At 39.1% G+C, this 266,450-nt stretch overlaps 19 protein-coding genes and 1 long non-coding RNA gene across 26 annotated transcripts in view; 7 read left to right on the top strand and 13 right to left on the bottom strand.

Annotated features, from left to right (window-relative positions):
- LOC140928219 (uncharacterized) overlaps positions 1 to 54,307 on the bottom strand; it is a 102,245-nt gene extending 47,938 nt beyond the window's left edge. The window contains exon 1 of the mRNA XM_073377937.1: positions 54,265 to 54,307. The gene's annotated coding sequence lies outside the window, so the exon portion shown is untranslated. The remainder of the gene's footprint in view (positions 1 to 54,264) is intronic.
- On the bottom strand, positions 481 to 1,815 carry LOC140925998 (uncharacterized protein F54H12.2-like). The gene has a single exon (XM_073375814.1). It carries the CDS (start codon positions 1,813 to 1,815, stop codon positions 481 to 483), a length of 1,335 nt encoding a protein of 444 aa, XP_073231915.1.
- Positions 6,023 to 7,783, bottom strand: LOC140927259 (uncharacterized). Its single transcript, XR_012164553.1, has 3 exons — positions 7,679 to 7,783; positions 7,236 to 7,401; positions 6,023 to 6,140 (listed from the first exon to the last, which is right to left on the bottom strand). It is a non-coding gene; the product is annotated as an uncharacterized lncRNA (long non-coding RNA).
- On the bottom strand, positions 29,144 to 44,513 carry LOC140928216 (uncharacterized). Its single transcript, XM_073377934.1, has 4 exons — positions 43,318 to 44,513; positions 42,890 to 42,994; positions 34,524 to 35,174; positions 29,144 to 32,147 (listed from the first exon to the last, which is right to left on the bottom strand). The coding sequence occupies exons 1-4, from the start codon at positions 44,486 to 44,488 to the stop codon at positions 29,497 to 29,499; spliced, it is 4,578 nt and encodes a 1,525-aa protein (XP_073234035.1). The 5' UTR covers positions 44,489 to 44,513; the 3' UTR covers positions 29,144 to 29,496.
- Positions 54,308 to 58,236: 3,929 nt separating the features above from the next.
- Positions 58,237 to 59,313, top strand: LOC140925999 (melatonin receptor type 1B-A-like). The gene has a single exon (XM_073375815.1). It carries the CDS (start codon positions 58,237 to 58,239, stop codon positions 59,311 to 59,313), a length of 1,077 nt encoding a protein of 358 aa, XP_073231916.1.
- Positions 59,314 to 60,299: 986 nt separating this feature from the next.
- LOC140926000 (adhesion G-protein coupled receptor D1-like) lies at positions 60,300 to 77,460 on the bottom strand. The gene is made up of 16 exons (XM_073375816.1): positions 77,322 to 77,460; positions 75,645 to 75,704; positions 74,381 to 74,546; positions 72,074 to 72,205; positions 71,712 to 71,787; positions 71,316 to 71,424; positions 66,462 to 66,514; positions 65,755 to 65,893; positions 65,278 to 65,381; positions 65,007 to 65,109; positions 63,632 to 63,782; positions 62,901 to 62,985; positions 62,473 to 62,539; positions 61,878 to 61,963; positions 61,280 to 61,409; positions 60,300 to 60,515 (listed from the first exon to the last, which is right to left on the bottom strand). Exons 4-16 carry the CDS (start codon positions 72,195 to 72,197, stop codon positions 60,300 to 60,302), a joined length of 1,443 nt encoding a protein of 480 aa, XP_073231917.1. The 5' UTR covers positions 72,198 to 72,205; positions 74,381 to 74,546; positions 75,645 to 75,704; positions 77,322 to 77,460.
- Positions 77,461 to 88,456: 10,996 nt separating this feature from the next.
- On the top strand, positions 88,457 to 107,648 carry LOC140926001 (uncharacterized). The gene is made up of 18 exons (XM_073375817.1): positions 88,457 to 88,526; positions 89,574 to 89,930; positions 90,425 to 90,472; positions 91,547 to 91,682; positions 91,943 to 92,014; positions 92,097 to 92,170; positions 92,260 to 92,308; positions 94,025 to 94,096; positions 94,806 to 94,871; positions 95,822 to 95,980; positions 96,906 to 96,977; positions 97,794 to 97,865; positions 98,745 to 98,816; positions 101,099 to 101,173; positions 102,451 to 102,629; positions 103,195 to 103,335; positions 104,069 to 105,607; positions 106,427 to 107,648. Exons 1-18 carry the CDS (start codon positions 88,457 to 88,459, stop codon positions 106,594 to 106,596), a joined length of 3,423 nt encoding a protein of 1,140 aa, XP_073231918.1. The 3' UTR covers positions 106,597 to 107,648.
- Positions 107,649 to 110,201: 2,553 nt separating this feature from the next.
- LOC140926003 (adenosine receptor A2b-like) lies at positions 110,202 to 111,401 on the bottom strand. Its single transcript, XM_073375818.1, has one exon. The coding sequence runs from the start codon at positions 111,399 to 111,401 to the stop codon at positions 110,202 to 110,204; it is 1,200 nt and encodes a 399-aa protein (XP_073231919.1).
- Positions 111,402 to 123,118: 11,717 nt separating this feature from the next.
- On the bottom strand, positions 123,119 to 145,912 carry LOC140928220 (T-cell immunomodulatory protein-like). Its single transcript, XM_073377940.1, has 20 exons — positions 145,683 to 145,912; positions 140,119 to 140,194; positions 139,714 to 139,853; positions 138,610 to 138,655; positions 137,926 to 138,003; positions 136,761 to 136,873; positions 136,137 to 136,186; positions 135,676 to 135,769; positions 134,891 to 134,979; positions 133,597 to 133,699; positions 132,927 to 132,987; positions 132,308 to 132,416; positions 130,754 to 130,810; positions 129,391 to 129,499; positions 129,240 to 129,283; positions 128,448 to 128,526; positions 127,058 to 127,179; positions 125,977 to 126,059; positions 125,571 to 125,688; positions 123,119 to 124,245 (listed from the first exon to the last, which is right to left on the bottom strand). The coding sequence occupies exons 1-20, from the start codon at positions 145,852 to 145,854 to the stop codon at positions 124,186 to 124,188; spliced, it is 1,803 nt and encodes a 600-aa protein (XP_073234041.1). The 5' UTR covers positions 145,855 to 145,912; the 3' UTR covers positions 123,119 to 124,185.
- A 121-nt stretch (positions 145,913 to 146,033) lies between these two features.
- On the top strand, positions 146,034 to 147,688 carry LOC140928221 (uncharacterized). 2 transcript variants are annotated; one of them, XM_073377941.1, is made up of 2 exons: positions 146,034 to 146,221; positions 146,326 to 147,688. In XM_073377941.1, exon 2 carries the CDS (start codon positions 146,341 to 146,343, stop codon positions 147,571 to 147,573), a length of 1,233 nt encoding a protein of 410 aa, XP_073234042.1. In that variant the 5' UTR covers positions 146,034 to 146,221; positions 146,326 to 146,340; the 3' UTR covers positions 147,574 to 147,688. The 2 variants fall into 2 exon arrangements, with proteins under 2 accessions (XP_073234042.1, XP_073234043.1); XM_073377942.1 differs by having other exon boundaries at positions 146,034 to 146,216.
- Positions 147,689 to 149,418: 1,730 nt separating this feature from the next.
- On the bottom strand, positions 149,419 to 159,859 carry LOC140928222 (ubiquinone biosynthesis protein COQ9-B, mitochondrial-like). 2 transcript variants are annotated; one of them, XM_073377943.1, is made up of 9 exons: positions 159,780 to 159,859; positions 159,471 to 159,540; positions 158,153 to 158,500; positions 155,923 to 156,007; positions 155,064 to 155,168; positions 154,054 to 154,105; positions 151,953 to 152,056; positions 151,441 to 151,494; positions 149,419 to 150,538 (listed from the first exon to the last, which is right to left on the bottom strand). In XM_073377943.1, exons 1-9 carry the CDS (start codon positions 159,844 to 159,846, stop codon positions 150,500 to 150,502), a joined length of 924 nt encoding a protein of 307 aa, XP_073234044.1. In that variant the 5' UTR covers positions 159,847 to 159,859; the 3' UTR covers positions 149,419 to 150,499. The 2 variants fall into 2 exon arrangements, with proteins under 2 accessions (XP_073234044.1, XP_073234045.1); XM_073377944.1 differs by lacking the exon at positions 154,054 to 154,105.
- A 2,155-nt stretch (positions 159,860 to 162,014) lies between these two features.
- LOC140928223 (uncharacterized) lies at positions 162,015 to 168,149 on the top strand. Its single transcript, XM_073377945.1, has 5 exons — positions 162,015 to 162,202; positions 162,703 to 162,899; positions 166,084 to 166,207; positions 167,126 to 167,503; positions 167,795 to 168,149. Exons 1-5 carry the CDS (start codon positions 162,086 to 162,088, stop codon positions 168,074 to 168,076), a joined length of 1,098 nt encoding a protein of 365 aa, XP_073234046.1. The 5' UTR covers positions 162,015 to 162,085; the 3' UTR covers positions 168,077 to 168,149.
- A 3,459-nt stretch (positions 168,150 to 171,608) lies between these two features.
- LOC140926806 (ras-related protein RabC-like) lies at positions 171,609 to 175,484 on the bottom strand. Its single transcript, XM_073376497.1, has 2 exons — positions 175,276 to 175,484; positions 171,609 to 172,113 (listed from the first exon to the last, which is right to left on the bottom strand). The coding sequence occupies exons 1-2, from the start codon at positions 175,456 to 175,458 to the stop codon at positions 171,703 to 171,705; spliced, it is 594 nt and encodes a 197-aa protein (XP_073232598.1). The 5' UTR covers positions 175,459 to 175,484; the 3' UTR covers positions 171,609 to 171,702.
- Positions 175,485 to 175,788: 304 nt separating this feature from the next.
- Positions 175,789 to 181,895, top strand: LOC140928226 (uncharacterized). The gene is made up of 2 exons (XM_073377947.1): positions 175,789 to 176,003; positions 179,303 to 181,895. Exons 1-2 carry the CDS (start codon positions 175,824 to 175,826, stop codon positions 179,744 to 179,746), a joined length of 624 nt encoding a protein of 207 aa, XP_073234048.1. The 5' UTR covers positions 175,789 to 175,823; the 3' UTR covers positions 179,747 to 181,895.
- A 134-nt stretch (positions 181,896 to 182,029) lies between these two features.
- Positions 182,030 to 190,204, bottom strand: LOC140928224 (uncharacterized). The gene is made up of 3 exons (XM_073377946.1): positions 190,059 to 190,204; positions 185,258 to 185,578; positions 182,030 to 183,340 (listed from the first exon to the last, which is right to left on the bottom strand). The coding sequence occupies exons 2-3, from the start codon at positions 185,432 to 185,434 to the stop codon at positions 182,855 to 182,857; spliced, it is 663 nt and encodes a 220-aa protein (XP_073234047.1). The 5' UTR covers positions 185,435 to 185,578; positions 190,059 to 190,204; the 3' UTR covers positions 182,030 to 182,854.
- A 141-nt stretch (positions 190,205 to 190,345) lies between these two features.
- LOC140928228 (ras-related protein RabC-like) lies at positions 190,346 to 195,239 on the top strand. Its single transcript, XM_073377949.1, has 2 exons — positions 190,346 to 190,593; positions 192,941 to 195,239. Exons 1-2 carry the CDS (start codon positions 190,411 to 190,413, stop codon positions 193,403 to 193,405), a joined length of 648 nt encoding a protein of 215 aa, XP_073234050.1. The 5' UTR covers positions 190,346 to 190,410; the 3' UTR covers positions 193,406 to 195,239.
- Positions 195,240 to 195,368: 129 nt separating this feature from the next.
- Positions 195,369 to 202,089, bottom strand: LOC140928227 (NADH dehydrogenase [ubiquinone] iron-sulfur protein 3, mitochondrial-like). The gene is made up of 6 exons (XM_073377948.1): positions 201,983 to 202,089; positions 201,720 to 201,806; positions 200,206 to 200,435; positions 198,684 to 198,809; positions 196,578 to 196,697; positions 195,369 to 195,721 (listed from the first exon to the last, which is right to left on the bottom strand). Exons 1-6 carry the CDS (start codon positions 202,050 to 202,052, stop codon positions 195,551 to 195,553), a joined length of 804 nt encoding a protein of 267 aa, XP_073234049.1. The 5' UTR covers positions 202,053 to 202,089; the 3' UTR covers positions 195,369 to 195,550.
- Positions 202,090 to 204,010: 1,921 nt separating this feature from the next.
- On the bottom strand, positions 204,011 to 210,089 carry LOC140926807 (opsin-3-like). Of its 4 annotated transcripts, none has more exons than XM_073376499.1 (2): positions 209,976 to 210,089; positions 204,011 to 205,482 (listed from the first exon to the last, which is right to left on the bottom strand). In XM_073376499.1, the coding sequence occupies exon 2, from the start codon at positions 205,368 to 205,370 to the stop codon at positions 204,462 to 204,464; it is 909 nt and encodes a 302-aa protein (XP_073232600.1). In that variant the 5' UTR covers positions 205,371 to 205,482; positions 209,976 to 210,089; the 3' UTR covers positions 204,011 to 204,461. The 4 variants fall into 4 exon arrangements, with proteins under 4 accessions (XP_073232600.1, XP_073232599.1, XP_073232602.1 ...); XM_073376498.1 differs by lacking the exon at positions 209,976 to 210,089 and adding an exon at positions 209,017 to 209,138; XM_073376501.1 differs by lacking the exon at positions 209,976 to 210,089 and adding an exon at positions 209,099 to 209,116.
- A 4,331-nt stretch (positions 210,090 to 214,420) lies between these two features.
- On the bottom strand, positions 214,421 to 241,723 carry LOC140928229 (beta,beta-carotene 15,15'-dioxygenase-like). 2 transcript variants are annotated; one of them, XM_073377952.1, is made up of 3 exons: positions 241,595 to 241,723; positions 224,177 to 224,746; positions 214,421 to 217,085 (listed from the first exon to the last, which is right to left on the bottom strand). In XM_073377952.1, exons 2-3 carry the CDS (start codon positions 224,661 to 224,663, stop codon positions 215,998 to 216,000), a joined length of 1,575 nt encoding a protein of 524 aa, XP_073234053.1. In that variant the 5' UTR covers positions 224,664 to 224,746; positions 241,595 to 241,723; the 3' UTR covers positions 214,421 to 215,997. The 2 variants fall into 2 exon arrangements, with proteins under 2 accessions (XP_073234053.1, XP_073234052.1); XM_073377951.1 differs by lacking the exon at positions 241,595 to 241,723 and adding an exon at positions 232,192 to 232,347.
- A 16,054-nt stretch (positions 241,724 to 257,777) lies between these two features.
- On the top strand, positions 257,778 to 261,865 carry LOC140926808 (putative 4-hydroxy-4-methyl-2-oxoglutarate aldolase). Its single transcript, XM_073376502.1, has 2 exons — positions 257,778 to 258,030; positions 261,054 to 261,865. The coding sequence occupies exons 1-2, from the start codon at positions 257,857 to 257,859 to the stop codon at positions 261,372 to 261,374; spliced, it is 495 nt and encodes a 164-aa protein (XP_073232603.1). The 5' UTR covers positions 257,778 to 257,856; the 3' UTR covers positions 261,375 to 261,865.
- Positions 261,866 to 266,450: the final 4,585 nt, after the last annotated feature.

The following is a 266,450-nucleotide window of genomic DNA, read 5'->3' on the forward strand; positions in this document are numbered from 1 at the left end:
TGCGATATTTCGGAAGGCTTATAGGAAAATGTGTTTCAATAAATCGCTTGACAAGACTATCATTTTTACGTGTGTTATTAGAAAAACGAGGCACAATTGTACTCATACTTATTTGCCGACTACGATATAAAGCAAAATACAAACAGTAATGTCCGCAGACTTTGGAATAGATGCTCTGTAATGTCACGGTATTAAAAATCCACTGGTTAGAATTGTTGTTTAGAAAGGTAGTAAATGTTCCTGAATATTTGCTGGGAGGTGCTCCGTAAGAATCGAAAAATTCTCCCTCTTGCTCCTTGGTGAAATAAAACGCCACCCAATGCGAACCTGGTTTGTCACTCGTATCCACATTGGCAATGTATAAGGCAGGGTATTGCGAAACACTTGCAGGTAGCTTGTCTGAGGGATACACGCCTTGAAACACACCTCGTGTAAATGTGTCCTTTCTCAAAATTAGGGTCAGTTGAATGGTGTCCATTTTTAGTTTGTGTAGTCGTAGAGAACGTTTCGGTTTGCGTCGACCTCAATCACGTTTTGAAATTCAGCGTAGACGATAAGGTTGACCGTGTTAGCGAGTGCTTCCGAGAAATGAAGCTCCAAGCGCAGGTTTCCTTGTTTTATAAGCTCAAAATGATCTCCCGGGCAGTGATCTGGGGTCAAATCAAAGGCGAATAAGGTGTAACCAGAGCCGTAATCACTTCTATTTATCTGATTGCCCGTATCCTGGAAAAGCTTTCCAATACCAGAGAAAAGACTTTGATAGCCGGCTATCACATTTTGACCACCAGCGGCGTCAAACTTCAGGAACAAAGGTTTTCGGGGGATTTGTTCTCCGTCCACGTACACACCCACTTGAGTTAAATTGTGGTGATTGAAGTTGAAGGGGTTGGTACGGTAACTCCCATTGTAAGCCTCTGTGTCCACTAATCCCAATACTATGCGCTTCGGAATGTGACCCAAAAAGATGTTGTCGGGGTTAAAACTGCTAAATCCTCTTGGAATAGAGAGTACTTTACAGTCGATTCTGCGAATGGGGTACTTGGCGCTGGAGTGTTTTAGCCCAGCTGCATGGCCTAGAATGATAGAGGAGGCAACCTTGACTCTGCGTACAAACAAGATGGCTTCTGTGATAACCACTTTGAAATTAGCTGCGGCTGCTGAGGACACAAGACAAAACACATTCTTGGCTCGGTTCAGTTTGATTCTTAAATTCACTCCATTGAGCATCAACCGATCTTGAAAGAATATATCACTGTGAATGGGTCCCATCATATCCACCGTATGACTCTCTTTGGTAAACTCATAGCGAGCCTTTAATCCAAGGTTTGCTTCATCGTCTGCAGCCAAGGGGTTCACTACATTCATCTTTCCAGCAGTATCTTTGTAAAACATAGCCATAGAAAGTTGACTTGTTTTAGCTTCTTCCCCATAGTTCAGCAAAGACTCGAGCATGGCGCGATAAGGGTAAGTATTAGTGGATGCAGATATGAGTCGCTCGTTCAAGGAAACGTCCACTTGTGAAAACAGGGAATGTAAAAACAGGTTCACGGGACCCACTTGTGTATCAGCATCTAACGCAGTTCCGTTTGCTTTCGTGATCTTAGCTTTCACATAAAGTTGTGTCCGCGCTAAATCTAAATATTCTTCTCCGGTTCCAGATACGTTAAATTCAATAGGACCAGTGTCCGTGATGTTGCTGAGAGGGTGATATTCAATCCATTGCCCTTTGTGAATAGAGGTTTGTGTAGCAGGAATAGTAAAAAGATCGAGCTCTGATTTAGTACACTCACGTGACTCGTGATGAACGAAGGCCATTCTATTCTTAGTTGGTTGGTTGGTTTCTTTGCTTGCGGAGATGTTTTTGCTTTCTTGCCGGGAGGCGAACTGATTTTTGAGCCTTGCGCTTTCCTTTTTATAGCTTTTTTGCCAGCTCCAGATTGTCCCTGCAATGAATTCTGGGAGGGTAGACCGAGGGCTTGTTTAGCCTGTTTGCTGATTGCCGTTTTAATGTTATGTCCATCAAGAACATCTTGGGAGACATTGACACCCGTTTGTAAAGCTTTTCTTCCAATCATCTTAGCACCTTGTTGCAGGTGAGGCATCGCCCAGCGGAACAGACCTTTAAATATCGAACCTAAGCCATACCCTCGCTGAAATCGAGCTCCATGAAATGCGGGTAAATTTCCACCTTTTTGTTTGGCTTGATCTACATAGTACTGTTCGTAAAGCTTATGATTTGGGGCGTGGAGTTTTTTTATTTTTTAAAAGTACTGAGGTTGACTCTGACGAAAATGAAGTGTTAACAACACTCTTCCAAACTCAAATGGCACATATTCCCCTGTGTCTCGCTTTATATTGACTTCGATGGTTTCAAATTGCTTTCTGCTGACAGGTACATATTGAGGGCGCACAAACGATTTACTAACTCGCTGGCCATCCTCTCCTTCTACGGGAACAATTCGAAGCAAAGGGACCAGTGCATCGCCAACATATTGTGACTGAATAAGATCACAGTAAACGAAAAGATCGTGAAAGCCGTATTCCAAATCCACTTGTCTGTCCGCCTTGGTGGTCTTTGAAATAATTTGTTCGGAGGTGAACCCCAGCATATAGGCCATATCATTTAGCGAGACTTCTGCGTTGTTTTTCAAGTGAACTGTAACCTTTCTGCTGAGATTATCGTATGAAAACCGTACATCATCTGTATACCGATTTTCATTGTCCACTAACTCTTTCATCTTTTGAAGGACATCCTCGACGGAAGAATAATGACCCGGAAGCATCTCCAGGGAATCCCAAACACCGTGGAGTTTTTCATTTCGAACGTAAAATCGAAACTGTTGAATATTATTCCAACTATGCGGATAATGGATCTCGGTCAAAGCCACTTCCCATTCGCCTGTGAGGTTTAGGGTTTGTGATAGACTAACTCGGGTACTCTGTTAATGTGTTATGAGGAAATTTATCAAGACTGCTATTGCTAGGGAGATGCAGATAAAACTGTGTTACCTCCATCGTACCCTGTGTTGAAATGAACTTTTTAATCTGGGTATTCTTAATTTATTAGAAACCGCACACCATTCATTTTATTATTTCCTTTTCTTTTATTCACTACACAAAAAACACATAAATTACAACTTCAAAATATCACTTTCTTGAACCCAGGAATCAAATTTTGGGTCTTCGTATCCTTTCCATCTCACAAGATACTCTACTACTCCTTTACGCTTTCTCTTCCGCAAAATCTTTTCCACGCGGTACACATCATCGTTCTTAATAATTTTCTGCAATTCAGGCTCATAAAATGTTCCATCTAAGATTTCACCTGCATCATCTTTTAGTTTATAAACGGGTACTTGACGAGCCATTCGCTTGTAAACAGTAAAAATTTCTTCCGTAAAATTAGGTAAGTATGATTTTTCAAACATTCTCTTTACTTTGCTAATCCTGACACGATCTCCCACTTGAAATTTAAATCGCACAGGCTTTTGAACATCATCCCCATACAAAGTATCCCACACTTGAGCTTCATTCGTTTTAGTCACCTGACTCGGTTTCATTTTAATACTTCGGTGGTAGGTGTTATTGTAAGAAGATACTAACTGGGGTAATACATTGATATAGGTGAGAGTGTTTTTGGCCGTGAAATATTTGTACATCTTATTGTTAAATGTTCGGTTAAAACGCTCAACCACTGAGGCTTTGAGCCCAGAGTTAACAGTAAAAAAGTCAATGTTGTTGTCACGCAGAAATTTCTGGAACACACGATTTAGGAACTCTGTTCCCTGATCCGTCTGCAGTTTGGTAGGTTTTCGACCAGTAGAAAGGATCTTTTGAAAGGCTTTGACCAGTTCTTGACCTTGTTTTGTCTTCAAAGGTAACACAAAAGCGTACTTGCTGAAGATGTCTATACAAGTCAGTAAGTATTTATAACCCTTGTTGTAGCGACTGAGATTTTGAAGATCGACCAAATCCGCTTGAAATTGGGCATCTATTCCAGGGACGATGACTCGGCTTCGCTTGTAGCGTCTTCGTGCGGGCTTGTGAAGAGTATAAACATCTTGCTGACTCAACCAATCTCGGACTTGTTTACGCGATATCTTGTTCTTTCCTTTCTCTTTGACTGCTCTGTAAACAGCATCTAAACCACCGAAACTTGCGGGTTGGCTTGGGTCGAGATAAATGCTGGTCAGTGCTTTCTCCATCACAGAACTCGGAATTTTGTACAATCACTTGACCCCCGCAACAGGCTAATACGCAACGAATGCGGTTGAAAATACGCTCTAATACCAGAGAGGGTGAAGATGGCCAGCAACCCATTACTAGTGATTGCTATGAAGGTTCAAAGCTGAATGATTTCTTTTTTCTTGCTGTTCACTTATATAGCTACCCTCGAATCTGGGTGAGAGTGGGCACGAGAAATTTAAATAATAGTTCCCATTCCTCCTCGGTTAATTCTAGCTGATCCGCGAAGTTCAAAAATACCACCAATCGTCCCCAGTTCACTTTTGTAAAGACCTCAGAGTGGAGTTTTTTCAACTTTTCTAGACTCGAGCCCGGCATATCTTTAACTTTTTGTTGAAGCATTTCCATTTCACTTGAAGACACTTTCAACGTTTTGGCTTGTGCGCGATACAGAGAAAAGTCGAATCGAAGCAAAGACAGAGAAAGCCCCATCTTGACAAAGACAGAGACAAACACACACTGACTCACAATTTAGATATAAACAAATTTTATTACTTTTAGAAACAAAGCTTATTTTGAATGTCATTAATTATCAAGTCAAGGTCCATTGGTTGTTCATCTTTCCTCACAACTCTCTCAGGGTATTGCACTTCAACTTGGCTGTCAATTTCCACAGCACTGGGATCTTTGCACTTCAGTCCACAAGGTCCGTAGTAAATAGCATACAGAATTCGATCTTCTAACTCACCATAATCTTCGAGTTCCAAGGAAATGAGATAGATGTTAGTCCAAGGCAGCTTTGGTAATTCGGTCACGTACGCTTCCCACGTTTTGCCAAGTTTGAAACCAAGAGCACTGCACACACTTTCAGCCGTTTTTAAGATAACATTGAGGTCAATTTGTTCCACCACTTCATCATGGTAATACATCCATGCGTCATCATTATCCATCACCAGGCAAGAATGTTGGTTTTGACTTGGGTGTTGAATAGCACAACCGTGGTAGCGATTCAGCTTTTGTTCTTGGATGAGTTTGTCAACCGTAGCCGCATAAGTGAGTTGGAACACATGACCGATAAGGCTAGCTACCTGTTGACGTTGGACTTTTTCCACTTCATCTACTGTCAGAAGCGGTGTAGCGCTCTATTCGACTTGCATGTTTGGAGTAATATTGGTGATAATAAGACTATTTCCTTAGCAAAGCGATTGCAAGAATAAAATGCTGACGGGAAAGCGCGCTTTAATGTTGAACACATAATAGATTCTACATGAGCCAATCAGGGTTAAAAGAGCCCGGGCAAGTCTAGGCAAGCCTATTGTTCCTATTGTAGTAGAGTGACGCTCATTAGTAAACCTATCCACTTCATTATATATGGAGGAAGACACTTAATTAGTATGCGGGAAACCCAAATTAGTATGCAGGAAGACACTTATACATATTAATAAAGGGAATCCACTTTTTGCGAGGGAAGACAGGGGAAGACACCAACGGGGTGAAGTTTGCTGAAGCCCTACTACTATGGCTGCCATATAGCCACCTAAAAGACAAGAAACGACATTGGGCCGGAATTGAATCTCCAAAAAGATTTATTGCTAATCTGCTGTATTTTAACAAGGTGGAAATAAATTGCGCGCCTTTCAATTTAGTTTTTCCAAACTTATGCGCTGGAGATCCGAGCTACTGCCTTCGGCTCAATTCAAAAAGGGGTGACTTGTGACTTTGTATTGGTGACGTGAATTTGGAACGAGACGCTTTTATGAGAACTTAATCAGGTTAAGAACACTGTAATGTATATAAACAGAATTAATTGTTTCTTTAGTTACCTTTTTCGTGAAATATACTGGCAGGAAGGCGTATGTGAACGTCGCTCTCTTGTAGCCGATCACTGTGAGATCTCGAAGAGCCAGAAACAACTAGGTCTTCAGAGTTTGACTGAACCATCTTCATTATTATTACTGCAAGCAATATCAAGAGGCAAAAAAGAGGTTACTTTCTAATAGACTATAAGGGAAACTGTAGAAATTTTTTAGCTGTCTCAAGTACTTCGCACAAGCGTGAATCAATCACCCGGATGAATATAATCACTTGTCTACGTATTTCACTACTGAGCTCAGACCTCACAACGACCCTCATCAATACATTGTCAAAAATACTTGAGTTCACTCATGTTCAGGTTTGCTAGTACCCTGATACCACATGAACTGGGAAATTTTCTTTAACAGCGATTAGTGAGGGGGAGGGGGGCAGGGGTCGTAAGTTTCTACAGTCCTGCAGTTTTGCGGAAATCTTTATATCAATCAGCGGTAAGTTTCGATACGGTGTTGCGTTTTATTAAGTTTTTTAGTGATTTTTGCGGTTTTCGCAGCCCTTCCATTCTAGATCAACCATTCGCGAGTTTAAGCAGCGACGTTTTTCAGCGACGCAAGTCAACTGGAAGTGGACTTTTTTCACTCTTGAAACGTGATTTTAAACAAATATTTGGCCAAATCGTCTCTATAAGAGTAAATACACTTAGCAATACAGATTAAGTAGCATCAAGGCGTATAAAGAGAGAAAAAGGTTAACTTCCGGTTGACGTGCGTCGCTCAAAAAACGTCGCTGCTTAAAGTAGCTCACTATCTCGTACCCAGATCTCTTGTTGACGAAGTCGAAGGCGAGATTCTCGCCTCGGCTTCGTCTATGAGAGATCAAGGTACGAGATTATTATAGTATATCACATAATAGCATGGTATGTCACATTTTATTAAAAACTGAATCATTGGATAATGCAATTCTAGAGCTCTGATTAGCTTAGCCATCATATGAGCCATTATACCATGCTCTCCAAATAAAGTAACAGTACGCGTCTGCTCAAAATTAAAAACAAGCTGAAAATCGGTTGTTTTTACAAAGAAAGTCGGGAAGAATTCTCCATATTTTGTGGGCGTTTTTAAAAGTATTATTCCACTTGCGTTTGTTAGATATGAGATGAATATAGCTCTCCCATCACATATCCAACGCGAACTCGTGGAATAATTGTTAAATATAGTATATCATATAATAGCCTGTACCAAGCTGTTTCCCGCTCTGCATGAAGGTATCGTTCGCTGCTGTTAACTGCCGTTTCGCGAAGGATTTTACGAACACTTCTAGAGCTTGCGCAGCAAACAGGATGCTCGTATTCTGTTTTGATGCCTTGAAGTTGCTTAGCAGTTCATCCGTCGCGTTAATAGCTTGCTGAAATAGATAAAATATCTCTTATATTAGACTGAGTAAGCCTTCAAACTGAGTTAAGACGAAACCTTTATGTTTTAAAGATAGTTTTAAACTAGTCCCACAATTTTTCATTTGGCAATGGTCAAGTGACAGCCGGCTGTGCTTTGTCAGCGTAGACTTATCTTATATTTTACCTTTTTGGCGCTGATTTATCCATAGCTAAATTCTCATAGAAGAACAAACACTGACAGGGTGATGGACGGTGTATAATCACTAACAGAGTGAAAAAAAAACGTACCTGTAGTGAAGAAGGATTGGTCTCGTTAAGATATCGAATCAGCTTAAAATAGGCGTCAATCTGAATTAAGCACAAAATTAACCTCAATCATTTTCACAGATAAGTCGCAGTTTACCGAATCAAAACATGACTCGATAGTGTTAGGAAGCTGTTAATATAAAGTTGATTTCATAGTAAATGTCAATTTCATAGATTTCGAAAAAAAAAACGGGTTAGAGAGCGACAAAGTTGCAATGAACGAATAAAGGATATGAACTCGGGGGCGGATCCAGGATTTTTTTTAGGAGGGGGTGCACTCGTCTCTTGTTCTACTTCAACACCAATAAACCACATAGTTTTTTTTGCAGAATACCAGAAAACCGCAGGTAATCTCAGGGGGGGTGCGCACCCCCTGTACCCTCCCCATCGATCCGCCCCTGGAACTATACCATAAAATACAAACTCTATTCAAAGCTTACGATTAACGAGCTGTTGTAGGTAAACCCCAGCCAATTTGAATAGTCCTTCAAAAATCTCTGTAAGTACCTCTCATGAATATATTGGGCGTCCACCCCACTCGCCAAAACTTGCAAATAAGCGCTCATTAGAATAAGCCCTGAAAACCTTGCACACACAACTAGTACATACCCTAGTCTTTGAGGATCGCCGAATTCCTCTTTCATAAAGTTTAAGTTTCGATTCAGTTCATTTAAGGAACAAGTAAATAAGCCCTCGCCGCCCACCCAGCACCGACGATTGAGCATTGGTCCTCCGTCAAATAAGCGTCTCTCTTTTGGCGGAAATATTGAATAAGCATCTAGACAATTTTACCAGGAAAGACTATACTAAGAGTGAAACTACTTCCCGCCCTTTTAGCTGATAAAAGACACGCCAGTTTTAAGTTCTTTACGTTTGCTCGAGCTCTCTAATCTCCTCTACACGACGTTTGGGCATCACCCAAACCAGGATCCTGCGCAAACTTATTCTCTAAAGTAAGGGCCTGGAGGTGGAGGTGGGGGACACAAGGTGAGGTAACATGTGGCGGGTCACCCCACCAATTATGTAAACGTGATCAAATTAAAATGAGAGATTATATGGATAGGCGGGTTACCCCACATAAACCGGGTTACCTCACCTACCTGGGATCCCCCATCTCCATGTAAACAGGCCCTAAATGACGCCATCTCGTTGTTATCGCGTTAGTATTAAGCATTTTAATGTACTTTTTTACACTAATATATTCATGCATGTGCCGTAGTGATGTTTCCGCCCGCAAAATTCTCTTCAGTTTGGTCAATAATAAAAACAATGTACGATAGCTTTAATCACGCTGTCGTCACCTGTTGATATTAATGGGCCAACCAAAAGCGCATTGGTTCCTGAGACCAAAGATTCTCTTGTTTCAAATTCGAATAACAAAAACAATGTTTGTAAACAGTGATGTCTTCTACAGGCCATTCACACGATGGCGTCATTTTACTACTGCAAATTTACCACCAAAATCCTTTTCCTTTTTCCTTTAATATTTAAATTTTGCAATCCCAGCGAGATTTTTAAAAATAACACACGCCCTTATTTGCAGAAGAAAGTAAAAACCTGAGGGATTTGGCCAACCAACATTTTCACATAGGCCATAATGCACCTTGTATACCCCCCAAAAGTTTGCATAGCCGTAGTCTTCGATTTCTCTTGGGACGACGGTACTACACAGGAGAAATTGGAAACAATGTCTATGCAAAATTTTGGGGGATAAACAAGGTGCATTATGGTCTACGCAAAAATGGTGAATTGTAGTAAAATGACGTCATTAGGCAGCTTCTGTCAATCATCTCTTACCAGTCCTCTCCGGTTGTTATTGCCAGCTTCAGTTGGATGCGACGTTTGTAGGTTTGAAGATGTCGGTTTATTGGAGTAGGTGGAAGTGGTAGGCGGTGCTGTTAAAGGAACTAAGCCGCACAAGTTAACTTACCGTATGTTGTAGATTGGCAAATCAAAATGAATAACAGTACTGAAAGACCGCTTATAACTAAGCAATGGCATTAACTTTTTGTACCCCATTGAACTAGTTAAGGGAGCTGTGTCACGAAATTCAGCCAAATTTGGTAATTACAAAATGCCCGGTAAATTAAGAGAAACATAAAAATAACCGCTTAAAACATTAAGAAAGGTTAAAATAACACAACAGAACCAAAAGATGCCACGGATGGGCAAAACTGAAGAAGATCGAAACGGATTGAAATTATGTTTTTTTTTTGTCTTCTGGCGTCAGAACGGCTGGCATTTGGAACTGAGGCGAATAATATCATTCGTTATACCGGGATGTTAGTTATATATTTGTTAATTGTGAAGCTTCGACCAATTTGTCCTTAAAAAGGGCGCTAACCAAATTACTACAACCTTAAAAGGTACGATGCATCGTTACCGGCTGCTGAAGATTGTTAATTTATTGTAACACCTTTATAGCTTCATGTAAGGGAATCTGGAATCCAGATTCCAAGAAATCGTTCTTGTGGAATCTGAGATCCTGGCCTTTGGACAACGGAATACAGCTCAAGGAATCCGTAACCTCACCATCGATTGGAATCCAGAATCCAAGTCAACCCACTGGCAAAGATTCCGGAATCAATGGCGCCGGATTCTCTTACATGGGGCAACCTGGGAATTTAATGAGATTTGAAGACGAGCGCGAGACTTAACTGACTGAAGGCATGAAAGACTTACCAGACTGGCAAATATATCGTTCAGCTATGTCGCACTGCTTAGCTTTCAATGTGTCAAAATTTTCCTCAATAATAAAGCATCTTTCATATATCAAGTTTTTCACATGAGTGCAGTTTAGTATAGCACTTAATGATCCATTGCAAAACGTTTGCTTGCCATCACTCCATAAGAGTTTGTCTTTATATCGAAGTCCACTCCAGTATTTCTTGCCTTGGCCAGATGATGCCTTATAGAGTTTTTCCTTTGTAGAATTAAATAAGTCAATATTATCAATTTGTGCAAGAATTTTACCATCCTTCTTACAAGCATTTCTTGCTTTTGACCATTGTTTACTGATGTCAAATTTCTTGTACTCATCTACCGTGGTGGATGCTTGTAAGGCAACTGCAAAACAAAGGAAACTTACTAAAGGACTAGTATCGATTTTTACACTACCATGTTCTACCTAAGCTTCTTTCTAGTTTACAAACCGAGATTACCATTTGCCACAAGCCTCTGTTTCAAAGCGAGGCTAAGATCGAAGTTATTGATATGAAAATTATTTTTTTTACTCTCATCCGAATAAAATTCCTTTTCATAAAAAGGTTTTGCACTTACCCTTGTTTTGAAGTGAGAATTTTTGGAACTGGGAAATGGCCCACTTATTATTCCTTGATAGCTGCGAGTCTTACGATGAGTTTGGGCAAAACTACTCCACTGTCCAGTTGACTCCCGATAACTCGAACCCTCGCTAACTCGAACCTCGCGCTAACTCGAACCAAAATCGATTTCTCCTGGATTTCCGTCATACATTTACTGTAATTTTACCCTCGGTAACTCGAACCCTCGATAACTCAAAACTCCCGCTAACTCGAAGTAATTTTTGTTTCCCCTCAGATCATTTCTATATAATTTTACCCTCGATAACTCGAACCATGTTTTGAGCCCTCAAAAAGTCGGGAAAAAAGAGTGTACTGCCTCCGAAACATTGAATTTTGAATTTCCCATCGACGTGTTGTAGGAATATATACTAGTGAATCGACAGTGGAGGCTGATGTTGTTTGCCACAAATCTAACGTGAAATAGCTTTACGTCTCAAAAAGTAAAATGCATGCTCTATTTAGGCAACGTTTTGTTACTTTACGTTCTGATTTATAATCTAACAGTATCATTCAATTATCACTCAACATTTTTACAATTAAATGTGATTAGAATGCTCACTGTGCAGTAAAAACTGTTTTTTTCCTTACTCCCGGCTATTTTCTTCGAGCTCCCGATAACTCGAACTCCCGATAACTCGAACCTTCAAGGGAAATCGAAAAAGGTTCGACTGTATTATGTAAAATAATATAGCTATGAAACTAAATGAGCTTTTATTTGACTGCTATCATTGCATATCATTGAAGGTTACGTTTTCGATCGGTTCAGTAAAACCTCAGCATAGTTTGAAAGTCGAAAAAAACAAACATCCAAAAACCACAATTTGAAACGTTAATTAGAATCAGTTTTAAGTTGATTGAACATTTGTTATTATCCCGTACTTGGTGCTTGCGGAGTTTGTTTTTTTACCATGTGCTTTGTCAGACAAGTTTGTTGCGTTTTACTCATCAAAATTGCCTTCTAAATGTGTGAAACTCCAGTACATTACATCATTATCATCCAGATGAATATATCCTAGTCAATCGCACGGACTTCACTGATCTTCACCGACAGCGACTGGCGTTTCCTCAGCCTTTCTTTGCGGAAGCAATCACTACAGTCACTCATATCATTACTCAATGGCTCAAACCATTTACATAAACTTTTGTGTGTTTAGTAGAAGGAACTGGAATTTGTATAACTTATGGTGTTTTAATTTCTCACATTAGTGTTGAAAGGATCCTACATCACCATGGTTATTCAACCTACTTATTTGCAATTGCCAGCTCAGAAACTCTAGGAAAATGGGTACAAGTTTTGGGCTCAGTGAGCTCTGGGATCGTTTGGGCAGACAAGCGATACGTAGTTATGATTGGTCGATGGTATTCAAGGGAAACATTAACCAATCATATTTAAAGCTTGTCAACCCAAACGAACCCAGTAATCGTTGCGCCGAAAGCTTGTACCCATTCTACTTAAAGTTTCTGGAGTTGGAAACAGTCTCATAGTGACTTTGGAAACAACTTCTACGCAGTCACTCGCAAATAAATGTCTCTACTCATTGTCCTGGCTTCCAAACATATACAATAATGAAACAGTTTCTTAAGCCAATCGACCATTTTTGATATATTAAATTCATTCTTGGCTCCGAGGCTTGGGGGAATAAAACAAAAGAAAATCATCTTGAGGCTCAGTAATGAATAATACATTTCTTTTGTTTTATTTCCCAAGCCGCAGAGCCAAGTATGAATAATGGTCTATTGATCTCAATTCAGTTGATTTTGGGACTTTCCAAAACAAGTTGGCAAGTGACTCATTTATTGGTCGAAAAATAACAATGATACACCCCAAACAGGTAAATTTCTGCTTCGATCGACCGGGTTTAAAATTATCTAGTTGTTTAATGAAATCATTCCTAAAAATGTCAGCCATCATATAACATCAATCCACTGTGTTTTTCCCACGAATGCCACAAAACACATTATTGAAAACAAACTGAACCTGGTGTGTTATAAAAAGCCACGGCAAAAGCAGGTTTTAAAAATGGACGGATCGAGGCTGCTGTTAATTGCTAAATGGACTAAAAGAGTTTTTGACTTTTAGTGATTAGAAGGCGGAATTGAAATTAAAACGCTACGGAAATTTTCAATTATACTTTATTAAATATGTTGACCATGAAAAGTAAATAGTGCTAAACAAACGAAAAGATTAGGCTTAGCGATAAACTGAAGATAAATCAAAACATGGGGATAAAACTGAGACTTGTGAAAAAGGGTCCCAATTTCTACGTGAATATGTGTAGGGACTACATCGACTAAAATGGCTGCCACTTTTGCTGGGAAAGGAGAGGAGAAAACCCTGCCAAAATGAATAGAGAAACAACGATCCAAGCCGACAACAATCTTTTCCTTGATCGCGGAGGTCCGCTGTGATTAACGATAAAATATTACACTTGACGCAAAAGTAGAAACTCTAGCAGGAACTGCAACGAGTCTTATTAATAATCTCTTTATATTAATTAAGATAAAATATCAAACCTAAGCTAGGAAGCATGCTAGAAGCGCTCCCTTGACGGTTATTAAATTATTGAAATAACGAGGATCATTAGGTTATTGAGGTACTGAGCTCTTGCAACCAGTTCAACAATGATAGAATGCGAAATGCAGTCCGGCAGTACTGCGCCATCCCTGGTCTGAAGCCATTTATCCAGGAAAGTCGCTAATTTGCGGGCCAAGAGCGATGGAATAAAACCAAATTTCATTGCCTCAATATTGTAATAAAAACCTGCCTTTTATGATTAGTAAACTTATATTTTTATGCTTTAGTCTCAAAAAAAGATAACTGCGAATCCTCAATCACAGTAGTAGAGAAAAGACATTGTTTTTCAGACCATAACAAATTTAAGGGGAGACAATCGATAAGTCGCAAAGACAGATAAATTGTACCATCTGATAACATATATTATCAAGAGTTAAATTTACGCCACAAAAATCAAGAATAAGAAGAGTGAAAGACTAGCTTACCTTGGGAAATAAAAAGCAACAAAGCAAAAATGTCGGTTGATGAGAGCCCTTCCTTTCGTCGCGCCATTGTCTGTGTACCGCGTCCCAACATCAGCCGAAACATAAACGCGTCAGTGTCTTGTTATTCCCAAAACAGCTGCCTGTTTCAAATGACGATCATTTTAAGAACGAGTGTAACGTCTAAGTAATACAATCTTCAAAGCTCTTAAGCTGCTTAAAAAGAGGAGATTTTGTATGCTTGCTTTGTCTGAAGACCTCTCTGGTAAACAAGAATGATTGCAAGGCTGCTTGAACGCGGTGAGGGGTTTTCGCGCGCTTGATAGCAAAGAAAGTGCTAAAAGTCCATTCAATGTAGTATTGTGGTTTATATTAGCATATTTGTAACCTCTATTTTAAAGGGTGACACCAATTACTATGAAAAGTATTTTTCCCAGTGGCCCTCTAAAAACAAAATTGATAATAATAAATTACAACAATCATGATAAAATTAACGCCTATTTACAACTAATGATTATAATTAAAGATCTTAAAAATTCTAGTATTCTCCCTAGTGGCCCTCTAAAAACAAATTATAACATAGCGTGCGTGGTTGCCCTATATAAGTCCTATTGAGCGGCTATGAACAAAATCTTTATTTACGCACGCCCGTGCGTAAATAAGATGACGTGTTCAGCTGTGTTTTTTATCCCTGCCTAGGTACCCAAAAATCGACGACAATGATAAAAAACTTTCTAGACTTTTTTTGGAATCTAGCTTCGTTCTAGCCACTCAAAGCAACAGCAAAAGCGGTGAAGATGTCTCGCAAATAATAGAGCCTGAATGATTCGTTGAAAAGTCTGCCGTAAAGACCACAAATTGGTATGTGTCGGAAAATATCCAATTTGTATAAAGTGTCCTCCGTTTTTAAAGTTTGTTTTACACCCTACAAAACAAGTTAATTATAAAGTAAGCTCAACAGCAAAAAATTATACACTTTTGTTATCGCCGAACAATCCGACACAAGAAGACATAAATTTGTTACTCACAAAAACAACTGCTGCCAGGTCTTCTCAAGAAGCCGTAATGACCAGCCATTGTTCGTAAATGAATATAAGGTTAACGTAGGATGACAGTCGTCTTTGCTGAAAAACAAGTTTTCTGGATTTCGCCGAGCAAAACATAAACATCTTTTAAGCAAATCCAAACCATACTCCACGACTTCTTACGAACATGTGAGTATTTTCACTTTAGGTGGACTTTAAGACTCTTTTACCTTTGTTTCTTTTTAGTTTTCGTTGATTGTTAACGAATAAATAAGCAAATTTTCTTTCTCAGTTTTACAGAGAGAATTTTCATTCAAACTAGACCATTGTGGCGCGCTTGTAATCAGCCAATAGAAGCATTTGTTATTGTGTCGCGCGTTACGAGAATTTTGTAGTTAATCGAAAAGCAAGCATTTTTGGCAGCTATGTTATAAAAGAATTTGCTCATGCTTTTAGCTGTGCGTATATAGAGGATATTACACGGTGGCGAGAAGATATGAATTTTATGTTCGAGTGGCAAGAACAATATCTCACGAGTGAGCGAAGCGAACGGGTGAGATATTGTTCTTGCCACGAGAACATAAAATTCATATCTTCAAGCTAACGTGTAATGTTCTTTTTATTATATGGAGAAACCAATTCAACAAAAGCAAAAGGCGGGAATCGTCACGTCATTGAACGATACGACACTCACAAAGGTGACACACGAAAATACGCCACTCTCCTCACTCTCACTAACACTCTCCTCCATATAATAAATCGAGTTATGGATGTTTGAAGAGCACTCAAGAAGCTAGAGTTGCACTCGGCTATCGCCTCGTGCAACTCTTACGCATCTTTCGTGCTCTCCAAACTTCCCGCGTGCATCCATAACTCGATATACGCTTGCTAAGTATGAACAAATTCTTAAATTGATGATAATAAAATTACAACAATCATGATAAAAAGCCTATTTACAACTAATGATTATAATAAAAGATCTTAAAAATTCTAGAGATATTAAAAACGGAAGTGAATACATTGGTAAAAAAGGGAATCCAAACTACGATGATATTAAAAAAAGCACGAATTTTTTAAAAATCTGAATAAGTTTTTAACTTTAAAATTGTCCACCGTAGTGTTTTCTTCATCAAGCTAAAGGAGGTGGTTGGTTCAAAGTTAAGAGCATTTAGTTCTTTTGTAGAGGAATAGAAGAATGTTTAAACAGTTCAAAAGATACTTATCTTTTATATTGGATTAGTTAAACGTTTCTGAACTGTTGTTACTCGGCAATTTAATTTAGGACGATAATTCACCATTAATCGAAGTCATAGGCCGCTAGTAAAGATGAATTGAGTAATTCCGTTTGCAACTAAGTTATAAAAGCAAATGAATTTGCTCCGTGGAAAGTCTCGACGTGTCAACTATATATCAATTATCTTAACTATTATTTATGCCAGTCTTATCATTACCGTCAACGCTCCGGCTCCACAAATTAGAAGAAAATAAGTTATTGATTGGTATCTATAAAGACTTAAGTTGAAAAAAAAGTCGTTAATTTCATAGTTTGATCAAAGAAGTTATTTTTAAAATCTGATTGTATCGTAGTGTTAGTTCTGTTATACTTGGTTTTATATATTTTGCGTACAGTCAAACTCCGTCAATACGGACACTGAGGGGGCCATAGAAATTGTCCATATTAATGGGGTGTCCTCATTAAGCGGGTTGAACTAATTAACAATTAATGACTGAGGCTGAGTATCTTATGAAGAATTATAGAGATCGAGGAGAGTGTTATCCATCGAGGCCGTAGGCCGAGGCGGATAACACCCTCCGAGATCTCCATAATTCTTCATATGATACGAAAGCCGAATTCAATATATAAAAGATGAAAGAGTAATACAGTTGTTTCATTGCATGCAGATTTACATAGTATTTTAATTTGGTAATAATTCCTCTAATTTTTGCTAATTTATTGTTAATATGCTTAATATGAGGTCCCCTGTGTAAGTGTTGATCTATATACACACCCAGGTACTTTATTTGGTTTTTGATCTTGATGTTATTTACATTTATACTTCTACTTAACCTTGAGGATGAGACTAGGATGTAATTTGTCTTTGAAAAGTTTACAGATAATTTGTTAATGGCACAGTACTTAACTACTGACTTAAATTCTTCCTTCGCACTCAAGGTTATACAGATTATTACTTTTATAAAACATATTAGTGTCATCAGCAAAGATTCGGAAGGATAGTTTGCTTAAACTTTGAGCAGAAATAACAATGGACCCAAAGTTGACCCTTGAGGTATACCACAGATAATGTCTGACTGCTAGATATAGTGTCACCAATTTTGACAACCTGATCACGATTGTATAAGTAGTTTTCAAACCATTTGAGGGGATTTCCACGTATAGCATATCTATAGAGTTTTGATAACACAATATCATGGTTAACTGTGCCAAATTCCTTTGAAAAGTCAAGAAAAAGACCATAGGTGATCAATTTTTTATCTATAGCCTTCTTAAGTGAGTCAGTAATTTCTAAGATGGCCTGCTCAGTGGAGTATCCCTTCCTAAATCCAAGTTGATACTTATACAAAATGCTATATTTTTCAAGGAAGTTGTATAGTTGGTTATAAATTAACTTTTCAAAAACCTTACGAAAAGACGAGAGAGTTGAAATAGGCCTATAGTTGGCTGGGTTAGTTACATCACCACTTTTAATTTGTACACTGGAGTAACCTGTGAAACTTTTAATATATTTGGAACTATACCAGTTTCAATCGATTGATTATAAATTTGCGTGAATGGAACAGATAATGGCTCAGCCGCTATTTTTATTAGTTTGTTAGGTATGTCAATTGATGATTTGTTTGTATCTAGGTTTTTGAACAAGTTAGAAACCTGAGTGACATTTTCCATAACAAAACTGTTAATTGAAGATGACGAGATATATTGTATAGGATTTTCATTGCTTTTGTCAATTTTACTGGCCAAGTTTGGGCCTACATTAATAAAATGTTTATTAAACTGATCTGCAATATCTTCATTATTGGTATATATCGTGTTATTCCTAGCTATTTTTAGGGGAGTAGTCTGGCTTTTTGTTTTTGTCTTTATCAGTTGTTGATTCCTAGACAGTTTTTTTTGTGCATGTTTTTCAACAACCAATTCAATTGCATCAATAGTGCGAACTGTTACTTCATGCAAATCATTGCATTGTTCAGTCATCGCATTCCAGTCAATTGTATGAATATTATAGAGGTATGATTCTGTGTTAAATTTACTTTAGACCCTGTTTACATGGAGTGGGGGACCCCGGTCTAGTGGGGTAGGTTTCTTTGTTTTGTGTCCCCCAGAGCGTGAAACAAAAGAAACCAACCCCACTAGACCGGGGTCCCCCATTCCATGTAAACAGGCCCTTAGTCTCTGAAATACGTATTTTGTCTATTTTGCTTTTTGAGAGGTGTGTCAACCATACAAAAGACTGTTGGTCCGAGATATCAACTGTGACAATCCCAGATGTCAATCTGTTAACATTGTTGGTATAGATATGATCTATCAGTGTCGCTGTATGATTAGTGATTCTAGTAGGTTTAGTTACTACTGGTAAAAGATCAAGGGAGTAGATCATATCAAGGTATCTCTCTGTTTGCTAATGTGAATGAAACCTCAAAAGGCCAATATTCACATCACCCATTACATACATATCATATTTGCTTGGATTGAGTTTGTTTAAGAATTCATCAAATTTAAGTGTAAATTCTTCCACATTCATAACAGGCCAGAGCCCCGATTTTAGTGCGCGCAGGAGGAGGCCTAATCTCCACAGCAACCACCGCAGATCGGTTTCCAATAACAGACAAGCGTTACTTTCGTAATTAGTTTTAAGCATTCCTCCAAACACCTTTGGAGAGCGCCGGACACATTGCCTGTCAAGGAACTTTGTACTTCTGATTAAATGAACCAGACATCTCAAAGAAACGCGAAATTTGATCAGACTATTTGGGATTATAAATTCATTTCACGGTCGAAGTCGATCTTCGCGGCTGGCTTCGCAATTGATAACTACAGTTTTCTCGCCGCATTTGGATTCAAATAGGCTTGATACGCTTTCAGTGGCTTTTCAAGTGCTTTCTTTTAAGAAAATAGTTCTGCGATGGCTTATTTAACTTCTTTCAAGAGTAGTATGCCGTGTCAACATTGGTGACCTTCGAAGCGAAAACGGCGAGTCGGCGTATCAAGTTTTTACTGTGGAGCCACAAGTAGGAATACACTCTCTGCTGGCACATCTTTCTCCGGTTTGGAAGGAACTCTGCGTGAAAAGACCCTGACCAAAGAAATTTTTAAATCTTCTCTATTTGAACGTTTGAGAAAAGCCGTCAACAATGCACATTTTATAGTCACCAGTGTAAACGAATGCGAGAGCTCGAGCTCTACTTCACATCTCCTTGAGGAACAGCAAGACCGATTATCTGATTCAATGGACGACCTTTTTTATCAAACGGCGAAGGATTCAAGTCTTTTTTCTCTGGCTTAAGACGATGTAAACGTCGATGTGCCTCCAGTGACAAATCACTCTCCAAAAAGCCCGCCAAGCACTGTCGAAATCCCGCCAAAATCTTATTCGCTGGTAGGAGCCCAAGACGCTGGATTACTCCAGATATTCTAGCTTCCACTTCAACATCTTCGTGTTCGCTTGGGCGATCTGTATAATCAACGTCACAGATACAGTATGGTTTCTATATCAGTCATTTTAGCCTCCTTGAAATGTTAATCATAATCCAAAAATTATTATTACAGGTTATTTTTATATTATGTTATTTTTTATTATTACTTGTTTTTTACTTAATAGGCCAAATTATAGGGCTACCCTCTCCCTCAGAGCTTACAGGCGGCGCGCCCAAGATTCTGAGGTGAAGGTAGTCTCTCTTTTGAAATGTCGGACATAATCCAAATAACTTTTGTAGGTGATTTTTGTAGTGTCATTTGTTTCTGAAATAGGCCAAATTATGGAGCTTCCCTCTCCCTCAGAGCTTACAGGCGGCGCGCCCAAGATTCTGAGGTGAAGGTAGTCTCTCTTTTGAAATGTCGGTCATAATCCAAATAATTTTTGTAGGTGATTTTTGTAGTGTCATTTATTTCTGAAATAGGCCAAATTATGGAGCTTCCCTCTCCCTCAGAGCTTACAGGCGGCGCGCCCAAGATTCTGAGGTGAAGGTAGTCTCTCTTTTGAAATGTCGGTCATAATCCAAATAATTTTTGTAGGTGATTTTTGTAGTGTCATTTATTTCTGAAATAGGCCAAATTATGGAGCTTCCCTCTCCCTCAGAGCTTACAGGCGGCGCGCCCAAGATTCTGAGGTGAAGGTAGTCTCTCTTTTGAAATGTCGGTCATAATCCAAATAATTTTTGTAGGTGATTTTTGTAGTGTCATTTATTTCTGAAATAGGCCAAATTATGGAGCTTCCCTCTCCCTCAGAGCTTACAGGCGGCGCGCCCAAGATTCTGAGGTGAAGGTAGTCTCTCTTTTGAAATGTCGGTCATTATCCAAATTATTATTGTAGGTCATCTTTGTACTGTCATTTGTTTCGAAATAGGCCAAATTATGGGGCTACCCTCTCCCTCAGAGCTTACAGGCGGCGCGCCCAAGATTCTGAGGTGATGGTAGTCTCTCTTTTGAAATGTCGGTCATTATCCAAATTATTATTGTAGGTCATCTTTGTACTGTCATTTGTTTCGAAATAGGCCAAATTATGAGGCTACCCTCTCCCTCAGAGCTTACAGGCGGCGCGCCCAAGATTCTGAGGTGATGGTAGTCTCTCTTTTGAAATGTCGGTCATTATCCAAATTATTATTGTAGGTCATCTTTGTACTGTCATTTGTTTCAAAATAGGCCAAATTATGAGGCTACCCTCTCCCTCAGAGCTTACAGGCGGCGCGCCCAAGATTCTGAGGTGATGGTAGTCTCTCTTTTAAAATGTCGGTCATTTATCCAAATTATTATTGTAGGTGATTTTTGTAGTGTCATTTATTTTTGAAATAGGCCAAATTAATTATGGGGCTACCCTCTCCCTCAGAGCTTACAGGCGGCGCGCCCAAGATTCTGAGGTGAAGGATAGTCTCTCTTTTAAAATGTTGATCATTTATCCATATTATTATTGTAGGTTATTTTTGTATTGTCATTTGTTTCTGAAATAGGCCAAATTATGGGGCTTCCCTCTCCCTCAGAGCTTACAGGCGGCGCGCCCAAGATTCTGAGGTGAAGGTAGTCTCTCTTTTGAAATGTCGGTCATTATCCAAATTATTATTGTAGGTCATCTTTGTACTGTCATTTGTTTCGAAATAGGCCAAATTATGGGGCTACCCTCTCCCTCAGAGCTTACAGGCGGCGCGCCCAAGATTCTGAGGTGATGGTAGTCTCTCTTTTGAAATGTCGGTCATTATCCAAATTATTATTGTAGGTCATCTTTGTACTGTCATTTGTTTCGAAATAGGCCAAATTATGAGGCTACCCTCTCCCTCAGAGCTTACAGGCGGCGCGCCCAAGATTCTGAGGTGATGGTAGTCTCTCTTTTGAAATGTCGGTCATTATCCAAATTATTATTGTAGGTCATCTTTGTACTGTCATTTGTTTCAAAATAGGCCAAATTATGAGGCTACCCTCTCCCTCAGAGCTTGCAGGCGGCGCGCCCAAGATTCTGAGGTGATGGTAGTCTCTCTTTTAAAATGTCGGTCATTTATCCAAATTATTATTGTAGGTGATTTTTGTAGTGTCATTTATTTTTGAAATAGGCCAAATTAATTATGGGGCTACCCTCTCCCTCAGAGCTTACAGGCGGCGCGCCCAAGATTCTGAGGTGAAGGATAGTCTCTCTTTTAAAATGTTGATCATTTATCCATATTATTATTGTAGGTTATTTTTGTATTGTCATTTGTTTCTGAAATAGGCCAAATTATGGGGCTTCCCTCTCCCTCAGAGCTTACAGGCGGCGCGCCCAAGATTCTGAGGTGATGGTAGTCTCTCTTTTGAAATGTCGGTCATTATCCAAATTATTATTGTAGGTCATCTTTGTACTGTCATTTGTTTCGAAATAGGCCAAATTATGAGGCTACCCTCTCCCTCAGAGCTTACAGGCGGCGCGCCCAAGATTCTGAGGTGATGGTAGTCTCTCTTTTAAAATGTCGGTCATTATCCAAATTATTATTGTAGGTCATCTTTGTACTGACAATTGTTTTGAAATAGGCCAAATTATGGGGCTACCCTCTCCCTCAGAGCTTACAGGCGGCGCGCCCAAGTTTCTGAGGTGATGGTAGTCTCCCTTTTGAAATCATAATTGTAGGTTATTTTTGTAGTGTCATTTTTTTTTAAATAGGCCAAATTATGGGGCTTCCCTCTCCCTCAGAGCTTACAGGCGGCGCGCCCAAGATTCTGAGGTGAAGGTTGTCTCTCTTTTAAACTGTCAGTCGTCAACCATAGTATTAGTGAATTTTCATTTTCCAGAGTTCATAGTGGTACCTTCTTTATAGTTTTACGTGATTTGTGGCAAAGACAAGACCAGGCTAACAAATTTATTCTACTTTATGCGTGGTGCGACAATCACCGTGGCTGACTGGCCTCCAAAGTTCCTTCATAATTTGGACGCTTCTCAGGAGTTCCTTCACTGCTTGTAATCCAGAATTGGCGATTCTCAGCAGCTTGAAGCTCTTGCATTGCATCAGCTGTTCCTTGGACGGCGACCTTTTCTTGTTCCGAGTACAATATCGATTCTCGATTTTCGACTCTCGATTACCGTATCTTGCTCGTGCAAGGTTTCGGCAACGGGACCAGTACTAAGACCATTGCAGGAAAACTGTTTGGTAGAAGAAGAGTGAAATTTTGGCTTCGGCGCGTTACCTGTCTGATGCTCGGTATATCACTGCCAAACTGCGCAACAGAATGCGCAAAAAACCCCTCCGGTACTTGAAAAAAAAGAAAAAAAAACCTGAGCGATGTAATTTAGTAACTTATTCATGGTGTTCAGCTTCCGGTTTCTTCAGCTTATTGCCAGTTGTATGCAAAGTTCACGCGCACATTATCGCACTCTAACTTAGTCGATTGTGAGGAAACTCTTATGTCAGTCATTGACTAAAAACCCCCGCGCGTTAAGCCTTTCTGCGACGGACGTCCCTTAGAAATATAAATTGCCCACACTGATCGCCAATTCTACTTGCAAAGTGTTGCTGATTGAGTTGTGTAATGTATTCTAGAGAGTAAATTTAGTACTAACCTCGCAGACAAGGATGCAATGAGACATTTATTTGCGTAGTTAGGCCTACTATCCATTGGGCAAGCATCCCTTTTATTTTCTTTCGATAGCCTGTCCATGCACTAACCTTTGGGTACAGAAACTAGCTGCCTCTCGCTGTACCAAAACTTGATAGTTTTGGCGTTCAATATTCTTAACGGGTGCTCACACAACACCAGGACTGCATCGTGCGCCTTTGGCGCTTTGGTACCCTGCGAGCTTTGGTTCATCGCGTTTTGAAAGGTGGAAATTTTGATATTCCCGCGTAAAAGAAGACCGATAAAACGTGTCTTTCATTGACTACAGTGAAACGCCCGGAAATGAAGGATGTTTTGAAAGAAACGGGAAAACTGATAAAAGTAAATATTTGTTTTGATAAGTGAAATTAATGAGAAATAACCATAAACTAGTTTTGTTGTTTTGTTTTTTAAAAGCGGTTTGTCTGGTACCAGATTTGTACAATTACTTTCAATCAAACATGGATCGGGTTTTGTTAATTATGACAGAATGTAATTAAAAAGCATTATGTTGACAGCTACAAGGCACATGCTTGCCTTAAGCTGCGAGTATCCCGCCATGTTTTAAACAAAGGGCCTCTGACCAAGCCGGCATTCTAATCCGCCACAAATATGTGAAGCACGCGTCTTTCAAAGTCGCCTAGTACTTAAAATCGGGGCTCTGGCCTGTTATGGCAGGCGGGTGTTTGTACATACAGCCAATCATAATGTGCTTTCTATTGTTGTTGGGGTCAATTTCAACCCAACAGGACTCAACTAATGGTAGATCTATTTTTAAATCAGATCTTGGAATGGCTTTGAGAACTTTGTTAACATAAATAGCTGCACCTCCTGCACGTGTTGGTGAATCAGTATGAAAAAAATTATACTTAGGTATATCAAGATTAGAGACAGAATTGGAACTCAGTCTCGTTTCTGTTATAGCTACAATGTCCGGTGTTGAGTCCAAGGAACATAACACGTCATTTAATAGGGTCAGATTTTTCGTGAAACTTCTCATATTGCAGTGGAAAAGGGAAATACCTTTACCTTGGGTAGTATTGCATATATTTTTCAGTTTTGATACACTATGGTACTCAGACTGTGGATTATTCAAAACATTCTCAAACTCATTAATAATTCATGACGTTTTAAGCCAACCAGAGCGCCCCATTCGGGTCAGGTGGATGACCTTGAAACTCAACGAAACAGGAGTTGAAAATCACTAGTGTTTTATCTCGTTGTCATCCCGAGTGTTTCATCACGTTTTCATCACTAGTGATAAACTTGTTCTTAACCTGCAAATTCCTAGATTACTCAAACATAGCTTAACATAAATCATTAATTTTTAATAAACAATGGCCAGGAAAGGCATTTCAAATTACAAACTGACAAGCTCAAATCATTTGAAATGAAAGTTTACAGTACATTTCTTTCTTCACTCTCAAACCAACGCCAGCTCGGGTACCATCCTTCATTTCCGCGTCCAATATTCGTCTACAGATAGAAAATCTAATGAGGAAAAGAGAAAAGTTTGATGCAATTTCCTTAAGTTTTAAAATATCAAACGGCCTGGCTCTGCAAAAACGCCAATTCACGCACCTTTTGTCCGAAGTGATCAAGGGATTGACGTCCCATGCATGCGAGGCACCGCCCCTAGATTAAGACCTAGGTTAAAATAAAATAAAATGAGTACACAAACATTCGTACAAAAAATAAAATAAATTGCGAGTGGCATGGGCACGTAGGGACTAGAGTCCACGTTCAGGGGTAATTGATGTCTGAGTTGAAAGGCAGTAGGCGAGGAAAAACTGGTTGAGGGTGCAAGCTTACAAACATAGTTCCTTACTTTAACTATACGGTTAAAGTACGAGGCCTGAAAAGTTGATGTTTTGCAAAAAAGGGGTGCGAAGATTTTCGGAGGGTATGGTAGGTTTTCGGAGGGTATGGATCTTTGGAGCACTTTGCCAAATCTTGAACAAATTTGGATAACCAACAGTTGAGCGTCAATGCATCCATCTCTGTTATGGGCCGAGTAAGCGGCTGAACTTTGTCCAATTCATACTCTTTAAAAACACCACCAACTTCGACTATTGGAAACTTTACACTTCGCACTCGTTGCCAATCCTCAAAAATGCCTACTGCCCACCTATTTTTATATCTGGTAGGCTTCGGTACTGCTCTCTCTACGCAAAGTTCTTCTTCCTCGATTGTTTTCGGGAAGCGAAACCTTCCTTCGGCCATGGCAAAAACAATATGTAAATCACTTCAAGTTCATAACGCTTTAGGAATACAAATTTGGTGCAACGCGAAACTATTTGATAATTATAAGCAAAAGCTCACAAATACAATGAATGCCGACTGAATAAAACAAATCACACATACAAGGCATTTTAAAGAAAAATGGGAAAAATATATACATTACTCAGGGGCACCAAACGACAATTTTTGGAAATATCTGTTCGGAAGACGATTTGAGATCTAGAATTTTCGGAACATTTGTTGTTAAATTTCTTGCTTGCCTGCCTCTCCTTGGATTTTCGAACCCCCCAAAATAGTATAATTGCCCATTTTTAACGGATTTTTACCCTAAAAAGGTCACCTAGAATTTTCGGGAGCATTTTTTCTGGCTGAAATTTTGGAAAAGGTAAGTTTTGATCCCTATAGTTTTCAGATCACTAGACTCTCAGCTAGGAAATCCGAACAGATGAAAAATATTTGGGGGATAAAAATATGCCTATATCTACCGTTTAAATACTAAAATACGTTCAACAATGCTATGTTTAAGTGGTTTTGAACTATATTCTCGTTGGGTGCCCCTGAACACTGCATAATTTTGTATTTTTTCCTTGGAGAAGTCATTTCAAAAAGGAGTGCGAGGGTTTTATCAGGTTTCCAAACGCTCGAAAACAATAAAACCACGCGGCCTGCACTCGTGTTTGAAATAGTACTTGAATCAGGGTCAGCTTCATCATTTTTATCTGGATTAGGTAGAAGGTCATAGAGATCAGATGTTATTAATTCATCAAATTGTCCAGTCCATTTACCAATCACAAAGCTAAATTCCCCTGTCATCAAGATCATAAAAGGGCAATGACGAAAAATAGGGACTACTCGTAGCCTAGGTTCTTCCGATTCTTGTATAGTTCCTCCCTCGTACCTCGCTGAATAAATTTCACAATAAGACGATTTTTCACATTCTTTGAGTCTGCTGGGAGCCTATGCGCGGCGGCAATATGTCGGTCATCAATTTCAACACCAGCAAGCGAGCGAACTTGTTTCACAAGTTGATTAGGGTTTTTATACGATGAGATCGGTACGCCATTGATTTCTAAACAATCTCTCCTTAGATACTGTTGAGTTTCATCAAGAGCACATTCGACTCGATACAGTGACTGATCTTGTTTGTCGATTGGTTCCCGCCGGCTCACCGAGTTTCTCTTCAAGCGAATTTGTAATCGTCGTGTATTTCAGGGTGTCCAGCGGCATGGTTGCTCAAAAAAATTGGAAAATAGAGAACTCAGGATTGAGAAAATAGGAAAAATAATAGGAAACTTTGTATTAAAAAAATAGGAGGAAATAGGAAATTAATAGTACTTTCATCGACAAAGATACCCTTCCTGTACCCTCCCTGCAACCCATCAGGGTTAGGGGCCGACCATTTAACTCTTGAGGGGAGGGGGGTGGTGGGTGATTTTGAAAAAAAATTTCCTGCAAGCGCTTGTCGGAAGAAGAAAATTGCGTGCAGCACAAATGTAATAGAAAGCTTATGGGAAAAAAGGGAAAAAAAATATCCTGCCCACCAGATTGCTTGCTAGAAAAAAAATTCTTGATGACCAGAAATCACCCACCCCCCGCCTCAAGAGTTAAATGGTCGGCCCCTTATAATAAAGGCTACGAGTCCTCTGCTTCTACGTTCGCAGGATCTAGATCAACTTTCGCGGCTTAGAAGGCGGGAAAATGATCAGTAACATTTAGTTTGTTGGCTTAGTTATGCTGTACTCAGAATGTTATACTTGACTACAGGTCGAGCATGGTTACATAATGAAAGGTGATCATACGCAAATTCCCCTCACGTTGGCACAAAATCTTTGAAAAGCTTCGAAGATTGAAATTTCTTAGGATAAAAAATTCTTATGATTGCGTTGTCATGGAAAGACGAAACTGGACTAAAAAGTCCTATGAAAAGTTTTCCTTCAATTAATCTGCATATGCGAATATGCTTGTTTGAGTCAAAAGACCGCATAGTTTTGAGGAGGGAACCAGGCTTTCCTTGGCGTACGCGTAATGACACTGATCTATTTGGTACCAGATTGTAAGTGTGTCATGATTAAGTTCTAGGAAGAACTAACACTCTGCTTAGCTATGACTGCAAGACCGGTTTTGCAACCAAATATTGGAACCTTCGTAGGTATAGCTTTTAACAAGGGCTCACCAAGAGGGCTAGTGCTGTAAACTAAACTTGAGTCTGTTCTTTTCATGTAGAATCCAGAATCCAGCAAGTGATTGGTTTTTAAAACAAGAAGGTGATTGGATGAATTATCTGACCTGTGTTGTGAGAGGACAACTTGATCCTGTTTTCAGTTTCGGAGACGAACATAAAAGCGAGCAAGTACAGATACTGGAGTGCCGTTTCAGTGGGCTATAAAAAATATTATCCAATAGTCATGAGACCTATAACACTATGTACAATACATTTATAGGTGCACTAGAAAATTATACAAAAAGTAACTATAACAAAGTTGTTAACAGGAAAAAATTGGAACTGAACACCCTGGTATTTTTTATCGAGGTTAGCTGTTTGGCTCTTAACACTTTGGAGAGCAGCTATGGCAGTGTCATATTTCTTGGAAACAAAATCTTGAGACTTCTCTATTGCGTTACATCTCTCGGTTAATGCTTTGATGCTCGATTTGAGCTCCAGTATCTTTGTTTTAATTTCACGTCTTATACTTGGTAGAAATTCGTCTTTCCAAATTCTTCTTAATTCTTTTGCAATTAAATTTCCCTCTTTTATCACTCTCGGTAGCCCGGCGACTGGAGGTGCGGGACGGCAGCTGCCACGCCTGTTCTGTCCTCTCTGATTATACCAAGGTGATAGGAAGCTATGCACAATAGAAATTGCCTCGATTACAATGACCAACACCTTGACCACCTCGACCAGCAAGACCACCGCGACCACCTCGACCCTAATAGATCATACTGTACTCAAAGTCGTTCAGCAGTCAAAGCGAAAAACTTTCAGTTGATGCGATGTAATTCCGCGTCACACAATTACCATCCTAAATTATGAACTCTCTTTTGATTCGGCACCCGAGCGCTAATAAAAGAAAGAAACTCTTCATTTGTCGGTATTTTTTTCTCTCCTCAACGTCAGGAACACTTTACTTGTACTTTTTCACATGAAGTACAATCCTTACTGGGAATCGCAACTGAAGTTGTCATTATGATAATTTCAGTTGCGATTCACAGTAAGGGAAAAAATCGCCCCATGTCAACTCACCTCAAAATAAAGAAAAAAAATTATAAAGAATTATGCTACAATAACCCTTAGCCAATCACAGACGACCTTGCAAACGGTGCGGGCTGACTCGCTTTTTTTTTCACGCAACCATGTCACGCCGCCATCTTACCATGTGCAATCTCGTTCAAACAGGCTTTTGTCATATATATTTATACAATACACGAGAGTGTGAATTTGCAGTGCGTAATGAGGGCATTACTACTAGTAGTCCATTTTCAAATGATACAAAAAATTGGGAAATTAATGGATTAAAAAAATACCCAGAAGTTCGAGGGCAGCGATATAAAGTCACACAGGGTTAAAATATTCACCCACAATTGGGTTAGCTTTATTAGTGACTGCTTTGCACTGTCAAAAGCGTTGACATATTAAGCTCAAGGTACTTATTCCTACACGATCAAATTGTATTTAAATTTGCAACGAAAAATATGTGGGCTTGAGGGATCTTTAAAAAATCTCCCACGCTCATTTTTCAACTAACTGAACGTTCGGATGAAATAATTCATTTTTCATGCCTTCCTGGAATTTAATGTAAAGGGTACGCATCTTTCGTGACATACAATTACTGGCAATATTTGAAACTAAAAATAGCTAAGTACTAAATAAACAAATTGTCTAACTTACATACTCAGAAAGTGGAAAGTGAGGAAGAGGAGAACTAAGGTTTAGCTCTTAATCCACATCTTCCTCATCTTCCTCACTTCACAATACGAGATAGTTAAGGAGGGGTTGGCTGCAAGAGCCTGGGTAAGGGAAGCAGCACCAGAATCACCAATACTGTTATAACTCAAATCCAAACTGGTTAAAGAGGAGTTGGACGCAAGAGCCTGGGAAAGGGAAGTAGCACCAGAAGCACCAATACGGTTGGAACTCAAATACACACTAATTAAAGAGGAGTTAGTCCCAAGAGCCTGGGAAAGAGAAGTAGCACCAGAATCACCAATACAGTTTGCACACAAATTCAAACTAGTTAAAGAGGAGTTGGTCGCAAGAGCCTGGGAAAGGGAAGTAGCAGCAGAATCACCAATAATGTTCAGACTCAAATCCAAACTAGTTAAAGAGGAGTTGACTGCAAGAGCCTGGGAAAGAGAAGTAGCACCAGAATCACCAATACAGTTTGCACACAAATTCAAACTAGTTAAAGAGGAATTGGTCGCAAGAGCCTGAGAAAGAGAAGTAGCACCAGAATCACCAATAATGTTCAGACTCAAATCCAAACTAGTTAAAGAGGAGTTGACTGCAAGAGCCTGGGAAAGGAAAGTAGCAGCAGAATCACCAATACTGTTCTCACTCAAATCCAACCTGGTTAAAGAGGAGTTGGTCGCAAGAGCCTGGAAAAGGGAACTAGCACCAGAATCACCAATACTGTTCTCACTCAAATACAAACTAGTTAAGGAGGAGTTGGTCGCAAGAGCCTGGGAAAGAGAAGTAGCACCAGAATCACCAATACTGTTCAAACACAAATTCAAACTGGTTAAAGAGGAGTTGGACGCAAGAGCCTGGGAAAGGGAAGTAGCACCAGAATCACCAATACTGTTCAAACACAAATCCAAATTAGTTAAAGAGGAGTTGACTGCAAGAGCCTGGGAAAGGGAAGTAGCACCGGAATTACCAATACGGTTCTCATTCAAATCCAAACTGGTTAAAGAGGAGTTGACTGCAAGAGCCTCGGAAAGGGAAGTAGCACCAGAATCACCAATACTGTTTGCACACAAATCCAAATTAGTTAAAGAGGAGTTGACTGTAAGAGCCTGGGAAAGGGAAGTAGCACCGGAATCACCAATACTGTTCTCATTCAAATCCAAACTGGTTAAAGAGGAGTTGACTGCAAGAGCCTCGGAAAGGGAAGTAGCACCAGAAGCACCAATACTGTTGCAACTTAAATCTAAATAACTTATGTAAAGGTGTAACCCTAGTGTACGAGATAAACTTGTGCACTCTAAAATGCAGTCTAAGGCTAACTGAAATAATGCACAATTGCCGTTAACACAATCGGGATCTATTAAATTGATATTATCAGCCATAATTTTAATAACAGACTCTGCTGTCTCCTTACTCGTTGAGGCTAAAATTCCAATCATGAATAAAAAGACTTGCTTTAGTTCGTCTTTGAATCTCTCGTCTTTTACTACTGAGACACAGTCAATACTTCCGTCAAGAATTTGGCAAGCAAGATAAAATCCAGCAAAGAACTCTTGGTAGCTTTTGTGGAGAAATGCATAACGCACAAGAGCTTTCCTCTTGCAGCCACTAGCCTGGACTGAAAGAAATCCAAACTTGGATGAAGCAATAGAGGTACTTCCAGATTCGTGTTCTTCAAAATATAGCTCTCCTTTTCGAAGAGAATGTAACGCCACTCGTCCCAAAAGTACTAGATCGTCCCTGTAGGTGCTCATAAGGTCTTCCGTTTTGCTCGACAATCCTTGCTTTTTTTCATATCGCCTTAAAACACATCGGACAATCTCAGTGTACAATTCAGTCCTGCTCGTTGGAAAAACGCCCTTTAAATCTTCACAAAGAACACAAAGCAAAGTTACGTTCAAGGGATTTTTGGACAAGTTTCTTAAATCATCCGAATACCAAATTTTTTCCAGAAAATTCTCCAGTAAGTCCTCCCTTTTGATGCTTTTAAAGTACCTACGAATAAAACTATTTGCATCTTCTTCGGTGAAACCTACAATCTCCCACAGAGTGTCACAATACCTCCGTAGTTTCATCCCTACCTCATGACGAGACGTGAGTATAACGTGACAATCTGAGAGTTCTTTACCCTCAATCAAGTCATAGATTCTTTTCCTTTCAGTGGAGTCCATTTCATCTAATCCATCAAGTACTAACATAACTTTTGACTGATTTTCACGAACGAATTTGAAGAAACATTCTCTAGCTTGATCGTCAATTTCTGCAGGAAGAATTTGATCATCAACAGCTTTCCAGATGCTAGATTTCACTTCACGACATTTGAGAAGTAGTAGCACTTCAATGTCTGGAAAAGAGGGGTCCAACTCCTGCTTAGTTGCCCAATCATACGCTAGCTTCTGACAGTACGTGCTTTTACCCATGCCAGGGTCTCCTTCAATCAAGACTGTTCTCGGACTTTGGCATTCTACGTGGGGCTTAAAGATTGCAGTCATATCGGTAATATCGTCAGTAAGTACTCCTCGGGTTTTTTCTTTGCTCACGATCTTCAACCTGGTAAAAATTTCATTCAGATGAAAAGTGAACTCTTCACACCAAGGAACGGGCAGGAGGCGTTGTTCACGTGTTCGGTAGAGTTGACGAATCTTTTCCACAATTTCGGTTGGGAATGAAAAATCTAAAAAAAAAATGTAACATATCATAACCTGCATTATGTTTGGCTTTTGTAAATTACTTTTAATGTGCATTTAGGTTTCAATGCTGCAAATAATTATGAAAAGATGATTATGGTGTCCAATAATTACTGTTTATAGTGGAAGTTGTGTAACACTGGACAGTTGGACAGAATTCGTACTGACGTCTACAAAAACTGAAAAAGCGCACTTAAAAATCAACATTACTACCAATTCCATCCCGCGTCTCTCCCTCCAACATGTCCAGATTTCTCCGCTAGTTTTTACCGTATAAGCACTGCCTTTTAAACACTTTTCCTTACGTCCTCTTGTTGGTAAATGTATTGGTGTGAAATGAGTATTGTCTTCTAAACTGACCTCTTTGAGATTTGCATTGTACGAAAACCACGACTTGAAATAAAGGCAGGTCAACCGCGACAATCTCAGCCTAACAATTAATGGTCGGTCATTTTGTCCGATAATTACAGTTTATATTGGATATTGTTTAACACTGGGACAGAAAAAGTAAAATGGCCCCAAATTTGGAGTTAAAGTAAACCCAAAAAGGGGTTATCCTGAACCTACAATTTTTACTCCATTTTTGGAGTTATTATAATAACTCCCTAAAAATTACTGTGTGGGTTTCAGTGTCCCGAATCAAAGCCTAATCAAAAAGGCCGCCCGTACCGAAAAGCGCTCGATCCTGACGATCTCACGGAAACATATTATGCCACCAAAGAAAACCCTAAAAAGAAAAAGGCATCCTTCGATTGTCCAATCGACACTCCACTTGCCATTGTCAACAGGTATGAAAAAATCAATTTTCAGTAATCTTTTTGCAGCTGGGAAAGTACTGCGCGCGCAGCTGGCATTTGAGTCCGTTCGTTAGATCAAACTTCCTGTTCGCTTTAGTTTCGTTCGTGCGTAATCATTTCCAGGTCAAACCCATTTCCCGTACATAATTTCGTTCCTATGGTATAAACCTTATTCCCGTATGTCAATATATGTTAGTCAAGTCTCGTTACCGCTTTTTGTTGCGTCATTGCGTTCATGTGGTTGTCGTCTAGTGTTCTTATCGCTTCGCTGTACGTCAGATCATTCCTGCTGTTGTAGTGGATTGTGTCTACGTCACGGTTTAGAATCACGTTTACGGCAAACGTCAGATTGTATCACGTCATCAAGGGTTTCCTTTACTTGTCACCGACTGTTCATTATATTAAAAAAAAGACGGTTTAGGTTAATCTACAACTAAAAATATTTAAGACAGTTTTTACCTGCTCATCTCCTAATTTGAGAAATTGCAAACTTGATCTCACGTTTGCCGCTTGTCTACAACGTGACTCTAAATCTCCCAACTACTCTTGTTGTCTTATGCGAGATCTTCGGTACGGTTAGTTATTAGTCTTCTTTTCTTACTGACGTAGCTTTATGTTCTTATTGTGTCCTCGGATGCGAGTCAGCTAGTACGACAGAAGTCCTTTCCTCTAGACTTTTATCCCTCCGTTAGTTCGTCTGTACTATACTACTAGTCTTCGCCAGTACCTTTTTAACATTTCTCTGCGTTCGAAGGTATCATTATTTTCGTAAGCTACATTTAACCTGCCACAATGGGCTCTTTCCAAGCAAAACAATTTTCACTGCACGTAACTAGGGCCTACACATTACTTGTTTTAAGGCCTTGGAAAAAAAATCAATCGTGATCAATATTGCAGTAAGTTCAAACTATCCACGATATTATATTGCTCCCGTAAGAGAAGGGCTCAACTTTGAGGAATAGACTATAACTGTATGTGGAAAACAACGCCTCCACTTAATCTGAAGATGGCAATTTCATAGCAATCCCACAACAAAGTTGTCAAAGTACGTTGGAAGACTGTTTACTCAAGACCTAGCGTGATTCAGACTCAGCATCTGGTCTCTTCGCAAAACTTACGTTTGCCTAATCTTTAGATAAATTAAAAACGTTCAACGACAACTTTACCTTTCCAGGCAGGACCTACACTACTGGTCACAAATCTTGAAACACTTGTGTGATTTTCCCCTTCCCCAATGTTGATTTGGGTATTACAGTCGTCTCACTGGTCCAAAATACGCGTGGCTCAACATTGGGGAAGGAGAGGGGCAAATTTAAGTGAGAACGAAGATGTCAGGAGTGAATGTAAGAAATCTGGACAAATTCTAGACAAATGGCTCCTGTTTCAACGATTTGTGACGAGTATTGTAGTTATATATAGCAAAGCACATAACAAAAATTACCGTTCGCCGCCAAACTGACCACATCGAAATTTTTCTTATACCATTATAATAATTAGAACTTTTAATTATTATACTCTAGCCATGTTAATACAAACAGCAGACATAGTTTTATCACAAAAGCTCACCTGCCACCTTTAAAGCTTCTGCACTTTCCAGTTCATTCAGTTTGTCTTTGATATTGTCCTCCACCTTCCTCCACTGCTTGAGAAGTTCTCTGAAATGTTCTTCACTTAGGAGGTCCATTTCCTGACACCTCATTTGCTCAATGACATCTTCATAATCAGCTCCTCCCAATCGAACCAGAGTGTCATGGATCTGCTGCCAGTAGCTAGTGAATACAGCATCACTAACAAAACCTTCTCCAGCATGATCAGACACGACGTTGAAGAAATATTTCAGACGCGCAATGTCAGCCTCACGGCTTAGGTCTTCGGGAAGAGGAGGAGCATCCCAACCAGCGGGTGGAGGACTCAGATCACAGATTGTCCTTAGAAGCACCATTAGCAGGGGGATGTCGAAGCCTGCCGACGAAACTTCGGAGCGTGTGGTAGGATACAGTTTACTCCACTGGACTGAGTTTAGTAGCCCTTCCTTTCGACGTGACTGAAGTTTAGAGTGTGCTGGGTTACGTTTTAGAATGCGTTGAAGACTTTGTGGAGGAGTTATTCTGTCAAACGTTTCTCTGAGGGCTTTTGAACCCAAGCTGATTAGAAGACGACATAACCGGGAATAATTCGACCTTCCCTTGGTGGAGGTATACTGAGTTGAATTAAGATCTAAGAGAATAATCAAACAAAATCACCATTTGTTTGTTAGATCTACTAAAGTTAATTCCTGTACTATACAGTACGTGTGTTAAAATCGAGGTACACTGTATAAGCCTTATTCGTTTAAACCCCCATTCTTATCACAAACCAAACGTCGTTCCCAAGAGAATGTCTCCTTTGTCGACATTTTTTTTGGAACGGCCGTAAATATGATCAATTATGAGACTACAGGAAAAAATTGAGACAATTGACTTTGACGAGTTAAAATTGTTTGTCATATATGCGTAGGTGTTTTTAATGCATTCCTTACAGAGAGTAAGAAACCATAATCGCGTAACCGACCATGAATTAGCAGTAAATGTCCATGAGACATTTTAAATCACTGCGAAATTAAGTTACTATCTCTGTGAACGCCACCAAGTTTTCTACTCTAGATCCTCTTATCAAAGGACTAGGAATTAACTCTATGGCTGGATAGCTCTTTTTGGCTTGAAAAGGTGATTCCGCTATCAGAAACTAGCCGTACGACCCCATCTGAAAATTTCAGGGTCTATTTAGTACTTAGAAATAATTGTTTTTAGAGAGAAAGAAAGACATCCTATAGACTGAATTTTGGCAAAAGCAAAAAATGTGGAATTTTGTCTCATTTTATAATGACTAAAAAACTTCCTGGATTTGTTTAAAAAATGTTCACAATCCTCAAAATTTGAACCCAGGTCATACGGCTACTCTTTAAGAAAAAAGCCTTTTAAAGGTCTAGTTACCAGTCCCGTTTTGGATGCTCGGTCACTATATTTCGTGTTATACTATGCAATAACATTTTTTTAGGAGGTACAATGATAATTTTAGTGTATGAGCCAAGGGGGGTGTCGGTACCATATTGATGGACAAACAGTACGGTGGTTTTTCTTAATGTACTTAGCCTATAGTTTATAAATATGTGTGATAGCATTGGTCAAATTGTCATCTTCTGTGTTTTTTTGGGGGGAGGGGTGGGTCGGTGCGTCGCTTTACTGTAGTAAGTATTTATCCTTTAAAGGGTGCCTTTAATTATCCGTAAACATGTTTAATTATCCATTGCAAACAATTCTTGTGCTCTGAATTTTAGCTTGAGGCCGCAGAATTTATTTCAAAAATTGTCAGTGACTCGTCTCCGACCTTTGGGGGGAGGGGAAGAAGAAAATTATGACACAAATTTCTTATGGAGTACCCAAACAAAGGAAAAAGTCATTTAAAAATTAAGATAACCAATTCAAACATTAAATCCCAGCACTTTGCTTTCGTTTACTGGGCTGCCTGTGTAATTTTTGTGACTTGAGCCCACAGTACCAACCGCTGACATCATCCAGTAAGCTCTCTTCGAACCAGAGGTAAGTTTCAAAATTCGGGAATTTCTCATACTTTTTTACGTTGTTGCCTTTCAAAAGTTATGTTTTACGCTACAAAGGTCATTTTGCCCTCAACTGATACCCTTGCTACTTTAATCTCAGTCTCAAAAGTCATTATTTTAGTCAATATTTTCACCTTTGTAATATCTGTAAGTTTTCAAGATGGCGGCCACAAACAGAATGATAGACTTCACCCTTTTTGATATACTGTAGATCTTCTTTTAACTAAAAAAATCTAACTTAATGATTACATTTGGCTATAATCCTCTGATTTACATCGTTTTAGTTGCGGTTAACGAGCCTTAGCGTGTACATTACTGACGAAATTTTCAAGATGGCCGCCGAGGAGAGTCAAGACCATCAAACTACTGGAAATTTAGATCAGTGTGTGTGTGTGTGTTTTTTAACTAAAAATAAGGTTTCTTAAGTGATCATTAAGGGCAACTGCACCGGTAAAAATGGTGAATTTTGCTGTCATATATAATGATAGGAAATTTGGAACTTTGTTGTCACATATTTTACTACTCAACTAACAAATAACACACAAAACTGGTAATTTGTAAAGCTATAGGCTGAAATCTGCTAAAATAGGCTTTGTCTTTTTTCATTCGACTTATAAAGGAAATGTCAGCAACCGTTCGTAAAAGTAAATATTGCATTATTCACAAGGAAGGCTTGAAAGTTGACGATGACCATTTGATAAGCCCCCAAAGTTATGATTCGTGGGCAACGCTGTTAGAGGCGGCAGAGATTCGAAAACATGAGGCCCTCCTTCAAATTGCGAGAAATGCTCAAGAATGGGAAGTGCCTGAAATATTCTACCATAGGAAATGTCGCAGTGCATTTACCATCAAGAGAGATTTAGAGTCGCTCAAAAGAAAACGTGTCTTGGAAGAGGATGCTCATGAAGATGAAACTCTACTTGAAAGGCCCAGAAAAAGAAGTGCGACCTCCGCATCTCGTGTCTACTATAAAGAATGCATTTTCTGTGAGAGACCCAAGTATGTAAACCGTACACTAGAAAAGCTGGTAAAAGCTACTCAGCTAAGGGTGGACCAGACTCTGCGCCAGATAGCTACCGAGAGATGTGACGAGCGGATCCTGGCAATTACAAGTAGAGATATCGTTGCAGCAGAAGCACACTATCATAGAACGTGCTACCGTGACTACACAAGGCCCACCTCTCAGCAGCACCCAGAGGAAAGCGAACCCAAGAATAATGCTGAATATGATGCCTTTTCAGATTTATTTAGTTTTATTAGAACTGATGTTTTAGATGCGCAGGTTGTGGTAACTATGATTGAGTTAACAAAGAAGTTGGAATCTTTTCTTCAATCGAGAGGTACAGAGAAGCTTCAGGAATCAACGAAGAAACACCTGAGAAAGAAACTAGAGTCAGAGTTTGGTTCCACTTTGGAAATTTTTCCAGATGAAAAGGGAAAGCTACTGGTTATTCCTGCAAACCTGGATATCAAGGAAACAGTAAAGAAGATGGTTAACCTGGAAAAGGAAGTAATGAGTTTTAAGTCCCAAGCAACAGAAATGCAAACGATCGTCGATCAGAGCGCTGAACACTTGCGAAATGTGATTTTAGATATGAAGTGGACTATGCCCTGGCCTATTCTCCCGTCCGATTTATCCGTTGATCAGTTTCCTGTACCAGAATGTCTTCGTCGCTTCTTCATAGGACTACTCACATCAAATCGTGACGTGAAGAATCCCTCACCAAGAGTGAAAATGTTACTTGAGTCCTTCAGTCAAGATATTATTTATGCAGTGACCGGCGGCAGGACAAAACCACCTAAGCAGATTCTCCTATCGTATGGAGTCAAAACTTTGACTGGCAATGTAGAATTAATCCGTATGCTCAATAGATTTGGCCATGGCGTGTCGTATTCCCAGCTAGAAAAGAATGATACAGCCTTATGTCTCCAAAAACTCGCTGCTAACCTCAATCAGAGTACAATACTGCCAGGAACCATTCAACCAAACGTTTTTACCAATTTAGCTTGGGACAACATCGATCGCCTAGAGGAAACCTTGACTGGAGGGGGTACAACCCACAGAGTTAATGGAATAGCGGTGCAACCAAGAGTCTTTGGGCCACATCTACCAGCTCCACAGCTGCCTCCAATTTTGAAGCAGAAGCAGAGGAGTATCATCCACGAAGAGCAACCTTTGCCCACGTACATCGCTGGTGAAAGAGTTGGTCCAGGTCGTATTAAAGCGAGCAGCAATCTGATGAACATCCAGGAAGCAGAAGCTCGTAATGCTCAAGCATGGAATCTGACCTGGGCTGTGGCACGCCAGACCCATGTAGAGGACCAGAGGGTACCAAGCTGGACCGGTTTTCATGTTCAAACGCGAAGCAAGGAGGATGTGCGGGAGGACGTGGTGGCTTATTTACCAACAATTAATGCCCCAGCGACAGAGCTAAGCACCGTTAATGAAATCCTGCGCCAGTCCGAAGACATCAGGAAAAGGCTTTATCTAGACCAGATCGTCGTTGTATTGGATCAAGCATTATATGCCAAAGCATGTGAGGTTGCTTGGAAAAACAGAGAGCTTTATGAGAAAATCATTCTTCGCTTAGGAACATTTCATACAATCTGCAACCTACTGTCCATAATAGGGAAGCGCTTTCAAGATGCAGGCTTGAGTGATGTCTGTATCGAATCTGGCATACTAGCTGGAGGATCCGTGTGTGGTGTTATGGAAGGGAAGGTGTATAATCGTGCTGTTCGCATCCACAAGTACATCTACGAAGCTCTTATGCGACTCGTATGGAAGCAGTTTGTGCCATGGCTAACAGTTAACCATGCAGACAAAGTGGGTAAACTACGTGTCCTCCAAGTCAAGGTCAGCGACATGGTCAATGAAGTAGAACTCCGACAGTGTGAAAGTATTTTGAACAGTGATCCTTTCAAAGAAATTCACCTGATTTGGATGCAATACTTGCAATACCTGCGCTCTGAGAATGGCCCACTGTCCTGCTTTTGGATGTCGTACATTGACATTGTCGGTGATGTACTACTTGGATTGATTCGAGCATCTCGTGAAGGTAACTGGCAGCTACATCTCTACGCCATTCGTAACATGATCCCGTGGTGCTTCGCGTACGACAAAATAAACTATGCTAGGTATCTACCTGTCTACTACGCTCAGATGATAAATCTCCCCTCCGAACACCCGAACGTGTATTCAAACTTCATGAATGGAAGATTTTCCGTTCAACTTGCTGGAGAAAGCCCTTTTGGGCGCATCCCAGTAGACCAGACCACGGAAGTCACTGTCAACAAGGACACCAAGTCAAGTGGGGGCATTACCAAGTATAGTCTGAAGACAGGAGCGGTAACTAGATTCTACATGACAGCTGAGTACCGATGCTCCTTTCTTGCTCATTTGAGAGACATGGTTCAAGTCAAGCGCCCATCCTATCATCATGACGAAATGCTGTCTACCAGGAAGCGCAAAGACGAGCAAGCAGTAACAACAATAGAGAGTCTGATTGAAGGCTGGAACAATCCCTTCACAGAGAGGAAAGAGCTTGTGAGTTTATCCACTGCCAAACAAGCGCCTGAAGAGGTAACTAGAGACCTTTTGAACGCTCGAAAAGTCGGCGAAGAGGCCTATCAAGTGTTCAAAGAGCAACGTCTGGAATCGTCTCCACCACAGAAGAAATTTCATGACACAATGAAGTTGAACAAACTGAAAACCTTTTCTTCCCTTAGTCAGAGGAAAAAGGTTTCCACCGACGGCAGGACGATGGTCTTGAAAGCCGATAGGTCTCTTTTTGGGCGGATCATAATCATTGGTCAGAGCCGGAAGATTGATGTGAGAGAACTGCTACAGTACAGCTTGGGGCCATTACCGTGGTCTTTAGCAACTACAGAAGGGTTTCCTCGAAAAACAAACAAAGCAGCGCTGGCGACTCCCCTCCAAAAGGATGTACCGTTAGCTGATGGCCTTCCGCAGAACTCAGCTGCTATTATCGACGGTATGAGTCTAGTTCAGAAGTTGAGCGTTGGTGGAGGACAGACAACCTTCGCAATGGTTGCTTCTTCTCTTCTAACAAAAGTTCTTCACGAAGGTTCCCAGAGCAACAGAATCGACGTGGTTTTCGATACATACAGAGATATGTCAATTAAGAACGCAGAGAGAACCATGCGTGGAGAAGTTGCGGGAGTTCAACTGTCGCATATAAGTTATACTCAGCTGGTCAAGCAGTGGAGAAAGTTCCTGTCGGAGGTCAAGAACAAGACAAGTCTAATCAAGTTCATTTCCAGAGAATGGAGAGAAGAAGACTGCATGAGAAGGCTGAAAGGAAAAACATTGTTTGTTACTGCCGAGAGCGAATGCTGGAAGATAACTGAAAGGGGAAGCGAGAATGTGACAGAGCTGACAAGTAACCAGGAGGAAGCTGACACTCGTCTACTGCTTCACGCTAAACATGCTGCCCAGGAGGGGTATGAAGCAGTCGTAGTGATCTCAGAAGACACAGACGTGTTTGTCTTGCTTTTGAACTTCTCAAGCATTATCAACACTAGACTCTATATGAAGTGCGGTTCCAGAACGAGGACGCGACTTGTCGACATCAAAGGAGCAGTTCAGAGAACCGGGCGAGAGATATGCGAGGCACTGATTGGGTTGCATTCTTTTACAGGGTGCGATTCAGTAAGTGCCTTTGCTGGTAAAGGAAAGATAGGGGCTCTTAAAATCCTTAAAAGTAATGAAGGCGCAAGAAGAGCGTTCCGAGAGCTTGGCCAGTCCTGGACAGTATCAGAGGACCTTTACACTTTGCTTGAGAAGTTCACCTGCTCCATGTACATACCAGTCGACAACACAACCAGCCACGTGAATGATGCACGATACGAGCTGTTCTGTGCAAAGAATGGGGAACTGGAGTCACACCAGCTACCTCCTTGCCAGGACTCCCTTCGGAAACACATTCTTCGTGCAAACTACCAAGCGGGTTAGTTGACAATGCCTGTTTCTATTAAATATTTGTCACAGGAAATGTGATGAGGATAACAACTAATTTAGTATTACATCACTCCTGCAGCTTTATGGAGACGGAGCCTGGAGGCTAACCCAGACATTCCCAGTCCAGTTGGTATGGGGTGGATAACACAGACCTCCACTGACGCTGCATCCACTGAACTAGTGATGGACTGGATGGACGGGCAGCCAGCTCCTTCTGCTGTCCTGGAACTGCTGGCGTGTAAATGTAAGAAGACCTGTGAACTCCCAAGTTGTGTTTGCATGAACAGTGGTTTGAAGTGCACGGATCTCTGCTCGCTAAACGACTGCACCAACCAGCCAGCTCAAGACGATTCATCAAACATTATTGATAATGAAGCAGACGAAGATGATGATGATGACTTTTAATGAACTTTGTAGATTGCAAATATTCTGGGTTGTTAGAGAAACAGCAACTTCCATTTTCAATAGGAATGCATGCCGCAGTAGCTAAAACTTAAAAGGAAAGTTTCTTCAAATAAAGAAAAATGCGCTTTTTTTCATGAAGATGAGTTTCCTTGCCAGAAAAATATACTTCAATTAGTAAAAATTGAAGTTTTTTAACAATATCGTAAGCAGCAATGCCAAAAATAGCTAGAGCCGCGAGTCTAGGAGACTGGGAACGAGTGTTTAAAAATGAATATTACGGCAGAATATTATTGTTTAGACAGGGATTTGCATCAGCTTGCACAATTGAACGTTAAATGTAAAGTCGAACCATTGAGATAACTTTTAAAATACTTCGGAAGGTACATATTTCATCTTTTTGCCAATCTGAAAACAGTAGTTCGGTATATTTGGCATTTTATGGCAATTCGACCTATCACGTGATCAGTATGACGTGTATTTGGTGGTTAAGAGTGATTGTTAAGTCAATAACGTGTGACGTGAGCATATAAATTGGGCATTGTATGGATCATAACATACTTGTAAATGCTTTTCTTTATATTCAGTAGGCTAAGTGAGCAAAAGTCCTCTTAGGGGGGTAGGGTGGGAAAAACGGCATGTAACGCTTAAAGATGACACTTTGTGCAGTGCTATCACACAAAAATAAAAACTTGGGTTAATAACCTAGGTTTTTATAGGCGTAAGTCTTTGTCCGTTTGAATGGTACCAATCGACCATTTTTGAGGTCCTGGCTCATACACTATAAACAGTTCAGTACAGTAAAAAAAAAACGGTTCAGTAAAAATGTTCCACTTTGAAAAAGTCGTTAGTTTTCATCCAAAAAACTGTAGTAAGCCACCTTAAAAACATAATCGGAAGAGGAATCGCCGACGCTGTTTATTCCGATCACGCATTGGGTTTAAGGGTTACCTGCATGTTTTTCTGTCGTGCCTCGTGTAGCCTGTGAAGCCAGGTGAGAAGATATAACAGTTCCACCTATCGCTTCGGCCAAGCTCTGGACATTTGAAAAACCAACTGCAGAAAAAAGGACAAGATTGTTATTATTATATTATGATTGGTATTATGAAAGAGTAAAAACGCTCAGGTTTCTTGTTTTCTGGACTGTGAGTAGTCGGAAACGTTGGGTGTATAAAACACCATTTACAAGAAACAGCCTTTGTTTGTTTGTTTGTTTGTTTGCTTTTAGACTAAACAGCGTCTTAAGTAATCAATATAAATTGTTGATTTACAGGAGGGGTTAAATGAAGAAAACTAAAATTTGCTGCCATTATCAGTTGGCGTGGTCATAGTGCTCAAATTAAAACACGATGAAAATAAACTTAATTTGACATTCATACCGTGAGTCGAGCTGATCATCTTGTGAAGAACATCTCTTATCTGTTTGGCCCAGTTAAATTTCTTGCCGTACGAATCGCGCAAAGTTTTCACTTCCTCAAGTCGACTTTTTCTGTCCTTGGCCAAGACTTTACTGATGGCTGCGGTCCAATCGGTGGGGTCCTCTGAGTAAACTACAAAGGACGAACCAAATGGCACACTACACAGTGCTTCTCCAAACCCTGAGTTGTGACTGACAAGCACAGGGACACGAGCTGACATGGCCTCAAGTCCCGCCAACCCAAAGCCCTCTGTTCGTGAAGGCATGACTACAAGATCCACTTCTTGAAACAAGCGCCTTAGACTCTCTCGGTCCTCAATAAACCCTCTTACTCTCAAGCGACTTGCAGGAACACCACATCCGGTTAACCGCTTCGCTATTTCTTCGTGTTTTCCATCCGGGGCGCCAACAAACACAAGACGAGTATCTCGTAATGCAGCAACCGCTTTTCCAGCGATGTCAAATCCCTTTAGTTCGAAATCCTCTGCGTCCCCACGACCAAACACCAAGACACTACGTTGTTTTCTTTCTTCAATGTCCTGAATCACGCTGACAAATTCTTCAAATAGTCCAGGTGTCAAGTCCACTACACCTTTATCTTGCTTGCATCCTCGAAGATACGAGCGGAAGGCCTCACTCAACTTGGGTCCAATTCCTACAACGAGATCTGCCATTTCACACAACTCTACCTCTGTTTTATGTTTCTCTTCACCCTTGGAAATGGGGTTGGAATAGTTCTTGAACATTCCCAGTTCTTCTGGGTCTGTGTGCACGACTTGGATCCATTTGCAGTTCTTACGTTCTTTAATGATTTGTGCTTGTTTGCCGACTTTAACTCCATGACCAACGATTACATCTATTTGTAAATGTTCTGGTGGAAAGCTAAGCCACTCCAGCTCTTCAAAGCCAGGCCGGCGTGAGGCCTCAACGATCTTTACGTTGTGTTGGAGGGCTAAATTTTTATCCTCTTGACTGCATTTTGGAAGAAAGAAAGTGATTTCCGCTTCAGGGCATTTGGCGAACTGAATGGCTAATTCTCTGTTTATGGTGGACAGCCCGCCTTTGCTTGATCCCCACTCAGAGGCCAAAATGGTGACTTGCACTTTGCGGGATCTTTCCGGAAAAGATGCCATTTCCAAGCATGATCAGAGTGGCTAAATAACTAAAAGAAAATAACACATAGAAAACGATTAAAAACAAATGTATCACTAGTAAGTATTCAAATGGTCACTTCCCTTTGTGCGTTGACTTTCCATGTCCAGGATTGCAAGTTAATGAGATTCATGCCCCTTAAGATAGACATCACAAAGTGTCCACTAGCCTTAATCCTCGCCTAAACGCAAGCGTCTATATGACGTCATATGGAATACGTCAGATGGAAAAATAATAACTGTGCCCAATATAAAGTACTTAAAATCCGGGTTTTTTCTCTCATTTATTTACAATACTTTCACATTTTACAATACACCTACAGGCTACATTGCTAAAAAACAACAAACCAACAACCAAAAGAAGATTCAGGAAAGAGTATTTAGCCTCACACGTACACTGAGAAGAGTTAAAATTGTGCCTGGTTTGTACTACAGGCCAAAATAAACAAATAAAATGAAAAATAATGAGAAAAATTAAATCATCATCATCATCATCCTCCTCCTCCTCATCATCATCATCACCATGAAAAAAAAAAATCCGAATTATTTCCAATTTCTGGACACAAGTAATGACTTTTAAGTTGGCTTGCTCACACAAAGGCATCACAAACTACACAAAGGAAGTTACATCAGCAAAGCATGGAATTAATAAAAAAGAGAGATTCTGAAAGGGATCAAACCAATAGTGCGTATAGGATAGTAGGATAAGGAACCATAACAAATGTAGAATTAAATAGATGTCGCAGTTGTGAAGGTAATGCTAATGTTTGTCACCTTCATGTGCATGGTCTTTCATAACTAAAGTGTACTTAAAAAAAGAAAGGAAAGAAACTTTCACTCAATGACAAAGAACCGAGTACATTCCAATTCAGATTCTCCAGATTATTTTTACATTCAACATTAAGCCCAGAATGCATCACTTGCACTGAGATGGAATTTCTGTGAATTCATACCAAAAAAATTGTAAACTAATAATAATTATTTTAGCAGTAAATAGTAAATCTTTGCAATACTCAGTAAATCTTTAATTCCATACTGGTGACCTTTCATTACCCAGATCTGGGTAGCTAAGGTCTGATTGGCTGAAAGTTTGCTTCAACCAATCAAAAAGCACTACCCAGATCTGGGTATTGACATGTCATCAGTACGGAATTTCTGCACTCGTTTAACAGACATCATTTTGCGATGAAACCAGTGATGGCATCACGAAATGTAACCCATTTCCCCAGGCTTATTTCTAACTATTCAACATTAGTTTCTTGAAAACCTAAACTAAGAGCATACATGTATACATGTAGTAGCTCTACAGGCAGTCATTTGGTGCTTACACAGGTTTGAACACTCAGTTAATAAGCAAAACCATTCTCTGGTCTGAACTCTGATGGATTTCCCCAGTTTCCCACAAGTTGGATTACTAACCCCATACATGACATTACAAAAGCTGTACCCTGCAAGAGTCTCAATTTACCTACAGCTGCAAGTTATGCAAATTATGCAGGATTAACTCCATTACAACAAAGGGTCTGAATGTCACCCCATTCCCTTAACATGGTTCTTAAGGCCATTACCAAGTCAACTTTTTCCCTCCCTCCTCACCCCTTACTATTATTATTACTATTATTATTGTCCTTATATCTCTACTGAACCCTCTGTTCAGTGTGACGAGTGCTTGGGCTGGAACTGGTTGTGGCGGGTGGGGGTAGTGGCTAGGTTGCGGGTAGGGCAGGCTTTTGGAGTGTTCTTGCTACTTGGGTTAGGGGTCAGCGGCTCCAGCCCCCAGGTTCTTAGGCACCCAACAACCTCCATGTCCGACTCAGGCGTTAATAATACAAGGACAATGGATCTTAACACTAAAAAAGGAATTAATACACGGTATTACAAAAATTTAATGATAATAGTTATTTGTACTTATTAAAAACAATGTCACGTTTTGCAATGTTATATATGTCATATTACGTTTATTGAACGTGACAATGAACAATAGCTAAGTGTCAGCTGACTTAGTCTCTCCTTTGTAATCAACATCACTAATGGACGTAGAATAAAGCCTTTATAATCTTCATACTGGTCTCCTGAGAGATGAGGTAGAGTTCCCCACCCCCACTGAGTCCCCCATGGGTTTCGGGGTGAAGATGTACATGTATGACATTTCAGACTACCCACCAGTCAGCTGTTCAGTATTAAAGAACACCAGAAGGAAAAAAGAAAAAGTCAAAAAGTCAACTAAAAAAATATATAATTAGAAACAATCATTACAAGTAACACAAAAATAATACCATGATTTTAAGTGAGATAGCTCATGGATGCTGAAATATGAACCAAAAAGTCTTATATTTGTTCCTGAAGGAAAAAGAAATAAGTAGAAAGTATTTGAATTTCCAGTAATATAGCAATGAACCTGATTTGTCATTAAAAAAATGAGTTCATTTTTTGGAGTTCATTCAATTAATGAACTCAAAAAGGCCACACAGAATATTACAACTTACTTTGTTATTATTTCATAGTGAATATACAGCTATTTTTTGAGAAAGGTTGTCGGAAAAATGTGCACGCGACAATCCTGAAAGGTAATATGGGATATGATCAATACACTGTTTCTGACGACTGTACCTGTTGAACCTACTTTTCTTGCTTTCCTTTAGCACTCACAAACACATTTCCACCACCTTTCGTACCAATTCTTTCAAATTTCTTAAAAGAACAGTGAACTTAAAACCACCCACAATGCCTTTCGGGATTGTCGTGTACACTTTTGCGACAACCTTTCTCAAAATAGCTGTATACAGTGTATGCTTGATTACAATAATATTATAATCCTCTACTGTTAATCTAAGCACCTGAACTGACCAGCGAAAGAATAGTATGGACTTTATACAAGCTTTAAATAGTAACTACCAACCCATCCCCCTCCCTCCTACACAGAAAGGCTGATCATTTTAAACAATGTAATGGCAGTCAAGGGACGTTGTTTTGCTTGTTATTAGTGTTTTGATAGTAACATCTATAAATTAAAGTCAGTGTCAAAACATTTACAAACAAGGGCTCAACATTTCAATGATATTAATAAAAGAATATGATAATTATTTTCATATTCGTTTAACCTTGGACCACTATTAATCTCTCATTATATACTTGCATGCTGATATGAGTTCGATCCAAATTTGAGGAACTAACAATGTATTAAACAAATGAAAAAAATGATACATCCAATCGGAATAACTGTGAATGATTGTATTTTCATATGTAGGAAAGATTATACATCCAATCAAAAGCCACAGTGGCGCGTGCTTGCAGCCCCCTTTGCTTTGTAAGTTGCTTTGCAGTGAATTCAACCAGGAAATTTGTTGAGTCTGGGATGTAAAGGAGAGTCTTTCTCAAAGAAAATTAACAATTAGTGAGAAACAGTCCAGAAATTGGAATACAATAGCTTTGTATAATTTATTTCATAGTCACTGATGAGAAAAAAATTGTAGAACAACAGGTAGAATGGAAAATTATCAGCTTCTGTTGTGCTTTTCATATATTTTCAGCTATTTTGTCTTGTGTTTTTAGATTGATTGTGGAATGTACTAATTAAATTCAAGAGCAAATGGCTAAAAGAGACACAGTCAGTGGAAAGTCAAGAAAAATTACCAAGGGAACCAACAAACTCCATAGTTCCAAGATAAAAACTGAACGAATGGTCACTGCAATGTTGGGTGAAAATATTTCTACATGTACATGTACAGCCGACTGGCTCTCTATAAGTGTGGTAGCTTCTATTAAAACTTAACCTAGGATTAAACGCAGATCTTTTATTTTGGTATCTGTGACCTGATCCTGCAATAATAAGCCTAAAAGTGCTGCTGATTGGTTGACACACATTTTCAGCCAATCAGACACACTACTAAGATCTGGGTAGTGATGCATCATGACATGTCATCAGTATGGAATTTCTGCACTTGTTTCTCAGACTTCACTTAGTGAGTAAACCACCGGTGGCGCCATGAAATGTTGACTGTTTACTCAGGTTATGTAAAGGGGTGCCGTAAGAGTTTGTCGTGTAAATCGGGCTTTAAATTATCCACCAGGGACCAGTTGTTTGAAGGCCAATCAAAAGCGCTTAACCTGGGTTTCTTTTTCATGTGTTCAACAGCATTTTCTCTGATATTTTTCTGTGCTATTTTGAGAGCTTCCAATCATCAACTTGTAGACATAAAGAATAAAACTGAAATGCTTTTTAAGCTTTCAAATCACACACTAACCCAGGGTTATCTTAACCCAGCTTTGAACAACTTGGCCCATGGCCAGGAATACCTTGGTTTACCCCAAGCCGGAAGCCATGAATGGCTCACTAATTAATCCCAAAATGGTTGTAATTGCAGCAGTTATTGAAGTACCATAATAAAAGTACGAAAATAAAAGGTTTCAGTCCAAGAGTGTTTTGGGCATTCCCTCTTGGCTGCAAGGTGGAATGCTTTAACTGTAGTACATTATCAAATGGCCCAAACGTTCAGCACAAAATTAAGCTTATTTAGCAACCTAGAGCAATCAGGCCATCTGATAGGGTGCAATAAAAAATCAGAAATTGTGCGATATTTTTAGGGTAGATTGTGCGATAAGATAGGACTATTATGCGATTTTTTCAGGGCTAATTTACATTGTTTTACAAGGTTTCAAAGGAAAAAAACCACTTTAATGTTGTTTAACAGGCAATTTGAATGTAAAGGAATGATAAAACATCTATTTTAAAACAAAATAGTTAAATTTGTGCGATTATTTTGACCAGGAAAAGAAAAAGGACGCTTGCTTAATATTACATGATGCTGTTACACCGCTGACCACACTCCTTGTCTCTGAAATCAAAATGGCTGCCCAGAGGTTTAACCCATTCGCCCCTGAACCGCCCGTAACCGCCCGTGCGGATCCAGGTCCTTTCTACCCTTTGTGACGTCATCAGTTTTAACGGTCAAGGACAACTTTCTTCGCTAACTTGTGCAGAGTGAAGAGATCTTTCAAACCATACCAGAATGAGCACAATTCAGTCAAGGACACCAGAGAAAGAAGCAAAAAACCACGTGACAAGGACCTGAAAATCTCCATGAAAATCTTGTTCCATTACCCACCTACCTTTCCTTTCACCTAATCCTAAGATCCTAAAAGCTTTCCTAAAAACTCTTCCCACCAAAATGAAGCCTACTAAATGCCCAGCAAGAAAAAAAAAAAAGAGGCAAGAAAAGCGAAAAAAGAAGGGAAGAGAGAAAGCGAAAAGTAAAAGTCAAGACTGCTGTGTCACTTTTAAACCCAAAAACTATGTCGAAATTTTGCTTTCTGCGCATGACCGAACTTCGCAAGCTGATATTTTGCATCTGGATCAGAAGGCCGCCAAGTGTACGACCTGTAAACCGGTTTGTGGTAAGTTTTAGCTCTTTATAGCACGACAGTGACCAGAAAACCACTCGACTAGCTTCAAAACGCGTTTTTCGGCAAAATCCCCAGGAGCAAATGGGTTAAGCAAAGTACCAAGCTTTTTGAAAAAAATCCACTTTTCAGCATAAAACAACCAAATCTGTCTATTTCATGTAAAATCAGGTGAAAAAGTTGGTAAAAGGCCATTTTTAGGTTTTTTGATTAACCCATTCGCCCCTGAACCGCCAGTAACCGCCCGTGCGGATCCAGGTCCTTTCTACCCTTTGTGACGTCATCAGTTTTAACGGTCAAGGACAACTTTCTTCGCTAACTTGTGCAGAGTGAAGAGATCTTTCAAACCATACCAGAATGAGCACAATTCAGTCAAGGACACCGGAGAAAGAAGCAAAAAACCACGTGACAAGGACCTGAAAATCTCCATGAAAATCTTGTTCCATTACCCACCTACCTTTCCTTTCACCTAATCCTAAGATCCTAAAAGCTTTCCTAAAAACTCTTCCCACCAAAATGAAGCCTACTAAATGCCCAGCAAGAGAAAAAAAAAATGAGGCAAGAAAAGCGAAAAAAGAAGGGAAGAGAGAAAGCGAAAAGTAAAAGTCAAGACTGCTGTGTCACTTTTAAACCCAAAAACTATGTCGAAATTTTGCTTTCTCCGCATGCCCGAACTTCGCAAGCTGATATTTTGCATCTGGATCAGAAGGCCGCCAAGTGTACGACCTGTAAACCGGTTTGTGGTAAGTTTTAGCTCTTTATAGCACGACAGTGACCAGAAAACCACTCGACTAGCTTCAAAACGCGTTTTTCGGCAAAATCCCCAGGAGCGAATGGGTTAAGATGTCTTGCAAGGCTTTCTTTTGTGGTAAATCACCTTAAATAGCATTAAGATTGGGAAAATGTTTAATTAAAGTTAGAATTCATTGTTTCATTTACTTGAATTTAGCACTTTTTTACGAATTATGCGATTTTCCTCAAATTGTGCGATCGGATGCGATTTGAGGTCAATAATTGTGCGAAATCGCACCATTGCGTAATATCAGATGGCCTGTACATTTTAAGGTTGATAATATTATCTGAAACCAGCCACAAAATGTAAACAAACCAATGCATTCAGGATGCTCTCAAATTTCATTTTGTGAAAGTTAAAAATTTGTTTTAAATCAGTGTGTTGCAACATTGAAGGCCCAAAAGTAATAACAGTGATTGAAGATTTTCCATTTTAAGGTGTTCAAAACAGAGAATACTCACATGCTAATATGGATTAACTTTAGAGAGTTTTTAAATGGACTGAGCTATTGTTAGCACTGTGAAGTTCTATTCTTCTTCGAAGAATAGCCAAATGTTGTGGGTGTCTGAGCAGAAACAATAACCAGGAAAGGGATATCTTGATTGACAATCTTTCTATGTCCTTTTTTCACTCGTTTGCATTTTCACAATCAAGTACATTTTTCAATGGGCACGTTTCTGTAATGGTAAGCAACGGTTTCTAACAGAAACTGCACTGTATAAAACACCATTCATGTTATCTGCAAGAACAAAGCAAAATGGAGGAAAAGCGGCAGCATGGCCCAGCTGAGATGAGGATGGTAGCAGAGCCAAACCAGAAAAGAAAAAAGAATGTTCCAAATGCACAATTATGCAATATTTTTCAGGGCAATAGATAATTTTGCCATTTTTCCAATTTTTCATTGAATGGTAGCAATATTAAACTTGATTGTACTGCGTAATTATCTCATTAAAACGCATGGGACTCTGTAAGTGTTTCTTTCTTTAGCAAAACCTTTAGTTTTAGAATAAGTCATATAATTTTTTGTTTAGCCCATTTCAAGCTTTAAGGCCAGAAAAAATTCCTTTTTGTCTAGGACGTACAAAATACAACAGCCACTGACCTATCAATACATGAACAATGAACCAAGCAAGGTGTAAAACTAATTTTTTACTTTGAGTCATTATAAATTCACTAGTAATTAAACAAAGCAAAGCAAAGTTACCAAAGATAAAACTTAGAATCATACCTTGTTTATTCTAATATTTTGAAATCACTATTAATCTATAACATCATTAGTTATGTAATGTTGTTGCATTATTGTTTTAGTGATTTTAGATCTTTAGAATTTGCTTTTTTGTGTCTCAAAATGCTGGAAAATACATCTTTGAGAGTGAAGAACAATACCCTAAAGTCACTTTGTTTTAAATCATTAATCAACAAAAAAGTGGACCTCTGGAGCCTATAGGGGGGTGCAAACACTCCAATTGCCCCTCCCTTCCCTATGGGCCTGTAGTTGAAGTACAAAACAAATTAATTTCACCAAGCAAATCAAATCAATCTTGCAGGCAATACCCTGTTTATATAATAACTGGCACACACTTGCACAATATTATACATGTATACCCCACTTAACATAAACTCAGGGCAAATTACACACCCTGTTTAGGACAGAGAGGTCAAAAACCCTACCCTCTCCAGTGGCACAACCCTGTTTAGGCCATATAAGGGAGTACATCCCCCCCTCTGGGAAGTACCCTTAAATGGGCAAGCAACTAAAAACTCATTAATTAATCCTATAGAGACAGTGGCAGATCCAGTAGAGGGGCCGAGCCCCCCCTTATTTTTAGACCAAATTGAGAGACCGCCCTCCCCCCCCCTCTATCTCAGGGTCTGGATGACCGGGCCCAGCAAGATCCTTCAGGGTACTGGCAAGTCACAGGAAGCGACCTAGGCCAGATTATTTCTTTTTAGTTTGGGGTTTTTCCCCTCATGATTCTTTTTTGTTTGGGTCTAGCTTTTTCTTAATGTTTTAGAAGTGTCTGTTTGGGGAAATGGGATTTCGGATAGATTTTTCTAGTCGGAGTTCGTCACTTTTTGCCGAGCAGAGCTAGAGGTCAGTTTTTTCTTTTCTTATCGAAAAAACTTGAGGATGGGAGGTTAAATTGCGTAATTTTCAACTCGTACCCTTGACAATTAGCGGTGAATCGAAATCGCGAAAATATTGTTCTCATCGAACGACGACTCAACTTATTATACCTTGGAATCATGGATAATTGGAACTTTTTTAACTTTGAGACCTTGTTCTTATCCAAATCATACTACGAAAATAACTACATGGCGATGGATCAAAATAAGGTCAACTCCATTCTTGCGACCACTGACAACTATAAATTATTCAGTCATGACATTAAACCAACCCATACAGGTTACCTACTCATCGATACTCATAACATGACACATCTTTCCGATTTCCCTAATTTTTCGAAAATCAGACGGAACTCCATCATGCTTGCATAGACCAATGCATCCCATGGGAACGACTTTAGGCGTCTTGTTTTATTATAGTGCGCATTTAGCTGGCATTTTTAAGCAAAAGTTTGCTTCACTCAATACTAGAGAGCTTAAGTAGCAGACGTTCTAGAGGTCATGAACGCCGACCGGAAGTCACTCGCGCTAATGTGCATCGGGCCAGAACGCCACTTTTGAAGTTCAAGATAGAACGCGAGATTCTAGTATTCGAAAGTTCGCGTTTGGGTAAGAATTATTCCTAAATTGTTGGCCTACAACCAAGGAAAAACCCTTCTGCTATTTTTCGGTGTTTTCAGAGACGTAAAAATCAGGTTAACAGTTTCTAACTCAATTTTTGGACTCGACAGGTTGACCCGGCTAGCTCCGGCTGGCTGCAGAACTCGAATAAGGTGGTAAGATTTACGGGATTTACGTAAGATTTACTCAGTTTTAGTCTATGCGCATTATCGTCAAGTGAACTCACATCTTATTTAAGCGAGCTTTATCTTCTTGTAACTTCAAGGGCCGATAATTTCGACTGTATAATACTATTTGATAGTTTGTTTACAATGAAAAATATTAAATTAAAATGCTATGACTGCGTGTTTTTGTGCATTGGGGACTATCCTCCTACTAAATAATCTTGCCGAGTTTACACACATTTTTCTCAGTAGTTCATTTCAAGATCAACGTTGAAAGAACTACTATTAAATTCTGTTAAATTTAGCGTGAGCTACTGACATGGCGTGCATCACTTCGTCTGACAGTGTGCAAAGAAAGTACTGTCCGATAGCCCGGGGCTAGTGGATTTTGCTATCGGGCTAGTGAATTCTGTTTTTAACTTGCCCAACGGGCAACTGATGTTTTATGAGGAACTTGAATAACAGAAGAACAAAAATTTTTTGGGGCTAGTTGAAATGACGTCTGGGCTAGTAAATGCTAGCTTGAGCTTGCCCGAATGGCAAGCTGTAAAAACAATTTTCTTTGCACCCTGGTCTGAGCATGATTTTGTGCTATTAGCCCAGATTGTAAATTTACCTTACACAGCTAAGCTACCAAAAAAGAAAATTCTTACCTTACGATTTAGAATTAATCTTCACTAACATGGAATAAAACCACGAACGAAGAATGTGATAAAGTTCTTGCATTCCGCGGTATCAAAAATACTTTCGATTTCAGACGGAAGCAGTAGCAAAGGAGCCTAAATGTTTTGTGGGACACCACCTGCCCATGAGACCCCGCGCGCCTCAACCTAACCCCCAATCTTCTCTCACCAATTCTCTCACCCTAAAAAACACATAAATAACGACGGTGGGTGATCGTGCCATACATGCCAAAGGGGCAGCAGTGGTTAATTCTCTGCTGCTGCCCCATATAATCTGGAGAGGCAGAACTCATTTCTTGCAATTATCGTGATACTTCCATCTAGGCTGAAATCATTTTTCTCTTTTTCCCGCGGGGAGGGAAGGCGGTCCTCCCCATTACTTTTCAAGAAAAATAATGAAACAGAATTGTTTGATCGCAGGATTCTGCCCTTCTAAGTTAGTTCTTTAGTGTACAGTCACGTGCTGAGGGGAAATAAGGGGTGAGCCTTCGAGGAGGGGTATTTTTAATGCTGAAGTAAGCACTCTTTCCATTCCCACTGCCTTAAGCACAGGGTGCCCACAGAAGCTGCTATGAGCCTGTAAATATTGTAAGTCTTGAAATCAGTAAGTTACAATAACAGGAGCGCATCATCACGGAGCCTCCATTTCTCTTGACTTTGCCTAGGCCTGTCCAAACGGGCGAATGAATTAATTGCAGAATTTGTTGCCTAAGAGGAACTGCAATGCGGTTTGGTTGCAACAAGAAAAACGCCTGCGTGAACAGCCTGGCTCTGGTTGTTCAAAAGCTGTATAACCTAATAGATAAAGATAACGCAATTGTTGAGTTCCTAATACTTTTCCGATGTATCCCCTGGATAGTTATTTATTCGGTGGATAGCGCTATCCAACGTTGAAACAACCGGGGCTTGCATGATCTCGGGTTATTTTCACACGAAATTTCAGTAAGGTCTAAACTTCAGAAAACTTGGTGTCTTGGAAAACACACGAAAATCGCCCGTTATAAACCGAAGGCCATTAACACACACGAATCATTCAATAAGCTTCAAGAATTTCACAAAGTCCAAGTGTCACGTTGATGTCTCACAAAGAAAATATAGGATAGAGCATCACAGGTAGCCCAAGCTCGAAATATGACCATCGGCGAGCATCGGCAATGTTACGTAACATTCAAAATATAAGGCAGTTTGTATGGGAAAAAAACCTATCGTTTCTGTAACCTACGAAAATGAAACGATTTCAATAAAAAACAGCTTACCTTACTTAAAATGTGTGTTACGTCTTTCCTGTGTGGTCCACGGGCTGATTTATGGCTGTTTTATGGGTTTTTAGGTAAACGGTTTTCTCTCTATATAAAGGTTTACCAAGGTTGGGCACTCCAGCAAAGTGGCCCGACAGATCCACCAAAGAAAAGGAGTTCAGGCCGAGCCTCAGTCGATGGCTTCAGACGGGAAAGGTTGCAGAGATTTGCGACCTTTGATTCGCTCTGATCGGTGCAAAGGAGTCTGGAAGCAAGATAACGAGTGGAAAGAAGAACTATCGTGTGTTACCTAGGCGGAATTTGGAGGTGATTGGAGCAGTTGGAGCAAATTTTCGGCCGTTTTCCTTCGGTGGATCAGTCGAGCCGCTTCGCTGGAGTGCCCAACCTTGTAAACCCACAGGGGGCCCACACAATCTGTTTGTGTAGCCGATTGTTATTTTATAGTAAATGTATTGGATTTACCGTTTGCTTCACCTATAGCGATATATCGCTAACTATGTATATAAATCAACGATAAATAAACGTTGAATTACCTTGACTGTTCCATATATATGGAACAGTCAACGGCGATCTCAAATTCATTCAAAATCGCCCAAAAAACCGCTTTTGAGGCAAAAGGACGACTATACACCACAGGGAAGGTGATTCAACGTTTATTTATCATTGATTTATATACATAGTTAGCGATATATCGCTATAGGTGAAGCAAACGGTAAATCCAGTACATTTACTATAAAATAACAATCGGCTACACAAACAGATTGTGTGGGCGCCCTGTGGTAAACCTTTATATAGAGAGAAAACCGTTTACATAAAAACCCATGAAACAGACATAAATCGGCCCGTGGACCACACAGGAGAGACGTAACACACATTTTAAGTAAGGTAAGCTGTTTTTTATTGAAATCCTTTCATTTTCGTAGGTCAGACAGAAACGATAGGTTTTTTCCCCATACAAATCCTTATATTTTGAATGTTACGCAACAATGCCGATGCTCGCCGATGCTCATATTTCGAGCTTGGGCTACCTGGGGGAGCATGAAGTATAAAGTTTAGATGTGTACTCCACCCAGCCAATGAAATTTTAGAATTCTCTATAGCTTGCAACGTATCAATATCAATGATGAATAAAACCAAAAGAATAAAGAGAGGAAGGTTTTCTTTCCGTGATGTGAAGCATGATTGAATTTTTTACTTTTTTGTGATTCGCACATTTTCAGTTACAAGAATTCACGTGAATATGGATGAAAACATGATCCCTGAATCGTGTGCTGAATTTAGCGCGATTTGTGGATTCACTTTTGACTTCTTACGGCCTTTATTCTATTCTCTCGCAGACCCGCCATGTTTTCCAGTGTTTCTATTAACCTAGATATCGACGCAATTTTTGTTTCGTGAATCACGTGCTGATTCAGTCAATTATAAGCATAATTCGTAATTTTTTTTTTATTTTTCATTATTTAATTATATTTTCAGTCTTTGCTCGCGCCGACCATGTTTCCTTACACTCCTCAAATTAGCGAAAACGAATTAAGAGCGTCCCCAGTAAGTTCTTCAATCCCGTCAGAATCCCGCCCCAGAAATAGTGCAATATCGTAATCCCGCGGGTTATCTTTGGCATTCCACCTCCAGCGCATACTTTCAATCTCGAATCTCTTGCTTTGAAATCCCCAATCGCGAGCTCCAGATAAGGGAAATCCCGGATCCCCAAAAACCTGTTGGGAACTCCCAATTATAAAGATTGAAATCAAATGTCCTTAATTGTCGCGGGAAAGTGATAGGACCTATGGATGTAATTATTCCAACTGCGGACACGATAATAATCATCAGGCGCCTGTTCAGCTGAAATTGGTACCATCGAAAAATAATTTATTAATGACAAAGAACAAAAAAATCAGTAATTTGTATGAGTTCCCACCGTTTGCTACCGGAGAAAACAGAACTACGTCGGTGTTGTTGATCGCGTTATCGATATTAAATAAAATGACATCTAGTTCCTCTGATTATTTGTTTTCAAAGGCAAACCAAAAAGTATGTCTTGTTATAAATTCTTCTTTATTGGACTGATTTGGCAGCAACTTGTTTTGTAAAAAGAAACTTAAATAAAATGTTTCAGTCACTGATATAAGACAGCATTTGGACCAGATAACTTTCCGAGTTTTGCGCAGGCTCTCTTCTACTCTCGAGAAATAATAATCTATGACTGCAATTATGTAGGTTGAATTATACCCGTCTGATATATGGATAAGACATCTGACGTGTGTTCTTAAGAGTCTATATTTAAACGACACAATCTCAAACAGGGATTGGTTTTTCTTAAAAGAAATTAAAAGCACCCGCCTCAACTTCCCTAGAAATAGCAAATGAGGATGATAATCATCTTACTGGGAGTTCTTTAATCATATCGCGTAAGGCGATTAGTAACCATGTCATAAACAATCATAAAACACAAAGGATAATTGAAACTATACTTCATGCGTGTCAGAGCAGATGTTACTCAGGATATAATGCAAAATTGTCAGGTCAATAAAAATTGAGCAAGCTGCTAGTGTACTAAAGGATCTCCTCTCGTGTTACACTCAAGTGTTAAAGTGGTCAATAAAAACTCCTGCGCCGGGGCCATGGAAGTTGAAGAAGCATCGTCTATAACCAAACTGCGTACAATGAAGAGATAGTTCAAGCCATGGAAAACTCAACATTCATGAATCCAAGGACCAATTTGTATAAGACATATTGGTGGCTGGCGCCGAAATATTTCAAACAACTTGCGTCGAGACCCACGTATCTCATCGCTATTGAATCTGGAATAATGCTTCTTATAACCGTCACAGCATTTGTTGGAAACTTTCTAATCTGTTTTACTCTGCTGCGAAATCCAAGACTCCGTACTGCTACAAACTTATTGATTCTTGTATTAGCAATCACCGATTTGCTATCGGCTTGCCTTACGCAGACTGCAGCGACAATAGTTCTGATGAAAGGAAAATGGATCGTTGATGTCAATCCTCTTGATGTTCGAAGCTTTCCTTGTCTGTTGCAAGGTGTAATGTCTCCTGCTCTAATCGGCTGGTCGATGCACATCATGGCTTTAACGGCCTTAAATCGCTACATCTGCGTAGTGCATCAAAGACTGTACAACAAGATCTTCAGCAAGAAATCAACTCTTGTCATGGTGGCAGCCGAAGGGATGATCATACTTAGCCTCGTGGCTATCTCTTGTCCCGCGGGATTCGCGAGGATCACGTTAGACCCGAGACGCGCAATGTGCTTTACGACCTTCAAGCAACTAAAAACATCCCAGATGGTCTCGCACGTATTTTTGGTTTTTACGGTTGCAATTCCATTGATTATAATATGCCTGTCATATTTTCGAGTTTTCAAAGCAATAAGAAGTAGTTATTTCCAAGGGCAAACTGACAACACTTCCTCCAAAACATCCGCAACAAATGCCCCACAGCCTATTTCTGGAGCAACGAGGATAAAAGAAGTGAAAATAACTAAGACAGTTTTTGCTGTCCTGCTTGGATTCTTAACCTGCTGGATTCCAGCCATGATGTGTAACTACCTGAGTTATAACATGGTAGATCCTCGTTTTCCTCGCCAAGGAGAATTGGTTTTCACTTATTTTCTGTGTCTGAGTTCTTCCATTAATCCATTTATATACGGAGCCACAAACCGCGCTCTCAGGAAAGAATTTCTGAGTTCTCTGTCTTGTCGAAAAATTCGCAAGCGAACTGTTGTGGTACCAGAAGCTACATAACTAATAATACCGAGATTATCAATTGCTGCGTTGGGGGATGATGACCCAATAGACCGGTCGGTGACGATTCGTGCTTATACTTTATAAACAGTCTTTATTATAGTAACACTTTGAACAACATCAATCTTTATTGAAATATTCTTAGATTTCTAGATATTTTAATGCAGTGACTACCCAAACATTAATAATAACAAAGATATAGACTGTGATTTCTAGAGTTCCATTTACTCCGACTATTCCAGAATACGGTCTGAAACGAAATCGCCTTTAAGACTGGTTCCATAAAACCTGCATGCATTAAATCACGGCAGAGGGCATGGTTTGAAAACATCTGTTAATGATAAAACCTTTACGGTTAATTTATAAGGTGTTTACAGTGGAAACCTGTCAATTTGACCACCGTCCTGGTCGTAATCACAAGGTTGTTGCATTAATGAGGTCTTTGAAATAATAGAATAACTCTCAGTGAGACAATATGGTTGAAATAACGAGGTGGTCGTAAGACAGGATTACACTGTACTAACGAACTATTTAATGGATAGCTTCCAGTATTTTTGAGCCTTTTAAAGAAATTCATGTCAGGTCCAGGTCTTTCGTTTCACTAAAGGTATCATTGCATGAACAAATTCAGCAAAGATAGTGTATCGGCCTCTTCCGGAAATTTTTTTGGTGCTGACAGGCTATGATCATAGAGTCTAGAACATTAATGACTATAAGCCCATGTTAACTTTGGTGGTGTTATCTACGTTTCTTCAATTTTTTTCGCCAGATTCTCCAGCCGCGGCTTCCCTCAAGCTGCTACCCCTCTCAAATAGCTGTTATATGCATTATATTAGGCAATTCGGCTTTTAAACACCTTAGCTCTACAGTGTGTCGAGTCTTTATACCTGACTGTATATCTATTGACACTGGCAAGCTACAAACTTCCTCCAATCATTACCCTGTAAATCTAGGACAAGATAAATGTGCTTTGGGTAAGTTTTTGACTAGCTGTTATCAATGGAGGCCCCTCCTCCTTTCCTGACGCACGCAATAGAGTAGCTGCGCATGTCGTAACTGTCGTTCTTGTTGTTGTTTGTTGGTAGTATTATCGCGGGCACAACAGTGGTATTTCTTTTACTCCCCCAACGTCGTAGTTTTCTTTTTACGGTGACCCGGAACTCACTGCTTCGTACCACGTGAAGAAGAAATATCAAAAATCCCTGCAAAAATAAATAGAGGAGGTGTCAAAAGTTCTTTGCCTGTATTTGTATATTGTAGAGCGTTCCAGCCTGTCACGGATTACCGTACATCTAAGATCTGATGAGGTATTAAAGTATATAGTAGAAACTGGCTTCAAAGACTAACTCAAATCAATTAAATACTGCAATGTAAGCGACTGAGAAAACAGCGCTAGCAGGCTGAAAAAACGGTCCGTCTCTATACGTGATTGCTGTTTTGCTTTTGAGGGCTATAAACCTCGTTCTCCCTTTTTTCAACTTTGTAGCGTAAGGGGTTGTGTTTATATGAGCTATCGGTTTAAATTAGTCTCACATTCTGAAAAGAAAAAGATATCAACTATTTCCTTAACAAAGATACTTTTGTATCAAGGCAGATATATGAAATTGCATATATTTGAACTGTGGACAAAAAGATATAATGCGTGGAAGATTATTGATGTTATAAACTGCGGATGATTAAAATTCCCATTTCGCGTACTGTCTTCCACGTCATTCCACGTGTTAAGGATTTTGTACAGTGTTTTTTGTTTATCTATCCTTGCTGTGGGCTCGTAATATCCCTTAACAGGTTTGAAGCATAAAAACCAAGAGAGTTCTTGACATTATGGTTTGTAAGGGTAACTCAACATACTGTGAATAAACTATTTTTTTAAGGTAAGCATGCAAATCCTACACCTTTTCACACGAAACTTGTAATTAATACAACCCTAATATAGATTTAGACAAGGCCAAAAGCCAAAAATTACCTGTAGAGAATTGCATATGGTAAAGAGGTACTGGAACACCATTCCAGTTAGGTCTGTCACACTCAGAACACCAAACACCCATGTAACACCCAATAACGGAAAAAGTACGACGCAAGCCCGCAACACTCGCCTGAAAAAGGCAGGGAGTAAGCATGTCAAGCAAGACTAGATGTAGAGTGAATGTCAATAAAAAATAAAAGGTGTTTTGACTATCTCGTATAATTGAGTAAAAAACAGTCTGCTCGTAGTTTAGTAGAAACGCAACAACCTGAGTGAAATCCTAGCTTGAAAATAAATGCACCGAAACTTTCGCATTTCAACCCCATTTAGGGACCGGTCATTATTGATCGCCTTGCGGGGGGGGGGGGATGCAGAGGACCTTTTTTTGCGACAATGGAGCCCTTACGTGATCCCCCCTTAAAGCATACAGTGTGGTTTTGACCCGCCCCACGTTTATTTTTTAAACAGTATAAACTATTAATGTCGTTGAATTGTGTACTATATAATCGCTGTACATTACGGATATATTAGATTGAAATGTTATAAAGTCAAAATGGGAAGCTGGGATATGGTACAGTGTTTCAGTAATATTACTTACTTAAATTTGTTGCTCTCCGAACTGACATTAGTAGGGTGCATAGTAAACAATTCTCTCGTGACTCGTGCAAGAACAAAGACATTTAACTGTAAATGAAGGAAAGATAAGTTTTAAGTGCAGCTAAAATCTGGCTCCTATTCTTGGTTTGCAAGCACTTGACAAGGCAGCCATGTTGGGAGTCAATACAGCAGATTTCTTTTCTCGAAGAATTTACATGAAAATGGAGTTCAGTTTCCAGAGGAGAGGAATGTTTTTGTTCTTGACTACCAGCATGGCTTCCGTGACGTCACGTGCAAACCAGCAATATAAACTCAAGAACTGCCTTGTTCCAATATTGCCCAGTCCCCAGGCCTCAGTATACCGCGCGGCCTATACGTTACGGGTCACGTGCTCGAGAGAGTTCCTGGCCCTAAGTCCAAATATATCTAACTTATTTTGCGCTCCTGGCTAGATATGCTTATTTTCGGTGACCCTGCTTTTTATCACTGTATAACTTCAGTGTCTGAATAAGTCCTTTGGCACTTGTTTTCCCCTTTAACTCTCAAAAGAAAAGGGCCGCAAAGCATTGCGTACGCTGAATTATATTCAAACTTACTATGGATATTATGAGAACTGGAGCAACGAAAAACCAAACGAATCCATTGGAAAAGGACAACCAGCAACTGCAGAAAAAGGAATCACATGTGACGCAGTAGAGACTCATGCATTAAATGATATTCCTGTATCATTGTCATCATTAAGTTTCTCAACCTGAGAACGAGGTCATGTTACATATTATTATGGGTGGCTCTGCGAGCGGGAAAGATTATATGAATTCTGTGTTCTGATTGGCTAATTGAGTAGGTAAGCTGGGCCTTTCTTGCCCACGTGCGCGACTTAACAGTATTCTATAAGCCTCACTTGCTTATTCCAAGTCGAGACAATTTTAACGTCTGGCTTAAACCCGCGTAAAACACCTAGACTGAGTGGCACCAGCTACTGATGTTAACTTTCAGCTAGCATTAAGAAGAAGAAAAAACTTACAAGCTGTCAGCAACATAACTGGTGATGCCTCCTTCAGTGGCGGCTGCCGTTAAGAGGGAGATTGATACCAAGGCCAATGGGAAGCCTAAGGAAAAAAATCATTTGTCATCTTTCGTCTGATTACCCACGTACGTGGTTCCGCGGTTGAAAATACAAAGGGCTCCAGGAAAGGCAAAAACATTTAAAACATATAATTCCGTGTTTGGTATGACAAACTGACTTTTTTCTGCCTTTGATAATTAGTTGTTACCTCCAGTTTGTTTAAGGGAACGTTTTATTAACTAAAAGTAAAATTAGAATAAATAAAAAGCAGACAATCTTTGCTGTACATGTGAAAATAATAATAATAAAAAGGTAAACTTCTTTAGTAATATTGGTTACTTAAAAAGGAAGAGAACGTGAAATAATGACTGAAAAATTGCAAGTTCTCCAATGTAAAGAAGTAAGACTAATAGTAACTTCCTGACTGAATTAGCCATTTTACTCTCACAAATTACTTCTCGCATTACAATCAAACAATGAAAGAACGTGGTCGAGCATCAAACGTTTATACTGTGCACTGAGGACGTTGGAAAAAAACTATTCAATCATTGAGTGACAATTGTCATTACAATCGGTCTTTCCGACTGCCACCATGGCAACCTGGCTTGTATATAGCTGAGTGATTAGTTAAATCTCAGACCATGTGGACTTTGAAGTCTTTTTGTCATCGTTGGTTAGATTAAACTTACCCCAGGAAAATGCACAGAAAGGCCACATTTTGAAGTCGGTGTCAAATACTTTGACCACCTTAGAGTACAGCGTCAAGCCTTCAATCAACATCCAACAAAAAGACACTAGAAAGAAATAATGTATGGCAGCAGCTATTGTTGTGCATATGGCCTGAAAAAAGAACAGCAAGAAGGGTCAGAAATGAGAGTCATTTTATTTCCTTTTTTCAGTGATCAAAAATTTCATTTATGGTTTCATGAAAAGAAGTCAAAATTTTTAATTCTGTGAATCACGACAAAGCAGAATTTGAGAGATTTTCTTAAGTATTGTATTCAGGGCGCAAGTTGTATATGTTTCTAAAAAGTGATGTGTTTGGGTAAACTGATCAAGAGACAGGCCCCTTATAACTTTGGTATTTTTCTACTAATTATTGATTTTCAATTGCCCTCAAATCCAATATTTTGCCTAATTTTCCACAATTTGATACATACCTCCAATTTTTACTCATTAAAAAAATCATCCAAGAATTCTCACAAATTTATCAAACCAATTTATTGACCTTATGTATCCATCTTTGGATAGATTTGAAAAAAAAAATGGCAGAAATGGACAAAAGAAAAATAATTAAAGATACAAGCTCCCCCCCCTCCCCTTAAAAAGTAGCGAGCGAATTTCATACAATCAGAAACTAGGCAGGAAAGCAGGAGTGTTTTTTTTTTTTAGTTTTTACAAGTTTTTCTGGACAAAGGCCTGTCCAGAGGGAATAGGCACGAACGGGACTCATAGGTCCCATTCAAGGTGCCATCCCTACCCAATCCCACAACCCGTAAAGGTTGGCCACACCACCGGGGTCTACGCCCTCTACGCTTTTCGAACAGTAGTGTGGGTTCTTTTATGTCCCACAAGAACAGACCAGTGAAAGTGCTGTGAGACGGGACCTAAGGTTTTTCGTCCTTATCCGAGAAGACTAGAAAGTCTAACCATTTGCAGATGTCATTACAAAGGCAGCACTTTCTTCTCAGTTATTTAAAGACCGTAAGTGTTGGTCCGGCTAGGGTTTGAACCCGCGACTCCCGCTCAGCAGACTGGCGCTCTCCTAACTGAGCTAACCAAGCGGCGGTTGAGTGCAGGACAGCTTTGTGATCTACGAACATTTCCGAAGTAAACTATTAAAGACACACGTCACAGGGTTGAGTCTGCTCACTTTGAAATGAGAGCAACCAGTAGATACGTAGCTAGGGATAACAAGCTATTTCAGTTGCAACCAATTTTTTTTTAGTTTAAATCAAGTTAATAAGAAAGTTGTCATTACAAGTGGGTTTTTCGTTTTCTAAATGACGCTTCTCGTCTTTTTGTTATTATATCATTTGATCCGCTGACTATACATGTACTCACTTTGGTCTGTGTGGCGTCAATTCCCAAAATGAAGATCAGCTGGGCAACAGCAATTGATATAACGAAGTTCAGTCTTATCTGTGTATCTCCCGCTTTGAGATTCCTAAAAACGTGTAAAGAGAGAGAGAAACGACCAGGTTATTCCTTATTCAGATTTTTTGTTGCTGCCTTTTTGGCGAGGGTGGGGGCGCGGTAAATTACCTCCTCCTCCCTTGCTTATATTGCCGCATAGATACCTATCCTTTCTTACAAAGCAGTCAGATTTACTTACAGAAAAACTACGTATGCCACAATTGTGATGAATTCTCCCATCAGAGAGAAGGCACAGCCGATATAGGTGATCAGTTCTAGCGCCATACGATGTTTAACGGGTATCTAAAGAAAAAAAGACGTTCTCTTTGAGCCATTAATAAAGCTTCAACTAAATGAAAACTAAAACCTTCTACATTTAAGAATTTCTCCATCAAGGCCGTTAATTCAACTTAGCTCAGGGGCGTAGCCAGCCTATAGACCTGTAGGCCCTGGCCTATGAAGTAAATTATGCTTTGTTGGGGTGAGCTAAAAAGCTTAAGAGCTCAAAAGTTGGTGTGAGGTCAGTGTGTACAAGTCATGAGCGCAGTTTTCAGGATGTGTGGAAATGAAAGTCAGCCAGGGCCTACAACTAGTCGAAAAGCTGGCTACGCCTATGCAGTTAGAGAGATAATGCTATTAAAACTCATCACTGAGCTCATGTCTTAAAAATATTGACCTCGTGGTCTTTGAGTTGCATCAACACTGCAAAGTGAGTCAGATGATCACAGCTGCAATAAGTTCTTCTGCTGGTGTAGTTCTCAGTTTTGCAGCCTCTCCTTGACCAGGAGCCACTGGAGCCATTAGAGCCACCCCCCCTGTTGAAAAAAAAAACGATAAGTAAATTAACAATAGGTTGCAAGCTGTTAGTGAAGATGCAATTCTTTCCTCTTGTTAACTGCCATATTGCCTGGTTAAAAGAAAAGTATAAAGGAGAAAAAAATCTGTGAACATAAAACGAACGTTTTGTGTTTAATTATGTTCTCAGGAATAAAGCTCTAGAAGAAGCCTTCAGGTGAATTATCTCTTCGATAAACTTTCAAGGTAAGTAAAAATGGCTTTGTTTGCACATTTAATAGCGAAGTGATGTGCTTACATAATAGGCTAACCTAAATCCTGCTCGGATAACTAACATTTACGATTTTTCAGGTTGACTATAATGGGGTTGTGTGAATAGGTAGATATGTTCACGCCTTAACTGCAAATGGTATTGGTGCTATTATGAGGGTAGAACTCGCGTAAATAGTTGTCCTTCAAAACAAACCTAAAGGCAAGAGAGCCTCTCGGAATATACATTTTTTTGCACATGGTTCTGGTCCGTTTTTTACTAACATGGCAAAAAGCAAAAAAAAAAAAAAACTAAACTGATGTAACACTTAAACTTACGTCATGGAAAAATTCCAGAAAACGCATTCCGGCTTGCTCGAACGCAGCGTCGGCTAAAAAAGTAAATAAATAAATGATTAACAAGTTGGGCCTCCAGATACATTGCAGTCAAAATCCGTTAATACAGACTCTGAGGGGGGCATAGAAAGTGTCCGATAAACGGGTTGAATTTGGAGTAAATAAGGCCAAGGGCTTTCTTTATTTTCCCCATGGACAAAGCAAACTGTCCGTAACAATGCGGAGGTGTCCGTATTAAGCGGGTGTCCGTAAAGCGGGGCTTGACTGTAATAAAGAATCCATCAGACTGACGTAACTACGTTGGCCAAGAACCAGCGTGTTTGTTTTCCTTAAAAAACACTCCAATTCGCTTCATGTGAATACGAAGCCTCAATAAGAAGCAGAAGGGATCATTCATGTACAGTTAAACCCCGTTTTACGGACACGCGCTTTCTTAATATGGACATCTTATTATTGCAAACAGTTTTCTTTGTCCCTGGGTAAAGAAAGCCCTTACATTTTCTCTAAATTCCACCTGTTTAATACGGGTACCCTGTTAATACGGACACTTTCTATAGTAAGTAAGTAAGTACTAAAAAGTGGTCTTCTAAAGAGCCGTCCACATTAAACTAAGACTTAAAAATAACAAACATTATTGAAAAAGTCCTATAATAAATGCTTACTAAGAAAATCTTAATGTACAATAGCGGAATAAAAACAATTTAAAGTAGTGGCCTGCTTAGCCTCAGCTGACAGGCTGTTCCATGTTACTGCGCCCCTATAACGAAAACTTTTCTTTAGGGGCTCAGTGTTCGGTCGCGGAATAAACAGGTTATGTTGCGCACCTCGAAGATTATGCATGTGAATGGTATTAATGCTGGCGAATTTATCAGACAGGTATTCGGGTACAAGGTTATTTACAGTTTTAAACATTAAAGATTTCAGTTGCTTAGTACGTCTGTCAGCGAGGCTATCCCATTTAAGGGCAGGAAGAATCGGGGCAGAGCTGGCATCCCAGCTAGACCCTGTAATTATGCGTGCAGCCCTGTTTTGAAGCTTCTCTAGTTTTTGGCTGACACCATTACCGATACAGCCCCAGACAGCGCTGCAATAATCGAGATGCGGAAGAATCAATGACTGGTAAATAGTGACAAGGGTACTCTGGGGACATATTGGTCTTAGCCTCCTCAGGGCAGCTAGTATTTTTGCAACTTTACCGTTGACTTCGGAGATGTGAGCCTCCCACGAGAGTGTTTCATCAACCTGAACGCCTAGGCATTTGTAACTATTGACTCTTTCAATTGAATGCCCGTCGAGGGATATGTGTGGATCTCTAGGGAGGAAAGACATTTTTTGCCTCGTGCCTGTAAACAGACATTTAGTCTTGAGGACATTAAGACTTAGACGGTTAGGATCGAGCCATTGCTTCAGATTGCCCAAATCATGAGTCTGGGATGAAAACAACTCATTAGGGTCTTTGGAGGCAAACGTGAGATTAGTGTCATCGGCGTACATTCTCACATCCGATAGGAGGTTACAGTTAGGGAGATCATTAATGTATAATAGAAATAGTAGGGGGCCGAGGATTGAACCTTGAGGCACCCCACAACTTACGAAGCTAGTTTCGGAATTTATTTTGTTTATAACTGTAACCTGAGTTCTATCTGCGAGGTAGTCTCGGAAAAGATTGAGACTCACACCTTTAAAACCATACAGCTCCAATTTTGACACAAGGATATCATGGTCAATAGTATCAAAAGCCTTTTTTAAGTCAATAAACAGAATGGCATTTGTCAAACCATCGTCGATATTGAGATACCAGTTGTCAGTGATGTCAATAAGAGCTGTAAGGGTCGAGTGCATAGGTCTAAAGCCAGACTGATATTTGGAAAGTAACTTATTATCATTTAAATATGAATAAACCTGATTAAAGATGGCTTTTTCAAAGAGTTTGGCAATTACAGAAAGTACAGAAATTGGCCTGTAATTGGCTGGGTCAACTTTTGAGTCAGCTTTGAAAATTGTAGTTACTCTAGCACTCTTCCAGTCTTTGGGAATAATTCCCTTAGAAATAACTAAATTAAAAATATGTGTAAGGGAAGACGCAATGGATGGAAATGAAAGCTTTAGGAGGCAAGTTAGAATACCGTCGAGGCCATCAGACTTACCCACAGGAATATCATTCACAAGTTTGCGCAGTCCATCAATAGTCAGTAATTCGAGCTCGAAGGTGCTATCACACGGTTCTACAAAATCACGAAAACTGACTCGAGGGGGATTTATGTTCGCCGCTAAGTTAGGACCAATATCGATCGACAAAATGCCTGTTAAAAGCGTTGCTTAGCTCATGAGGGTCAGTTATCAACTTGTCACCAATAATCAATTTTGACACCGGAGCAAAGTTTTTCTTTCGCGATAATAATGTATTAATTCCATTCCAGGTCGCTTTAGCTTTCCCAACGTTATCCTCGAAGAACGAATGATAGTAATTCTTTTTGGAGGCCTTAATAGAATGGTTAACACGATTCCTAAGTCTCCTGTACTCTGCCCATTTCAACTGATCACTAGTGACAATTGCGATACGCTTTATTCTGTCTCTTTCCCACATCAACCGTTTGATCTCAGGGGTGAGCCAAGGGGCATTAGAGTTTCTAACTCCCCTTTTCTTAACAGGTGCATGAAGGTTGGCCACTGCTAGAAATAATTGTTTCCACACCTCCCATGCGCCACTAGGGTTATCAATCTGCTCAATTATGTCGCACGGAACCAGCGCCATGTCATTCACAAAAGTCATCAGGCACAAAATTTTTATATTGTCTCGATTCAATGACTCGCGGGATCGACCTAGGGCATGTTAATTTGCGAGAGACATAGATCAAACTATGATCGCTGCAACCAATAGGAGATACACCTGATGTAGCAAATTTGACCGGCTCATTGGTAAGAAATAAGTCGATAAGTGATTTAGTGCTTGAAGTGACACGTGTAGGCTCCTTGATCAATTGAGTATATTGAAACAATTCACATAGTTCAATTAGGTGTCTAGTTTCATTAGCAGGGGTAACTGCCATCATGTCACAGTTGATGTCACCTAGTATATTTGATTCAACATTTTCAGCTTCAATCTTTGCCAGAAGGACTTCGAACTTATCAAAGAGCTCAATTGGAGAATTCGGAGGTCTATACCAGTTTGAAATGTGAAATGGTTTTGCTCTTGGTTTTTGGATTTCAATGCACAAGAACTCAAGATCTGGATCAGAGAGGTCGGATCTGATTTTAAAATCGATGACATTGCGAACGTACATGGCAACACCACCACAGCCCCTGCACCGGTCACGCCTAATAAGTGTATAACCATCAATTGACACTGCAGAATCAGTGAAGGTGTTATCAAGACGAGTCTCACTTAAGGCTAGCAAATCTAATGTCTGAGATTGCATTCTTAAGCGAGGCTCGTCCATGTATTTGGGCAAACTAACAATATTGAGAAATGCAATTTTGAAGCCCCTAAGTTTGGTTAGACTGAAAGTTAGGTCTGATTCAGATATACGTTCATGGTTAGAATTTTCTTCAGACCGGGGCGAGGCAGGGATAGCAGGCTCATTACCAAATAGTCAATTAGATTTAAGATAATCCGCAAACAGTTTAAAAGAAGAGAAGACCCTTTGCGGTTTAGGTGAACACCCCTACGGTTAAACAAGTGAGGTCTATATTGTTAATGCGGAGCAATGTAAGCCCACGAGAGCCACAAAACGACTTTAAGATCTTATTGGCCTCCTTGATTTTGTAGTTAAGATCTAAGTTATCTGACCTGGGTAGCAGAGGTGAAATAGCAAGGTGTGTAGTCGGGAAATCGTGTTGGATCCGAGTTACCAGGTTGACAATGCCCTCAGCCACGCTACGCGGGCTTTCGTCGCGTATGTTATTAGTTCCCACATGGAGGATGATTTCATCCGGTTTCTTTCTAAGAAGAGGCCTTAAATAATCGTCCATATTTGTAATTCGGGCACCCGAGAAGGACTTGACTGCAACATGCCTATCATTCGTTGATAGATCCCAACCCTCGACGTATTGAATAATGGAATCCCCCACTATGAAGACAAGCTTCTTTTTGGCCACATGGTCTGTTGTGGTGTTTCACCAGAGACCGAAAGAGAAGGATTCTGAATTTGCTGAGCCACATTCGGAGTTTCCCGATTTTGGTGGCTCGAGCGGTTTTGCTCAATAGGCGGCCGATGTGGTTCAGCTGGGTTTGCGGTCGCTGTAAGCTTTGCCTTTTTGCTGCGTTGTCTTTTGGTTCGCTGTTTAGACTTCACGTTGTTTACAGGTACCCAGGGGGATTCCTTGTCATGCATTGGTGACACATCGTTCACACATTCAGATGTTTGCTCATGCAAATTAGTAGAAGTAACAGGAACACACTTTGCTTCATTGGGGTTTTGAAGTTCGTTGCTCATGAGTCGGATGGCTGTTAAAAGACTCCTGTTCTTTTCACGCAGCGAATTAGCTTCCTGTTTCAAAATGGTGTGGTGGGACTCCAACTCCTGCAATTTGTCTTGAAGATCTTTGTTCTCATTCTGCAGTGATATGACCAGCTCATTTGCATAAGACGCGCTCGCTTCGGATTTAAGATTCTCAATTTCTAAGCGGCAGACTTCTTTAACGTTAGCCTCAATAAAAGAACATAAATCTTCAAATATGAGCTTGTTATTAGAACAAGACCGGGCCGTTAAACGTTCATCCATGTGTTGTGTATGGCCCCCGCAGTGTCCGTATTTATGAACGGGGTTTGACTGTACTTGACAACTGTAGGTATTGCTATATAATTAAAGTTTATAACCAATTAATAAAAGTTACCTTTAGATGACCGAAGTCAAATAATGCTCTCCCTTGAAGTGAGTACTTTAACGGTTCCACAGCAATGGCGAAGATACGAGATCCTATATATCCACTTTCAGTTGGAATTCTTTTTTTTAGTGGATCAAATGAAAAATAATAATAATAAAAAACATAAACTGAACTTACAGTCGGAGGTAATTAAAGTTAACTTTTAAAGTTCTGAATGTATTTTAATTGAAATATATCCTAATGAACAGTTTAGACTTAGATTAGTATTACAGTCTGCCGAACCGGGACTAAGGCGAGTCTAAACCTTAAAATTGTGTTATGCTGAAAAGATAGCTTATATTGAATGAGTAAGTTGAAAACTCTCTAGTATGTAGAACATTTTTTAACATGGACCCATGGTCTTACCCATCAAGGAAAGTTTGAGCTTCTGAGGGAAGCAATTCGTGGAGGTTGCTGTACACAATGGCTGCCATATAGCCACCTAAAAGACAAGAAACGACATTGGGCCGGAATTGAATCTCCAAAAAGATTTATTGCTAATCTGCTGTATTTTAACATGGTGGAAATAAATTGCGCGCCTTTCAATTTAGTTTTTCCAAACTTATGCGCTGGAGATCTGACCTACTGCCTTCGGCTCAATTCAAAAAGGGGTGACTTGTGACTTTGTGTTGGTGACGTGAATTTGGAGCGAGACGCTTTTATGAGAACTAAATTAGGTTAAGAACACTGGAATATATATAAAGAGAATTAAGTGTTTCTTTAGTTACCTTTTTCGTGAAACATACTGGCAGGAAGGCGTATGTGAACGTCGCTCTCTTGAAGCCGATCACTGTGAGATCTCGAAGAGCCAGAAACAACTAGGTCTTCAGAGTTTGACTGAACCATCTTCATTATTATTACTACAACCAATATCAAATGGCAGAAAAAGAGGTTACTTTCCAAGGGAAACTGTAGATATTTTGTAGCTGTCTCAAGTACTTCGCACAAGCGTGAATCAATCACCCAGATGAAAATAATCACTTGTCTACGTATTTCACTGCTGAGCTCAGACCTCACAACTACCCTCATCAGTACATTGTCGAAAATACTTGAGTTCACTCATGTTCAGGTTTTCTAGTACCCTGATACCACATGAACTAGGAAATTTTCTTTAACAGCGATTAGTGAGGGGCAGGGAAGGGGTGGGGGGGGGGAGAGGAGGGGGTCGTACGTTTCTACAGACCTGCAGTTTTGCGGAAATCTTTATATTAACCAGCAGTAAGTTTCGACGCGGTGTTGCGTTTTATTGCGTTTTTCAGTGAATTTTTGTGGTTCTTGCAGCTCTTCCATTCTAGATTACCATTCGCGAGGAGCGTTATGGATATAATGGGCTGATTTAGCAACAGAACGGGAACGTCAGTTGATGACGGCGCACGCAAATCAAACAACTGGCTTGACCAATGGCAGAGCGGTAAATTGAGCACCGGAAGTCGTGTTTAGTCCTTTCCGCGCGCTTTCCCGTCGTCAACTGACGTTCCCGTCCTGTTGCTAAATCAACCTAATAGGGAGTTTAAGCAGCGACATTTTTCACCGACGCTAGTCAACTGGAAGTGGACTTTTTTCACTCTTGAACCGTGATTTTAAACAAATATTTCGCCAAATCGTCTCTATAAGAGTAAATACACTTAGCAATACAAATTAAGTAGCATCAAGGCGTATAAAGAGAGAAAAAGGCTAACTTCCGGTGGACGTGCGTCGCTCAAAAAACGTCGCTGCTTAAACTAGCTCACTATCTCGTACCCAAATCTCTTGTTGACGAAGTCGAAGGCGAGATTCGCCCCTCGGCTTCGTCTATGAGAGATCAAGGTACAAGATTATTATAGTACATCACATATTAGTAACATCCAGCTAGTGGTCTATTATCAATGCTGCGTTCTGATTGGTTGAGCCACTACTAGGCTATATGATAGCCCCCCAGTAGCGAAAAGCTCGGGCTTTATGGCGGCAAAAAAGGATTAAAGACTAGCTTTAACTAGCGAAATTTTTTTTATTCTCGATATTTTTGACCAACTAGTTGGATTTTACTAAAACAATTTTTCCTCTCGCCCTCTGCCTCTAAGTCAATAGCCCATTTGGCCTTCGTTCTCATGGGCTATTGACTCAGAGCCCATTCGGGCTCGAGGAATAATTGTTAATTATACCATGCTCTCCAAATATTGTAACAGTACGCGTCTGCTCAAAATTAAAAACAAGCTAAAAATCGGTTGCTTTTACAAAGAAAGTCGGGAAGAATTCTCTATATTTGTGGGCGGTTTTAAAAGTATTATTCCACTCGTGTTTGTTAGATATGAGATGATTGTAGCCATCTCGGCTCTACGCGCCTCGTTGGCTACCCACCATCTCATATCCAACGCGAACTCGTGGAATAATTGTTAATTGTTATATTCCTAGACTTTCACGCAACTAAACAGGGACTGCCATTGGTTGATTCTTGGTCACGTGGCCTTGACTAAAATCAAATGTATCCCGATCGTGATACATTAAACAATGTATCCCGCTCGGGATACATTGCAGCACGTGATCAAAGCATGGTGGAAAGTGGTGTGACAGAAGGCGGGAAAAACACCGCCAGGTCCAGCCAGTTTTCTTTTTCGTGAATGAACACAACAACACAAAAACGAAGCCTCAAGCTAAAAAGCAACGATTTTTAAAGTTATCCCAGAAGTTCCCAGAAGAAAAACAGCAGCTAGTGGAGGAAAAAGATGCAGATAATATGAGGAAAGTACTTTTGTTTGTAAATCATTCATTCAGTGGTTTTGAGAATTAAATTTGTGTTGTTTTTAGTACCGAGTCGACTGTTTTGGTTCGCTCCGGTTATTCTTTTGTTGCTGTTGAAGTGAAAGTCTAGAAATATAACAAAACACTTAATGTCAGATCCCTCGGGAAACCAGTTAGTTTTGTTTTCCCTCGAGTCCTGATGTTTCCCTCGACTTCGTCTCGGGAAACATCAGGACTCTTGGGAAAACAAAACTAACTGTTTCCCTCGGGATCTGACATTAAGTGTATAATATAGTATATCACATAATAGCTTGTACCAAGCTGTTTCCCGCTCTGCCTGAAGGTATCGTTCGCTGCTGTTAACTGCCGTTTCGCGAAGGATTTTACGAACACTTCTAGAGCTTGCGCAGCAAACAGGATGCTCGTATTCTCTTTTGATGCCTTGAAGTTGCTTAGCAGTTCATCCGTCGCGTTAATAGCTTGCTGAAATAAGTAAAATAACTCTTATCAAGAGAGGATAAAGGGGACAGAGAAGGCATCCTCCAAACACACCCTGTTCCAAAGGTAATTCGTCTCGAGTTATTTTTAGAATCGGGATAAAGTTACCTCGCGCGCTGCTTGGATGTTTCGTGGAGGTCTCGCATGACTAAACGTCGTGCAAAACATGTCGGGCGAAAGGCAATGAAAGCGTAAAGAGATCGAGAGCATTTCTGAACATTAAAGCGAAATGAGTCGGCGCTCAACCCGTGAAATCAGTTTATCTCAAAGTTGTCGTAACCTCAGTGCTTTAATAAAATGAGAAATTTTCGCCGGTCTATTGAAACCGGTCGTTTGTGTAATAAAGCAAGTAGGACGCCAAGTGTTATTTTTGTTGAATAACAAAAGACTAATAAAAGAATAAATATCAAACCAGAAATTGTTCTCTTCAAACTGTAAATTATAAATGATCCTGAGAGAATATTTAGTGTGTCAAGGATTTCCCTGCTGTACTGTTAGCTCTATACAAGAGAGGAAGGGAGATTCTTTTTTAAATTTCCGTTTCGCTGACACAGCTTTAGCAGAAATCTCTCTTAAGTCGTTTTCGTCGACAAAACAAATAGCAATATCGCTCTCCTCGTCTTCTGCCATTTTTTCTGCGTCAATTCGTGAAGGACGCGTGGCTCTGAGCGTGGGTCATCCACGCGGAACACATTCGCCCTATGTGATTGGCTGTTGTCTAATCCCCCTTGGGATCTATGGTCTTAAAAATAACTCGAGACGAATTACCTATGTAATAGGGTGTATGGGGGATGCCTTCTCTGTCCCCTTTATCCTCTCTTGCTCTTATATTAGACTGAGTACGCCTTCAAACTGAGTTAAGCCAAAAACGTTGTGTTTTAAAGACAGTTTTAAACTAGTCCCACAATTTTTCATTTGGCAATGGTCACGTGACAGCCGGGTGTGCTTTGTCAGCGTAGACTTATCTTATATTTTATTTTTTTGGTGCTGATTTATCCATAGCTAAATTCTCATAGAAGAACAAACACTGACAGGGTGATGGACGGTGTATAATCACTAACAGAGTGACAAAAAAAAACGTACCTGTAGTGAAGAAGGATTGGTCTCGTTGAGATATCGAATCAGCTTCAAATAGGCGTCAATCTGAATTAAGCACAAAATTGACCTCAATTATTTTCACAGATAAGTCGCAGTTTACCGAATCAAAACATGAGTCGAGCTAGAGTGTTTGGAAGTGTTAATATAAATTTAATTTCATAGTAAATTTAATTTCATAGTAAATGTCAATTTCATAGATTTCGAAAAAAAAAAACCGGGTTAGAAAGGAACAAAGTTGCAATGAAGGAATAAAGGATATGAACTATACAATAAAATATAAACTCTATTCAAAGCTTACGATTAACGAGCTGTTGTAGGTAAACCACAGCCAATTTGAATAGTCCTTCAAAAATCTCTGTAAATACCTCTCATGATATATTAAGCGTCCACCCCACTCGCCAAAACTTGCAAATAAGCGCTCATTAGAATAAGCTCTGAAAACCTTGTACACACAACTAGTACATGCCCTAGTCTTTGAGGATTGCCGAATTCCTCTTTCATAAAGTTTAAGTTTCGATTCAGTTCATTTAAGGAACAAGTAAATAAGCCCTCGCCTCCCGCCCGTTACCGACGATTGAGCACTGGTCCTCAGTCAAACAAGCGTCTCTCTTTTGGCGGAAATATTGAATAAGCATCTGGACAATTTTACCAGGAAAGACTTTACTACGGAGTTCAACTACTTCCGGCCTTTTTAGCTGATAAAAGGCACGCCAGTTTTAAGTTCTTTATGTTTGCTCGAGCTCTCTAATCTCCTGCACACGACGTTTGGGCATCACCCAAACCAGGATCCTGCCCAAACTTATTCTCTAAAGTAAGGGCATGTTTACATGGAGATGGGGCACCCCAGATAGGTAAGGTAACATGCGGCGGGTCACTCCAGCAATCATGTAAACGTGATCAAGTTAAAATGAGAGATTATATGGACAGGCGGGTTACCCCACATAAACCAGGTTACCTCACCTACCTGGGATCCTCCATCTCCATGTAAACATGCCCTAAATGGTGCCATCTCGTTGTTATCGTGTTAGTATTAAGCATTTTAATGTACGTTTTTAGACTAATATACTCATGCATGTGCCCTAATGATGTTTCCGCCCGCAAAATTCTCTTCAGTTTTGGTCGATAATAAAAACAATGTACGATAGCTTTAATCACGCTGTCGTCACCTGTTGATATTAATGCACCAACCAAAAGCGTATTGGTTCCTGAGACCAAAGATTCTTTTGTTTCAAATTCGAATAACAAAAACTATGTTTGTAAACAGTGATGTCTTCTACAGGCCATTCACACGATGGCGTCATTTTACTACTGCAAATTTACCACCAAAATCCTTTTCCTTTTCCCTTTAATATTTAAATTTTGCAATCCCAGCGAGATTTTTAAAAATAACACACGCCCTTATTTGCAGAAGAAAGTAAAAACCTAAGGGATTTGGCCGTACACCATTTTCACATAGGCCATAATGCACCTTGTATACCCCCCAAAAGTTTGCATAGCCATAGTCTTCAATTTCTCTTGGGACGACTGTACAACACAGGAGAAATTGGAAACAATATCAATGCAAAATTTTGGGGGATAAACAAGGTGCATTATGGTCTACGCAAAAATGGTGAATTGTAGCAAAATGACGTCATTAGACAGCTTCTGTCAATCATCTCTTACCAGTCCTCTCCGGTTGTTATTGTCAGCTTCAGTTGGATGCGACGTTTGTAGGTTTGAAGATGTCGGTTTATTGGAAGAGGTGGAAGTGGTGGGCGGTGCTGTTAAAGGAACTAAGCCGCACAAGTTAACTTACCGTATGTTGTAGATTGGCAAATCAAAATGAATAATAGTACTGAAAGACCACTTTTAACTAAGCAATAGCATTACTTTTTTGTACCCCATTGAACTAGTTAAAGGAGCTGTGTCACGAAATTCAGCCAAATTTGGTAATTACCGCTTAAAACATTAAAGAAAGGTTAAAATAACACAACAGAAACATCAGATGCCACGGATGGGCAAAACTGAAGAAGATTGAAACGGATTGAAATTATTATTTTTTGTCTCCTGGCGTCATAACGGCGGGCATTTGGAACTGAGGCGAATAATATCATTCGTTATACCGGGATGTTAGTTGGAAATTTGTTAATTGTGAAGCTTCAACCGATTTGCTCTTAAAAAGGGCGCTAACAAAATTAGTTGAAAACTACAACCTTAAAAGAAACGATGCAACGTTACTGGCTGCTGAAGATTGTTAATTTATTGTAACACCTTTGTAGCTTCATGTAAGGGAATCTGGAATCCGGATTCCAAGAAATTGTTCTTGTGGAATCTGGAGTACTGGGTTTTGAACTACGGAATACTGCTCAAGGAATTTGGAAGCTCACCATCGATTGGAATCCAGAATCCAAGTTCCACTGGCAAAGATCCCGGAATCAATGGCGCGGGAGAATCCAAGACTGTCTTGGATTCTCTTACATGGGGCAACCTCGGAATTTAATGAGATTTAAGGGCGAGCTCGGGACTTAACTGACTAAAGGCATGAAAGACTTACCATACTGACAAATATATCGTTCAGCTATGTCGCACTGCTTAGCTCTCAATTTATCAAAATTCTCCTCAATAATAAAGCATCTTTCATATATCAAGTTTTTCACATGAGTGCAATTTAGTATAGCAGTTAACGATCCATTACAAAACGTTTGCTTGCCATCACTCCATAAGAGTTTGTCTTTATATCGAAGTCCAGTCCAGTATTTCTTGCCTTGGCCAGATGATGCCTTATAGAGTTTTTCCTTTGTTGAATTAAATAAGTCAATATTATCAATTTGTGCAAGAATTTTACCATCCTTCTTACAAGCATTTCTTGCTTTTGACCATTGTTTACTGATGTCAAATTTCTTGTACTCATCTACCAAGGTGGATGCTTGTAAGGCAACTGCAAAACAAAGGAAACTTACTAAAGGACTAGTATCGATTTTTCACACTACCAGGTTCTACATAAGCTTCTTTCTAGTTTACAAAACGAGATTACCATTTGCCTCGAGCCTCTGTTTCAAAGCGAGGCTAAGATCGAAGCTGTTGATATGAAAATGATTTTTTTTACTCTCATGCAAAATAAAATTCCTTTTCATAAAAAGGTTTCGCACTTAGCTTCGTTTTGAAGTGAGAATCTTTGGAACTCGGAAATGGCCAATTTATTATTCCTTGATAGCTGCGAGTCTTACGATGAGTTTGGGCAAAACTGTACTCCACTGTGTTATGTAAAATGATATAGCTATGAAACTAAATGAGCTTTTATTTGACTGCTATCATTGCATATCATTGAAGGTTACGTCTTCGATCGGTTCATTAAAACCTCAGCATAGTTTGAAAGTCAAAAAAGAAACAAGCATCCAAAAACCACAATTTGAAACGTTGATTAGAATTAGTTTTAAGTTGATTGAACATTTGTAATTATCCGGTACTTGGTGCTTGCGGAGTTCGTTTTTTTTACCATGTGCTTGGCCGGACAAGCTTCAGTTTTTGCTTTTTACTCGTCAAAATTGCGTTCTAATATGTGAAACCCCAGTACATTACGTTATTATCATCGAGGTGAATATAGCCTAGTAAATCGGACGGACTTCACAGATTTTCACCGACAGCGACTGGCGTTTTCCCAGCCTTCTTTGCGGAAGCCATCATTATAGTCACTTACATCATTACTCAATGGCTCAAACCATTTACACAAACTTTTGTGTGTTTAGTAGAAGGAACTGGAATTTGTACAACTTTATGGTGTTTTAATGTCTCACATTAGTGTTGAAAGGATCCTACATCACCATGGTTATTCAACCTACTTATTTGCAATTGCCAGCTCAGAAACTCTAGGAAAATGGGTACATGTTTTGGGCTCAGTGAGCTCTGGGATCGTTTGGGCAGACAAGCGGTACGTAGTTATGATTGGTCGAGGTATTCAAGGGAACCATTAAATAACCAATCATATTTAAAGCTTGTCAACCCAAACGAACCCAGTAATCGTTGCGTCGAAAGCTTGTACCCATTCTAATTAAAGTTTCTGGGGTAGGAAACAGTCTCATAGTGGCTTCCAAACATATATAATAATGAAACAGTTTCTTAAGCCAATCGACCATTTTTGATATAGTAAATTCATTCTTGGATCTGAGGCTTGGGGGAATAAAACAAAAGAAAATCATCTTAAGGCTCAGTAATGAATAATACATTTCTTTTGTTTAATTCCCCCAAGCCGCGGAGCCAAGTATGAATTTATTAAGTATATCGAAAAAGGTCCATTGATCTGAATTCAGTTGATTTTGGGACTTTCCAAAACAAGTTGGCATGTGACTCATTTATTGGTCAAAAAATAACAATGATACACCACAAAAAGGTAAATTTCTGCTTCGATCGACCGGGATTAAAATTATCTAGTTGTTTAATTAAATCATTTCTGAAAATGTCAGCCATCATATAACATCAATCTACTGTTTTTTTCCCACGCATGCCACAAAACACATTATTGAAAACAAACTGAACATGGTGTGTTACAGAAAGCCACGGCAAAAGCAGGATTAAAAAATGGACTGATCGAAACTGCTGTTAATTGCTAAATGGACTAAAAGAGTTTTTGACTTTTTGTGATTAGAAGGCGGAATTGAAATTAAAACGCTACGGAAATTTTCAATACTTTATTAAATATGTTGACCATGAAAAGTAAATAGTGCTAAACAAACGAAAAGATTAGGCTTAGCGATACAAAACTGAAGATAAATCAAAACATGGGGATAAAACTGAGACTTGTGAAAAAGGGTCCCATTTTCTGCGTGGATATGTTTAGGGACTACATCGGCTAAAATGGCTGCCGTTTTTTCTGGGGAAGGAGAGGAAAAAACCCGGCCAAAATGACTAGAGAAACAACGATCTAAGCCACCAACAATCTTTTCCTTGATCGCGGAGGTCCGCTGTGATTAACGATAAAATATTACACTTAACGCAAAAGTAGAAACTCTAACAGAAACTGCGACGAGTCTTATAATAATCTCTTTAAGGTAAAATATTCAAACCTAAGCTAGGAAGCATGCTAGAAGCGCTCCCTTGATGTGTAAGAGTCATTAAAGAGCCTCCAAGAATCGAAAACATCGTCGGCAACTAAAACTACTCAAAAGTAGCAGTCAATAAAAGGCTGTTAAATTATTGAAATAACGAGGATCATTAGGTTATTGAGGTACTGAGCTCTTGCAACCAGTTCAACAATGATAGAATGAGAAATGCAGTCCGGCAGCTCTGCGCCATCCCTGGTCTGAAGCCATCTATCCTGGAAAGTCGCTAATTTGCGGGCCAAGAGCGATAGAATAAAACCAAATTTCATTGCCTCAATATTGTAATAAAAACCTGCCTTTTGTGATGAGTCATGAAGTTATATTTTCATGCTTTAGTCTCAAAACAAGATAACTGCAAACCCTCAATCACAGTATTAGAAAAAAGACATTGTTTTTCAGACCAGAACAAATTTAAACGGGGGACACAATCGATAAATCACAAAGACAGATAAATTGTACCATCTGATAACTTGTATTATCACGAGTTAAATTTACGCCACAAAAATCAAGAATAAGAAGAGTAAAGACTACCTTACCTTGGGAAATAAAAAGCAACAAAGCACAAATGTCGGTTGATGAGAGCCCTTCCTTTCGTCGCGCCATTGTCTGTGTACCGCGTCCCAACATCAGCCGAAACATAAACGCGTCAGTGTCTTGTCATTCCCAAAACAGCTGCCTGTTTCAAATGACGATCATTTTAAGAACGAGTGTAACGTCTAAGTAATACAATCTTCAAAGCTCTTAAGCTGCTTAAAAAGAGGAGATTTTGTATGCTTGCTTTGTCTGAAGACCTCTCTGGTAAACAAGAATGATTGCACGGCTGCTTGGACGCGGTTAGGGGTTTTCGCGCGCTTGATAACAAAGAAAGTGCTAAAAGTCCATTCAATGTAGTATTGTGGTTTCTATTAGCATATTTATAACCTCTATTTTAAAGGGTGACACCAATTACTATGAATAGTATTCTCCCTGGTGGTCCTCTAAAAACAAAATTGATAATAATAAAGTACAACAATCATGATAAAAAGCCTATTTACAAATAGTGGTTATAACAAAAAATCTTAAAAATTCTAGTATTCTCCCAAGCGGTCCTCCCTAGTGGCACTCTAAAAACAGAATTGATGATAATAACATTACAACAATCATGATAAAAAGCCTATTTACAACTAATGATTATAATAAAAGATCTTAAAAATTCTAGAGATCTTAAAAACGGAAATGAATACATTGGTAAGAAAACGGAATCCAATCTACAATGATATTAAATAAAATCAGAATAACTTTTTAACTTTAAAATTGTTCACCGTAGTGTTGTCTTCATCAAGCTAAAGGAGGTGGTTGGTTCTAAGTTAAGAGTATTTGCCTCTTTTATAGAGGAATAGAAGAATGTTTAAACAGTACAAAAGATTCTTATCTTTATATTGGATTAGTTAAACGTTTTTGAACTGTTGTTACTCGGCACTTTACGTTAGGACGATAATTCACCATTAATCGAAGTCGTAGGCCGCTAGTAAAGATGAATTGAGTAATTCCGCTTGCAACGTACTATAAAAGCAAATGCAATTTGCTCCGTGGAAAGTCTCGACGTGTCAACTATATATCAATTATCTTAACTATTATTTATGCCAGTCTTATCATTACCGTCAACGCTCCGGCTCCACAAATTAGACGAAAATAAGTTATTGATTGGTATCTATAAAGACTTAAGTTGCAAAAAAAGTCGTTAATTTCATAGTTTGATCAAAGAAGTCATTTTTTAAATCTGACTGTATCGTAGTGTTAGCTCTGTTATACTTGGTTTTATATATTTTGAGTACAGTCAAACTCCGTCAATACGGACACTGAATGGGCCATAGAAAGTGTCCATATTAATGGGGTGTCCTCATTAAGCGGGTTGAACTAATTAACAATTAATGACTGAGGCTGAGTATCTTATGAAGAATTATGGAGATCGAGGAGAGTGTTATCCCTCCGAGATCTCCATAATTCTTCATATGATACGAAAGCCGAATTCAATAATTGTTTTATTATTCATTCAAAATAATTCCTAGTTTAAAAACAAAGCTAAAACATGCTTACCTCCATCAGGAGCCGATTACCTCCATCGATGTTAAGTTCACCTTCGATAGTGCACGTTTAGGGTTTCTCAGCTCCGCAAATGTTCTTCAAATAGCAGATGTCGCCCTTCGAGTTGTGTTCTTGCTGTTCTTGCCATGTTTTTAGCTATAATTTCGCCTAGTTCTTACTCTTGAAACGAGTGAAATGTCCGCCATTTTTCTGTTTTCACAACCAAAACAACTCAACCTCGTCCCCAGGTCTTCTTGGTTAACGGTGCCTTAACCTGCAAGAACGCTGCATTTTTGACGTCATTTCCTCGTTAAACACAAAATTCTTCCAAATTTGGTCATCAGTAACTGGTTATGGTGCGCGTGCTTTTAGCCAATCAGAATTGGGGAAATATTTTTGAATGAATAATAAGAGAAAATATAAGGGCTTTCTTTCCCGAGGGACTTTCTTTTCCTCGTAATAACGGGGTGTCCGTTATTAAGCAGGTGTTTGTAAAGCGGAGTTTGTCTGTACTATGAAGTGTCTTGAATTCAGACACCAGAAGGAGAATAGGCCACTAGTGTCTGCATTATAGAGATGAGCGCCTGTTACGGTCAAGGTCTCTCCTTACGTACGTACACCTATATGATGCGATCGACAGCTTTCTGATTAAGGCGAGTCAGTATCTTTCGGCCTAAAGCTGGGAATCTTCAAACATGTAGTCCTTGCCTCTTTAAAATTGGGAACTCTCCAATGTGGTAACCTGAGATCAGGCCCAATTTTAGCAGCTTTCATATATTCTCTCTTAAGTGGTCGCGCTAAAATTGGGCCTGATACAGTCTCTCACGCTTGTGCTGCTGCGGCCAGATTTTAGCCGCAACGCTGATTAGTCGTTTAAACAATGCCAGACGATCTGATTGGCTGTTGTTCGTTTCGCCTTCCCCGCCAGAATTTTATTTGTCAAGCGAAAAGAAAATAGAGCCTGATCTCAGGTTACTAATGTGGACCTCTGATGCTCTTTATAAGGAGGTTTCATTGTGGAGCCGATAATCGTAGAAATGGGACGAGTCATCTCAGTCCTTTGTAACAAACTCTAAGTCCTCAGCAAGAGACTGAGATTAATCGGACAGAGAGGGAAACTTCGGCCCGGTTCAAACGCCTAATTCCTGAGAAGTCTACACATTTTAATGGATTATTTGAAACGTCATCAAGTCCACGCGACTGCCTCGAAGCAAAGGATGCAGAGCATTGTGATGGCAACTGTTGAGTTCTATTTTGGAAACTAGTTAAAAATTAAAACCTTAAAATCTTACCAATAGCCAGATATGATAGCTTACGTTAGGAGGTCACGTGCTCATATTGCACATTATAAAAAGCCAATGCTTTCTTCATTATTACTGATACAAGTTTCCACCGTTTACAAGTTTTTGTATATCAAATGCTTCTTTTAAAACTACGTAATCAATTAGGCTTTAATTCAATCAAAGGAACAGGAAACTTTCCTCTTACATTTATCAGAACCGAGATAACAAATGTAAAAAGAAAGTGCTGTTTGCAGGAGTAAAAAAAAAATGACACTGCTATCAAAGGTGTCTCCACCAACTCAATTTTTTCCATACAGTGTGCCTTACATGTGCACGGTAGTCGGACAAAATAAAATTTATCGAGAGAGGATGGGGAAGGAGTGAACTTGTGGTAATTAGTTATTACAAGCGAAGGAAATCACCGCTACGCCCAATTTCTGACGAAATATCTAATAGAACGTTTTTTCATAAGCGCTCTCATAGTCATAGCATGGATTTCTATTTCAACTTAAATTTGAAACCTTTTTAAGTGAAGGAGGTTTGCGGTATAGAGCGCCATGTCTAATCTCAATCTAGTATGATATTCGTAGGTCGCAATTCTTTGATTCATTTTCAGAATCGGAACTTTGAATCTTCTTGGCTCTATATTAGAAAAACTGCATAGTTCTCATTTTTTTCCTGGTGGGGGTATTGCGGAGTTTCACTTTTCTAATCGATCTAGGAAAATTTATGGACTTTTCTTACACATATAAAAATCTCCTCGAAGTTATTAATGGCAGTCATTTTTCATGAATTTCAATTTTTGATATTATCCTGCAACACCTCTGATGAGGAAACAAGGCCGTTTCAAGTATACACTAAAGTAAGAATAAAATATTTCTTAAGAAAATACTTGGCTCTATTTCACATGGATGCATTTAGTTTCCTCCTTAGTTTTTAATTCTTATTTCTTCCAAAACATTATTAACGTTATTATCGTTTCCACTTAAAAGACACATCAACATCTAGCTGGATGGCCTTAAATCCCCTGCTGGCGTTCAGACTATCATAAGTGAATCGATGACTAACCAAACCCAAATATCAGTGATCGAAAGTGAGATAAATTTGCTGATTTTAATGAGGCGAAAAACTGCTGCAAGCTGCGAATTTACATGAAGTTGAAATTTGCAATTTACGTGAAATTGAAAGAGCGGGTTACTTCATGTTTACGTATAATAAGCCCTATGTTCTTTCAGTTAGTAAAATTATGAACTTACCGTTTCCGCAAACCAGCTTCACTTTAAAAAAATGGATTCTTCTTCAGAAAAGGTAGAGAATCTATATGCTAATACTCTGATCTGTCGGTCGTAGCCAATCATATCGTTCTTAATCACACTGGACTTTTTGACCCGAAAAGGACAAGCATTAGCCGATTGTTTGCGCAAGCAAACATTAAACATTTGTCTCATTTCGCATGAGTTTAGCAACAAAGGTGCAGGGCTCGCTATCCAAGAATACAAAACTGAAGCCGTTTTGCAACTGAAGATATCGTTCCAATTCAAACGTAATCATTAAACACTAGTAAGTGAGATGTTTTAGCTTTCATAGTACGTGCAATGAAGGACAAACCAACTTGTGGCAATATTGTGACAATATCTTGGAAATTCATTTTAAGCTGTCTTCAGTTCCAAAGACAGCTGTTGCATAACTTATGTCTTGTCCAAGTGTCTGAAATGAGTTAAAAGTCGTCTCATGTAAAGAACATTAATAATGACGCAGCCGGTGACGATATTATTCATTGCTGCCGAGTTGGCTTGTCCTTTATATCTTGGAGAAAAAGAAGGAAAAAAAGTGAATTTGGTGGTAAAAAAAAATTTTTGAAAAATAATGAGCATTAAAATCTGAAAGAAAAATCTTTTACGCACCAAAACTCACTTTTTACGGTGTTTACAGAATTTAATTGCATTCAAGTCCGTTTCAAATGAAGCAGTGGTAATTAAATTGTCTATTATTGTGTCGACGCACCTACGCTTTTAAGGCCAAATTTGTTTTACTTTAGATAACCAGTATGTAGTCAGAGATGCTACTGTAACTGTTATCATAAATTATTTAAATCTTTATTTAAACCATTTTTTTCTGGTCTAGCAAAGATTCTTGTATTATTTCATGACTTTTTTAAATAAACACAACAAGTTCTCGGCTTCCCCAAAAATTCTTGGGCGAGAGAAATTTGCCAAAAAAGAAAACAGGGTTTTTGATAATGTATAGGAGCCATTTGCTCAAGGCTCCAAAAAAGTCGAAATTAAAAAAGAGGTTTATTGGCCATTTTCCTCGTCGTAGTCTTCAGCCAGCATCGTGAGCGGTTGAAAATAACTACGTACAGGATCATGTTCTGTTTTTTCGTCAATACTCCCTTTTGCGAAACAAACAAAAGCGATTTATTACTCTTCTTTGCTGCTCCCTAGCTTGTTAAGTTGTTATGAAAAATCTATCACAAGTCGGCTTATTATTAATTTTCGAGCTGAGAAGAGAAATTTGGAATTAATATACCTGAGACAAGCTGGCACTGAAAAATACTAAAATACGTAAAAATTACTTAATATAATCACAACAATGGGATATTAATTTTATCTTCAGCAGACAACCTGGCTTTTTGGTTTGAGCTTATTGATTGGTATGACATTGTACTTATAAACGAAAAATATTATCTATTGGCTTTTCCCAAAATTAAAGATAAAGTCCTCAGTAATCATATAACGTAGCTAGACTAAAAACAAAACAATCCGTTTAAGGGGAAATAGTTGTTCGAGGGCACAAATTAAAATAAGGTTGTCGTTTACCATCTGCGTAAAGGAATAATTCGGAAACAAATAGTATTAACGTAAAATTTGTTCAAGGGCAGTATTCTATTCGGTTAAGGGTCTGAAATGATCAACTTTTAAACAAAATAAAAGGAATTTTAATGTATATAATGTATATGTATAGAGTGTATGAAGTTTATTCAGTTATTGAGGTCTGTCATACATTTCAATATGTGTATATGCATGTTGTGGTTCCATTCGGTTTAAATTTTATTTTCTTTTATTTCAATCTAATTGTCATTCACATTGTTCCCAAAAACAAAAGAAAATAGAATTAAACCAAGGAAAAATTGAACCGCAACATATATCCTGTTTATGCAGTTATACCCAGGCAACTAGTGAGTGCACATCTATGTGAAATCCATGAAGCTCATTCTGACCTAATTTGAGTTCAAATGTATGCCTTGATGTTTGAAAAAACCATTACTCGTTTTGCACCAAGGTTTGGAAACGTGAAAAAGTTAAGTGGCGAAACGAGAGTACGCAGACGTGAGTCTTAACTTCAACACAATAAACCGTAGTTTCAAGTATAATGACCTTAATAGTAGTAAAAGAAAGAGACAACCTTAGGCTAGTTGTCAACAAATTAAACTAGACCCAGACAAATCTTCAATCTCTGTTTCTAGCCAAAAGGGTTAAAAATACTATATAAATGCAAATGGAGCCAACCATCCTTTTCATTACAAAACTGGTAAAAAGCTATTTGCTTCTAATCAGTGATAACAATTCGTCGCTTTTTAACTGCAATAATTTCTTTCGTATTTCCTTTTAAGCCAGAATAGATTGAGAATCGGACGAAGTTATGTAATACTCATACTGCTGCCTCTAAGTCTAAAGAAACATTAAACGGGAAAATTTTTCTCTAGTTAAAACCTGCAGTAATTAGTCATACGAATATCAAAAGCTAATTAACCAAATATAATCTCAACTTAAACAAAGAAAACTAGTGTTCGTGTAAAAAACGTAATGTGCGCATGCAGCTACCGTGACTCTGTGAGAAATGTGAAGGCCAACTGAAGGTAATCAATGAGTTACCCACAGTACCAGATTCTATTATCTTAGTTAATACTACTACCCAGAGAGAACCAAAGCGGGAAAGCACAAGTTAAAGCACAAGATAAGCACAGTTAAACCGTTTTCCATACTTTGTTTAAGTTGAGCATCTCACTAAATGTCAAGACCCAAGTCGTCAGTGAAAAACATGAAAATGCTGCCGGCTTTTTTCATTTTAATATAATACTTAAAGATATTTCAACCCAGTATCGATCAATACGAGTTTAAACTCAACTTTTACAAGCGATTCGTATTGAACATCAGAAAAGTACCTCATTCAGTCCAGCACGACACTTAGTTCAGTGAGAGGTACAGGATTTTGCCGGCTTCAAACTCAAAAGTTGCAAATTATCATGATCAAATCAGCACGTAGGTGTCAACTTTTTAAGGAGTAAATTTTTTATCATTGAATTCAGGTTTATCACTGTCTCCTAAACTGATATAGTGAAGCAACTAAATCAGCCCATAGAAGAACCAGAGACATGTCATATGTCAGAAGAACTGTATTTCTTCAACTTTTCCTCTTTCAAGCAACTTGGAAGGTTAGCCTTGGTAAGTTGTTAAGTTTAATGGATCAAACACTTGAAAGAGTGTTTTATCTAATATCTAAACACAGAGAAATGAAAAACGACAAGCAAAAATCAGAAAAAAAAAAAAACAACCTTTTGGGTGTTTGATGTATTTTCTTACAAAAATACCTGATTCTGGGATTAATCAATTAATTTAAATAGTGATTCCAGAGAGAGAGACATGAAATGTAAACTCTGCATCGTCATGTTCGAAGTCAAGCAACTTGGAAAGTCAGGCCTTATTATTATTTGCTCGGTTATTACGATTGAAAAGAAACTGGCGAATTGACACAATGACATTTATTTACAAACCTATAGCCTGGTAAGAAGCATAGTTATTAGAGGAGACTGGTTATGAAAAGCGGCAAACATCAATGATAAAAACAACAGTGCTGCAGTTTATGTTGGATGCACCCTGAAAGTGCACAATCCTTTGTTTTCTGTTGGCAAATTGTTACGGAATAAATTAATGCAACGTTTTTATTGGTCAATACAATCAAAATGATAGGAATTCTTTTGTATGTTGTGCACTTTCAGGTCCACAAAAACATATAACAAAGGAGTCTGACGGGTTTCATAACCATTCCACTCAATTAACTATGTAAGAAGTGATGTACTGATACCAAGAAAAAAAGTTTCAAACCAATTTCTTGTGCCGAGAACTGTTTTACTTTTGTAAAACGACTTCGACTGGCAGACTGAAAAAGTGTCAAGTAGCGTTTCGCGAAAATGTTTTAACTTCTCATGGGATCAGTTCACAAAGGTTTTTGTTTGTTAAGTACGATTTTTAAAGCTCCTTACAGTAGTGATTTCCTTTATCATTTCACAATGCATTACCTATCGGACTAATTGTGGCTTTGTTGGGGTGAAGCCTGCCTTTATTTATTATTATTATTTATTATTTTATTGTTTAATTTTTATCGCAAAATAAACTTATATTAAACTCAAAAAGAAATAACTCATTTTGCAACGTTTACACATAATATACGCATTTCCTAATTTGTTGCTTTTTGTTTTTTTACCCGCAAAGGAACCCCTTTTCCGGTTTCATATCAAATTTTCAATACAACAGGAAGGATAAAAAGCCCAAACTTCCCCGATCGTTACCCGGACTACATCATCCGACTTTGGAATATTACAGTGCCAGATGGTCATCTTATCAAGCTCAACTTTACTTATTTCGACGTCTCGCCCTTGCGGATCTGTGACAGGGATTTCGTGCAGATTCAAGATGGCCCCCTTGTAACCAGTGACGTCATCGTGCGTATGTGCGGTCGTGTATCACCAGGGGAAACCGTGTTTTCAAGCGGTCGACATCTGCAGATCTATTTTGAAACAGACGTCACATTCTCAAGAAAAGGATTTGATGCGTCCTTCGAAGCTGTTAGTGAGTAGCTTGTTAATTAACGTTCATCCATGCAATGAAGTCGGTCGAAAAAAAATCTTAATTCGTAATTAGCGGACTTATTTCCTTTGCTATGATTTGTTTGCAAGATCGTTTGCGCATGTCGTCACGGCGACCATATTGGTGAAAAAAAAAAAGAAACGGCCGCCATGTTGGTACACCAGGAAGACACTGCTCTGTGGTGCTTGAAACCTAAATTCTTTTGTAAAATCTTGCTTTTTTTTCGAGAAATGTTCAAAGAGCTACTATAATCACTTGAGTGAAAACGATCTATTGGTAATTACAATTATTGATAAACCATTAAATCATACCTCTTTCTAAATCTTTATAAATCATACACGTTCTAAGCAAGAAAAACTTCTATCATTCATCAACCAAGCCAGTGTCCATTTAGCAAATAATTCGCAAGGCATGCGCACCTAGAGGGAATCGATTTAACCTGAAGGTATAATACGTGGAGCTTAATTTTTTTCTAGGTTTAACACAAGATTTTATTGCGAAGAAAGAACATTCTAACTGTCCGGGTGAGTTTTATATTTGTTTGCTTGTTTGTTGTTTTGTTGTTTCCCTTTTGATGAAAAAGAGTTAACCTAATAGGGAAAGCGCTTTTCCAATAGAAAGCCATATTCTTGATTAACGCTTATTGGCTAACGAAAGGGATTAAATTTTCTTACTTCAATTACCTTCCTTTTGCAATCCACCTAGCTTTTACTCATTATTTATACGCAAGTTTCGGACAATGTTTGAAACTACGTTCGGTTTATGCGATCAAGCCATGAAAGTCACGTTTTAGTAACCTTTTTTCTCTCTGGTGTATTAAGTGTAAAAAATTTGATTGAAATTTGATGGGGAATTTTAAGCCTGGTGAATATTAAATACAGTCGACTCCCACTAGTTCGAACCTTCAAAGGAAATCGAGAAAAGTTCGAGTTTATCGAGAGTTTGAAGCAAATAACTGGAAGTAAGGAAATAAGGAAATGGATAGGGAGGCAATTCAATTAAGCAACAAAGTATACGAGGAATTTAAATTTGAGTGACAAAAATAAGTAAATACAAAGAATTGACGCGGTTGTTTTGAAATAACTTCAAAGTTTCGGACTCCAGTACGAAGGTTTTTTCTCCACTTGTCACGCACTCGTAGCATGGTTCGAGTTATCGAGTGTAAAATTGTCTAGTAATGATCTGAAGGGAAACAAAAATTACTTCGAGTTATCGAGGGTCCTAGTTACTGAGGGTAAAATTACAGTAAATGTATGAAGGAAATCCAGGGGAAATCGACTTTGGTTCGAGTTAGCGAGGGTTCGAGTTATCGGGAGTCACCTGTACTTGTAAAAGCTCTACCACTGGGCTACAGGACACTCACAGGAGCTAAGGCTAGTAAACTAGATCCATGCGACAAACATCCTGCATACTGCTAGTACTGGAGTATCGAGAGTGGCCTTTCCCACGAATTTGCTAAAGCTCAGTGGTAGAGCATCTGGACAAATTACCAAAAGGTCATGGGAAAGACTCCAGTGGGAGTGATTGCAATTTTTCTTCAGAGCCGCCTGTGACACTGACTTAAAAAACATGGTTTTAATATGTTGAATGTATTTCAGGTTCAAAGGAAAACCCAAGAGAATGCACTTGTGTTCAAGTTATATCTGGCCGCAAATTTTATCTCAGGGTGAATTGCTCCAGTTTGAAACTCGCTTCTATTCCAACCAGAAGTCTTCCCAACATTTCAAGTCTACTGTGAGTATTAAATGAACTACAAAGCCACAGAAACGTAGCATAGGTTACGCAGTTTCTGTAGTAGTAGTAGTAGTAGTAGTAGTATTAGGAGGAGGAGGAGGAGGAGGAGGAGGAGGAGGAGGAGGAGGAGTAGTAGTAGTAGTAGTAGTAGTAGTAGTAGTAGTAGTAGTAGTAGTAGTAGTAGTAGTAGTAACATCGTTCATTTCCTTCATTAGAAGACTAAGAGGAGCTCAGTCACGACCTTTTGTTTTTGTTTTCAGGGACATGTCAAACAACGAACTACGACTGATTGCAAGTTCCGATTTTACGGGTCTAAGCAAACTACTTGTTCTGTAAGACTCGGAAATTCACTCATTTTTTTTTGTCAATGAAACATGCTTTTGCATGACAAAAAAAATCACCTTTTACTTGCAGGATTCTTGCAAACAACAAGATTGAAAGGGTGGAAAATAGGAGTTTTGCCAGTCTAACATCACTTAGTGAACTGTAAGTGTGCACTGAATAAAGCTATTACGCACTGCCTTGGGACAATACTGGGTTTTAATTTCCTGTTATGCTGGTGACTAAATTTTTACAGTTGACATAATCAGCGATGCCACAGAGTTTCTACAGACCTCTGATTTAAGGTAAGGGGACACCCCTCCCTTCCCCTCCCTACACCATCAAAATTACCAACCCCATTAAGGCAAACTACAGGCGGTCCAGACTTTATGGGAGTTTTTTGGACTTGAATTTTATAAGAGAATGTCCATAATAAATAAAATACGTTCTTAACGTTCTTAACTTGTGTTTCTTTCTGTCTGTTCGTTTCTGGACCCATCTGGAAGCCGTTTTATCGAGTTTTAGGTTTTTGGTGGTACTAAAAAGTTTCTTATTGTTAGTACAACTATCTTCTTTAATTTAATATTCCTATCCTTGACTGCATAAGGACTGGTCACGACACAGTACGTAATTTCCAAGTTGCTATTGGCATTATGAACCCTTTTAAGAGGTGATGGAGACGATAGGAGGAACTAGCTTGGCACTGCTATATAAACTGGAAGATTTTCAGGGATCAACATGTAAAAAGCAGCGTTAAAAGTACATGAACTATATTGAGCTTCGTGAAGTTAAACTGTTACTCCTGACAGAAAAGTTTGGGCAACTGCAGACCTGAACTCCTTACCAGTCCTCTCTCCAAATAAATAAAACTCGTTATAATGCTGCTTCAAGAGAGGGGTATAACTTCGGAAGTTTGTCGTGACAACTGGTGCTTTCTTATCTGCAGTGATTTGTCCAAAAACCGTTTACGACAGGTGAATAGGGAAACGTTCCATGGACTAACCCTCCTTACCTATTTGTAAGTGGCCTATAGATACTGCAATATTAAAACAGACACAAATTACCCCAGTAACAAGGGGTGCGCTTACAGAATTCCTCTTAATTTGCAACCTGTGCAAACAGTTAACAGGAATCCTAATTCTCAAAGAGACTTATCCTAGGGAGCATCACCGATCGAGCACTGCATGATTAACCCACTGCTATAATTACATGAAGATGTACCAACACATAGTTACCTTTCTACCCAGACATGTCGAGCATTATACGTTTCTGGGAAACTGCCCAACTACCCCTCCCCTAAGCCAACATTAACACCTACTTCTCACTTAGGGAAAAATGTTGGCTTAGGGGAGGGGTAGGTGGGAAGTTTCCCAGAAACGTATAATGATTCAACATACCGTAAAATTCCGAAAATAAGCCCCTCCATGTATAAGCCCCTCCAAAAATAAGCCCCCCCCCCCCCCCCCAAACCGGTTACGCAAAAAACCTTCCGTTAAGTCGCCCCTCCAAATATAAGCCTCGCGGGGGCTTGTACTTGGAAAATTGCCCTCAAATACAAAGTAAAACAAAGCAAAAACGGTAAAATTACTTCCAACAATAAGGCTAGCCCAATCGATTTTGAAACGCAAATTTCCCTCCTTAGATAAGCCCCTCCGAATGTAAGCCCCTCCAAAAATAAGCCCCTCTAAAAGGACCTTTGAAAAATATAAGCCCCAGGGCTTATTTTCGGAATTTCACGGTATCTTTCTTTCCAACTGAGTGGACTAGAGTCAGCAGGGCCAAGAAAACTTGGCCATTCCCTTCGTTACCTAAATTAAGGTCAGGCCCCGGGTCCTCAAATGCTGGATAGCGCTATTTATCAACCCGATGATCCAATATCCAGAAGATAAGTATTGGGGAAACCAATATCTTATGGATAAAGATCTACCCAGTAGATAACGTTACTATCTACCTTTTGAACAAATGAGGCCTGGATGTGTCGGATTTTTTTTTTTAATTTTTTTATATATTTTCTTTTTCAGGAAATTAGGAGAGAATCTTATTCAAGTGATTGATGCTACTACTTTTAGAGATAGTTTTTTCTTATTTCGAATGTAAGTTATTTTTTCATTGTCAGACGACAACCTAGGGCTGACCAAGTGATAGCAACGCGAAAATTGGAAATTATTCCATGCGCGTTGATCTCAGTTTCTTTTGCTTTTTAGAGATTTGAGGAAAAACAACATCAGCAAGATGGATAAACAGCCTTTCCGGACGCTGATGTTTCTTCAATCTTTGTAAGAGGATTCAACTTTTTTTATAGGCCATGTCCACACAACGTTTTCGGGAAAACTCTGCTCTTGGTGTTATCCTTGAAAAGACTTTGAAACCTCTGGTTCAATGCACACTAGCGTAATTGCATCGTTTTCGAACGTCTTGATTAAGCCATCGAAAGGGCCCATCTAGTGGTACCTTTTCGTTCCCAGGCTATTCTCGGACGTGCTGTTTTCAATTCGCACATTGTTGCTTTATTATAAGCAAACCCGGATCTTGAATGAATGTTCCACCTTGAACATCCGAGGGCTGAGACATATAGAATGATTCAGGACTGTAGGAGTTAGATAAGGAAGTGAAGGGCATGCCACTGTGAAAGGCATACGGGCTAGAGCGCAGGAGCAACCTTTTCCGAAAAACAAAACAAGGCAACAACAGAACTGAAAAAAAAAAACAGAAAAATATTCAAATTGACTTAAGCCATTGGTGAATTTCAATTTTGGTAATGTTGAATTCATTTTTATCAAAATTCCCTTTAATCCTGTTTAGGAATCTTGATGGAAATGAATTACAGCATGTTCAGTTACAGGCTAGCATGATTCATCTTTCAGTCTTGTAAGTAACCAAAAGACATTGCATTTCATTATTTACCTTAAATTTATTTAACATAGACAGGACTGTGAACCTTGCTTACAGGTATTAAGAATCTTTCAAGCTATTACATGTACTTCCATTCGCGCTGCGCTTACGACAAATTACTGTAGCCACATTAAGAGACCACCAATATACCCGTACATTTGCAGCGTAGGTTTTATAGTAAGTTCCAAAATAACCCATGGAGCTGAGTAACTGTTTCAGTAAAGCTTGAGAAAAGTGTACGTGAAAGAAAGCCCTTTAAAAGTTCTCTACTGACAGCATCAAATAGAGAGAGGCAACTTCTTGTTTAAATTAGACTTAGTGTCAGCTGATTTTATAATTGTGCTATTTAACAGTCGAACCCTGGAAAGCAAACCCTCAAATTTTCTCTAAATTCAACCTGCAAGCTTATTATGGAGACCCCGTTAATACGAACAATTTCTATGGCCCTTTCAGTGCCCCCTTTAACGGGGTTTGACTTATTGTTTTGTCTTGTTTAGAAAATTACGTCATAACAAGATCACCACAGTACCTTCTTGGTCATTTCCTGGATTTCCGATCCTCTATTTCTTGTGCGTATTCGGTTTTTTTTAAAAGAGATATTGCAAAACACTCAAGCGTTTTTCACAGGTGTTCCTTATGGTCAAAGCAAAACCGGGCTTAAAGCTCATTTTTTGAGTTCAAAAATGCAAAGTATAATCCGGTTTATGCAAAAAGAAAAGGCAAACTCTTTTTCTATTTGAGAATCTGTGTTAGGTATTTAAATAGTTGTCGTTTTTGTTTTTTTACCCCTATGGCTTTCTTTGAAACAGTCTTTAATAAACTTTATTCGAGGCTTTCACTAGCTGAAACGTAAGAAATTTTGTTTTATAAAACATTTTTGAAACTGCGCATCATTTTGTGTTAGAAAAAAGAAACTAAAAATTCAGGTTTATGACGTGTATTTGTTCTTTAGATCACAAAAAAGTAGTAGTATTCAATGCGTTATTTGAAATAACGTGCTTTAAATTATTTAGGGATCTTTCATACAACAACATTGCGATCATTGATCCAGAGGCATTCAGTGAGCTTCCTGCAGTTTTGGTTCTGTAAGTCAAAAGTACAGCGTTCATTTTTTGGAAATAAGAAGAGTTTCGTTTCATCGCTCTTAAAGTTCAATATTATTTATATTTAGTAAAAGCAATCTAATTGTACTTGAACAATACTAATTTTTTCAATCGCAATTACTAGAAACATAACTGGATCAAAGCGTGTTCAGTCCATGGATTTGGTACTCTGACGTTTTTGTTACACCTCCCAAATACAACGTAATCAATTGAACGAGAAGGTGTCACATTTTAATGCTCTAGCAAAACTTTCTTTCGATCGTTTGGTCAGATTTTGGAGGATTAATAACGGTGCAACTGAAAAGATGAGTTTTACATCAGTTCTCTGAGCACGCTATCAAGAACGTTTTTCTTTTATTTTGGCTTTTAAATTGTTAGGGAAGTTTGTGGTCTATTAGTTTGTCCTGCCTATAGGCCTGGATAATGGTTTTTGATCGTAACAAAAACCCTCCAAGTGGTAATTTATAACAAAAAGGACAACATATTTTAATAGCCTGCGAGCAAGCTCTCCTGGGCGCTCTGGCGGCGGGACGGGAAAACGAAGGAGAGCTTGCAACTACGTCTCTGAAATTTGAATTCCACTACCAATTCCCCTGTGGCTTCCCGTCAACTGGTCTGTCAGATTTCCACCAATCAGCGCGAACGTAAACAAACATTGAAAACACGTGTCATCTCCGCCTTCAGCATTCTCTCTCGACTTTTGAAATGTACATACCCCTGTATTCAAATTCCAGAGACGTAGTTTCAAGCTCTCCTCCCTTTTCACGCCCCGCCGCCAGAGCGCCCCGGAGAGCAGTCTCTTTCCCAGGGGCCGCGATCCTTTTGTACAGCGACGGTGGAGGCTCTGGAGACGAGATTGGCCGGAGAGCTTACTCGCTGGTTAATATTTTAAATGTTTTTTTTAAAGGCTACTTAGCAATAATAACATTTCATCTTTGGCAAATGGAACTCTCACAAGAATGACCCTCCTTAGGTACATGTAAGTAACATATCAACGGCATGAAATACTTCTAAATATAAACTAGTAATAACCAAAGGTTACGAAGTACGCGCGACAACCATCGAAGGTCAAAACGCTTTTGCTCCGGCGCTGTGATTTGCGTACGTTTCACGTGACAGATGGTCAAAACACGCGTGATCAAAGTGCGTTCTGTTCATTCCATATATTCTTAGTGGAAGTCCAATCGAATGCTGGCTACATACATGCGACGCATGCGTAATAAAAACCTGGAGATTAGGATAGGAGATAGTTAAAGAAATAGATAATGATTCATAGATAGCGCCTCTAAAAAGTGCATGTTAGTCTAGTCCTTTCCTGATCGAATTGAAATTTGGAAATGCTGGTTTTTTAGTAGAGGGTAAAACCCCAATACTCGGAGAAAAAAATGCCTCTATGAAAAAAGGACTGCATGGATGCCTGAATTCGAACCCGGGCCACCGCGCCATCCTTGTCTTGCTACACTTTTACATTTTACTTAAGTTTCATCAATAATAAATTATCTCTAAACTATACAGATAGAAAAAAAATTAACAACACCAATTAAAAATGCTGTACGTCATATACAGTTATTTCATTTACCTTTGTCGGTGAAAGACTTAATAATCCTACGTAACAAGACCGAAAGGTGGTAAGGTAGAGTCATTGTCAAAAGTTCACCATCCCTACTCTGGCACCATGCAGAGAACTCCCGTCATGATGTTTATATATGTTTAGCGTATGTTTCAAAAATACGCTTAGGTATTTTATTCATCAAAGTAGAGCAGTTTTGTAAAGACTGAAATATCTTTTTCTTAGTGATGTCTCAAGAAACCGTATTAGTGTCATTGGCTCCGATTACTTTGAGAATCTTTCACAACTATATTTTCTGTAAGTATCATGGCTCAGGGATCGAAGTGTGAAAGTTATGGGAGCACAGAAGGCACTCCATATAATAGCCTATACGGGGATGCTCCTTAGGAATGGGGGGATACCTACATGAAAGAATAGGAATTTCAACGGCTGAAGTATATGAAAGGGTACGGAAATTTGTCATTACGGTGTGTTTTTGTGGGTGTGAAAAAGTCGAGGTGACGTTCTGGTTGGAGATTTATTCATATTTAAAAGAAAATGCATTTACAGCAGACTGCGAAAAAAAAAGTTTTAAACTAGGTATGTTAGAGGGGTACCATTATTTTGTCAATAGAGGGTATACGAAAAGGGTACATTTTCTGTCAAAATTGGTTCATAAAAGGGGTTGACCCTTGGGTGGACCCTCCGCAAGAGAGATAAGTGTAAGTTAAAAATTCTGTTTAGCGAAACTTTGGAAACCTGGCACCCCATCCTTCCATCGTTTTCCTGTTTTCTTCTTTTGAGCAAGCGACACCGCTCTCAACTCGGATCAAGACAAGTCGCCGTGAGCTCGCTGGCAGGATTTATAAGGGGGAAGTAACACAGCAGAAGTTGCACCCTGGGTGCTAATAATTGGAATCATTATTAGTTACCATCAGCGCGCTTCATAAAAACTACTTAAAGGCATATGTTTCTCGCGATATTTAATCTTTGCACTTATGAAAGACAAATATTAACAATTCAAAGAATAGCCAGGATTTTGGACAGATTAGAAGAACATGTTCCAATAGCAGCTTATGCACCTGTTGATGAAAAAATGATTCAAATGCCAAAGTATAAAGAAATAAAACAATGTTAAGACAATTTCAATGATATTGACTGACTGACTGGTTGATTGATTGATTCTGTATTGCTCAGGAATCTGGCGAACAACCCAATTCGTAGAATAGACAGCAATGCGTTCAGTTCAAATCAAAGGCTGAAATATTTGTAAGTAACTGCATTTTCGTAAAATCATCGGAAATCCTCGGAACAGGTTATTATGACTATTATCATGAAATAATATCCAGTAATTCACAGGCATACATCTTAGCCTTTTGACTAAACGATGACTGCACGATGGAAAGCTTATTTGGTAGTATAGGGTATCTGACCGGAGAGCAGTAGTAGAGCCGGGTTTGATTCCCGACCAGAAGAACCTTTATAGGCATTCCAACCTTGTTCTCAGGGTCGTTTCCTACTCCGTAGCTAGCGGGGGGGCAAGACCTGTTGAGCCAGACACATCAAGTCCGTGGATGGATTTGTTTTCTTTAGACTCAGTTATTTGGATGTTAGTGACTTGCAATTGTTTGCCATTTTCATATTGGAGGTCGATTTTTCGGAGACATATCTCATGACAAGCTGCTGAAAATAGCGTTTCGAAGCCTCCAAATTTGAAATTTTCTGGGGGGGGAGATACCCCCAGACCCTCCTACAAGGCTCGTGTGTTCGGCACTCGCGATAATGCCCCCCCCCCCCCGTTACAAAATCCTAGAGAGAGAGAGAGACTATCCTGGCCTTGTCACATGTCCGATTGACAAGTGAAACATTCGGAAGCGGGCCTTTTATTTCGTTTATACTCTTCTCTCTCTCGCACCGTAAAATAGTAAAGAAAGTGCTGCCATTGCTTACACATGGTTGAAAATTTTAGTTCTTGGATAAGGATGAAAAACTCTCTCCCTCTCACAGTACTTTCACTTAAGAACTCTGCATATAAACTAAGACGTAAAAAACCTACCAAAGGACCTACCAACTCTCGGGCAGTCATCACTCCTATAAATTTTGTTAATGTCTATCTCAATTTACATTCACATTGGGCGGCATTCACAATCCATGTCTTTACTACTTTGCCAACTGCGCGGCAAGCAGCTCGACAAAGTCCGCGACAAGGTGTTGAAAATGTCTCATGATAAACCCTCGGAAGAAAGTGAAAAAATGTAAGAGCAGAACATGATAAGAAGTACATAATGCCACATAGCGTCACTTCATATGGATTTTTCCAAAGAAAAAAATGATGATGTGAGATCTTGGTAGACCAAGTCGGATCGGTAGGGAGCAATACAAAGACATCATGTCACATTGATTACCAAAGCCGTTATCAAAAACACTCGCAGGAGTTACCGTATCGAAATCAAGTTCAGTTCTTGCGGAGGCTGAGATAAACGATAATGACGCTGCAAAAATTTGGAAACAGGCAGATCAACCAATCAACATAGCCTGATGACTTCAAAAAAACACGACAAATAGATTTTGAGGTTCTTGGGCGAATGGGCTCCAACATAGCAGAATTCTCTGCCTCGAAGGATGCTAATGAGCTTCAGGCTGCTTCCTTCAAACCTACCTTCAAATAATAGAAACATGTAATACTCACGGGTAAGAGAACTTTGAAGCCGCGAAAAAAAAAAAAGACATAAAGCATTTCTTGCCAAGTTTACAAACATTGCCGATACTTCGGACGATTTTTCCCACGAGACTACAACTAATGCTTCGTGTACAACCAAGTGACTCTTTATTTTTTCAGAAATCACGTGACTTTGCATACTTTTGTGATTTGTTTTCCAAATTAGGATACGCTGCAAAGCATACCTTTTCTTCGTGACCTATGAATATAATTTTCCATCTATGGAATTTAAAAAAGTGCAAGATGATCACAATTTTTTGTGAAGCTTTGCTTATATTAGTTTTGTACAGGAAAAGCCCAGACCTGAACTGTCCTGTTCAGGGTACTGTAAGGCTATGTCCACATTATTAATTCCGGTTAGCTTTTGCGCCGGTATGAAAACCATATCGGATAGGGCTTCAGGTGATTTCGGCGCGATTTCTGTGACGGAGAGATATGGGGTGATGTGTACTTTAAATATCTAAATTCAAGTTATCCACCATTTTACTCCAATATTCATGACTAATTTTAATAGTGCATTATAAGATCCACAAAGTAAAGAAATAATTATGCGATTATGATAATAATAACAAAAGAATATCATATGTTATCATAAGCATTGCTATAATTCTCCTTTTTTAAAAAATGTTCTTATAAGATTACTTCGCGAATTCTCGCTAACTGGCTATCAAACTCGTTAGGGAAGTAAAATTTACTTACTTGTATGGTAAAAATTAGATGATAAATCGATATGACACATTACAAAAAACATGCTTTATTTGGGGATTCTTACAGTCTTTCCTCAGCAGGTTCGCGTTTCCCAGATGCACACTAGCTTTGTTTTACTCGACAGGATTTTAATTTCTAATTCAATGGATGTCCTACGACCATATCATTTGCTGGGACCACGTGATCTGGTGGTAGAGTTGTAAGTGATTATGGTTGTTTACCATGAACAAAAAGTTTCCAGAAAATCCGGGTGGAAAGAGAATGGAACTAGAATTTTTGGGTTCCAGCGGAAAATTTCCGGGAGCAGAGGAAAATCTGAAAAGGTAGTCCTGTTTCCTCGGTCGGAACAATCCAGACAGAAATTCGCGTTCCTTTTCTTTGCTGTCATCTTTGATACCGTTTCAGGCCTTCGCGGCCGTTATTCGGTTAGTGGAAACGATTTGTACAAATGGTAAACGCGATTACGGAACGAAATTTACCAGTGCAAAATTTTGTTTACCATATTTCCAAACCTTGACCCATGTAAATGGTAAACAACCCTGATGACTCTTTTCTTTTGTGAAAACTGTTAACATAATTGTGGCATGGTAGATGCTAAAATTATTACAATCTCACACAAATCACGGAGAAAACACCAACTGAAAGAATTTGATTCCCAGAATTGTTGCAAGTTGGGGCACTGCTTGTCGTTTTCTGGTCACAATCAGGACAAAAATGTGCTAAACTTATGTTTGCAAAGGGAAAACACTACTATTTTGATGCCATTAAATGTACAAATTGGAAAAAGTAATATAATATAGATGGGATTTCCTAAAGGGACTGAATTTAACATTTCACCGGCAAATCTGGCACTCGCTAATCTGACTCTACTTTTTGTATTTGCCATGCTACGAATCAAAGTCTGCCCCAGGTTGCTATCAACTGTAATATATGTAAATGACCCAATAGCTCCTTTTCCCAGGCGTCAAAACTAAATCTCTGCCGCCGCTTATCGAAATAATAGATTCGAGGACGAGAACGACTACGAGCGCGAGATTTGATTTAAAGTTTTTTCGCGTATTGTCAAAAAATAGACTCCCCGGAATTCTTCATTGTACTTTTTTTTTTCACCAGAAAAGTTGGTACTGTTATCGTCATTGAAGGAGGTTATGCCCTCTCCCGCTAGCAAAATGATAAAACTTCTTATATTTGATAACTTGTTCCCGCCACTACGACACTCTCGCTAAAACTCGCAGAAGACTGACGACGGCTACCACGTTTTCCCGCCAAAATGACGCTGGCTCACGCGCGAGCACTACTTACTATTGAGAAAATCTCGTACTCGTAGTCGTTCTTATCTCAGAATCTAAAGGTCTCTAATGATTCGTTGACCTCTGCACCTTGGCTGCACAAAAAGTAAAAGCCACGACACGATTTTCTGGCTTAGGCCCTGACGCGATTGTGATGACAATAATGGAAGGCTCATTCATATCACAGAGCGCCATCCAGTGAACCTGTCAGATATGATCTACCTAACGAAGTCAATTTGGAAATTTTGGTATCTACTCCCGGGTTCTCTTGCACTTATGTGGGCAATGAGAATCTCACAACCTGCTTTCCTTGTCCTCTTGGAACATACGGTGGAACTCAAGGCGACTGCATTGCATGCCCAGCAGGTTTGTAATATAAATCACTTACATTAGCTTTTTTCCGTATCGACATGACAAACACAACCCCACAAAAGACAAAAACCATGACAAAGACGGTTTCACTCACGTGGCCAGAAGCTATTCAAATTATACACATTTATGTAATTTATCCAAACATATGTAAATTCATGCAAATTTATTGCGACAAAAGAAAGCATAAGGAACGATGTCGACACCCATAGGACTGGTTTGGGATACCAGCATGACCGCCGTTTTATTTCCATGGGACACCAACATGACGGACGTGACGTTATGTGGAAAGGCTCCATAGATCATGACAGGTCATAAAAAGCTCGGCAGCTGAAAATCTTTAGCTTTACTTTCCTTTAGATTAATTAGGTATGATTAGGAAGACACGGTCTTTCATCCTCATACAGGCAATTTAACTTCCTCCTAACAAGGATTTTGAAAAACGGTCTAGAAGAAAACATTTGTATATATTCAACAAATGATCACATGCATTGTTTAGGTTCATGATAATTGGTGAAACTTATTAAAAATGCTATATTTAACTGGAGCCGCTCTTTTCCAGGCGGTTTCTATCAAGACGAGTTCGCCTATGCAGGGAAATCAACATACGGTGTAGGGTGTAAACTTTGTCCGTTAGGTCACTATGTATCACAACATGCTGCCCCAGGAAAGGCGACAACAGATTGTATCTTATGTCCACAAGGCAAGTGAAATTAAGAAATGGCTTTAGCACTTATTCGGCAAGTTTGATGGAAATGGTCCTTCACATAACTAATAAACAATCTGTTATGCAGGCGGTTTCAGCATTTGAGTTTTGGGAAAGAATCTCTGGAGACAGGGTAAATGCCATTTAGAAACCCTCTGTCTTTGTTCCTAAAAGAATCCGGTATTTTTAAATTAGAGCCAAATTCATAACGTCGACGTCTCTAAAACCCTACGTTTTGGCTACCCAGATAAAATACGAGAAGAGCCCCCACGAAACTACTCCGCAAAGAGCTCCTACATAAAACTACTCCGGATTGAAAAACGTATACGAACATCTTTCCCCAAAATTACCTGGTTAATATATACCGTTCTAGAGGAGCGGGATTAAGAGGTTACATACCGAAGTTCTCGGCTCACTTCCGTTGTAAACTTCAAGAGTGGAATCATTCGAGTATACGTGCTCGATTAAAGGACTATGAATCCAGTACAGTTAGACAAAATCATTTCGATGCATTTGGTGACAAGAGACAAATTGGAAAAGCTGCAGTTGGCTTCCTTAACTATAAGACCCATACAGAAATGATGACACATTATAACCTCAATCAACAATCAGCAATCAACAGTACGTATTTAAACTGAATATGGTAGGGAGATTGGTATTGGAAAAAATTGTTAGTCATACCCAGAAACGTTGAGGGTGATTCTGATTTTACTATTACTCTCTTTTACAGGAACGGTATATTCAGAATATGCTGGTTTTAAGGGATGCGAGTGTCTTCCCAATTATTATCGGCTAGATCGATTCGGTGCTTGTAAACGATGTCCTTTACGAGGACTAACTTGCCAAAACGAAACAGTGTCGCTTCAGCCTGGCTTCTTCTGGAAATGGTCGTCAAATGAAAGTCTTGGTAACTACCAAAAGTTCTCAGCCGATCTTTTAATAACGGACAGTTCATACCAACAGCCACGATTTCAAGGAACAGTACCACAGGTATACCTGTGTCCATTGTCTAAAGCATGTCTTGGAGGTATGGAATCGAAGTGCTCTAATGGATATGGTGGTCCCCTCTGCGCCGTGTGCAGCAAAGGGTATTACCAGTTGTTGAACCATTGCCGCAAATGCCCTGAAACATTGTGGTTTATTATACAACTGTGTGGAAGTGGTATTGTTATAGCCATTCTGACTGCAAGCATCGTTCTGGCAAGAAAGAGAAGATGTCCTTCTGGAAGGACGATGAGCGATATGATACTCGCTCGTCTAAAAATTGTCATTGGTTTTTATCAAGTCACTTCCAGTACCTTGAACACTTTTTCGTACGTGGAATGGCCCGGTGCGCTGTTAACAGTAGTGCAATACGCCAATATTGTACAGTTAAACCTCTTGCAGATTATTCCTTTACAGTGCTTTGTAGACAACGTAACGATGAATGCCTACACGAGATTTCTTGTTATTATGGGTTTAAACATTTCGGTGATACTCTTAGCGATGTTAGTTTACCAGCTTCGAAAACTTGTGCTAATCAACAATACGTCTCTTAGCAGAGATGAATTGGACGAAGCTCTTTCGTACAGCAAAACGCAGATCTATCGAGTCGTCTGTCTCGTGATTTTTGTCGCCTACCCTTGGACATGCGAAGCCATTTTGCATCTTTTGTCCTGCCAGGAGATTTGTTCCACCGGCCAAAGAGATTCATGTCGGTACTTTCTTCGCGCTGATTTCACTGTTCAATGCTTCACCAGTCAGTACAACAAGTACATAATACTAGCTTACACATCGCTTGCCGTGTTCATAGCCTTGCCGGCGGTTACCCTATTCCTGCTATGGAAGTATCACTACAAAAAGATCTTTCCAGAAGGGCAAACCAAAAGTTACCATGGAAACGAAATATCCATTGGTCTCAGTTTCCTCTATGAAAACTATTCCCCAAGGTGTTGGTTCTGGGAACTCATCGAAGTTTCGAGAAGGGTTTGGCTGACTTTGACGATTTTTCTTCTTGAAGCAGAAACGCGAAGCCATCTTGGCGTAGCAGCGATTACGTCCGGAATATATTGCATTCTGGTAGCTTACTACAAGCCCATCAGTGATAAACTCGAGCACTGGCTGCAATTGATCTCACTTCTCGCCACGTTTGTGACCATGAATGTTGGAATGCTCCTAAAAATACCAGCGGAGGAAGCGTATTCGAATGGCCTGGTTCAACTGAGAGACTCTATGTTTGTTTCGGTGGTCCTAGTAGCGGTGAACGTCACCGTCGTTGGACTTATAGTAGGTAAGCAAAATTACAGTATTATAAACGCTTAATGACTAGTTCCAAGGGAAATAGCAAGTGTTTGATTCGAGGGAAACAAAAACGATCAGCTTCCCGAAGTGATTAAGTGATTTGTTATATAGCCCACTTTGAGCAACCTCAACGTGCACAAATCTATGAAACTCTCCGCGATATTCGCGGTTTTAAGTGCTTTCATCATTAGGAATCTTACGAATCTACGACGGCGACGGCGACGGCAACGGGAACGTCAAAAAAGCAATAGGTTTAATGAGCATTTTAACAACTCCGCACGTGCATTACGTTTTTTTGTAAATTTCTTTGCCGTCTCTGCACATTTGGCACGTGAAGTGACCAAATTTTAAGTTTACCTGAGAACGGAAACGGCAAGGCGATAAATTCTACCATCTCTGTCTGAACTCGGGCGCTACCCCCGGCGGCTTCAGCTCCAAGCTAAAAGCTTAATCCCCTTCTTTTAAGTAACAGGGTGACTTGAGATAATCGCGAAATAGTTTGAAAGGATGAGAAGTCTATTTTTCAGCCACGTCTTAATGGACGTCGCCGTTGTCGGATCGTAAGGTCCCTAATTACGACGGCGACGGCTACGAAAACGTCAGAAAAGCAAAACAACAAACTTTGCATATCATAATTTGCACCTACATCACACTATTAAATCAGTATATTTCTTTGCCATCATTGGATTACGACGTAAAATCAGTTCCGTTTTAAAAACTTGCAACTCGTGTTTTATCAAGTTAAAAATACTCCTGCTGATTAACAGTTGCAGTTGCAACGCGTTTTCTCTATTTATCTCTATTTTAGTGCACTGTACAGTTACCTTGATCAAAGCAGTTAATCAACTGAGAAAAAACACACACTGTGGCGTCCAGTGTTGCGTTGCGTTCATGACTCAGATGCTTGGAGCTGGAGAACACGATGCTGACTTTGAGCCAGGAGAGATTTCGAATGCAACTGTATTCCAACCTACTTAATAGTCAGTGGATGTGCCAATAATTGTGCACATTTCATTGTATAATAAATCAATAAACTAGATCAAAATGGTTCATTAGAATAACAGTAAAGTAAAGAACCTTGAACATGTATATAATTTCGAACGACAAGAGGAGCCCATAACCCTAATCTCCAGAGTGTTATTACGCATGCGTCCCGTGTATGTAGCCAGTATTAGTTTGGAATTCCACTACGAATGTATGGAATGTACGTAACGCAATTTGATCACGCGCGTTTGAACCTTCTATCACTCGTAATCTAATCACGCGCGTTTTGGCTATCTCTCACGTGAATCTTTACGCAAGGCATAGCGCTGGGCTTCGGTCGTTGTCGCCCGCACTTCGTAACCTAGTTTGGTTATTACAAGTATTATCTTTTAAAGTCTTTTTATGTAACTTTTCAGTTAGTCGGCCATTTAGTAGGACCTTGAGGGTTTTGGAAAAAAGCCTGAAGTTGATGCGTTCAGCAACAAGTAGCCATTGGAGCCTAATAGAAGGATGGGCGTGAAGTGAACGAAAATAAGAGATTCTGAATGAAAATCAATGCAGTTTGTAAAGTTTGCATTTAAAATGTCACATTCCATGGACAAAACCATCTCATAACAAAATGTTTCAACATCTATCGCAGTTTCGTTTTGTGGGTGTTTCTTCGCTCTCATGGTCACCCCAAGCGCGAAATAAGACGGTCATTCAAAAAAATCTTTCAAAGATTATTAACCCAAATGAACCAGATCCCTGCAATTGTCGACAGTTTTAGATAATTTTAGCCGTACTTTGAAACACTGTAAATTAAAAAGATCTGTTTCAGCCCAAAAGTGCCAACTTTTTTAACCCTGCTGGCCAAAGTCTGATTCAGCTTCTCCTGAAGCTATTTGAGCTTCATTTAAGCCAAAACAGCCCTAATCAAAAGCCCATTCCAGCCCACGCTGGGACTCATTTCGGCCGGTGGATCCAAATCACTGCTAGGTCTGTATTGGCCCTGATTAGACCCAAAAACGAAAATGCCCCAATTTTTGAAGCTGAAACGGATCTTTTAATTTACAGTAGAATGGTTATATATAGATAGCAAAAATTATTGTTCCACAACAAAATAACTGTGTATGAATGTAGAAGAACACAGAAGAATAAATAAATGCCAAGAAGGAGCACGGGCGTGAAAGTGCAGATCATAATAATTAGAATCGAGTTGCCAATTTGTTAGGAAAAGCTCGCATGTAACGAAAATAAACAAAAATGGCCGTTTTCATGCTAGAGACGGACAAGACAGACAATCAGTCATCAAAAACTGTTTAAACACTGATGAAGTCAGACGGACAGCAAGCCCAAAATAGAATTGAAACGACCCATTTTCAAATTAAATCGGATTACTCGACAGATATAATTATCCGAAAAATACCCTTCTAAGACGGATAATCATCAATCTCTAGAGCGAACATGGAATGTTACTAAAAAAGGCGAAAGGGGAGCGGGGAACGAGCACGGGGAACGGGAAAAATGAAAAATGGGAACAAAACCTAACTTGAACCCTGGCACTATCATTATCTTCATTCTCTTCATTTCTAATACTCATTTTTCATTTTCCCGTTCCCTGTGCTCCGAGTAAACGGCCACATACGAAAACACGTGACCTATCACCTATAAAACCCATAACTAATGAATATTTTATATTTTCAGCGCATCCAAATACGGATATTCCACATTAAAACTGTGCTTGCTCCAGAAAATTCTCTGATGGATTTTAATTTGTCCAGATCAGACTTCTTGGAATGCGATGTAGTATAAGTATATGACTTTTTGCGTGAAACCCATATCGCCGCTTGGTGAACCCGAGTAAACAGCACCCAGCGTGGAGAAGTCCAGCGTAAATAAAAATTATATATTATATAAAAATAATTACAGTATTATTTGATCAAAAAAAAAAATGAGCTAAAAATTACGTTGCGTAATCGCGACCAGCTGTTACCGATCAGAAAATTTATTGTTATTCTTCACGAAAGAACACGAGGAGTTCTTCAGACGCTTTTCACAACAGTTTACAATCAAAATAGAGTTGCCAAAGAACAAAGTATGCAAACTCGTAACCTGCCATACGATTCACTGTTTGGTTATCTGGTCATGGCTTGAACTACGTACGCCGGTCGGCTAAATGTCCTATCATGGGGCGGTTATCGCCATAGTTAATCGCGAAGATTGGCAATATGAAATAAACGTTTTACACTAAGAAAGTATGTCACTATTACGACTTTTAAAAATATATAATAGGCGTGCCAGTCCTATACATGCGATCCACACTCGAAAGTTGGTCGGGTAGACTATACGGAAGCCATGGTCTTGGCCGGCCTGGAGTCTCTTTTAAGCCCAATTTACACGGCCGAAAATTTTTGGCAGGGCTCGGATGAAAAAAGTACGCGTACCAAAAAAATTGGTTCGGCACGGATAGATTTAGTCGTGTAAACGACTTTGCCCCATCCGTGCCGGACCAAAATTTCACCCGTGCTCGGACCATGTCGAGAGGTAGTCCGAGCGCGGATAAAACTGGTACGCGATCGTGAAAATCTAGCCCAGCTCGGATAAAGTGTGCAGTGTAAACGATTAGCCGTGCCGAGCTAACTTTTCTCTGATGAGCCTTCGTGCCTTTGGTCAGCACCAATGTGGGAGAGCATGTACAGATGAGCTTTTTCGTTAGTTCAATATAAACCAAAAGTTCACTAAACACGACAGTAGTTCAATGACCACACGTTAGTTCATTGATGAGTGTGGACAACATGCAGCTGCGGGAGAAATAGCCACAAATACTTTAGAATTTTTTAATATAAATGTGTAGCATCAAGAGATCATTCTCTCTTGGTAGCATTAACTAAGTGGTAAATACTTTTTCGTTGGTTCAGTGTGTTCAATAACCACACAATAATTCAATAACCGCACTAGTATTCAATGACCACCCATTTGTTACTTGTGCGTAGACTACATGCAGCTGTGGGAATTCTAAGAACTTTTCGTCCGCCATGTTTTTACAGAGGAAGCAGCATGCGCACTAGGCAAGAATCGAGTACGCTGGCCGAGATGTTGAGCCTTTTACCCGTACCAAATCATAATTTCACATCGTTTAGCACGGTAGAAAAAAGAACGTGTAAATGAATAATCAGTACTATTTTTTTGGTACGCGTACCACTTTCATCCAAGCCGCGCCAAAAATTTTCTGCCGTGTAAATGGGGCTTAAGTGACAGGAGAGCAGGAGCTTGTAAACGGTTTATGGCTACTGCACGCCAAATGTCCCCCCTTAAGAACATCATCCCCTCTCCTGCCGCTGTTGAGTCTCATTACAGTATAAGGGTCCAACTTCCAAGAAATCAACATGGTCATACTAGAAGAATTAATGACTTTGTAACTTATAAATTTCAGTGAATGTATGTAACTGGTTAATTGTATACGGCAATGACCTTCCCCAACAATTCAGTTATTGCTGCAAGTGGGTGAAATAAACAGAATATCTATCATCTTTTAAAGTGAATCGTGTTTTTAACGCTTGTCTGCAAGGAGTTTCGAGCGCTTTTTACGCCAATGCAATGCCGAAGACAGCGCAGGGTTAATAGTCAACTCCGTTACGTAGGAGAATCATCGGAGCTGACACGGTTCTTTTTAAAGTCGTTTCACTAGAATCGATAGGAGTAAGTTCTAACATTTTCGGAAAATTACACGATACTGATCTTTTCAGACGAACAAGGTTCTCTACTTTTTGTATCTGTTCATTATCTTTCATGGTACCACGCACCTCTTTTTGTCTGGTGAATCGCACTACGTACCCTGTATTCTTTGCTTTAGGTTTTTTAATCTTCAGAATCTCGAGCACGGCGTTCCTAAAACGGCAGTCTCTGTAGCAGTAAATGAGTGGATTAACCACAGAATTTGAAAGCACCAGTGCCTCCGCTATTCGCCATGATGACATTTTATGAAGAATGGGAAAAACCTCAGCCAGAAAAGCGACAGAAACAACAGGAACGAAGGAAAGAATCAGTGCCGCTGTAACCAAAGCAGTAGTCTTAGCAACCCTGTTGTCGATTTTCATTGTCATTAACTGGCTGACCTGAGGAATAATTTTATTGAATTTGCGTTTGCGAACTTCACGGTATATCATGACGTAAAAATATACGATGAGTACTAGAATACAAAGTATTGAAACAGCTGGAATGGTGAACATAATCTGTTGGACGATATTATTCTCATCCCCACCGACCGCTATAACAATGAGGTTTGGGCTCAATACGAATACTGTTGCTGAAATCCATGCTATCGTTGCCAGCTTTTGCAAGCGGCCTTTAGTCACTATAACTCTGTAATCCCTCCATTTTCGAATGGCCACGTACCTCTCCCAAGCAACCAGTGCCAGGTGGAAAAGCGAACAAAATGTCAGAGTGAAGGTGGACAAGGAAGTTACCTCATCTAACGTGCAAATATTTTGTTCAGTCAGTATTTGATAGACAAGAAAGAATCCTTCTAAAGCAGACAACGGCACACATATACCACCGCCTACAAGGTCCGTAACGGCCAGACTTAACAACAGAATATTGGAAAGTTTCTGCAATTCTTTCCTTTTCTTTACTGCTATGATTACTGACGCGTTTAAAAGAACTGCAGCAGGTGAGATTATAGAAGCGAAAGAGGCCACAACCCAAGGCGAAATGGTATCACTCACCTCCCATACTAATTGTGGACCACGTGGACAATAAAACGTTGACCTGTTTGTATTTGAGAAGACGGTGGCTGTTTCGGTCTCTTTGTGGTCCATGATGATGAAACGCCCTCTGGAGTTAACTCTCTGCTTTCTTTACGCTGTCGAACGATCCGCTTCACAGCCTTCCTCAGGCTTCTAGTGATTTTAAAAGGGTGAAATTCTATTATAAAATTTTCCCAACATTATCAATGAATAGGCACTGAATGTGAATTTGTGATGATCAATAACGAACCGGAAAGAAGACAAGAAGAACCAATTAAAACAGGATGCGCGAAGGAACCCAGAGGATGCTGTTAAAATTGACGTGGGCTTTCGTACCGCTGAAATTTTCGATTAAATGCAGCCGGGATAATGAACTATACGTGTAATTGTCTGTTAACATGTTTGTTTGAATATTAACCCTATTTTGTCCAACATAAGAAATTACAGGTAATTGTCGGTCAAGTTCGTTTGCTTCTGAGTTTTTTTTTAATTTGACTCACACTGCCATGACAGTGAATGTGAGTGTTATCACTAAATAATACGTCATTGTTGCTCAAAAGGAATTGCTAGGAAATTAAACACAAGAGTACAATCAGATTCACATGCTTCCCTAACTTCACACTTTCTAAGGACGTTTCACAGAAGAGTGGTGTTTTCTTAAAGTGTATATGACACGAAATTTATCAAAAGTGATTTTGTCTCCAAAAAGATTTCTCGAATTTTGGCCTTCTAAAATTACTTTTTAACTGGGTTGCCTCAAAGCACGCCCAGTTCGTAATTCTGGTTGATTCGCTTGTCTCCGCTAAATACGGGCACTGTTAAATATTAACCCAGTTTAACCCAGAAGGCGTTGCGTGTTTCGACGAAGCATGTTTTCCTATTTCAGCCATGTAAATTTTGCAGCTGCAACTTAAAGTTTGCCTTTTCATTACTATATTTACTTCTGTTTTATTGATGCAACACACGCCTTTTTAGAGGTCTAAATTTCGGATAAGGGTACGGACTCGGAGACGGAATTTACACATTGAGAATTTCGCACACAAATTCATCTCATAGCCTGCGAAGCTGGCGGTTTATTTGCTGTTGTTTGGCTTGGCGAGAGGGCAAATGAGCGGTGAAGAGAAATAGGAACCAGAGCAAGGTACTTATTAGTGCAAAGTTTGGTGACTTTGCATGCCGTCTCACCCCTCCGCACCCTAAAAAAGTTTAAGATCTGAACGCTCTGAAACGTGGCTATTTTTTGCATTTTTTCATGAGGTATTTCTTCAGAAAAAAATCAGTCTCGTTCAACTGGGAATTATTTTCCCAAGTAAACTTTTTTTTCCAATTTTGGGTTAAAATCTAGACGACGCAACTGCTTCATTTTGCCTCTTGCTAGCTTCCCAATCGAATATTTTGGCCATTGTTCTCGCCTTTAGGCCTTTCGCTCCAGTAGTTTTTTTCTAATATTCTAAAATGAGTCATAGAAAGTCAATATTACTTGTATGTGCACCTCTGCAGGCAAACTGTCTCTTTATTTTGATCAGTGGATTATTTTTACTTAGACTAATGCAAATTGTTCTTAAAATACCCTCATTGTCAAATATAATATTCCATTGTATGCGTCATATTCAAGCCATTACTAGCTAAAAGTTGTATAAAAGCATTACTACACAAAGGAATTAGTCTACTATCCAGATTCAATTCTTTAGGGTTCTCAAGTGGCCTCGAAATTTACAGCTGAATTTATCTACATCTGAAAAATGGCAAAGTGTTTTCGTGTCGCCAATAGGGCTAGATACTGTAAAAAATCCTTGACAACTACCACTCTGAATATGTCATAATATGGTTACTTGAACTCGAAGAAGATGAGAGTTTCGTCATTCTTTGGTATAGTATGGTTAATTTGACCTAAATATATTTTACAAAATTTTACAAAATAATTTCTTCACAATCTGGTTATGATGATAAGATTTCACTGCGATCGATCAGAACCTTAATCTAGTGCTGATAGGTCGAAACTCTTATCATAGAAAAATCTCTACATTTAAAGCTACCAAAATTCGTACAATTCTTTCCCATTGGCGAATTTAGGACGAGGGTCAGGGGGTCTGTACCCCGATTCCTTCTTGAATACACCCATAGAAAGAAACATCGTCCCCAATGAATACACCCAAAACTTGTCTACGACTTGTTGGGTATGAAACAGGCTAGTATGTAGTTAAGCTTACAGGAAAGTTATGTGTGACGCCAAGTTAGGAGAGAGGTAAGTAAAAAATAATTAATAAATGCTTCTCCTCTCTTCTTGAGAAGATTTTCAGGGATAATGAAACAAATACTTTAAATAAAACATAGCGGGGTTACGAAATTCGACTGCCAGGAGGTAAACTAGTTGGTTATACAGCTGTTATAAAGCGAGCCAAAGGATTGGCACTCGAGACTACCGAGAACAAATCCAGCTAGCGGTCAGGAAGGGACTTGAACTCTTTGCCACCAAAGTGCAAGTCCAACGCTCTTGCGGCCACTCGACTACGCTACCTGTCTTTGAAAAAGTTTCAAAACAGCAGAGGATTTTGGTACAACATAGTTGCTTCTTTAGGATTTGATGGAGCCGAAACCAAAGATGGAATTTCGTGCATTTTAGGAATCCTACTGATGAGCGGTTACGACAGTTAAATATTAGAGGAGCAATAATGGTTTATAGTCACAGTCCCCTATCAGTTATATTAAGGACCCGTTAATTACAAGGCTGATACCCGACTCTGCCCCTTAGTGTTCAAATTCAGGATGTTCGACTGTTCTTGTGATTGAAATACGAGAAATACGGAAAAATTAAGTTAACCGAGAACTCAGCCATTTTTTTTGCTCAAGTACCGAGCCTTTTTCTTTCGTTCCTTTAGAGATGGACTCTCAACTGAGTCGTACAAAGTCAGCCTTTTGGAAGCAGAAATTAACTGAGATACGAAAGAATCCGGAGACGAATTCCGCACCATGTCACGAACAAATTTTGCAACATTTAGATTGTTCTCCCTGTTGGAGGGATTAAGATTAGTGTTATTTTGGCGTTCTTGGGCATTAGTGTCTGCAGTCTTCTGCGTCAAGCAGCTGGCCATTGTTGAAGCACGTGGACTGACCATAGGAATCGACTCAAAAACGTCATCACACTCATTCTCAATGGAACAAGTCTCACTACGTGGCGCTAATTCGGATCCACCACTCTCTGTTTTCAAAAACCGCACTCGTCTTTTTTGAGGATGGACATTTTTGTTTTTCACAACGCCACTCGGGTCTCTTACTGGATTCTCCTCTGGCAGTGCATGCGCAGTCCAAGGGAAAGCAGGCACCATCTTCGCTGGGGCTGACTGTGGTTGACTTTTAAGTGGGGGTAACTTTGGGTATGTGCGTCTTGGCACAGGCGACGAGTTGGTGACACATAAATTTCTTTTTCCATGGCGCATAGGAGGAAGAGTAGACTTACTAGTTTCACGTAATGAAGCTTCTTTGTAGTTCACTGCTTTCATTTCTTTTCCATTGCTTCTCTGCAAGTTTGGCATCTTTAGTGACGCTGTTTCCCTTTGGCTACTAACCGGTGGTCGCAAAAAGTCTCTTTTCCACTTTTTCGACAAAGAAACTCCTCTTGTCACCTCATCCTGTTGATCTTTAACTGACTTTCTGCATAAGCTGGACATCTTTGTAGCGCCTGACCGTCGAGTTTGTGTCACAGGAAATGGATCCTCTAAGTCTTCCCTGCCTTTCCTTTCTCTTCCTTCCAGTGACCTCTGAGCAGCTTTTGGAATGACTGAATTTCTTTTATGACCAGTTCCTTCTCGAACAGTAGGCCACTGGAAAGTACATGGCGGCTGTACAGGGGCTGACATTGATTGTTGAGGCGACGGGAAAGCAATAGCCAATGAATTATTAGAAGGTAATGGGGCAGAGTTTGTAAAAGACACAAGCTTTCTGCCTCGGCGTGGATGAATAACTGTCACCTTTTCACCTGCCACCTTTTCACTTGCCGTAACAGCGCGTGGTGGTTTGCTTTTCACTGGAGGTAATGGGGAATGTCTTACCACGGCTTCGGTGGTTAATGATGACTGTGTCGCCTTCGTCTGTTGTTTTACACATTGGAAGTGGGTAGCACTCTCACTCCCTCCTTCAACAGTGTTCGGGATTTGCTGAGTGTTCTGCCGTTCCATCACAACGATTAAGGTGGTAAAGATTGTCAGAATATCGTTTAAGAAACCCATATGAGATCTTCAATAGATATTATACATTTCTAGCCAATCAAAATTTAAACCTCGACAGGTAAGACGCAGCGTTAACCAATGATGGGTACGTTTTTGAGGAACGAGCTCAGTTGCAAAACCATAAAGAGAAACACAAAAGAACCGTCAACCAATCATGTCACAGCCTCGTTACAGGTGTGTCTAACCACCGGAATGTAACGTTTTTTAAGCTGACCTTGTCGGCGGAACATATCAAAGCCACGCCCTGGATTGAAAATGCGAATCGTCCAGATAGCAAAGTTTCGTAATAAAAATTGCGCAACATCCAGCTATCTGACGCAATAAAACCACGAAAATTGGCAAAGGTATTTCACAATCTCCTTTTAACCTGAAATTGATGAATGCAACTATCAATAAAAAAAGTCATTTCAAACCGACCAATTTAAAAGGCGCACCGTTAACCAATCATGTTAAGCCCAGTAAAGGGCGTGTCCAGTCGGCTTTTTGCAAAAGTGACACGAAACCCAACAAGGCGCAAAAGAGGCTGTCAACCAATGATATCAGAGCCTCTTTCCAGGCGTTTCCAGCCGGTGGAATCTAGGAGGATTTCGCAAGCTTGTTGGCGGAACAGATCAAAGCCACGCCCTAGATTAACAGTTGTACCACGTGATACTTCACAATTGTTTCCTTGCGAATCATTTTAGTTTGAGCTTCAAAAATCGCGCAGTTTCCATCTAACTTGAACCTAACTTAACATGCTTGAGTTTTCATGATCCTCTGTTTATTAAGATTATTAAATATAAATCGAAAAGCAGTTGTACACGTTACAAACTTTGAACTCTTTAGTGACAAAAAAGCGTTTCCGACTTTGGACTACCATCCTAAAAGGCAGAGACAACAACATATTTCGCGAACTGTGCATCAATTTCTACCTTACGCAATAATTGGTTATTTCAACCCCAAGTGTCAATAATTTCGCGCATACCGAACAACAGCAAATTTACATTAATGGGTTGTGAAACATACTACCAGAGATTGACGCAACTCCAGGTAAATTAACTTATACGCGTTAATTAACCACATTAATTTCAAAGTGCTTTATCAGCGACCAAATTACAGAGTGGCAAAAGGGTGACGCAACTTACTGTAGAATGACTGACTCGACTTAATTAAGCGAATTATCTTCAAAGTGATCTATTAGCCACCAGAGTACAGAGGAAATAAATGGTGACACAATTCAATAAAATCAACTTATTCCACTTAATTCGTGTACAATAATCTTTGATAATTCTGTTATACTGCGAAACAATTATTCATCAACACTAAAACTCTAGTACGAGTCTCTGATGAAAGACAATGAAACAAAAATCGAAAAGCAGTTGTATGTTATGAATCTTGAATGCTTTAATGACAAAAAAGCGTTAACGCATTTTGAATATCATCCAACAAGGCAGAAACAACAACAAATTTCGCGAGGTGTGCATCAAGCTCTACCTTTCTCTGTGATTTAACGCATTGGAAAGTACAGTAAATTTGCCTTGGTAGGCTTTGAAAGATAATATAAGCGTACAGGTTATAAAGTTAGGATTAATATATTTTAGTTCTTTTGAGTACCCCCTCAACCCTATTTTTCTAGCGATCAAAATGAAGAGTAAGTAGAGGCTAACGCAACTCACTTTAAATTAACTTAGTCGCGCGAATTAACCAGTTTATTGTCAAAGTGAATTATACGCGTTTAAATAAAAAGTTAATAACTAACCACATTAACTTCAAAGTGATTAATCAGCGAACAAGGTATAGAGTATAAAATACAGGATAACGCAACTCAGTATCGACTTAAAATTCGCCTTAATTAACCAAATTATCTTCAAAGTGATTCATTGGCGACCAAAGTATAGAGAATGTTAAGGGTGATGCAACTCACTGTAGATTGACATATTCGACCTAATTAACCAAATTATCCTTAAAGGGATTCATTGGCAACCAAAGTGTGGAAAAAATAAGAGTGATGAAACTTAACACACTGTAAATTGATATATTCGACCTAATTAACCAAATTATGTACAAAGGGATTCATTGGCGACCAAAGTATGGAAAAAATAAGAGTGATGAAACGTAATTCACTGTAGATTGATATATTCGACCTAATTAACCAAATTATCCTCAAAGGGATCCATTGGCGACCAAAGTATGGAGGAAATAAAGGGTGACGCAACTCATTGAAGATTGATATATTCGACCTAATTAACCATATTATCTACAGACTCGTCTACAAAGTGATTCATTGGCGACCAAAGTAGGGAGAAAATAAAGGGGTGACGCAACTCATTGTAGATTAATATATTCCACCTAATTAACCAGACTGTCTTCAAAGTGATTCATTGGCGACCAAAGTATGGAGAAAATAAAGGGTGACGCAACTCACAGTAGACTGACATATTCGATCTAATTAACCAAATTGTCTTCAAAGTGATTCATTGGCGACAAAAGTGTGGAAAAAATAAGAGTGACGCAACTCACTGTAGATTGATATAGTCGATCTCGTTAGCCAAATTATCCTCAAAGTGATTCACTGGCGACCAAAGTGTGGAAAAAATAAGAGTGACGCAACGTAACTCACTGTAGATTGATATATTCGACCTAATTAACCAAATTGTCTTCAAAGTGATTCACTGGCGACCAAAGTATGGAGAAAATAAAGGGTGACACAACTTAATGTAGACTGACACATTCGATCTAATTGTAATAACCAAATTGTGTTCAAAGTGATTCATTGGCGACCAAAGTATGGAGAAAATAAAGGGTGACGAAACTCACTGTAGACTGAATATTCGAGCTAATTAACCAAATTATCTTCAAAGTGATTCAATGGCGACCAAAGCACAGACTAACTAAAGGCTGACGCAACTCTTTGTACAAGTGTAGATTGTTATATTGGGATATATTCGACTTAATGTACCAAATCAACTTCAGAGTGAGGGTAAGCGACCAAAGGAGAGTAACTATAGGGTGACGATCTCCACTATCGACTCAATATATTCGGCTTAATAACATAATTAACCTTAATTAACCTTATTATCCTAGTTATCACTATAAGTAAACACAGTGACTAAAGGGTGACGCAACTCACTGTACATTAACGTATTCTAGTTAATTAACCAATATATCGTTACCCAGTGGGCAAAGTAAACAATGACTAAATCATGACGTCACTCACAGAAGACTAACGTACGTAAGGTGATTTAAACTGTACGTAGTGGCGAAAATACGTATAAATTCTAGTGCATACAGAAGAAATTGCAAGGTTATTTTCTGCCGTGATATATACTCGACTTAATTAACCAAGTTGTTTTTAAATAACCACATAAATAATTCAGTTTGTTTAATTATGTCAAGGTTAACCCTTTGTCAGTTCTAAAAGCCACTGTGATCAGTTAAGGCAGTAGGACATACCATAAATGTCACAGTCGGTAAGAGAGATTCGATTTTCAGGAAGCAAATAGGCACTCGGCACCCATTACGTCTGCCTCCTATCAAATGAAAAAATTATCCAAATCGCAGCGTTGCTTCAAACTTCAACCACTGAACGAAAAAAAATTCTTTAAGGAGTATATATCTGAGTCTGGAGTAAAGACAAGAGTCATGTTTTTTCAGCTGAAAAAGCTCTTCCTTTCCATGCTGGCCGTGGCGGGCGGAAGGTTGATTCCCTCAACAGCTTCCTCTTCTTGACGACAACGGCAACATCTTCATCTTCTAACATCCCCTACTCTCAGTGGACCGACTTCAGTCGCTGGAGCACACTGGCCTCCGATAGCTGAAGGCTGAAGAGCAGATCAGTTGTAAAGAATATAGCCATCAGCAAAAAAAATCCAAGCATATCGGCAAAGAACGAAGGAAGCAGCTTATTCGAGAATTGTGGTGGTTTGCTGAGGAAACGCAAGATGAAAGACAGTCATTGGCGACCATCTTTGCCATCCGACAGAACACCAGCAAAACACAACAACCAGAAGACATTTGCAGGACTAAGCAAGCGTAACGAGAGCTCGAAGACCCAGAATCTGTTCCACAGTTTGCCATCATCCATCACGAAAATTCCTCACCAACAAAATTGCGATGTAAAAAATGATAGAAGAAATAGAGGAACACTTTCAAAAGCAAATCTTCCTAATCACGGAGATCCAAAGATGCGAAGCACCGTGATAGGTAAGGAGAGAAATTTCAAAATACTTGACAGCCACGAAATGTTCCATTGTAAAGGGAGTATGAAAACAGGCATTCTTGTGAGTCACGCCGCCAAAAACCTTGTATACTACAGCAACCATGTACCCTTATCGCAGTCAAAAACTAAGAAACGTCATGCATTTCCGTCAGCCAAAAAATCGGCGACCTTCGAGACGTCTGAAATTCAAAAGCAAAGTTACCGGTGCTACGCGGAAACCACATCGAGTGCAACAACAAAAAGCGTTATAAGGGCCAGGCCTCATGCTCCTACGCACAGGAAACGGGTGAGGTTTTTAACAGCAGAGGATGGCCCTGAGCTTTGTAATAACAACCTCAATCCCAATCTATCAGAAAACTACACGTCTGAAATGACAATAATCGGTAACAAGTCCATAAGTCCACCTAATAAACCTAAAACAAAAGCTGAGGAAAAGAAAGACGAACTGGATTCACCATCTGTTTTTGATGCTGCAAAATATATTGTGTCGAGGCGTTCCTGTCCGGGCACGTTCGTAGCAAACTGGGTGCGTTTCTCAAACGCAGTAACGGATGGTCTTGAGCAACACAGTAACAGCGCCGATCCCAAACGCAGCGGAAATAAACTTGAAGACTTGTGTGATATGACTTTAACTACTGGCTCACAAACATCAAAGGCGGCCAGCCAACTTCATCACAAGGCCAGAAGCTCTCATCAGAAAGCTAAAATTGAAAATGAACCGGATAGCAGACGGGATTTATCTCCTGTTTCTAATATTACAAACGATGTTGTATCGAGGCGCTCCTGTCCGGACTCGTTTGTAGCGAAATTAATTGCTAATTCCATGAAAGAAACTTTCTTTGACCCCACTGAAAGTCCAACACTACTGAAAAAGACGTGGAGAAGGCCAACGCGGTCGAAGAAGGCCAGCAAGGGTTCAACATTTCAAAATTTGAAAATGGGTAGCATCTGTGCACGTATTTTTCACAAATTATAGGAAAAAAAAAACAAACAAAAAACAACAACAACAAGGCGAAACAGATGGGTCTGTTCTCAATATGATCAGAAACATTTTCTCTTTTTATGATTGGGCCATTTCAATTTAGAGCCAGCGCTAAAATGGACTCTTCTAGTATTCTACGGCATTAGGGTCCTTGATGAGCTGTAAATAGATGCTTAAGTTACTGCCACCCTGTAAGCTCGAATGGAAAAGCGTCGGTCTGCTGATGACTAGTCCCTAGGCCTAACTAAACGTGGTCCGGGCGAAGTGTGAAGTGTGAAAGTGTTTCCCACTAATTGGCCTCGGATACGTTACCGGGCGAAGTGTGAAGTGTTTCCCGCCCATTGGCCTCGGATACGTTACCAAAATGAAGCCTAGCTCAAGAAACTAGCCAAGATCTGCTGAGCGAGGTTTTGCGACTTCAAACCCCCTTTTAGATAATTTTGCAAACGCTTCTTAGCTAAGTAAAGTATTGTTACCAGTAGTAAGTTGAGTATTGCAATAAGGTAAATGTAATGATTGTTCCTGAAAAGCGCCTTTAGGGAGGAGACAATAAAGTATGTATGTAATATGTATGTATGTACGTCCGAGCTTTCTGTTAGCATATGTAAAGAGGACAAGTACTGATGTCCTCTCATGCGCGACATTATACAACGTTATTACAATGCTTTCGGTCACACTTTTTAAGGTAATATCTAGGGTATTACTTAACAAAGCAATACTTTCTAGACTTCTGATCAATGGCTATCTACTTCTCAGAGGGCTCTGTGTCGTAGGGAAACTGGGGAGAGAAAAAAAGAAAGCGCGCGGGGGACAATGGGAAGGGGAGAAGTCAGAGGAAGCTGCCGCCTTTCCCTCTTCCCATCATCCACCACACGCTCGCTGTTTTCATCGATTATTGCTATTTTTATTGAAATATCCATCGGGAGCCTCTGCGCAGAAGAGAGGAACAGCAGCATGCGCAATGGGAAAGAGAAATGTGACGCCTCAAAAATCAAAATTTGTGGAAATATGGGATTGGTTGGTATAGTCAGAAAGAACGAGATGAAAAATGTCCACTCGCTAGAAATCAGCCCGTTACAGCAAATTGGTGGGAAGATATATAAGCACCTTCATGCTCTGATGAGTGATGACCCCATAAAAATCCTTTTAAAATTGGCTTTGATAGCAACGCTTTCGATCCAGGCCTATTTTAGGGTTTATAGGGAGTCATCACAGCGCGCAAACCAAGTGGTGTCCGATAGCCCGGGGCTAGTGGATTTTGCTACCGGGCTAGTGAATTCTGTTTTTAACTTGCCCGACGGGCAAGTGATGTTTTTTTGAAGAATTCGAATAACAGAAGAACTGTGAAATCAATTCTGCTGGTCAAAAAGGTTTTTGGGGCTAGTTGAAATGACATCTGGGCTAGTAAATGCTAGCTTCAGCTTGCCCGAATGGCAAGCTGTAAAAATGATTTTCTTTGCACCCTGCATCAGGACATAAAGTTGTTTATCTCTCTCCAACAATTTGCGTTCTTTAACAGGCTGATTCTTAGCAAGTGAGTATTTTTCACCTTGGTCTTTCTGAATACGCCAACCTATCCCATAATTTCACACACTTAGTTTTGATGACTTCATCACTTCCCTTCTCTGTGGCACCAGTCTCTTGCATTAGAGAGTTTAAGGTTTTTAGTGAAGGGTACAGAATAAAAAAAAATGTCAAGAGGATCATCGCAGTTAAGGACGCGACATGAGCAGCTGCAAAAAGAAAGCCTGAATCTGCTTGCCGGGATACGAGCCCTGACCGTTGCGATACCAGGGCAGCGCTCTAACCACTTGAGCTAGCAAGCCAACTGGGAGCTGGTCATTAAATTGGTTCGTAATATACCCGGTAAAGATGACGATAAAATGATGAACCGCGGAATAAGCAACTAAATTTAAATAAGATCATCGCAGACGCAACTTATGCAATTGCGAAAAAAAAGCCCTGAAAAATTCAGAATAAGTAAGTTAAAGACCATGGGTAAACAAATCAGTATCCAGACCTCGCTAATATATCTCAATATGGTAACTACTGTTTTTATGCACCTACAGGCTGAAGGAGCCTTTCTTCGTTTCTACCAATAAACATTGTTGAATCAACTGTTTGTTGTGAGCGCAGGAGAATTAAAGACCTCTACATAACCCAAAATACAAACCTAAACACATCAAGGATGTCAATTTTAAACCCAAATATATTTAGTAAAAATACTAAGGAAGTGGTTTCGCTTGAATAGCTATACAACAGCTTACGGGAAAGTTGTTTTCTCGATGCCAGCTACTAGTCACTATATGATATGGATGAAAACAACATTCAACTGCTGAAATGGAGTCAAACGAAATGCTTTCTTGTGAAAAGGACAACAAAAAAGTTTCGAACAGAGATTTATTAGGCTATATCTACATCAGACACATTACATATTGAATACATCTGATGATATATCCGAGTGTAGTGCTCCTGTGTAACAAAGAGCACTGACGAAGTTCACTAATGTTCACACGACAGGCATGTTTGTTATAATATAATCAAACAAAGAGGCTTATCTTTGTCTTTAGGCAAATGTTTTTTTTTTATAAAAATAACCTCAAGCTTTTGCTCCTTTAACAAGCGTTTGAAGAGCAAAAGTGATTAGCATTACAGAGAGAGTGTTCATAGTTTTCCTGATACATATTCACAGCCCGACATGTGACCTCAAGGGTCACCTGCAAACAGTGTTCTCTTGCTGAAGCTGTCGCACTAGCAGCAACAGATTCAGATTCAAATTCAGATTTGCTGTTCATGAACTGACTTGTGACTTCCCACCACTGATCACCAAATGATATATATTTTGGTTTGCAAAGAATAATGTTTTAAGAAACACCCCCCTGTGTATTATTACTTGCATCTTTTAAGTTAAACGACCATAAAGGGCGTGTTAAATAAAGAGATCGACGTCTCATTAGTCACTTCTGGCACCATCGTCATAAATACGCCGCTTTTAGCATTTAATAACTGGTAGAAAGTTTACCATTAATATTCAAGAAAAACGAAGAGTCATGCTATTCTTAGTAACAATGTAAAACAGCACCTAGACCAAAATAAACACTAAATTGCAGTACGGGACAACCTTATCGTCATGACCCCTTTGAAACAACGTTTTAGCAACAGTGAACATCTTCATAAATTTACCCATTACCTACCGGTTAATAACTAACCGAAGTTTTCTTTTTTCTAAAACTGATGAAAACAAAGAGGGCAAGCTTAGTTTAGTACCTCTTGAAATGGACAGGGGATGAATTTGAAAAAAAGTGTATACTGAGTATAAAAGAGCACCTATGCCAAAATGAAAACTAACTTGCACCTCGGGAAAGCACTATTCTCAAAATTTCTTTCAAACAATTTCCACAGATTGCAATTTTCCTGACTGGAGGTGATTCGTTTGAGAAACTAGATATTTCACATCGCATCGAAATGGAACTTGTGAGCATCTCGCTGTTTTTCTTTTTGATCTTCTCTCTGCAACGTAACGTAAAACGCACATTTCAGGCTAAGTAAACGACCAAGAATTGATATAATTTGTAAATGAGAAGAGTTTATATCGCTTGGAAGAGGCTTTAAGTGGCCAGTTATTGAAACAACAGAAAAGCGAAGCCTGTAGCTTGCAGCTCGAGAAAATACGCTCGAATATCTTTCGCCTGTAGCTTCCGAAGAAGCTTTTGATTCTGACTATAAGTGGGACAAAACTATGACCACCTCTCAAAGTAACTTCTTACAGGTGTCGACTGTCCTTTTTCAAACTAAGAAACAAGGCAATGATGGCTTAAGAGTCGTGTCTGGTAAATGTTTTGCCCAAATTCATCTCTATTTGCTCTCCATTCCCTTTGAAAATTCGCACTGTACAAAGGCAGTCATTTCTTGGTTGAGATAACTGAAAGGTTGAGCAAAATGCTCATACTTTATTGCTCTTATAGCTTCACGACAATGAACTGCGAAACTGCGGATAAAAATATCCAATTACTGCTAAAATTTGGCCAAACAAACACGAGATGTATAAGAACCACTACCCATTCTACTCAGTAGGAAGCAGCCCCAAGCGTTGCTGGAAATAGGAGACTCATAAAAGGGGTTTACTTTTTTTGTCTCTTTTGTTTTGTTCTATTTTTGTTTATTTGTTTGTTTCAACAAAGACTGCCAGTTCTTTACAGAACAATTTATGATAAACCAGACTTAAACTACATCCATATATTCAGTTAATACATGCTACTTGTTCAATGAAAGACCATCGAAAACTTGATCCACCATCAAGTTTTGTAAGCGTACTTATTAACACATACAGTGCTTCTTTCCAACTGATGTTTTAACAGAGGTTTTACTTCTTAACCCACAGAGATGCTATAACATTTTCAAATGCTGTTAAATCAGTGCCTCTTCGTTATTTCGGAAGCTCGACAGTGGGCAACACAACACATCAAACAATGGTTTAATGTTGCCACATAAGTAGTGCTGGCCTTTAAATAACCCTTCTACTCCAGTGGTCATTTATGGACGCATGAAGTGTGGATCTGACGTTAAAATCTGTGGACGAAAACCAATTGTGTGGCAATTCAAGTGAAACCCTTTCTGCAGTACTTCCACTTGGTGTTATTTACTGCGCTGTATATGCTGGTCCTAACTTTTGAGTCTGGCTGAAATCCTGTGGTGTGACCATTCAAATGAAATCTCGCCAGCAGTACTTTGGAAGATGCTATTTGTTTTTCCATGTTTCACGACATGAAGTTTTCGATTTTTGGCAACTCTTGGGAGTTGAAGGGTTAAAACAAAAGAAACAATGATCAACTCACCTTTTCTTTGAGATGCAACAGCAAAATGATAATACCAATAACAACACAGATTCCTAGAAGACTTAATCCTGTCAGAAGTACAAGTTTACTTGGTGTCACCAACAGTTTCATCGTCCAGCTGAAACCGAAATGAAACACAAAGGAACCGTATTGAACTATTTTTCGATGATAAGGTTTGAACGAATGACGAAAGTGTATTGTACTGAGATAAAGTACTTTATAGCAGAGCTCTCGCGCGCGCGAGGCGCGCGCAACGGAGCACCATGGGTTATAAAATTTGGTTATCTGTGCATCCGAGAAAAAAATTGGTAGTTAAGTGACCGTACACCCGCCCACAACTTTGTAGAAACTAAGGAGACAGTTCTGAGCCCAATTCCATCATTATTAAAAATTTCAACTAGCTCACCTTGACGGGTCATCTGGGGGATAAGGAATCACGATCACCTGTGAATTCGGTATAATCGACTCCCACGTTTGGTTTCTTTCGGGCTGAAAAAAAAAGACACACAGAGATCGAGGTTAAAAAATATTTAGAGAAAAGATGATGCTTTACATGTTCTCTAATGCATAAATACAGCTTTCGAAGGAAATATAAATAGAATAAAACGCAGTTCAACAGATCACCGTTGTTAAAACACCCACACAGTCTTGGTCTTGTACGCTGGTGGACGGCTGATTTCAAGCAAGTCTCCGATACAGTCCTCTGTGACTGGTGTAGTTATAATTGTATTTCGACCAAGCTCGTCATAGAGCCTTCAGTAGCTCAGTGGAGAGCATCCGAACTGGGACTCGGAGGCTAGTGAGTTCGATTCTGGAAATTTTTTCTGCGCTCTCTGGTGTTAGATGACTCCTTCTTCCAAATTTACGAATTATTAGTATGAGTAATCAAACGCTTAATATGACTGCGTTAAAGGAGCCAGTGACGCGTCCTTATTCGCTGTGAGACTTCAGAAATAACTTGTGAATGACAAAATTAGCATATGTCTCCAAGAACATTATATCAAACGTTACAGACAACAAAAATGAAAAATAATACGCAAAAAGCTCAATTGCAACCAGTTTCAATCTTCTTCAAGTTTGACCATCCGTTCCTCCTTTTGTACCTGCTGTGTTATTTAAACCTTCTTTTGACGTTTTGAACGGCCATTTTTATGTTTCACTCAGTTGGGTGGCAGTTTCCACTGTTTGAATTTTGACAACTTACAGAACGCAGCTTCTTTAATATCTATTGCATCGGTTTAGTGACTGCTACCAGAGCTTATGATTGACTACAGATCCGCGTTCGTCCCTTACGGAAACGTAATCGAGTCGAAGGGAGTTCAGTTCCCCGGCCGAGATGTCCCTGATAAAATCAGTAGGGGCGGCTAATCGGCAGTCGCCCATGATACCTCGAACATTTTTGGCTTTGTACCACAGGAACAAGATTAGGATGCGTTCTGACGAACGCGATCAGCGAAGACGCGGTGCAGGTGTTTGCCAATTCTTACCCTTTTTATTGATCCAGGCATACCAACCGCTAGGTCGTCTACAAAGTTAGGCGTTCTTCCTAATCCAAACACAGTGTAAGGACATTGAAGGGCAAAGTAGGCTGATTGGGATAACTGTGCGGCTGTAGATAAAATCACGGAACATATCAAACACGAAAAGAATTGATTAATATGCATGCAAACTCCTCAAGATAGCCATATCAAATGTCCTTAGGAATATGAACAAACATTGTGTAGTTCCAAAAAATAAACATACCCCCCACCCCCCACGCAGGGCACTTTTGATTTAGACCCCCACTTCCCCGGAATGGTGCTTGCCATACCCACCAACGACTGGATTTCCCGTAATTTCTCTACTCGGTTGGGTACCCCCTGGAAATAATGTTTCCCTCAAAAATGCCGTTGCACTGTACTTTTATGCAAAAGATAATTGTTTCTGCGAAAAGCGAAAACATCTTTTTATTTATGTTAATACAGCGTCAAATAATCTCAGTTTTGCCTTGTTTAGGTCTTTCTTAGTATCAAACTTTATTGATTAACGGAATTAGATAAAGATAATGCCTGTTAAGCAAAAATCAGGTTAAAAGACAACGTTTTCTTTGCCTGGAACTGATTTGTTCTTTTTGCGAGTAACAAGTACAATGCAGTTTAAAACTTGTCACTTGCTTGTCATAAATCAGTAAATTTAATTTTAACCGAACAACCTGGGAAAAAAAGTGAAACATGGGAAAAATATACTTACTTGCACTCTAGTTCAGAATGCACATTATGTACATTTTACAATTACTCGGTAACATTCGAATGCTTCTCGACGAAATCTAGAATGCTCAATTGCTTTTGTGTTTTGAGCCTTAAGTTAACAAGAATATCAGACACTTTCGTGACTGCAGAGGACAACTCTTCGCAACTCCGATAATCGGCGAACTCATCTTTTCTTGGAAGTACACTCTGTATTGTTAGTACAGTGTGATATTAAAAACTGAACATTGTGACATTCCGGATCTTCCAGGAGGGGGTTGGTCGCTTACCAGTAACAGAAAACAAATAATATGTCAAATTTCTGGCCTTAAAAGTGGTCGCAGTCGCTTAAGAAATAAGAGAAGTGGTCTCTTACGAAGGAGTTTTTGAAACAGTGTTTGAGTGAAGAACAAAATGGTTATTTACAAAGTGGTCGCTATGAGAGAGTTGACTGTAATATATTTACTTTGATTTGAAATAATAATACATTTTCCCTTTGGTGATCATTCAATTAGTTTTCTAAACGTTTTTCTTGATTATGTTTCAATGTTGTGAGGAGAAAGTTGCTGAACATTTTTCAGCGATCCTAGCGATCGGAGTGCGGATTACATGGAAAGCCTACAATGAAGCTTCCAAATGAGTATCAACTTACCACTGCCATACTTTATGTCCCCATTGGTGCTTGTGGTAGTATACTTAATGAACGGTCCAACTTGATTGACACCGTATGGCTATAACAAAACAGTCATAATAAATAGTTGTTTAAGTATTGTAAATTAGTTGTTAAGTATTGTATTTCAGTTGTATAAAGTTCTCTGACTCTCTTTTTCTTTATTTTGATTTAATAGTATCGTAATTATTATAATTAAAGCCACGTTTTATTCATGTAAATTCTTCACGTTTTTTTTTTCGCTGACCTTAGGCCATTTAAGCCCCCGGCTTCAGTTGTTCTCATTACATGTATTTTTCCGAGTGTGTGATATGTAATAAACTTAAAAGTTAAAGCTACTCTTAATTTACTCTGATAAGAAATCTGAAAATGGTAATAAATCTGACAAAAATAATGACGACGATTATAGCAACTACTACTAGAACTACTACTACTACTACGACGACGACGACGACAACTTCAAAAAACAATAGGTTTAATGATCAAAACAACAGCTCTGCACGTGCGTCACGATTCTTACTACATTTCTTTGACGTCTACTACACGACTACGACGTGAAACCTCCTAATTTGACGTTTTATGGAGGATGTGGACATACGACGACGAATTTTCCTTCCTCTTTTTGAACTTACATAAAATCCCTTAATTCAATTCAGACTACGTTCCCAGTGACAATCCCAGAAACCATTGCGGGAAATATTTCGGCTCCAGTTTCCGTCCGGTTTCTAAAGTGGCGAATTTCTTAAGGGCACCGTAAAAAATGAAGCACCTTACCAAGTTATCATTCGCGCAAGTTGTTAAAGTCCTGCCTCCAAGAACTGAAATAAAACAAAGTAGAGAAAGAAGCTCTCACGACAATCACTAAGGGTGGCTACAATATTGCTGTAACACTTAAAAAAAAAAAAAGACAGAAAAGTCATCTTACCATAGACTTTTAGGAAAGACGCATCGTAATAAAATGCATTTTCCAGTGCGTGAATCTGATACTGCGCAGTTGATGAGGATTCAGTTACCATAAGAATATCGATCTGTCCCTGCAAACGGGAAAAGGTGACAATGCAACAGTAAGACTGTAGTATAATAAACGAATGTAAAACATTTATCATGGGATAAGGAACCACCTTTGGGATGTGTCAACACGAGCCGTGAGCGACCCTCTTAATTATGTCTTTACAAAAAAAATCCATGATAATAGAGTCTCGTTTAATTGTTGTATTCCATTTGTCATCAGTCTAACGTCACTACGCAGTACCTTGAGAGTTTAATTATGTGAGTACTAGCAAGTCGTTGACCAGGTTATGTACTGCTCACTAGTCGTGGAATACAAACGATGACATTCAATCCTATATAAGAAAACGTCACACGTTACGCTTTGTGTGTCTTGTAACGTCAGTATTTCAGGTACACTCGATGTATGATTCCTATTCTATACTCCTTGCTTTTGCAAACGAGTTTATTATCATACTACGTGAATTTGTACCACGTGACCAAGATTTCCCTTAACTCGGCTGTACTGTTCATTATTTTTACCCCAAAATTAGAAGCGTCATGTTAGTTTTGTTCATAACATTTGTTTTGGACTTTTTTTTGCTGCACGTTTTCTGTTTTGGGAATTTCTCAACTTTGCCGTTTGCGGTAAACGTCGCTGTAAATCTCTCTAATAAGTTTGCAAACACGCAGCAAGTCTGGAAATTTAAATTACAACAAGAAAACAATTAAATTTCAAAATACAACAAGAAAACAACTTATAAAACTAGAGACAACAGGCCAATCTGAACCATACCCATATAACAATGATACAACAGGGGTGCTAAATGGCTAGCAAAATATCTATGTGAACAACTGATAGCCCTTAGTCATTGGGTATTTAATTTTGAGGGCGTACGGACGGTCGAATGACGCTAATGAAAGCACCGCAATACGTATACACACTAACCCTCCGCGGGTTTGCATTATTCTGCACAACAGTTTGTCAGGTGAGCGAGTCATGTTCCTGCGGCCTGGTTACCAAGAATGAACTTCACCGACTTATAATGCTCTTTTTTGAGGAGTTGCTGTACTGGTAAATAAACACGACAAAAATTCCGTGACTTCATTTTCTCGAGTCATATAGTCCATCATGGCAAATTTCTCGTACCCTGCTCAAACAATGTTCAGTTTCTCTCCCACTTCGATCACCAAAAGTCTGTCTCGGGCGATATTTAGTCTGTGTAAAGACACTTGGTGCTAATCCCAATGAGAATAGTGTCTTAACTTTTCCACCTAGTCTAGTGGTAACTATTACTTACATCCTCATACAAGTCATAAAACGTGGCTAATACAGCATCCTCTAAATTCGATAAATCCTAAAGAATAAAGACAAAAAAGAAAAGAGGGTCGTCTCTCTCTCCAAAGGCACTGACTCAATGCTTGGGGTGACAAAATACAGTGATGGTATAAAACTATCTGTCGGCCTGACGTACACACGCCATAATCTACCGAACTGATCGCTCTACCTAAAGGAAGACACCAAGACCAAAATCGGCTTAAATCGGGCAGTTAATTTTTTTGTTCTGCCATGGTTTCTTGGCAGATCGGTCCGAAATCAGACCGACAAATGATAGCGTGAAATACCGGCCTTAAGAGTACGCCTACACATTGGTAAACATTTGGGGAAATAGAGCAAGAATGAATGCAAGGCTAGCAATGCGGCAAAGGGCTGTTTAACTGAGGCCAATATTTCGGCTTTAAAAATTAGCCTTTTTTAGGACCCCCAAAAAAGACAAAAGGGCTCTTCCGCCTGGAATCGAACCCAGGCCCTACTACGCGCCGGGTCACATCGCTACCACTACACCACGTGGGAACATAAAAAATAAGGAAAAGGGGCTCTTCCGCCAGGAATCGAACCCAGGACCTCCTCTGCGCCGGGCCACATCGCTCTGGCATTGGCATCTCTACATTAGAGATCCGGCAAGAAAGAACCAGTCGGTTTTATTCAGTAAGCGTTGAGTGGACCTCTGCATTCAAAGGTTTTCATCTGGAAAAAAGGCTGCACTAGCACTGCCGTGTTACGCCTAATACCAGGGTCCTTAAGATCTGGCGACGGCAACGAGAACGATAAAAACGCAATAGGTTTAGGCTACGTTTACATAGCATCGGACGAATCCTCGACCGGTTGAAAATTCGCGCGTTAAGGTGTTCCGTTCACACAGACCCACCTTAACCGTACGAACATTTAGACGCTTAGACGTTCAAAGTTCCGTGTGAACAGAGCAAAAATAATGAACGGTTCCGTGTGAACCAAGTGTCCGGTCAAATTCTTCAAGCCGGTCGAAAATCCGTCTAGTGCCGTGTGATCGTAGTCTTAAGGTGATATTACACGGGACGATTCGCAAAGACGATTTTTTGCTCAACACGGCGTTGCAATGTTGGAGCAATGTTGTAATTGTTCGAAACAATGTTGCAATGCTGTGTTGCCCTAAAAATCGTCGTTGCGAATCGTCTCGTGTATCATCACCTTTAATAAGCAAAACAACACTCTGCGCGGGCAACATACTTTTCTGTACTGTTACTACATTGCTTTTCCGTCACTGCACGACTACGACGTGAAAATGCCTAACTTCACGTTTTATGGAGTTCGTAAACAAGCAAATACGAAATTTTCTTTCTCTTTCTGAACTTCGATATTGTTCCTAATAATTCAACTCCCGGAGAGTTCGCCTACATTTGATAATGTAAGTGAGTTAAAATAATCGTAATGGTCGTAGTACAGATTGTATGAACGCGAATTCATTTTTTAATCGACGTTTTCGCCGCCGCCGTCCTCGGATCTTAAGGTCCAGCAACCATAACAGATATATTACCTTCCAGTGCACTTCAAAGGCTCGTTTATCTTTCAGGCAGTAATCATGCTCAGCGCTTGAACATGCAACATTTTCCAGCAATACTGCAACTTTTCGGTAACTTTGGCCCCTAAAAAAGAACATTCCATAACATCACCAACTGTTTCCATGTAACCCTTGGTCACAGTGTTCCTTTTAACCAATTTAAGCTTAGGCCGGATTCTGCGATCCAAAGTTTGATCTTCCGTTCAATAGACCCTTTCACGGTTTTTCTTCTTTTGACTGGGACCAATTAGAGAAAATCCATTAAACCGACTGGAAAGTAACGCCATAGAATTAGTTAAGATGCTAATTTTGAACATGACTTATTGAAAACTAACAAACAGAGAGGTCCTCAAAGTCACCAAATTTTGTACACGCTGCTCCCCCCTCCCTCCCCCCCCCCCCCCCCTCACACACACACACACACACAAACGAAACCACGGTACAAACGTTTCTACAATTTCGCGACTTTGTAGAGGCAGTGATAAGATTTAGTTAGAATTTCCAGAAAATACTGAAATTTCATTTTCAAAATGATCGGTTTGGCCTGCCACATCTGACTTTTGGCAAGCGCCGTAAAAGTTTTACTGCAACTTACCCTGGTTCGTTAATATCCATCACCACTAGACCATCATAAAACCCATCCATGTCGTAGTCACCTTAAGAATGTATAAAGTAAAATTATTGTATAAGTTAATTAACAAACACCTACCCTCAAGCCCATTCCACGCGTCAAGATAAGCCAAAGGACGGCTGCATAAAGAGTAGCGTCCTTAGGTGACTAGACTAGATCTGGCGTTGAAATAGCCAGTGATTCGGTGCCGTTTAGAGTTTCCTTCGTGCAGCCTTTCGCGCCAAAAGGTTCGTATTTTTGCAGCCAATTTTTTCCACTCCCTGTTTTTTCTGTCTCCCTACTGATATTTTTCGGTGTGAAGGGTGCCTGAAATGACCCGAGCCGTCCCCGCAAAAATCGACCCCATTGAAGGGGAAATATAACATGCAAAGCCTTCTGGGAGTTCCGTTCGCCATTTTGTCTTTTTTCGACATAGACGGAAGGCATTTCTTGATTGGGCCTTGCCCTCACGGGCAGCTCAATAACAAAATCATTAACTGTGACGAGTAAGAAGAAAGCAAAATGTGAAAAAGAGCGGCTTGCCTTAAGAACAAGCTAGAATTCAAGTATTTTTTTAACCCTTTCCACTCACCCAGCCCCCACCTAGCGATGCATTTGTTAACTCTACTTTTAATACTGTGGAGCGGCAAGTTACCTGTCCTTATGGTCATCAGAGGGAACATGGAGGAAGTCTGGTTTGCTGGCGGGATGAACTGCCAAGTGTTAGGTCGCCTTTCATTGGACATCATTTTCCACCACTGCAAGCAAAACACTAACTCGTTCCCAGTCGTCTCGCGGAGGACGGAACGCGAGAAGCGTGACCAAAGGGAGCGCGAGGAGCGACGGGAAGGAAGAAAATTCCTCTTTCTTATCATTCCCAGCGTTCCCCTTGACCTTGTTAATATTAACAGGGACTTTAAGATCCAATGACGCCACCGCAACGAGAACGTCAAAAAAACAATAGATTTCAAAAGCAAAACAACAACTTTGCACGAGCATCACACTTTTTTCCTACATTTGTTTTCCCGTTTTAGCACGACTACGACATGAAAATGCCTAATTTCGCGTTTTATGGAGAACGTAAACAAGCAACGACGAAATGCTTTTTCTCTTTCTGAACTTGGATATGGTCCCTAGGAATTCAGAGTTCGCCTACATTTGACAAAGTAAGTGGGTAGGAATAATCGCGATAAAGCCTGAAAGAACGCAAATTCATTTTAAAAAGAGGAACCACAATATAACGAAGGGCCAAGGACCTAGCAAAATTTGTTCGCTATAACGAGGTTTTGCTATATCGAGGTTATTTTTCATATATTTTACAATTACTGGGGTAAAGAAAATCGTTCGTTATATCGAGGACTTCGTTATAAAGAGGTTCGTTAAATCGAGGTTCCAGGGACAGAGAAACCAATGGACGAGTCAGAGCAAAACATAACTGACCTCAAAATATTAATGATGACATTACATAACCCTTAAGATCGCATTTATGTGTAGCCAACATTGCACAGGACAGAAAAAACTATTGTGAAGTAACATGCACCATGGCTTCACTATTATTAGTCAAAATGCTGAGTAGAATTTAATATCCAACCGAGAAAGTAAAATGAAGACTCTTACTGCCCTGTTTAAAAGTTGCATTTTACATGTGCTGAATGTACTGTAAATGAGCGAAAACAAAAGCATTCATAAGCATTCCGTTCGGCACACGCGAAATGCGACGTTTAAACCGGGCCTTAGGCCAAATTCAATTCACCATTAACGTGTACACCGTGATTCCAATTAAGTTTGACGTGTTAATCAACCGTCGAACTTCACCATTTGCGTCTACTCAAATAGATTTTAAGTTCAGTACATGAAAAGTTCGGTGTTTCAAGTAGGCCATGAAGCCAATAGTCATTGGACAACGTTTTTGTGATCTCCTTATCAGGATCAAGAGCCTAACTACCTACCCGGCCACTGGAGTATACATATACAGAACTTTCCGAGCAATCGTCACTTGTACAGACTGGTAAAAACATATCAAGACGTCCATCTCCATCTGAAAATTGCAATTACAAAAAGAAAACGTAAAACCAAGGAGAGCTTCCCACTTTTAGAGGGAAAATGTGGTAATTCCAAGGCCAAATCAAATGGCACGGTTCACACCGGTGGACTGGAGTGTTTCCGGAAAAGAGGTTATACCTTCTGAGCAGAGGTATTACCTTTTTCAAGCTTTTATCGAAACAACCAAAATTTGACGAACCATTTGTTTAGATTACCAGTGCTAGGCTTCCTCTCGAGGGAAAGCGAAAAATTCAGAAGTATCTTGTAAATGGTACAACTTAATCCCATTCCTGTTTTCGGTTCAAAAGTAGATACCAGTACCATTTGACGAACATTTTTCGCTGAAACTTTCGTAAAAAAATAGTAAGCGCTCAAGTCTAGGGCACTTAAGTTATACCACGTGACCGAGTTTTCAATTTACCTGTGGTTTATTACAGTTCATTATATTTGCACGAAAATAAGTAGTTTTATGTCAGTTTCATCCTTAAGAATTATTTTGCACTCTTCTTAGGAACTCATTTCTTCGTTTTTTTTTTTTAAATACGTTTCACCCAGGTAAGATGAATTTGGCTGGTCATCGTGTCCGTAGACTTGCCCGAAATTATTTCTAGCCCTGGTTTCACCGGACAATTATTTGACGAGCACTAACTGGGAAAATTACTTCAAGCCCTGGGAAGAGAGTAAAACTTACCAATGTCAGCAAAAGTTGACTGCCCAAAAATCTTAATTTCTTTGTTTGTTATAGGAGGAAGGGAAATCGTTTGTCCAAAAGTAAGGATACCCGCCTGTAAATGAAACAATACAATTAAGGACCGATGAGTTTAATCATATGAAAAGTGAACAATGTATTCTAATGACCTGCAAGAAATGGAAAAAGGTTTTAATACCAATGAAATAGTGCTGCACAGGGATCACAGATATCACTGAGCATTTCAGTAAGCTTCCGTGTTGATTTAAGCGACTATTCTTCTAGTTTTCCCCTGGACATTTGATTTAACACGCTATTCCACAACCCCGCACTGAATTTACCTGAAGGAATTACCCTGTTTTAATAAATAAAGTTTCCTGACCCTCAACCTTACCATTACCCTTAAACTTGGAATCTATTCTTTATAACAAAAAAAGGCAATTGAACTAGTAAAATATACTTACCTCATTAACCCAGATTTCACCCTTATTCTGCTGATTGGAAACATAAAGATCTGCAAGAAAGATCGAGTTTACAAATTTACACAAATCAGTTCCATTCACCGAAAACCGGCCGAGAAGGCCTGAAACTATTATATGTATACCGGATATCTTTTGGTACCAACAGGTTTATAGACTTGCTAACAGGCTCATAGACTGCAAGCGACTGAAGTCCGGAAACGGGTTTTGCGCAGAAAATCGACATCACCGTTTGTATCAGTGTGAACAGAAGCCCTATCCGGTATGGTTATTGTGCCAGTGCAAAAGCCAACCGATATAGTGTCAACATAGCCTTAAACGCCTAACTTCTAAATATTTTTCGAACCACATACCCGAATGAGCACGATTTAACAGGCCAGAGCAAAACGCAAACCACCAAAAATTCCCGGGGGGGGGGGGGTAATTTACTTTACTATTAATTTTCGTTCGACCTTAGGAGAAAGCAACTCCTAATCTCCACCTACATGTACACACAAGCCAAATACACAGAGTTAAACCCCAAAATTTAATCCCGGTAGAATGAAACTCCTCATCTTAAAAATCTGTAGGGAAAGGGACCCTTATGAACATCATTAAAACTAAACAAACCTGCCGTATAATCTCCCGTCAGATCCAAGAAAGCATTTGAGTGTGGCACTCTTATTGGATTCAACTTGCCACTAGAATTACTCTGTGGTTGTACATCAAAGCTTCTATTTGACCTAAAAGTCAGTTAAAATAATAAAAAAATAAAATGATATTTGTAAAAGGGCTCCAGGAAATACAAATTGTTCTGACAAAATACAATAACATGGTTATATTGAAAGTAAGCAAGTCAAGTTCAGTGTTTTCTTACATTATTTTGTTGTTTGTTTCTGGGCTCCCTATTTTCAAGGGATCGTTACTTTCATGGAGCTTATACTTTCAGGAAGCAAAAAATGTTTTATACAAAGTGTAGCCTGCATAGCTGGCAGGGTCAGTAGGTGAGTGCTGTTGTTTTTCAGGGGCGGAGCCCCAAGAGATTGGGAGCAAATCAAAATAATATTGATTCTCTCTCGCAGCTCCACCTCCAAGAAAGTACCCACGGATAACAATCCTGCCAGCTATGCAGGCTAAAAGTAGTGCAACTGAGCTCTTCTTTGGAAATAAAACACATAAATTTGTAAAAAAAAAAAGTGATCAGGTACAGTCGAATCCCGGTAACTCAAACCCTCTATAACTCAAACCTCCTGCTAACTCGAAGCAATTTACATTTCCCTTTAGATCGTTTTCTATATAATTTTACCCTCGGTAGCTCGAACTCCCGACAACTTGAACTTTTTCCTATTTCCCTTGAAGGTTCAAATTATCGGGAGTCAACTGTACATGTAAGCTACCTTTGAAGTAGGGAGGGCACCACTTTTCTAGGCAATCTCATTATTTTTATACTACTTTGAGGAGTCAATACCTTCTGAATTTCATGTTTTTTACCCTTACATAAAAGCCGTTTTTCTGACTTACTTTTCATCTTAATACACACTGTTACTAACAAGAGTATTAAAAGACATAATACATAGCACAAAATCGTCCACAGATTTTTTGAGCAAGAGTTTTGTCATGAGAGAATCATTTCAGCAGATAAAAGGCAGACTCAAAGATCTTCATTACAAAGTTCAATTCACAGTTGAAACAGTTTTTCATAACACTGGTCATAACTAGAGCTAAACTCTTATGAGACAGAGTGGTCGCAAGGACAGAGCCGACTGTATCACTCCTAAAAGCTTGTTTCCCTTACCCTTTAGAAATCCAATAAGACCGGACATTTCCATCAACTGATTCACCAAGAAGATCAGGCAAAAGATCCCCATTAGCACTGAAAGTTAATGACATTAAAACAAAGGTTAGAAAACTTAATTTCTGTGGTGATATTCTACCATAATTATGACAAGTTAGAGCAGGCGGATAATACAGGGCAGAAAATTTAGTGATTTGTGGCAAAAAAAAAAAATATGTGCAGGAGGTTATTTTGTTCCCAATTAAAGGGTCTGTGTCATGCCTGTTAACAAAGAAATTACAAGTACTTGTAAATTAAATGACACAATTACAGCTTAGTGTCGCATAAAACAAGTACATCTCCATTATATCGAATGTTACAAATGAACAAGTTTTCAATTAATCCACAATTGCAATCCATAACAGTCTTCTTAAAGGTTTTCCATCAGTGCCTTCTTTTGTATTTGCTATGTTATTTATTACAGGTTATTTTTGCAAATGAAATGTCCCTTTTTTTTCGAGAGTCTTCACTAAAACCCCATCACTGCCATGCACACCATTTTTCTTAATGGATTGATACTGATATACAGTGAAATGCTCCTTACAACTGGACTGGTCTTGCCTGTCAATTCTGACCAATGGTAAGCACCCTTAGTCACATAAAGCTCTGAGTTACTATTTACTCCTCATACATTTGCTTACTTACTCCATGACTAAGGGTTGGTCCCTCATAGTAAAGTTGACGCTATCACCTATAAGAATACAATACCCAGCACAGAAATTAGTGTTTTCGTTGTATTATTAATGAACAACTGATTAGCAATACAGTGGAACCCTGCTCTACAAACACCCACTAAATAATTATGGACACCCATTTATCATAGACAGTTTGGTTATCATTTTCGGGCCAACAAAAAGCCCAGCACCCGGTTCCTTGAAAGATGGTTAAGTTTAAACCCACTAGGGTTAAGCCAAATTTTAAGAAAGGTTTTCTTGTCTAAGTATATATCACTTGAGCTCAGAAAATATGGTCGAGTCTTTACTATGAGATTCAGTGATGATAACATACTGTGGAATGTTACTCTAAGCAATGCAAAGGAAGGTAAAAAAACAATGGAACAAAATTTTTAATCCTGGATAAGCGCTAATCAGTCTTTCAGGAACCAAGGCCAGTTTTTTTTCTCTAAATTAACCTGCTTAAAATGGACATTGGTTAATAGGGACAACGGACACTTTTCTGTGACTTAAGTCACAAAAACTCTCATACTATCAACCTCACTTAACAGACACTGTTTCTCTGTGCAGTGTCTATTTTCCTTGTCACAATCATGTGCTAATTGAATACATTGTACCCTTTTCAAATGATGACACATTTTTATGGTTGATATGATTTTATTGCCTAAAAACGGTAGCAATAGAGTGTGGCATGTTGTTCCCCCATGCTTGGCCTCGTCAGGAGCTGGCCAGTTCTACAGCAGCCCTTCAATAGAGTTTTCTGCTCCTACTACACAAAGTTTCATTTATTTTCCTTGTCTTTTTGCTGCAGTCAATGTTCCAGTCAATAGGAACAATAACTGCTGCAAAAAACAAGGAATCCTTCCACTTTCGACTTTGTTTGTTTTAGTCTAAAAATCCATAAAACGTGTCTGCAAAGGTTTCAGAAACATTTCAAAAAGTACTGATAAGGCTTCTTATAGCACTTTCAGTAAAAGTCATTTGCATGTATGATTTGTCACTCTTATGTAATACAGTCATGCAACAATAACCCAACAAGTCAAAAGACCAAATCTCATCATGCAATTCAACAAACCTAACTTCTGTAGGTTTCCCCAATAAACAAAGACTGTGGCTGTCTCCTGGGAGCCGGCATTTTGTGACTGAGTTGTAATTAAAACATCAAGGCATCCATCGCCATCAAAATCTGTAGGGCTGACATTTACAATCTGCTCACTAAAAAGTAATAAAAAGAAACAATAACATTATGTAGGTTTGGCAGAAGTTTGGACAAATGACAATTGTCTGATCAGGGCTTCGGGTTTCTCTTTGCAAAATGGTATAATTTTTGGACTGTATTGATCTCACATTGCATCCAATCACAGAACCTTTGCAGCAGTCTCATAATATTATTAATAAAAACTACATAATTATTTTGTTCCTTACACATAAGTACTTAAAATGAGAGTTCCTCTTCAAAAAACAATGAGCAATTTGATACCTCAGCAAAACTTCTGCATTTCCTTTCTTGAACTTTTGATCAGAATTATCCCAGAACAAAATTTCAAGCTGTTTACCTGAAAGAGATGGAAAGAAAAAAAACATTTGGTGGTTGATCGTGATACAGTACCTGCAGCAATATAATATGCAAATGTTGTTAAAGTAAAATTGTGAACTACAAATCAGCCACAAAAATATAAAGTATTCAGCAATGAAAATTCAACAAAGCTATTTTTCTAGGGCTGACAATCCTTTGTGAGGAAAAGGAAAAGAAAACGCTTAAGGGAAGTTTGTCTCCTCATGCATGGAAATAAGGCCCTAAAGCCTGCTTTTTCAATACCAACACAACAACAGTTTTGTTTCGGTGAAAATGTGTAGTACAATCTGAACCATTTCTTTTTAATTTTTAGTGGATAACTTGGCCACCAGAGGAGCAAATTCTCAGTTAAATTTCCAACCACACTATCAGGTACTCAGTAAAAGCCTGTAGTTAAATGAAGGAATTGGCCACTGAAAAATTGTTGAGGTGCTTTATAGTCTTTATAATAATATTAAAAGGTACAAGTTGTTTGTTTTCTACTAACAGCTTGAAAAGGAGTAGCACATTTTTTCAAGGGGAAGGCAGGGCTCCAAAAACAGCCCGTCAAGTAACTTTTAAAGTTTCCTCTTCAATGGGGAAGGGTCTAGGCAAATCATTCATGAAAAGAATCATTAACTAAGACAAGTAAGAAGTGGCCCCAGGCAAGCAAAATGTAAAAGCTGCTTGCTCAAAGGACAAGATGGAATTCAAGGTTGTTAGCCATTTTTTTTTGGTCCCACAACAAAGATTATTAATGGAACATTTTGGCAGCTTTCCAATCAAAAAAATAATAACAAAATAATGTCAGGTATGCAGGGATGTAGTTACGTTTATCATAAATGTTTTGGTTTGGTGGTCTTAAAGATGACAACCCCCAACAAGGGTTACGATAGTTTAAGTTTTGTACCCTAAGACGCACCAATATACAAATTAAATTAGCTCCACCAAGAGCACACCCATTATCTTTCAGAAGGTTGTAACCTTGAGTGGTCCATGATAAAGTACCACATTTGAAAAAATTGCGCATATGAAAATATTTCTATTTGTATATGCGCAATATAAGTTTTATATTTGTTATTATTTACTACACACCAATTGCCTAAACTTCAGAAGTTGTAATTTGATGTCATTAACAAAAGTCAGCCTTGTTCTTGACTTGTAAATAGTGATTTGAGCAATCAAAAAAGGTCAAACAGCTCAACTAGCTTTAAACAGAATTTGCTGCCAATATTTCCAGGGGCAAATGAATACTTTCAATCTCACTCAAGCGTGTAGGATTCTGTGGCATTGTGTGGTTCCAGAAAATATTAATAATAATAATAATAATTTAATAATAATAATAATAATGCAAATATTTATACAGGATAACCTATCAGTTCTAATGAAAAGAACTGTTATCAAAAGGGTCCTGTAATTATCTCATAAATAGATAAAAAAATAAAGAAGAAAATTGAAAAAGGAAAATGAATAAAATAACACTAAGAAATCTAAGATTCAAAAATCAAAATCTGTAAAAATTATTGACTTATAAGACTGAAAAGAGTTGTGAATTATGGAATACTATTGAAAAAACTCTTTTAAATTACTCTTAAAAAGAAACCTCGAATTTAAATTTCTTAAATGCCGAGGTAAAGTATTGTAAACTAGAGCCCCTTGAAAGGCAAAATATCTCAGTCCACATTCTAATTTGGCCTTGGGAAGTCTTAGTGAGCACCCATCGTTTCTAGTGTTAATGTTGTGTTCAATTTTTGTAAAATATCCTTTAAAAGGGGTACCATATTCATACCCCATTGGAAATCCCAAGGGGGTGGGGGGGGGGGGGGGGTCAGAGGCCCAGGAAATTCCAAAGGGGACGGGGGTTGGATGATAAAACTCGCTTTCCAAGGGGAGAATTTCGAACTCAGTACGAGAAATTGCTACATACTGATCTGGTATATCATTTTTGAAGACTTTTTTTTTTTTCATCTAAACCAGGTCTTCTTTCTTCCAGCCCATATTAGGCTGACAAAAAGTGCACAATATTGAGCGCCATTACTTGTTAGCACTCTCCATAGTCTCATTGTTCCTTTACAAAAAGCACTGGTGACTAGATACTTTTCTTCGATCTCTGCGTAATACTCTGCATCGCATCAGTCGATCGAACTGTACAACAGTGAAAGTTTCACTTCAAGAAACAGAAGGTATACAATGTAAAGATTTCAGAATCTAGAGTTTAATAATCTTCTTTCCGTCTTCCCTTAATTTTGTGGCTGAAAGTTTGACGTGTTGGAGAGAATATTCACGCTGAAATGGTGTTAATTTCATCAACATCACGGCCATGGAGACGGCTACAATATTTTGTAGTTTAGGTTGCTTTTTAGGTAGTTTACTATGTTCTTATTCAAGACCGCTCAATAAAATTAAATGATAACCATTGTGTAACTGCAAATGGGCATTGTTGTTTACTTTGATAATCTTTTTTCATGAAAATAAACTTTTCCAGATGGGTTGGAGAGTCTTTGTCTTACTTTGTGGAAATTCTGGAGGGGTGTGGGGGGAGGGGGGGGGGGGTATCAGTTCCTTACATTTATGGAAAATCCAGGGAGGTGGAGTGAAATCCCCTAAGTGGTGGGGTATGGATATTTTCTGGAACCACACATTGTAATGAGCTGTCTCCCTGTCATGTGAGTGACCCTGGTATCTATAACGTATTCCTGGCTTTGTGATGTTTTCCCCCTTTTTTGTGGCTTTTTTTCCCTTTTTTTCCTACTGCTGACCTATAATTATACATCTCTGAGACGGAATTATGCTGGATAAGCCATTCTAGATCAAAAGACCCAAAGTACCAGCCCAGTGAGTTGGAATAGTTTGAGTACTGTAAATCCTCTATTAAGCCCCGCCGCCCCACCCTCTCAAATAAGCCTCCTCTCTCTACTAAGCCCCTCCTTTCCAGAGGAAGAAAGGTAATAAACCCACCCTCTCTTTTAAGCCCCCCCTCCCCTCCCCCTTATTATTCTTCACTGATAAATGATACTGTCACTGTATCAATCAATCCAGGGCTGGAAATTAATTTTTCAGATAACTAGATTTTACTAACAAAGATTTTACTAACCAACTTATAAAGTTTATTATCCAAGAATCTTTTCTTGAAATAAAAATATTTTAACTAATATAAAGTAGTGCTAATAAATGGGGCAAACTAATGTATGGATGGATTGGTTTAAGTTACATCGAAAAAACATCAAAATTTATGGTGCCACAAAAGTCAAAACTTCAAGAAAGACAAATTAACCTAGCTGTCAACAAACTTTAATTTCATGCCTTCACCCACAGCAAGAAAGCCAAAACTTTGTCAAATGAAAGAATGCTAATCAGAAAATCATGATATCTTTCATTATTCAACGTATTTTTTTTCTTGACGAAATATTTTATCATTTTGGCAAAAGTCGCGGACCAACGGCATCGCAGACTTTCACGGACCAAGGACCACATACTGTATAAAAGATTTAACGCTCATTTACAATAAATTGTTCTTTTAATTACGTTACGTGAGGGTGGGAAATTCACCATAAACATTGCAAAACTTTGTTTAGCCCCATCAAACTGCAGCCAGGTGAGCACCTTTTTCGATTCTTGGTGGAAAGTTTTTTCTTTCTTCTTATGGATAACTGAAACAATCATCTTTGCTAAATTACTAATTAATGTTTATTCAATTTAACGTCGTCTTCGAATACAAGTCGCCCTTGAATAAACACCGCACCTAATTAAAAGAATGCAGCGTCTATTTAACGATAATGAGAAAAAAATTGGTACAACTTGACAATCTACACCATCCAGACAATTATGAACCTTTAAAGTACATAACATTATTTAAAAATCAAAGAAAGACTATCGTCAACTCGTGGGTACGTTGTTTACAAAATAATCAAATAGTTATAAACTCTGGTTTTCCCACAGTAAATTGTGGGAAATGATAGAAATTCAGATTATAAATATACTATCCTTGTTCTGGAAACATAATACTTTTCTTGCTGTTTATTGCACTTTATCAACACTTGTTTAGGTATATATTAAAAAAGAAACAGCAAAATAAATAAGCAAACAAAACAAAACAAAAAAGAAAAAAAAGGGAGAGGGAAGTAGAAAGTCTGTAGCAGGATACGAGCTCGGTTCCTCCGGGTTAACGGGACTTCACATTAACAACTACGCCATCGAGGAAGGTTACATCATCCATCGAAAAGTCTCAAATTTAATGCCTTCTCCATGCATGACTTGCACCGGTAAACGATCGAGCCATATTTAACCGATTGAAAAAACGACTCGAAGTAATCGGATGAAATACAGGCTAATTGAAACCGGGTTTTTGACAGTCAAAAACAATGTAAATGCATTTCATGGCAATGAAAGAATATAATTTATACGATACAAAGTAGATACAACTCCTCTGCGAAGTAGGATGCAAAACATAAGCCTATGTTTTGTTATCCCGATTTCCGCTGTTATTTTAAATCACATCCATTTTCTCCTGTGATCTTGGGCAGTCCTTGAGAAGAAGAAGAAGAAGAAGTGCCTTTATTTACCATACATTCATTCATACACATAACCTATTATTATGACAAGGCAGGAGATCAAGCAAGCGTCGAAGTTGAAGAAGTCGAAGAGCAAATGCTCATTCTCTCGTCAAGTTAAACGCCTGGACGAGTCAAAGGCTCTTGAATCGTACTAACCTGAAAGATTCCTGCGTGTCTTAAATTTGGTAAGACCTCTATCCTCTAACCGTGCTGTAGCGCACGATGCACGCTCTCAGCAAGGAATTTGATCCTACCGAACTTTGGCGAGCACGTGCTTCGTTGGAAACGATAGATCTTTGCGCTCTCGAGTTCGGACCCGATTAATTACGAAGTGCGTCTACTACGAGTGAGCGAGTGGCTCATTTGCATATCCATGTCCCTGCAATAACTCGTGGTACGCTCGCGCGTACCCACGAGTTAAAAATGATTTACAGAAACTGTTGTCAGTGATTTAAGAAAAGTGATTTCAAAACAAACGCTGCCCTCGGATAAATGCCACCCTTACATAAACGCTGCATCGGAAACGCTGAAAATTAATAAACACCGGGGCGTTTAATAAATAAATAAATACAGTAAATAAGCCCCCTATCTCTAAGAAGCCCCCCACCCCGTCCCAAATGTGTTTGAAATAAATAAACCCCCAGGAGGGCTTAATAGTGGATTTACGGTATGTACAGTGTAGTCTGCCAAAGTGTACAGTACAACATTTGGCTATACAGCTTGATATAAGCACATGCATGCATTAGTATTACATGTATGCAGTTTAAATGCAAGTTTAATTATTTGCATACAGGTACACCCACATTGTGTTTTACATTAGTTTGTTTGCTCGTTTTTCATCTCATAAGCATCATAATAAATCAGAGTACCCAAAATCAAAAGAATTTAAAATCAAAACAAGTTTAAAAATAACTGCAAAACAGCTATGCATATTACCTCCATTGGTCACTACAAAGAGATCTGTCTCCTTGTCGCCGTTGAAATCACCAAAGGCCGCCACGTACCCTTTTACCACTGAAATCCCAACACTTTCAGTTACATCACTAAACGCTGAAGATACTGGACTCCAAAAGAAAACAAAAAAGGCAAAACAGAACGGAATTTGCATCGCATCGTATTTATGGTGTGTTGAACAGTTCAACTTCTTCCACTAAAAGCGCCCGCGCGAAAACAGTAAGCGGTTTGCACGAAAAAATTACTTGGTCGTATATAGTACACGAAATGTCTTGTAACTAAGATACATTGCGGGCGATGATATGTAAATTCCATAACTAATTCATAAAAATTTATATTTTGATTTGTGAGGAAAACGGAGGCCGGCAGGCTTCTTTTCAGAACTCTACTTGGTCGTGTTTTTCGTCCGTAAACCATCTTCTGATTTCTTATGGAAGAAAGTAGTCTGAGATATTTTGACCAACTTATAGTGACCAAAACAGGGCACGCTTCTTTGTGTCTTTAACGGGATCGGAAGTAAGGTTACAACCCACCTTTCATCGTAACATTATCATTGATTATTCTTACACCATTGTTTACGTTTCTTTTGTTAACTTTGTTTCTATGTCGCGTTTTTGTTCTCCAGGTATTAAATTCTAATATGGAAGAAGACGAAATAGGGGAAGAAGAACCGATATACGACGTGATCAACGACTCGAACGAAAAAAAATTGAAGACGACCGTAACAGGTGCAGCTGCGAGAAGAGGAACTTTTAATCGCGCTCGAGCCTGGTCGACAGAATCTACGGGAGACAGAAGCAAACTCCTCATCAGACTTCGAGAAAAATTTAATCTCAAGCCTTCTGAAGAGTTACCGCGCAATGAATCGTTGTCTCCTACGACGAGCGCAGGTTTTGCTAACTCGAAAACAGTGGCGGACAAAAGACGGGCACTACGAGCTGTGAACCCCAAAACGAGGAGATCACCTTCGTGGTATGAAGCAAGTGTCAGCGAGGTGGAATCGAAGCGTTCTCGTTCGAAATCTTTGTCTTCTGGGTTTTTTAGAAGACTTAGGGACAGTAAAAGAGAGGATATTTTACCAAATAGTGACAGGTGTAAACAAGAAAGCAGCTGTTGGTTTCCAGAGGAACTTGGAGATCCCCACGGGGGATTACAAAACGGCGCATTACTACCCGGTCAAGAGACAAGTGATCCGCACCCCATGCCCACCCGTCAACGGCCCACAGGAAGCGAAAAACTAAAGAAGCGTGCTCAGTCTATAAGTTTTCCTCTTGATCGAGACTCGCTCAGTGGGAAAGAAGTAACTTTTCAGGAAAAGACAGCTCAACAGTGCCGTAATGAGCTGCCGTCACTCTCAGAAGACTTGGAGAGACTGTCACATCTCAGCTGGTATTGGGGTCCTCTGAGCCGATATGAGGCCGAGAAAATACTTGAAGGGAAGTCTAATGGCACCTTCCTTGTTCGTGATAGCTTTCACGAGTTCCACTTGTTCAGTGTAACCTTCAGATCTAAAGGAAGGACCTTACACACAAGAATTGCATATGATAAGGGGTGGTTTGGCTTTATGGGCCCAGGTGGTGTGGAGACAAAAACAAATTCTGTTGTTGATCTTATGGAAAAAACCATGAAAATCTCCCAAAGGAGAAACTTGACCCATACAACAGGAGGACTTATTGGTCCCTCTTATCCAATTCGGTTCTTGTTTCCCTTTTCAAGATTTGAGGAGGTTCCATCTCTTCAGCACCTGTGCAGGTTTGTGATTCGGCAGAATTCCAGGTGTGACAAACTGCACGAGCTGCCAATTCCTGCAAAGCTCATACGGTATTTACGGGTAGAGAACCATTATCTCCCAGAGGGGGAGACAGAGAACTAAATTTGTCCAATGAGTTCTCCAGGGAAGGGGGAGGGTTCTACCTATAGTTGTATGATGGCCAATACAGGGAGGCTCCACCCAAAAGGGGTTAGGGATTTCACTTGTTGAAGTATCTGAAAGGCAGGGGCGGATCTAGGGGGAGGGTGCAGGGGGTGTGCACCCCCCCCCCCTCAGATGACCTGCAGTTTTCTAATACAACTGGTATTCTGCAAAAAAAAAACTATGTGGTTTATTGGTGTTGAAGTAGAGCAAGAGATGAGTGCACCCCCTCCTAAAAAAAATCCTGGATCCGCCCCTGTGAAAGGGAAGAGAAATCTTTCATTTCCGTCGGTAAAAAGGCCCAAAAGGGCTAACAGATACATTTCAAGACTGTCATATAGTAGAGAAAACGTTCTAGTTTATTATTTCATCTATGGTCGACTCCTGATAATTAGAACCCTTAAGGGAAACAAAAAAGTTCAAGTTATTGAAATTTCGAGTTATCAAGGGTAAAATTATATAGAAAGTGTTCTGAAGGGAAATGAAAATTGCTTTGAGTTAGCAGGAGGTTTGAGTTACTGGGAGTCAACTGTAATAATAATTTAGTAATAATTATAATGATGATTATGATGGTCTTTTTTTACTTCAAAATGTTAATGAAGTACCAACTGTTATTTTAGTGTGACATCATCATTCAATCTATCGAAGTCTGCAATGGATGTGGTAACATATATATATACCCAGCCCTTCAATTAATTAGTATTAATAGTAATATTATATGTTATAGTAAAATGCAGAAATCAAGATTGATATTATTTCAATGTAGTGTTAGTCTAAGAACAATATGATATTTTATTTTATTACATAAACACCAATGAAATACCAGGATGATGATAAACATGATATCTTCACACAAGAAACGATCACAATATTGCTATGGCTACTTAATAAATCATGCCTTTTAAAACAAAAAAAAATTAAAGAGAAATGGTTTGGTATTTCATTGGTTTTTATGTAGAACATTACATGACTGCTTGGAGATAAAGAGATAATTGAGTGCAGCAAACGAGTAAAATATTTTTTCAACATGAGAAGAGAAATTTGGTATCTCAGTGTGGCCATGCAATATCCTCTATTTATTTACACAGCTACGAAAAACAGAGCTGTTATAAGTCATACATAGTTGACATTATTGAAATGCAGATTAAATAAGGAGAAACAATAATTATTATTTATTATTACGGAATTTGAAATTAAATTAATGATTAGATATGAAGGTTCTACTACGCTGGTAACATTTATAATAAAAAAAGGTGACTATTTAGCTCAATAATAGAGAGTTTAATATCTACTTAAAAGAAAAAATGTAGTATTTATTGTTACAGCTTCAATAAACTATACAATTCTGAGGAAAGTCATCATTTCAGTGCAAAACTATGTGTTATTTAAAGCCGGTATATAGAAAACAACACACACTAGGGACACCAGAAAAAAAGGGAAAATCTTTTTTCTCTCACACATACATTGCGTGATACACAGGCTTCTATTTATAATAACAGTACTATCATGGGATAACATGTTTATACCTAACATTTAAATTAAAGTTTTAAAATTAATGTAGTACACTGATTATAAGGATAATTGTGAAATATATAATAATTATATATTAATCATTTATTGTAACTTTAATAATCATTTATTGTAACTTTAATAATTAATGGTGATGTATAGAAAGAAGTTAATATTTTTAATAGTCCCATACATAACATTAAGCTTAAATGTTCTGATAGAGAAGGTTAATATTGAAATAAATTAAAAACCAGATATAAACATGTGTGTGCTTATTATCCTTTTTTGAATCCTAACTCCTTATCCTTGATATCACATTAATGTAAGAAGTGTGTCAAGTCCCCTATGAAAATGCACTGGCCAATAATTAATAAAAGTGGCATTTATAGTTTATTTTAATCTCTTTTCTGCCTCAATTAAACACTTACAATTCGACAAAAACAGGAGTTAGTGTTAGTCTGGAACTGAATCAAGAACAATTTAAGGAATAATTTTTAAAAATTGAGGAATTTTAAAACTTGATCGTGTTAAGTGGCCCAGTTGATCAAGATGGACTATGGATCAGATGCTCAAGACATCAAACCTCAGTAGAAAGAGAATGAATTCTTCTTTCTTGCATGGTGAAAAAAACAGAACTAAAGAGAGAAATACATGTAAGTAGAATCCCTTTTTTTTATGAGGCCAGCGGAGTTTTAAAAGAAACACAGCAAATTAAAAATTACCTGGATTAAAAAAAAGATTACAAAAGTCATTTTAACTTGTCCCACATACCGTACATACAACATACTTCAATGGTGCAGGGAGATAAATTAGAGCCAAAATTATAGTATTAGTTTCACCTTTATTAGCAATGACAAAAGAGAATGGAATCTTCAGTTATTAATACCAATTTAACAAATGTATGATAATACATGGGCAAGAAATTTAAACAGGAGTTACACTTTTATATGCATACTTGTATAATGTTACCGGTATTTCTAATGATAATCAGTTTTAATATACTGCCACCCTATCTGAGCTTTTGCTTTCTCTCTCTCTCTCTTTTTTTTTTTTTGCATGAAATAAAACTACCAAAATAATCCAAACCAAGAATTAGCCTGAGGACAAACAGATTCAGAAATTAGTCTTACCCCTATGTCTACAGGTTCCAACTCTTGACCAGGATTGTGAATGACTACTCACAACCTTGGCCAGACTCTTATGAATAGGACAACTATATATGCATGACATCTACAAACTAAGGTGACTGTGCCAGATGCGGTTTTTTTGACAGGTCATGTTCAAATAAATTGTTCTATTCACAAACAGTCTTATCTTTAACCATTACTTGCACTGGTAGCAACAATAATGTTTATACTGTACAATTTGGAGTCAGTCTCTATCTGTTTCTACTGTTTAGTCCACTCATATTCCGCACCTGAAATAAAGCATTAAGTACCAATATGAGTCACTGATTGGAAACTACTAAACACCTGGGCCCAGTTGTTCGAAAGGTCGATAAAGCTATCCAATTGATTTCCCTAATACATGACGCACTTATCCACTGTATAGCGATTTATCTGGCCTCAGTTGTTCAAAAGGTGGATAACACTATCCATTGCATAAATCTCTATCCACTGGATAGCGCAATTGGTTTTCCTAATCCTTATCCACTGGATAGTGATTTATCCAGTGGTTAGTGCTATCCGTCTTTTGAACAACCGGGGCCTGGTGCATGGCACTATCCAACGTTTGAACAACCGGGCCCTGTAAGACACCAACTCGCATTCTGTTCTCTGTGTGCAGTCCTATAAAAAGAAGACTGGGGATGGCCGGGCCAGACCTGTAAGTGCACAACCAGCAAAACACCCAAAACTCTGAGCCAACACCTCCCATATTTCCAAGCCTATCTAGGACCTGTGTCAGAGATTGGAAAAACCAGGAAAATTAATTTGTATAAATTAAGACAAGATTCAAAATTTGTGTACTCTTCATGAGCTTCCTTAAAATATTGAAACCCAATAGTTAACAGTTATATGTTTGTGTAACCCATGAGACTCTAGATGTTATGACAACTCCAGCTTCTGGCATGCTTAAAGCCATAATTTGTGTTTTGAAATCAAACAGAGAATCCAGCTTCACTTAAGACTCTCCCACTGAAAATGTGTACATCAAAAAATGGACAAACACAGTACATGTTTGTCGCCCATTATAGAAAAAATATGGGTTCACTGAAACTGTAGAAAGCAAGATTTGTAGGCTATGGCTGACCAGGTCCATGTGACCATGCAATTCTGGTTGTAATAATATTATTTGTAGCCTTAAAAACATCACACTTACTGTAGTAAAGGCCGCTGACAATAGCTCTGTCGCATCTGATCCAGCTTTTTCCAACTAGAAAAGACAACCAAAACCACAAAATAAACTATCATATACTAGAAAATGAGTGGTAAATACATGTAGCATGTGCACAGGCTCTCCATTTGGATATCATGAAATGAAGAACGAAACTTAACTATTATAATGCAAAATCCAGTGGCCCTTTTTTTTGGGTCTCCAAGGTGACGCTACAAAAAATTATCTGGTTCAACAAAGCACCCATTTTAGATCACTAAAAGCAAGAATTCAAATTTCTTTGCCTGTTCTTTGTTTGCTCTTTGTACATGACAAAACAACTAACCCTAACCCTAACCCTAACTATGTAATTATGATCACGAAAGTCAAGTGGATTTTCACCTGGACATACCTACCAACTGATAAGCATGACTGTATATTGCACCTGCACAACTAGATCATAGTTGCCAATAATTATGAAAGTCGAGCATTTATCCATGGAAGTACAAGATACTTACTGTTTCTTTGGCACTGATAAGCATACCAATGTCAGACATTCTTCTATCCAGAAAATTCCATGTTTCCTCAAAATCAGGAGATCTGTCACTGACCATGTACAATTCTGAAATTTAAAAGAGAATTAATTTTAAATACTCGATCTGTATGTTGATCATGGGTCAATTTTATCCTTGGTTTAAATTTTGTTTTCCTTTGCTTCAGGCTCATTATTGTTGGTTTTCACATGACATCACCAAAATTCAAACTAAGGAATTATCGGTTCTTCTGAGCTTCTACTTTAATTTCCTGAGGTATTACAGCAGCTAAACACCCTAATTTATACAACTGTTCAGTTTGAACAAGTGTTTCGTTTTGCAATTGAGGATGCTTGAATTTCCAGGCTTTTGCATGACACGGCAATTAGCTGCCGGCCAGGGAAGTTCTTATGTAGGTTAAAAACATTGCCAGTTTTTTGAGATTGTGCTATCTAAACATTCATTGTCTCAAAATATATTTTACTTTAATCTTTACGAGTTCCTCAGGCAATGAATCCACGCATTTGTGGGGAAACTCAAATACAGATTTTTCTGTTGGTTTCTGGCAGCCATATTTCTGCCCCTCACAGGGACTCCAACATGGCATCTCCAGAAAAAGCTCTAAAAATTTGGGTGAAACATTTTCCAAATATCTCGCATATGAAATATTGCACAGACCTAATTTTTGGCAAGGCTTTTTGTTTATTTATCTTCTTTTAATTCCCAGATTCTGAACTTTCTGTATTGAATGGTTTGCATTTTTATTTTTTGAGAAAACAGAGAATTCATTACCATACATGTACATCCACAAACATGTCCGCAAAATTAATCATGGGTACAACAAAAGGGCTGTCCAACAGCCCTGGGCTACTTGATTGACTTGTCACTCTATACTAGCATAATTTAATTATTTTGAGTTATATTCATAAAGCCAGCACAACTGCCGTTACAAAGTAAAATAATCTTAGTGAAAGGGGGGTTGGTAGGCCTACATGACTGCTCCAGACGTGTAACTTCAGCAACAGCTTGCCTGAAGAGTAACAACTTCTTAAATTTTCATCCCACCATGAAATAAAAATTGAACCAAGGTTAAAATTGAACCAGAGCATGTACACCTAAATAACTAAGTATAACAATTATTTCACTATCATTATGCATCTATCAATGTAAATCCCGTGGGGGGGGAGTACGGGCAAGGGGAGGGGATTTGATGCCTGGGACTATCCCCGCTGTCTGGCTTTTGATCGTGTGAAGCGACCCCGGGGTCGGGACATTTGACTTTGACCGACAGAAGCCTGGTATCAATTCAGAAGCAGTTACCAAGTCCGTCCCTCGAGGCTTCCTGAAAGTCACGTTGTTGGAGAAAGGTATGAAGTTTTCATTTGTCTTTATCGCCATAATCCGATACTTTAAACTGTCATCTAAACAGATAATGTCTATTTTATCTTCAAGTTCCCATCTGATTGTAAAACTCGATTGAAATCGAATTCCACCATGAAAGTCAGAGGATTTTTTATGGGTCACTGATCCGACCTGTTCCGGATGTTGAGCAGATGTTATAAAGCATTTTACGTTTTATTAATATTATATAGCACGGTCAATCTTCCTGGAGTGATTTTGTTGTTCAAGATAAGATATGCTAATGGAGAGAGAAAATACTTAATTACGGCGAGTAATTTAATGGAGCTTCCGTTAACCGTAAATAAAAGTAGTAACGACGTGTTTGAAATGTTCTTTTATTCGTTTTATATAGTATTATAGCATTGTTTGTTTAGATTTTTTCCCCTGGGGTAGGGGCTTTTTTGACACTTTTGATTGAACTTTCGTTTCCCACCCTGGGGAATTTGATCGAAAAATTTTAAAATCTGTCAAATCCCCACCCCTTGCCCGCACTCCCCCCCCCCCACGGGGTTTACATTGATAGGTGCATTATCACTCACAAATTACAGCTTCCCATGTAGTGTGCATAAATCAGATTCAAAAAAATGCTCCAGTTGCATTCTCAGCTGCCTTTGTACCTTTATAAGAGCTCCAAATTTACAAACACAGATTTGCCCAAGTGTACCAGTAGTTATCTTTAACCTACCTGTGGAACCGTAAAGAGCTGCTAACATTCCTCTCTTTGTGTACCAGTTTATCTGTGTATGATCAGAAGGTATTAGAGGAAACACTGTGATAAACATCACAAATTAAATTAATAATTTTCTTATAACAAAAGCTACCTTTCCTTAGAGTAAAAGTGACTCACTTGCTCTAACATCATTCAGTTTTTCAAAAAAGGATGCCCATCAAATAATCCTTATTTTGTTGATTCACAAAAATTATACTCCCTAGGAAAAACAAGACCCACTGGCACCCTACCCATCTCATTCCTGATATGTCCACACCAAATTCATGAATTCTCTGTGCATGCTTGTTGAGTTACAAACTAAGGTGATTCAAATGTTTGTTATATCTGTTATGTTACCAGAAATTATCTTTTCTAACATGTTGGCCATGGTCAAATGAATCTAATGGTATGAATAGAATATTAGAATTAAATAACATGATAGTATAATATCATCACCAGTATATTATGTCATTCAAATCATTTTCAAACGAATTTGATAGAACCAATTCAAATAAAATATCACTTTATTTTTCCCAAAAATAGAAATTCAAATTAATAGTTTTAATATTAAGGAATCAGTTTGTTTTCAGCAGTTCAATTTCAAACTTTGATCAGTATACTAGCCAATGATTATTGACTATGGACTCCTTTTAATAATCAAAATGTACAATGTACTATAAATACGTAATCTATTAATAACAATACTCAAGGCTGTGCTCAAAGAAAAATTGAGGGGAGCCCAATGTTCTAAGCATGTGAAATCCAAGGTGCCCAGTTTATGATTTCTTTTAGAAAAAAGTAAGATTTTCTAGTCACCCAGGAACAAAAGTTAGGTTCCATGGTGCACCAGGTGGGTTAGAGCACAGCCTTGACACTAATTAAGTGATTTAGTGACCCACCATCTCACAGTCAGTCACCAATAAGCTTATTCCCAACTAATTTATAAAGAGACCAATAATTTTATTAGAGAAAATTTTGGAACATACATCAGTTGATGTGTCCCCTGCATGGTACCATATTTCATCCACCATGTATGCAACATTCTTTGCAGCATCAGGAGCATTGTGTGGTAGTAACATCAAACCCATGGCCTTAAAAAAAAACATGACATTGAAATGTGATTATTTTTCAATTCTGTCACTTGTGTTTCCAAGCCAACTGCACATTTTCTACATATTAATTGATTGATTGATTGATTGATTGATTGGTTGATTATTTGATTGATTGATTGATTGATTGATTGATTGATTGATTGATTGATTGATTGATTGATTGATTGATTGATTGATTAATTGATTGATTGATTGATTGATTGACTCAAGAGACTGACTCTTATCAGGGCTCAAAATAAGTCTTGTCCAGTTGTCAGAAACAAGCAGACTTTCTTGTTGGGCAGTCAACTTTTAAAGCTTACTTGCCCAATAGGCAAGGGTCCAGGTAAATCATCCACTAACAAAATCATTACCTTTAAAGATGGCCAAGAAGTGGTCCCAGACAAGAAAAATGTGAGAGCTGCTTGCCTAAAGGACAAGCTGGAATTCACATTTTTTTTTAGCCCTGCTTATGACACACAGACTAATAAACAACTGACTGACTGAATGGCAGACTAAATGACTGACAGAATACAATGTAAATGGAAGACTGACTAACAGGCTGTCTGCTGACTGTTAGAGATATTGACTGGCTGCTGGCAGACTGAATGTCTGACAGACTGACTGACTGACTGACTGACAGGCTAACTGACTACCTACAGGTACATACTGACTGACTTGCTAGTATTAATCTACCAGCTTCCTATTTACAGTGTATTTTGTTGTTGTTATTTGGTGATAAGTTTCAGTATACCTGAGGCCACTGGCCAATATAAGGGATGAGCATCCTTAGCCGCACTTCCACAGCATCACGGATTATCACCCGGGAGCTTTTACGCCTAAAGAAAATTATATAAACTTTATTAGCCTCTACAATCAAAATAATAAACCTGTAAAAAAACTTAAACAATTAACAATAATATTTTATTGTTAACTGTTAATAATTAGTGACAATATTTTATTCAATCTGCATAATTTTTACATCATACTTAGCCTCATTCAATGAGGTCATAGTGATAAAAAATTTGGTGATTAGCCAGTGCTTCTGTGATGACTAAACAGCGATTTTTGTCAGTCATTGGAGCATCTGGAGAACCCTAGAATTTGATATAATCAGCAGCCGCTGCAATCATGACTAACAGATTCAATTTTCAAGTCATCAGTTAATAATAATAATAATAATAGTAATAATAATAATAATAATAAAATCTATATATATTGTAGCACCTAGCTATCCACTCCTGCTCAAGACACTTTACACAACATTCCAAACAATTAAGTGAAATTTTTAACATTCCAAACCATTATTAAATAAAAAATTAATAATAAACGATTGTAAATTAATAATGGTAATTGAACTGAGTGGAGTGCAATTTGATGATATGATGCGATATAGAACAAAAATGATGCGATTTAAAACAGAAATGATGCAATTTAGAACATTTATTACATCCACTTTGAAATCACTGGCTATCTGTGCAACCTGATTGGCTCTCAGCGATGTGATTTATTCCTAAATCGTATCAGTTTTTGCTCTAAATCGCATCTGTTCCAAATTGCGTCATTCATGCTCTAAATAGCATCATTTCTGTTTTAAATCCAACCATTTTTTTTCTATATCGCATCATTTATGTTTGGAACACAAAATGAGATGTAAAAGCCTTTTTGTTTCCGCTTTTTAACAAACCGGCTACTTGATCAATAAAATATTAGTAGTGACTAAGTTCTGCGATTTCAAAATGGAAGTAATAAAGTGGTAATTGAACTTCGTGTCGTGCAATTTTGGTCTGAAATCATACTTGTGATTTCAAATCGAACTCGCGCTGCACGCTCGTTCGATTTTGAAATCACGCGTATGATTTCAGACCAAATTGCACTTCACTCAGTTCAATTACCATTATAAATGACACGATTTGGAACAGATGCGATTTAGAGCAAAAAATGGTGCGATTTAGGAATAAATCACACCGCTGAGAGCCAATCAGATTGCACGGATAGCCAGTGATTTCAAAGTGGATGTAATAAAGATAAAAATTCTCATGCTACCAATGAAAAAGACAAGTCTTGAGGTGAGATTTAAAAGTACTTAAATTTTCACATGAACAGATGTTGTCTGTAAACTGTTCCACAGGTCAGGAGTAGCAACATAGAATCTATGGGGTACCCTTGATCTACAAACGGTGACAAAATTGTTGACATTCTAAAATGGGGTAACTTTGGAGAACAAAACAATCCACCCCCCTTCCCCCTCCCCTCTATTCAAAGCTGAGGTGTTTTTTGCAAACAGCAGCACATCATTGCATGGAAGAATGGGGAAGGGAAGGGTTTATATTTGTCTTCTTTCAGTTAGCAAAACGTTAGAAAGGCCCTTTAGGGCTAAGTATCTTAACCAGTTTTGTCACAAATTGTAGCTTCACTGTACGTCATGTAAGAGCCCTTCTTTTGAAAGTAGCAACATTGATAAAGGTCTACTATTACTAATTTTTAAACTTGATTGTAACATGCAACATATAATGTGCTCACTCTCCTAGATAAATCACAAATAAAATTTAATTTTTAGCTTTTCTCTGCTTTAGTTTGGAATTAAGCCCATTCTCCCCTCAAATTTAAAACTTTTTATGATCAAAGTAAGGTTTCAGTGACTTTTTTGCACATGTTTCATCACTCAAAAGAGTATCTTGTCAAAAAAGCAAATTTTGACAGTCTGTACTTCACGTAAAGCTTTGTCTAATGTCCTGAGACACAGCCATGTTAAAAGTTGTGGACTGGATCCAATTGTGTTCATGGGGTGGGGGTAGGGGGGAGAGGAGAGGGCGTGGTTGATGTTGGAAGGAACCTAATGCAAAAGAGACAGTCTCCAGAATTTAAACCTTAAAGGGTTGGCATCTCTACCATTATTTTATAAGCCAACTTTTAAACAATCTTCTTTTATAAGATAATCATGTGTTTTTGTTATAGTGCTATAATTAGCAGGTTAAACTCACACTGGACTTGTAGTACTATCCTCTTCAGACTCCTTGCCAACTCTAGATTGTGATACAAGGTAATCAGCCAGTCTAACGTTGCAGTCTTCTGTAAAATGCAGGACCAAATCACCAGCACCACGTGGGAACATCCCTTCTGCCATTGCGGAAAGTCCCACTGACTGGGCACCAGCTTCAATGGCCTCTGAACTCCAACCTAACTCAGGAACATGTTCCAGTGCAGCACTGAGTATATTTTTTCTCATTTCAGCATCTTGTTCTTCTGCACTGTAGAATGCATGATCATCACCAAAGTAATTATGTTCATGTTTTTCACCTGAAGATGCCTCCGCACCAGATTCCTGAGGACTAGGAATATAGTGTAACATGCTTAATATTAGGACGGAATCCACCAGGCAATTGAGTAATTTCAATTTTCAGAGGACAAAAACCTTGTACCAGAATAATTTAAACAATATTGCATTCTTTTCTACATTTTTCAATGGTTTTACTTATAGATATAATTAGTTATCTGTAATAAAAACACAAAAGACTATTTCTCATGGGAGCCCGAGAAAAAAATGTCAAGTTTAACAAGAATTATGAAAACACAGGTAAAATTCTGAAAATTTCACGTGTAAGATGTTCATTAAACTGACCGCACTCTGGTTTAAAGGATTGTGAAGTACACGCTGTGGACTGCGACAAACGGCTTGGCAAGCCTTGCTTTCTCTCATGATGAAACAAAATTTGCACTTTCGAAACAAAACCCCTCATTTAACAGGCGTGTAGAACAGCTAACAAAATTCCCTGTTCATTCTGCGCTTTTTTAAAAAGTAAAAAACAAACAAGCACAAATGTCTTGTAATTCTTCCACTGAAATGTATTCAAGTGTCTCCTTTAAAAATGATCTTGAATGAAACGGTCTTGCAGACACCTTCAGTAACCCTGACTTTTGCCTTTAGAAATTTTTAGTCGCTGTTGTATGCGTTTGAAAAATGTTGTGAATTGTGTGTTAAGTTTAAGCAAGAGGTTTCAAATTACACGTGACATATGCATGTTAGCACTTCGCGTCTCGAACCTTGATTCGTTCGAGCTTCTAGATGCAAGAATCGAGTCTTGAGATTTAAGTCGAGACTGTCAACTTACTTTTGAGCGGTACTGTTCTCCACTTAATGAAGGGACTATTTCACTCGGTTTTTTTTTCATTGCCCTCTCTTACTAACACCCACCGTTTACTCGAGGAACAGTACTTAATTGAGAAAAATTTATTAACAGTAAGAGTGCACCTCTATTAGCATCAAGGACATCGACTCTTAACTTGCACACTAACCCCTACCCTGGATCGGTCTTGTCTTGCTCATCTGAGAAGCACTGAGATGACTGCTGTATCCATCTGTTGGACACTCCTGTGATCACAATAGAGTTAGTTAGATCTTAGTATCTCCCAGGTTAGCTTTGAAATACACCCTGCCCAATCATTGTCCAGTGTTCAGTTTTACCACCCGACCGTCCAAAATCATGCGACAAGATCTAGAAGTTGCAAATGAGCTTATCACAGTTTAGCGATAGCATTTTAACAATGGCTTTCCTATCTGCTTTTGCAAGAAGGGAGTTAAGTTTACTGGGCTCAAGTTTTAATACTCACCAAATATTCCTCGCCGAACAAATCCGACCTGTCTTTGAAACACCGTTCGCATGAACAGGGCCGCCATATTTGTTTCAGCTCGGTCAAGACTGGGAACCAGTGTAGAACCTCTTCCCACAATCCTTTGCGCTGCAAGTAGTATATTTGCCTTTTGGAACACGTGATCAAAAGTTTATCATCATTCCTACGATCTTAGAGTTTAGTTAGTTGGTTGGGGCAAGAAGGAGACAGGGCTAAGCATAAATAGATTGTGCTCGGCAACTTTTGAGCAACTTTTAGCGTTTTGAGCAACTCTTTGTAGTACCAGCAACCTAGGGCAACTTTTGCCTTCATTGGCAACTTTTGAGCAACAAATTGATATAAAACCGATCCAAACCATAAAAGGTCGTTTCATTTCGAAGGATTTTATTAAAACTGGTTTTATCAAAACTGATTTTATTAAAATTAAGTTGTTACTTATTCAACCAAGTTCAGCATCCGCTGAGAGAGTCTTCAGTCTTCTGAATAATGCATTTAATGATCAACAAGCCGCAGGGCATGATCGCACGTGATTACAAGCTACACCTCAGACAAACACGCCAGTAGAGTTGATACAACACATATACGAAACAATGGTAGTAATTCACAAAATGAAGTTTCAATTATCATTTTTATTTCGCCCGTCCCTAGGCTGCGAACGCAGCCGTATTTCCGGTTGTCGCTACTCTCCACGGTACTCCACCCCAAAAGTTTTTCTCGGTGTGTGATTAAAGGGCAAAAACGCGTTGGCTTACGCAGGCTAGCCCATCCCGTCAATTTATGGTGTTCAGTTTATTTTCCACGATATTTTCCGGGAGACATTGATTTCGCAACTTAACGGTAAGCCAAAAGATACATATTGTTATTTATGCTCTTCTAGCTTTTATAGATAACAATACTCCTTGTACAACGAAGATGTATACCTGTTGTAATGTATACCTGTTGTATACCTGTTTAGCCTCCCTCGCAGACCTTCTTAAACTGGAAGCCGTCTTCTTGGGAAGGCAACCTCGTCCCCAGGGCCCTTTTCCATGGCCATGGAAAAGCGTCCTGTGGACGAGACTGTTGAGTAGTTGGTGAGCCCGGGGGGTCGGGGAGGGGGTTACTCGACCAATATTTGGGTAGAGGTGCATGAGCCGCTTAGGGTTTGAAACCCTGCCCCTGTTTAGGACAAAAAATTCCTAAAATACATACCCTGTTTCGAACAAAACCCTCAATTTTATTACCCTGTTGAGGACAGACTTGTTTAGGACAGAGAGGACGAAAACTAAACCCTGCCCAGCGGTACATCCTCGCATAGGTCATATAAGGGAATATAAGGGAGTACCCACCCCACATCCCCCCCCCCCCTCACCCGCGGGTTGGCGAGGCTTCAAAAATTGATCCCAAAATCTTAAATGAAGACTCGAGGGGAATAAGGCCTGGGTCAAAGGCCGTGCTTGGGAAGTATGATTGATTCGCAATATCTCTTGCTAGGATTCCTAGAACATGATGAAATTATATGTATCCTCTGCCTTAACGTTATTTATGGTCATGTGATGTGTCGGGTTTTAAATAATGGCAATGGGCGAATTTTTGTATTTGATATATACAAAAAACAATTAATAAAATTCAGTTCATGATCGTGAATGAAAATGCATGTCATTAAGAGTTTTCGATAGTTTTAGTGCATTTTTTTTTCGTGGACTTTTGCTAAGTCAGCTGGCGTTTTTTACTTTGCGAGGTTTTAAAAAGAAACATTTTCGACGAACCGGCTGCGTTTTTAGCAAAACATTTGAAGGAAAATATTTTGTTAGAAGCTACAGTCACGTGCCGGGTCTTTCATCAGACAAATGAGAAATGGGGTGGGGGGGGGGGGGTCGTGTGTCATGTACGTGTGTCAATATGTTACACCAATTATAGTCAAGATATTGATTGGTCTGGTCACAGGTTTTATTAAACACCGCACTGCCTGAAGTTGATGCAACATACAATCACGTGCCGGTTCTTTCATCAGATAAGAGATTTATCTTATCTACGTGTATCAATACGCTACGCCAATCATAGTCAAGATATTGATTGACCTCGTCACCGGTTTTAAACACCGCACCACCAGTAGATTTAATATTTGGGAAAAAAAGACCTACTCCTATTGGCTTTGAAGTCCAAACCACCAGCTGGGAAAATCGATGTTCAATGAACACGTCACTTTAACGATTCCTTAGTCAAAAACAAAAGAATCGTTTTTTTAACCTAGGCTGTAATTTGAAAGGCGCACGAAGCAGCTTTTGCAATTCGTTAATAGCAAAATGGCTTTCTTTATATGTAAAGTAGCTCTCATATTTTCAGTTCTAGCGGCAATTTCTTTGGCTTCTCATGAAGAGAAATATCGATTTGGAAGATCATATACCATAAACCCCGGAAAGGTACGTATGAAAAGTCTTCAAAGTGTTTATTACCAGAACATGAGGTCTAAAATGTAGTCTCTACTAAACTGCTTCTCAGAAAGCTCAATTGAAGGGCATTTGACTCTGAACAATAAAGAATGATCGGCTAACACTTAACCATTTACGTAAGTTTATTCGTAATTTAGATTGATTGAAACATTATTTTCTTTCAAATGCTTATTTTTGGGTCACGTGAGCAGACGGTGTTGTTCATTGAACCAAAAGGCCTCTCTACATGTATACAATTGAACCACCATGTGCGGTCGCCTCTCGTAAATGCTCCCTCCCAAGCGAACTCTAATCCAAACGCCAACAATTTTTTCTAGTTAAAACGTTAGTTGGAACGCATGGTAAACGGCCACCGGTCCTAGGCGACCGGTTAAGAGTCCTTTACATTAAAGTAAAGTTTATAAAGACAGTATGTTTTGTTAACTATGCAAAAAAGTTTCGAAATAAAATGAATGTTGATTGTATTTTAGGTTTTATTTTGTCCTTCGGCTCGAGCAGGACCCCCGGGCCCCCCCGGACCACCGGGACTTCCAGGAAGAGACGGTAGAGATGGTAGGGATTGTCCCCCGTGCAACTGTGCGGGAGGTTCACCAGCTACTCTTCCTCCTGCAGAGCCCCCCTGCGCCGGATCTCAGCCCTTTGCCCCTCAAGGGCCCCCAACTGGAGGGTAAGTTCATAATGATTCAAGCAATTCCACTCTGATGTAAAAGTGATTTTGTTCATGTCCAGCTTATTTTTCCCCGTTTGAAGTAGTGTTCTAGCGGCGTTGAAAGGCGACGTCACGGATGTTGATGCAACAACTTTGGGCGGATTTGTAAACCTTGTCCCAAGGCGCTTGGGGCCCATTTTATAAGGGAAAAGCTCGGGAACGAGGTTGTGGCTCGACTCTGAGAGTCTGATCGTGATTGGATGAAGAGAACATTCTAATTACCGTACATTTGATAACCTGGGAAAATAAAGTATTTCCCCTATTTTTCGGAGGGAAATTTTTCCGTTAAAATGAATAAGGGAATTTCATACAGGGAAATCGACAAAGGTTTATGAAATGCAGCTTGAATCTTTTCATTTGCCCTCGAACGTTTCTTAGTTCTTGACCGACTCCCATCTTCACTTCACAAATGCGCAAGCGTTGTCTAAAAATGTTCAAGTTCAAGCAAATTAAAACCGTAGACTTTCAAAAACGTCCGTCGACTTCGTCGCTCGCGGTCGGCCGATTCGCGGCCAAAAAAGGTTCGCTCCGCTCCGCTCATCAAGAGGTCGACGTGTAGCAAGTCTAGCAAAACCGGTGTTTTTCTCTAGTATCATAGTGGTCCATATATAAAATATAGTTGCATTCTATTCTTCTCCATACTGGACAAACAGCAAACCTTATATAACTGTGTCCCAGCTGAGTTTACTTCCTGATTATGGATATTCTGCTGTCATTGCAGAGAGAGCCCACACGTGCACTTAGCAGCAGCTACACGTGATCTTGCAGACGAAACGGAACAAAGTGGAAGTGGAAAAGGAGGCGCATAAATTGTCTTATAAAAATTGTGACAGGCATAAATTAACTTAGGACCACCAATCAAAAAGATTCTTTCGAATTAAGTTCTTAGTATAAAAGTGAGAAGTACAGTGAACTTTTAAGTTTGCTGTTTGTCCAGTGAGAGAAAAGGAAAACTCGACCCTTTTTAATAAATGCCATTTCTGATAAAAGGGGATAGGGTTTCCTTCACGACAGATTTGTAGAACGGCTGAGTCCTATATCTCCACTGGACAAACAAACAAACAAACAAAAATACTTTTATTTTTAGATTTTTTTATAATTTAGACATTTATATTATTTCACTGCTTCGCATCCTTCGAAAACAACATTTTAAGCAGTGAAAATAATTGTAGAAAGCTCTGAGGGGGACATTACTAGGCAAACTCGATCTAGAAACCTCTAGAACTACAATCGACTTCAGTAAATACTCAACACTGCGATCTTGTGACCATAGAAATATATGTTTTGTAGAGGAAGAAAAGTAGTGTTAGCCTAACTTTCAATTTCTCTCATAGAGGTCGCTTCTTATCCTCCTCGGTCGGGAGACCGAGGAACAGTAACATGAGACCTCGGACCCCTACACGGGAAGGGGGGGGGGTGGCTGGGGGGGAGGGCTACTTATCAGGGTTTCTTACTGGGAGGTTCCGCCTCAAGGTCCAACCCCTCACCCATTAACGTACCATTTTGGCAGAAAAAGTATCCCTTTTATATACCTTCCATTAGCCTGGGTAGCAGGCGCTTGGAAGTAGTGGGCACAAGAAAAAACGGGCGCGTGAGAAAGAGAAACAGTCACCCCTCACGTGTCTCCCTTGCGCGCGCCCGTTCTCTCTTTCGCCCACTACTTTCAAGCGCCTGCTACGCAGGCTAACCTTCCATTGAAATTTATGCCCCTTTCACATACAGTTGAACCTCTCCACAACGGCCAACTTGGGGACAGAAGAAAGTGGCCGTTGTAGAGAGGTTTAAACAAGAGTAGAGAGGTAGTAGTTGTAGAGAGGTTTAAACAAGAGTCAATGTATGGACTGTCCGCCATATTGAAAGTGGCCGTTGTGGAGAGGTAGCCGATAGTAGCCTGCGTAGCCAGTGAAGCGTTTCCTTGCGGTTTCGGTGCAAAGACTCAAAGACCGCGCAAAAAATGGCTCTCGTTCTATTTCTCGCGCGGCTAAAACCGAAAATCCCGTTCCTCGGTCTTTCTTTGCTCCGAAACCAAACGGGAACGCTTGTTACGCAGGCTAGGCCGTTAGTGGAGGCTCGACTGTATCTATAACAATCAGTCTTCCGGTCATTTTATGTGGCCTTTAACAATATTAATTAAATTGATGCAACCATAAGGTGCATCGGTTCGAAATATTCTAGCTAAGGGCCCTTTTAAATAACTAAATTACAAATTTCTTTACCCTGTCATATACTTCAGCTTAAGAAATCCTATACCATTTTATAAACCCAAAGCTTGAAAAAGGTTGTCCTTTCGGGCAGAGCCTCTCCGAGTAAGCATCACAGGGAGTTACCCACCCTCTCCCCCCCCCCGGTACCACGATGAGTATGAGCGAATATTGGTAGTGTTAATGTGCAGTATAAAATAAAGGTTCAACATAAAGTTTTGCGTCATTTTTTATTTAGAAGTAGGCTTAAACATGAAAAAAACATCATTTCAGTGATAATCTTTTGGTGAATATAATATCTCTGCAACCAAAGTTTTTACTTTGAGTGGGAATGATGACGATAAAGTCTTTCATTCGTATACAGATCTAGACAAAAAGAAGTCTTCGTGAGTAATTTTTCAGTTGAGCTAGATCGTGTATGTGTTCGCGCTCGCGAAATCAGATTGAAAATTAGATTGGTCCACACATAAATCTCTAGAATAGCTCAAGATAGAGATGAGAGGTGTCACAAAAACCTAAATTGGAGAAATTATGGGTTGGTTAGCATATCCTGAAAGACAAGATGAAAAATGTTCACTTGCTATATAGGCCTGGATCATAAAAGTTACAGATCCAAGCCAATTTTTGAAGGATTTGTATGGAGTCATCAAAGCAATAGGCTGATTTTTGGCAAGGGAACTTATTTTTGATCTTGTTCTTCCTGAATATGCCAACCAGTCCCATAATTTCAAAAATTTGAAGACGTCACACTTTCTTAATACTCTATTGAGACTGTGATTAACGAGTGTGTAAGCCGTTTGCCGCGTGCATTTGTAGTCTGAGTGAGTACACCACCGTAACATTTTAATTTTATCAACGTTACAATTTCAAACAGCTATGTTATCAGTCATTTCAATAATTATCAAATCCCAAATATCGTGATATTTCTGTACCTCACACAGACCCCCTCAAGGACTTGGTTCTGTTCACAATCCGGCAAAGTCCTGCGATGAAATTTTGTCCTCAGTTCCAGGTGCTGAGAGCGGTGTATTCTGGCTCCAGGCTGCTCGCGGACCACCTTTTCAGGTTAGTCAGCTTCCTGCTATCAGTAACCTGAGATCAGGCTCAATTTGCGTTTCGCTTTGAAAATAACATTCCGGCGGGCAAGACGAAACGAAACTTTTAGCGGTAGCCGTTAGAGAGAATGTATGAGAACCGCTAAAATTGGGCCTGATCCCAAGTTACGCTAGCAGAGGACTCTTTTCCTTTGTACTGTAAACTACCGCTTTTAATTATACAAGCTACCCCGATCGTAAGGAAAAGAGGCCTCTGCTGGCAGGAAAGGAAGAAAGTAAAGTTAGTTACCATCGCGGATTGACCTTAACTTAGCTTCGACCTTATCTCCATCCACTGAATTGCAAGACTGCTTTCAGGCCTTTTCAAATCTTAAGAGAAAAGTATTGGGAGGGAGGCCGATTGCCGTTATAGTGTTGGAAAAGAAAACCCTAGCTGGCGATCGGGGTGCCTAGCTGGCCTAGTGCCATGAGCTAACAACACGCGCACGCCATAGTAAACGGCAAGGAATGACGCAACAGGCGAGGCACATTTGCATTTTGCAGGCAACTGAAAAATAGAATAGTTTGCTTGAAGCAATAGAAAGTATTGCAGTTAATTTTTTATTTCAGGTCATTTTTAATTTTTCAGTTTGTTTCACATTCCTCAGCATACATTAAAATACCCCAAAACAATGTAAATTTAAAAATTAACTGAGATAAAAATTAACCTGAACATAGACATCAAAATAACGCTTCGGGAAAAGATATGGGATAGGATGACAAGATAAGAGTTTATTTTTCATCTGGGAGAAAATTTTTGTTCCGTCAAGTATGGTCTCATTCAGCGTTTCACCCTTTCTACCTTGTCTCCATCTGTTCCTTGCTCCAGTCAAAATTTATACGTAGAATTTCCGTTATAATAATTTGATTACCCGCTGCATTCCTGCAGACACACTGTGAAATGATCTCATGCCATGGAGAATCAGGAGGCTGGACCCTAGTCGCACGAGTTGAAGGCATGTCAGGTGACTTCTCACCCACAAGCCCTCTCTGGGCCAATGAGGATGTAGTGAGTCCTTGGGATGCCGCTGACCTCACTCGAACAACATCTATGAAAAATCCCGGATGGTTCTCAGTGTCGAATCAGGCGGTGCGCGTGTGCTATAGTGGTCCTCGAAGTAACTGTGCGACCTTTACGCACAATCGTGGACTGACACTCACTCAGTTCTTTGGAAGTCAGTTTGCAGTGGAGGTACAAGAGCATTATACTTTTGAGTCCTTGATGAAGAAGCTGGGGAAACATCTGGATCTGGGGCATTTGAAAACCGTAAGTATGTTATTTTTCATTACATCTTATTGCGGGCGACCAGAGGAGTCCGCAATACTAATCTTCAGATTGGTATTACGCATGCATGGCATGTATGTAGCCAGCATTCGCTTGGATTTCCTATCACCCGTAGTAATCGTCATCTCATCACGCATGTTTTGACTTTGTATCACATGAAACTTACGCAAAGCATAGCGTCGAGGCACCAACGATCGATCTCGTCCGCCTTTCTTCTACCTTTAATTATGAAGCTTGTCTGCTTCCTTAAACAATATGTCTTGAATCTCACAGGAATGGTGTGGCCTCAATCTTGGAAATCTCTGCAACTTAGTCGCAGACCCCAACAGGGAGCCTGGAACCCACATTTGTCGCATAGGGTGTATTGGCGATACCAGTCTCCCTCGGTCACCCAACGGATGTAACCCGGATGACTATGCCTTAGGTATTGGCGTGTCAAGCTGTAACTCTCCAGGAGGATGTCACGGTCAGGTGTCCAAAACAAGTAGCCTACACTATAGCATGTACTCACGCTATGGTGATTACCAGCAGACAGCTTTCATCTACGTCAAGTAAAATCCGTTTTTTACCGCTTACATGAGCAGAGACTCGATGCCGTTTGCTTTTTTATAAAGCATCTTAGTTAAGAGCCATATAGCCTGCGTAGCAAGCGTTTCCGTGCGGTTTAGAAGAAAAGAACGAGGAAGGAGAGTCAAAGACCGCCCTTTCATTTTTTGGCTCTTGTTTCATTTCTCGCGCGGCCAAACCCGAGAATCCTGTTCCTCGGTCTTTCTTTGCTCCGAAACCAAACGGAAACGCTTGCTACGCAGGCTAAGAGCCATAAGCCGTGAACTTTATAATAATAATAATAATAATAATAATAATAATAATAATAATAATAATACTATTATTATTATTATTATTATTATTATTATTATTATTATTATTATTTTGCTGCTGAGAAAGAAGTAATTCTTTAGAGTCCTTCTTTTCACTTCTTCCAGAAATGTTCTGCGAAGTTGTAAAGTCGTTTCGCTGCATCACGAAGTTGAAAACTGCTCCAAAGTTTGCTGGTGTTCATTTAATTTTTGATCATTAGCTTATTGAAATGGCCATTAATTATAACTCGTTAGTAAAGTCAATTTCAGCGCCATCGGAACATGATGCGGCGAAACGACTTTGTAGCGAAACGACCTGTAACGAAACGACTTTGTAGCGAAACGACCGGTAACGAAACGACTTTGTAGCGAAACGACCGGTAAGGTTAACACTACACTGGATAGCCTTTGCGCCAGCACAAAAACCACACCAGATATAGGCCGCTTCTGATCACACAGGGCACCCAACGAGAGTATAGTTCAAAACCACTTAAACATAGCATTGTTAAACGTATTTTAGTATTTGAACGGTAGATATGCCCTAAAAATTTTTCATCTGTTCGGATTTTCTAGCTGAAAGTCTAGTGATCCGAAAATTATCATAGGGATCGAAACTTACCTTTTCGAAAATTTCAGCCAGAAAAAAGGCTCTCGAAAATCTGCGAACATTATGAGTGACGTTTTTACGGTAAAAATCTGTTTAAAAATGGGCAATTATACCTTTTTTTAGATGTTCGAATATTCTAGGAGAGGCAGGCAAGCAAGAAATTTTACAACAAATGTCCTGAAAACTCTAGATCTCGAATCGTCTTCCGAACAGATATTTTCCTAAAATTGACGTTGGGTGCCCTAATAAGGACGGTTGTGGCGGCGCGATTTCTGTAACAATGCGAGGCTGTGCCGCGCGGATCTCTAAAGTGGAAAGTCACATATCCGATAGGCATTCACACTATACCAAATAGCTTTTCGTGCCCACGAAAAACTATCCGGTATAACGTGAACATAGCTTTAATAAATTAGCAATTAATGAATGAGGCTGAGTAGGATATGAAGAATTAACTGAGCAGATCGAGGAGGGTGTTATCCACCTCGGCTTTCGGCCTCTGTGGATAACACCCTCCAAGATCTGGTTAATTCTTCATATCCTACGAAAGCCGAATTCATTAATTGCTTTATTATTCATTCAAAATAATTTCTAGTTTAAAAACATAGTTAAAACATGCTTACCTGCATCAATGTTAAGTTTATCTTCGATAGTGTACTTTTAGGTTTGTCCAACTCCGCTAATATTCTCCAAATAGTAGATGTCACCCTCCGAGTTGTCTTCTTGCTGTTTTTGCTATGTTTTTAGCCCTTATATTGCCTAGTTACAGCTGTAGTTCTAACTCTTGAAACGAGTGAAGTGTCCGCCATTTTAGTTTTCACAACGAAAACAACTCAACCTCGTCCCCAGGTCTTCTCCGTTAACGGTGCATTAACCATTAGAAGGCTGCATTTTTGACGTCATTTCCTCGTTAAACACAAACTTCTTCCAAATTTGGTCATCGGTAACTGGTTATGGTGAATTATGCATGTGCTTTTAGCCAATCAGAATTGGAGAAATATTTTGAATGAATAATAATATTCCTTACAGCATTTTTGTTGAGATTCTTTGGAGACAAGATGTACCTGATTCTATTCATTGAGCAACTCTAGCCGCAAAAAAGGAAAAAATCGATCAATCAGTCAATAATACTGTTCATGAAGATAACAATCAGATGATGATGTTGAGGAAGATGACAAAAAAAATTAATAGGGTTTTTTGTGCAACTTGTGTATGTTATAAACTGCAAGGAAGGTTGCAGAAAAATTTCCTAATTTCCTTAAGCAGTTTTCTCCCACTTCAACCAATATATCATATTTATTCGAATAAGCGCCCAACCTCGAATTAGCGCTCACCTCGAATAAGCGCCCATCCTAAAGGCAGAAAAAGTCAATAAGCACCCAGCCTCGAATAAGCGCCCACTCCACCCCACTCCCTCCCACAAAAACTCCAATAAGAGGTAATAAGAGACCCTCCCAAAGACGGAGTTTTCTTCAGGGTATTGTACAGAAACCTTGCTTTGTTACATCTTTGCTTTTTGTTATTAGCATTTCCTGTTTTGTTGAAAAATATACTGTTACACTTGCTGAGAATGGTGAAAATTTAATAAGTGCCCAGCCTCGAATAAGCGCCCACCTTGAATAAGCATCCACTCTCAAGGTCCAAAAATTTAATAAGCGCCCAGGACGGTTAATCGAATAAATACGGTACATTGTCAGAATGGATGATTTTGACAACTTAAATTATCTGCCATCATTTCTTATCAAGCGTTTTATCTTTACACTTTATACTAGTTTTGATAAGTGAATAAACAACAAGGACACAATTATTTATAACATAAAAAATAATTCTATAGATAAAATCTTTTAATTCTGAAATAATGAATTAGATAAACCTTGCTATTTATAAAAATGTATTAATTGCTGTAATAGTCTATGGTTGTTTCTTAATTTAATTGGTGTCCTTCTTATAGGTTTTATATTTTGCAACAAATTATCATTCAAATATTAGTCCTTGTTGAAGCTCGCTTCGCTTGCTTTTTCTTGCTCACTCACTTCCCTCGCTGAGAACCCGCAGATGCGAGGTCAACTTGTAGCAAGTCTATGAACAGTCTAGTGAAAAGGTGTGGTAATTATCTTTTTAGAGTTTTATGAATTGGATATTTTTCATGCAATATTTTAAATTAATTAATTACCAAAAGTTTTTCCCACCACAAGAAAACCTAGTTAATGTTACCATTAGTACACTAATTAACCCTTTAAGCCCTAATAACCACATACAAATTCTCCAGATTGATTTCCATACATTTCCTTATAAAGTACAAGTTGAAAGGATTTTCTAAAAGATCAAAGCATTATCCCAGCCATAGGTAGCCTGAGAAAACAGACGACATTTTGCAATGCCACTGGTGGTTTCCCTGTGAGATAACGTCTGAGAAACGAGCGTAGAAATTCCACACTGATGACGTGTTACTACCCAGATCTGGGTAGTGCTTCTGATTGGCCATGCTGCAAGGAAAATCTGCTTCAAGCAATCAGAAGTGCTATCCAGATCTGGGTAGTGACGCTTGTTCAGTATGGAATTCCGCACTCATTGCTCAAATGTTATTTCGTGGGAAAACCACTGGTGGCATCACGAAATCTCATCTGTTTTCTCAGGGTAGGCCATAGGTGATCATTTAATTAATTCAAAATACGCTGGCTTGACCGTAACATCTTAATCAACACTGCGTATTACTAACATCAAGAACAACATCCACTCCTCGGATGAGGAGAATCAAGACTCACAGTAGAAGTTGAAGAAAGTTTATTCTGGCCTTGTCCAACCAGCATCTGTGCAACACTGTCGAACATATCTTGAATTCCTTCCCCTGTCTTGGCTGATGTAAGAACACTTAGGTGGCACTCATTTGCAGTTCTAAATAATTCAATGGTTTCTTTGGATATCTCGCATTCCAGGTCTTTTTTGTTTCCAACAAGAATTTTCATGGCTTCAGGAGAATACTCGTTGAGATCACGAAGCCAGTGTGCTAAATAGTGTAATGATGAAGGGTCATCCATGCTGTAAACAAATATAGCAGCATGTGACCCACGGTAGTAGTTATTTGTAATTGTGCGAAATCTTTCCACTCCTGCTGTGTCCCAGACACCAAGCTACAAAAAGAAAAAAAACGTTATAGCCTAGCCAGGTAAAACATGATAATTGATTATTTGAAAAAAAAATATGTTAGTCCTTCCCCTACCTAGTGTCAAGTTCAAATCTGCATTCCTGCATGCCTAATGAGCAGTGAACGTTTCCCTACAACTTATCAGTATTTGGTCAGATTAAAGAATTTTTAACTGGATAAAAGTCATAAAACCATTATGAAGACATTTGTACCAAAATTCAGGAAACCGAGCTGGCAGAAATCTCATTACTACGTGTATGAACTCACTGCTACTCATGCATGCAAGAATGCAGAGATGAGGCTGAGATCTACAACTACTACAGCTGAGAGATTATTTTTTCAGATAATCAATAGGCCATTTTACAGTTGTGGGCTTAGTGTCCCAGCCTTTGTGTGAATGTGAAGCTGAGTTTGACCTTGTTTTGATACAAACCTCCTTCCTTTTCCAATGTAAAACGTGCTTAAAAAATACAAGTTAGCATAACAAAAACATGATTTACATAAAAATAAATATAAAGCAGGAAGGGTTATATCAAAGCAAGGTCAATTCCAGCCTCATTTCCACCTGTAACTGTAAAATGGGCTATTCATTCATAGAATCTTGGTGGGTATGCTTAACTTGGCTTGACCTTAAAAGCCTGAAATGCAGGGATGCAATGCTAAGAACCACAACAGAACCACATCTGGATGTACAGTGTATGATTCACATTCACCTCTCTCCCCCTCCCCCACTAATTTAATTGCCTATCTCAAGCTCATAGACATTGCGACATGATATTATCACTCCCAGGGTCAAATTACGGGTACACTACATTATATAGCTCTACTTTTAGAATATTATTGATCAGAACCTTTTATGGTGGGATCATTCATAATAATAAGCCTTTTCAGCAAACTGTCTGATGGTTTCTATATGTGTTACTGATCATGTGTGAGGACCAAAAAGGCTGAATAATGGCCAAGTGCTTTTTTTGGACCAATTTGAAGTTGTGTTCCTTATGAAAAATAAAAAAGGAAAAGATTGAGACCAATATTCAGCCTTCTTAGGAGGACAAATTTGTTCAAGAAACTATTATATGCCCTCTTCGGTAGTCAGTCAGGATACTGGATTCACTTGAACATCATCCAGTTATAATTTCCTGTATAAACTGGTTCTATTATAGTGAAATTCGTTGTATCGTGCTGCCCGTATTGTAATCTTCGAAGGTATTTTCGTTTTTTCTGTTCCTTCAATTATTTGAGTAAAGGTGGGTTTAATGCAAATCACAATGTAACGTGCTTGCACAGCTTGGCTGAGAATGACTCCAGACTGCTCAAGAATAGCAAAGGAAATCGCAATGGTAAGCGGATTTTTTGTTGAAGGAAGGAGGCAGATGTTGCTTTATTCTTGGAAGTGACAAGAATAAGAAAGATCAGAAAAATCTGCAAAGCAAACTTAAATAGCAGAGTATTGCCTGAAACAGGATGATCACAAAGCAATGAAACTTGAAACATGACACAAACAAAACAAATGGAAAATCCGCCAATCACGAATCACAAACCAGGACCTTTTGAACTCGTGGAAGTAAACATGTGTTTCCTAAGAGGTCTTGTAAGATGACTGAAGGAACCGAAAAAACCAAAATTCCTTTGAATTTTCCAAAATGCACAGCGCAATACAATGAATTTTGCTGTAACTTGTGCTTAAGGCAGTATTCACACTTGGTGCCCTAGCACGGTGTCCGAGTATGGTACTTGCTGGGCGCCAATATGAACACACCTCTTTTTCAAGTACCCATGCTAGAATTCAGGCACGGTGCAGGTGACCTGTACAAAAAGGCTCAAGAGTGGGCACCGCGTTCCTGTGAGCAAACTGTTTTTGTTAGTTCTGGGATTGTCCACTGCTTTGTACTCGCTGCTAAGTTCATGATTCAAAATAGTGTCTGACAGGGCAAAATAAAGTAAGTGTGCACACAGTTACATGTTGGATACTCAAGGTGTGAACACAACACCATTTTATACTGATACTGTACCCAGGCACTAGTTCCCAGTGGACAACCAATAAGTGGATCAAACCCTATATACCTTACGATAGAAAATTAACTCTCCACAGAATTAAGGTATTAGAAATTAACGCGCCTTAAATTAACACGAATTTAGTAAAAAATGATTTTCGAATAAAGGAAATTAATGCAAAAGAGAGGGTACTGGGGGGTAACATTTCAAAAGTAAGGAAATTAATGCAATGATTACAAAGAAACAAAACCTGTTGAGACAACAGGAACAAAGTTAATCGTATCATCCAAAATGGAAACTTTGTTCGTGGTTCTTAACTTAAACGTTAAGCGAACAAATCTGGCCACTTCAAGTTCTTCACAGTTTAACTGCTGCTGGCGGATCTCCACCCTGACATAATACTCCTCTTTCTTAGGTGTCAAGAACATCAGAAATGTATTGAGAATTTGGGGTAAAAGCATGGAAATTAAGGTTGTGGAAATTAATGCTACACTCAACTAACGCTGCGGAAATTAACATTTACAGATCTTGATGTGACTAAAATTAACGCAAATTTTTGAAATTCGCATTAATTTCATGAAGAGTTAATTTCCTATAATAAGGTATACACTTCAGGCATTGGTTTCTTGATCAGACTCTACAATAGAGAGAGATAAAAGATTCTTTCTCTCTTGTAATGTAGCACTGGGAATAGAGAGTAATGCTAGAAGGGTGTAATCATTCATGCCAGATGGACCCTCTTCAGCAATATGTTAAGTAATTGCTTTAGTCTTTGTCTTTTTCATTATATTTCAATCATCATTACTTGACATTGTTGGATCTAATAGACGGCTTACGCTGTGGGGTGTGGGATAGGATTGAAAAAAAAAATGTTAATTTAACGTCCTAATTCATGAAATATGGGAAACTACGTAATATGCTCCGTCGACTCACGACCCCATAGGGTAATTGCTCGCTAGCAATTAGCTATGTTCGCTTTTGTTGATGGTTTATTTTTTATATCATCCAGCGTCGAAAATAAAATATTGTACAAAAAAGGAATATATTTACATAACTAAGACATCACATGTTCCTGATGCAACTATAAAAAGATAAGCTTATAAGCTTATTTTAATAATTATTGAATTGCAGTTCAAACGGAAACTTCACTTACAGTAACCTGTTGATCGCCAACCTTGATGTACATAGAAAAGCTGTCAATTCCCATAGTGTTTTTCCTGTGTTGGAGAAACGAGTTTTCTTTTGCACGGTAAAATATCGAGGTCTTTCCTACCCCAGCTTCTCCAAGTAAAATGACTTTGAAGAGCGGACCTTTTTCTACGCTGAGCGCCGCCATGTTGTTTTTCCAAGCCGGAAGCCGGAAGCTGCCTTTCTCTCAGCGAAATGTTATGGGAGAGGTAGGAAGACTTTTTATTCCTGTTTTTGATGGTCATAAACGAAAAACATATACACAAGAAAAAAACAAAATTCGTCGTGAAAAACATTTGCTCCATAGAATTCCTAACCAGAAACAAAACAAAAAAGCAGTTCACTCATTCTCTTTTAGAAAAAGTTGAAAAAAGATTCATCACACTACCCCCTCCCTGACGGTATGGACTCGGTCAGTTAGAGCTTCCCCGGGTCGGCAGTTCTGCGAAAAGAGAGCTGCGCGCATTCTACAGCATTCCAACGAGTTGTTCGGGTTACTACGATTCAAAGGAAATGTGGGGATCGGAAGAGAAGCTTCCGCTCTATAAGATTGTTTTAGCTGGAGATGTTGGTGTAGGAAAGACTTCTATATTTCAGAGATATGACACAAACAAGTTTTTCGACCACAAGGACTTTACATTGGGCCTGGACAAGCTAAACAAAAATGTCGAAGTCGATGGACAGAAATGCAAGGTGTGTTTTATAATAAGCAGCATTTTTTATAAGCTTGATAATCAGTTAAATTTAAAAGCCAATAACGCTCTTCTCACAGCTCATTACCTGGAAAGTAGAACTGAATACAAATTGTGATTTTGAAATTTGGATCGAACACATAGTCATTGTCATTTTCAGTTAAGCTTACTTTAATCTCCATCAAGTGCTATAAAATGTTAAGACTGTTAGCCTGTCAGCAGATATATTCTTAATTCTGTGAAAATCACTGACTTCGCAGGTTAGTTGATAAGTTTATGCCATAATCTTTCTTGACGACTTCGGATTGTTGGGAATCATTTGAAAATTGAAATCCGTAAAATGGAAGTAGATCTACGAAACCTCAAAATCCACAAAACGTCTTACATGTGAGCTCTCTGTGGCTTTACGTGATTTCCCTATACTTGCAGCTGCAAATATACGGTCAGTGGGTCTATTTCCCTACATTGAAACCAAAAATAGTAAGGATTGTACAGTCATGCTAGGTTCCTGGTTTATAAACCCGAGCAAACATGCAATGGAACAGTCAAAGCTTTCCTAAAACACCATAAGTGGTTGCTCATATGCGATCATGCGATGCCCCTTACTGGTCGTTTCGATACAAAGTCCGTGGTTTTGCATTTTGTATTGCTGGTTTGCATGTGACATCACGGCGGCCATGTTGGTGGTCATGCAAGAACAAATGCATTTCTCTCCTCTGGGAACTAAACTCTATTTTCATGTAAATTCTTCCAGAAAAAATTCTATTGTTTTGACCCCGGCCCAACATGGCCGCTTTGTAACGTGGTCGGAAACCAAGAATAGTTGGCTTATGGAGCAAAGAATATTTATGCCATGTGTATTTCTTGTTCATGTCCCATAACAATACTTTAATTGATTGAAATTGTTTTGTAGTTTCACTGCTTAATAAGTTTGTATCAAAATGACTTTGCATTGGAATGACCAGTTTCTGATGCACCTATTGAGGGGTGGTTACTTATGAATGTTTTTTAGCAGAAGGCTTGCTGTCCTGTTTATTACCTGCAATACATTAATACAGGGCTTAAAATAACGGCCGGTCAACGGACAATGTCCGGCCTGATCGTGGACTTGACCGGTCAAACTCTCATCTTGCCGGTCTTTTGTGGATGGGAACCTTTTAAAATATTTTCCATATAGTTGCTGCTTAATGCGTTTTGAAACTGAGTTGTGGAGTAATGCAACGATGCTGCAGGTCGTGCTGTACTTTCTGCTTTGCTGTGATTAGTTATGTGACCTTCTTTGGGAAAACATACACGTTATTTGTTAGAAAACTAAAGGATAGCTAACAGTTTTTGTCAATCTAACATTTTCACATCTACTAACCCTTGTAAGAGGATTGTGAAAATCACCTTCGACCTGCAAGGCAAAATTCTTCCAAATTTGGTCATCAGTAGCTGGATATGGTGAATTATGCGTGTGCTTTTAGCCAATCAGAAGTGGGGAAATATTTTGAATGAATAATAACATGCATTAATTAGCATTTTTGCCTGAACTCAAAACTTGGCCAAAAAGGGGATGCTATATACATAAGCGGTTGACTGAATTTTCGCTATAACAAGAACTTAAAAATACGGAAAAGACCAGCTGGTGATTTTCAAAAATGGTTGCAGTAGATGCTTCAAAGCTGTCACAGTTCAAATTGGAGTTTATAGTGCTGAGTGCTGGTTGTAACTAGAGCTGGTTACTAACAGGGAGAGGGGTGAATAGCCAAATGAATTGGCAGATTTTGCAAATGTTTTGTCCAGATTTTGGATTCAAAGTGAGATTTAAACAGATTTTTTGGATCCTGCAATTTCAGCAGATTGCGGATTCATCCATTTATTGGGCCCGGAATTTGGACTTTGTGTGTAATAAAGCTATTTTTGCAAGGATTCAATGTGAAACTTTAATGGCAGATTTGGTTAATGAATCATGACGGATCGGTGGATTTGCATACCCCTATTCACCCGCCTCTATAAGAGTAGTTGTGAGGAGAGCTTTAGTCTAAGGAAAACAGCGGACGACATGTTGCGACACCACCAATGGTTTCCTTGCAAGGAAATGTAAGATGTCTGAATCCCGTGGGAGGGGTATTCCCCATAATGGCTCATACTGGTTGATCGGAGGCTCCACCAGAAGGGGGCACTTTTTTCAGTTTTCTGTCAAAAGTGGTTTACAAAAGGGTAAGGAGTTGGACCTCGGGGCAGAACCTCCCATATAAAAATTTCTGGCAAATCTGCAAATTCAATATTAGCTGCCCCTCTGATAAGAAACTTTACACCCATAGAGTCAAGATTGGCTCACTCCCTTTAGTTGCAAATCCCAGAGGAGTTTGATCCCTGTTTCTGCATATCAGGCTTGGTTATAAGCCTGGTTCTTGTATGCTACAGACCTACACCACACACTTAGGATATAAGCGTGAAAGGAAGGCCTAAGGGCCACTGGATTTCCCGCAAACGTGAGAAGAAGTAAATAGGGTGTCAAAAACAAGAACAATAAAATTAATGTGATTTTAAGGTTAAAAGTTAACCCAGAAAGATATTCCTGGAGCAGTTGTAGTATGAACGTGCTTTGGAAAGTGGACAGTGGAGAAACTAACCTCTGGCAACGATCCTTTGGAAATACATGAAACGTCAAGTCTTTCCTATTATCAGAGTGATTATTACAAATCACAGCAGCACAGCGTTGTGAGAACTATTTTTGTCAAAGTTGTAGGATGTGCTTCTGCCACTTTTAACTGCGACGTGGTCCTTAGGCCTTGTTTCATACTTGTCTCGTAAGTGTGTATACCTGCGACACAGCTACAAGTTGACAATGCTTCCAGTACTGTTCTGGCAAGTGCTAATATACACTTGTACGCCCCAGCAACTAGAGGTACCAGAATGCCTATGAGGTTGAACCTGAGTGCCTTAAATTTTTCAGGCCAGCTGTGATGCAGGTTAGCAGGGTATTCATTAGGCATTGGAGATCGGAGAATTCTACCTTTACTACGCTGAATTGTCCGGCTAACATTCGGTAGCCTATGACTATTTTTATTCAGACGTGGAGCCTCTTTCAAAATATTCTCCTGTGTTGTTACATCTTTGTCCTGTTACTAGAAATCTTAAAATATTATGAAAACCCTGGGTTGGGGCTGAAATATTAGCTATGCTTCAATTTTGGAAGTTCATAGTATTATTAATTATTTAATGTAATAATATTTATTGGTAGAGTACATGCTGACAGTTAATGGTGTCACCCCTCTCCCCATGTAACTTCCTTTTATTTTTTTCTTTTCATAGATTAATGTCTGGGATACAGCTGGCATGGAGCGGACCAGATCTCTTACATCAAATTACTACAGAAACTCTCATGCTGTTATCTTTGTGTATGCTGTTGACGATATGTACTCACTGACTGTGTTGCGGAACTGGATAGAAGATGTAAATAAGGATGCAACCAAAGCCCTAAAATTCCTTGTTGGTAACAAAATAGATCTTGTTGATGAAGGTGCGATGGTTGATGATGACTTAGCAGAGAACTTTCGCAATAACAATGGCTTACATTCACTCTACCAAATTTCAGCCAAGACAGGGGAAGGAGTTTTTGAAATGTTTGAAAACATTGCCAAGCTACTGGTTCGCAATACAAAGGCAACGATTCAGGATAGAAGTGCTTTTGCTGTCATTCAAGCTGAAAGTGAAAAAGCCGCTAAAGCGAAACAAAGCAGTGGTTGTTGTAGTTGATGTGCCAAAGAATACAGTATTTAATTATTTAACTCATACACTGTTAATCCCAGGTTAATTGCCTGCCATACACCTAAGTCATTGTGCCTGATCTGCTTCAACCTGCAATCCCAAGGTGTACTTAATTCCTAGCGCGAAAATCAATGAGAAGGAGATTTTGAAGATGTCGAAGTTTCAGTGTAAAGAGATCCCCAGGTGTTTGGGTTTGCTAAAGATTAAAGACACAATTATGTCCTTGCAGAGGGGCACAGTTGAACTTGAAGAGGTGTAGGAGATTATTATTTTTATTTAACCAAACAAAGAATCCATCCAACAAACACCAATTTAACACAATTTGCCAGAAATAGAGTTGAAAGCTATCATTGTTACTGTTAAAAACAAATAGACCACAAGTTTCCATTATTTTATCACTCTTATTGGCCCTCGATCATGATGTTGTTTCAAACTCAGGTGCAACCATGAGCTACAGGCAGTGGTTTTGTTGTCATGGTAAATTTAAATCGTTAGTTTAGTTGAGTTTAGTCTTTTGTTTTTAGGAGTAAAATAATTGAAGCAGAACAAATTTGCTGCAAAGTTTGAACATTTTGATGGTTTATATGACTGTAGATAATGGACTTGTGGGCCATTTGTTTAAAAATAACATTGAAATGTCCTTAATCTGGAAAATAATGAATTTGAGATATCATGTCATTTCCATGGTAGATCAAAGCTCTTGACCAGTGAGGGTTCCAGAAATCACCCTTAGCTTTTACTGTAAAAAGGGATCGCTCTTATTTATTTCTAGAGTAAACTGGACAATCATTAGTCAAGACTTCATTTGCATCTATTTTCTTTTTTCACACTTTTACAGTTATTTTTATGGTTTGATCTATGATAATATATAGGTAAAATATGTTAACAGCATCCCAGAGAGCAAATTTTACCCCAACTGAACAGATAAATGGTTGTATAAACTAGAGAATATTTTCAGGTACAACAAATAATTTAATTTTTGAGTAAATTTTGGGAGGCAGCGATGTAGTTGAGACCTCAAGCCAGTGATGTTATGGTTAAGTTCTAAATAGTTTTTAATAATAGCCAGTTATAAGCACCCAAGCTACAAACTTATGTAGGCCCAGAAAGAGCTCATATCTAGTCATTACTGTTAATCAAATGGTAAAACTGTTATTGAAATTACAGTGCTTTATCCTTTGTCCTTATAGGCATAATCAAAGACATTGGACTCAGAGTAACATAAAAATTACTTTTTCTGATAGTTCTTTCTACATTTTTAATGATTTAGGAAGCATCCCTTTGGAGATAAAGGGTGGGGTGGGTGGGGGTGTGTACTTCCTAGTAATATGTTCATGGAGATGTACTGCTGGTTGGAATCGCATTTTAATGACTGGGTCAATTACTAGAATGGGTGTGCACATTTTTGGGATGTTGGGGGTTAGAATATTCTAGTAATTAGGGATTTTACAGCATAAGAATAGGAAGATTCTTATTAGATTAAGTTTAAGAACTAATGAGTCAATTTGCTTTTAAAGGCTTTTTAAGGTGGATGCATAAACAGAAAGTGACTAAGTTGGGATTGCAAAAATTACATTTGCCCAACAGTGACTAAGATTGGGGCCGTAGTATAGACTATAATGGGGTAGGGATTGTGAGAGGCCAGCGGCACATACCCAGCAAAAACTAACCCAATTAACCCCCAGGCCCCAGGCATACAGATCAGGATCAGATCAGATCATAAGACACCTAAGGAGCCAATGAATCCACTCTAGACAAGGATTCATCATGATGCTGGATCACTGAAACCTGTCATTTCAATACAAGGTCATTTTGATTTCAAAGTTGTTTCAATACAAGTTGTTATGATATGAACTGAAGCAGTGGAATTGCACAAAAATTTGGTTCACTTCAAGGATAGTTTGCGCTTGAACAAGAAAAACATTTTGGGTGAATATTCCTTGTTCTTTAAGCCAAGGATGTGAAAGGTTTTAGTGAATATTAATATTTTCATATTGTGAATCAACTTGTACTGAAATGTCTTGTATCAAAACAACCGGTAACCTGGATAGTTGATCATAATTATGCAGGGTTGTCCACTAGATCATTCCAAAGGAAGGTACTCTTCATTGACCATTACAAAGTGACAATAGTAGAATTTATTGTTGGTGTTCATGTAAATAGTGGCTTTTATAAGAGTTTTTCTTGTAACTATACATTTTACCTTGCCTGGTGTTACTGAAATAATTATGCATACTATTTTGCCAGTAAATTTAACAGTGGCTAAAAATAATTATGCCATTTTATTAAATGACTGTTAGATACCAATTTTTAATTTCCTAATGTACTTGTGAAGCTATTAATTTCCTCTACATATGCCTGCATGTCTTCAGTTTATTGTGACATTATGTTGATGTATAATACAATGATATTATTTTATAAAAATACTGATTTAAAATACTATTGATAATTATAATTAATATTATACTTGATATGTACATTAATTTTTCAAAACACTTGGGAATTTCAATATGAAAGAACTTTGCCCAATTCCTGGTACCAAGTAAAAATGTAAGGCTACCTGAGGTTGTACGTAAGAGTTGTAATAATATTGTTATTGACTTCTGCAGGTGATGATTACCCTGGGTGCCAGGGACTTTTCGAGTGTGGTTTCTGGTTTCTTTCAAGTCTTTATAGTGACCCACCTGCAGCCCAAGATGTGTTGGCCGTAGGCCAACACCGAAAATTCCCGCCACACATGAGAAAAACCTCTGGTACCCAGCGTAGGTGATGAACCTAAAATGCCTTTACTTTCTATTAATAATAACAATGATTATATTTGCTGTGGTAACAGCCCTTTCTTTTGTGCCTGTTTTGGGGCATTTTCTTCAGTGTTAGATGCCTCAAAAGGATTCACCAAAAATTGACGTTAAATAGATTAATAAAGAATCATTTTCATATCAATGGCTTTGCACTTAGCCTCACTTTGAAACGGAGTCTTGGTGCAACTCAGAAGTGCCCAGGCTATTCCAGTCTCCCCTCTATAGGTCAAGTACAGATTTTTTTCCTGTTCGTGCAGTGTGATTAAAGGTTGGCATTCACCTTGATCCTGTTTGTTTATGAAGAGCAGCATTTTCTTCGTCTTCGACATCGTTGATGAGTGTCTTCAAAATGCAATTGAACAACAGCAGCATCTGGATTGTAACTAGCACTCTTGTCATTGCAATTACCAAGGCATGAACGACTAGTTGGTTTCATGGGTGTTGCTCTCTTATTTAAATGGCTCGCTAGTTTATGAAGCATGTCCTGTATACCTTCACCTGTTAAGGCTGAAGTTCTAAACTGCAACACAAATGCGCTCTTTGGAATAGATGACCTCAATTCATCCTCTGTGAAAGTTGGTTCTAAGTCTATCTTGTTTGTGATCAAAATGAAGCAGGCACCTTGCGCATGGATTTTGGCAAACTTTAGGATTTCAATCGCCTGGCTGAGAGATTCTTCGTCATTTACACTGTACACAATCAACACAGCCTGGCTGAGTAAATAGTGAGAGCGAGTTAATGTGGCATGTTGTTCAAGTCCAGCAGTGTCCCACAAGTTTAGCTGCAAATTTAAGTGGAAAAATGTCACGTCTTGACAAAATATGCCACACCCGTGCCCCTTAGTTCGGGGACAAAAATATTCATGACAATAATTCCTGGCTGTTCTCTTAGGAACGTTGTCTGGAGTCCAAGAGCTCTGCGCCTAACAATTAAGAGGCCCTGCCAGGGTAAATTCTAACAAGCGACATGGCCCAAAAAGTAGCAAGAACGTTTAAAATAAAATCGCGACAAGAGACAACCTCCCCCGACCAAATTGCAACAGTGATGGAAAAGCTGACAATAAGCGACAAGCATATTTTATAAACACCGACACAAGATGTTTTAAAATTCAGTGGGGCGACATGGACCCCCCCCCCCCCCCCGGCAGGGCTTCAATTATGTAAGTTTGCTGTAAACCCTGGTAGCCCAAGGTAAAAGTAAAAAAGTTTCCAGAACCTGATAGTAAACTCTCCAAATCAGGCATAGCATCAAATAAGAAGCAATGTGCCAGGAGCTAGCACCTGATCGGCAATAATCTTACTGATGCTTTGCTTGCAACTATAAACATTAATTATTCCTCTTATTCCATCTCGTTCTCACTAGGGAGATTAAGCAACTAATATACGATGATGACAGCAATGAAAATTTTGCTAAAAAAATAAATTTGCATCTAGCTTTTGTCTATTTGCAACTGCTCAATAGGCCACTTGCACTAAGAGGTCATGTGACCAATGCTTCCTTTAATCAATGAGTTGGAATCTTGCTGATGCCAAAAATTGTTAGAGCACACAAAAATTATCTTACACCCGAAATTTGAGAGGAAACGCATTTAAGGGAGATATTTTGTGGCACTTTGATTCTTCAGCAAAGTAGTATGATTTGTATTGGCCGCCATGTTGGAGGGCATGCTCTTGCCCTCCAACATGGCGGCCAAAACTACTTCTTGCTTATATCTTGTTCAACGTTTCATAGTTACGCTCAAATGTGCTGTAAACGTTATGACATCATCTTTTCAACATTTTCCTTGAAGTTTAAGTGCAAAATTTGTGTTCAGAGAGAGTTAATTCAAAATTTTAAAAATCACATTTTGGTCACGTGACCATTTACGAACTTATTCATCTTAAGAAGATGGTGCGGGTTTGAAAAACCAAATCACCATTATTTTGTTTAAGATATGACCCACTAATCGTTTTTCGAAGGCAAAATCATATAACTTTCATTTTCATAAAAACGGTGTCACATGCCTCTTAGTGCAAATGGCCTATTTGTCAAATAAGGCCAACTTTTCCTGGAGTTCAAATTCTTCAGGACTTTATCCATGTTCAAAAGGGAAGGGAAAATTTGCCATCATATGTCCACGTCCTCCATAAAATGTCACATTAGGAGGTTTCATGTTCCAGTCATACAGTGGACGTCAAAGAAAATGTGTGATGAACAAGCAGAACTGTTGTTTTGCTCACAAAAATAATTAATTTTTATTGTATTTTGATGTTGTTGTTAGTGTCATCGCTGTGGTTGCTTATTTTTTGAGCTTGCTATTGTCAAATGTTGGCAAGATTTTCTGGAGTTGAATTCTACAGGACTGTATCTACTTGAAAGTTCACAAAAAGAAAAAGAAATTGTCTGTTGTCTTGTGTTAACATCCTCCATAAAAAGTGAATTTAGGGAGTTTCATGCAGTAGGCGCACGACGTCGATAATAATGAAAATTATGTACAAAAAATGCATGTGCAAATTTTTTGCTTATCTAAAACTATTGCTTTTTAATTTTGCTGTTCTTGGTGCAGCTGTTCCCGTTGTCGCTGATTAAACTCCCCGCTAATAAAGCATTTAAAACAACTCTGCAGCATTGCAACCCTGTGTTGCATTACTGCTAGAAAGTTTTAGCACTTTCTGGAAAGGGTTATTTTTAAATAATAATAATTTATGTTAAAGAATACCTTTATTTTTGTTTCCTTTTCTAGTTCAACTGACACATTACACTCCACAGGATCAAGGGTATTTCTTGCACAACCTTTCTGAGGGCTGTCCAAGTCAGACCCACACATACGTCTAAAAATTGATGTCTTTCCGACCCCAGTCTTTCCACATAACACAACCTTGTAGGTGTTGACCATGTTAGGGCTCTGACAGCTAAGGGGAACTTACATGTAGTACGGTAGTTTAACAAATTATAGAAATGTGGCAAATACAAAACATTCTCCTCTCAGACAGCATTTTTTGGACAGAGTATTATCAAGTCTGGTATCTTCATATATTTTCTGCAAGAAAAATAACAGGATACACTATTGCTCATTGATTGAAATCTTGAAGTCAGATCATGACTTGAAAATCAGGGCTGGACATCACTAAGATTCCAAATTGCCGGGTACATGCAATTAGTGGACCTGTAGTGAATTGAAGAGCTGGGAAATTCTTTTGATTCTATTATCCTCTTGTTTCCCATGAAATTAAAGTAGCTAGGGGTGATGCCCATGTAATAATAGCTGGGGGAAATTCCTCGCCCACGGCCCTTAGTGACAGCCCTGCAATGCGGAAAATGTTCAATCTTGTTGGTAAATGAATAAATTAAAAATTAATAACTTGTGTGTTGTCTTTTTAAAGGTCACATCATATTAAAGAAGAAAGAGAATTTGATCACCCAAAAGCATAAAAGAATATTTATTTTTGAACTCTAGGTGAGAATCAAGCTCATGGCTCTCCAAGTTCTAGTTTGCATGCTCTAACCACTGAGCTACCTAATTAACTGGAACTCTATGGCGAGTGAGCATCAAATGAAAAGTTCATGTCTCTTAATATAATATTCACAAAGCCATTGGAAAATTTTTGCAAGATTTTCCATTAAATGTCACCAGATTTGCCATCTTTCTGAAAACTTGACACTTTATAAGAAGCGTCTCTTGCATCTTATTGTAATTTTTGCCAGTGTGTTGCTCTGGTGAATTTTTTGCCAGATTTGTATTTTCATCTTTGCATGCACTTCCAGACTGGAGGTAATGAATGGTAAAATCCAATACTAGCATATTTGCCAAGATGCCAAGACCTTGCTTACAAACTTGCGACTTTGTGGAACAAGTTCAAAATACAGAGACATGAATTACTACTGTGGACACCCTGATAATACCAGCAACAGCTAATTCCCTGGCAAAAATCACAGGAGTTTTATGTTTCATTGCTAACACAGACTACCCTAAACCAGTGGTTTCTCCAAGCTGCAAAAATGCAGCATGAGATTTTCGGGAGTTTATCAATTTTTGTATCTAATATCAGGGTCCGAAATTAACTTTTTAATACGAGCGCCAGCTGGCGATCAAGTATAAATTTTTGGTCGCCAGAGGGCAAATTGTGGTCGCCAAAAATTCCCCCTCCCTTTTTTCAAATAAAAGTTTAAACACGAATAAAAAATGCATGGTATGGACGTTTTTGTGCTTAAAAATTGCAATACTTGCGCTCCCGATACCAGAAAGAAACCGTACGTGTACGAGTGATGTCTCATTTTTTCCACAAATTACTTTTTGGAGATATACATGTAAAGCCATCTGATCTAGAACGTAGGAACAGAAAGCTGTCTGCCCATGACTGTACCGGATCATATCAAAACTATTTTCTTCCGATAACTACCACAAAACAATCCACAAAACAACCACGAAACATAGCCGCCATGTTGCTCGTACCAGGCCACATTTTTTTTGTGCCACATTACTCGTAATGGCGGCTTGGAAACGTTCAACTCGTATTGATCGTAGCTGTTGTGGAGGTATTATTACAGGAAGATTCGTTTCCTTTTTAATTAAAAAATATGAGCAGGACAAAAAGGAAGACACCTGTTGGCAAATAGCTTTTCGAGGTTTCAATTCTTAATCAGTTTCTCCGAACGTTTAAGTCCACAATAACAACCAGCTTTACAAGTCGCTAGCTGGCGACCAGCTATGAAATTCTGGTCGCCAGGACTAAATTTTTAGTCGCATTGGCGACCAGGAAGGCGCAATTTCGGACCCTGAATATGGGGATTTTTTGCAAGTTGCTCCAAGTTCAAGGGATTATTTTGGGTTTTAAATAATTATTTTAGGTTTTAATTATTTTGGGTTTTGACCCTTCACGTGACTTGGGGGGCTTATCTAAATTTCATGCTATGCCTATTTTCACGGTCCAGGCCGTGAAAGTAAGAAACATTTTTGGAATGTGAGTGAAATTATTTTCTCTTTCATGCGTGAAAAAAGCATGGCTACCATGAAAATTTCACGCAGTGAAAAAGTTTATAATCGCCATGAAAATATTTCATGCCGTGAAAAATTTACTGTCTCCGGAGAAAATCTGCTCATACAGAGAAAACATTTTACTTTTCCATTTTATTAATATAAATCACTCTATTTTGTACCTACAATGCAAATTTCAGAGATTTAGTGCTGGTGTGTATAAGTCATTCAAGATCCAATTACCAGCGTTGAAAGCTACATGTTATACATTGTTATCTAATTGCTACCTTTTTTCTTCTGAACACTCAAATACATGCTTTTTTTTCGTATAATTGTAAAACAGTTTTTCTGTCAAAATGAAATGTAACATTGTTTTCAAAGGTGTATTGTTTAGATGTCATGAAAGCCTTTATTTGCTCAGATGAATGTAACATGTACTTTTTGATTGTTGATTTTCGGCAAAGCAAATGATCACTGAAGTTCACTGTAGATAATCAACAACTGCATGATTCCATCTTTGTATTCTCTAAATTTACAACCAAAATATGATTTAAAATTTAAAAGAATTTGTAAGCTTTTATCTCTTCCATGAAGTTATGCAAATGCTAGACTCCATGGCGACAAGATGAAATATGTAACTTATGTTTTAATATTGCGTGATATCTTTTGGATTTATTTCATATTTACCGCTTCTGTTCAGATCGTTGTAAAGGTGAAATTTTGAGTATAACATATAGCAATGAGACAAGGAACTTGAAATGGAGCATAATAAAACAAGACTAAGTAGAGTTTGCACATGTGATGGGGCTACAAAACTGCAGATAAGATCAGTCACTTCACTGCAATGTGCATCGACACAGACGACAATTATCCCGGTTTTAGGAATGGCAGTAAAAGTTAGTCTTTCCGCAAAGAATTTTGTTAGGTTTCTTGAGTGAAAACCTTGCCATATTTGGTAAACAACTAAGCGTCTCTGACATCGACATTAGGAAAATTTGCAAATTGTGGAGAACAAAAAAGAGCCAAAAGTCACCGACTGTTGCAGTTGCAGATAACGCAAACAAATTGACATGAAACACAAGCAGTTCCAGTTGTGTATATCTAATAAAATACTTGCCATGAATACATAAAAATATCGATGAGAAATTACCAATTTTGTGACTTGTGTGATTTTAATTTGTGGCTTTACAGGCCAAAACGCAGAATAGTCTGAATACGTTTTTTTATTTTTTTCATGAGCTATTTAAAACAGCTTGAATATTCTGAGAGAAATATAATTTTTTGTGTGGATTAACTTCCCCAAATTTCGCTTGATGTGACCAGGTATTCTTGTTTTTTTCCAGTTTGAAAAGCGGCAGAAGGGGAGAGAAAAAACAAAACAAAACAAAAACAGGTTAGATTTCATTCACCCTCTATATGTTTCACGGCGTGAACATGTGTTCACTCTCAATCTCATGGCGTGAAAGTTTACACCGGTTAAAAAATCATGGCGTGGAAGTCTTGACTGATCTTTTGCAACATGATTAGCTTCACACCAAGAGAGAAAAATTCTTGCATAGAGTGAACGGGCGTGGAATTTGAAATTCACGCCGTGAAAACTCTAATTCACGCACCGTGACCATGATAAAAATTCACGGTTTTTAGTGAAATCCATAAGCCCCCTTTTCACATGAAGGGTCACAATAGGGCCATTTATACGAGGCAAAATAAGACGCGTCTTAAATAAGATGCAAACTGTACCATTTATACGAGCATGTCTTATCTAATAAGACGCGTCTTAGCTAAGCCGCGTCTTATTTTAGACGAAATGTGCCGGACGCGTCTTATGTAAGACGCGTCTTATTTTTCCTCGTATAAATGGCCCTAATGATTACCCCATTGGAAACCCCATAGTACCCCTCCTCCGACCCATCCCGGGCCAGTAACACACCCTTTCATAAATTAATCAGCATAAAGACAAAAAACAATGAAAAACAAAGAAAAAGCAAACAAACAACCAAGTTTGGTTGGGAGTGTTCTACGTGTTCTTTTTTTTTGTTGGTTTGTTTGATCCACTCTGAATGCCGTCAATTAAGCTAATTAGCTCATTTAAGTATTAATAAGCTCATAATTAAAGCTAATTGACTTGCGTAGTTACTAAAACATAGGAGAGTAAGATTTTAGGGGGAAGTGGATGTTTTGTTCGATTCTCGTATTTCATGTTCCTGACATGTTGTCGTCTCGCCTTATTTCAGACATTTATACCTTGTTTTAGATGGTTTTGGATTGTTTGCGAGTGGTTGTAGATGTTTTTGAGGTGGTTGTAGATGGTTGTAGGTGGTTGTTGAATTTTTTGAGGTGGTTGTAGGTGTGGTTTTAGGTGGTTGTAGATGGTTTTAGGTGGTTTTAGGTGGTTTTAGGTCGTTCCATGTTTTAGTAACTACGAATTGACTTGATAAAGCATTGCTTAAACTACGCAAGGCAATAAGTAAGTACACAATATTGGTTTAGATGCTAAATTTCTGTCAAACAAAACACTGTATTAACAGCAGAGAGAAATGCGTACCGTGAGCAGATGCACGACACCCAAGCACTAGCTGTATGTATTCAATTACCCTCGTGATCTCTGCAATAAGTATTTCACAGTCCACACGGTAGTCCACCAAACAACAAATCGCTCTTGAAAATAAGGTATCACATCGCAGTGGGCAGAAGAAAAAAGCTAAATTTTGCTAAAGCTTTCTCGGTTCAACTTGAGCTACAGCTTTGTGGCCTCGCACCCTCTCAAGGACTGGGACTAATGCGGTTTGGCGTATTTTGCGCTCTGCAATATGGCGGATGGAGGGGGTCATGAGACTTTCATGGCCATCGTTTCTTCACTGATGTGTTGGTGATTTTCAGTTAGAAAGATTAGCAGTATGGCTGAGGGAGGGAACAGGACATTGCCTGTGTACAAAGTTGCCTTGAGCGGGAGAAGTGATGTCGGTAAAACCTCTATTTTTCGTCGAATTCGGGGCGATGGCTTTCTTGACGATACTACGAAGTTCCGACATCTACCTGACGCCACGATCAAAGTTAAGGTTCGAGACAAAACCGTCAAGGTGAGAAATTGGAGGAAAATACTGCATAACTCATCACTACGTCAGAAAACATTTATTATGATTGATTTAAAAGAACTACAGTATTATGATATTTGAAACATTATATCAATTAGTTCGAGATAATAGTAAGACTTAAGAAGTTATAAGCTTACAAATAGTCTGCAAATATTGAAACGACCTTTAGCTCACGTCTTTTCGTGCGGACTGTATTGCAATGTTTGATGTTTTATGCCAAGCCTCGAACAGGAAAAGGATTTGTACGAAAAAACTGGATTACAAAGGGGTATGCTTTTGGCCCAAAATTAAGGGGGGGGGGGAGGTGACCCCAGGGAACCCCCGTCGTTCGCACAACAACGTTTACAAATCCCCCCTACCCAAAACCAAGATTGTTTAACAAAAAGCTACTAACGCCCTTCCCCTGGGGGCAAAGAAGTGTGCTCTGCCAAGTCAAAAGGTGCAATATTTCAAAAGAGTTCTATGGAAGGAATCGTCGTTTTCTTCCAAAAAATATAGTCGCTATGTAAACGGAGGATGTAAACGAAGGAGCTAATAATCTAAATAGGCATATTTTTAAGTGAAATATTGAAAAAGGAATGATGTTAACCGCTTCTAGAAGAATTGACAAATGCCCCAACAGAGGTTTGCTGCAGAGGTTTTCTGACAAATTCCCCACCGCCAGGACCAATAAAATGGCGAATACCTGACAAATGCCTGGCAGGGGGATGTTCGTGGGTCATTGCTCCTATATTCACTGTTTTGTTGGAGCATTTTAGAGCCTTTGGAATTAGCCCATTAAATGTAGGCTTTCTGGAATGAACGATTTTATTGAACATGTGAACAAACCTCTTTCCAAGACTTAAGATAATTTGTTTTTTTTTTCAGTAGGATATTTACTTTGAATAAACGGTTTGATGAATAGGACAATTTTTGAATAGTCATTTGTCGGATTTGATGCCTTTTGAAGCATTAGTCGGGGGGGGGGGAGCATGGCCAGTTTTGGAATTGACTGGTACATAATTGACCATATGTAAGGTAAAATTAGTTTACAGTAATAAAAGCCTGTTGCTTTTGAGTAGGAGCTAACTCTTTGGTACTCTTTTGATTGTGAGATGAGGTCTGTGAGTCAGGTGAAAACCCTGCACCCCTGCACCCTTACACCCATGCAGAGAGTGCAGGGCAATAGTGGGTCCCAGTCATAGTTTTACTGTTTTAAAGAAGACATTGTTTTCCCTAAAATTGTTATGCCATTGCCCTAGGGCAGAGATTTGCATTGTTACTGGTTGTTTCAATGCAAAGTCGTTCCGCTACATGTCATTTTGCTGCATAATGAATTCAATTCACTGCAAAGTTGTTTTGCTGCAATTCCTCTGCAATAATGTGAAATGACAGGTTTTAAAATTCAAACTAGCGACATGTTTACGTGCATGTACATACCTCCCCTAGCTAAGAGGGCCCCGTTACTGTCAAGCCAGGTCAAGCGTACCCCCCAAGATTTCATTAATGAATTATTCAAAAATTGAATCTGTTAGTCAGTGGTTGTAGATTTCAGCTTCATCTCTGCATTCCCAGTGCATGTGTAATGAGCAGTGAATTCACAAGCGAGATAGTTGTGAAATTTTTGTTGTCTTGAATTTGATGTAAATGTCTTCAAAGCAATAGACCTTGTTACTGATACAGCAGCCATATTGAATTAATTCGATTTAAGGAGTATTATAGGATGCCCAGGCCAGGGGCATGAACACATTTTGTTTGTATTTTCAAGGACATTTTTTCTTGAAGTTTTCTTAGAATAAGATTGTAATGGGAAAAAAGATCTTTGTGCCATGTTTGGATGTAATAATGATTGCCTTTTTCCCAAGAAATATACAGTGAAAGACCATATGTCTAATACTAAACTAGAAAAAGGCGATCATTATTACATCCAAACACGGCATAAGGATCTTTTTTCCCATTAAAATCTTATTCTAAGAAAACTTTAACAAAAAATGTCCCGAAAAGCCCTTGAAAATACAAACGGAATGTGCTCATGCCCCCTGGGCATCCTATAATACTCCTTAAATCGAATTAATTCAATATGGCCGCCATATCGGTAAAAAGGTCTATTATTTTATCCATTCAAAGATTCATCAATCTGACTGAACACAGAGAAGTTATTCTAAAAAAGTCACTGCTCATCACAAATGCGGGAATGCAGATTTGAATCTGATACTGGTTGCAGCAATGACTAATGGATTCAAATTTCAAATGATCACATCACTGATATAATTTAGGGGGTTATGCTTGACCTGACTCGATTGTAATTAAGGTGAATTGTATGATGTGATTGTGTGAATTTTGCCTTGTCTAGATACATTTTTTTGACACAGCTGGGATGGAAAGATATGGGCGTTTGACTCGCCAACACTACCATGGAAGCCACGTTGTCCTCTTGGTTTACGACTGTGATGACAGTGACTCACTTAAAGAGCTGAAGGAATTCTACAAAGACGCAAGAGATAATACGAATGGAGCTGCCATGGTGTTGGTTCGAAATAAAATAGACAAAGATTTTCAGAGTGTGGACATTGCAGAAACTACAAACTTGATATGCAATCGTAGTACAAGAGACATTTGCAAGTTTAAGTTCAAAGCAGAAACATCGGCAAAGGACAACACTGGCATTGAGAAACTTGTGAATGACATAGCTGAATACTTGATTAAAAACGTTGAACCCAGCAATAAAAGAAATGATTTCCAAGATAGGATAAGATTGGAGGAGCAGATACAACAGAACCATCCTAACGAGACAAGTTCAAGCGGTTGCCATTGTTAGAAAACTACACAGTCAATTCTCTTTTAATGGGCACCTCTATAAGACGGACCATTCACTAGAACAAAAACACTTTACTCCTTTTAACTTTTTATAAGAGGGATATCTCCCTAAGATTGACACATACATGTAGTGCCAGTCCCAAAGGTGTCCTTATTAGAGGGAGTTGCCCATATCATTATGATATTATTTCTACAGTGGATGGGCTCATGGACAAACACCCCCAGGACACAAAAAGGTGTCTGTTACTGGAACTGGCCACTTATGGGAATGTAAAAATACAGAGTATGTATAGGGGTTAAGAAAAACAGGGTTTTGTGAAGGCGGCCATTAGTAGAGCTGTCTGCTTACAAGATTGTCCATTGGGAGAGCTTTCACTGTATGTCATGAAGTGCTGCAAAAATTTATGACTGGTCTAGAGGAAACAGTTCATATATGTTTCCAGAGAATGTCTGAGATTCTAAGAAAGTAGCCAGTTTCCTGAGAGGCCGGTTGTTGAGTGATGTGTTTTGTGGCCCAAATTGAAGAAAAACATCTACACCGTCAAGACTTGACAAAAAGTAAATTCAGTGGGCAGTCAAGATTCATGGGTAACAGCATAGGTACTGTTACCCTCTAACGTCGTACATTTTGCAATGTAATGTCTGCTCAGACACTTTTGGCAGGAAACAGCTTTTTGTTAGATGTCATGTGACCTTTAAGTAACCAATAAGAGTGAATACTGATGGGAATAAATATTCCTGTTGTAGTTTTATAACAAATATGTGATTATGATGTCATAGACTCCAAGTTGACCCTTGCAAAAATAATATTGTTATCATTATTATAATCATGTTAAGAATTTAATGGTGGATATTGATTGAAAAGGAAAGTTTTGTGGTCAGTGACTGTATATACCATATCCAACAACAATAGTATAATCTTTGGGGAAAAAAAAGACTTTCAGAAAGACCAAATTGGGAATATAGTTACATCTTATAAAATACACTTACCGTGGTATAAAACATATTAAGTGATATCACTTTCTCCTTATTTATTATTGCTTTTATATTAGTGTAGCTGTTACTTGTCAAAACCAAATTCAGGTTAACATTTTTTAACCTATGTTGATTCTCAATTTCCAATCAACCTAGGTTAACAAATTTTAACTTGAATTTAATTTTGACCTGTAACATAGCCACTGAGCAGGCCTTCTAGCTTTTGGGCTGAACTCCTCAATTCTCCTCCTTTTCTTATCCTAATGCTTTAAGCAAAGTACCAAGTTTTCTGAGACAATTCCACTTTAGAGCATAAATAAACCTAAAAACTGCCATAAGAAGCCAAATCGGGTGAAAAAATTGGCAAAAGATGACTCTAAGGTTTTTTTATTAACCCATTCCCCTCTCAAAAACGGTGCGGATCCACGTCCCTTCTAGCACTTGTGACAACATCAGTTTTAATGGTCAAGGACAACCTCAATCAGTTCTTATGAGGCCTGTGGATCAGGATCGGTTTATTGGGTTACCTCATTTCATAAGCTGTTGGCTATGTGTCCAGTAAGCTTCTCGTTTTCATGCACTACAATACTGTAAAATTCCAAAGATGAGCCCTGGGGCTTATATTTTTCAAAGGCCCTTTTTGAGGGGCTTATATTCAGAGTGGCTTATCTACGGAGGGAAATTTGCGTTTCAATAGCCTTATAGTTGGAAGTAAATTTACCGTTTTTGCTTTGTTTTACTTTGTATTTGAGGGCAATTTCCAAGTATAAGCCCCCAAGGGGGCTTATATTATTTTGGAGGGGCGATTTAATGGAGGGTTTTTGCATTGCGAGTTTAGGGGGCTTATATTTGGAGGGGCTTATACACAGAGGGGCTTATTTTCAGAATTTTACGGTATTTCTGTCTAGTCTAGGTTTTATGGCAGCCTAGTGATGTCGCTTTTCAGCTTTGAAACATTATTACAAGGTGCTATGAACATTACAAAAAGCAACTAAAAATGAAATTTTATTACTTTGTTAGATGAAGTGCACATGAAAGTTTGATTTTATACTACATTTTTGTATTTACAATAAAAGTTATTACTTCAATCAATAAACTGTTTAAAGGAAATTCCTCACACCATACAACAGAACAGTAGTTACAAAACATTATCAGCAGGGAAGAGAATTCTTTAACTCTTCTCTGTTTTTTCTCCTGTTGACAGTTGTTGCTGCACATCTTGTTTGTCTTCCCTGTGTGCTGGGAAATTTTCCCACGGGGTTTGAAAGTCAAACCTACGAAATTCTTGAGCCATTTCAATTGGTTCACAGACAACCCGCTTGAGCTCGTCATCATACCTCACCTACAGCAACAAAATTAATGTAAGTTTTCAGTATTGAGGACAACTATTTTATTAAACTTATTTGGTTTCAAAGAACTGTCTGCCTATGCTTGCTTTACTGAGTGTTGAAACCAGTTAGCATAGCTCACCTCCTTCCCTTTTTCAGTAATAGGGAGCTTAAGCAACGACGACGGCGACAGCAACGAGTGACGTCAAAAAAGCAATAGGTTTATTACGCAAAACAACAAGTTTGCACGTGCATCACGCTTTTTTGTACATTTCTTAACCGTCCTTGCACGACTACGACGTGAAAATGCCTAATTGCAAGTTTTATGGAGGACGTAAACAAGCCATGACGAATCTTTTTCTCTCTCCAAACTTGAGTGCGGTCCTCGAGAAATCAAGTCCAGGGAAATTCGCCTACACTCGCCATTTTCAGCAAATTGGAATAAACGCGACAATGATTGAAAAAAACGGGAATTCATTTTAAAACTGACGTTTTCGTTGCCGTTGCCGTTGTCGATGCTAAAGCTCTCTAATGATGAGGATGAGTACGATGAGGATGATTATGACGACAAGATTTTTTTATACTACTTGTGCTCACGCGTGAACCAGCATCATCTTGGAAGGAAAATGCGATGGCCATTGTCATTCTACCACAAGTTTTAGTGAGAAGGTCATAGTGGCAGAAACAAGCTTTCAAATTTCTTAGAAGTTTTATCATTTGGCGATCAGGCAAAGGCTCAACATCCTTCAATAAAGATAGCAGTGCTGACTTTTTCAATGGAAAAAAAGTACGATGAAGCTTTCCAGGGTGTCTGTTTTTTGGAGAATACGTCAGAAAAAGTTAAGGTTAACTTCTATCCATAGCAATTACCTCAACATAACCAGTTAGTGGAAAATCTTTCCTAAACGGGTGGCCTTCAAACCCATAATCTGTCAAGATTCGTCGCAAATCTGGATGGTCAGCGAAAAATACACCAAACATGTCCCAGATCTACACGAGAGAAAAGACACACAATACAATAGTGAGATCTTAGACTACTATAGTGAACTCTTAGACAGTAATCTTAGGCTGTCCTCATCTTTTAGGACTTGTTTAGTTGAAAACCATTGAAATCAAAACAACAAGTGATCATCTCACGGAGGGCCCATAGGACACAAAAATCTGCAACCTAGGAACTGCTTTTACATTTTTTATTCGTTTGAGCTCAAACTTTGCAGGATGGTAGAACAAAAAATCCTATGTTTTTAGTTTTTTCGATTTTAACGGTTTTTGGCCAGAAAATGATGTCACAAGATTGACAGCAAAATTAAAATTTCAAGATATGGCAAAACAAATAAAATTTTAATAATTTTAAAAAAGCACGACGTGATAGAATAGAATGTAAAAAAATGTTTTCAAAAACTCGGCTGCAGTTTGTGGATCTACCAGCCTCGATCACAGGCACCTCCCCCCCCCCCAACAGTCATCTCTGTTGATGAGTTAAAATGCTTTCTGATGCTAATCGATTTGCTGCTTGCTTTAAATATGCAAATATGTATTAGCTAGCTTTTCTGTGCTTGACCTGCCAACCATGTGGTGTCACATTTAATGCATATTAAACTGAGCATCAGGGTTTGCAAATTTTATTGATGAGTGGAGTCAGTGTGACTTCTGCTTCACAAATTTTGGAGTCATTTTGGAATATTTGGAGTCAAGTATCAGACTTTCCAGCACGTGGTCCCGGCATGTATACACTATTGTGAGGGATACACGAAGTAGCTGTGGCGGTCCGCTGACCTGGAAAGCTCAAATCCATGATGGTGGTCATCAAGTAAACTACCCTCTTCTTGTTTTGTCGTGCAGTATAATTCTTTAATTTTGACGATTTAATTAAGGTTTACAACGTTTACAATTAATGTAAATTGTATTTGTTGCGAAAAAGGTAAGGACAAAACTGTGTTTGTTACCGAAAATTTTTGGAGTCAAAGTGACTCCCTCCATAACCTCAGTGGAGTCATCTGAACAATTTTGGTGTAAAATATGCCAAATTTGGCGTATTTGCGAACCCTGAGCATTGACCAGTTGCACTAAGCTGGACAATATATCACCGCCGTAGCCAGTATGAGGCGAACCGAGGCACTCGCCTCGGTAAAATTTTACCAAATACTGTCGATTTTTATTTTTTTATCAGACTGATAATATTAGAAGATTTCATACGGCTGATTTCGTACAACGGACCGTGTGTTCGCCTCGGTTGTAGTTTCTTCCTGGCTACGGCCCTGTATATGCAAAATTATGATAAAAAATCTCACAGGACACAAGACAGTGAAGATTCTGCTGTTGGGACACTCTATTACAGAAAAAATTATTTTTCAACACCAACAATTTGTTTAAAGTTACACAGAGCTTTTGGAAACTGTCCGGATCCCTTCATCAGTGATGAGGTTTGCTGTTACAGCAGCTTCTGGGCCAGTGGAAAAAATATTGGCCAGGAAAACCACCTGCTTTCACGCTCAATATACAGGGTCATGAACATTCATACTCGGCGACCGGGAATGAACTGTGATCAGGGCTACCACTTTCCCTAATTTATGGAACAATTTTGCAGCCTCATCAAAATGAGGCTGTGAATAACAACAAACATCATCTCTAATGAAGGGATCGGGATTGGTTCCAAAAGCTCTGCATAGCTTTCAATGAATCATTGGTGCTGAAGCATATTTTTTTCTGTCAAAGAAAAATATTCTTTATGGCAATGATACATAGTAATCTCAAATTAGTAAAATATTATGATTAGTTATCATTATATATTTTTACCTATAGTACTTGTAAATGCTTTGTTTCAGTAGGGCATTAAATGGTGGTTTTTTTTTTCTTTTTTTTGGCAGATAAGACATAAACAAATGATTTATTCAGACCAACACTATCTACCTTGCTTAGCACTAGTCAAATGCCAATTTTTAAAATTAAACATAACTAGTTCTAACAATTTATTACCTCTCTTTCATACCAGTCTGCTGCCTTAAACACTGGGAAGGCGGAATCAACTGGTGTGAGTTCATCAGTATAGGTTTTCACTCGGATCCTTGAATTGTACCTCAAAGATAGCAAATTGTACACTAGCTATAACAGAAAAATACAAAGGTTAATGCTGCAATAGAAGAACGTTTCAAGAATTTAGGAAATTAACCTCCCCTTCCACCCTCCCCAGTCAGGCTTTGCACCTTAGAGATGTCTGGCTTAAAAAGAAAACAGTTACAGCAGTTACAGACATCTAATTTTCATTTATCATTTATACAATGCCAAAATCTATAACAGTGCGATTTCTACAACCGGGGCCACCTAGACAAAGTTGACCAATCAGATTACAGGAAAATAACAATACATTCAGAGAACATTGTCAACCATAATTACCATGAAACAAGATAAACAACATGGATTGAAATCAACCAATCACAACCTACAGAGGTGACCTTTTGAACCCCTTGAAGAAAGCCTGTGTTTCCTGAGAGGTCTATTAGAGTGAATGACGGAGGCAACATTTTGATAAACGGTAGTTATATTTTTACCTTGAAGTCCCATGTTATGGCAAAGCATGGCAATTGTAGCAAAGAAATTGCTGGTACATGAAGAAATAACAGCTTGGGTGTTCTATGTTAGCTTTCAAATAGAAAAACATTGTCTGGTGAAACACTTTGCTTTCTTGAAAAACGTTTTGCTAACAATACTTAAATGTTGTGCTTTAAGTAAGTTATTAGTTTTTTACAAGCTACTGATAGTTGTCAATCATTAATATCACAAAATGAAATCAACAACATGGATCGAAATCGACCAATTACAACCTACAGACATGACCTTTTGAACCTTCCGAAGAAAACCTGTGTTTCCTGGGAGGTCTGTTTGAGTGTTGACAGAGGCGAAAAATGTAAACGTTAGTCATATTTTTGACTTGAGATCACTTGTTGTTGTAAAATGGAGCAATGGCAGTAAAGAAATTGCTGGTAGATGACAAAATAACAGCTTGTGTCAAACAAATATATGTTGTGGTTCAATTTTATCCTTGGTTTAAATTTTATTTTCTATTGTTTTTGGATATGGTAATGTATGATAATGAGTTTGAAACAATAGAAAATAAAATTTAAACCAAGGATAAAATTGAGCCACAACATATACATGTATATTTTGTTTCTCTTGGGCATTATATGTTAAGTTTGGAATAGAAAAACATTTTCTGGTGAAACATTTTTGTTTTCTTGAAAACGCTTGCTATCAATAGTTAACTTTTGTACTTAAAGTAACCTCTTGTTTTCTTACAGGCTGCTGATGGGTCCACAACCAACTTTCTCAGAATGTGTTGTTGTTTTCCTGTAATCCGATTCATCAACTTTGTCTAGGTGGCCTCACTTGCAGTGGTCACACTGTAAATTGTATGTACATCCTTCCCAATTACTTTTGTCTAGGACGGTAGTTTTCTCTGCAATTGAGAAACACTAAATCTTCATATTATCTTGCTATGTACCTCAAATCTACATGGTTTTTCAGGCTTATCAACAGCAGTCAGGTCTGCAAGAGACTTGTACTGTGCATTAGTATGGTCTCTCAGGAATGTAAGCACTGGAATAACCCCTTCAGGAGCAATCAGCAATTCCAGTTCTTTGGTTTGTGTCATTTGGACCTGCTGGATGTACTTTGGCAGCATGTTAGCTACATACTGTCCAAACTCAGACAGCTGAGTTACAGCTGCATCCTCTGAAAGAAAGAAAGCAAGAAAATCAGAGATTTCTGTAGTTGTAAATGTTTTCATGGGTGTTCATGTTATTGGTGAACTATGACTGTTTTACGAACATGTGCAGAGTAAGTTTGTATTATTCAGTGAACTGTGGGGACCAGTTTAATCAGTGAGATGGGTTTGACAAAGCCATGTTCGGAGACCAAAGATTTAATATAAATGTATACGGTAAATATAAATTCTGCCAACTCTTTTGTTCCACGTTTTAATACAACTGCCTGTGGCCTGAGATACGTGGGTCTGGTGATCTGTCCTGCAAATCAATTTATGCCTTGCAGGGCTCGAAATTAAAAAAAATCCTCAGGTCGCCTTTTGGCGACAAACTGGAGAAATATAGTCGCCAAATGCAACTTTTTACTGGCCAGTTTGTATAATGTAAATAACGCAGCTCATAGATATTTCACGCCGTCGCAGAGCCGCGAAATTCACAAAAACACGCAAAATACCGTGAAATTCGGTAGAAATCTTATCAAATACATGTCTGTACAACATATTTGAAACTTTTCTCAGCTATTGGGGCTATTTACTTGCCGTAAACTTGTAAATTTATCTTGAAACTTCGTCACTGAAACGTGCTTTGGATGTAATAATGATCGCCTTTTTCCCAAGAAATATACAGTGAAAGACCATATTTCTAATACTAAACTAGAAAAAGGCGATCATTATTACATCCAAACACAGCACAAGGATCTTTTTTCCCAATTACAATCTTATTCTAAGAAGATTTTAAGAAAAAATGTCCTGAAAAGCGCTCGAAAATACAAACGAAATGTGCGCATGCCCCCTGGGCATCCTATAATACTCCTTAAATCAAATTAATTCAATATGGCTGCCGTATCGGTAAAAAGGTCTATTACATATAATGATCTCGGCAAGATGGTGCATAGCCTGTGCGCAAGCTCTATGGGGCACGCTGGTTGTGGGGTAACAGTGGGCACCCCCGGTACCCTTGGGAGAGCTTGCTTGCAGGATAGATGGTGCCAAGATTTCGTACTTTGCATTGATACATTTTGGCAACCTCTGAAATCTGAGGTCATCGGATTTTTTGCGGAAATTCTGGAAATGTGGATACAAAAATTATGTTCATGTGACTAGGCAAAAGTTGGAAGCTATATCATATCGGTTTTCCAATGTCACACTTGATAATAAAAGTGAAGTGATGTGCAGCCGTATTATGTAATTATTAACCAATGTACACATGTTGTACTGTACTGTCAGTTTTAAACAAAGCAAACGGTGATTACCTTTGACTGCAACATCAGTCGAATATCTTCTTGATTTTTGCAAGAAAGCTGCAGGAGCCAATGAAGACTTGCAGCAACTGTGATGATCTAAAATAAGAAGTAAGCTTAAGTTAAGCTTGATTATATTGGAGTCCATAGTATATGACAACATGTCTATTTCGCTTTTAGAAGCTGACTCTTACTAGACTTCACTTCAAGTTTAAGCTAACATTAAACCACTAAAGCAAAGTAAGATTTATCGAATCGTAGAAATTATCACCTACTTCTAAGAAACACCCGTGGCCCTGTTATCGCCCCTAACTTCAGAAGAGAACGAAGCCCGGAGGTCGCCATTTTGAAATTGCTTGCAAGGCTCTCGCGCGGCTGCTCAGAGTGGCATACCGCTACCTGCGTGCAGGCGCCGAACAACTGCATCGAACCCCGCCTTTTCATCATTTATCCATGTTTTCATCGATCGGTAACCATTCTATTTTGAAACGGATTTGACTCAGATCAAAGACGCTTTACCTTGTCAGTTTTAGAAGTTTTGTCTGGCGCGTCATCTAAGGTTTTATTCAGCTAGATGCACGTTGATAAACACGTGTGTCAATGGCTGTTCTATTCTGAGAGACCGCTTGACCCCGCGCTTGACATAAACAACCCCACCCTCCAATAAAAGAGAAGACATAAAATGAGACGCGAACTGTACCATTTTTAAGACCATAAAAGTACAAACGTAAATTCAAAATAGGACGTAAACAGCTCGTATTATAGGCTTGTGTCCTGATTCGTCCCCGTCCTCTTTCGCGGGGTGTATTAAGCGCACATGAAAGCACGGGAAAAAAATTCTGCAAGTTCCACGTACTCAACGGATTTGTATAATAGGCTTACTAAAAGGGAAAATTTTCTAACCATTTAAATCCTTTTCAGGATGAGAAGTGATGGATGGACATCATTTCATCACTCCCCTGGATAAACCCTCTATTGCTTCCATCCCTGATTCTTGGTAAATCTGCAATGAAAATATTGCCAGGCTAAGCTCAGGGTAAACTCATGAACTGAATTTGGGGCTACATTCTTGCCGCAGAATAGTAAAACTTCTTTGAGGTACTAAACTCCATCGGTTTATTCTTTTTCACGCTTAGAGACAAGTTATTCAAGTGTCACATTCTGTTGGAGATGGTGCTCGGACAGTAAAAAGATAAGGAACTCGAAAAAAAGTACTACGAGTCATGATTTATTATCATGAATTATCATAATTTATTTACAACAGTGATTTATAACATTCGTTGATACATACTAAAAATATGGCGACGGTAATGTGGGTGTCTACTTTTTTCAATGAGAGATGTGTTTGGTAGTCTCTCCATATACTAAAGTGGAGAGGTTCTTAAAAATATATACCCTACACTTAATATAAAAACACTAGAGCTATAAGCTTGTTTTAGGTCTTATTATTTCAGACAAAACGCTTGCGTTTTTTATAAGACGCGTCTCATTTTTCCACGCCGGTATATATGGCCCTGATACTGCAAAATAAGTATCACGCACTTGCTATTTTGGCTTTTTCCTTAGATCTACTCGAGTTCATTCAGAGCGGACGTAGTCTGAAGACAATGGACAAAGGTAGCGAGGGATCACTAGAAACCAAGGCGGGATCACAGTATCAGTGACGAAATCTAAGCTGACAAGATAGTACTAAGTTGTTCATAATAACCTCGAGCTAAAAAAGCATTCAAAGGTAGTCAAGGAACTAACCGGTTCCCGCGTCAAAGTCGTTAATTATCGCATCTCTGGGAACCGATCATTATTTTATGCCTGGGGTGGGTCGCTTTCTTCTTTCAAATAGATATATGGCAACAGGAATGTTTTACGCCTAAACTTGGTGTTATTATCTTATGATAAAAATCGCGGATTTACTTCCCTTATTGGGTATGGCTTTTTTATAATTCAAACTAATTTATTTAGATACATACACGCCTTGGAATCAAAAGTAGCGCACATTGAATAAATCAACTTAGTTACGGAATTTTTTTTTTGTCACTTGAAAATGATTTGATGGCGACCAAGAGTTCGAGAGGATATATTTGTCCTCTCTTGTGGCCGGGCTCAAAATGTTTTGACAAATTTTTTTTCTCACTGAGGTATTTCAGTATTCTTAAATGTTTTTTCATTGTCTGAGAAAGGGGAAAAGATTTAAAAATCTTAATCTTTTAGTTTAAAAACTAACATAAACTTATCGCCAAATCAGTGTGAATTTCACTGAGATGTGAGTCTTCGAGAAGATACTTCATGTACACAAAAGAAATTCAGAAGTCTATTTTATTTTCGGTACCACTTCAATGAAATTGTCAAATGTTCTCATTGTTTTAGCCCCGTTCATGAGCATTCTCATTCTAACTTAAAATGGAGAAAAACACCAAAAACTGCCACTGACATTTTATCAACTAAGTTCAAGCCCCTTTCACTAACCCAAAATAAAACACGAAAATAATCTATTCCTTTTTTTCTTTAAATATAATAAAGAAGACAAAAAAGGTCTACAGTCTTAGTATTACAGTCTTTATATCACTAGGAGTTTGACTCTGCAAAACTATCACTCAAAGGAAGAGGAGATGACATAGCATCCTCTTAGCTTATTCTACGAACGCGGCTTTTGGAAAAGACGTGAAATGTTTACTTTGACTTGTCTCTTTCACACGTTTTTGGACAAAAATGCTACAACTGATTATTTATGTTGGTAGCCGTTTTCTTATACTACATTCACCCGGAGCGACAAGTCAGGCGATTGAACAAGTCCCGGAGTTTAGCTCGATAGTACGGATGCATGATTGCGTATAACAGCGGATTCACAGCCGAGCCAATGACACCTATACCCGAGGAACAGCCGTGTAGGTTAAAATGAAGCTCTGTGTAATTACCGAATACGCCGCCTAGCTGTACGAGAAGAAATGGCGTCCAGAACGCGGTGTACACGATAGCAACCCAAAAGCATAGCTTCGTGACGTGTCGCTCGTCGGCTGAGCCGTTGACTCCTTCGATGTTGGTACCAAGGGTGCGGAATATGTGCAGATACAGAACAGCAGTTACAGCGATAGACAGGCCATAAAGTGTCGCAGAATACCCGAGGAAGATTTTTGCGTACCGATCCAAGCTCTGATTGATGAGAAGACAGCGATAAAGTTTAGGGGTAGGATCACCGCTTCCAAATTCGCGTCGTGCCATCAAGATCATTAATCCACCAGCGAAAGTGCTCAGAAACCAAAAGAAAAACACCACCAGGCGCGTTTGCGCCAGATTGAGCCTCGGTTGCTGCGGTCGTAACATGGCATCTTTGCGATGGTACGCCAAGAGTGGAAACAAAAAGTACATCATAGAAATACTAACCATCGACAGGAATAGGCTTATCTCGCAAACAGGCGTGTAGCTGATCAACTCGGCTTTTGCGTACACCCGGTAGATGAAGAGTATTGGTGTAAATAGCAGGCACATGATGAGATCAGCGATCGCTAAGTTTGTGATTAGGAAGTGAAAAGTTCGGTGAATCGTCTGGTCTGTTGCATACGAATAGATCACCATTCCATTGCCAAGCGAACCAAGGACGAAAGTCAGGATATAGAGAGGAGACACAAACGCCGCGGTAGCGACCCACTGTTCGTAATGCTGCTGCATGGTTACTTTCGCTTTTGCTACAAGCTCTTTCTTCCGTCCACTGCGCAATGAACTACCCCTCGTCTTAACTGGTCAAGCTAGCTCCCAAAAGACGCTCGTAATACGACGGGTTCTGTAAAGAAATGAAAAACAAATGATTATGAAGACACATTTATCTCGCCGTAGAGCCATATAATTGTAATTTTCTAGCAGGCCTCTTTGTTTTAAACTCACATTTGTTATCATTTCTACCGGCAGGTGCATAAGTGAAAAGCTTATTTTATGCAAATTACTCAGTTCAATCAAGGAATACACTTAAGGCAAGAACGCCATTGTTTATCAGTGTTTACAACCATCTATGTTCCCTGCAACGCGTTTAAAGAAGGGCACAGCTTCTCAAACAGCTTCTTTTAATTTTAATCCATTTTTAAATTCACTGACGCCAAATATAGTTGAGTAGTATCTCCTTCAGTTGCGTCCGGTCCGGCTCTGAATGAAACGTAACAAGTCGTTTCGCCCGAAAGTCGATTCACCCCGAAGTTGTTTCGCCCAAACGTGAGTAGATTCGCCCCATGTTTATTTATCGTTCTTTAGCCCGAAAAAAGAAATAATCGTGATAAGGCAGTTACTGCAAATGTGGATCAACAACTTTATCCAGTGAAAACTTCACGTAAAATATACCAAAGATAGACGTAGCGATCGTTGAGATTTCGGCGGTACACGTTCAGTGATGTTGACTTCAGCCAGTTTTTATGTAGAGTCTTTTAGTATCTGGAAAGTGATTATCGAGATCGCTAAGGTCGTCCAGATCGCTGGACCGTTTATAGCAATCGCAATAATAGAATCCAAAACTTAACTAAAACAAAGAGCTCTGATAAGCCGTGATGTAGAGTGTTGTTTGTGATCGAGCGAGTTAGCTTACGTCTGGGCGAAACAACTTCGAGCGAATCGACTTTCGGGCGAAACGACCACGACTCAAAAATGTCCTTGCAGGTGATGTGGTCAGTTCGTTTAGGGCGCCTTTTTCACCTGTCGTGATAGCGATGCTTTCTTTTCCTTCCTAGAAAGGAAGCTTTAAAAAATCGTTTGTAATGCCGCCCAATCGCTGGACTTTAAGTGTTGTTTTCTTCCCGCGCTGCAAAAGCCAGTCTTCCTTGTGATGCAGATTTTATATATAGCAATCAAAGTGATTCATTGATCGCCAAGGCTTTTACGGGAACACAATTAATCTCTAGAACAAAAAAGATGACTTCTGTTACCGCAAAAGGAATTGAAAAAGGAGTGAAGCAGATAATAATAAAAAAAGATCTACGACAACAAAAAGTTGAATACTTGAGTGATTATAGCTAAGCCTAAACTGTGAACTATGGTATAAAACTGACTGAGAGTACATGAAACCAAACCAGACCGCGGTAGGATCTCCTTATTATTAAAGTCTTTTCTAATAATTTTCTCAAATCAAGGGCTGAAAAAGGCAGATGAAAATAAAATCGTGCCCGTGACTGAGATGAAAAAGTGGAGGAAGAGGATAATTTTTTAGACTACATCAGCGATTCTCCACCTCGGGCTGCATGGTCGCGACGGCAAGCTAAAACATAAGCATCTTACAACCACTCAGTCAGGAAAACATTTGTCATGCTAGTCAGGAAACATATGCATTTGCTTACCGTGTCAATTTATTATAACAGTAGCTTACCGTCATGCATTTGTAGCGAAAAAAATTGACAAGTAAATAATAAAACAGCGTGTAGATCTCAACTCAAAATCGTTCATTCGAGGCTATCTTTTGGGGGGGGGGGGGTGGGGGGGGGACTTAAAAATTTATTGCAGAGTTAGCAATTAATTTACCCGTATTATTCGCTATCTGCTGTATCTGATGTTTTGCCATCAAGAGGCGCTTGCACATCAGTCAGCTCAGGCAGGTGTGTGGTGATAAACTTGTTACTTTAATGATTTTAGCGAGTGTAATGCTGAAATATTCTTAATTTATCTGATTTTAAGGTGCTCCAAAGTTGTACCGCTGGCGGAAGCACAGCCGTAGCGGGGAGGTTTCCTTGAATGGAAATAAAACTGAGAAAAAAATACAAAATAGATACTTTGTATAGCTCTCCAAGAACTGAATATTCATCATTCATATACCAAAATCACTGTACATTAACCATGATGGTCGTGAGAAGTGTTTTCTGTTGAAATTTTAAGTGAAGACATCAGTCTCTGATGGACGCTTTTGTTTGACCAAATGAAAAGAATCGCTGATGAAAGGTGATGTTTTAGTAAGAATTAGATACGTCGGCAGCTAACCTGCGCGCCGGACAGATACACATATGGTGAGACGGGTTTTATCAATCCCATTTTCTATCATCTTTTTTTTTTTCATTTGCCGGGCCATTTTGCGAACTTGTTAAAATGGCTAATACTAGACATTTTTAAAATACGGCAAAGCTAAAAGTGCAAATTTTTTTATATTTTATCACTAGTTACGAGTTAAGATCACAATCTTAAAAACCTTGAAGCACTTTGGAAAATTCTGCTCGCTTTCGTTTGCCCCCTCCGTTTCTAGTTCAGAACCACTTAATCGACACTTAAACACAGCTTTGTTAAACGTATTTTAGTGTTTAAACGGTAGATATAGGCATATTTTTATCCCCTAAAAAATTTTCATCCGTTCGGATTTCCTAGCTGAAAGTCTATTGATCCGAAAATTATAGGGATCAAAACTTACGTCTTCGAAAATTTCAGCTAGAAAAAAGGCTCCTGAAAACTCTAGGTAACCTTTTTAGGGTAAAAATCCGTTAAAAATGGGCAATTTTACCTTTTTTTAGATGTTCGAAAATCCTAGGAGAGGCAGGCAAGCCAGAAATTTTACAACAAATGTTCCGAAAATTCTAGATCTCAAATCGTCTTCCGAACAGATATTTTCCGAAAATTGACGTTGGGTGCCCCTGAATGTTGTTGTAGCCACGTAACTTTGCAATAACATCTCAACATTGCAGAGGGAAAGAGACGTGCATAGATATTTCAAGGATTTTTGGCGAGGATTTTATCTCTTTTTATTTTTTTTTTGCACCTGCTATTTTTACAAGCCCGCAGCCTAAAACTCTTATATTTCTCGCTGATCATGAAGCTCCTCCATTGGCGTTACAAGCAAACTATTTTGAAACCGTCTGCATCTTGAAGAACGCGCACCAAAAGAAACTCGGTATGAAATAATCATCGGAAACCAAAAATATCTGTAGCTAATGAAGCTTTTCTCAAGAGTCAGCGAAGTGTTGCTCTCACAGCAATTGCCGAAGAGAATTTCTAACGTGAGCGCGAATCAACTGAAAAGTCGCATCGAATATTTTATCCAGAAATCAGTGTCGCCTGTTGTTCTTCACGTCGCCCAAATAGCTTGGAGCGGGCATTTAAACAGCTGGATAAGAACAAAGACTGACTGATGTCTGTGACGATTATCTCACCAGAATGAAAATAAATAGAGCAGCAATTTTGGTATGGCGAAGATTTTTGGCCCTGCATAGAGCCTCTGCCAAGAGTTTCACCATAAATGAACTACACTCGAACGGCAAGCAGTATAACGAGAAACGAGAAATGAGAAGATCTCCTAAGTTCTTGTACAAATTAAACTACCTTGTAGACCTTATATTTCTTATACGTATTATGAAGGTACCTATTCGCTGATGAAGAAGAAAATGGCCTTTGGTCAAAAATAAAAAGACATATGTATATAATTAATTCTCCATGCATCTGACCTGCGTAGCTGGCGGATTTCAGCGTCTGCACACGTCAGTATCAAAGCGTCTTCTCTCTTCTCTCAGCGTGCACTCCTCTCGATCTGCCGAAGTTGCTCCCGCTATCCTGCCAGCTTTGCGAGAAAATTAAACAATTTTAGAATAATTTTCTGTCAAAATTGAAAAATTCCGGCCTACGTTTTAAGCTTTCGTCCACTTCTTACCGTCCTTAGCCAAAGGCAGTATTTTAAGCTAGGAGCTTTTGCTCCGAATGGTTTCTTGTAGATATGATTACCAGTCCAGTCGATCGTTTTCTGCGCCCGCACTAACTCGAGCAGGTTACAAACCGCTTCCCTAGGCTTCTGGCCAAGCATGTTTTCAAAAAGCATTATTGCTCGGTATTAAATAAACCTAACTAGATCCATAATTTATCTTAAAAACTGAGTTTTGTCACATTCTGTGTTATTTCAATGATTATATTGCCTGAACTAGACTTAGTGGTTTTTACCGAAGCCAATTTATTGAAGAAGGCGAATAAGTTAGCTTTCGCTAACACACAGGCTGACCTCGTGGCTGCCAAAATTCCAGCCACCTGCTGAAAAGGGCATTGTTAACCTCCTAGCTACTTCAAAAATTTCATAAAGAATTCTGTAAACAAAATTCATATCATAAAAAGGTGCTGGCAGATGAGCTAGAACAAGTACTTGTTATGTACTTTTAGTATTGTAAAGGTTTAGCAAGACAAAGCCGCTTTTAGGAGACTGGCTTCTATTGAAAGAAACGAGCACTAGATCTTGACGAGATTAAAATTTTGTCGCAACTCCATACGTAAACGCCTGAAAAAGTCAGCGGATAGAAAAATTCAATAAGGTAATGCCGGCCTAAAGCGATAACTCACTTTGCCTTGCTTAATGATAAATATTCTAATCCCTTTAGGTCACCACCATTCCAATAGGCTTTGTTTGGCTGATCCTATATATCATGACCGCCGAATGAAGACCATTCAGTTTTCCTCAGATCGGAGACAGGACTTCACTTGAAACAAATTATAAAGAGCAATATGTGTTCATGGCCCCCAGAATTTGCATATACAATTGGCTGGTTTTAATACAGGGACTCGATCTCAAACAGGTTATCCGTTGGATAATCCGTCGAATGTGAAAAATGTGAAAACGATTTGCTGTTACTGATTTTTTAACGAAAAATCCGTCTGTTTATCCGTCTATTTCAAAAACGGATTTTGAAGACGGATCAGCCGTCTGAGACGGGTACTCCTCCATCTCCGGTATAAGGACGACCATTATCCTCTTAATAATAATAAAATAAAATAAAACCAAACCATGGAACAAATAAACGAAAGCCGCGGGGAAAATGTATCTCAACTCACCTCAAAGATTGGGAGAATAAATTACTGTTACTTGGTAACAGTCCTCTATTTCAACGATGCGCTCCCGGGAGCTGATTCCGCCTTTTCAGTTTTCCCAAGGAAAGAAGTCATGAACATGTCATTAACATGTCATCAATTAGTAATTGATTTTGAATGCGGGCTTAAAAAAGAATTTGTAGTTTCGAGAAAAAAGAGTAGATATCAACTATCTCTCCGCAATCAGTCCACATTATGTCATAAAACAACCTGGTAAACATTCCTAACCGAGAGAGAATACTCCTATCTTCAGGGGATGATCACTCTTGTTTATTGAACATATTAGTTACTGACTTACTACCTTTGATTCTAGAGTAAGTACTAAAGCAGACTCTACCTACCGAACGCTGGATCATATATCCAGTATCTGACTTTTTGGAATAAGAATACCAGGCAGAAGCAATGGGTATGCCTAAAATTCCTGCCTCGCGCCTGATAGTATATTGGCAATATGATTTGCCCAGTCCGAAAGTATAACATGGTATAAAGTCCATATAAGAATGGTGGTGGACTCATATAGGATGCACCTGAATCAATTACCCTCATTGTAGAAATGAGATAGTATGGCTAAGCTTAAATCCCTCTGAAAGGTATTAGCTATTATTTGGACTATTTATAGTACGATATGTGAAGGCATGTACGTGGCCGAGCGGTTAACACCTCGAACTCTGGATCTGGAGGTCCGGGGCTCAAGCCTCGCCCATCGCGTTGATTCCTTAGACAAGGAACTTTACTCCACTTTGTCTTTCTTCACCCAGGTGTGTAAATGGCTACCACAGGCGAAATACTACTGGGTTCCGGGTAACCCTGCGATGGAGTAGCATCCCGTCCAGGGGGGAGTAGCAATTCTCCTAGGCTTGCTTCGTGCTACGGAAACCGGTATATAAGCTCCGGCCAGGTGGGCCTTTGGCTCGTGTGCGCCTTTTCCTATCTTACCTTTTTATAGTACGTTATAGGAAACAATCGAATGAAATAAACATATCATCAACGAACATTTACCACACAAGTGGTCCCAAGACCGTTCTTAAAAGCAAACCATTTTAATATACACTATTTGATTTTGAGAGTTTTCTTTTCTTTTCTTTCTATTTGTTTTATTTGAAGTGTAAAAGTCTGTTTGGACTGAGCCTCAACAGACAAAAACAAAGGTATTAGATTAAACTAGAGAAGAATTCTATTGTAATTCAGATGTTGTTGTCAATAGTAACGTACAGTGCAGGCGTCTTCTTCAAGCGCACGAATGTTTTTGCTCGCGAAAGCGCCGTGTTGAAACTCCAACAAATAGGAGGAAATTGGGCGAAAGGGAGGGAGCGGGCCAGAGGGAGAGGGTTGTTATAAACAAGCAGCTTTCGCCCGCCCAAAATACGCCCGCAATGCAAGCTATCAGAAGCCATGTCAATAGCGACCAGTAGTAGTAGTAGTAGTAGTAGTAAACTTTATTTATGTGTCAAGAAAGAAAAACTAGCCGAGGGGCAGGCCCTCTACTAATAGGGGACACCTACAGTTAAAATATAATAGATACAATAATTAAGTAGATAAAATAAAAAAAAAAAAAGTCCATACCATATGTTACAAATTGTTAGCTAAAATACTAAAGCTGAGTCCTAAACAAAATTATTTCCGATGAGACATCAACTATCACACAGAAGATATCCTTTGCATCCATCATCAATAGGAGATGTCAGATCCTTATTACGCATTCGGTTTCTAAAATCACTTAATGATTTACACGTTTTATCATTTTTGTCCAGCTTACTCCATAAAATGGGACCAAAATATCGAAGGGAATGCTTACCAAATGAAACTGTGTTAAACCTGGGTAAAAGAAAGTGCATTTCGTAACTGGCGTCCTTTTTTCGAAAGGCCTGGAGGCAAATGTTAAAATCAAAGCTTGTTGAATAGCAATATTAGCAGAGTTCCTAGCTCACAAAACCGTCAATTTTACTTCGTCGACTGATAGTTTTATTGCATCATTTCGAAACTTTGATCTCCTTTTACATACACGCAATCAATTTAATAATACCTATGCAGGCCCGAAATGTTACCGGGAACTTCGAGAAATGGGCCCCTGAAATTTTCGGAATGTTAGACTGGTAGAAAGCTGAAAGCTCCCCGGTTGTTTTTTGGGTGAGGTGTGGTCGTCATCGATCTTGTTTCTTCTTCATTTAAGCCAATGTGAAATGTCATATCAAACTGAAAGGCGCGTTTTGGCGGGAAATAGTGTGGCAACCTGCGTCTTTTGAGCGGGAAATCTCATGTCTTACTGTCCAAACTGGCACAACTGGCACAACAAGCTAGGAATAAAAAGAAAGGGTAAAACTTGTTGAAAAGTACGGCAAAGAATAATGAACTTTATCACAACTTTCAAAGTGTTTGAAAGATTGGTTAGCCTGTTTCATGCCTTGAGCATGCAAGGAGAATTTTCATTTAAAAGAAGTTCTTGCACGTTGCTGCGAATGGCGACAATTTCTCGGGCAGGATTTTCTTGAAGGCTTAAGTCTATTCACCACTGAAAATTGTCAGGCTAGCATTTGGTTTTTAAAACGCAATTGATAAACTTGGTAAGCTTACTTCGGCCTTGATGTTTTTCGTTCGATAGGGGTCCATGATTCCTGAATTGAACAGGGCAGATAAAAACTAGGTCATTTTATCGCTCGGAACTTATACGGGTTACGGTATTATAATAAGAGCTTGAAATGCTGTAAAACATTAGTTGTGTTCTCGTGCGCATGTTAAACGTACGATTAGTAAATTCTTTGCAATGCTGACTCAATACTATTAGGGACCATACAGACATTGCAACCCCTTTTGAAGGACCTGAGTGGGGAAGTCTAGCTTTTTGCTGCGAAAACGCGAGTCTTTAGGGTGGTCTGCAGGCATGCTCCCCCAGATAATTTTTGCAAATTTAGGTTCTCCCAGGTGCCATTTCATTTTTGATATCATTTCAAGGTCATTGATTTTATGAGAAACTATACGAGAGGAAAGTGTAATATGCAATGCTTTTATGCCACGAGATCGCGAAAAATACCTTATATATAAGATTGTCATTTTTTCCCTTTGTTTTCACATGTCTTCAGAATTTCATGATAAATCGGGAGAGTTCAATAAAAATCGGGAAGGCAGGAGGCTACGCGACAAATCGGAGGAGGAGGGGGGGGGGGGGAGGGTTGGAATGTCTGCTATTAGATTTAATCATAGTTGATTAAGTGGAATGGTTATGAAACCCGCCAGACTCCTTTGTTATATGTTTTTGTGGACTTGAAAGTGCACAACGTTCAAAAGAATTCCTATCATTTTGATTGTATTGACCAATAAAAACGTTGCATTAATTTATTCCGTAACAATTTGCCAACAGAAAACAACGGATTGTGCACTTTCAGGGTGCTTCCAACATAAACTGCAGCACTGTTGTTTTTATCATTGATGTTTGCCGCTTTTCATAACCAGTCTCCTCTAATAACTATGATTTAATCAACGCCCTAGCTCGTTCCGAAGATGTCTCTCTCGCTACGGTAGTACTCTGTCGCAAAGGATAGCCGTTTTCCCCTGTCTTCCTATGATGCCAAAAGGAGGATGTATTCATTGTCAAATACACTAATCGATATATCAGAAAAGCTGAAAGTTAAAAGACGGTTGCGGGACACAAATTTATTCCCGGTGTGGGGCTCTCTTGGGAATTCTTTATGGGGCTTACGGTCCGGTTCTCCAAATCCTGACCCTGTTTCAGACCAAAAAATACCATTTTCCACATCGGCTGTCATGCTGTTGGCCTCTAAACTCCGTACCCGTTTTCACACCGAAATGGCACAAAAACCACTGGAAAACCCTACCCATTTGGGGCGGTACATACGTATAGGGCTTATATAAGGGAGTACCCACGGGGAAATCACTCAAAATGATACATTGACAACATATACCAAATCTTTAACAATAACTTTTTAATGTGGAACTGAAAACCTCACGATTAATTTGTTACACATTATGTAACTATAGATGACAACTGTAATTATAGTAAACAATCTTGATCTGTTATAAAAGTATTTTACATTCACAAAAACTTCACTTCGCAATGATTTCAGATTTTTAAGAAAATACTCACTCTCTGATAAAACCCACTCTATGTATCGATATATAATTTATTAACTTAACACGCGAAAACTTAATTTAAATAAACGCTATCTGCCTGTAATCCTTTTTTGCCCTGCATCTTCGCGTTTGGAGAAAAATATTTAGTGTTTATTTTATAGAGACAAGTGGAAACGCGCGTGTGTAATTCCGCTTACTGGCTGATGCAGCAATTTACGAGGACTGCCTTCACCTTAAACCAGTTTGGTTTTCCTACAAAGTGCTTTAGTAGCCCAACTCATGCACCTTGAAGTCGTGGAATATTCATTCCCAGTGAGATGAATTTCTTTGTGCCTTAGCAATCCGAGGCGTTCATCTCAAGAAAATCCTACAAGGATATTGACGTCCGTTTCCCAAGTTACGAAAATTGCATGCTCATGAAACACCAAGATAAATATTTTTCGATCTAGGAAATAACTAGCCTGTGTACAACCCCTTCCCCTGATAAAAAGGGTGAGAGGCTATTTTTTTCTGTAGGGAGGAAGGGGCGGCTGTTGACAGGCTAGGAGTAAGTAAATATAACATTCGGAAAATAAATGCGTTAACGATATAGAATCTCTTCTTTTGAACACTTCTAGCCATCATGCCAAGAATTTTTATTACTTCATCGAAATCTTCGTTCCCCATCTCTTTCGTGAAAAAACACTCGTTTGTAATTTGAACACAGCTAACTCTTCTTTTTCGAGAAGAAAGCTGAAGTGTAAGTTTGGCTCTGCAGAGAAAACTGTTTTATTCCTTGTCAGTGTTTGTTTGTCTGTTTTTGTCACTCGTTGATGAGGTTTTTATCTTATACAAAAATATATCTGTTAAAAAAAAACACACACACACGACCATCCTGCTACCAACGTGGCAGTTAGTGCCTATTCTTGACTAGAGGCTACAAGATAAACTAAGTACGCCATCATGGCGACTGCACATAAATAGTAAAAGGCCATAATAGGAGTTTTCTCGGATATGTCTCCGCATGTATGAGAGGGTGTGCCTTAGATTAAGCAAATCGGCGACTGTCGCGGGAGCCGGGAGAAGAAATAAACGCTCATGTCGACTAATGTTATATAAACAAGATGTTTGGGTAACAAGAAAATGATCTCCTTTATGGCGGAATGAAGGAGAGAGTGACCGTATAATTTAACGAAAAGTTATACGAACGTTTAGCATGCAATTTAAACACAAAATCCAATGATTTAATGAAGAATATTCTAATTTTGAGAACCAATACCTTGATCAATTCATACTAAATTGCCTTTGTACATCTTTAATTTGTCAGTCAGTTCGTATACAGTTTGACTCTCGTTCTCGAAAGAAAGACTTGCATGTGATGGCGTATGCACTGACAACACTCCAAAACAGAACGGATTTGAATATTTTGCGACTATTTTGCCTCAGGCCAGGCTTTTCGCAACTGTCCAAGAAAAGCTGGTGATCTTGGTCTGAACATACCATGCAGCGAGTGCGCCATGGGACACATCACCGTTGCACGCGCCACCTCACGAAACGTGGAAGCATCGAGAACTAGAAGGAACGACTTTCTACCACGAACTCCCACTACAGAGGAAATGATCACGCCTTTATCTTCAGCTTCAGCTCCAGGAGCGGCAACAAAGACAGGTTCAGACGGGTAACAGTTCGGCTCATGCCATTTCTTCGCTTCCTTGCCAAGGACATCCACTTTAATCAGCTGATTCAGGAAGTCACCCTGCTTGCGTGGTCCCACCCCGTACATGTACCGGTAGGGTTTGCCATTAGCAAACCGGTAGTTGATCTGTGGAAGCTCCACGCCATAATACAAAGTCTTGTGGTCGCGACCATCCGAATACTTGGGAAGCGTCTGCCAGGTTTTCTTCACTGTGGAGCCGGTGGGGATGGGGAGCCGGTAGCGGCGTAGAGCGGCGTCTGGAAACCCCTTGCTGATCTCGTGTTCAGGTTTGGTGCGGAGGTGGTGCAGATAATACTGGTTCACTATGCGCGCGTCTGGGTAACAGCACACGTCCATGATGATGTCAGTGTCTGTCTCGTAAGCGTTTACGTGATGGAAGGAGAAGAAGTTCTCCGTCTTATAAAGCGCGATCACTTTACCCGTCTTGCGCTCGATCACATAAAACCGAGAAGGTTGTTTGTTGTCCCACTGCATACACTCGTGAAACGACCTTCCCTTTATTTTCATAGTCAGCAGCGCCCAGACATTTACAATGAACGGATTCTCGATGAACACAAAGTAGTTAGGCGTCATGGCGAAACTGTGGTAGTAGCAGAGGCGGTTTTTCGGGACGAATGTCGACACAATGTTTACGTCTTGGAGCGGATGAGCAGGCTCTCCTTGGTCTCTGGGCGTGGGAGGTCTAGGTGGTACCCGTGTGATGTTGTATCGAGTTCCTTTTTTGAGGGACACAGCCACATTGTAAACGTTACCTTCTTCGTCCTCGTGTGGGTGCGGCGTCATCGAGAACATGCGCACGGGGCCTGGAAGATTAACAATAGGAACACTAAGAATAAAGGATAAGCTTCAAATAAACTAGAAAAAAAATTGTGAAAAAGAACGTTAAAAAAAATCACTTTTATTCAGGGTTCGTACAGGTCATGGAAAACCTGGAAAGTCATGAAATTTAAGAATTTCATTTTCCAGGCCTGGGAAGTCATGGAATTCAATTGTTGGTCATGGAAAGTCATGGAAAATTTGATGTAATGTTTGGTAGATTAGTTACTGCAGATATCAAAGCTAGGACAAAATAAGGTAGAGACACGTAATAAAAAAGCGCGTATGAAGTGCGTTTTGGTGGACACCAGAGGTTGTGTCCTCTGAACTGAATTACATCTGTAGGAAAAAAAACTATCACCAAAATAAGAATAGTTTTGAAAATTTCCAAAGTGGCAGCTAAAACTAAGGTCATGGGAAAAGTCATGGAGTCATGGAATTTGAAGGGATCAAAAGAGTACAAACCCTGTTTATTTCCTAGGCACTGAAATTCACCCAGACTAGCATAATTTAGTTCCATTTTTCGCTCTTTTCAATTGAGTTAACCTGCACTAAGAGGTGTGTATTGTATGAGCGGTAAACTTTTCTCTTCAAACCTTTTTCATGGACATGTTTTCCAGAATCTGAGACAATATTGGAGCATGGCGATTCATTTTTTCCTTTTGTCAGTGTAATTAAAAATTATCACGTAAAATCTTCAAATTGTGAGAGACAACGACAGACTTGTCTGATCTGAAGTGCCAAGTTCAATCATCATGGAGTTTTCATAAGTACACTTATCGGCCCCTTCTTTTCTGACATCAGTCATTTCCGTTTAATTTCTGTCTATATATTGCGTGAGTTCATGGTAACAATGATAAGTAAGAGGTACATTTAAACCTCTATTAAACGGACGGACACCTTCGGGACCTTCCCAAGTATCCTGCAAAAATTGCGCAATGTTTGTTAACGATTAACATTCAACGATTACTCTGAACTGTGATAAAGTTCCATGTTGTCCACGAAGCTGTGCTGTACTTATTTAGTGCAAGACTTTTAGGTGAACTTTTAACAGCTTTTTTTTTTTTTTTTATTAATCTACTACAGTGCGTATTTCAAGGACGTAATCCAATACTACTATTGTTGATTCAGTCCGGTGTCCGCTTGATAGAGGTTTTTAACAATAGCAATTAGCCAAATACAATTTATTTTAGTGTCCGAGTCCTCTTAATAAAGGTGTCCGCTGAATAGGGGTTCGTTATAAAGGAAAATATAAGACGTTAGTTTCGGGACCCGGCTTAGTGTCCGCTTGATAGAGGGTGTCCGCTTAATTGGGAGTCCCTTAATAGGGGTTTCAATGTACATTACTATGACGCACTTGTGTCATCTTCCATAATACGTAACATGCAAAAGCAATGGATTCCTTTATTTCGTTTTCTGAAAAGGAGCAAGCGAGTCTGTCCACTAACGTAAAATGTAGCGCGGCCCGTTTCTAAGATTTATATAAAGTGCGTATTACGACTGTGCAAAACGCTTTAAAAAAAACTTTTCATTTCTTTAATTAATATTTTAAATAAGAATAACTCGTAATTAAATGTGTAAATTTTTTAAGAAACTCGCAGTCTTACAGACTTTATAGCACGTTTTCGTACTCAACTCGGACAAAGCCACCGAGCCCGCCGAGACATTTAACCTTGTATAAAGTTCTTTTAATGAGTTTGTTGTTTTTTTTGAAATCGATGTAGCTTTAGAATTCTAAAAGAGGGAAGGAAAAAGGAAGGGAAAATGAACAAAATGTGTTATCAGTGAATAAAAACAACAAACTTTAAGTCTAATCTCTGGGTAGGATTAATTTTATCACTTAAGATGTTTGGTTTGTTTTGGCAAGTGTCTCGTGGGCTAAAAAATTTTATTAAAACACAGGATTATATAACTTGGCAAACATCCACCTTAAAAAAAAATGTTTCCTGAAGATCATTTCACACCTGTATTGTCTTTGTGAAATTTTTTAACACTCCGCTAATCAGTTATTAACATCGTAATCTACTCTTAAGTCTCTTGAAGGGAGGAAAAAAAAAGGAATTTCAACGCCACTTCACACTTTTGAGTAGACGTTCGGAAGAACATGACTATCATAAAATATTTTTAAAAATATCGTACAATAAAAGCCCTTTTTCCTGTTAAACGATCAAATAAGGTCGCCGCTCTAATCAGGCTGATTTTATCGGATCCGTTATGTTTTTTCCCCCATCTACACTATGGTGCCGGGAAGAATAGCTAATTTCTTACAATTTTCTTGCATGCGCGCTTTTTGAACTAAAAAATGTTATCTTTTAGTTTGTTTAATTTATTATTTATTTAATGACATCATGTTCGCCTGCCTTACATAAAAATCTGTTATCAGCCTTTTACAAAGTCTGTGTTTTATTTCTTTAGGATCAAAGCCAAAACGCAAATATTGTTAAACAATGTCAAAGTTGCCGTTAATATACGTTTAGAGCTGCGGATGAGAGAGACATACAATTTATGTGTAAAAGTGGCAGAAGTATAGTTATTGCTTGTGAATATGCCGCACGTGAGAGGGTAGAATGTAATCTGTTCGACCGGAATCGAAAGAAGCCTACGATCATGCCCTCCTGTAGCCGGCGGGTTAACCGGAAAGAAGATCTTTCTTATATCACAAACGAGCCGATAACATTTAACCAATTAGCACTAAGTTCAAAATGATGTTCTTTTAATGAATTTATCAGTACGCGGGCTTCCTCTCATTATATTCATTCCATTGAATAGTTTAATATTCCCTTAAAGGTCAAAATTGTTCATCTCCGCTACAATTCCCAATAAGTATGTCCAGTTTTCATTAGTCTTTCATTTATGATGAATTCATTGACCAACATACCTGAACAGGAAATCTCTCTATGATAGTTTGATCAGTAAGAGGAATGTATGTCGTATTTTATGTAAAACTCATTAAAACAGGAACCGGGGGTAGCCGGAGGGTAGAGGAAAAGTCTTCCTAAACTTTAGACACATTTGTGGCTTTCATTTTCAAGATTTTCGCGACTCAAATTTGTGAGTAATTGTGGTTCACTGAATTTCCGTCCCTTGTTCATTTGCTCATCACCGGAGGTTTAGTCAGACTATTCAGGATTTCAGGCGTCTTCAGTCATAACCTCTGTACACGGAAGACTGAATTCGTGATCACGCAGGTCACAACGAATGATTCTATATCATTTTTCTTGCTAAGTTCTTCCGGATGATCATGTTTATGAAACAAACAAAAACAAAGACAATAATCGGTTCCCACTGTTCAATCCCTACTGTTTTGTTATCAAATTCAATCGTTTCCTTTGACAAACAAAAATCACTTAAAATATTTCCCTAAATTATTAATGGCAACTGTTTAGTCTATTGTTTAAAGAAAAAACTCAATACTTTCCTGTGAAAGATAACCCACAAACAACAATTACTGAATTTCTTTGTCTTAATTGTTTTACCATGTTTCTGTCAGCCGGAGAAACAAGCAAAGACTTTCCCCTTGACCATTCGGAACGGAATTATCGAATTTCAGTTCGCAAAGAGAAATAATTACTGGATTTTTAATTTGTTGCTATTGTCGTTGAGGTTTTTTGTGGACCCATAAGGTTAGAGAAGAGCACTAAGAGAGACTGTCGAAAGCGAAACGGCACGCAGGTCCTTATATTCCCACCTGCTTCATTCGCTTCATTTTGAAATCATTAACAGGTTATTCAAGACAGTAAATTGACCATTTTAGAAGAATAAGAAGAATACATGCAAGCACGCTTGGTTAGCCGCAACCTGTCAAACGATTGTAACCTTTGGCATGACGGAAAAAACTGCTGAATAAGTACCCCATCTTGCTAAAATCATGCCATTATCTCTAACTGTATTGATCACTACAAATCTGAGCGTTTCTTCCTCAAGTACAAGAACCTTGGATGATGGTAAGTAATCTAGCTGAAAAATTGTGCCAACAACCTTGGACCTTTTTTATCGTGATTAAAACTGTGGCTAAGAGAAAATGGATTTTCCCTCTGGGTGGAAGACCGGAAGGCAGAAGTATATTCTTTCAGTGAATAAATAAGCTTTAAGAGGTTTGTAAGGCCTCGCCTTCGACCTTTAAAACCAGACGATACGCACCTAAGATGAGAAGTGTTTAAATGTAAACGCAAAATTAAAGCTGCTTCTGTACAAAATCTTCACGCAAAAAATGTGCTGTGGGTCTAGCCTGTGTTTGTTTGATGTTGTTTTGTTTCTCCGCTGAAGTTATTTAACAATTATTCCACGAGTGCGCGTTGGATATGAGTTGGTAGATGCGCCGAGTTGGCTATAATCATCTCATATCCAACAAGCGCGAGAAGAATAATTGTTTTGTTAAAAACGCCCACAAAATATCGAGAATTCTCCCCGACTTTATTTGTAAAAACAACCGATTTTCAGCTTGTTTTTAATTTTGAGCTGACGCGAACAGTTACCATATTTGGAGAGCATGGTATAATGGCTCATATACAATGATGGCTAAGCCAATAAGAGCCCTAGAATTACATTATCCAATGATTCAGTTTATAATAAAAGAGCATAGTAGTGGCATATATCTACAGAGAGGTACCTTCGATCGCAGCACTTGCTGCGTTTATGATCGCTGAATGTCAAGACCAATATGTTAATGCACGTTCGCGAAAGTGTAGCTAAAAGTTGGCGTTCACTGTAATACAACGAGAACGTCAAAAAACCTACAGTTTTCATAAGAAAAACATTAAATCCCCAGGAAATAAGGAGAAGCCTCCGCGTTTTGGTACATTTGCTTGCCTTCACTGCATGGTCACAACGCTTAATATCCTTATCAGAGGTCTCCAACGGAGGATTTAAACTAAAAAACGCCCCATTTTACTTTCTCTTTGTTAAACAAAGGTCAACCGAAAGGTGTGGCTCCCAAGAGTTCAACTTTAGTTAAATTTACTTACATTTGACACTTAAAGCGAGGATGAAAACTCGCGACGGAGATTGGAAAAGCGCGAACAGTGGGGTCTTTTTCTAGGCTTTATGTCAAAAGGTAGAAAAGCGATTTGTTTTGTAAAGACAGATAGACCGACAGACAGACAGCCTTTGGTTTCTCATAATAAAAAAATAAAGCTCTCCAGCTTTTGGGATCGTGAACAAAAATAGAAACCAGCTAACAATCTCTAAATCACAATCACTGACCCCCATCCATTAAGGTGTAATTTTTCAAGTCAGTTAGAAAACTGCGTTCTATCGAAAATGAAACGGCTGGATTTTAACTTTTCACTACAAGATCAAGAAAGACTAGAGCTTTACCGAAAGAGGTATCACTGAAAATGTCAATTTGAGTAGTTACACAGTAAGACATATTTATTTACTTTGGTACGAGCCATGCAGTATTGGCTTTCGCATCAAAAAAACTATCCAACTACTTTCAGGGAAATAATATAAAAAAGTGTTAAAGGGGGCTAGCGGCGCGATCATTTATTGGAGAGACAATGATATGTAATTCCACCCTTTCAATTTCTGATGAAAGTAGGTAATGTCCCTACCCAATTTCAAAACTGGTTCTCCAACAAAATTCCTAAGCGATCTACAATCGGATCCCAACTGTCAGATATTAAGGCGTTTATCCCATCTCGAGCGTAAATTTTCCTTGAGAGTGCAGACAGAAACTACTTTACTAATTACTCTTCTCAGTATAGCCTTAAACTGTAAAGCGAGAAGAGGCCTTTTAAGTGACATGAAAAATTGAGGGCTGTCAGCTTAGATATATGGTGAAATATTGTGTGTTGAGATTAAGCTGAGAATTGAATCGATAAATCTGCGAATGCAAAAGCAAAAAACTCTTTTTTTTTCAAGCTCTTTGAACTTAACTTTTTCAACTTAGCAAAACAGGTGAATTCTCTAGAAAATCGCTGTTGCAGTTCTTTTGTTCACTGTAGTAGCGCGAGGTTGATGTTTGTGATGTGTGAACTCAAAAGTGATGTATCTGATCTTATCTTTTAAACTAATTGAAAGCTTCTTTCTTATTAATTTTGAAAAAGCCCTATGTTTTAATCAGATTTTTCTTAATACATATACATGCAGGGTCTTTAAGGTTCTTTTATCATACAAATCTGGTGCTTCATCTCATATCTGTTTGCCACCACCCTTCTTGATTAATGAAGATCGAACAAAAGTTACCCAGGACGTGAATAAAATCATGCTACTTAACAAATTTCCGGAATTAAAAAATGACAATGATAAATTGTACTCAAGAGGTTAAAAAAACCTTTACTCCCTTGATAACACTTGCCATTTTCAGTTTCTTTAAAACAGATATCTATCTACAAGAGATTTAAGGGCGGGATATCAGACAAGAGGAATTCCGTTCTATTATTTTTTTTCCTTATAGAATTCATTTATTCCAAGTTATCCTACTCTACTAAGGTATGGCACAAGTCAGTACCAGTTCCGAATTTAGTTACCGTAAGGCACAGTCCTATCTAAAAAAACACCGAAAGCTCTTTCTCTGAAGCTGACTAATTTACCTTTATGAATGAGGTCGCCCGCAAACCGGCTTTAAAACGCAACCGAAAACCCGTAAGCGGGTGAACGTGAAAGCTAAACGCAGCGAGAAAAAGGAAGTAATTGAAAAAGGGGTTAGGAGAAAAGATGGAGGCAGGGAAATGCGGTGCTAGAAAAATGAAAGTCAAATCTTTATAAATATAAAAACAAATGGTGAGGTCGTTACTGTTCATTAGGAGGTTGAACTTATGATAGGGTTTCTTTGTTTTTCCTAAAAATATTCAACTCCGCTAGGGGTATGAAAAAGGTTATAAGTTGTCAACGTTGCACTTTCAATTTTAATCTTTGAATGACCCTGCGGAGGGCTTCTGAAAAAAACAATTAAAAGAGAGAAATCACAGGAACAAAAATATTTTAAATACTATTTTTGACCTCCAATTGTTATACTTTTACTTTCTAACTCTGACAGGGGACCATGAACTCTTCGAATTCTTGGGTTCATTAATCATAAACTGGATTGCTCAGTAAGTTATGAAATAACTGGAAGGTATTTCTCAGTCAGTCTTACCAGGGAAGTCGTTCCTTATATTGTACTCCGAGAGCGCCTGCAGACTGCTAGGATCGAAGCTGATAAGGAACGGAGAGTCGCTGCTGGCATAGGTCTGGCCATTCATTGAGACAACGCTGACGGAGCAGTTATCTGTACGTTCTGGAGGCACGAAATAAGAAAAGAACCGTGCGAAAATGTTCTTGCACGGGTCCGGTGGCACTGGCGTTCCAAACTCCGCGTATGCGATGCCTCTTCGAGCCTCGGCTTGGATGAACGCTTCGCTTCTAAGGTATCTACTGCAGTACGTCACTTTTCCGTTTTCCACTTTGAAATTCTGTATCATCCCCAAGCCATCAAACCAATGCTTGTACGCCTGGGGACCGACCTCATACATCGCCGGGCCATTTCGTAGCAAGGATCCATTGAGCCAGGCGGGAATAACGCCTTCTACCACTGCTTCGACCGGCTTGACTTGTTCTTTAACTGTTTGGTAAAGCTCTTCCATTGTACGATTCCTCTCGCAATGTGCCAGCGACGGATCTGAGGATTTTTCCGACCAACACGCTGTTTATATGCGATGCTGTTGACCTGTGAAATACAAAACACATGATTAATGAATACATCTGTTAACACTTGTTTAAGTGTAATACGTTTAGGGTCAGCGGGCATGAAGCCAAAGGACATACTCCAGGCACCACGTTTGACGCAATTACTGTGTGTAACAGCAAGAACAGGTGACCGATATGTACGAAAAAGTAAAAACGTTACAAAGCCTGTTATCTCCTGGAATGAAAAATGCATATTTCGCACGGTTTCCTTATCACTTGAGAACGAGAAGCACGCAATAATGTTATGCTTAAATGATTCCGGTCATTTGTGCTTAGTCATTCAAAACTAGTAATAAGCTCAGAGGGAGGTAATGGGCTAGGTAAAACTGTATATTTTAGATGAACCCTCTTCGTATTTTACGACGCATTTTGGTAGCTCTATTCTATATTAGAAGCTTGTTGCTGCTAAATTAATTATTTTCCCAGTGACTAATCATACCCTTGACAGTAACACGCCTTCACAATGCCAAGCTTGTAAAGTAGAAATCGTTGTTTATTAACCGGCCTTATGCTACATAGGTACTTCTCAAAACTCTTATACCTTGCTAGAAGCCTGTTGGTGATGTTACACGAGACGATTCGCAACGATGATTTTTAGCACAACACAGTGTTGCAACATTGTTTCGAATTGTTACAACTCTGTTCCAACATCGCAACGCTGTGTTGCACTAAACTCGTCTTTGAGAATCGTCCCGTGTAACATCACCTTATAACCACCCCCGATCCTTCCAGAGCGATGGCGTTCAAGAAATTCTACTTGAAAAGTAACAGCGAATCGCCCTCAGTTCCAAACGAATTAGCTTTGATGGCCACTACGCCTGCCATGCATAGGAACAAGAGATTGCTCATTCGCTCAACCGAGGCTCGTGGCCTTCATTAAGAACCTTTATTCAAACAGGTGTAAATTCATCCCCAGAAAATTCTATGATCTTATTACAAGTCATCACAACAATATAAGACAAAGTATCGCTTCAGCGTGTAATTTTGTTTGTTTCCTGTTGATTCTTTTTTCTTTGCAGTCTGGAAGAACACCCGTGTCATTGCTATGCTTTTGGTTACCGGCTTTGTTAATCAATTACAGCAGCGAGTCAAGTATTGCTGTACGATGTTGCCTGTTGTCGTCAGACATGTAATGAATGAAGTGAGAACGTTTATCCGAGCAATTATAGAAATCATCATTGAATTGTTTCTGCTAATGGTGTGGCCGTGGAACTTCTCAACATTCTTGGCGGGCGTTTATCACGCGATTCCGGACTCTGCCTTTTCATATCGAAGTGATTAAGGTTTCTACCTTACCCCACTGAAATGAAGGGTTTAAAATCAGTTCCAAAATTGGATTATCCTCTCGCCATCTATAATCTAAAGTATTTTTCAAAGAAAAACAGGTCAAGAACCTTATGATGTCGCACGTGCGAGTAGCTAAGCCACGTGGTCCTCATGCATGTACCGCCGGCCAAAATTGCATGATTCGTGCGCAAATATAAGAGAAGCAAATGCTAGCAGTATACTACATGTATTTGGTATCAGTCAGTTGGTTTAGGCTCTTAGCCAAGGGCAGAGGCCATTAGCTGCGGTTGGTTGAGATTACATTTGCACCAGTTGGAAACGTTGTAAACAAGGATGGATACTAAAAAGAAATAAGACGAAATACGGCCTCAGCTTTGTTTCCTCCTCGTCCGCGGTACATTTAAAACCCTTTAACGAGTACTAATCACAACAGAAAATTGAACAGTTACTTTTTTCTTTTCTTTTTTCGTACTTTTTTTTTATTTTGGGTGGGGTGTATAATTGGTGAGCAGGTATAAAGAGCAAGTTGGAAAACACATCTATCAGTATCAATTTCTTAATGAGCTGAATAGCAAGTTATTAGATTAAAACCAGAAATTAAATACGGGAAATCCTTTTTTATGTGTTTTTCCCCAAATGTTAACAAAATTAACAGCAATTGATCACGGACTATTGGAAAATGACTTTCACTAACGTGCCGTAAACATGTCCTATTTTTTCCAGACAATCTAAGGGAACAAACGGCAAATTGTTGTTGCCGGAAATATCTATAAGTCGAACCTGTCCATTAGTCTACCTAATTATTACCTCAGGCCCTTTTTTCTTCATTTTTTTAATGACCATGAGCACTTTAATAATTCAGCAGGTTTTACTTTCTATTGAACCAGTTAGAAAAAACATCTGTCAATTTGACAACTGACAGCTCAATACAAAGCTTGATTAAAAGATGAAATAAATACAGAACAGTCTTTTATGGAGCAGAGCATGACTGGTAGACGATGAGTGAAAAACTGTATCAACTGATGTCCACTTTGCCCTAAGAGATCTCTTTGTATCTGCTTAAACTGCACTGCTCCTTCGCTTAATGCGTCGGTGATAAACACAGTGCGTCGGAACCTCTTAAACTATTTCGATTCTTTGCTGTTGGTTGTTAAGCAGGACTTAAGCTTTTTTAGCATCGATACAGTTGGGAAATTCTTTTGTCTGTTTGTTAATCAGCAAAACAAAGTTTGCACATTTGAACCTGAAATTAAATACAGGACTGTCTCTAAGTCATTTATGCTCTGGCTTAACTGGTAATTATATTGCTGAAAGGCAAGTGGTCAATAACGACAGAAAAACTGTGAAAAGCGACGCCTATTTTACATGCTTTGGGAGGTCTTTTGTATCTTTAAAGATCACTTTTAGAAGGTTTTGATAAAGCTTATCAATTAGCTGACAAGCCTCGGTATCTCTCATATCATTAAACTGATTACTTTCGGTCTTGTCATCTTTTTCTTTGGAGGAGGGAAAAGGTGAACTTTGAACTTGTCTGGCACTGAAAATCCGTCGTAAATTTTAATACTTTTGGTTTCTTAGTGATTGAGGATAGCAGACTTAAAAATTAGAACAGTACCAATTTAAGCACTGAAGCGCACGTACCAACTCCGCGGTAGGCCCAGTATAGTACCTTAGGCGTGTGGTTGTGCGCATGCGCAAGGTGCTGGCCTTACCTAGGAGTTGATACGTGTGCTTAGTGTTTAAACTAGTAAAATTAGAACCTCAAAATAAAAACAGGATGTCGTTTTGCGGGCTAGGGTGTAGTCTTGGGGCTGTCTCACTTTTAAGTAGAGTGCAGAGCGGCCAAGAGCAAACGGAAATCTGTGTAAATGATGTCCGCTTTAAACTTATAGGCTTGTTTGTGTTACGTTTATGTACGTGGGTAAAGCTTTCGAAGCGTTTTGGCTTGAAAACATTATAGGGTTCGACATTTATTTAGAGAATTGGTATAGTTAACAAAGGAGTAGTCTGGGTCATGTAAAGGTCTGAAAGTGGGTAAAAAAGTGGCACATTTCGACCTTTTGCGGCTGAAGTACTGCGCAATAGCTTTCAACTATCACAACTGCCACACTTGAGATTTCATTCTCAAATTCAAATGAATGAGATCATCATTGTAAGTATTTGTATTTTAAAGAATACACTCAGTCAGGCTGCGGTAATGTAATGGGCCAACTCTCGCGGATAAGCCAAAAACTTCAATCTCACATTGCGTGTCTAGGCATTCTTCCCATTGGTTAAGAACCTACACTAATTTTGGAATTCAGCGCAACCTACAGATTAGTTAGTTATCGATAACTAACTAATTTGTAGGTTGCACGCGCAATGCATGATTTCCACAATTCAGATTCCTTGTGACAGTGTGTTTGTCGTTATTTTCTTCAAAACAATATATAATAAAACAATTATTAGATTCGGTTTTTGTGATATCCTAAATGATCAAGGTCTCGGTAAGTGCCATCAGCCTCGGCCTTCGGCTCGGCTGATGACACTTACCTCGACCTTCATTATTCCGGATATCACGAAAACCTCATCCAATAATTGTTTATTAGATACCTATTTCTTCACAGGAGGTTTTCAGTGTTAACGATGATAGATGAAAGCTCCTTTCTCTCACGTCCACTAAATTAGTAGAAAACAAAATTTTTTTTTAGGGGAATCACCCACCGCATCGGAGTACCCTTTTTCGTTTCTGACAACTCCATTTTTAAGGAGTTAAACAACAGTTCACAGAATAATCCACTAACCTTAAGTCTCAAAAGTATCCAAAATTAACTTTTTCCCAGTAATATCAAAACAAAATTAAGAGAAAAGGCTGGGAGAATTAATAGAATGATCACCAAGGGAAAATGCCTTGACCACTCAAAAAAATTCTCACAACTAATTTTTTTTATTTATTTCGAAAATTACGGAGATCAGTTTGGAGAGTTTGTATTTGAATATTGAGGCTTAAAGGACGATTAAACTAGTAATTGCAGTGCAAAATGTATGGCTACAGATCAAGAAAATTAATCCCAAAATATCCACTTATTTTTAGCATTTGTAAAAAAAATGGATTAAGATTTAGCCCGCAGTTTCGGCTAACATTTCTCAAAATTGGACGGAAAAGATTACATGAGGTAAAGACACGCTTGTGGGTCTGTCTATAAGGATATAGAATAGTAATCAAATGTGAAAACGTGTTTCCTTGCATATAGATTAAATAAAAATCATAATTTGCAAAGTGACTAAAAATTTTAAAAGAGGTGAAGCTGATGCTTTTGTTAAAGGTTAGTCAAAAATGTAGTTTAACATTAAAAGATATGAATGCAATTTCTGACGAGCACAAGAGATTTCTCTACTGTACATCGCTTAGTGCGAAGGAAGTATTATTTAGCACACGCCCTCTTCAATCGGCCTAAAATCGCATTTCTCTTTGCATAATAGCGCTCTAAGTCCTACGACTAAAATGTTAAAACCAACCACTAGAAACTTGAACGCAATACTGCGGCTAAAACAAAGGTTTCTCATAGGCAAGATGAGAGAATGCGCACGATCTCAAATACAATCATGCCCCACAATCGCCTTATCATCTCTCTGTCATAACATTCTCTGTGTTCTTATGGTCATGACCGAGCCATGTATATAAAAGCCAATCACAGAGTATTTAAAGGTGCACCGCAGCCAAAAAGGGCTACAACAAAGTTAAGTTCCTGTGCATGGTTTCATGTGAGGGACGAAACCACTGAGTTGAGTTTGAATGCGCAAGTTTGTACGAAACAATATTTATCTGTGTTGATCAATGTTATGCTAGCGAGGGCGCTAAAAAATCGATCAGAGCGCTGAGTTATGATGCATTGATCGAGAAAGTTGACTCTTTTGCAAAATTAATTTTAAGTCACTTTCTCATGCACGATTTTTTTTTCTAGATCACTAACGCTCGGCTCGACATGTACAACTACTGTGCTCAAACATTTTACCGGGTATGCCAGTTCCCTTTTCGGCGCCAGTGCGCCCACAGTCACTCGTGCTAATCGCATCAAGAATTTGAATGATTTCGTCAACAGTTGTAGTTGTGTTGGCTGGTGCAAGCATCAGCATCTCCGCGTTTTCATAGGAGCAAAAGGAAGTTTTCGATGTAAACGGTACGGATAAGATAACAAGAAAATGTCTTCAAGTCGAAAATTGAAACATGTGATATGTAGTTCCAATAATTCTAAGACAACACTAACAGAAGTTCTTTTGACTCCAATTTGAGAGTGTGTGTCCTTATCCAAATTAATATGTAAATTTTGTAATTTATTTACCCAAGGAGCACTTAAGAGTTCTTAATAAGAACTCATTAAAACGTGTCCGTGCGATCGAGATTGAATTGGAATTATGGAATTGTTGGTTTTTAAGGAGAGGGGGAAACCGGAGTACCCTGAGAAAACCCTCTGGGAGCAAGAGAGAGAACCAACAGACTCCCCCGGGGACGTTCTTACGGGTTCGTCACGCGTTCCTGCCCCACTAACGTCTGTTAGTGGGGCGGTAACGCGTGACGAGCCCCTAAGAACGTCTGCGTGGGAGGCTAATGGCGTCGACGCCAGGATTCGCACCGGTGCCACATTGTTGGGAGGCGAGTGCTCTCACTACGGCGTCACCCTTGCTCCCCAAACTTCAAAATGAATCAGATCTAAGTCAACGAAAACATGGTGAACTCTATTTCCATTAGAAAATCTCTTGCGCTTGGAACCTGTTACCTCTGTTCGTAATACAAGTGTCCGTAAAAAAAGCACTACCTATGGAATCTGGCTATATTCGACGGCTTACGGAAAAATGGAGCCGTCCTATCTGTAGATATCTGATAATGAGTGCTAAGTGCAACCACTCAACCATCAGGTTGGCCGCCGAACACTGTATTATTGTGGTTAATGTTCTTTTGACCTTTAAACACTAGCCTGTGAACTCGGGGGTTTTTTGAGACAAGGTTTCACGTGCAAAGATTTCAAGGTCTAAGACGATAACCGCAGATTGCGGTTTCAAGATTAATGCTTTGTTAATGGCTTCCGACGCGTGCATTACATTTCCTCGCTTTTTAATAGATAGAAAAACGATTTGGTGTAAGTTTCTGGCAGGAAATGGATGTAGATGCGTACGTGTTTTGGAGCACACGTGCGATTACGTTCTGTAGAACTCAGTACTTTCCTCAAAAAGTCATCCTGGTACGAAACTCGCGCCGGTGCGAGTTTTCTGGTGTAAACACCCCCTCAGCCGAATTCTTGTTATGCTGTAGGCATATCATTCAGTGATGATATGAGGTACGAGGAAATCTAGTGATATTTGCAACCGATAAAAAATAAAATGACAATAGAAAAGCCCTTCCTACGCTCAATTAGCATGCAGGCATAAGGACATCTGAAAATGAAACTTGTTGGAGTAAAATTGTTGAACGAAAGCCTGAAAAGAAACAGTGATATTCCGGAAAGTTTACTAAACTGCACACTTGTTTAGAACTTGTCGATTAAATACCTGGCATTAAAAATATAGACTCCTGGGTGTAAGAGTCATCTTAACAACGAATTTGGGGCAATGAGAGTGTATCGTTTCCGAAGCTATGTATGATAGCAGTTTCATTTTGCCAGTTGGTCGCCCTCAGTCGCTATGGAACTTAAAGTAAGCAGAGAAATTGCTTGTAAATGACATAAGCAGAGATTCGAAACAAACAAATATGTCTCCTGAGCGTTATTTTTGAAGTTGCAAAGAGCAGAGATCAACTTCTGTAAAACTGTGAGGCTGAACAGTTTTCAAAAACCCTAATTTCAATCCGTTTCAATCTTCTTCAGTTTTGCCCATCCGTGGCATCTGTTGTATCTGTTGTGTTATTTTAACCTTCCTTTAATGTTTTAAGCGGTTATGTTTACGTTTCTCTTAATTTAACGGGCATTTCAGTTGCAATTACCTAATTTGGTTGAATTTCGTGACACAGCTCCTTTACTGAAGTTAAACATGCAGTGTCTAAGCATGGTCAGTTAAAATAAAGTCTTCAAAACACATTTCTACGCCTAAAACCACAGCGAGCGCACACCGGCTAGTTAGTAAATAAGCGGGAAAGACGAATAAAGAAAACTGTAACCTACTTACGTTGTTATAAAACTCTGAATAGTAACTCCTTCTCAAGGAAAACAAATAGGTCAGGATAGTTTAACTTTGTCCGTCGGTCAAGCCTGAAAGCTCTCAACAGTTTAGAAACGGCGGAATGCCACGCGATGTACTACTGAAACAATACTGATTTTGGTTGAAGTATATATATCTGCAGGAGCCTGCATGGGCTCCTGATATCTGACAGATTTAACGGAAACCGGAATTGAAAAAGTGATTTTGCTGAGGTAACACTCTTCCGTTAGAATGGGGGGAAGAGGCGTGATTTGAAACAGAGAGACGTGAAACTCCCTCGCTGAAGGCGGGATTAATTTGCTTTGTTATCAAGAATTGTTTTGCTATTTTTGAAAGGGTATTCAATGATGTCTTTCGCAATTATTTGTAGAGTAAATTATGAATGAAGTCAAGAACCAACCTACGGAAGCGGGCTTAGTAAACAGCATCTCCAAATTTGTCGGCCGAGTCACGCCCAAGAAATTGCGTACAGTCTTAACCAGTGATGTCACAAAATCAGTGCGGGGCAAATGCCAAGGAAACAAAAACAACTACAAAAGCGATTGCGGAGAAGAATATAAGTTGCACGTTACGTTTTACGCTTATGTGTATGACCCCCGATTTCGACCCGATCAGAGATTCCGGTATGTAAGAGCATCCAAAGTATCTAAACACACGTAGCAGCTTATGCAGATTCTACCATTTAGCATTTCTGTTTCGAAGGTGTATTATCATACGTTGAAGTTGTTCCGTTGTTTTGATTTGTGTTGTCCATTCACCATTGAAAAACTCTTCATATATTAACAATATTGGGTTTAGTTATTCACGTAAGCAATTTCCGATTAAAAACATTTCCCCGCGCATCTTGCCCTGATCTTACCAAAGGCTTCTTCTAATCGTGGCAACTTTTTTAGGCTTCTTTACGTCACGCGCGTCACTTGTTTTTGCTCTAATCCTGGCCGGAGCTGAGTCTACGAAAAAATCCGTTATTGTATCTAAGCATTCAAATGAAATCTCAATTCCTCTTTCCTTATGGCGTATCAGCACATCGTTTTTATTGCCGGAATTTTGTCCGGGTTAAAATACCTCCGTTGCAGAGCCATCGCGTTTTCAGAGCACAACAACAGAGCAAAACTCATTTTGATGACTTGCAACTGAATTCAGTTGTTTATGCTAGTATTATACGTAAATTGGTCATAGTAAGAGTACCTTGAAACTATATTTTTGAAAAAAAGAAAACTGAAACAACAACATGCATCCACGTCAAAAAAATATATTACGTAATAAACTTTGCTTCACTAGTAAAAGCATTGAAGGTTCTACTTTTTGGACTCCAAAAGAACTACTTTGTGCCGAGTTTTCATTGAACATTGAAACCTTTGTGTTCGCCGACGATCACACTTGCTGTCACTATCACAACCATCACGAACCTTTAGCCGTGTGTTCGGCTTCATTAAGGTAAAGATTGAACCACTTTCCTGTTAGTCTTCAGAGTGATTAAAGTGAGCCCCTAATAGTCTGCCGAAACAACCATCTCTCCTTAGCCTGCGTGGCAGGCGCAATCCCCTATCCCCTACCCCTTTCGCCCTACCTCTTTCGACGCCTGCTACGCAGGCTATCTCTCCTCGCTCATCGCAAACGTCCTAAGCGTCGGAGAGACGGCGGTATTCACAGGCTAAGCCCCAGCTCAGTTTATGGAAATTAAAATTAAAAGACTCAAACAAAAAGCTTCCGTGCCTATCGAACTTATCAGGGACCTTAAAGTCCGAGGACGAGGACGGCAGCAAAAACGTCGTTGAAAAGTGAATTCGCCTTCTTTCCGGGGTTCTTTCAATCTTCATCACGATTACTCCTAGCCTCCCCCGCAGACATTCTTAGGGGTTCGTCACGCGTTCGTTCGTGGGGAAGGAACGCGTGACGAACCCCTAAGAATGTCTGCGGGGGAGGCTAGATTACTCCAAGTCTTTAGCCTTGTCAAATGTAGGTGAACCATTCTAAGGTCGAATTCATATCCAAGTTCAGAAAGGAAGGGGAAATTTCTTTGTCGCTTGTGTACTTCCTCTGTAAAACGTGAAATTAGGCATTATAACATAGCGCGCGTGCTTGCCCTATATAAGTCCTATTGTGCCGCTATGAACAAAATCTTTATTTACGCACGCCCGTGAGTAAATAAGATGACGAAAGTATTTTTTTTTTACCTGGCTGCAAAGTTGTCGTCTTTTAAGCTGCAGTGCACTTTTCCTTCTCTTCAAAATACGAAAGAAACCAGCGAAGAACTGCCCAATTTTTCTATCGGCATTGACCTTTTAGGTCCTGATCCAACAAGCAGCCAAAATAAAGCCGAATTAAAAAAAATCGCAAGTTGCGCGTTTCGCAGATTTGTCGAAGACCAGCTGCAGCAAATTTTGGCCGAAAGACATTCACTGGGAACAGAACAGACACCAACTGGTCATCAACAACATTTAAAGGCAAAATTTCCGTTTTTATTGTTGTTTTTAAATTTGTTATGCACTTTGTTATCTCCGGACAATCCGACTGAAGCAGGAAAATTTCTACCGCAATAACAACACAAATTACACAAGAAGACATAAATTTATTACTCACAAAAACAACTGCTGCCAGGTCTTCTCAAGAAGCCGTAATGACCAGCCAATGTTCGTAAATGAATATAAGTTTAAAGAAGGATGACAGTCGTCTTCGCTAAAAACATGTTTTCTGGATTTCGCCGAGCAAAACGTAAACATCTTTTCGGCAAATCCAAACCATACTCCACGACTTCTTACGAACATGTTAGTTTTAATTTTAGGTGAACTTTAAGACTCTTTTACCTTTGTCTCTGCTTTGTTTCCATTGATCGTTAACGAATAAAGAAGCAAATTTTCTTTCTCACTTTTACAGAAAGAATATTTCCATTCAAACTAGACGATTGTGGCGTGTTCGTAATGGACCCTTGTTATTGTGTCGCGCGTTACGAGAATTTTGCAGTTAATCAAAAAGCAAGCATTTTTGTGAGCTATGTTATAAAAGAATTTGCTCATGCTTTTAGCTGTGCGTATATCGAGTTATGGATGCACTTGGGAAGTTTGGAGAGCACTCAAGAAGCTAGAGTTGCACTCGGCTATCGCCTCGTGCAACTCTTACGCATCTTTCGTGCTCTCCAAACTTCCCGCGTGCATCCATAACTCGATATACGCACGCTAAGCATGAACAAATTTTTAATTTTAACGTCGTAGTCACGCGTGCAGTGACGGCAAAGAAATGTACAATAAAGCGTGATGCACCAGCAAAGTTGTTGTTTTGGTTATTAAACTAATTGCTTTTTTTGGCGTTTTCGTTGAGGTCGCTGTCGTCGGTCTCTATTTTGTGACGGACGTGGTCCATGTGGTACCATGCGAGCAGAGGTTTCTCCTCGCGACGGCGACATAGAGAAACACTTCCGCTTGCAGTGCTTGCAGGGTGTGAAATTAGCGTTTTCTTTTTCTTTAGGGCAACTTATGCTAACATTTACTTCAGTAATTTCCGAAGTGTTTCTAGTTCACCAAGATAAATCAAGTGACTCCGCAATACTGAAGAATGAATGAGGCACAATCAGGTACTGCAAGGGTGGTGGTGCTTACAAAAGGTCGTTCATAACCGAAAACTATACTTCGTATTTATGATAGTTATCTGTGGATAATTTTTCGCAGTCTTTTCGGTACCTTATGGCAAAATTGCTGTACGGTTATTTTCTAAAAAGTTTTAACTGCGAATGAATAATTGTAATAATAATAATAATAATAATAATAATAATAATAATAATAATAATAATAATAATTGTCTTAACTTCCCCGGTAACTTCCTCAGTGTTTTTTCGTCTTCTTCTCAGGACGTCCTGTTTACCTGAAGGGCCGAGGATGTTGACGACAGATATAAAAAGTTCAAAGGTCTAATGACAGGCGGCCTAAGCTAAGTATGAGAGTTTAATCATTAATACGTGTGGTCTCTTATAGCGTAATCCTTAAAATGGACGTGGACATAAAGGATTTGTATGGGAATTCAAGAAGATTCAAGAAGATGAATACTCGCTAGAATTTTCAACACCTTACCGTGATTACTTTTCTTGATTTTGCTAGCTGTGTGGTTATATTTTCTGGATCCATTGCGATTTAACAGGGGCACCCAAAGAAAATTTTCGGAAAATATCTGTTCGGAAGACGATTTGAGATCTAGAATTTTCGGAACATTTGTTGTAAAATTTCTTGCTTGCCTGCCTCTCCTAGGATTTTCGAACGTTTAAAAAATGGTATAATTGCCCATTTTTAACGGATTTTTACCCTTAAAAGGTCACCTAGAATTTTCGGGAGCCTTTTTTCTGGCTGAAATTTTCGAAAAGGTAAGTTTTGATCCCTATAATTTTCGGATCACTAGAAGTTCAGCTAGGAAATCGGAACAGATGAAAAATTTTTAGGGGATAAAAATATGCCTATATCTACCGTTTAAATGCTAAAATACGTTTAACAATGCCATGCTTAAGTGGTTTTGCACTATATTCTCGTTGGGTGCCCCTGATTTAAGCGGCACCTATAACCCAAATCTCAATGGATCCGGAAAATAACCACACAGCAAGCAAAAACAAGCAAAGTAAATGAGCTAACGTGTATTTCATTGAAAATTCTAGCAAGTATTTATCTTCTTGAATCTTTTACCTGAATTCCCGTACAAATACGTCATGTTCACGGCCGTTTTAACGATCACGCAATACGAACACCACACGAAATAAGGATTAAACTCTCATACTGCGAACACCGGCCACACGCAGTTTAAAGATAAAAAAAATCTCTCATACTGAGCTTGGGCCGCCTGTGCTTACGTTAATGACGATAGGAAATCCCCCGATGAGGGGGGGGGGGGGCGGGGGGGGGTGGTATTGCCATACATGGGCTATATAGGTATGTGCCGCCGTGAAGGGTATGGTTTTCAAGCAGTTCACTCTGGGATAGGGTCTAGAATAGGGTTTCATTTTCCAGGAAAATGATAAATCGGCTTCTAGTCTAGAGTAGGGAAACCGGAAATTGCCATTCAAAAATATAAAAAAATCAAATCGGCATGTTTAAATTTACGCAACTCAGCCTAAAAACTACTCTAGGATAGGTGGGATTTGGGGAGTCTAGTATAGGGTAGCAAAATTCAGCTAAACTAGCTCTGGTATGGGCTAAGCGTTCCATGTTCCCAGCGGCACATTCTCACCCAAAAATTCCTAAAGTTTCCCCCGGGCATCGAATCACAGTTGCTATAAACGTAGTACGGTATTAGTTCATTAGAACGTCGTTGAACGATCGTCTAGAAAAATCAAACTTTCTTTTCTTAAAATCCTCAGACATTCGGGAAATCCCGAACTCAGACAGTTGATAGGAAGAGTTATTACATACTAAAAAGAAACGTCCGGATAAAGAATTTGAACTGAGATACAAACGTACTGAGAGACTCAAGTGTTTATCTAAGAGCTACAAAAATAGAATTCTCCATTACACTGATCAGTTGGGAACTGTTTAGGTTTAAAAAACAAAAACACCTGTCGCCACGGCTCTATCCATCATCAGCTTCTTTTTATCGAAATTTTTGTCAGCGTGATTAAAAAAACTTCCTCGTAAATTTGGCCCTGCTCCATTTACACGTTTCTGAGGCTACACAGGGGTTATTTGCTTTTGGACTTTATACAGAAGGCAGAATGAAGATCTTCCTTTAGTTAAAACGGAACACTGTTACAACATCAAACTTCACTATTACTCGACGGGTTTGTTTAAATCACCAAATGGAGGGCGGAAGTGAAAGCACGAATCTAACAAGATAAAAGTTGTACTAATGAGCTTGGCCACAAGTAGAATAGCTTTTCATCACAAGTGTTATTAAGGTTTTTGGACTTCAATATACTATATATATAGCATAGGAGCACCACACCTGTGTGATTGAAAGATGAACGATGACATCACACACTATCACCTGTAGTAGTTACTGTACTGTATTGTTTTACACCCAGCCATTTAGATAACCAACACTTTAAAATTGTTTTCCCTTCAGTTACCGTTTTAGCATTAACAAAGGAGCCGAAAATGAAAAAGAAAAAAGCGGGGGTAAAATATAAACTGCCAGTGTTGCATATAAATGAAATAGGTGTCAACAAAATTCATATAAACGACCACCCAGCAACAGTGAGTTGTCTAAGCGCTACAGTTCTCGCAGTGAGTGTTCATTTTTCTCGTGGTCATTAGGTTAACACTCCCATATATCGTATCAGTTCACTAGTGGCTTAATGGTGTAAAAAGAGGTTCTTTGCGCCAGATTTAACTTTGTTTAATACGATCTCCCACGTTGAAGATATTTGGGTGTTGATTCGACCCTGACCAAGCTAAGACCCGGCCAAACTAGAGTGGAAGCTTAGAAGACCTGTCAAATGCTAGAATGAGAAATGCGTGCTGCCAATTTCCATCTCTTAAAGCAAGGAAATGGATCTTGAGTTAAACCCTTGCACAAAGTATTATCATTCTTAAGTCCTAATACTCGGATGCAGCTAATCAAGGACTATAAATCTCTCCGAATATACTTAAAAAATTCTCACTTACTACTACTATACTAGTGGTGTCTCCGATTAGTAGGCTACTTGCGACCAGCTAGGAGATTTTTAATAAGATCTCCCACGTTGAAGATATTTGGGCGTTGATTCGACTTTGACCAAGCTAAGACCCGGCCAAACTAGAGTGGAAGCTTAGAAGACCTTTCAAATGCTAGAATGAGAAATGCGTGCTGCCAATTTCCATCTCTTAAGCCGGGCAAGGAAATGGATCTTGAGTTAAACCCTTGCGCAAAGTATGATCATTCTTAAGTCCTAATACTCGGATGCAGCTAATCAAGGACTATAAATCTCTCCGAATATACTTAAAAAATTCTCACTTACTACTACTATACTAGTGGTGTCCCCGATTAGTAGGCTACTTGCGAACAGCTAGGAGATTTTTAATAAGATCTCCCACGTTGAAAATATTTGGGTGTTGATTCGACTTTGACCAAGCTAAGACTCGACCAAACTAGAGTGGAAGCTTAGAAGACCTGTCAAATGCTAGAATGAGAAATGCGTGCTGCCAATTTCCATCTCTTAAGCCGGGCAAGGAAATGGATCTCGAGTTAAACCCTTGCGCAAAGTATGATCATTCTTAAGTCCTAATACTCGGATGCAGCTAATCAAGGACTATAAATCTCTCTGAATATACTTAAAAAGTTCTCACTTACTACTACTATACTAGTGGTGTCCCCGATTAGTAGGCTACTTGCGACCAGCTAGGAGATTTGGACACGTTAATAAAGTTGTTTATTCATTCATTCTAGTAATACAGTCAAACCCGCTCTACGAACACCCGCGTAATAAGGACACTTCATTGTTATGGACAGTTTGGTTTGTCCCTGGGAAAGGAAAGCCCTTACATTTCTTCTAAATTCAACCCGTATAAATATTAATAATATAAATATTATTAATACGGACACGGTCTATGGCCACCACAGTGTTCGTATTTATGAACGGAATTTGACTGTACCAGAATTCAGTTTGTACTCTGTCTTTATACATTCAACTTTGTTTTTAGTACAGTTGCATTTCTACTTTCCGCCACCTCTTTGAAATGGTTACTTTTCCGTGTCTTCAAGGTGGTCACTGTACAAAGGTTTGGCTTTAATCCTACTCAAAGTTTGAATAACATAAGCCGACATACTTTCACCTAAGTTGTCTAAGTTTACCAATTCACAGTGTCAGACTTCTGTGTGTGTCATTCTACAAAAATGTTTAAGCTGCTTTACGATCTTAACTGTTTCTCCTTCTTCCAAATTCGCTGTAAAAGGTAAACTCCTCCTTTAGGGTCTGTAATTGGGCAGGACGTCGATTGTGAAACGCCTGACATATAGCTCGCGAATATTGAGTAAGCTACATACGTGGTTACAGAAACCCAATTGGGGGCAGGTTGACACTAAAAAACACCCAATGTATTAACTCTGCAACGATTTTCTTAGCCTGCGAAAACATCCGTTTCTCCAAGAGCGAGGAGAAACGGATGTTTTCGCAGGTTACGATTTTCTGTGGTTGCCGGGTCTCAGTTTAAAAACAATGTTGGAAAACTATACGTGCGAAAGCTTTGCTAAGAATTCCTTTCCTCAGTGGCACTGTAAACTGTTTAAAAACAATTGCCCGGCTATTAAGACTCATGAATTCCACTGAGTGCAGACGATGCCTGCCACCTTAACCGGATACGCCTATAAATGATTTTTTTATAATCACCAAAGAAACTCTCTTCTTGCGGAGGCGAAATCGTAACGCTATAGACGCAAAACTGACATTTTTCTGCTTCGGCTCGCTCGACGTCAGCCAGTCTGAGGGCTTTTTCACGTCCGGGGCTTGGGGTGGTATTTGGTGGGAAGGGTCCTGATCCCGCATCCCCCTTCTTTTTCACGAAAATCCCCATATCCCGCTATTTTTTCCATTGCACGCGCATTATTGCTGCCGCGTAAAAAGCGCACTAGAGAGATCATACAAAGAGAACATGGATCATGGAGTTGGTTGAGGATAAGGACGAAAGCTCTCTGATTTGCGTTAGTTGTGTTTCAATAATCAAAATACCTAATTTGATTGGTTCTTAGCTACCCAATTTATTGTTTTACTTTGCTATTTCAACACCTAAACTGTCTGATCACGAGCTGTCAATTGGTTAGTTAAACAGCCAAAGAAAATCAAATAGCAAATGTTACTATAGCCTGCGAATACAGCGCGCCTCTGCTTGCTCCTCGCCGCTAGGGAAGTTTCGCAGGGGAGATTCAGGTCTCGCGAGAAGCGCGAAAGGAGCGCGAGGGGGAGGGACCGAGACTGCGCGACCGCAATCCCCTTCCACTTCCCTTTTAAACGCCTGCCACGCAAGCTGGGGCTCATAATTTCAAATTGATTTGAAATGACTCGCCAGTTTACTCCCGAACTCAGACTTATGAAACCATTACATATTCTTGATGAATCTTTACCCTTCCTATCAAATGAAAGTTACCTAAGAAATTATTCTATTTCAGTTGATTCTCATAAACGGCAATGTGGCCTTTGTACAGTTTTACGGGAGAGATGGATGTCCTGTGGTAACTACAAGCTGCTACATTTCTTTTACGGATTCAAAGGTAAGGTAATATTCTAACCTTAACGAAGCAAGCGAAGTATGTCCATAAATTGCCATAGTACTGACTACTTTTAATTAAAATGAGTACTTCTGACTGCTACTAAATCATTTTTCACCGCATTGTCATTAGTCCAGAAAATTCATGAAAATTGTTTTCACCATCTCAAGGTCTAAAACCGCTTAAGTAATAAAAGCTCTGCGCAACAAGAACTAACCTTAAAAACTTGTGAAAGAGTAAGGCGAATCTCCTACAGCCTCTGAGGGAGCGTGATCCGTGTGGCGTGTTTAAGGTATCGAATGGATGACTGTGGTTCTTACCTGCGCCTGACGATCAACCAGTTCAGCTGTGAATGATGAAAACATACCAACAATATAGCTGCTTTAATACCTCATTTCGCAATTTATTATAAACCACAAATAAAGTCAAGGGAAACAAATTAATCATAAGAGCCGAACACTTCCTCGCAATTAACGTCAAATTGACGAAACAAACCGTTAGATCCATGAAGGGCTGTTGCGCACATTCTGCACAGTCAACATGCACGTTCATAACTCTTATATTGTATACATTTGGGGTAAATTGAGTTAAAGGAGGAAAAAACAAACGAAAAAACGCTGGTACAAAACATTACTAGGATTACATTACTGATAAAATACATACCAAAAATTGCAAATACTGTAACGAGTATAATAGATTTCTTGAAAGAGGGGTGGTTCCTTCTTTGACTAATATGAGAGAAATAATCAGTTCGGGGTTGCACGAATTTTTGTATATGGTTGAAAACAATCGGAGAAATACAGTGTAACTATTTTTAATTTGGGCGGCTTTTTGAAAAGCCTAGATAATTCGAATAGTAATTGGGGGTCTTTGATTAAGTAATAATGGTTTCATTTTTTTTTTGTATTCCTTTAATCGCTTAATTATCCCTTTGTCAACCCTTAATTCCTTTTTCGCAAAATTCACCAGCTGCGCTAGCTATTAATAACCCATTCTGATATCCGCTCTTCCAGAAGAGTCTGCCATTCTTGCGCGGGTCTTTTACCTTTTTAGCACTTTCAAAATTAAACAATGTTATCATATCGGTGGAAAATCAAAATAATGGCAAAATTGTGCCGGGTTTCAAAGAAATTTACGGATTATGAAAACTGACACAGAGTAATCCATTTCACCCCGCCCCTTTGAACATTGCGGATATCCCCCAATAAGCAATGTTTAAATCGAATGTTTTTTTTCTGTCGATTGACAGATGTGTAGTTTAAAATGTAACTGGGTTACCATTACACTATTAAACGAATCCAAAAGCCAATTATTTGTAATTAAATTAACAAAGTTGTCCAAAAGTGTCACTGCAGGTGGTCTCCGAGACCTCAATAGCACAGCTATAAATAATGAAAAACATATGAACACTAAATTAGGAAATAATTGATATCACAATTTTCAGATTTCCTGGTATTGATCCAGAAAAATCCAAATTGGCGTCTCATGGGGAAGTTTTAAATTTATGAGAATTTTCCCCACGTTGCCTTATTCGATTGATTTCGTGTCTTGAACATATCGATTTAACGATAACGATGTACAACAAGGAAGTGTATTAGACAACGTTCCGATTTCCTGGGCATGGGAAATAAAACAACTCTATTTCTGGCCACTGGCGCCAACGTGGCATCTATTTTTGTTCCAGTGTGGGTTTTAACGAAAAGGGTGAACTAAAAATATCTTTGATGAATAAAACAACTGCCAGCCTGCTGATTTTTTATGCCACACACTGGCTTCAACTTTCACCGTTCTTTTTTCCCACACTAAGGCATTGTTCAAAGTTTAAAAGAAAGGCATTCTCGCCGTTGCATTGTGCCGCGATTTCATGTTGTGTATTTTTTGTAAGGAGCCCATAGCTATACAGCCTTTTCGTGCACTAAGGTAATTCCCTTGTTTTACACTGCGCATCACCTGCACTGCGCATAACATTGCGCCTTCAAAGGTGGCGGTGACTTTTACCGGTCGCCTATAAAAGAGAGGTAACTTTTGTGGTCCAAATGCTTTTAAAATAGCAATTTTGGTAACTCTTTCCGGCTAAAAAGATGTCGGTCTTGAAACTCGTCCCAGTCACTTCGCGCAAAGTGGTTAATCGAAGTCTAAATTGCCCCTTTGTTGTCTTTTTCGATGAAACGAGAAGATTCACCCCCATTTTTATTCTTTTTTACTCGCTATGGCTACACGAAAAAGATATATATGGTAAGGATAAAAAATATGGATAGTAGAAGTTTTATTATTTAGATATGAAACTCGCTTTTACAGCCACAGAGAAGTATGTCATACTGTTAAAAATATCAATTTCTTATTCTCTACAATTTTTTTTTAAAAGATCGGGTATAACTCATTTTACTGAAAACTTATCGCCCAGACAAACAAACAGGTTCTACCTTTTAGTAAGGTTCAAACTTTTTGCTACGTCATAAAAATTTGTGACAGTTGTTCAAGTTTCGAGCATTTTGCGCCCAACTATTGGCCCAACTAGAAAAACCCATGAGAATTACGGGTACGCAAGGCGAAAACAAGCATGGTGACCCCCTGGAAGATGCCGATCGCAAACCTGTGGAAAATCTGTGGAGTGTGAAAAACCGGTGGAGTGTGGAAAATGCAATACGAAAACAAAAGAAAGGGAAAGAAACTAAAACGCAAATTTTAACAAAATGCAAATTAAAAAGCATGAATATGTGTAACACGTTTGTAATCTTCTTTGAAAGTTGATTTAACGAAATTTAGTTTAAAAGCAGTCATCGCATTTCATAGCTTAATCGTACAAATCAAACCGCGCAGTATTGTTGTGAATTGATCGTTGTAATAGCCATTTCCTTCATTACTTGTTCCTATAAGAGAACACGTTATGATTAAAATAGCACGGTAAATTGGGTAAGGTAGCTTGATAAAGAACCCCGGGAGGGTTACTTGGGTTAATTTTAGCTGGGTCTGAGCCGCTGGCCTCTTAGAATCCCTACCCCATTATAGTCTATTCTGTGGCCAAACATAGACCCCATCTTAGTCACTTTTGAGAAAATGTAATTTTCGCGATCCCAACTTAGTAACTTTCTGTTTATGCATCTACTTTATAAAGCCTTTTACTAGGTCATCCTGCAATGAATTGACACATTTGTTAAACTTAGTGAAGTAAAAACAATCTTCTTATTTTTAAATCCGTACCTACCTGAGTTTTCTGATCCCCCAAATCCCGAAAATGTGCGATCCCATTCTAGTAACTCTAATGAAAACGCAACCCCATTATTGTCAACCCAGCCGTGAAAATGCTACCCCATCCAGCGGCAAATCCCCATTAGCCTATTATACTAGGAAGTACCACCGGTTAAAGAACGGTAAGGGTGGAATTAACACTTTTAACAATCAGTCCCTGTTCCGATAAAAAAGCAAAGCATCAATGCATTATAATTATTTTAAAAATAACGTACTACTTAAACGAAGGGTAGGGGAGTGTCAATAGAAACGCTACGTATCAAATCTTTCGTCTATTTTGACCCTAACTAAGATTGAAAGACAGGAGAACTCCTGAGAAAGGCTTTTCCGTTAGGATGGAAGAAATAAAAAAAGTTGAATTAAAAATGTCCGATCTAATTCTCAGTAAAAATCTTCATCTCAAGTGTCTATGAGAAAAGAAGGAATGGTTGGATGGAAGGAAGGAGTTATAAAGGGTGAATTATAGCTTGCATTAAAATATATAAATTAAATTTAAATTGCTTTGAAATAACTTTTAAGGAATCTATCGCTACCCCCAAGCCTTTCAATATTCTGTTTTGTCGTTGTTTTTTTGCATTCTTAAACTCTGCATTTTCCACACTCGTGCGTTTCCATGCTACTTCGCACTCGTTCTTCATTCTCCACCAAGTTGCTTGGGCTCCTTGCGCACGGTTATTTAATTCAACATTTTTCGAGAACTTGGACCTCTGGAGTCACGCTGGAAAAGAGTGGGCTGCAAAAACGAGCCTGTACTTTATCAAGTCAACTTCTCTAGCCTGCAAAGCAGGCGTATTTTGTAGTGCGAATGATATAGAAACTATTTTCGTAGCCTAGGTAGCACTGGCGCCATCTTGGAAGTTGAAACTGACCAATGTTTCTTTGGTAAACAAAGCGCCTGCTTTGCAGACTACAACAGTGAACTTCTCCAACCCCCAAAAATAAACAATTAAAATAGCAAAGTTTGCTTAATCGCGTCTCTCTTCTACGCTCCCATTTGCCAGATGTCGCTACTTTATTTTTAATTTCCGTTAGTATTCCAGCTGTCTCTCACGAGCACATCAGTTCGAAAACTCATACCACACTGACTCAGTTTGAATACCGGTGATGTATGCGTGTCTCTCAGGCCTATAATTAGCCATATAAAGATCGCCGCCATCACACTGAAGACATATGTTGGGTCATCAAGGGCCTATCTGGACAAATCAAAACCTCCGCTGAAAGTTTTCGGATTTGTGACTAAGACTTTGCCGGCCACGCTTACTTCGTTTTGTACGATAGTTTCCATGATCATAATAAGCTATGTAAAGAGACCGGTCCCATTTCTTTTAGCCTATAATTACGGCTATCTATACCAGAAAATGTAAACGTTAATTCCCTGGCAGGTCTGTGATCGCATTGTCGCACTGTCTTTTCTGCTCGACTGCCTGATGGTACCATTACATCGCGTAATCATCGCTAATCATTTGTAACCCGGAGTAGTTGCTTTATCAGGATAAAATACTGTACATCTATTCCTAAATTCCCGTACTTGCAATTTAGTGTAACCGTGTAAAAGATATGAAAAACACAGAAACCAAAAACCACTCTTACAAAACATGTGAAACCATAATTGGTTTTACACGGCAATACATTTAGTAGCATCTTTTGATCTTACCTTAAAGGAAAATCTTGCAACGACTCTCTTGCTAGTTTCAAAGCACTCTTAAGCTCAAGCTCAATGCCAAGGGTATTATTCGGTAAAACAAGCAGCAAACAAGCATTGACTGGTATTTAATTTATGGGGATTAGCTGGCATCTACCACCTCCCAGCACCAGGTGACCTTTTAACAAGTTCCCTGGTGTTCAAATGAGTTCTGGGCCCTTCTATCGCTTGGTGAACGTTAAGGACAATTCACTGCTAAGAGTCTGCTAATCAAGGTTCTTAACAAGATTTAGGAGAGACACAACGGGCAACGTGGGCGAGAAAAAAAAAAACAAACGGCGGAAATGATAAGGAATGGTAAAAAAACAAGGGCGAGGCCCGGCGTCCAAGGGGGCTCACTTGTTTGGCGCGTTCTAAGAATAGTCCGGAAAAAAATCACACTACAACAATAACGCAGATGGGAGGTCTGTAAAAATAACAAAAATATGCTCCTAATTAGTGCGCAGATAATTGATGCCTGGTAGCAAAGAAAAACTTCTGTTTTCGTTGCTTTCATCAATCCACCCTGCTGGAGCAAAGGGGCCGTAAGGCGGTTGCCTGCGTGCAGACGTCTCCTATTTCCGCGTGCAACAAAGGAAATAGGAGACGTCTGCACGCAGGCAATAAGGCGGCGATGAGAAAGAAACTAAATGTTTTAAATTCGGTAAGTGGCGTTCATGGGAGTTGCGTATCAAACTGATTTTTTTTTTCTTTCCTATTCCGGCTTAAGCAGACTGTCTGCCTAGATTAAGTTTGTTTAGTGTGCCGCTGAGACCTCAAAGCTCTAACAGTGTATATTCAGGGACAAGTCCGTTTAATTTGCTACCTATTTAGGGACCTTTTTCCCGAACCCTTATCGGAGAGAGAATTAGAATTTGTTGTAATTGTTATGACAGGATTTTGTAACAAAATTTTGGTGCCACTGCCCACACATGTAGACTACGCACCGCCAACGTTCACGATCTGATCAAAGACATAAGACGCTAAATGTTGAAATAAACTGAACACTCACGAGCCCGAACGAAAACCATGCCTCGTTCAGCGGCACATTCCCCTTGAGGCCATGTGAGGCCAAACTTTCTAAGGGAAAAGCGTGTGGGCTGAGAGAGGCTCGCAAATGATGTGCCAAAAATCAGAGTCAATACTCTGGCCAAACAAAAAGCGCCTAAGAGAAGCCAATGCATGAGATTTGAAGCATTCAGCCCGTCATTTTAAAACAGAGAAGCTCGATAGTTTTTAGCCAATTAGAGGATTTCCTTCGTCACTCCTTAGCAAAACCCACAAGTGTAAAAACACAGGTAGCCCAAGCTCGAAATATGAGCATCGGTGAGCGTCGGCATTGTTGCGTATCATTCGAAATATAAGGATTTTGTATGGAAGAAACCTATCGCTTCTCTAACCTACGAAAATAAAAGGATTTCAGTAAAAAACAACGTACCTTACATAAAATGTGTGTTACGTCTCTCCTGTATGGTCCATGGGCCGATTTATGGCCGTTTTTTGTACTGTAATAAATCGACTATAAATCGGCCCACGGACCACAAAGGAGAGACGTGACACACATTTTATGTAAGGTACGCAAATTTTTCATTGAAATCCTTTCATTTTCGTAGGTTACAGAAACGATAGGTTTCTTCCCCATACATATCCTTATATTTCGAATGTTACGCAACAATGCCGCAACCTCGTCCCCAGGGCTTTTTCCCTTTTCCCTGCTCGTTTTGGAGCTTGGGCTAGCCTGAGTATCAGGCGTTTCAGGGGAAAAAGGGAAAGATGGAAGCGAAAAAAGGAGAGAGCTAAAGCTCAAATCTCCTCTCCCCTAGCCCCTTAGGAAGGCATGATACTCAGGTTAAGCTTGGGCTACCTGTATGATTACGGTTATTACGAGGCCCAACTGCCTTGCATTCGTGTTTTCGTAAACAGTTTATTGTAATGCGTTTTCCGCTAATTTTGGACCGATACGCACCTGTTTGCCAGCAAACCAATACTGAAGGTACAGATCGGTAAATAACTAGTACAGTGGAACCGTGCCTCACGTCCCGGTAATACGGTCACCTCTTTATTAGGGCCACTTTTTTTGGCCGGCATAACGATCATATATTTTCTTATAAAAAAAACCTAGCCTGCATAACAGGGCCTTCATGATCCAAGCGAGGAGAACGCGACATTTTGCGCGGAGCGCGAAACGAGTGCAAAACTCGTTTCGCGCTTCGCGCAAAATGCCGCGTTCGCCTCGCTTGGCTCATAAAGTGCCTGTTACGCAGGCTAAAAAACCCCTCCTTAATGCGGTCACCCGTTAATAAACCCGTACGGCCAACGGCCACATTTTTAAATCCCAAATAGTAGAATCTTTTATAATTTCACCCCGTTATTATGCCCACAGTCGTTCGAAATTTAGACTGGAAATTAAAATACCTGTCAGCTTGTCAACTTCACTGATCTGGCCAGCTGAGCCTGTTCTTGTGTTATTTTTAAAGAAAAGTTTCAAGTAGTTTTTGCAATTACTGTACGCTATATCTTCATTTCGGTTGTTTATTAAGGAGAACAGTTGCTCAAGAAGTGCGATTGCGATGCATGGTGCATTTGTCATTCCGGTCGGCTTCAGTCATGAAATTTGACCCTGCCCCGTTAATACGGCCACCCCTTTAACCAGATTCTTATATGACCCATTGGTTCCACTGTAAAAACAAACTGTGTTTATTATAACAAATCCTAATTTATAGCAGAAAGCCCGGGGCTGAAGACAGATTTCGCATTCTCCATTTTCAACATTCTCCATTTTGTACCACTATTTTGAAGAGCTTTTGAGGAAAGCAGACGAAATTAAACTCTGGTTAACTCCGTCTGCGAAACAACGCCGAAATCCTTGTTCTGGACTTCCAGCTGTGTACCCAGATTTGAGTACGCGCCACGATTGGCCAGTTAAAAAAGGCCTTTGTTTTGTTTGTCGTGATCGCCAATCAGGTTGAAGGGGAATTCGAAACGCACTTCCGGTAATTCGTTGAGTCCGTTGGGGGTCCAGAACAAGGATCTCTGCGCTGCTTCGCAGACGGTACTAATCAGAGTTTAGTTATCGTCTGCACGCAGGCTAGAGGAAAGTGAGCCCCCTTAGAAAAATGTTTTACTTCGAATACAGCGTCCTGTCGACTCTGATCCCTCAACACCCCTTGTTGTTCTTGTCAAAAGCCATTATGGCTCTTGTTCTTGTTCAAAGTTGCTTGGAGTAGCAAGGAGTTCGCTTGCGGGACTATGTTGAACCACTTTTTAAAATATCGAAATAAGAAAATTGAGCAAGAAGCAGACGCTATGTACAGCCTTGGAAAAAATAGTCTCCCTCTTTCCTCGCGTGCGGTCTCGCGTCCTCAATTCCCTTCCCCTTCCCTTTCTAACGCCTACCACGCAGACTACGGCTGCGAGGGAGACTATGACAAAATAGACGGAAAGTTTCGAAGCCCGCCTCCCCCCTCCCCAAATCAATGATGGGAAAGTGGAGCGTTTCGGCTGTTTTGAGAGCTTCACTCTTGACTTAGAAAGAAAGGGGATTAATTTTCTATTGTATTTATCATTTCCAAGACTGTAACTGTAGCAAGGTAGAGGTGGTATTTTTGTGCGCGGCAAGACGGGGCTGAGGAAAATTCCTCTCGTTTCTACTGGGCGGTGCAAGGAATGGAAAAAATTTGAAACGCGGAAGTGTTGGAAATAAATCTAAACACTTGGCAACTCCAAAATAGCAACGGCTTCCTCTTCCTCGATGCTCAAAAAGCTTATGATAACCGGGGTCATCAATGTTTATACAGGTGTACACTGTACATAACCACTGCTACATATTGAGTCGAGCATTGTTATTTTTTATAAAAGTATGCCAAGATAAAATTCTAACCGTGTTTAGTTTATAGGGATTAAGGAAGCCCTCTTAATAAAAAAAAACAAAACGGGTATTTTGACAGGAAAGGCGATTTGTGCTAATGAGATATCATTTCCTTTTGATAGTACTATCTATTTTTTAAGCCAAGAGTATCCTTATCCTTTAGTATAGGCGGAAGATCACAAATTTGGGATCAGCTAAGGACAATTAATTACAAGATTGGAAGAAAGAGAAAGACGTCACTCCCATCACAGTTGGTGTGCCTGAATGCACTTTTTCCTCTGGGTGGCAAAATTAAAGCTAAATTAAAGAAAGGTTTTCCCACATATTAGACTCTTCCTATATGGGATCGGTTATCGCCAGCAAATTGCCAATCAATTATGTAATCAGTCATTGTAACAATCAAGTTGTTGATCTTATTAAGTTGATAACCATTCAGAAGATTAGAGAATTATTGGAACAAAATAAAATTGGCAATTAGATCAGTTTTCCGTAATTTTAGTAATGTCAAAAGTTCTCCCAGGAAGTGGCCGAAGTTCTAGAATAACGGGCCCTTTAAATTAGTTGATCGAAAGTAGTAGGCAGAAATACGTATTTTGTTGTCAATGATACTTGGTCTAAATTTAAGGGTGTCACTTTGTATATCTTCCCATCACTCTTTTGTTTTTGAGTTTTATTTTTCTATCAGGTCACAGCTAATTTTAGCTTCTTGCTTTTATCTTGCACAGCGGGAAAATTTACGTAACTATACGTACGTACGTACTCAAACATAAGTTGACCTTCTGATAACCATGCCGAGAAGAACGCAGAAAGAATTATTAAATACCCCTGAGAGATCCTCTAATCCAGCTATGCACTTTGAACTTAACTATATATAACTTATTACATGTTTCTCGATTTGGCCACTGATCCGATCATTGCGTCAGTTCCGTAGTGTGAGAGCCTGCGAATCAATGCATCGACCTCTTTTTATCGAGAGAGGGAGCACTCATAGGTGGCTGTATTCGTTGGCTAGCAACGAATCGATTGGATAGGTCTTGTTGGATTTTTTTACTGATTAGGCGGAAGTGTTATAAAATCTCTAATTTAACCAGTTTTTAAGTTTTGTTGACTTTGCATTTCTCAGCATGGTTTGTTCTCTGCATAGTCAGTAAAGCAGTTTTGTTCACATGAATGAGTCAGCACGAAAAAGATTTGGCCTCACTGAGAAACTTCCTGACAGTGACTCAACTTTTTCGTCTTGCCACTGAGCTGAACACTCCCGAGCAGTTCTGCATGAACAATTAATTTCCTTCTATCCTTAAAAGGCACATTACATGTAATTTTAGCGTGTGTGCAGGTTTTGCAGTGGAATGACGTTACAATCTCGAGAGCATATCTCGAATAACTACATTAAAAATAATGATCTTAAAATCGCAACTTTCGGCGAGAAGTGAGTTTTATTTCGCGTTTTTAGGAGCTAAGGTAAGTGGATGGAACCTGCAGATTTCAGACAAGAGAACAACACAGTGAAAACATAAATAAGCCTTTTGAGATCCGTAAATGGGACATCCCATTGGCAAGTCGATCGTAATTAAACCGATCAATAGTTCGTTCCTGGTCTTAATTAAGTACTGAAAAGATATCTTAGCCGGACTCGTCCCCTCTCTGGAAGCCATTCAGGGAAAATAACAAAGCAGAGGAAATAATATTATGGAAAGCACGTCGCTAGCTTTGAAGAACAAAAAAACAATTTTGGTCCAAGACACATTAATACTAAAAGCTTACCTGAAAAAATGCTGTTGAACTGTGAGGTTTTCACTTTGTTTTTTACTTGATGGACTGAACAAATGGAAGGTGGATTTGAACGGAAAAACCAACAGAAGGAAGGACAAAAGAAAGGCACAATCCTACAAGCAGTGCTCTTTGATGCAAATAGTTGCCTAACGACGTAAGTTTACTAACATTTACTTCTGACGGTATTCGATATCCGACACCATTATAGTAAGACAGCCGATTGGCTGTAATTAAATATCAATTGTGTCGGCAAAACCAGTAATTGAAAAATTGTTTTCAAATCCTTTTTCCGGTTTCTTTATTGTAAAACAATTCTCTCGACTATTGTTTCGATTTGTTAGTTCACAAAAGCCTGGCAATTTTCCCAAAGGAAGCGTATCATTAATCCCGTCAGATTAAAAATTTGTTTGCACATTGGCTAATAAATGATATTGATTGCATGAGGCAGTTCCAGTTTTCGTTTTAGCAAAGGGGTAAGAAAACAGAAATTAATCTTTCGTTTTCTTGCGTTGTTGCATCATGAAGGCTTGTAGCACCGATTCGTCTCAGAGTGCACTATATTTTTGTGTTTTACCTACGGATGTTGTTTCGCCTGTATTTTTGTTTCAAATAAACGCCATAATTTTGAATGCAATCACTAGAACCGCAAAAATTTATTCCCAGTGAGAATAAACATTACAGCTGAAAAAGTAGTTCCGCAAAATCAAGCACCCTTGGTGTCTTTAATCGGATGATGATGTGATTTAGCGCTCTGAAGCGGAAGATTGCGCTGGGAGCTAGTGTCAGGCCGGCACCCAACGACGGCCTCCTTCTAAATACATTGAAATCACTTTTTAGGCTATCCAGAGTGCTTTTAGATCTCTAATATATAGATTTAGCCAGGGCTAAAAGCGAAGCTCCCGTTAATAAATTCCTAATTTAAATCAAACAATAAACTTGTAATCCACAGATCAGGGCACATTCATTTGACTTTTGAGGCAAAGGCTGAGTGATTTTGGAGAAAAATCAGAATTTGACCGTCCAAGAGTGAAACAAATTTTACATCAAGTTATTTGTACACCGAAAAATAGCAATCATGTTCGATCACAGTAGATTAGGCCTGGAAAACAAATAGACCTATTCGTGTATTGTATTTGCATTAGCTGTAGCATCATAATGTGGCATTCACCAGTCTCTCCAACATTGCTCCGTTAGAGAGACTATGGATAATTGGACAACCCCGAAATATAATTTTAAGAAACACATGCGCCACGATAGTCCTTGGTGGCAGCCAATTCACACGTTGCATTCCTCTGTCTAAAAGAGAGGCCAAAATAAAAATCAGGCCGGATTTTTTGTGTTCGACAAGTTTAGTTTACTAGTAAAGCTTGGCGACGAATCTGGTGGCGTGTAAACCAGACTTTTAAACATACGTTTTCTCATCACGTCTCAGGTAAACAGTACACAGACCTCGGACAGAATTTGTTCTTTTTTGCCCTATTTAAACCTATGATTCTGCAGTTTTTCACAATTTTGCAACAGGATTTTCACTCATTCAACATCCACGACGATCAGAGCACGCGCTTCGTTTGCACAACAAATTATAGCATTGAATTATAAAACGTTTTCTGTTAGAAAAATCTGCTCCTATGTGATATGTCGGGTAATAATTATGGGCTTTTAATGAAAACGATAAAAAAAATTCCCAAAATCACTTTTCGGCCAGCCGGACGGGTTCTCACTTTTGACAGGCACCAAATTTGCAGTGCGATTAATAGAGTTACCATTTACGCTTCAACATAATAGAGAAATTGTTATGTCTAGGTTTTATTTCCCTTTATTCATTAAACTGTGTATGATTTTGTTATGTGTAATCTTTAAAAGCGAGTGATATTTACGCGCGGCGTTTTGAGTATTCCTACATGCGATGTTTATGTTCGACTGGAAACAACCGGTGCAGCGATGAAAATTGCGAGAGGGACTACTAACAATCAATAAAATAAGTTTAATTCGGTAAAACATGTACAGAGACAATAATTTTCATTCAAGAGGAGAAGTATTGAGAGTAAGTGTCTCAGAAAGTCATGAGTCAGGCAAGCATAAGCTTATTTATGTTTTAAGCCGGCTTCCCGGTGTTCGCTCTTTTCAAGATGAACTCGAGGCAAGAAAATCGCTCAGAGCTTTCTGTTTACAGCCAAAAACATAACTAAATAATCTTCAGAACCTTTTCTTTGAATTTGCGGCTCAAAAAATGTCTAAAGGCTTTTTAAACCTGATACTATTGTAGGTTAGATCATTGCTCGTGTTTCAACTTAAGCCGCATAAACCATACGTTCGACTTCAGGAAACCGAAAAAAAAAACATCAAAAACAATAATGGCTCAAGCTTACCAGTCGAGATGCTGCCTCTGAAGGTCATCAAGTGTTCCAGAATCGCTTGACACTTTTCAACCTTCTTACGCCTCAAGCAAGTAAAGCAAGGGCAAGTGAGTAAGCTCATTTTTGAAAACGATGCCATCCGAAATCGGATTTCCAATGACTTTGACAAGCGGTGCATTTGTCAACAAAAAGCGCAATAAACAAACCAGCCACGAATTACAGAACAATCTTGATAGCAGCTGTATTTCATTTTGTACACCAAGTAGAAAAAGACAGTTTATAACATCACAAGATGACACAAAACTCTCTCAGCTCCAGCTATCAGTAAGCAAGTTTCCAGACGCTGCAAAAATTTTCCGCATAAACTCACCTGTCAAATTTTGACCAATCAGAACATAAAAATTGGACGTAGAGCGTGATCAACGCGTGACAGTGAGAAAAGTCAAAAGCGATTGCCTTCCCTGCATGTAAATGTAAAAGCCGGTTGAATTTTCGTGTCCGAGATCAGTTCGAAATCAACATTTTAAAAGAGCGGCTCATGAAACACGACTTATTTCATATGCATTTTAAAAAAATTGAACTTGAGCCTGCGATCATTTGAAAAGTAGCACTTTGTCAGCGAATACCTTTAAAATATTACTCGAACTCAGAGGGTCGATACCTGAGCCCGCGATAAGGTCAGGCGATACTGGTCAGCAGAAACACTGTTTTGACAGCTGTCAATTAATCAAAACACGGATGTACAATATCAGATTGCAGGCTCCCAAACTAGCTAGAAAGTGTGAGATTAAACATTGGTATGCCTGTGGTGCGGACGGACGGAAGGTCGGGTGGTCGGTGTACGGTCACGAGATTGCCGAATTTTCTAGGATGGAGAGATTTTCTATAAAGCTATGAGGCTTCGAATTGAGCCCGTGATCAAATAAAATATTAGCGCAAAACTTTAAACACTACGTGACCTCAATAGATAGAAAAATGAGCCCGCGATCCACTCAGGTGATGATGGTCAGCGTATACTCTAGTTTGACAGCTGTCAATTAACCTTCATTAGAATGGCGAATATTCGAATTAACAGACTACAAGTGTGAGTAGGACATTTCCGTCCGGCATGTAGTGGAAAATGCCAGATCGTGTACCAGAGAGAACCTGAGCCCTCGTTATTAGTTTTCTGATAGCGGTCTGCACATGTCCCATTTTGACAGCTGTCAATTGACCTTAATTTGCCTTGCCAATGTAACTTTAAACGACTGTCAGCCAACTGACAGCCTTGCCTGCCGTAGTTTCGTTTTCATGTTGAATTGGTAAGTGTGACATATTACATCAGCTTATATATAGGGGCAAAACGACTGGTCTTTTATCTGAGCCCGCGAGACGGTCATGTGATAATTGTCAGCGGATGTCTGATTTTGACAGCTGTCAATCTAATCGTACTCATACGGATGGCTTACATAACTAAGAGGCTAGTCAAGTTGTGCAAGATCTATTGTGACATTTGATATCGGCTTACATGAAGTGTGTGTACGGACGGGCGTACGCTACGTCATAACCAAATTTTCTGGGATGGATAGTTTACCAAATTTTCTTACCCATGGTGCTCCGCTGCGCGCGCGCTTCGCGCGCGCGGGAGCTCCGCTAAAAATGCATTCTAAGCGGTCTGTTCGGTCATCCTAGGGGAACTTGAGTCTTTTCGAAATTGCAAGGGCTTGAGTATTTATTTTCCAGAACACAGTTAGAGGCACTTGACGTAGTACGAAAGTGAGACATTTTCTGATTCCTGTCTCCATCGCCTTTTTCAATCCGACAATTTTAGGTTTCCTTTTTTAGACGAAACATAGCCTAACTTGGGGATTGAAATGAGAAAATTAAACTTCAGAAAATCGTAGGAACGTATTAGATAAGCTTCGAAAATTGTACATGAATGGAACGGTCATCCAGAAATTTTTAGCCGTCCTCAAGTAACAGAAAATTCTAGGCAGTATTTACTTTTCCAAATAGATATTTTACAGAAAACAGTCGCTGGGTGCCCCTGAAGTGTTACAGTGTTAGGTAACCTCCATCAGTGTTCCCAAGTCTTGGTAATCTATACCTTGGCTCGGGGGGACCTCCGCCCTAAGGTCCAGCCCCTTATCCTTTTATATACGAGTTTTGATAGAAAAATTATCCCTTTCGGCTTTAATTGAAGAATGGTACCCCTTTGACGTACCTAGTTAATTAGAATAAATCTTTAAAACAGGAAGTCTTTTTGTCAATTTTCATGTAAGGTTTAGTAAGTTTTCCTTAAGGTGCGTCTTTTCGAAACATTTTAATTAACGCCGACCCGCAGCTTTCCTAAAATTTCATATACTTCAACTCGTGAATTATGGCCCTACCCTTTGATATACCTGAAGCTTGAAAAAGGTAACCCCTCCGAGTGAAGCCTCCTGGAGGCCATTATAAGGAGTGCCCCCCCCCGCCAAAACCTTAAAAATACCTTCAGGAGTCCGTTCTTAAATGTGTGATAAGGCTGGTTTTTCACTAGCGACGGAGTCGTGTGAGCACTTCTGTCCTAGTGAAGATCAAAAAATCGGACACGTTGGTTAGAGTCAGAAGCTCGACGGAATCGGAGAAGGAACAATCAGAAGGTTTCCATTTTCTTCCGACTCCGCTTTTCAGGGAGACTCCGTCACTTACGATCTGATGAAAATTAGATTTTCGAAGTCGGAAACAGACGCGGAAGAATACCGGTTATTATATTCGTTCGCGATCGGACGCTTCCTTATCAGTCATCAGTCGCGAGACGCGACTCGGACTCGCTTTCTTGGCTTCGCCACTCAAAGTCGCCATTTTCCATTTTTGATTTCATCATTCACCAAGCAGGAGCCGCTACGGTGACCCAGAAGGGTCACACATGCAAATTAAAAATGTTGCTGCAAACTAAAAATTTCACCTGAAAATTAGAAATGTTGCTGCAAATTAAAAATAGGACATGCAAATTAAAAATTGTACATGCAAACTAAAAATATTACAAACATGAAACATGAATGGGCCGACGGCTGTAAGACCAGGTCGCACGGCTCGGACCAGGTCCTCATCACTCATACTGCGTGCGCAGGACTTTTGATTTTTAATTTGCATCGATATGTTTTCTATTTTCAATTTGCAGCACAATTTTTAGTTTGCATGTACTATATTTAATTTGCAGGTAATACTTTTAGTTTGCATGTACAATTTGTAATTTGCAAGTACTATTTTCAATTTGCAGCAAGATTTTTAATTTGCATGTGTGACCCTTCTGGGCCACCGTAGATTACCGATTAGTAATGGCTCCTAGTCCAAGATTGTCTTTTTCAGTAACGAGACACATTGAGAATTAAGCAATGCTGATCCTTTTCGTAACCTCTTGCACCCTTCTTGCACCCAGGGTAGGCAACCTGTGGTACAGGACCAAGCCTCCCTCGGCCAAAAGTATGGCTGTTCGGCTCTTGGCATTTGCGAAACCACGTTCCAAATCACTGATTCCTCGTTCTCTCGTCGCTTCATTTCGACAAATTACCAAAGAGAGTAGTAGTACAATGAATACTGCCGACCTTAGCGATGCTTACAACGACATTCTACAGTATGTGGAGCCGAATTTATTCAAAAATTACGGAGGGAACGTCAAGTTTGGTGGCATGATTTCTACAGTGAAGTGCCACGAAGACAATGTTCTTGTGAAACAAGCTTTAAGTGAGCAAGGAAACAAACGGGTGAGAGAAATGGGTGGCTCAGTTACAAATGAGTGCCATTCAATTTATTTCTGTAGTTCTAACGGGGTCATGTAGGGCAGTGCTGTCAACTCTCTCGGATAATCTGAGAGACTTCCCGGTCTCCAGATTAGGGTATGAAATCTCCCGGATAATCGGTTGCTATTTCTTGTAGACTCGACTTTCCGACCATAAAATTTCAAATATTTTGCGTTGTTTGAGCTACTGTTAAAATGGAACGTTTCCTCATAGTAAATTCTGGTATGCCACTGTAATAATAATTTAAGTAATAATAAGGCTAAATATGAACTGTTTTTATATGTGCTATACAGAGTGTTTTCACTCACGTGGCCAGCATGACGTGGCCACCGTGACGTCATGTAAAAACACTCTCTCCGTCAATCGGAATGAACAAGCATTTTTGGAACAAGTGACGTCATCTGTCGTGCGATATGATGACATCTATCATTCCGTCCCTATCAATTCTCAATATTTGATGATGGGGGGGGGGGGGGGGGGGGGGGAGGGTTGACAGGCCTGTGTAGGGATATCATCATACATGGTTTGTGTATTATAATTATTTATTTCCTGTTTCCTGACCATCTGATGCTCTTATAATTTTCACAACGACGTTTACAAATCCCCTACACCCAAGAACAAGAGATTTCTTTGCAAAGAGCTACCATTGCCCCTCTCCTTGGGGCAACAGTTAAAAAGTTCAATGGTCTTTGTCTATGGATTTGTGATTTTAAGGTTTCATAAAAAATAAGCAAGGAAAATGCACCTGTATACTGCACGTGATATTAAAAGTTCCGTTAACTTTACTAAGTCATGGTATTGGAAAGGAAAAAAGATTCTTCATGTACTATTACCTTTTTGATGGCTAGGGTTATTCCATGTCCCGTGGGTATTTCCCTGGAGATCCTACAACAAAAATGCAAAAGCGATCCAATCTCCCTGTCCCAGACTAAAAATTTACAACAAATGTTAACAATTCCAGCTTATGTCCCCGGGATCAACCCCCTGGGGTGACCACTGAAAAGTGCTTAACCCTTTAAACCCTAACATCAAAATTCAAATTCTCATTTGTTATCCCTATACGTTTTCAATAGAAATAGTGGAGAGAATTTGTTGAAGTATCAATTACATTCATCTTGTGTGATCGCGTCCTTAATTCTCATGACCACTCTGTTTTATAAAGCATTGATATTACATGGAGAAATTTGACGCTGATCACTCTTAGGGCTTAAAGGGTTAATAAACTTTCAGAGGTCTCCAAACGTTTTACTGAGTACAGTATTTGCCTTATTTAACCCTTTAAACTCCCAAGATCAAAATTTGAATTCTTATTTGTTGGCCCTATTCATTTCCTCCAGAAGTAGTGTGGAGAAGTTGATAAAATATCAAGTAAATTCATCTTGTCTGATCATGTCCATAATTGTCATGAACACCCTGTTTTTTCAAAGCATTGAAATAATTTCAAGGAGAAACTTGATGCTGATCACTCTTAGGGCTTAAAGGGTTAAAGGCTAGGATTCAGGGTTTTAAAACAAAATGGGGGCAAGATTCAAGGTTAATAATAATAGTTATAATAATTTATTCTTAAATTATCCTCTAGCTCTCCCCTTGTGAAGCTTTTCAGGGAAAATGAAGCAAACAATTTAAATGCAACATAACATTGTTAAGTGTGGCCAAGGAGTTGAACTCTGACTACTAAGAACAAGGGGCCTCCAAATTATAAGTCCAGGGCCCTAACTGCTCGGCCACACCACCTCCTATCAAGTATGCACCAGATCAGGATTATGGAATGGAGCAAAAATGTGGGTTGGAATGATGGGATTGAAGTACCAGCATTATTTGGGACCCTCTATGTACATCTATTAAAGCTGACTAGAGCCCTCTAACCTTGAAAGTGGCTTATTTTTGCCCAAGAAGGGAGGAAATTTTGCAAATAGATTAGGGCTGCCTTCTAAATGAAGCTAATTCCATAGTACACAGGGCATTTTTGTGTGTCAAGCTCACTTTGGTCTCTGCCCTGTAGCAATGGTATAGAGCTGACCTATTTAATGTCCACAACAACAACAACAACAATTTATTGTACCCAAAGCAAGATATTAAAGCTATTTGTTATATAAACACAAATGAAATATGAGGTGAGCTGTCATGCGAAAGGTTGATATCTTCACATGTGAAAATAACATGTTATCTTCCCATGTGAAAATATCACCGTTGCTATGGCTACATGATAAATCGCACCTTTTACACCAAAACACTATTAAAGTGAAATGGTTTGGTATTTCATTGGTGTTTATATAATAAATAGAACATTACAAGGCCGCTTGGAGATACAAAATTTATCTTCTTGTGCAAACGAGTGAAATATTCTTTCAACACAAGAAGATAAATTTTGTATCTCCAAGCGGCCATGTAATATCCTCTATTTTACAAGATTTTAGATTAATTAATTAAATAAAAGGGGTACTGACTTCCTGAAATAACAAAAAAGTTAAAAAGACCTAGAAGCCAGGTTCATTTAGATAATAAGTTTATGGCAGAGGTACAACATGGCAACATATATGATGACGGGCACTAGGTAAGGCGAGTGGTTCATCACCGGTTTCAAACACCAAGAAACAGATGAAAGCATGAGGCCTGTAGCCAAGTGCTTTCTTCTGTTTCAAAGTGTTTGGATTCCGGAATGAAGCATGAAGCCTGAGTTTTTGACATGTCTTCTCAAATGAAACAATAAGAAATTATGCAGAGACATTTATCTGGTATTGCATTGTTTCCATGAGTTGTGTTAATCAATAAAACATCTCACTGAAATGCAAGTGTTTGATCTCAGATGAAAAACATGTTTCATCTCAGATCAAATACTGTTGATGTTTTTTATCCGGTGTTTCATTACATATCAAGATTCATCCACCTGACCCAAATGGCCGTCTTTTATTGGCTTTTGACTGCATGAATGACAAATGAGTTTGAGAAGTGTAGTTCTCATTTCTTGTGTTTCATTTTCTTTTCAGGTCCTTGTTGTAGATGCAGGAGGTTCATTAAGATGTGGCATGTTAGGTGACAATCTTGCTGCAATGGCTGTCAAGAACAACTGGGCGGGAGTGTTGATGTATGGCTGTATACGGGACTCCGAAGAAATTGGACAAATGAAGTTGGGTGTTAGAGCCTTGGGAACGATGCCTTTGAAGTCCATAAAGAAAGGCCAAGGGGAAAGAGACATTACAGTACGCTTTGCAGGAGTGAACTTTACACCCGGACACTATGTTTACTCAGATCTTGATGGTATTATTGTATCGCCTAAAGAACTTACCCTTCCTCCTCCAAAGTTGTGATTTCTATTGAAGGACAATGATTTTTCTAGGAATAATTAACTAAGCTAAAAATGATTTAACCGTTTGACTCTCGCTTCAGTGAGATAATTTGTCCCTGACTCTGAATTTTTAAGCTGCGGAAAAAATTGTGAGGTGTTGCCATTCAAATAGATGCCCCTCATCTTCTTAAGTAATCATCTCTTGTCTGAAAGAAGACACCCCCTCCCTACACTGTGAAGTTTGTATCAGCCTCCTTTAATAAATGACCCCTGTCTTATAGATGCTAGCTTGTCAGGAGGAAAGGGAGGGGGGGGGGGGGTCTATACACAGGCTAATAGGTGCTCACCCCAAGACAATAACTCTGAAATACTAGGAAATAGCAAAATCAGTCAAGTTATTCAGTTTCGTGCTTATTAACTAGGGTTTGTGTTTTGCATCTTGAAACCTGAATGAGGATTCTGTCATTGAAGTTGAGATTTGAAAGAACAACAAGAATCTCTAGATGGCTTAGACGTATGTTGTATCAGTGGTTGCATTTATAAACTCTCCTTATATTTTTTCGGAAAGCGTTTTAGTTTTGTTGAGCTTGTTATAATTATGAGAACAAATGCCTCTCTGTTTTAAATGCCTCCTCCTCTTGAAATCCTAGTGTAATAAGATACCTAGGGCATTCATTTGATCACGGTCTTTAAATATTTAGGCACTATTCGCCACAACCGGGGGGGTAGGGGGGACTCCCATATGAAAGGGGCGGGGGTGCTTGTCGTCTCGCTTGGTGTTGTAAATTTTGGATTTTGGTCTCACTCAAGGTGTTCTGGGCAAAATGCCATTATATTTAGCTGTAAAGGCCTCTTTTAGGGTTCCATGCGAATTTTCAGTTCGTTTTATTCACTCCATTCATGTAATCAAAGTTTAAAATGGTCTCTTTCAGGGGTCAAAAAAGGTTGGGCCACGCCCAGATTGGTCTCCTTTAGGGGTTAAATTCAAAATTTCCTGACGAACATCCTCGCCCCTTTCATATCAGTTCACTCGGCTCCGCCGCCAAAAAGACTACAGCACTCGCTTGCTAATCCCGCTAGCTACGCAGGCTATCAAGCTAGAAAAAAAAAAAGGAAAGATGCTTTCTTAAATAGCATGATTCTTCCTTGGTAGCCATCTTCTTCCTGAAATAAAAGCCAAACAGGCACATTCCTTGTGAAAGTGCCACGATTGGTCCTCTCATCATAGTCGGGCGACGACTGAAAGGAGATGTATAAAAGATTGTACTGCAATCAAGTGCAACCTTCTTGTTTTGCTAATCTAATCCTATTGCGTTTTACTGTTGTCTTTTCCATCGCGGTCGTAGTTGTTGTAAAAGTACCAGCCTGAGTGGCCTTTTTCTATATGGCGTTTCTGGCTAACAAACTACCGCATTGTGCTTTGAACTTGTTATCTAAAAGAGGTGAAAGCCGGAGAAGGCAATTGTGAGGTTTTACAGGCATGTCTTATTTTACCTTTTATTCCTTTACTTTGGTTTTTCATTAATTAATGACATATTTCTGGTACCTAAGTTCGTACTAGCGTACAGGTAGCTACGCCCGTGCTTAACAAAGCCAGCAAGGGACCAGGGGTCCATGGACCCCCTCTTTGGACCGGGTCCATGGACCACTTTCATGGACCGGGTCCATGGACCCCCTGTCATGGACCAGGTCCATGGACAGTTTTTTTATTTTTATAAGAAGGTTTTGCACCAGGTCCATGGACACTCAAAAACAGAAATAGTGCCAAAAAAAGATTTGACGAGACACTGTCGACCAATGCGCACGATTAATCACAAATATTTAGTTGTGTTTACATGACGTACACTCTGCTTACACATGTGCAGTCACAAGACTGTTACATTAAGTTAATTCAAAAGTTACCACCAGTACAAAGACTCGCATCACCCTAAGAAAAACAAGCTGGAGTTAAGAATTCATTGCTTTTAGAGCAATCATGACTGAGTCACATCGAAATTCTCAATAGTTGATGTAGCTTCAGTTTAAGCTACAATCCATGCCACTTCTTCTTCTTCCAGATCTGGATCTGCAAATCACTATCCGTGAGAATTTATAATCGTCCCGCCAAAAATGCTGAGGAGCTGGGCCCAGTGTGACAAAACATTGCAGGAAAAAGTGACATCCATGGACAAAAAGAAAGTGGCTTAGAATTATTCAGATCCAGGATGCACTTTGGAGAAATTAAACAACCTAAAACCCTTTTAATCAGCCGCAATGAACAGCTTTACATTTTAAAAGAGGTAGAAAATCAGTATGTGTGTCACGACCTCTTAGTACGAAATAAGCGGCAAAAATTCACATTTGCTCAGTCAAAAGGTTTTCCTCCGAAGCATAATCTACCCATCAGAGAAAACAATTCGATAGCTGGAACAAGCGGTATTTTGGCATGAGGTACCAACCCCCCCCCCCCTTTTTTTACACTATGTAAGCACAATTAAACATTACTGATCAATCAAGCATTGTTTGTTGTTGTTGTTTTTTTTAACCTTATTTTTGCACTACTTCTGTTTTTGTTTATTTCTCATTATTGAAAAAAACTGTCCATGGACCCGGTCCATGACGGGGGTCCATGGACCCGGTCCATGAAAGTGGTCCATGGACCCGGTCCAAAGTGGGGGTGCATTGACCCCTGGTCCATGTTTTTCCTCACCCCTCATGAGCTGCAATGATGTCTTTAAGGTTCATCCCAGGACAGCAGAGATTTGTCCCTACTTCTGGGAGGATCTGTCCCCACGTCGTAGCCTTGCCATATGTATAAAGGGAATCCAAGACAGTCTTGGATCCTGAGCTGTGTATTCTGGATTCCAGAGCCCAGGATTCCGGAAACTTCAAGGAAAACTTTCCCAAATTTCGGACTGGAATCCGGACTCCCCTTATAAAGGATAAGTAGGCTGGGATGCCTCTTGAAAATTACCCCAGCATCACTAAAAGGAAGTTAAGCCTTACAAATGTGTCATAAGCCAAATTAATCCTGACACGTTTTAGCAGAAAATTTTGCTCATAAAGGTACACGAGTTTTCTTGAACGCCGGATATGTCAGATACAATATAAAAACAATGGAAAGGGGCTACTCTTTCTTTTTTATACGATTTCTTGTACGATGTTATGTCCGATTTCTTGTCCAATTTTTTTGTTCGATTTCTTGTCCGTTTTTTGTCCAATTTCTAGTCTGATTTCTTGTCCGATTCCATGGCCGATTTCTTGTTCGAATTTGCGATTTCATGTCGGATTTCTTGTCCGTTTTTTGTCCGATTTTCTGTCCGATTTCAAGTCAGTTTTTTTGGCCCGATTTTATGTCCGATTTCTTGTGCAATGTCTTGTCGAATTCCTGTCCGACTTGATGTCCGATTTCTTGTCCGATTTCAAATCCGACTTCATGTCTGATTTGATGTCAGTAGTGGATAAGGCACCTGTTACGCCGTTTTTTTGCGGATTTAATTCACTTTTTGTGCGTTAAATTAACGCAGATGACGTCATGCATCTCATTAAGATAGGATGATGTCATACTTTAAATTAATGCCGATGACGTCATGCATGTCAATAAGATAGGATGATGTCATAGTTTATTTTCAGCTGGCTGACGTCATGCATGTCATATAGATAGGATGATGTCATAATTTATTTGTAGCTGGCAAGGAGCAAGTGACAGTAGAATTTCCTAGAGTTGACGTCATCAAAAAATGTTGAGATCATAATCTATAAACAGAAAAGTGATTTTTTATATAATCAGCTATTTGCGATAGTTTTCTCATTGGATATTGTAGAAACTGTTATGTGTTCAAAATAAAAGCGGGCAAATTTTCAACATGTTATCTTTGCAGATTATACTAAATGAAAAATCTTTAATCATTAAATTTTTTTCACTAAAAATCGGTTATAAACAAAACTAAGACACGGAGGTTAACTAAAAAATCTTTACTTCAAAAGAAGGGAAAAGGAGGTTACTAGGCGAATGCTAAATCGTACTAATTTTTCAGGCAAAACATGAAAACGTGGTCGAAGCTCAGCGAAACGAAAAACTGCCTATCAAGCAAAAATGTCAATCTTTGTTTACTTGACTCTGTAGAAAGTATTGCACAGGGTATGAAAATTCTATAGAAAACAACAGGTGGTTCTAAAGTAAACCCTAACTCTTTTGGTTCTTAAATAAACCCCATTCTTCTTCCTAATGAGTGGAAAGTCTATTTATAAAAATAGGAATAAGAGGTTCGGATCGCCTAGCAACACATGTCTTCTTGTTTAGCGCTAAAAATCGGATATATAACAAAACACACACACACACACATACACAAAGTGGAGCTGAAAACTCTCTATTTCAATTTTGACTCACCATTACGAAAGCGTTTTCTCCGTTCCATCTCGAGGAAACGACTAACTATTGAAGTCTCAGCGCTTGAGGAGCTTATGGTCGCCGTTAGTCAGTTAATTATGCGGGTTAACAAGCCCAATCTTGAATATAAATTAGTTCTTCTCTACAGCTAGACCCAAGTAAGTACCTTGTCTTATTATTGTAAAGACACAAAGAATTAATAACTTAACAAGAATCAATTAAAACACGCGACAAATAAATTGACAAGACACGAGATACAGTTTAAAAACTTTATTGAAAACCATTGACAAAAAAGTCGAATACACAGCGATTTGAAAGACATGGAAATTAATCGTCTTCTTCGCCCATGGAGTACTTGTAAGGTCTAACTCGAAATTTCTTATGGCGAGTTCGTTTCCTCTGTTTGCCTTGAGCATTATGATCATCCAAATAATTTACAAATTGAATCCGACGCCTTTTGCGCTTCGGGCCTTGTGATGGGGTTTCTACTGTGGGAGCAGGGGTCAGGAAACCAGGATTTAAGGTTAGTGGTGGGGTGGAGCTTTCGGTTTTTAGGTTTTTGTAAGATAGCCGCTTGTGTTAATTTAGGTGTTACGTTGAAGGGGTTAATGGGAGTGGAGAATGCTGCCGTTGCTGTCGAAGAATCTTGTGTGCTTGATGTTGAAACAGTGCTGATTATTTCTTCCGGTCGTGTTCTTGTATTTAATTGTTCTTTAAAAGCCAGGTATC

The sequence above is a fragment of the Porites lutea genome, chromosome 2 (genome assembly GCF_958299795.1).
Source record: "Porites lutea chromosome 2, jaPorLute2.1, whole genome shotgun sequence".
Classification (NCBI taxonomy): Eukaryota; Metazoa; Cnidaria; class Anthozoa; order Scleractinia; family Poritidae; genus Porites; species Porites lutea.

What these genes read in the sequence shown, in the direction of transcription:
- LOC140925998 (XM_073375814.1), bottom strand. Translation starts at nt 1,815, where the DNA reads ATGGCCTTCGTTCATCACGAGTCACGTGAGTGTACTAAATCAGAGCTC.
- LOC140928216 (XM_073377934.1), bottom strand. Translation starts at nt 44,488, where the DNA reads ATGGCATCTTTTCCGGAAAGATCCCGCAAAGTGCAAGTCACCATTTTG. An exon ending in GATGATCAGCTCGACTCACG is followed by an intron (nt 42,995 to 43,317) that starts GTATGAATGTCA and finishes TTTTTTCTGCAG; the next exon opens with TTGGTTTTTCAAATGTCCAG. An exon ending in CACGACAGAAAAACATGCAG is followed by an intron (nt 35,175 to 42,889) that starts GTAACCCTTAAA and finishes TTATTCTCTTAG; the next exon opens with ATCTTAATTCAACTCAGTAT.
- LOC140925999 (XM_073375815.1), top strand. Translation starts at nt 58,237, where the DNA reads ATGGAAAACTCAACATTCATGAATCCAAGGACCAATTTGTATAAGACA.
- LOC140926000 (XM_073375816.1), bottom strand. Translation starts at nt 72,197, where the DNA reads ATGAAGATGGTTCAGTCAAACTCTGAAGACCTAGTTGTTTCTGGCTCT. An exon ending in TGCAACTCAAAGACCACGAG is followed by an intron (nt 65,382 to 65,754) that starts GTCAATATTTTT and finishes TTTTTTCTTTAG; the next exon opens with ATACCCGTTAAACATCGTAT. An exon ending in CAGTTCTCATAATATCCATA is followed by an intron (nt 61,964 to 62,472) that starts GTAAGTTTGAAT and finishes CTTCATTTACAG; the next exon opens with TTAAATGTCTTTGTTCTTGC.
- LOC140926001 (XM_073375817.1), top strand. Translation starts at nt 88,457, where the DNA reads ATGTCATATGTCAGAAGAACTGTATTTCTTCAACTTTTCCTCTTTCAA. An exon ending in CCCAACATTTCAAGTCTACT is followed by an intron (nt 91,683 to 91,942) that starts GTGAGTATTAAA and finishes TTTTGTTTTCAG; the next exon opens with GGACATGTCAAACAACGAAC. An exon ending in TTGTATCTTATGTCCACAAG is followed by an intron (nt 103,336 to 104,068) that starts GCAAGTGAAATT and finishes TCTCTTTTACAG; the next exon opens with GAACGGTATATTCAGAATAT.
- LOC140926003 (XM_073375818.1), bottom strand. Translation starts at nt 111,401, where the DNA reads ATGGACCACAAAGAGACCGAAACAGCCACCGTCTTCTCAAATACAAAC.
- LOC140928220 (XM_073377940.1), bottom strand. Translation starts at nt 145,854, where the DNA reads ATGCAAATTCCGTTCTGTTTTGCCTTTTTTGTTTTCTTTTGGAGTCCA. An exon ending in AATGCAGAAGTTTTGCTGAG is followed by an intron (nt 139,854 to 140,118) that starts GTATCAAATTGC and finishes ATTACTTTTTAG; the next exon opens with TGAGCAGATTGTAAATGTCA. An exon ending in TTTATGACTTGTATGAGGAT is followed by an intron (nt 129,500 to 130,753) that starts GTAAGTAATAGT and finishes TCCCGTTTGCAG; the next exon opens with GGACAGATCGATATTCTTAT.
- LOC140928221 (XM_073377941.1), top strand. Translation starts at nt 146,341, where the DNA reads ATGGAAGAAGACGAAATAGGGGAAGAAGAACCGATATACGACGTGATC.
- LOC140928222 (XM_073377943.1), bottom strand. Translation starts at nt 159,846, where the DNA reads ATGGCGGCCCTGTTCATGCGAACGGTGTTTCAAAGACAGGTCGGATTT. An exon ending in GATAGTACTACAAGTCCAGT is followed by an intron (nt 156,008 to 158,152) that starts GTGAGTTTAACC and finishes AATTTTCTTTAG; the next exon opens with GCGTAAAAGCTCCCGGGTGA. An exon ending in CAGGGGACACATCAACTGAT is followed by an intron (nt 154,106 to 155,063) that starts GTATGTTCCAAA and finishes GATCATACACAG; the next exon opens with ATAAACTGGTACACAAAGAG.
- LOC140928223 (XM_073377945.1), top strand. Translation starts at nt 162,086, where the DNA reads ATGGCTTTCTTTATATGTAAAGTAGCTCTCATATTTTCAGTTCTAGCG. An exon ending in ATACCATAAACCCCGGAAAG is followed by an intron (nt 162,203 to 162,702) that starts GTACGTATGAAA and finishes ATTGTATTTTAG; the next exon opens with GTTTTATTTTGTCCTTCGGC. An exon ending in CAAGGGCCCCCAACTGGAGG is followed by an intron (nt 162,900 to 166,083) that starts GTAAGTTCATAA and finishes TACCTCACACAG; the next exon opens with ACCCCCTCAAGGACTTGGTT.
- LOC140926806 (XM_073376497.1), bottom strand. Translation starts at nt 175,458, where the DNA reads ATGGCGGCGCTCAGCGTAGAAAAAGGTCCGCTCTTCAAAGTCATTTTA. An exon ending in TTGGCGATCAACAGGTTACT is followed by an intron (nt 172,114 to 175,275) that starts GTAAGTGAAGTT and finishes TTCTTTTTGTAG; the next exon opens with CTTGGTGTCTGGGACACAGC.
- LOC140928226 (XM_073377947.1), top strand. Translation starts at nt 175,824, where the DNA reads ATGTGGGGATCGGAAGAGAAGCTTCCGCTCTATAAGATTGTTTTAGCT. An exon ending in TCGATGGACAGAAATGCAAG is followed by an intron (nt 176,004 to 179,302) that starts GTGTGTTTTATA and finishes TTCTTTTCATAG; the next exon opens with ATTAATGTCTGGGATACAGC.
- LOC140928224 (XM_073377946.1), bottom strand. Translation starts at nt 185,434, where the DNA reads ATGGTCAACACCTACAAGGTTGTGTTATGTGGAAAGACTGGGGTCGGA. An exon ending in AAAAGGAAACAAAAATAAAG is followed by an intron (nt 183,341 to 185,257) that starts GTATTCTTTAAC and finishes TTAAATTTGCAG; the next exon opens with CTAAACTTGTGGGACACTGC.
- LOC140928228 (XM_073377949.1), top strand. Translation starts at nt 190,411, where the DNA reads ATGGCTGAGGGAGGGAACAGGACATTGCCTGTGTACAAAGTTGCCTTG. An exon ending in TTCGAGACAAAACCGTCAAG is followed by an intron (nt 190,594 to 192,940) that starts GTGAGAAATTGG and finishes TGCCTTGTCTAG; the next exon opens with ATACATTTTTTTGACACAGC.
- LOC140928227 (XM_073377948.1), bottom strand. Translation starts at nt 202,052, where the DNA reads ATGGCGACCTCCGGGCTTCGTTCTCTTCTGAAGTTAGGGGCGATAACA. An exon ending in GACTGATGTTGCAGTCAAAG is followed by an intron (nt 200,436 to 201,719) that starts GTAATCACCGTT and finishes TCTTTCTTTCAG; the next exon opens with AGGATGCAGCTGTAACTCAG. An exon ending in CACTAACTGGTTATGTTGAG is followed by an intron (nt 195,722 to 196,577) that starts GTAATTGCTATG and finishes TTGTTGCTGTAG; the next exon opens with GTGAGGTATGATGACGAGCT.
- LOC140926807 (XM_073376499.1), bottom strand. Translation starts at nt 205,370, where the DNA reads ATGCAGCAGCATTACGAACAGTGGGTCGCTACCGCGGCGTTTGTGTCT.
- LOC140928229 (XM_073377952.1), bottom strand. Translation starts at nt 224,663, where the DNA reads ATGGAAGAGCTTTACCAAACAGTTAAAGAACAAGTCAAGCCGGTCGAA. An exon ending in TATAAGGAACGACTTCCCTG is followed by an intron (nt 217,086 to 224,176) that starts GTAAGACTGACT and finishes TTAATCTTCCAG; the next exon opens with GCCCCGTGCGCATGTTCTCG.
- LOC140926808 (XM_073376502.1), top strand. Translation starts at nt 257,857, where the DNA reads ATGAATACTGCCGACCTTAGCGATGCTTACAACGACATTCTACAGTAT. An exon ending in GTGAGCAAGGAAACAAACGG is followed by an intron (nt 258,031 to 261,053) that starts GTGAGAGAAATG and finishes TTTTCTTTTCAG; the next exon opens with GTCCTTGTTGTAGATGCAGG.